The 270,764-nt window shown below is 34.3% G+C and overlaps 4 protein-coding genes and 1 pseudogene across 13 annotated transcripts; 1 reads left to right on the forward strand and 4 right to left on the reverse strand.

Moving 5' to 3' along the window:
- Nucleotides 1-1,244: 1,244 nt before the first annotated feature.
- Cenpc (centromere protein C) lies at nucleotides 1,245-76,380 on the reverse strand. 4 transcript variants are annotated; one of them, XM_058574037.1, is made up of 19 exons: nucleotides 76,167-76,380; nucleotides 71,340-71,386; nucleotides 66,551-66,621; nucleotides 64,656-64,750; nucleotides 60,691-60,784; nucleotides 53,745-54,030; nucleotides 52,775-52,987; nucleotides 48,395-48,591; nucleotides 44,177-44,353; nucleotides 40,506-40,797; nucleotides 38,954-39,100; nucleotides 38,644-38,726; nucleotides 15,653-15,712; nucleotides 13,380-13,484; nucleotides 12,526-12,654; nucleotides 11,414-11,509; nucleotides 9,301-9,455; nucleotides 6,330-6,420; nucleotides 1,245-5,267 (listed from the first exon to the last, which is right to left on the reverse strand). In XM_058574037.1, exons 1-19 carry the CDS (start codon nucleotides 76,182-76,184, stop codon nucleotides 5,197-5,199), a joined length of 2,427 nt encoding a protein of 808 aa, XP_058430020.1. In that variant the 5' UTR covers nucleotides 76,185-76,380; the 3' UTR covers nucleotides 1,245-5,196. The 4 variants fall into 4 exon arrangements, 3 of the variants coding, with proteins under 3 accessions (XP_058430020.1, XP_046284697.1, XP_058430019.1); XM_046428741.2 differs by having other exon boundaries at nucleotides 47,978-48,591; nucleotides 76,167-76,379; XR_006848313.2 differs by lacking the exons at nucleotides 1,245-5,267; nucleotides 6,330-6,420 and having other exon boundaries at nucleotides 9,319-9,455; nucleotides 12,506-12,654; nucleotides 47,978-48,591; nucleotides 76,167-76,379.
- A 6,850-nt stretch (nucleotides 76,381-83,230) lies between these two features.
- Stap1 (signal transducing adaptor family member 1) lies at nucleotides 83,231-117,020 on the forward strand. Of its 5 annotated transcripts, none has more exons than XM_046428768.2 (9): nucleotides 83,231-83,423; nucleotides 89,197-89,268; nucleotides 93,588-93,701; nucleotides 95,661-95,717; nucleotides 100,331-100,503; nucleotides 102,282-102,410; nucleotides 104,423-104,487; nucleotides 107,288-107,357; nucleotides 116,295-117,020. In XM_046428768.2, the coding sequence occupies exons 1-8, from the start codon at nucleotides 83,304-83,306 to the stop codon at nucleotides 107,314-107,316; spliced, it is 759 nt and encodes a 252-aa protein (XP_046284724.1). In that variant the 5' UTR covers nucleotides 83,231-83,303; the 3' UTR covers nucleotides 107,317-107,357; nucleotides 116,295-117,020. The 5 variants fall into 5 exon arrangements, with proteins under 5 accessions (XP_046284724.1, XP_046284720.1, XP_046284723.1 ...); XM_046428764.2 differs by lacking the exon at nucleotides 104,423-104,487 and adding an exon at nucleotides 109,207-109,303; XM_046428767.2 differs by lacking the exon at nucleotides 116,295-117,020 and adding an exon at nucleotides 109,207-109,303.
- A 1,984-nt stretch (nucleotides 117,021-119,004) lies between these two features.
- Nucleotides 119,005-206,504, reverse strand: Uba6 (ubiquitin like modifier activating enzyme 6). 3 transcript variants are annotated; one of them, XM_046428709.2, is made up of 35 exons: nucleotides 206,381-206,504; nucleotides 204,057-204,119; nucleotides 183,634-183,728; nucleotides 182,923-182,951; nucleotides 179,073-179,167; nucleotides 178,348-178,459; nucleotides 172,288-172,368; nucleotides 168,947-169,069; nucleotides 167,444-167,567; nucleotides 165,104-165,207; nucleotides 163,631-163,693; nucleotides 162,836-162,912; nucleotides 160,572-160,638; nucleotides 154,888-155,031; nucleotides 153,835-153,902; nucleotides 152,183-152,261; nucleotides 151,719-151,799; nucleotides 148,416-148,493; nucleotides 146,497-146,678; nucleotides 145,108-145,213; nucleotides 143,340-143,429; nucleotides 143,151-143,231; nucleotides 142,330-142,458; nucleotides 140,474-140,525; nucleotides 140,143-140,206; nucleotides 139,109-139,178; nucleotides 137,588-137,659; nucleotides 134,705-134,822; nucleotides 133,494-133,687; nucleotides 132,582-132,709; nucleotides 131,604-131,691; nucleotides 130,576-130,670; nucleotides 127,956-128,058; nucleotides 124,955-124,994; nucleotides 119,005-120,441 (listed from the first exon to the last, which is right to left on the reverse strand). In XM_046428709.2, exons 1-34 carry the CDS (start codon nucleotides 206,449-206,451, stop codon nucleotides 124,971-124,973), a joined length of 3,150 nt encoding a protein of 1,049 aa, XP_046284665.1. In that variant the 5' UTR covers nucleotides 206,452-206,504; the 3' UTR covers nucleotides 119,005-120,441; nucleotides 124,955-124,970. The 3 variants fall into 3 exon arrangements, with proteins under 3 accessions (XP_046284665.1, XP_046284666.1, XP_046284664.1); XM_046428710.2 differs by lacking the exon at nucleotides 119,005-120,441 and adding an exon at nucleotides 123,435-123,930; XM_046428708.1 differs by lacking the exons at nucleotides 119,005-120,441; nucleotides 124,955-124,994 and having other exon boundaries at nucleotides 125,780-128,058.
- Nucleotides 206,505-222,772: 16,268 nt separating this feature from the next.
- On the reverse strand, nucleotides 222,773-252,419 carry Gnrhr (gonadotropin releasing hormone receptor). Its single transcript, XM_046428773.1, has 3 exons — nucleotides 251,898-252,419; nucleotides 225,874-226,093; nucleotides 222,773-223,017 (listed from the first exon to the last, which is right to left on the reverse strand). Exons 1-3 carry the CDS (start codon nucleotides 252,417-252,419, stop codon nucleotides 222,773-222,775), a joined length of 987 nt encoding a protein of 328 aa, XP_046284729.1.
- A 2,862-nt stretch (nucleotides 252,420-255,281) lies between these two features.
- Nucleotides 255,282-256,456, reverse strand: LOC124082307 (ubiquitin-like protein ATG12; annotated as a pseudogene).
- Nucleotides 256,457-270,764: the final 14,308 nt, after the last annotated feature.

Raw genomic sequence — 270,764 nt, forward strand, 5'->3', positions numbered from 1 at the left:
AAAGGCAACAATTGCAGAAAAATAACTCAGGAAATTCTCAAATGTTTGGAACTCATAGACAAACAAAAATAAACCACTGGTCAATGAGAACATCACAAGAAAAATTAGGAAATAGCCAGAACTAAATTAAAATGAAAACATGTCATCGTAAAATACACGAGATAAGGCCAAAATAGCACTAAGGAATTTTGCAGCTTAAACAAAGAAAAAGCCTCCACCTTAAAAAACTACAAATGGAAGAGCAAATCAAGACTAAAGTAGGTAGGAAAAAAATTATCAGATCAAAAATCAATGAAATAGAAACACAAAGGAAGAAAATCAACAAAATCAAAAGATTAATTATTTCAAAAGTGCAACAAAACTGATTTAGCTAGTTTATGCTAGATTAGCTAGAAAGACTAAGAAAAAAGAAGAAAAATTAAACAACTACATTGCACATGTGTGCTCCAGATACTGCAGTGAGCTTTTTATATTAACCTAAACATTTCCTTGAAGACTTTCAATCTCAAGCTATTGAGACTTTGAGGGAGATTATGAACATTATGAAAATCAACTGGAAAAAATTAAAGACAAATTCTTCCAAATTTAGATATAAGCCAAATTTATTAAAACTGAAGAAATAGAAATCATCAACAATGATACTTACAAAAGAAGCTAACGCCATAATTAAAAATCTTTCCATAAAGAAAATTCCAGGTCTGTATGGCAGTACTTATAATTCTTTCTAACACTTGAGATGTAAATGAATTGCACTTTATAAGATCTGAATGACCTTCATACTAACACCTGGCCAAGTCATAATAAGCAGAAAAATTCCTTCATGGATCTAGACAAAACAAAAAATCTTTAATAAAATTTAAAATTTTAATAATATTAACAAGTTGAATCCAATGATTTGTAAATACCATAGCATAACCAAGGGTTTTTTAATACAGAAATGCAAGTACAGAAATGCAAGTAGAGTTTAAATTTTTTTTTTCACCAACAGAAGAAACAAGAAAATCAAATGACTGTTTCAGTAGACAAAGATAAACAGAATCTTAATTTCTAAAAAATCTCATCAAAATAAAAATATGAAGAACTTTCTTAATATGATAAAACATATGTGAAAAGTTTACAGCCAACATTATACTTCATATTAAAAAACTGAATGCTTGAGCACAAAGCAGGAAGACTGCTTCCACTCAACAGTATACTGAAAGTCCTAGAATAAAGCAAGATGAAAATATATAAAATGCAAAGACTAAAAGAAGTCAAAATGTCTTTATTCACAGATGTTGACAGTATACACATAATATATGCATAGAAAATCCTATGGAATCCTAAAAACAAAAAACTAATGATCTGAATTTGACGTGGTCATAGAATATAAACAAAAAGTATATACAAAAATAAGTTGTACTTCTATACATTAGAAATTAGCACTTGGAAAATGAAAAAATAAAATTTACCACAGCATTAAGAAACATGCAATGCCTACCAATCAATTTAACAAAAAATGTGGAAACTCAGGAAAGGCAATGAAATACGGGTCTTTGAACCTCCCAGAAACAGAGGAGACAACTCCCTTGGGAATGTCTTAGTGCAAAGGCAAAGAAAAAACCAGCCAATTGTATGGTAACACCCTGTTCAAAGGGAAATTCCTTACTAGCCAAGTTTTAGTTCATAACCTTGGGTTCAAATACTTGCTGCCCAGAGGTAGAGAATTATAGCCAAAAGCTGATAAGCCTAATGGGCTGCTTTTACCCTCAGCTTCAGTTTTATCTTGAAGAGGCTTTCTGACAATAAATCCTTCTGATGTTTAAACCTATATAATAAATGTGCCAAGCTTGCTTGTGGTCAGTCTTCCTCCACCAGAGGCAGGCTGAACCAAACCACCCTGCCTTTTCCTCTAGTTTATGTGTCTTTTCATAATCCCCTTACTGACTAGTTTGTGTTGCCCTGAATACACTTTCACACAGGATGGACATTTGGCACCTGAACAGGGACCAACACAGACACACAAGGAATTCACTTTTCAAGGTGAGTGGAATGCTCCTAAAAAAGATACATGTCCATTAAAGTAGGAAGGAGACAAGCGAGTCTTTATACATAGCTTGCTGTAAAATTCAGAACAGTTTAGAAGAAAGGGATCCCTATGTTACTATGTTGAAGACTATGTTTAAATTACAGGACAGCCCCATAGAGAAGGCAGTTGCCACAGCTTTTAGAATTTGTTATTAAAACTTTTCCTTGGTTACTTGAGGAGGGAGCGGTAGGTGTAAAGTCATGGGAGAAACTCAGTGAACATGCATGCTAGCTATGTGACCAAGGAACTGGACAAAATCCCCATGGTCTTTGATATGAAATTGTCTTGATCCATCTTGTAATCACATGAAATGTTTGGCTTCTGACCTGATTTCTGGCTTTAGAAACACTGTTAAAGGCTGTAAAAAATAAACACTCTTCAGCCTGTAGCATCTCCTACAGCCCTTCCCCTGCTCAGTAGAAGCTGTTTCCTGAAATGTGAGTGGGAGTTGAAACTCTGGCCACAGCTTTAAGAGAAGTTTTGCAGGGCTGGAGTTGTGGCTCAGTGGTAGAGTGCTTGCTTTGCATGTGTGAGGCACTGGCTTCTTTTTCATATAAACAAATAATTAAAAATAAAGGTCCATCAACAATTAAAAAAAATTAAAGAGTTTTTCAGCCTTCCTGGAAAACTTAAAAACTTAAAATTCCAAAAGGAAGTGAGCCTAGACGCTTGGCCAGAGACTATCAGCAGTTATCTGGTCATAAAAACAAACCAGGCCTCTGCCCATGCAGCCATTGTGATAAACATTAGGGTAATGAATGTAAATTACAAATATAGACAGACAATTTTGCCTCCTCAGTTAAAACCTCATTGGGATAGGGTCTTCAGAAAAAACATAAACTATAGCACCACATTTTCAGAGAATCATGTAAGATTTAAGACCACAGGAAAAAAGTAGCCCTTTTAAAAATTCAAGTGATTTCTGACTTGACGGCCTAAAGAGAAAAAGATGTCATGTTTAAATCTGAGCCTCTTCTGTTCTGCCTTAACTTGGTATCTTTACCACACTGTTAATAACCTCCCCTGAATGCTTGAGCACCAAGAGGGAACAATGGAAAGATTCTAAATATGTTTTCCCTTTTTAAAAAAACTTTTCTGAAGATTTTACTCTATATTTTAAATATCTGAACTTACTCTAATCTGAACTCAAAGTGAACTGATCTCATAAAGTTGTTCAACATGTCTCTTTACAAGAATAATTATGGCTTTTGTTTTGCTCTTTAAAAAACCCTATATTTTTGAGCTCATGATTTCATGGCAAATTCATATTTGAGCTTTATGTGCCTAAATTAATGTATTTTCCTAATCAGTTTTATTTTATCTAACACTCTTTGTTGAGGCCAATTTTTCAAGGGTTGGCTCTCAAATGCATTAAAAAATTCCCAAGGGAGGTATTGCCTGTCACTTGGCAGTTCAAAGAGCATAATTCATTCACCATTCTCAACATCTCCCCCTTTGTTTTTTTTTCTTTTCTTTTTTTTTTTTTAAACACAAGTGATGAGCTAGTATTTGAAGTTCTCAGATGCCTTGCTGGAAGATATGGCAACCTATTATTACAACACAAAAGAGAATTAGTAGCAAAAACATATCATACTGAATGTTTTAACATATTCCCAGGATTAAAACCATTTAAATGATGTAACTCCTTAGGTCTAAACTGTCATTATTTCTGTGCCAGATACCCACTAAATAATTTTTAACTTCCCAATCCCCTTGAGAAGCATTATATTTGGCAACTGTAACACAAATAAATTTGTAGCCAGTATGTATTGTGAGATCAACTTATCTCTATGGTATTATTTGTCATGTAAAGAGGAATAATTCCTTTTTTTTTGGGGGGGGGGGTAGTGGGGATTGAACTTGGGTACTCAACCACTGAGACACATCCCCAGCCCTATTTTGTATTCTATTTACAGACAGGGTGTCTCACTGAGTTGCTGAGCATCTCGCTTGTGCTGAAGCTGGTTTTGAACTCATGATCATCCTGTCTTAGCTTCCCAAGCCTCTAGGGTTTCAGGTGTACACCATTGCACCCAACTCTTATTTTTTTTTTAATGAAATTAAAAAAAAAAAAAAAAAACACACACAAAAAATGTGGTTTAACAAAGCCTATCATAACTTCATTCTTTCTCAGACCCCAGATACCAAACCTGTTTTCAATGTGTATGTATATTTAACTATTAAAGAGTCATGAAGAGGGTCAGCCTAAAAATAATTCACATGAAATAAACTTCTTTAGAACTGACAATCTTATAATATATATTTATAGCCCCCCCAAAAAAAAAATCAAAATTCAACTTTGTTAGCAGAGTTGTTTCCTGAAGCATTTCCTTTTAATATTAAAAGGAGCTAAGGAGGCCACATGCAGAAAGCAATGGCGCAGGGTACCACTTCCAGCAGAAAATACAAACAGAAACAAGATGGAAGAAAAGTTCGAATTGTTATAATTAAACAAATGTCATGTGAGGACATTTGCATGCCAAGCAAGAATATCATTTGACAATGGAGGCAGGGATTGTAGTAGTAGTAGGTGCAAGCCAAGGAATACCAAAGATTGCCAGCATTTCAAGAGAAATCAGAAAGAGGGAAGGAATCATTATTTCTCCAGGTTTCTGAGACATCATGGCCCTCACAACACCTTAATTTCAGACTTCAAGCCTCCATAACTAAGATAACAAATTTCTATTAGTTTAAGTCACTCAGTTTGTAATAATTTGTTACAGAAGCCCTAGAAACAAACATTTACCACAGTTCTTTAATGCTCAATAATTAAAAATGAGAATTTGGGAAAACTAATTTTAAATCAACTGACATTAATCAGCTCTCTTCTGGTAAAAATATATGTCCTATATTCATTGAAGGAGTAGTGGTTTTGGTATGCTTTTCATGTTGTTAAAATAATATCACTACAGATGATGTGTGTTCACAAAAAATTCGAAGATACTCGTCCGAGTATGAAATGTTTATCTAATACACATTTACACAAAGCTGAATAAAATTTTTATTTTAAAATAACACAATTACAAAAATAAATGTCAACTATACAAGCTGCTTTATACATGTGTGTACATGTATATTTTATACACATATACATAAATACCCACACATATTTAAACTTGCTTCATCCTTCATCTCTTAATTTGAGTAAAAAGAAGAATACTTTCATCATTCAGGAGATTTTTGATGTTGTAATAATTACCTAAAAGTAAAATAATAAGAAAATAAAATTATTTTCACAGGAATCATTTACTTTTGAATTAAGTATTTAGTCATCACCTGAAAGTTACAGTACATAAAACATAAGATAAAAAGAATTCACTTAAACTGAAAGATCCAAGAGCTAACCACCATCTATTGATCCAGATAAGGCTTGAAAAATACAAAATTTACATTATTTCATAACAAATGCAGAGTTAAGTTAGACAAGGGCACAGGGAAAGGAAATCTCTTTTTGAAATCAATCTTTGAAATTGCTGTGGATTTCCCTAAATACGTATACAGTGTTAAGTAAAATAAAATCTCAACATTTAAAAAAGACAAAGACTGGTCTTAATAATAATAAATAAGGTAATAAATAACAAAAGTGAAATATCCATGGTCAGCATCACATACAGTAGGTATATTAGTATTAAGTATTATTTCTGTGATTTTCTATTTATCAGAAATTGATACATATTGACCAAATTCATATTTACAACAGTATTAGCACATACTACAGACTACATAAACACAGTTATTATTATTGTCTCCCTACATAATGTAAGCTTTGTTAAGTTTAAATTTTTTCCTGTTTTGTTCACTATATTTATCCCAAACTCTTAAAGCAATGCTTGGTCATAGTAAACTCTTAATTTATATTTGTCAAATGGATGAATGAACAAATGAATGAATTAAAGTATCTGTTTCCAAAAATTTGTGTACTTCAATAGCACATTATTTTATATGTTTAAAATAATCCACTAAAAACTGTTCAGCTACAATATCTCAGAGACACCAGGGAGGAAATAATTACCCTTTACTAACAGAATGCAACATATGTTCTAATTAGTATTTTTATATTCTAACATAAACTTATTCAATTTTCATGTATCAATATACTAATATACTTACCTAATGATGAAAGAAAAATATGTACCAAACTGCTTTGTAATCAATTGTGTTGCACTTTGTTGATAACTAAGGCTTCCATTTTCATGCTGCATGTGAACAACTATATGGAGACTATAACTATGTGAAATAAAATGTCTTTAGTTATTCTTACCTGAAGGAACATAGAAAGAATCCCCAGTAGTTATTAAATAAGGTGATTCAAATAAAGTACACAAAAGGTCACCAAAGTGAACATAAAAGATCTGTAAAATCAAAAAGTAAAATCTCATTTCAAATTGAACTTCAAAAACCATCAAAGGAAATGCAGTAGTCAGAATAACAACTCCCCACAGATGATGATGCTCTAATATGTAGAACCTATAAATATGTTAGCAAACAGGATCTTGAGATGGCAGATTAATAATCCTTAGTAAGGTTATGGTTTGGATATAGGGTAACTCCCAAAAATTCCTATGTGAGAAAATGCAAGAATGTTCAGAGGTGAAATTATTGGATTACAACAGTCATAACTCTGATCAATACATTAATTCATTTGAATGGATTAAATGGGTGGAAACTATAAGCAGGTAGGGTTAGGGTGTGGCTAAAGAAAGTAAATCACTGAGGGTTTAAACTTTTGTCTCTGCCTGTCCCTCCCTCTCCCTTCCCTTCCCCACCCCTCATCCTCCCTCTTTCCTTAGTAGCTGGCATGAACTGAGTAGTTCTCCTCCAGCACACTCTTCCACCATGATTTTCTGTCTCCCTTCTGCCTCACACCAGGCCTAGGGGCTAAATGCTGTCAACCACGGACTGAGTCACTGAAACCATGATCCAAAATAAACTTTTCTTCCTAATTATATGAGACTTTAAAAAATAAAAAACTTTCTCCAGGAAGCAGAGGAAAAACAAGGCAGAAAGAGAAGGCAGAGACATTTGAAGCACAAAAAGACTTTGTATTGCTATAAAAGGAAACCATTGGCCAAGGAGCATGGATTATTTCTATAAGTTGAGAATAAGATCCTGGCCAACAGCCAGAGACCAAATGAAAACCTCAGTCCTATAAACACAATGAACTGAATTCTGTCAACAATATGTATAAAACTAGAGAAATTTGTAACCTGATTCATCCTCAGAGTCAGTCTCCACAAAAGAACACAGACCCACCAACATTTTAAGGAAAGTTACAGCCTACACTGGTTCTCTACCTTGTCCCTTTATTGCTTTTTAAAGCATGTGTTTCATGTTTTAAAAATGTAAAAATACTCTTCATATTATTATTACTAAGAAAAACACCTTAACTCTCATTTTTATAAGAAAATTAGAGAATAGTTAAAAGAAATAATTATCAAGTATAATCACACAGTAAGGTTACTTTTCTACATTCTTTTTAACTTGTCATTTACATTTTGAAATTGTAGACAGGAAAAAAGATAAAGTATTTTCTATATTGTACCATAAACATTACTGCAAAGATAATTTTATGACTAGTCGTGAAAATAATATGCTAAAAATAATTTTAAAATGCTCAGTGCAGTGCCTGGAAGTGCTATAATATTTATTATATCATATAAAAGCTCATCCTATTAAGTCAAAATAAAAATATAACCATTTTCCTCCTGCAGCACATTTTACTAATTTCCAACTTTTGCAATTATAGTCAATGTTACAATAAATACATATGATCAGCTTCTTCTCCTCCCAACTTTAAAATTATTACCCTAGGAAAAATTTCTAGAAATGACATCCATAAGTCACAGGGTATGAATATTTTTCCAATAATTTGTACTAACTGAGTAACTGTAAAGTGTTATTTGTTTTTAAATTTGAATCACCCTGAGTACTCTAAGTATTAAGCAGGTTAAATACTTTCAAATGTTTTTTATTCAAGTTTCCTTTTTACATAAAAAGGCAGTATAGTGATGATACCATAATATTATCTTCATTAATATTCTTTCATCATTTCACAGGGAATATTTATGCTTTAAAAAATGTTATTTTATTCTTTAAATAATGCATGGAGATAAGAGCATGTTAAGACTGAATTCATGAAAATTTCAAATTACTCAAAAACAGAATTCTTGTTATACTTCCTCCCCTTTGACCTTACTTTGTCAGTAAAAATTATTTTGAATGTGATACTTCAATAACTCATGATTTCACAGATTCCTCAAATGTCCCATACCAAATGATATTCCTTAGTTATATCATTTTTAAAGTGATGTTATAATGTTAAACATCCTTAAAATTTGACGCTTTCCAAATTCTACAATTTTCAAATTAAAAATACAGAAATATACAGATATATGCATACATATACTAAAAGACCAATTTTTCAGAATAGCTCCAACAGGGTATTAAAGAGGGAGAAAGACTGAGTGACTGTTTCACTTTGAACCTCATTATAACTTTAATCAGTAATAGTGTTATATATATATAATAGTTTTTTACCTAGTACTTACTAAAGCAACTAGCTCTTAATCTTGAGTCTACTGCTAACTACTTAAATTTTTTAAGTCTTTTAACTTCTGTTTCTCAACTGCATGACCAGAGGAATTTGGAATTAAACTTGATCTCCAAAATCCCCTCAGATATAAAATTCTTTTTTAAAAATATTTTTTTAGTTGTAGATGTGCTGAGGATCAAACCTAGTGCCTCATGCATGAGAGGCAAGTGCTCTACCACTGAGCTATAACCCCAGCCCTCAGCTGTAAAATTCTAATGATTTGTTTGAAAACTTGATTTTAAGAAAACTAGATTTTAAATAAAGACCATTCCTTAGAACTAGGAACCTCAAGGTTATAGTGCTATATACAGAAAAGGTGCTGTTAAGTTGGCTGGTTGATTCTGAACAGATTTTAAACAAAAAATAAAACATCTGGGCTGGGGTTGTGGCTCAGTGGTACAGTGCTCACCTAGCATGAGTGAGGCAATGGGTTCGATCCTCAGCACCACATAAAAATCAAATAAAGACATTGTGTCCACCTAAAACTAAAAAATAAATATTTAAAAAAATAAAAAAAAATTTATGCATTGTAGTGACAGAATTTCATTAGTAAGGAAACAGCATTTTAATGCCCCATCCAATCCAATAAAGTGAAGTAGCATCTATAACAAAGCATAAATAAATGAAGAAATATACTTACTAATATATCTTGGCCAACATGCTGTTTTCCCTTTTCTTCATAGGGTCCTAATATCAATTTCCCAGTAGAAAATAAAGGTGTATCCAAAGTTTTATATACTTTCAATCCACCATGTTCCACAAAAAACTGATATGTATCTTGTGGCTTTATAAGATCTAAGAGGAAATAGTAATATAAAATAATAGTAATGATAATGCTCAATGACAAAAACATGTACACATGTATATTATGTGTACTTCTAGATATAAAACCTGCCTTAGAAAGACAAAAATAATTAAGATCATTGATTTTGTAGCTGGAATGCCAGAAATCAAATCTTGCATTTCTTACATTAAGCTCTCTCTCTGTACCTCAATTTCCTTTTCTGTAAAAATGAATAATGATAGTTAATCTGTATTAAAGAGTTGCTGTGAACATCAAAGAGTTAATGTATGCAAACAATTTAAAACAATGTCTGACACAAAGTGAGTGCTTTGTTACAACCAAGATGGAAAATAAAATTAAATGAGAAACAAGAAAAAACTCAGTATCTTTAAAAAGTTTTACATGGACCAAAATACAAATTTATGATCATCATAACAATAAATTATTTTCTGCTGCTGCTAATTTTCTACTTGACTGATGTTTAAATAATGAGATTTTTATTTATCAAGAAAAGGCTACTAGAAGTCAGAGTTTTAACTGTTGCTCACAAATTACTATCTCAATTTCAAAAAGCTCCCTTTTATTTAAAAACTTCCTTTCTGGACCTGTAATTAATATACTCCTTAATCATCAGTTTCTGACATTATTATTTCTCTGGGAACATTAGTGTTCCCCCAGATGCAGAAAATGTGCAGATTTACCAAAGAAAGTGAACTGTTAACAACACTCACAACTTTTCTAACCTACTAGAGAACAGCAATTTTTTTTAAATCAAAGAAATTTAATAACATTTCAGGAAACCAGAACATAGGATTACTAAACTTGAATACAAAAGTCAAGAGAGGACCAACTAGGATTATAGAATTTAAAAAGTAGATTAAATTTGTAAACAAACACACAGTTAATGAATTAAAAAAGAGAATAGAGAAATTCCTACAGAAGAAGCACAGCAAAATATAAACTACAGTATGAGAAATCATTGAAAATAAGATGCTTGACTGTTAGAAGGGTATTAAAATGACTCCTAACATTATGCATGACAAAAAAAAAAAACAACAAAAACACTTTTTAAATATCAATGTTTTTTACACTAAACACTTTTCTTTTTTTTAACCTCTGTTATCAAATAATCTCAATGTAGAAATACTTTAGCTAAGACATAACATATCAAATGGAATCTATTTCACAGCCAAAATTTTAAGTGGAATACAATAATGACCTTACTGGTCTTCTGACTTAAGACAAAGAATCTTCAGTACTAACTGGTACAACTAACAGTTTTGAAGATATTTAAGTATTTCTCACATATAAATATTGCCTGGTTGGTAAAAAGCTAAATTTTCCCTAAACCCCCACCCCACTATAACATGTCCCTTGGAACCTCTTATGGCCTCCCAGAACTAAGTGTTTAATACCTGTATAATAGAGTAGGAGGCTTCTAGGATCTTGTGCCAGCCTTCAAGTTAAGGCTAGCATTTGTATGGCTGATTGATGCCCTTGATGGTGATCCTCACAAAAGTTTCACAATCCAGGTACCATTACTGGCATTTGTAGGACCAGAAGACTATCTGTGCCAGGCCAATAATTCCTGCTTGCTCCCACAGTAAGAGTATATCCTGGGATCTGCCAGCTAACATGGTAAAATTCACCATTCCCCATGAAAAGACCCTACAACCATATGTCCTAGACCCCGTGTGAGGAGACGACACTCCCGATGGTAGTGTTAGCACCTGTACTCCAGAGGACAAATGCCTGATAATACACGTCCTTGGAGGCTATCTACCATCAATGCCCCCCAAAGTTGTCCTCATATAGGCTACTTATTTGAACTGAAATTTAGTACTGAAAGAGCGGGGGGGGGGGGGGGGGGGCGGCGGCAGCGGGGGAGTATGTGGATTGATCATCAAGCCAAGAGTTTCCTCTTTCTTATTGGTAAATTACATATTTTCTGTATCATTTCTGATCTTACCCATGAGAACAATCTCTCTTGTTTCTGGGTCCTTTACTGGTGTTGGCTGCAAAGGATCTCTTAGAGATATATCAACATTTAGTATTAATTTATTCTCTGCAAAAGAAATACCAATGAAATATAAACTAGTTACTTAAAATTAATTCTCAATTATAAAAAAGTACAGTACAAAATATAGCAACAGACAAGTTGCAAACTGTCAGAGACATAACAGACTCTTCCTACTTATAAATGACTACTATAATAAATAAAAATAATAATTAAAAAACCCACAATATTTAAAATAGAAGCAAACACCCTAAACTTCCGATTCCCTATAAGGGACATTATAACATGTCAACTCTTAAATTCTTACATCATCAAAAAAGCCAAACAATGTTCTGCATATTTCCTGAGACACGCAATATACTTCAGAAAAAATTCATTTAACATGTCTGTTGTAAGCATAGTTTCAGTATGGATAACTTTTAAGATTCATTAGACTGGGGAATTTACACATGAAAAGTAAATTTACTCATGTTTTATTTTTTTTTTCTTTCTGGTACTGGAAATTGAACCCAGGGGTGCTTTACCACCAAGCTGCATTTTTTTTTTTCTTTTTCATTTTGAGACAAGGTTTCACTAAGTTATTGAGGTGGGCCTTGAACTTGTGATCCTCCTACTTCAAGCTCCTGAGTCACTGGGATTATATGCATGTACTAGGGCACCCAGCTCAATGCTTTCAAAATTTGGGAAAATGTGGACATTAAAAAGTGAATTTTACCTATAGTATTATATCTGAAGGTTTTCGAGGTAAATAACAATTTTTGGAGTGAGTTCTTCTCAAAGTACTATGTTATTGAAAATACAATCTAAGCTGGCACAGTTGCACATGCCTGTAATCCCAGCAGCTCGGGAGGCTGAGGCAGAAGGATTACAAATTCCAATCCAGCCTCAGCAAAAGCAAAGTGCTAAGCAACTCAGTGAGACTCTGTCTCTAAATAAAATACAAAGTAGGGCTGGGGATGTGGCTTAGTAGTCAAGTGCCCTTGAGTTCAATCCCCAGTGCCCAATAAACAAACAACAAACAAACAAATAAAATCTAAAAGTTACTTTCAGAAATAAGTTCATACTTCTTTCATCATTATGAAGACACATCCTTTTCCTATTAGTTACTTTTTTGACTCTTTCCACGTTTCCTTTTGCCTTTCTTTTAGATGTTACTGTGACTGGGGACAATATTCCACCAATCACAAATTCTCCTGAAATTTAACAACAAAAAAGATACAATATTATATCTGTAAAAGTAAAAAGTTCGAAACAAAACTCTTTAAATATGGTACATTTCCTTTCAAAGAAACAAAGAAAATATTACTGTTACTAAATTTTAGTAGTTCAAATAATAATCAATTGCACTTGTATCTTTAACATGCTAATCTAGAAGCATTGATAAAATAGGATTGATCTTTGTTAATTCCTTGAAATCAGCAGTTATCAGTAGAGGGTTTAAAACAAAACAAAAAAAGCAGAAGCTGGTGATAAACTATTAGTAGTAAGCCACATATGAGTGCCCTTTAACAAAGGAAGGAAATAACTTAAAGATAACACTATACTTCTTAACTCAACCTCTATCATTTTGTAGAAAACTATGATAAGAAAATGGCTTGTAAGAATAATTTTCTCATGTTCTAACAATGCAGATTTTTATACAATTAAAATCCTTGTCAGATAAAACTATAACAATACTCTACAAAACCATACACAAAAATACACCTACCAAAAAGAAAAAAAAAAAATCAGCATCTCTATAGTAATCAGACCAATAAGGATTTGAATCCTTTTCTTATCACATTGGGGGAGAAATGATGATTAAATAAAGTAATGTACCTAAATTGCAGGACACTGTCTAGCACATACTAATCATAAGTTATATTTAATCTTCTTATTGTTTTTATTATCAGACACTACAATGTAAATTAGGTTTTACCTGATGATGTTTCTTGATAATCTATTCGCTCTCCTCGCCAGTATTCCAAAGGTTTAAAACGTATTCTCTTGGTCCTGCGGACATTTGGTGTGTTGGAGGGCAAAACTAGAAAAATGTAAAAAAAAAAAAAAAAAAAAAAAATACATATATAAATGTTTAGTTGGATTATATTTAGCAGTGGAAAGATTAATATTACCTTTTAAAAGATGAATGGTTCTAGATAAAAGACAAGAAAAAACTTTTAAGATACATTTGGGATAATGATTAAAGAGAGTAAAAAATTAGGCCTTTAGATTGGTAAAGACATAAAACTTTAATACCCAGGGTTGACAGTGTTATCTGAAAAATGTTAAGTTCCATATATAAATAGTTTGTTGGCTATATTATCAAATTCCTATGTTCTTACCTATTTTTGTTTTATCTATTTTTTTGCTTAATTCAATTCTGAAAGCAGTGAATTAAAATCTCCCTCCTAATTATATTGTTTAAATTAAAATTTTCTTGCTTTATCTAGTCATTTTTGTTTATGAATATTAATTGATAAATTGTTGGTACACAAATTTATACTTTCTCTGTCCTCTTAAAGTGCTCACTTTATCATTATATGTTCTTCCTTATCACATTTATCAGTTTTAACCTTAACTCCTACTTTGCCTAATATTAACACTAGACTATTTTCTTTTTGTTCACAGTAATCTTCCTAATTATTTTTAACTTTTTATTTTAAAACCTAAGTATTTTTTAAAAATAGATAGGTTTGTATTATTTAACCAAACCCAATACTTGAGAAAGTCAATCCATTCACATTTGTTCAGTTTAACAACCTGCTTCCTTTAATTCCCTTCATCTCTATTTATTTACTGATTTATTGATTAATACCAGGAATTCGATGCAGGGGAGCTTAACCACTGAGCTACATCCCTAGCCCTCCTAGCCCTCTTATATTTTATTTGTTTTTTGAAACATGATCTCACAAAGTTGCTTAGGGTCTCTTACTAAGTTGCTGAGGCCCACCTCAAACTTGCAATCCTCCTGCCTCAGGCTCCCAAATCACTGGGATTACAGGTATGCACCACCATGACCTGCCATCTTATTTATATTAATATGAGTTACTTTACATCAATGAGTCTTCTTTGTCTTCATTTTCATTAGTTTGATTAAATGACCATTTATTTTCTCCATTCTTTTCTTGGTAACTTCAAGGATTTGCTGTGCTTTTATACTTTAATATTGGTTACCTTGCCATTCCTGATACTCTATGATTATATCAAACTGATAGCCCTGGAACTAGAGTTATAGTTCAATGGTAAAGCACTTGCCTGGCAGCAAGCTGAGTTCAGTCCTCAGCACTGCCAAAAAATAAAAATAAAACATATAACCCTATTATCAAGCAAGATATCACTGGTAAAAATGACACATTTTATACTACTTTTACTACCCCTTTTTTGCACCTTTCCTCCCCACCATATCATTTCCTCCTTATCATGCCAAGTTTTGTTAAATAACCAGGATTACAAGGTATATCTCTAAAAATCCTTAGTTAAGCACTTAAAAATTCCCTGACATATTATGTCATATCATGTGGTACATATATACTAAGCTAATGGGCAATGGGTCACACACACCCTTCTATAATCTCCTCTTTAAAGTATGGTAGAGACCTGTACTTTAGAGAACCATGACTTTGTTCTAATCAACAACTATGTCAAAAGTAGTGGGGTGCCACTCTGTGATCACATTATTTTATCGACATACTACTTTACATATGGCATAGAAAGCCACTCCATCACACAAACATGAGCTGTTCCATGAATCTTGACTGGTAAGTATCTTCTGGGGAACCGTGGATTTTGAATCGTCACATGAATCTCTTCATGGGCTCACAGTTCTCAACTTTGTCTATTTACCATTCGAGCCACTTAAGAATTAACTGTATAAAAGTGGAAGAAGCTGTTGGGGATGGATATTATCTACTTAGCAATTACATTTTCAGAGAATTTTTAATTTTGATTACACAAAATGAAAAATCGCTACCTACTACAGGCAGAATGAGAAGACTATAAAACCTTATAAATGGTTAACAGACTGACTCAGTGGCCTATGACGACTTATTATAAAATTTATGAGAACTAAATGTGTGATTTTAATTTATCTACAAAGAAATCCAAATAGTATTATTACTTCCCCTGCTTACAAAAAATTAAGCTATATTTAGAAACAAACTTAATTCTAGTTTTCTTTAATGGAAGTATTACAAGATAAAATTATTTTACTTAATTTATGATGTGTTTTCTTCTCTGGTGACACTTTAGTTCTTTTCAGTCTTGAGTCATCTGAAAAATGCAAAAGATAGCATAATGAGCAATGGTTCTTAATTCCATGTTGATAAAGTATGTCATTTTGCCAACTTCTGTGTAAATATTTTAAATACTGCCCTAATAACACATTTCATAACATTTTGCTTTCATTACAAAGAAATAAAAACTAAGGAAAAACAGTGCTTCCATGAACACATCTTGAAAGTGTAACATTTAAAAATAACAAAAACCAGGGCTGGATTGTGGCTCAGCAGTAGAGTGATTGTCTGGCATGTGTGAGGCACTGGGTTCAATCCTCAGCACCACAGAAAGAAAAATCAATCAATCAATCAATCAATTAATGAATTAATTAAAGGTTAAAACAAACAAACAAACAAACAAAACCCAACCAAACAAGTTTTCTATCGCTTATGGACACAGGAATAAGCTATTAGTGGATAAAAATGCAGGGCATGATAATGAATTCATAATATGCTAATTATGTCATCTATGACTTATCTGCAACTTTCTCTTTAAAATTCTAAAACAGTACAAATGTCCTCAATTTACCAGAGTGTCAAAGAACTCTAGGGTTCTCAATTTTACGTATGATAAACAGCACTAAAGATAGTTATTATCAATTCTTTCCCTTCCCATGCATAAAGTTATTGATGGACCCTTATTTTATTTACTTATTTATGTGTGGTGCTGAGAATTGAACCCAGTGCCTCACACATGCTATGCAACCATTCCTCCACTGAGCCACAACCCCATTCCCCAACTATTCTTTATCAACAAGCAAAGACTCATTTCTTTCTTGAACCTCTATTTTACTTAAGACTTGTATTGTTGAGAGCCACAGCCGAAGGGGCCCCAGCAAACTTCCAGCTGCCAGCAAACTTCCAGCTGCCGGCTGATGATTGGCTCACAGCGGCCCCAGCAACATCTAGCTGATTGGCTCCTCGGCCCCAGCAACATCTAGCTGATTGGCTCCTCTGCGGTGATGCTCATTGGGCTGTTTCCCTGCCCTTTCAGACCACGGAGCTGCTCATTGGGGGACTTTTTTGGCTCCGCCCACGTGACCCAGCCAATCGGCCTCAAGAGCAGGAGGATTGTGGGAGGTGGAGAGAAACTTGTGGGGGAGAGAGAGGCTTGTGGAAAGCCGGTGGTGGCAGTTGAGGCTCTGAGGGTTTTTCCTGAGAGGCTGTTTTGTTTGGCGTGTGTGGTTCTAAAAATAAAGTTAGTTTCTTTTGACAAGTGGCTCCTGATTGTGCCCAGCCAGACTGCGGCATTTGGTGGCTCGCACGGGGAGCAACTGAGGGTAAGTGAAACTGCTCGCCCCTGAGGGCAGGGCGAGAGGATGGGTAGCCATTTTAAGATTCCTCTTTTATTTTGCTTCACTTTTGTTTTAAGTTGCCTGTCCCTGGAGATGAGTGAGACGGAAGAAAAACCGCTCACATCTGAGGAAAAACTATTTACGTCTGAGGAACAGATAGGGAGAAAGGACGGATGCACATGTCAGGAGGATAGAAAGGCTATAATGACTTTTTGTTGTTCCCTTTTTATTTCATTCTGTCTCGGTTTTGTTTGGCGTCATCTTGTTGGGTTGTATTATAGTAGAAATATGGGATCAGAAATTAGTAAAAAACAAACTGAAAGAGTGTTAAGTAAATTGTTAGAGGAAGGAGGCATCCCAGTAAAATCAAGAGCAGTCAGGGCATACGTTGATACAATACAGAAATGTAGCCCATGGCTTTTTAAGGAGGAGTTGTTAAATATATCACAATGGAACCATCATGGTGAAGATTTAAAAAGAATAGAAAAGAAAAGCCCAGGGACTCTGCCAGTTGGCACATTGCCATTGTGGACGTTCATATCTTGTTTGCTTAGTCCAAAGCCTTCAGTTCAGACAATGGTAGAGGAAGGAGAAGACATAATGATTCAAGTAAAAGAGACTGAGGATAGTCCACGTTTTGCATTTACTATCCCTGCACTGAATCATGAAGGTCCTGATCAGAGATATGAATGGAAAGTACTCCCTCAAGGGATGGCTAACAGCCCAACTATGTGTCAAATTTATGTTAACAAAGTAATCCAGCCACTTAGAAATCAAAATCCTGAAATACAAATATTTCACTATATGGATGATGTATTATTAGCACACAAAGATAAAAACACATTGCTAGAATGTTATGCCACACTTACAAACTTATTAAAAAAATATAATCTAGAGATAGCAATAGATAAAGTACAATTAAATTTTCCAATTAATTATTTAGGAGTTCTATTATCCTCAACCATGGTCCGTCCACCAAAAATTCAAATACGAGTAGATCAACTCAAATCACTTAATGACTTTCAAAAGTTATTAGGAGACATAAATTGGATAAGGCCTTATTTAGGTATACCAACAGGAGAGTTGGGACCTTTATTTGATATCCTAAAAGGTCCATCAGATCCAAATTCACCCCGAATGTTAACGCCTGAAGCAAGAAAGGCATTAAAAATCATTGAAACATATATGGAAAATATGCATTTGGATAGAATTGATATAAGTTTGCCTTTATTATTTATTGTACTACCAACAAAAAATATTCCTACAGGAGTATTTTGGCAAGAAGGTCCATTATTATGGATACATTTATCTTATTCTCCTAACACTATTCTTACTAGGTATCCTGAGGCTGTAGGACAATTAATACTCAAAGGAATAAAAGCAGCAAAGGGAGTGTTTGGAATTTCTCCCCATATAATTATTACTCCATATACTATGAATCAAATTGATGAGTTAGCTAATGAGTTAAATACTTGGGCAATAATCATGTGCAAATCTAATGTTTCATTTGATAACCACTTACCATCTAATCCTTTATTGTCTTTTTGGTCACTGCACTCTGTAATTTTTCCAAAAATGACAAGAAAAACACCTATCATGAATGCTCCAAATATATTCACTGATGGGTCAAATAATGGTACAGCAGCAGTAGTTACCCCTGATCAAACTTTTACATTTTTAGTACCCAAACAATCAGCTCAAAAGGTAGAGTTTAATGCAGTTTTACAAGCTTTTGTGATGTTTAAAGATTCTGTATTTAATTTATTTTCTGATAGTCAGTATGTAGTTAATGCTATAGTATCTCTTGAAGATGCTGGTAGGATTTCCCCTTCTTCTACTGTTTTCTCTTTGCTTTCCACTATACAAAGTCTAATCTGGGACAGAAAAGATCCATTCTTTATAGGACATATCAGGGCACATACAGGATTGCCTGGAGCCCTTAGTTTGGGCAATGATTTAGCAGATAAAACTACACATGACATACATATTTTCTCTACACTAGAAGAAGCTATAAATTTTCATAAAAAGTTCCATGTCAATGCTAATACTTTACAAAAGCGTTTTAAAATAACCAAGGAACAAGCTAGACAAATAATAAAACAATGTCAAAATTGTGTGACCTTTTTACCACAAGTTAATCTTGGAGTCAATCCTAGAGGATTGATACCTAACCATATTTGGCAGATGGACGTCACACACTTGCCAGAATTTGGAAAATTAAAATATTTGCATGTTACAGTTGATACTTCTTCTGGATTTTTGATGGGCTCCCTTCATGCCGGAGAAAAAACTAAAGATGTTATAGCTCATTGCTTACAAAATTTTGCCACTGTGGGTGTTCCAAAACAGTTAAAAACAGATAATGCCCCTGGTTATACTTCTACCTCTTTTAAACAATTTTGCTCAACATTTGGCATTACTCATATAACAGGAATCCCATACAATCCACAGGGACAAGGCATAGTTGAAAGAGCTCATCAAACTATTAAAATGTACTTATTAAAGCAAAAAGAAGGAATTGGGAAGGGGTATATATTCCCCAAAGATAAACTTAAAATAACCCTTTTTACTCTAAACTTTTTAAATTTGGATTCATCAGGACTTAGTGCTGCGGAAAGGCATATGTGTCCAAAAAATGTACATAAGCCCAAGGTACTTTGGAAGGATATTCTAACAGGACAATGGAAAGGTCCTGACCCAGTAATTGTCTGGAGTCGGGGGTCTGTTTGTGTGTTTCCACAGGGAGAACAGCAGCCGATTTGGATTCCAGAGAGATTAACCAAGGTCCTGACCCAGTGATTGTCTGGAGTCGGGGGTCTGTTTATGTGTTTCCACAGGGAGAACAGCAGCCGATTTGGATTCCAGAAAGATTAACTAAAGCGATTTCTACAGACCAAAAAGAAGATGATTTGGCTCAAATCCATAACAACTGATATCCAAAACTCCAGTTTGGCTATTCTTACATCTGCAACAGAACCAGGATGCTTTTTTCAATATCTATTTTATTATTGCCCTTTGCCATATCATGAAGTTCTATTTTGTTTTTTGAGCTCATATAGACCTAGGTTAATGTTTTGCTGATCAGTTCTATTTTTTGACTATAGAGTTTTTAAACATTGCAATGGAGATTTCACCTGTAAAAAGTTATAAGGCCTTTACTATAATGTTATGTGTTGTATGTATTATATTATGTGTGCACACTTGTGTTTTGTGTTATATGTTTGAATGTATGTATGTCCATATATCATATAAGATGAGCGCTCATGATAAAATGGATCCAAATTTTTTTTTTCCTCACGTGATTTATATGGTTTAATTTAAATTGGGTAAACAACTGTTGAGGATTGTTTTAATATGTTAACAAAAAAGAAGGTTATCAGATCTGTTTGTTTACTTTCACCTTTCCTTTTCATTATATTTAATAATTTCTTAAAGATAATGTAAATTGTTAAGAAAATTGTTTTCTTTTAGTGCCTTCTGTAATGTTACATAATTTTTTCTTTAGCCATTATTGCCAGAATTCCTATCTTCATCCCAGTGCTGGTGAAGACAATGTAAATTGTTAAGAAAATTGTTTTCTTTTAGTGCCTTCTGTAATGTTACATAATTTTTTCTTTAGCCATTATTGCCAGAATTCCTATCTTCATCCCAGTGCTGGTGAAGTCAAAGATAAAACCAATCTACAGCTTCTACAATAGCCATCACTGAACTGCTTGCAGAACTTGCCTGGACACATTGTGAGCTCACCTGTATGCATTGTGAACTATCTGTTGGTACAGCGAATTGTGGTAGTGCTGGAGTATTTTTGCTGATGGTGTCACCGGTGGTACAATTTTTCAAAGGAGCCCTCAATTGGCTTAATATCATGGCATTTTGCATCCTCCTCCACTAGTGATGGTCTAAAATTTGGGGGCCAACAGAGGTGAGGCAAAGAACCTCACCCCCCCACAGGTGCAAAGGCCTATCCACAAGTATGGCTGTATGCTGGACCGGTAGTCAGTGACGGGTATGATCCAATTGCAGTGGTACCAACCTAAGACAGGAGGCTGACGCCTAGAGGTCAGTTCATCCGATGACAGGTAAGGACCATATGTTGAATTGGACTGCCTAACAGGCACGGTCCCTAAGCCACATGCTTGTTGTTTAAACAGAGAGAAGGAGATGTTGAGAGCCACAGCCGAAGGGGCCCCAGCAAACTTCCAGCTGCCAGCAAACTTCCAGCTGCCGGCTGATGATTGGCTCACAGCGGCCCCAGCAACATCTAGCTGATTGGCTCCTTGGCCCCAGCAACATCTAGCTGATTGGCTCCTCTGCGGTGATGCTCATTGGGCTGTTTCCCTGCCCTTTCAGACCACGGAGCTGCTCATTGGGGGACTTTTTTGGCTCCGCCCACGTGACCCAGCCAATCGACCTCAAGAGCAGGAGGATTGTGGGAGGTGGAGAGAAACTTGTGGGGGAGAGAGAGGCTTGTGGAAAGCCGGTGGTGGCAGTTGAGGCTCTGAGGGTTTTCCCTGAGAGGCTGTTTTGTTTGGCGTGTGTGGTTCTAAAAATAAAGTTAGTTTCTTTTGACAAGTGGCTCCTGATTGTGCCCAGCCAGACTGCGGCATTGTATGAATAATAGAATGCAAAATAAATGATTTTCTAGGACTTTAAAAAGCTAAGGCCTTACACAACATAGTGGTTCCCCCTAGGGATCTCACATTGAGGGAAGAATAACATTATATGAAGATTGACTACCAAAGGTTGCCATGCTGTGAGAAAGTCTAAGATGGCCATGTTAAAGAAAAGAGATGGCAGGTTTCACCATTCCAGCCATTCTATCTGGATACCAAATACAGAAGTGAGGAAGTCATCTTGGAGATTCAGCCCAAGTGAACTTTCAGATGACTCCAGTTCAGCAGCTTACATCTAACTATAAAATTGTGAAAGCACTATTGGGCTAAGACTCAGACTCTAGGAACCAGATTCAGGATCATCACAGGTGGAAAATGATATGAGGTGCTGTCGGGATAGTAAACATGCTTTAAGAGGTTTCAGCAGCCTTTATCCTCTAGCTCCTGGACCCATGTGGAAAAGTTTGGAATGTGATCTCCTTGTGACACCATGGGTCATTAATGAATGCCCCCCACCAAGGTACATGTTAGCTGATCAGGTCCCACAGAGAGAACACAGATTTTAAAAGGCACTTTTGGCCTCTCCCTTTGACCAATTATGAGTTCACCAGTACTGGTAACACAAAGAGCCTTTATATTTTTAAAAAGGCTGATGGAAGGTCTCAGGAGGCTGAAGGCTGGGGCTGGAGGTTGCTGCCGCCCCCAAATAAAGCATACTTATATCCCAATTGTGCCTTGCATCTTCTTCACCTGCTAGGATTCTGCATTTGTTTCCCAGGGTCTAAGCCTCAGTCCAACAGCACCTAACTAATTGTCTAGCTAAACCAAGAAAATTCACAGAACCACATAGAAGAAACCAATAGTTGGAATAAAACACTAAGTTTTGGGAGTGTTTTGTTATGAAGCAATATGTAACTGGAACACTACAAGTCCATGAACCACTTCTGTTGTATGTAATATATATTTCCCTATGAAGTAGAAATAAGAACATATTCTCAAATGAGATGATGAAAGCAAAGTTACAAATGACTGAAGTAAAAACCTTATAAAATTGCTGATTTGGAAGAAAATTCAGTGATCATAAAATTGAATTTCCTGTCTAAAATAGGCAAATTTTTCTGCAGAGATTAAAAGTAGATGAGTGGTTACCTAGCCTGGGAAAAGGGATGGAAGATGGCTGCTAAGTAGAGTGTTTCTTTCAGCAGGTAAAAGAAAAAAAAAAAGTCTTCTAAAACTGTGGTGCTGGGTGCACATCATTGATTTGTACACTATATGTGGGTTAATTGATATTGTGTAAAATCTATCTCAATAAAAAGCTATTACCCACCCACCCCCATCAAATTAGTCAAGCAATCCCCAGTACAACAAATAGAAGTTTCATGTTTGTTGAAAACTTCTCAAAGCAATTGGTCTTTGGAGGCAGCTAGTAAGGTCAAAAAAGGACCCAAGCAAATAAATAAATGTACTGAGGATAATGGGAGTTTGTTGTCTTGCCATTTGAGAAGGGGTTTATAAAAAACAAAAAAGGGGAGGGCTGAGGTGTGGCTCAGTGGTGGAGCACTTGCCTAGCATGTGTGAGGCACTGGGTTCGATTCTCAGCACCGCATATAAATAAATGAATAAAGGTCCATTAACAACTTAAAAAAATATAAAAGAAAAAACAGAAAGGGAAAAGTCTGTGTTGTACTGGAATTAGAGGGACTGATGTAAATTCATAGTTCCTAAATATAAACAGAAATAGATTCAGATATCCTTGTAGCATGTGGGTTGTGTGTGTGCGCGTGTGAACGCATGTGAGTTTGTGCTTGTGTATTTCCTGTGTCTATCCACTGAGGAAGCCTAAAATAAGGATATTCTAGTAATAGGAAATACCAAGTAACCAGATATGGGATTTTAAATGCAATTTTTCATTAAAGAGAACTGGGTTCCTTCAGAGAGAAGGAATTTGGGAAGGGTTTAGGAAGGGGAGGTAGCCTAGAACATTATATGCTTAAGAAAAGGGGAGGGAGAGAGGGAGCGAGAAGAAGATAGTAGTCCAAGAATTCTTAACAGAAACATGAAAGAAAACCAGAAACCAGTTCAAAGAATACCAACTGGACATCAATCTGAGTATTAGAATAAATAATAGGGCTGGGGTTGTTGCTCAGCGGTAGAGTGCACGCCTAGCACGTGCAAGGCCCTAGGTTTGATCCTCAGCCCCACATAAAAATAAAATAGATATTGTGTCCATCTACAACTAAAAAATAAAATATTAAAAAAGAATAAATAATAAAGACTACAAACCCATGGAATAAAATATGAACCCAGTAGTGTATAAGCATCTACACCAATAAATAAATAATGAATATACAAATGGGGTAGGAGGAATACTGTTTCTTAAGAGACTGACAATAATTAATGGAAAAGGAATAACAGAAAATAATTTAGTAGCACTACTAGTAGTTGATGATTCAAGTAAAAGTCTTCAATGGATGTTAAGGTTAGTAAACAGAGGTTAGATAAGGAACAAGTTACGGAAGCAGTATCAGAATTTCACTTCACAAAAATATCAATTACCATAAAAATGTATCTTTACAGTAAGAAAAACCTGGCAGACAATAACTTGAACATAACATCATTTATATAGTATTCTTCTCAAAAGGCTTGGTATGCATTCAATCATGAGGAAACAAGAGACAGAATAAAGGTCATTTTGAAGAACAAAAAGCCTATATTCAAATGTCAAAACTAGGTTAGTTAGGAAAAGACTAACCATGAAGAAAATTGAAGGGGCATGACAGTTAAATGCAATCCAGGACCCAGAATTGGACTTTAAGCAAATGGGAAAAGACTCTGAGGGCACTACTGGTGAAATTTAAATGGAATCTGTGATAAGAAGCAGCAATTTTATATTAATGTTGATTTCCTGGTTTGAATACTTCGAGGGTGGTTATGCCCTTGTCTTACTGAAATACATTTTGGGCTATTTAAGAGAAATAATACATTACAACTTCAACTGCATCTCAAATAGTTCAAAAAAGGATGAATGATAATAAACATATAACTATATAGAGGAGGCAGGGATAAAGATGGAACAAATGTTATAAAATGTGGAATTTGTGGAATTTAGATGAAGGGGTTAAAGGATTAAGGGATATCTGTGTAAAGTTGAAATTACTTCAAAAAAAATTTTTTTAAGGTAATCAACACAGAGACAACTCCTGAATTTCAAAGTTTAAAGACATTTTATAAGCATGAAGATGAAAGAAAGCAGGTTATCTGTAAAGAAAAAGTATTAGACTAAAGGCAGCAGAATGCCCTCAAATTTCTATTCATATCCATTACCTCATAAAGCAAAAGAGTAATAAATGAATAGTTTAAAGGAAAAAAGATAATAAATCAGAATTCATTTTCTATTTGGTGATTTGTTGTGTTTAAAAGAAAGGAGGAGTATAAAAAGGATATTGAGTCCTTGCTAAAACATATGAGAATGTCTACCACCCTTAGAAGTATCAGGTATGTTTGTTGCTAATAAATGTAAATATGTTACATCCGTTTATTAAGGGAAAATAACAATAAGTTTTAAAAAATCATGTTTTTCTAAGCCACTTTCAGTTTTCTAAGAAAGTTTCAATAAAAAGATAAAAAACATAAGAAACAATAATCAACCAAAATAAAAGTAGAGATAATAATAATATTAAACAGACTGCAAAGTAAAAATATTTAATAGGATCAATAAACATATGACCAAGTACTTTGCATATGAAGACTTACCTGCTCAATAACTGAGCTGAAATGTATGTAATAAAGATTGTGGGAAATACAAAGAGAAACAGACAATTGCAGTTGGAACATTTTACTTCAACTATAGCAGTCCTTAATAGAACTCCAAGCCCAAGGAAGAATACAATCGGAATAATAACAAGCTTATCATGTCCAAATTTGAGATTCTATACCCCCCACCAAAAGAAATACGCTTGTTCTCTAAGAGTCTAAAAATCAGGTAATTACAATGCCATTCTCCCAGATGCTCAGGCCAAAATCATTCAAGTTTTCCCTGGTACTTCTGTAATGTCCTACATCCCTTTCATCAGGAAATTCTATTGATTCTACCTTTTAAAATTCCTAAAAATCTTACTATTGTTCTCTACTTTCCATTCCTATCACCCACTATCTTTTGCCAGGATTCCAGATCTCACCAATTAATCTCTCTGCTTTCCAAAATTCCCTGTGTTCCCTCAACCTTATCTAGTCTACTCTTAACAGTGGCTGCAGTGATTTATATTGTTAAAAATTCCTCCAATGGTTTCTCATCTCTTAGCAAAAGCCAAACTTCCTTATATAATATCCTTTAACATACTATGTGACCTTTGATTCTCTGTGACATCATTTCCTACTGCTATCTTCTGCTCAAGCCCCTAGTCATCTTGATACTCCTTGAATAGGGCAGAATCTTTACTACATTAGAAGCTTTGCTCTTGATCTTCCCTCTGGGACCCTATTTACTCAAACAGCTGTATGGTTTGCTGTCTCATCTTGACCACACCTTTACTCAAATGATCACTTTTTCAGTGAGGCCCACTCTTTATATTAACCAAAAGAATGTAATTTCTGTTTCCTACCCTAAAACTTCTGCTTTATTTTTCCATTCTCAACATCTAACAAATCAAAATTTTGCTATCTCCTTACTATTATCTGCCATATTGCCCCTCCAGAAAGTGAGGTCTAAGGAGGACATATTTTCCTAGTTTTATCTACTGTCACATTTCTAGCCCCTAACAGAATATATAATAAGTATTCCATAATATCCACAAATGTTTAAGAATTTCATAACTATTCAAAGTATATTTTAAAAATATATCCACATATATTATCAATAAAATAATGATACAATTTTTAAAGTATCTATAGAAAAACTGTAAAAAACTAAGCATACTGAGTGGTATGGTGGTACACACCTGTAATCCCAGCAGCTCAAGAGGCTAAGGCAGAAGATCTTGAATTCAAAGCCAGCCTCAGAAATTTAGTGTAGCCTGTCTCAAAATAAAACGCAAAAAATGCTGGGGATGTGGCTCATTGGTTAAGAGATCCTGTGTTCAATCCCTGGTACTAAAAATTAAAAAAACAAACAACAACAACAACAAAAATACACTTATGAACACAAAAAAGCCTAAATAAATTCAAACAATAAATAATACAAGCCAAGGTTTCCAGAATACTGAAATAAAACTGGAAAATATAAACAAAAGAACAAAACAAAACTTAGAATAATACCAACACTGAGAATAATAGTCAGTATATGCCAGATAAATCAACCTATGGAACTGGAAATTATATCACCATTTTTCAGATAAGGAAAATGAAGTTTAAAACACGGAAAAACACTGTTATTTTGAAATTTTTCATTTCAAGATAACACAGCTGGTAAACAATAATAAAGGGTTTAATTCCAGGTCTCTAGACACCAATATCTTGACTATTTAAGTAACTCATTGGTCAAAGAAAAATCATCATGGTAAATTAAGAGTATATCACACTACATAGCAACACATATAAAATGAAGCCAAAGTTATACAAGTATAGTCATTGTTTCTTCTTTACCAAATAAAAAGTAAAAGAAACACAAAGTATTCAAGTTACGAGAGAGAGAGAAAAAAAAAAAATATATATATATATATATATATACACACACACATACATATAAATAAAATGGTGGTGGGGGGTTAAAAAGTAAAAAGAATTGAGAAAGAAAAAAAATACCAAAACATTATATTCTCTATGAGCATGAAAAAATTTATAAACCTCTCTACTAAGAGGCATTTAAGGAAGCAAGGTGGTGGGCTAGTGGAAGGCCGCATTTCTTATCACCCTGTGTACCAAGACTCAAGTTAAGTACACTTCTTTGTGAGAACTCTGCAGTGGCCCCATCCTGGGAGTGCATCAACTTGGTCTATGCAAACCAAACTCCAGCTGACAGTACTTTCCATCCCATTCTACTTCATACTGCTAAGAAGGGAAGCTGAGAATTTTTGAACTCCACTGGCAACTTAGTGAGCAATACAGTAAGAAGAATTTCATGAAGAAGAAATGAAAGATAAAACTGAAAACCAGCAGAGGGAGGAACTACACTCAAAGAATCATCAATAAAAGGAGACTCAAATTCAATTTAAAAATCAGAAATAAATCAAAATACCAGGGAATAAAAATCATTTCTGAATAATAACACTGAAGATAAATAACCTAAACTCATCAATCAAAAGACATAAACTGGTAGATTGGACTAAGAAATAAGATCCTTTGCATCATCAATCAATTAATAAATTAATAAACTAATGAAAATAAAAGAAAGAAAGAAACAAGACCCAACAATATGCTGTTACCAAAACACTCACCTCATAGGCAAAGACATCCACAAGCTGAAAGTGAAAGTATGAAAAAAAAACATACCATTCACATGGATCTCATAAATAACCAGGGATTACTATTCTCATATTATATAATGCAGACTTCAAGCCAAAATTAATCAGAATAAATAAGATCATTTCATACTGTTTCAGGGAATCATAAAACAAGAAATAACAATCATAAATATTTATGCCCCAAACAATGGAGCATCTGTGTACATCAAACAAACCCTTCTCAATATTAAGAATCAAATAGATCAGAAAAGAATAATACCAGGTGACTTTAAGACACCTCTTTCACCACTGGATAGACTGTTCAAACAAAAACTAAGTAAAAATGATATGGAATTTAAAAATACAATTAATAATTCACACTTAACAGATATCTGTTGAATATTTCATTCATTAATGACTGAATATGAATATACTTTGTTCACAGTAGCACATGGAACATTTTCTAAAATAGATCTTATATTAAGCACAAAGGAAGTCTTAGCAAATAAAAAAAATAGAGATAATACCTTGCATTTTAGTAGATCATAATGGAATGAAATTACAAATCCATAAGATAAAAAACAGAAACCACTCCAAAACCTTGAGACTAAATAAGACACTCTTAAATGCACAGCAAAAGAAATCAGGGTGGAAAAAAAAAAAAAACTTAAGAGGTAAATGAGAATAATGATACAACATCAAAATCTCTGAAAACAATGAGGGCAGTTCTAAGAGGACAGTTCATACCATGGAGCTCATATATTAAAAGAACAGAAAGATACCAAATAAATAATCTAATGTTATATCTCAAGGCTCTAAAAAAGAAGAACAAATCAAAACCAAAAGCAGTAGAATATAGGAAATAAATAAAACCAGAATGAAATTGAGATACAAAAATTTAAAAAATTGAAAGGGAAAAACTCAAGCTAATAAAACCCATGATGAAAAAGAAAATATCACCACAAACACTACTCAAATACCGAGGATTATCAGAAAGTATTTTGAAATTTATATTCCAATAAAGAAGAAAATCTTGACATCAACAAATTCCTGGAGTCATATGACCTATACAATTTGAACCTAGAAGGCATAGAAACTTTAAACGTTTCAATTTCAAGTAATCAAACTGAAGAAGCCTCCATGTGCTGACACAAAATCACTCAAAGACCTCTGACACTGAACCAGGTCCCCTCTCAGCTTCCTCTTTGTCCAGGTTTCTTTTTTCTTTTTTTTTTTAATTTTTAATATTTTATTTTTTTTTTAGTTATCGGCGGACACAACATCTTTGTTTGTATGTGGTGCTGAGGATCGAACCCGGGCCGCACGATGCCAGGCGAGCGCGCTACCGATTGAGGCACATCCCCAGCCCCTTTGTCCAGGTTTCTGAAGCTGGATAAGATGATCATTGATTTAAAAAGGAGAAAATCTCCAAAAAAAAGAGAAAGAAATTAAAGAAGCCATCAAAGCCTACCAAAAAAAGAAAAGTACAGGACTGGATGGGTTCTCAGCCAAGTTCTACCAGACCTAAAACCAATCCTCCTCAAATTATTCCAGGAAATAGAAAAGGAGAGAAATCTTCTAAACTCATTCTATAAAACCAGTATCATCCTGATATCAAAGCCAGACAAAGACACATCAAGGAAAAAAAACTTTAGACCAATATCTTTTATGAACACAGATGCAAAAATTCTCAATAAAACAGTGACAAATCTCATATAAAAACACATGAAAAAGACAGTGCACCATGATCAAATAGGTTTCATCCTAGGGATGAAAGGTAGGCTCAACATTCCAAAATCGATAGTTGACTCACTATAAAAAAAGACTTAAATACAAGAATGACATGACTATATCAAAGATGCAGAAAAAGTATGATAAAATACAGCACCCATTCATGTTTAAAACACCAGAAAAACCAGGGAGAGAAGGAACCTCCCTCAACATCATAAAAGCTATATAAAACCCAAGGCTAACATCATTGTGAATAAAGAAAAACTGAAAGCATTCAATCTAAAAACAGGAATAAGACAGGGATGCCCTCCTTTTTCTACCATTTCTATTCAACATAGTCCTTGAAACTCTAGCCAGAGCAATTAGGGGAAAGAAAAAATTAAAGGGATGCAAATAGGAAAAGTAGAGCTCAAACTGTTTACCAACAACATAAAACTATATTTAGAAGACCCAAAACACTCCAGCAGAACTGTTGTATAACACATTAATGAATTCAGCAAAGTAGCAGTACATAAAATAAACACTCCTAAATCAATCACATTGCTAAACTCCAATGATAAATCAGCTGAAAAAAGAAATTAGGAAAACTATTCCATTCAAAATAGCCTCAAAAAATAAAATACTCGGGAAGACCAATGGAACACGAAAACAGAGAGACAAACACACATAAATACATCCATCTCAAACTAGACAAGTTGCCAACAATGTATATTGGAGAAAAGATAGCCTCTTAAACAAATGGTGCTAGGAAAACTGGAAACTCGTATGTAGAAAAACAAAATTTAACCCCCCCCTCACCCTGCACAAAACTTAACTCAAAATGGATCAAAGACCCACAATTAGCACAATTCACAATAGCTAAGCTAAAAAGGCAAACTAGGGGCCCTTCAACAGATGAATGAATAAAAAAAAAATGTAGTATACAGGAACAATAGAATATCACTCAGCCATAAAGAAGAATGAGTTTATATCATTTGCTGGTAAATGGATGAATGTGAAGATTGTCATGCTAAATAAAATAAGCCAATTCCAAAAAACCAAAAGTCAAATGTTTTCTCTAATATGTGGAAGCTAACCCACAACAAGGCAGGGGGGTGGTGATAGAAGTTCAGGAAGATAGGAAAAGGAATGGCAGTGGAATGAATCTGACACAACCCTCCTATGTACATATATCAATATATCACAGTAGGAGATCCAACATGGCGGCGAGAGGGGAGGCAGCGCTTTCAGTACCTCCTCAACAAAGGGGTCAGAGAGACGCATGGATACGCTTAGATATGACCTGCTGAGAAACTCCTAGCAAAATTCCACTAAAGAGAGACCGGCCGGGAATTGGAAGGATTTTTGGAGGTGACAGTCTGCGCTAGACGAGTGAATCTCCGCCACGCAGCGCAGAGGTCCAGACCCGCCAGCCGCTGCCCGCGCGACTCGGCGACTGTCGGCTGCCTGCACGCGGCCCCCGCGTCAGGGCGGATAGTCTCCGAGGTGCAGCGCAGCAGGAGCGGTGCAGGGACTCTAGGAAGAGGTCTCTCGCCAAGCCTTCATGAAATAGCAAACCGGGAGCTGAAACCAACCAGAGACAGACCAGTCCCACCCCTCCCTTCGGACACTCTGGCAAGGAGCCTGGGGCCTGCCATAGCAGAGTGGTGACATCACCAGAGTTCCGCCGACAGAATTCCTTCCCAGCGGAATCCACATTAGCAGGTGTGTGACTCCCACCCCCTCCAGATACAAGCAGCCAGGAAACCACCGGGGGCGTGTCTGTAGGGAAGCAGAGGGGATTCCAGATCCCCACCTCCCCTTAACACCAGCGGCGACACCCAAGATCTTAGCCGCCAGTTTCTGGGGGCGTGCCCACCAAAGGGGTCCTGAAAAATTAAACTGTTGGTTCCCAGATCACCCCACCACAGCACTGGGGCTTAATTGAATGACAGAGAGGGTGTTCATCGTTCGGGATATAGGACACGCGGTGGGGCTGCAAGTGTAATCAGATCCTTGGGGAACCACCTCTGGTGAACAGGACCTGGCTGGCTGGCTGGGAGGAGGAACAGGGGGAGGGGCCGGATAAGTGAAAGGGCTCTGGACTAACAGGATTGAGAGACTCCCAGGAGCCACCGTACAGGGATTTCTGTCAGCACATAGAGGGCAGAAGCTCAGCTCAGAGGGCACAGCTCCGCCTATTGGAAGAGAAGAAAATGGGATCCAGCCATAGAACAGGGGATGCCAGCATGGCAGAGATCTGATGTCATCGGAGAGCGGCCGAGGAGAAAACTTCATCGGTGCCAGCGGCGACGGAAACAGTTGGTCCCCTGGTAGGGAGGGTGAGTCACAGATACCCGAGTCTCTCTCGCTTTGTCATCGAGCCAGAGGCGAGGAGAGGGGCCGCCGCCCGCGCCCACAAGGTAGGAAGACCTGCGACCAACCAGCAGATCAGGCCCAGAGGTCTGCAGGCGTGGTAAGAGGGGCAGGGCAGAGCCACCGCCCGCGCTGGCAAGGTAAGCAGACCTGCGACAGACCTGTGGATCAGGCCCAGCGGCCTGCCAGCGTGGTACACACTTCACCCCAACTGGAGTAGGGGCAGAGCAGAGCCTTAGCCCGCGCCCAGATCAGGCCCAGCGGCTCGCCTGTGTGGTGGTCAAGTGACCCCAATTGGAGTGGGGGCGGAGCGGAACTGACACCCTTGCCCACAAGGTGGGCAGACCTGCGACCAACCTGCGGATCAGGCCTAGCGGTCCCCGGGCGTGGTAGGAGGGGCAGGGCAGAGCCTTCGCCCCCACCTGCAAGGTAGGCAGACCTGCGACAGAACAGCGGATCAGGCCCAGGGGTCCGCGGGCGTGGTAGACACCTCACACCAATTGGAGGAGGGGCAGAGCAGAGCCCCTGCCCGCACCTGCAAGGGAGTATTTTCAACTATACAAGAGCAATATAAATATATAGGGGGGGAAAAAATTTCAAAAACACAACAGTTTCACCAAGAAGAAAGAAACGCAAGCAGTATGAAAAGACAAGGAAAGAAAGGACTACAAGCAATGCAGGTCAGCTCAACTTTAGAAGAGGTAACAGCTGCAGCAGATGGAATGTCAGATAAAGAATTCAGGATATATATGCTTCAGATGACCTGGAGTATCAAGGAAGAAATTAGACAGCAAAATCAGACAATGAAAGATCACTTCGACAAGGAATTACACAAACAAATCCAGGAAGCAAAGGATCAACTATACAGGGAGATAGAGGTTATAAAAAACAAACAAACAGAAATCCTAGAAATGCAGGAAGCAATAAACCAACTTAAAAACTCAATGGAGAGTACTACCAGCAGAGTAGAACACTTAGAAGATAGAACATCAGACAATGAAGACAAAGTATTTCAACTTGAAAAGAACATAGACAGCTCAGCAAGACTGTTAAGAAACCATGAGCAGAACATCCAAGAAATATGGGATAACATTAAGAGACCAAACTTAAGAGTCATTGGGATACAGGAAGGTACAGAGCTCCAAACCAAAGGAATGAGCAGTCTATTCAATGAAATAATACGAGAAAACTTCCCAGACTTGAAGAATGAGACAGAATCCCAAATTCTAGAAGCCTACAGGACGCCGAATGTGCAAAATTATAAGAGATCCACACCTAGACACATTATAATGAAGATGCCCAACATACAGAATAAGGAGAGAATTTTAAAAGCTACAAGAGAAAGGAAGCAGATTACATTTAGGGGCAAGCCAATCAGGATAACAGCTGATCTTTCAACACAGACTCTGAAAGCTAGAAGATCCTGGAATAACATATTTCAAACACTGAAAGAAAATGGGTTCCAACCAAGAATTGTGTATCCAGCGAAATTAAGCTTCAGGATGGAAGATGAAATTAAAACCTTCCACGACAAACAAAAGTTAAAAGAATATGCAGCTAGAAAACCATCTCTTCAAAACATCCTCAGCAAAACATTACAGGAAGAGGAAATGGAAAATAACAATGAAAACCAACAGTGGGAGGTAGGACAGTAAAGGGGGGGGAATAATCAAAGAGGAAAACAAACCATGTTTAGTAACATAAATAAACAAATATGGCTGGAACAACAACCCATATCTCAATAATAACCCTAAATGTTAATGGCTTAAACTCACCAATTAAGAGACACAGGCTAGTAGAATGGATCTCAAAACAAGACCCAACAATATGCTGCCTACAGGAGACGCATTTGATAGGAAAAGACATACATAGGCTGAAGGTGAATGGTTGGGAAAAATCATATCACTCATATGGACTTCGGAAAAAAGCAGGAGTGTCCATACTCATATCAAATAAAATAGATTTCAAGCCAAAGTTAATCAAAAGGGATAAAGAGGGACACTACATACTGCTTAAGGGAACCATACACCAACAAGACATAACAATCATAAATATATATGCCCCAAACAATGGTGCAGCTATGTTCATCAAACAAACTCTTCTCAAGTTCAAGAGTCTAATAGACCACCATACAATAATCATGGGAGACTTCAACACACCTCTCTCGCCACTGGACAGATCTTCCAAACAAAAGTTGAATAAGGAAACTATAGAACTCAATAACACAATTAATAACCTAGACTTAATTGACATATATAGAATATACCACCCAACATCAAGCAGTTACACTTTTTTCTCAGCAGCACATGGATCCTTCTCAAAAATAGATCATATATTATGTCACAGGGCAACGCTTAGACAATATAAAGGAGTAGAGATAATACCATGCATCCTATCTGATCATAATGGAATGAAACTGAAAATCAACGATAAAAGAAGGAAGGAAAAAGCATACATCACTTGGAGAATGAACAATAGGTTACTGAATGATCAATGGGTTATAGAAGACATCAAGGAGGAAATTAAAAAATTCTTAGAGATTAATGAAAACACAGACACAACATATCGGAATCTGTGGGACACATTGAAAGCAGTTCTAAGAGGAAAATTCATTGCTTGGAGTTCATTCCTTAAAAAAAGAAAAAACCAACAAATAAATGATCTCATGCTTCATCTCAAAATCCTAGAAAAAGAAGAGCAAAACAACAGCAAAAGAAGTAGAAGGCAAGAAATAATTAAAATCAGAGCTGAAATTAATGAAATCGAAACAAAAGAAACAATTGAAAAAATTGACAAAACTAAAAGTTGGTTCTTTGAAAAAATAAACAAAATCGACAGACCCTTAGCCATGCTAGCGAAGAGAAGAAGAGAGAGAACTCAAATTACCAGCATACGGGATGAAAAAGGCAATATCACAACAGACACTTCAGAAATACAGAAGATAATCAAAAATTATTTTGAATCCTTATACTCCAATAAATTAGAAGATAGTGAAGGCATCGATAAATTTCTGAAGTCATATGATCTGCCCAGATTGAGTCAGGAGGATATAGACAACCTAAACAGACCAATATCAATTGAGGAAATAGAAGAAACCATCAAAAGACTACCAACTAAGAAAAGCCCAGGACCGGATGGGTATACAGCAGAATTTTACAAAACCTTTAAAGAGGAACTAATACCAATACTTTTCAAGCTACTTCAGGAAATAGAAAAAGAGGGAGAACTTCCAAATTCATTCTACGAGGCCAACATCACCCTGATACCTAAACCAGACAAAGACACTTCAAAGAAAGAAAACTTCAGACCAATATCTCTAATGAACCTAGATGCAAAAATCCTCAATAAAATTCTGGCGAATCGGATACAGAAACATATCAAAAAAATTGTGCACCATGATCAAGTAGGATTCATCCCTGGGATGCAAGGCTGGTTCAATATACGGAAATCAATAAATGTTATTCACCACATCAATAGACTTAAAAATAAGAACCATATGATCATCTCGATAGATGCGGAAAAAGCATTCGACAAAGTACAGCATCCCTTTATGTTCAAAACTCTAGAAAAACTAGGGATAACAGGAACATACCTCAATATTGTAAAAGCAATCTATGCTAAGCCTCAGGCTAGCATCATTCTGAATGGAGAAAAATTGAAGGCATTCCCTCTAAAATCTGGAACAAGACAGGGATGCCCTCTCTCACCACTTCTGTTCAACATAGTTCTCGAAACACTGGCCACAGCAATTAGACAGACGAAAGAAATTAAAGGCATAAAAATAGGAAAAGAAGAACTTAAATTATCACTATTTGCAGATGATATGATTCTATACCTAGCAGACCCAAAAGGCTCTACAAAGAAACTATTAGAGCTAATAAATGAATTCAGCAAAGTGGCAGGATATAAAATCAACACGCATAAATCAAAGGCATTCCTGTATATCAGCGACAAATCCTCTGAAATGGAAATGAGGACAACCACTCCATTCACAATATCTTCAAAAAAAATAAAATACTTGGGAATCAACCTAACAAAAGAGGTGAAAGACTTATACAATGAAAACTACAGAACCCTAAAGAGAGAAATAGAAGAAGATCTTAGAAGATGGAAAAATATACCCTGTTCATGGATAGGCAGAACTAACATCATCAAAATGGCGATATTACCAAAAGTTCTCTATAGGTTTAATGCAATGCCAATCAAAATCCCAAAGGCATTTCTTGTAGAAATAGAGAAAGCAATCATGAAATTCATATGGAAAAATAAAAGACCTAGAATAGCAAAAACAATGCTAAGCAGGAAGTGTGAATCAGGCGGTATAGCGATACCAGACTTCAAACTATACTACAGAGCAATAGTAACAAAAACAGCATGGTACTGGTACCAAAACAGGCGGGTGGACCAATGGTACAGAATAGAGGACACAGAAACCAATCCACAAAACTACAACTATCTTATATTTGATAAAGGGGCTAAAAGCATGCAATGGAGGAAGGATAGCATCTTCAACAAATGGTGCTGGGAAAACTGGAAATCCATATGCAACAAAATGAAACTGAATCCCTTTCTCTCGCCATGCACAAAAGTTAATTCAAAATGGATCAAGGAGCTTGATATCAAATCAGAGACACGCCGTCTGATAGAAGAAAAAGTTGGCTACGATCTACATACTGTGGGGTCGGGCTCCAAATTCCTCAATAGGACACCCATAGCACAAAAGTTAATAACTAGAATCAACAAATGGGACTTACTCAAACTAAAAAGTTTTTTCTCAGCTAAAGAAACAATAAGAGAGGTAAATAGAGAGCCTACATCCTGGGAACAAATCTTTACTCCTCACACTTCAGACAGAGCCCTAATATCCAGAGTATACAAAGAACTCCAAAAATTAGACAATAAGATAACTAACAACCCAATCAACAAATGGGCCAAGGACCTGAACAGACACTTCTCAGAGGAGGACATACAATCAATCAACAAGTACATGAAAAAATGCTCACCATCTCTAGCAGTCAGAGAAATGCAAATCAAAACCACCCTAAGATACCATCTCACTCCAGTAAGATTGGCAGCCATTATGAAGTCAAACAACAACAAGTGCTGGCGAGGATGTGGGGAAAAGGGTACACTTGTACATTGCTGGTGGGACTGCAAATTGGTGCAGCCAATTTGGAAAGCAGTATGGAGATTTCTTGGAAAGCTGGGAATGGAGCCACCATTTGACCCAGCTATTCCCCTTCTTGGTCTATTCCCTAAAGACCTAAAAAGAGCATGCTACAGGGACACTGCTACATCGATGTTCATAGCAGCTCAATTCACAATAGCAAGACTTTGGAACCAACCCAGATGCCCTTCAATAGACGAATGGATTAAAAAAAATGTGGCATTTATACACAATGGAGTATTACTCTGCATTAAAAAATGACAAAATCATAGAATTTACAGGGAAATGGATGGCACTAGAGCAGATTATGCTAAGTGAAGCTAGCCAATCCCTAAAAAGCAAATGCCAAATGTCTCCTTTGATATAAGGAGAGTAACTAAGAACAGAGTAGGGACGAAGAGCATGAGAAGAAGATTAACATTAAACAGAGATGAGAGGTTGGAGGGAAAGGGAGAGAAAAGGGAAATTGCATGGAAATGGAAGGAGACCCTCAGGGTTATACAAAAGAACATACAAGAGGAAATGAGGGGAAAGGGAAAAATAATACCAGGGGGAGAAATGAAGGTCAATAGAGGGGGTAGAGAGAGAAGAGGGGTGGGGAGGGGAGGGGAGGGGGGATAGTAGAGGATAGGAAAGGTAGCAGAACATGACAGTCACTAGTATGGCAATATGTAAATCAATGGATGTGTAATTGATGTGATTCTGCAAGCTGTATATGGGCTAAAAATGGGAGTTCATAACCCACTTGAAGCAAAGTGTGAAAGATGATATATCAAGAACTATGTAATGTTTTGAACAACCAACAATAAAAAAAAGTAAAATAAAAAAAAAATATATATATCACAGTAAATCTCGTGGTGTAAATCCACTAGAAAGTAATTTAAAAAATAAATATGGTAAATGGCAGAAAGATCAATAGAGACGGGAAGCAGGAGGTGGCAAGAGGGAAGGGGAAAAAGTGTAATGGGGTCTGAACTAGAACAAAATATATTCTATGCTTATACGATTATGTCAAAAATGGATTCTACTGTCATGTATAACTAAAAAGAACCAATTTTTTTAAAATAAAGTATTTAAAAAACCTATATGAAAAATTTCAGAACTATTCAAAAAAGAGGAAAACAGTATGAACCTCAAACATCCATCACCCAGCTTCAGCAACGACCAATAGATAGTTAATTTTGCGTCACGTGTCCCCTTGTCAACAATGGAGCAGATACCTTACATGCCAACATTTTATTAGCCTCTTACAAATCTCTAAATATATTGTAAGTCTCAATAAATATTTCCCATCAGTGCAAGTTTAACTAAATAAAACACATCATACCTTATAATATATATATATAATTCCATAAAAATCAATACAGTAGAAATAAACAATAACTTACCTAACCTTTCCTGAACTTCTTCATCACACGCATCAGAATTATTCTTCCCAAACATTAAATAGTTCTTGATCCTGGATGGTCCACTTAAGAAAAAATAAATAAACCATAAAAATCCATGTTTTTATAATACATATGTTTAATGTATTTAAGTTTACTTATCATTTTTCTCCTAAAACTGCCATAGCTGTTTTTCATAACCTTTTAAGCTTATCAGCCTATAACAAAATTAAGTTTTGAGGTAACTGGTTACATAGCAATGGGTACCTAATATAAATAAGTAAAACTTATTAATCTTAGAATACATGCATACCTTTCTTCCAAAACTGAAGTTTTACACTTTCCAGAATCCAAATTAGACTCTGTTGGTGTCTTGCAAGTATGGTCACTGGTCTGAGACTTTAAACGAACATTTTGTGCAGTTGTAACACCACATTGATCCTTGGAGCGCTCTGTAGTTCTACAAAAATGAAGTTTAAAACTGTTCATACATCTTCAAAAAATATTTCTACCAGAAACAATATATAGTGGGTATATAAACAATGTAATGTTGGCTATAACAAATATCAGCTCACCATGTTCAGGCCCTAAGACCTACAACTGGCTCAGGTAAAAAACTGATTCTAGAACCTATCAAGATTTCCAATTCGAAAAATTCCAATGAGAGAACTAGTGCAAACCTGGTCTAACTAGGATGGGAGCAAATGACAGAAGGACATGAGAAGATATTACCTATAGGTAGCTTATAATGTATATTCTAGAATTAGTCTAATATCAGTTTACTGGAGAAACCATAAGCAACTTAAGTAATTTTCTTTGATACACTAGGTCAGCAGTAGGGTCCTCAGAGGGACAAAGCTCATGTCATTGGTAGCTTCCAGCTGATCAATTTACCCCAAATATATGCAAACAACTCTATTCCTTTTGAAATTTTATTTCTGGAGTCCTACCATCAGAGTCAAAAAAAATAAATGCAACTGTAAGAGAATACTATGAACAACTATATACCAACAAGAACTTTGATGAAACCAAATCTAGCAAGATTTCTTTAAAAAAATAATCTGAAGAAATTAAACTTGGGAATATATATGGGATCTTTTTTTATATACACTAATGACATACTCAAAATATATTTTAGGCCATTCTAATCATTTATTTCCCCCAATTAACCGCCAGTGCCTTGCTGTTTCTTTCTTTCCTTTATTTTTTAATACTTTTTTTTTTTTTTAATGTGGTGCTGAGGATCGAACCCAGCGCCTCACACATGCTAGGCAAATGCTCTACCTCTGAGCCACAACCCTAGCCCCACCTTGCTGTTTCTAATACTGTATGCATTAAATATTCGTTGAATGCATGCTACAGCAAAAAGCAAGAATTTATAAAAACAGAATTAGCTCAACAGAATTTATTAAAAATCATTTAGTACTTAGTAGGTACTCCAAAAATGTTAACTATTATATTAAAAGGAAAATTACTGACATGTTTCAAACTGACATCACATTCATCTCACTTTAAAAGGTAAAAAAACAAAACAAAAACTATGTACTTCAAAGTGATTAATACAATAATTTTATTGTGAATCTTTTGTCATTATTTTTAAAAAATTAGCAACTCAGGCAAAAATAATAATTCATTAGATCTAACATTCACAATCCTATGTGCTATTATTATTACCTATATTAATATGAGGAAACAAGATCAGATTACTACTTTGCTCTGCTAAAGGCAGAGCCTAGATTTAATACCAGATCTGTCAGAGTATGGAGTCCTTTAGGTTGATACGCTCTTTCTATAAATGGTTAAATAACATAGACAAAATATTAAATGTGGAACAATAACTATATTGTAAACATAACAGACATTACCCAGAACAATCAAGACTTTTCTTCGCAGCCAGGTCAGCTTTGTCACTTTCTGATGGCTCATTCTGGGAACAACTGGGAAGTTTTTCATGGTTGCTAATAAACTCAGAACCTTTAACATTTAAAAATTTCTGTACTCTTGAGCTGCCTTGCATAGCTGTCTTCTGCTTTTTTAATGGAATGGCTTTTTTCCCAGTATTCCTAGATGGCTGATTTGTTTTCTTAGCAGATTTTTGTCTAGGGTTGTGATACACTGATAATTCATTTTTTATTGAAGAATTGCTATGAACAGGACCTGAAAGATTCAATGAAAATTTAAAGTTATCGTGTTTGTCCAGATGATTTGGCTCACTAAAATGCCAATGTCATTCATATTTATATATAAACACATACACACAGACTAGTCTCAGGGTAAATTTGTTTCCACATTAAATTCTTTAAAAATTCTTTTTTTTTTAATTTTTTTTATTAGTTGCTCAAAACATTACAATGATCTTGACATATCATACATTTGATTCAAGTGGGGTATGAATTCTTTTTTTTCCACGTGTACAGCTTGCAGTATCACATTGGTTTTACGGCCACTTTTATACATACAGCCATATTAGTGTCTATTGTATTCTGCTACCCTTCCTATTCCCCCCTTTAAAAATTATTTAAATTCAATTTAGAAAGACATGCACCAGATCCTTTAAATGCATCACAAGCTTACCAAATAACCTTCTCACTGTATTTACCTAGTACTCTCTGATAATCCTTAAGATTCTGGTATTTCCCAAGGTTCCACCTATAACTTTTTACTCTATGTACTTTCTTTGGGGGATCTATCTATCCATAGCTTGAATTCATACCTATATGATGACACGAATAATATACATCTACCACTCATCCTTAAATCTTTTTCTCATTTTATTCCTATATTTATGATAAGTATAACTATCCAGATGCCTAAATAAAAAATCAGAGTCATCTTGCCCTTACCCACAATCAATCCCTAAAACCCATCAGTCCTACCCCTTTTTATTTTTTTTTTCATTTTTTAAAAATCAGTGCATTATAGTTATACATAATGATGGGATGTGTTGTTACAAGTGCCACTCCATAGTTCTCAAATGTGCTTCTTTCATGCTGTCCTGCCTGTCATTAGCAGAGCCCTTGCCCTTTCATTTCTAGATTAATAAAACAGCTCTTTAACAGTTTTTCCCTTTTGTACCCTTGTTATTCAACCCAATCTTTATATTGATTTAAAATTATCTTTGGAAAACATAAATAGGATTGTTATAACCCTGTTTAAAATCCTTTAGTAAGAGGCTGTGCATGGTGGCACACACCTATAGCCTCAGCCTCTCAAGAGGATCACTTAAGCTCATGAGTTGTAGACCAGTCTACGCAACAAAGGGACAACCTGTCTCAAAGAAACAAAATGTAAAATCTTACAGTGAGTATCTACAGCTTCAGGATTAAGTCTAAATACTTTAACATCAATTTATTTCTACATCTAGATTGTTTACTTCATAACCTACAACTCTCAACCATGTCCTTTCAAACAAATAAAACCAGCAGTACAGAAATATCTGTAGTTTCTCTAAAGTATTTGTTCTTAAAATGTGGTCTTTATATCATAAGATCAGCATCATCTGGGAATTTGTCTGAAATGCAAATTCTCATGCTCTAGCTTCAATCAACACAAACCAACTTGCAAAACAGGGCCCAGAAATGTTTTAATAAGCCTTTTAGATTATTCTGAGACACACTAAACAAACAAACAAAAAAGTCAACCCCTCAGCTCCAGATCCCTGCACAAGCTATGTCTGTTCAAAAATGACATCGTTCCTTCTCACACCATCCAACTAGCTGACTTCTAATTCATTCTTCAGGAAGCTTTCACTAATTCCCAAGTCTTAGTATAACGATCTCTTAATCATTTGATAATATTTATTATATATCTGACTGTTTACTTATCTCTATCCCTCTCCTCCAGCAGACTGATAATTCCTGGAGATCAAGGAATTGACTATATTTTACCTACTTTTGTACTCCTAATGTATACCAATTGGGTACACTATCATAAAGAAATACTGTACTCAGGCAGAAAATTAAAGAAGGTAACCACTTTGGGGTCATGCAAGTAAGAGCTTGAACTGACGTAACTCTGAGGCCAAGTGTCTCCATAAGTTTTCTACGATAATGTCTCATTTGTATTACCAATAATTCAATAGAAGTTCTTATGGGTCAATAATTCATAGTAACAAGTCTTCACAGATGTTGTACCTTATCTGTACTATTCTCGCACTTATTGATCTAAATATATCCTGAATATACTATTTTGATATCTAATAACACCTCAAAATTAACATACGAAAACCTGAAATCTTAAAATCCTCTGAAACTTTTTTTCTCTCATTCCTTTCCTCATCTCAGTAAACAGTAGCTATTTCTCTCACTCTAATCCATTTATATTTCCTTAGTGTTATCTTCACAAAATATCCTGAATCTAACAATTCCCATCTCCTCCCTTCACCATCCTCCTAAAACTAGTCACACCAGGTTTCCATTTTTGCTTAGTCCTGGTTTCCTCTCTCCTGAGCAGTAAAAATGATCCTTTTAAAAGATGAGTCAACTGTGTCACTTTATTTTTTTATTTTTATTCCCCACCCACTTTTATTTTTTTTCACGTGTGAATTTTATTTTATTTTATTTTTTTTGACATATCATATTTCATACATTTGATTCAAGCAGATTATGAACTCCCATTTTTACCCCATATACATATTGCAGATTCACACTGGTTACACATGCACTTTATTTTTTAAATCTTCAAGTAGTTTCTCGATATATTTTATCTAACCTCTCTTGTTGAGAGCTTCCAGCTGCCAGCACTCTCTATCATGGCCTGACTGTCCAAATTTATCTTCCCTAGCTCACTCAGCTCCAGCCACACTCGCTCTCTTAATTTTCCTGAGACATGGCAAGTATGCCCCACCAGGAATTACAATTACTGTTCCCTTGATTTGATATACTCTACATCTAGTTATTTGTATGGCTCCCTCCCTCTACTCATATATGGGCTCTGAAAGATCATAATAGCCTCTTATACTACCATTATAAACTAGTATCACACTCTATCCTTTTGTTCACTTCCATTCCTATAACCTCCTTTCCATGTCCATACATTATCTGCTTTGTTTGTCCTTCTCATCTATCAGTGGGTGAAATACTTCTCTGTATTGTCCCTCTAGAATGTAAACTACGTGAGCAAGGAACTTTGTTCATGGCTTTGTTTTTCCACAGCTATTTCCCTACACCTAGGAATTTTTTTTTTTTTTTAAATATTTATTTTTTAGTTTTCAGCAGACACAACATCTTTGTTTGTATGTGGTACTGAGGATCGAACCCGGGCCGCACGCATGCCAGGTGAGCGCGCTACCGCTTGAGCCACATCCCCAGCCCATTTTTATCTATCTATCTATCTATCTATCTATCTATCTATTTATTTATTTATTTACCTAGGAATTTCTGCATAATTGATTTAAACAAAATGTCTATCGATGACCCAATTAAATTATGTCCAAGATTTTTTTCTATATAATAGGAGTATAAATCAAACAAAAAACCCCTTACACAGTAATTTTTTAGTACCTCTTAATGAATATAATTTAAATAAAAATACTTACTTTCATCTGATTTTACCACCCACCAATCAGATGGACGCCTGGAAATCCTATGACTTCTCATGACAGCAATAGTCACTTCTTCGGATACAAGTTTATTCTTCTTGGACTCACTTGAAAAATGCTTCTTTCTAGATTCTTCCTTATTGTTTTTGGTGCCTCTATTTATTCTCTTATCTCCTAAAATAAAAAAAAAAAAAAAAAATAGAACTTACTAAATTGAGCCTATAGACTTCATCTCAAGTTTTTAAAATTTACATGTTTTTAAGATTTCTAACTTTCTGATTAAATGCAAGCTTTCATATGGCTTGATAATTCTGATATACTACTAAACTAAAATATAAATTAGCTTACAAAAGGAAAAAAATATATTGTTCCTTCTTACCACTTACCAAGTTAAAATAGGTAACTACTGTTTTTCATTTTGAAATAATTAATGATTTTTTACAATCTATTTTTTGGAAGATTTTACATTATAAACCTTGAAAATAAATTATTTTGGACTATTCAGATTGGCCAAATTTATGCATAGTTAAAACTGCATGTGTCATTTAATCTGTAGTCAGATACAGGATGACAGAAGAGGCAAGAAAAATTCAAAACATAACAAGTCTGGCATTGCTGGTTTTGATGATGGAGGAGGATCATGAGCCAAGGAATATACGTGTCAAGAAGAAAAGGCAAGGGAACAGATATTCTTGCAAAGTCACCAGAAGGAAATACAGTTCCACCAACACATTGGTTTTAGCCCAGTGAAACTTCTGACCTATAGTACAATAAGTTATTAAATATGTGTTGTTTTAAGATACTAAGTGTATGGTAATTTTTTAAAACAGAAAATTCACAATAACTAAACTATGGAAACCCTTCAACAGATGAAAGGCTAAAGAAAATGTAGTACATATCACAATGGAATATTTCTCAGCCATAAAAAAAGAATGAAGGGGAGGTTCACTGGATTGGACAGGAAGAATGGTGGGGGGGGGGCGGTGGAGAAAATTACAACTGGTATAGTGATTAAACAGAACATCATATTCACAGAACAATCTAGACAACGTGTTAAAGTGTATAGGTACTCAATAAATGTATAATATTTCAACTACAGGAACCATTCTTCAAGTATACATCCTTCATTTATTGTCTTCTCTTAAGAAATCATGGATTGATCAAAATTCTCTACTTTAAAATTTTGTAAAATCATATTCTGCTTAAGGGAATAGTTAAGATAAAAACTTTCTTATAATATCACCATTAGATTAGTCGGATTCTTAAAATGGCCAACAAATTATTAGAAACTAAAGGAAATTTAAAAAATAAAGAACAAATATGATAAAAAGAATATAGGACATGGCCAACATTTACAAAAGGGGTCCTCAAAATAGAAAAGGTAGTTTTTTCCACCTCTACTTCAAGCAGAATAAAGAAAGGCAAACAGACAAAACTTGTAAACTACTACTTTGGGTAATATACAGTCTATCTTACAGAGTATACCAAAAGAGCACAAAAATTAAATAATTCATTGATAAAAAATTAAACTGCATTTTTTTTAACAAAAATAACCTTTTTTTTGTGAGAGAGAGATAATTTTTTTAATATTTATTTTTTAGTTTTCGGCGGACGCAATATCTTTGTTTGTATGTGGTGCTGAGGATTGAACCCGGCCGCACGCATGCCAGGTGAGCGCACTACCGATTGAGCCACATCCCCAGCCCAAAAAATAACCTTTAATATTATATTCTAATATACTCTTTCTCACCTCTGTATTTGCAATATCATGTAGTCATCTAGAATTTTCAGGTACATACACAATTCTGGTTAGTCAACAGCATTTTCTGGTTAGCTATTTTTTCCACTGAGCATTGAAAATATCTTCACATTTTAAAAAATTTCTTAGCAGAACTGAAAAAATAGGAGCTGTATGGTAGGACAGATCCTGGACAAGATTTATTTTAATCTTTTTTCAGTGTTACATCCTCCTTTACAAGATTGTCAAGACGGATTAAATTACATTATATACATTTATAAAGGTGCCCAATAAATTTACTAGTGTTTTTTCTTCCATTAACTGTTCTTAAGAGAATTCAATTCTATGACCCCTTTTCTTTTCTTTTTTTTTTTTTAATTTTTTATTGTTGGCTGTTCAAAACATTACATAGTTCTTGATATATCATATTTCACAATTTGATTCAAGTGGGTTATGAGCTCCCATTTTTACCCCATATACAGATTGCAGAATCACATCAGTTACACATCCATTGATTTACATATTGCCATACTAGTGTCTGTTGTATTCTGCTGCCTTTCCTATCCTCTACTATCCCCCCTCCCCTCCCCTCCCCTCCCCTCTTCTCTCTCTGCCCCCTCTACTGACATTCGTTTGTCCCCCTTATATTATTTTTCCCCTTCCCCTCACTTCCTCTTGTATGTACTTTTGTATAACTCTGAGGGTCTCCTTCCATTTCCATGCCTTTTCCCTTCTCTCTCCCTTTCCCTCCCACCTCTCATCCCTGTTTAATGTTAATCTTTTTCTCATGCTCTTCGACCCTACTCTGTTCTTAGTTACTCTCCTTATATCAAAGAAGACATTTGGCATTTGTTTTTTAGGGATTGGCTAGCTTCACTTAGCATAATCTGCTCTAATGCCATCCATTTCCCTGTAAATTCTATGATTTTGTCATTTTTTAATGCAGAGTAATATTCCATTGTGTATAAATGCCACATTTTTTTTTTATCCATTCGTCTATTGAAGGGCATCTAGGTTGGTTCCACAGTCTAGCTATTGTGAACTGTGCTGCTATGAACATCGATGTAGCAGTGTCCCTGTAGCATGCTCTTTTTAGGCTATGACCCCTTTTCTATTAACTGAAAGTGTTACAAAGAACATAAACTGAGGGACTGGAGTTGTGGCTCTGTGGTAAAGCGCTTGCCTAGCATGTGAGGCACTGGGTTCAATTCTCAGCACTGCATATAAATAAAGGTCCACTGACAACTAAAAAAATATTTTTAAAAAATGCCCTTGATTTCATTATCCTCTATTAAAAAAATAAAAAAGAAGAAGAAGACTATAAACTGACCTTTTCTTCATGACTAAATGTAACTACAAATCCCAATCACTAAACAATGATGATATATTAAGGAGAGCAGCCACACTCTCAGTATAGGACAATTCCAGTTTATACTTATTGACCTGACATTCTCATTCATAAAAGTAGCCTCATTAGGATGATAAATTATAGGACCACCTAAGATACAAATATCTACTGTGATCTTGGTTAGATAATTGTTTTTTGTGCCTCCACGTTCATTTTGTACATGTAAGTACATTTATCTGTTGGTCTACAGACCCCACTAAAATGATACTGTTAACAGTAGAAATTATGTTTCAGTAATCTTTTTGATTTTCATGCCAAAACTGTCTGGCACTTAATAACATATAAATTAGTGAATGATAGAAGAGCATGTATGTAGCTATACTGATATACAGTGGGTATATTGGGTATAATAGGTTTTACCCCATTTATATTTTAATACTCTTAAGAATTTGATTCTGTTTCACTTGTTTTAAAAACTAATCTTTGCCTTTTATTCTTCCCTCTATATGTGATGGGATCTTAGAAACTAAACAAAAATTAAAGTTGAAATTAAATTATACATAACATAAACTGATTCTAAAAATGAACCTATAGAATTTTGAAACTCTCTGTAGATTTAGATTTACTTTGCCTACTTCCCAAAGCTACACAGGGATGTTAAAAATGTAAATTATAAAATAATATTCAGTTAATATTCAACGTAAATACTTACCCACAGGTAGTGTAGGTGTTTTGAATATATTATCATTTCTCGTCCCTTCACAATCTTCTCCATTTCTGTCTAAATTTTTTTGCAACTTGTCTTGAGCAGAGTGTGACATATTTACATTTTTATCTTTAGACTGTTCCAGATCAAGCTGTTTTTTAACTACGTTGGCCTTAAATTTTCTTCTCTGATTTTGTTTTATTGGCGTTTTGTTTTCAGATGGTTTTTTGGCATTTTCAGAAGAGATTTCATATTTTGTAGATCTATCAATATTTTCCAATTCATCTGTCAAAGAAGAACTTGTATCCACTTTTTTTTCATCACAGGGTTGAAATTTCTGTTCTGGGTGAGCTTTATGCAAATGCTGGTCACTTCTCAAAGTGTTAGGTAATACACTGCAATGTTTTTCTCTTGCCTTCTTACCTTGAAGGACTGCAGTGCTCTCAGCAGGGGATATTGTGGGTTGTTTCAGAGATCCACCCTTTCTTGGTATTGTAATCCAAGATCCACTGGCAAAACTTCTATCTGACTCATCAATTACAAATTCATCTTCTAACAACTTCATATCATTTGGAGGAGATGAATGAGGTGGAGCAGTCACTATATGCTTAACAATGGGACTAAAACAGGATTATTATTTTAACAGCTTAAAAAAATGAAGTTTTATCTTTGTTTACTGAAGAAAATTACATAAGAAATAAAATCTACATATCTGTTAAAAGAGCAGTTCATACTTCTCAATTTTCCCTTAATTTTATAAATCCTTCCTTTTAAATGATCACTCTCATTTATGTCACTAACAGGATCATAAAAATTTAGAGATGGCAACTAATTTGATGCCCCCCAATATAAACTAAAAAATGAAACCCAGATGAGAAATCATAACCCAGAAACATTAACTTATAATCCAAAATGGATGATAGTGTGTGTATACATAAACACACACACACACACACACACACAGAAACACACATAATATTTTATTAAATTATAAGTTAAACAGATGCCTTTTGGGGTCTGAATTTCTTCATATTGACAGTATTATTTCTGAGAAACCTCCAAATCTAATATTTTAATTGAACTCTACTAAATTATAAGGGACTAATTTCTTCTAATTTTTTCATATCCCAAAGGACTTCATACATAGAACCACCAAATATAATGTAAAAATTCATTCCAAGTTTGAATATTTCACACATGTTCACATACATTTCAATACTATAATCATAATTGGATGATATTTAAAGGTAGCATAAGCACAAATGGAATCTAATCATGTTTGCATATTCTAGCCCTCTTTTTCCACATCCCAACCTAACTTATTATATTATATAAATATTGTCATAATTTCCCACATTTAGTGCTATAAAGGGATAACAAAACAATTTGAAAATTGTTAACTACAATCCCAATCTAACATTAAGTACAATCTACAATCTAATATTAACTCTAATACAATCTAATTATTCAAAGGATAGTAAGCTGATGGATTCATCTTACATTTCCCTGCTTTTATGGTAACAGACTTGAGTAAACCACAGGCTTTAATGAGATATGCAAAATCAAAACTTAGGATAAATTTCGAAACTCCAAAGCTGGCATATACACTCCTGGTTTCCGCCTTTTTCAATTGGATAAGGATGCTTCCTTAATGTTTAGTCAAAGCAGAAGCAAAGGTAGAATAGAAAAAAAAAGATTACCTTTCTTTCCCTTTTTATTAGAGGATTCTAAGATAAAATTCCTTCTCTACTCTTCTAATCTCATACTCCTAATAAATCTTATAAAACAGAGAATGTTAATACACTGTCTGCTGGTAGTAGAGTTTTACAGATTTATGTAATTAGAAAACTGTGTAAAAACTAACACAGTAGTACATGTACACAATGCAATGTCACTCAGCCACAAAGAAAATTACATTATGGCATTTGCCAGTACATGGATGGAACTGGAGACTATCATGATAAGTGAAGTAAGCCAATCCCAAAACCTGAAGGCCAAATGTTCTCTCTAATATGCAGATGATGACTCACAATGGGGGTGTGGGGGGAGTACCAGATTGGACAGGGAGGAGTGAGTGAAGAGAAGGGAGGGGGATGGAGATGGGAAAGACAGTAGAATGAATGGGACATAATTTTCCTAAGCTAATATATGAATACACCACTAGTGTAACTCTACATCATGTACAATCATAAAAATGGGAAGTATCATGGTTTAGATGTGAGGTGTCCCCCAAAGGCTCATGTGTGAGACAATGTAAGAAGGTTCAGGAGAAATGACTGGGTTGTGACTCTTAACCCAATCAGTGAATTAATCGCCCAACAGGGATTAATTGAGTGGTAACTGAAATAGAAGGGAAGATGTGAGGATTGGGGGCATGGGTTTGGGGTATATGTTTGTATCTGGCAAGTGGAGATCTCTCACTCTGTTTCCTGACCATCATGTGAGTTGCTTCCCTCTGCCACACTCTTCCACCATGATGTCCTGCCTCACCCAGCTTTGAGGAATGGAACAGGACTTCTATGGACTAAGACCTCTGAAAACATGAGCCCTGAGATAAACTTTTTCTCCTCTACACTTGTTCTGGTTGGGTCTTTTAGTCACAGTGGTGAAAAAGCTTACTATAACAGGAAGTTACACTCCATGTATGTATGATATGTCAAAATACATTCTACTGTCATGTATAACTAAAAAGAACAAAAAAAATTAAAAAAAGAAAATCGCATTTATGTAAGCAACAAATTAAAAATATATATATATATGAAACACGAATAAAAGACCACAATGACTGAATGCCCAATGGATATATTGTTTTTCCTACTTTTAAGTAAATAATCAAACTGTTACAAATAAATACAATTAGATTTATAGTATATTATTTGTAACATCTATTAGTTTTTGTATATAAAGAGGTAAAGCTAAGAATTTTTAAATGAAGTCTTTCCAACTAGCCGATTAAGAACTGCCAAATTTGTTCCCCTTCTACTTCAAGGGATTTCCATCTAGTCAGTTATTCAAACCAAAGATACCCTTAGGAAACAACTTTGACACTATTAAAGTTCAGAATAGGCCACGATTACTTCTGACTAAGTGAGAAAGACTTTGCCGCCTTTGAGCTGCAAGAAGTTGGTCATGAGGAAATGCAAGAAACACAAACAGAAGGAAGACCATAAGTAAAAGCAGTGATACTAGAAAGCACAGGAAATAATGACTTGCTACATTTGGCTCTAGCAAGTAAACTACCTTTATTTACTAGTTTATCAAAAAGGACATTAAAAAACACACAATTACCCTTTCAAACGCTATAACTAACCCCAAGTGTAACATATTTGTCTCAATTGGTGGGGAACACATGCATATAAGTGATTGTGTGTGTGTGTAACTGGGAAATTAATTATGGGAACAGAGACTGAACAAAATGGGAATTTCATTTATTGATTCAACATGTTTTTATAAAAAACATCCTAATATGTTGATAAGTACTCTAATAGACTGAACAGAAAATATAAAAGAACTCTAAACTCCTGGAATGGGAGACTTAAATCTTAACTAAAAATACATACCTAAAATTGTAAAACTATAATATGAAGCAAGCAACTATCTAAACAAAACAAAACAATAAAGTAAAACTTTAAAAATGTAGAAGTCTAGTATAGACCTTAAAAAGAAACAGCAATTAGCAGATGAAAAAGGAAAAAGCTATGGCAAAGCAAATACATATGCAAATATATAAGACCAAGAAGATAAAAACAGATAATTAGGGAGGGTGAAATAACAGCTGAAATTTGTTCTATGGACCAATACTTCTCAATCCTGACTGACATTATTTATATAAATGTGAAGCCAGGGTTAAAATCACTACACAGATATTTCAAAACCAAGGAAGGTCTTTGATCCATTTTTCCCCATTGTCCCAGATGTGGAATACCTATGAAGACTTAAATATAGTATACAGTATATAATGCAATGATATAACATTATTATACAATAATAATGTTAATAATAATATTAACATTAATGTAGCAATATAAGCTCTAGATTATGATTTCCAAACCCTTTTAATGCACCTGTGTCAATTTCATTGAAATATCTGAAGAATTTAAAAGTTGGGACTTAGTGGGTTAAATAGAAATGAACACATTAAATTTATTTTAGGACTATCATTTTACTGACACAGAAGAAATAGAAAAAAGATTTAAAACCTGAAATAGTGAAATACAAGTAGTCTTATATAATTCTATTTATAAAGACTGTCTTCATTTTTTGATATCACAAACCAGAAAGAAATGATGAGCCAGAGCAATGAGAACTGAATAAACTCATTTTTTCTTCATATCTAATTTAGTGTCTATTAAAGAATGGTTTGGGGAGTGATTTACTGGTTTAAAAAATGAAAAAATTGGTGCTGGGATTGTGGCTCAGCGGTAGAGCCCTTGCCTAGCATTTGTGAGGTCCTGGGTTCAATCCTTAGCACCACATAAAAATAAATAAAATAAAGATACTGTGTCCAACTACAACTAAAAAATACATTTTTTAAAAAATGAAAAAATTACCTCTATAGAGCAGGCAAAATTTCAATAAAAATTTGCATTAATTAGCAACCTGGGTGGCTAAGGCAGGAGAATCCTGAGTTTGGGGCCAGTCTAAGCAATGTAACAAGACCCCATCTCAAAAAATAAAAATAAAATTTTAACCAATTAAATGATTTATTTCCAGATAAATGAACAGTAGGAATTTGAAGACATGGTTCATAGAATAGAAAAGGAAAAAAAAAATGTCTCAAAGGACAGTTTCTTAATAACTCACCTGAATTCACTTTTTCTTTTTACAGTTTCTAAAAACAATGTTGAAAAGCTCTTTTTAGTTTGTGGTTGAATTTCATGTTCCAAATCCTGTACACTTTTCTGAAATGTTTCTGATGGCTTCCTTTCTTGTTGTCCTTCTGGTATTTTATTCTCTACTTCTGATACTTTATTCTCTATTTCTACTTTTTTTAAAATAAAATCTTCAAAGTTTAACCTAAAAGGGCAAGAGAAAAACAAGCTAAGTGCACCCATAAACTCTGTTATTTGAGTCTTACTGAACTTACAGTATTGGTACAGACCACTTACGAAATTTTGCACTGAGCCTTACAATGGTTAAATTATTAACCAAGAAAATGTGTAGCTTAGAACACTGGTTCTCAGAGTACTGTGACAGACTACACTTTAAATAGTAAAGTCTTAAAATATTCAGACAAAAATATTAAGACTTAACTCCTTAGCTCCAAGAAACACATAAGACAGATCAGATATTAGATTCATTGTAAAAGCCTACAATAACAAAGGATCTTAAACAACCTACTTTTCTTCCTAAAGGTCAAAGGGACTCCAAGAAATGGAACTAGATTTACAACAATTCATCTACAATAACATATACTCTTTCCTAGCCCAGAAATGACCTAATATGTACCTACATTTGCAATTTTAAATAATATAGTAGGGATAGGTTGTTCTTTAGGAAGTTATAGAAAACTTACACCAGAACAATAATTTTCCGGAGACTATAAAAAGGTTTACTTCCTCACTTCTCTCAAGTAAACTTTTAAGGTCTTCTTTATCAATCATAAAATGAAGATATAGAAAGAGATATTGTTTTTCTCATGACATGTTAAAACCCATTAATAATCACTGCAAAACTACATGGAAGACCGAATTACCACTATTTAATAGTAAAATACTATTTACAAATAGTAAAATTTTTAAAGCATGATTACTACTATTTAAATAAAGATTACCTTTTTTTGGTTTTAAGAGAAATCTCTGTACTTGAAGACAGCATATTTAACGAATTTCCAAAAGTATAAGTCTCTCTCTTTTGAGCAAGAGATGAACTAGTATTTTGTGATACAGATGTTTTTGCATCCAAAAGAACAGCAGGTGAGCCAACAGATAAGTAAAATTCTTCCTCAGCTTCACTAGGATGGTCACTTGGTTTTTTACTTGACATTTTTTTCAAGTCGGGTGTATTTCTAGAAACAATATCAGTTGCCAGGATTTTCTGAAGAACTTCATGGCCCTGTACTAGAAGAAAATTATACAAGGATTCTTGTTCATTAAAATAGTATTAGAATTAAAGGTGCAATATTTTAATTAGAAGTTTTCAGAAGACTGTTTTCAGAACATATTCATAATCAAAGACATGATTAAAATACAAAAATACTTTAAAAGTTCTAATTATCAATTAATGAACTAAACTTGTTATCTAAAGCTCTGAAAAGACAGAAATACTCAAAGAAAATTCACAAGTTTATTGATAACATCTCAAAATATGAAAAATCTATGAAAAGCTAAAATAATAAAGTAACCTAGAGTAATCACAAAGATTCTTCTATCTTTAGCTAAAAGCTAGGAAGCAAGGACAATTAAAGAGCATACACACACACACACACACACACACACGATACACAGTTTGTATAAAGCAATTCATATTTATGTGTGTACATATGAAGATGGTGCCTATGTATATATCTATTAATCTATATATACATATACATGAATTTACAAACACATATGTATATTCTTCCTTAACCCTCAATCTTCAAAAATCAAGGAAAAAAATGGCTGGGTAGCATTCATAATAATTCATACCATAAAAAACAAAGCCTAAAAACTTAAAGTACAACCAAAAAGGGCTGTTGGGGAGCTGGGGATGTGGCTCAAGCGGTAGCGCGCTCGCCTGGCATGCGTGCGGCCCGGGTTCGATCCTCAGCACCACATACAAACAAAGATGTTGTGTCTGCCGAAAACTAAAAAAAAATAAATATTAAAATTCTCTCTCTCTCTCTCTCTTTAAAAAAAAAAAAAAAGGGGGGCTTTTGGTTCTGGAATGAGATAGCATTTACTTGTTTCTCCCTGTAAGTATCCTAAATTCATTAGAAACTCTCCGTCAATCAACAATAATAGGACTCTCAAAGCTGGGAGAAAGAAGGCAGACTCAACTAGCAATCTCAAGACTTAAACCATTAAGGCCCAAGCTTTCAATTCTGTGAATATTTCAACAAAATTGACATAGGTGCATTAAAATAGGTTGGAAATCATAATCTAGAGACTACATTCATAATTATATTAATTAATAATATTAATACAACATAATCATATAATTATTCTCATCATGGAATTATATATTTACTATTACATATTAAAGTCTTTATAGGTGTTCCAGATCTGAGAAGATAGGACAAAACAGGTTAAAGAACAACAGACAATGCAGTAAGTCTTTTTGTTTTCCTGTTTATCTGTCACACACTTCTGGACTGGGCCATGATGAGGCATGCAACCCAGATCAACAGTAGGCAAAAGGGGAAAGAGGAAATTCACATTCTCTGAATAAGGAAAACACAACAGAGACTAGTGGGAAATCTCAACCCTCTACAACATAGTCCAAGGGGTACTCCATTCTGTTTACTGTGGCACAGCAACAAAGCCATGGACTGTGCTATAGAACAACAGTAGAGAAGGAAAGCCCCTATCAATTTAGGTCTCATTCCAACAATCAGTGGTGACAAGAAGTATGACCCATAAACACTGCAGAACAGTGAAACTTCTGTTATTTCTAGCCGCTACTTCACATTCTAAGTTAATATTTGAATGTGTACCACACTTCACAGCCAAGGCAGTTAGACAGTTTAATCTGAGGGAAGAACAACATTTAAGAAAGATTTAAGAAAGTCTAGCATACCCCATATAAGGAGACCCAAGCCTAGCAGTTTCTGACTGCAATCGACCATGAATAACAGGACATCAGGAGGCTCAAGAAAGTACTTTACACCCACCCCAGAGACATTTTAAACCCATGAACATGAATTGAACTAGAATTCTAAAATCATCAGAAAATGAAGCAGAACAAAATACCACTGCTAGGAATAAAGACCACACAAGTAAGGAAAAACCTACACATTAAAACAAAACAAGTCAACTATGTGTTATAACAATAGACTTAAATGTGATCAAAAATTTACTAACCTAAAAACCCAAATATCCAAAATACAATAAAAATGAATCATTAACATATAAAAAAGAACAGAATAAAACATAATCTGAACAAGAAAATAAATGGATGAGATCTATTAGATGTTGGAATCATTTAACGATATTTAAAAGTAGATACCATAAAATGTTTTAACAATTACAACGCTCCTGAAATAAAAGACAGAAACTCCAGAGTTATCAAAAAAAAACTAGCTTTTTGAAAATTAGCCCTTTTTATAGATGAACATAACTATCGAAATGTTTTAATTTAAAGCTCTCTAATGACAATAATGTTGAACAAATCAAAACCACAATAAGAGACTACTATGCACCATTAGGACAGTTATTAAACAAAAACAACAAAACAGAAAATAACTATTAGTGATAATGTGAAGAAATTAGAACCCATAATCACTGCCTGTAGAAATATAAAATGATACCAAGAAAATACAATAGATTTTTTAAAAATTAAAAATAGCCAGGCATGGAAGTACACACCTATAATTCCTGATACTGGGGAGGCTCAGACAGGAGGAGTGCAACCTTAACTATTTAGTAAGACCTTGTCTAAAAGTTTAAAAATTTTAAAAACTGGGAATGTAAACCAGGGGTAAGACACCCTATGTTCTATTCCCAGTACTGCAAAACAAATTTTTTAAAAAATAAGTAAAAATAAAAATAGATTTGATAATAGTATGAAAGTTGAAAAAGTTTTTCTAGTTATTAGATCTGCATAGTAAATAACTCTATATAACATGGTCACATAAAATCACCACTTAGGTTCATGGAGCCTATGGGCCACAAATCTGGCAGGCCCAATAAGTATACCTTATCTTTACTCCCACAGGGCCTAGAATCATGCTCCTAAGTCTGGGGCCAGGAATCATCTGAAAACTTGCTTAAATGTCTGATACCTGATTCTGGCTAGAGGCTGGGTGCCTATTTCTTACCATATGGACTTTCATCCACAAAGGACAAATGTGAAAAGAGAGAGAGAAATAGGGATTTTGATATCTCCAACAAGCCAAAGACAGTCATACAGCTTTTGATAACCTAATCTTGGAAGTTGATAATATTACATATTACATATTCAATACAGGATATATAGAAACAATCTCATTGAAGTGGGCTGGGGAAAATGATGCTGACCTGTTGGGAGCTACCACACAGAAGTGAGCACAGACCCTTAGCCTTGAGCGACAGAGACTGGTTTCTGCTGCGTGCTGAAATAGGTGGATCTCACCTCCTCTCAGCAGGGGAATGATGCTCTGGGAGTGGGCATCACCCAATGAAACTGGACTACACCCCGCTGAAACCCAATCTCTATTCTCATTTGGGTTGAATGTCTTTCTCCCCAATTACATAGAGGACTTTCAGGTGGCTCGCTCTCTCTTTTTTCAATGGACCCTTAAAGTCAAGAGACATCCCTGATTCCTGCAAGCAAAAGATATTTCTGTGTGTTGCTTGCTTCTTTCGTCATTTTCTTAAGTTATTGGTGCAGCCAGCTCTTGTGAACCCAGCTCAGGTCGCCATTCCGGGTAGACGGCAATACTGACCAAAGCAAATTTAGAAATGAGTGCAATCTACAAGACCAAAGGCAGTGACTATATAAGTTCTATAGTTTGGTTGATTAAAATGATTTCCATAGGGTGTGAGTCAACAATTATGATATGGTTATATATGTAAAAGAAATTTAAAAACTAAATGAATGAATGGTAAATGATGTATGCCAGGCTTTTCACTCATGGAATGGGTACTTACAAACATGGGAATATACAGAATAATCCACACAACAATTCATTCAAGTTGGAGACATCAGTATAGACTCAGATTCAGTTTTTTAAAAAAAAAATCAGTTTAAAAAAAAAATATTCTTCCTTGAAGCAATGGATATCTCTACAATCTCTACAATAGAGTCAGCAAATACTTAAGATAAATCTGGAACATCTTGTAGCTCCAGAAAATAATAATGTACTCAAAAACAACAACAAAAATGGGGTATAGCAAAGGTACACACAAGCTAATGAAAGAGTATATAATGGCCAAAGCTAAAGCAATTTGTATAACAGAATTAATAAATGCTATTGGACTATAAATCAAAGTATAAAATAAAGTTCTTACCTCAAAAAGTAGAAAAAAAGAGCAAGACAAACACAAGCCAAGCAAAGGAACAGAAAAACAGTAGAAGCCAATGAAACTGACAACAGGAAAACTATACAAAAAATTAATGAAATAAAAAGATAGTTCTTTGGAAAAAATTAATAAAATTGATAAACCTCTATCAAAATTGACAAAGATTAAAAAAAAAAAAGGAATCAACATCTGGAAGAAAACAGGGTATATCACAACAGATCCTGTAGCCTCTGAAAAGATAATAGGATAATGCTATGAACAACCTTGAGCTCATAAATTAAAATTATAAGAAATTGATGAATTCCTTAAAATCTACAAAAATATAAAAGTTTAGCCAACATGAAATAGATAACCTAAAAAATCCTATAACTATTACAGAATTAAATTTGTAGTTTAGAAGCTCTTAAAAAAGAAATTTCCTCAATCTGGTGATTTCATTGGAGAATATTACAGAAAACATTCAATGAATTAATACCCATTTGACAGTTTCTCTTAAAAAAGGAAATAATTTCCAATTCATTTAAGGCAAGTACTACCTTCTACCCAAACCATACAAACAGCATTTAAAAAATAAAACTATAGATCAACATTTCCAATAAACTTGTATGCAAAAATCCTCAAAAAAATTTCAACAAATCACACCCAACAACAGGTATGTAAAGAGCAGTAATGCACACATGATAACTGACATTCATAGTACAACAAGAACAAATGTTTTCAAGTGTCTACAAATCATTGATGAAGACAGATAACATCCTGTGTCATAAAATAAATTTTCACAAACTTTAAAGAAATAAAGTCATATAGTACAGGCTGTGCCACAAAAGAATCAAGATTAGAAATTAGGAAAAAATAAAAAATGTTCCAAATTCTTAAAAATTAATGCACTTCTAAATAACCAGTATGTTAAGGAAGTCCCAAAGGATATTTAAAAAATATAGAAATAAGTGAAATCAATAGAAAACACCAAAATCTATAGAAATGTGGTTACAGCAGTGCTGAGAAAGAACTTTATACAAAATGCATACATTTGAAGAGGAAAGGTCTCACAAGTCAATACTACACCAAGAACAATAGACATAAAATAACAGATACCTCTCCTTATTCGATGACATAGTCAAATGGCTTTAAAAAACCTAAAATCCAGATTGGGATATTTTAATGTTTGGAATTAATTTTTTAAAAATCTTGGTGTTAGATTAAAAATTTTCTGTATTTAAATAATTAGCCCCTTATTACTAAGTTCTATTCAGAACAGAGCAAAAACTATAATACAGCTAGAATTAACCTTAATAAGAAATTTGGTAAGCTAAAACTAAACAGTGAAGTAGATGAGGAGGCAGGAGACAGACTAACATTTTTTAAAGTTTTTTTTTTTCACTGCAAAATATAAAATAACTAGAATTCGCCACTCTAGCCATCTATAAGCACAAAAATTCTGTGATATTAGCACATTCAGAGCAATATGGAGCTTTTACCATTATCTAGAACTTTTTCATCATCCAATAAAAGCTCTATACCTATGGTAACTCAGCATTACTTTTCACCAACCCCCAGCCAAAGATAAATGGTTTCAAGAGTTAAATTTTATTTCAATTGGAAATAAAATAGGAAAAGGATATGAACAGACATAGACAATTCATTATAATCTGATAAAATCATATTCCAAAAGCCAATAAACTTAAGGAAAAATATTCAAACTCAATGGCAATCATGGAAATGGACACTAAAGTAACAATGAAATTGCTTAACACCAACAGAACTATCAAAATCTTACAAAATATTAGAATAATAGTCTATCAGGTAAAAATTACTCTTACATTGTTGGATTGAAAGAAAATTTTTAACAGTCTCTTCAGAAAGAACATAAAGACATAGACACATACCCACACATGTGCTTAGACATTTTTTTACTTATGAGCACCAACAAAGGCAAGGATGGATTCTCAAAAGTTGGTTACCTCACCAGGATGATGGAGTAATGATAAGATTTTTCTTTTAAATCTTTGACTCTGTTCCCTCAAATGGAGTACTCTTCTAATTTGAAAAATAAAGATAAAGAAAACTTAGCCAGGAAAGGTGGCACAGACCTGTAATCCCAGCAACTCAGGAGGTAAATAAGAGTATAACAACTCCTAGGTTAACCTCAGTAACTTAATGAGACTATGTCTCAAACTACAAAATAAAAAGGGCTGGGAATGTGTGGCTCAGTGATGGAGTGCCCCTGGGTTCAATTCTTAATGGTAGCAAGTTCACTAAATAAAGGATATGGAACAAAAGGAAAAAAAAAAACCAAAAAACAAAAGAAGACAAACAAAAAGTATTGATCATGACTTGAGATTCAAAAACACATCCATCAGTTTCTCTCTCTCTCTCTCTCTCTCTCTCTCTCTCACACACACACACACACACACACACACACAATATACCAAAAACAACACCACACTCATTTCTACCAAGGCTGACCCTGACCTCTTCACTTGAGCCAACACATGCTCCACCGTTGGCATTTCTAACTTTTTAGAAACTAGAAACTAGAAATTACATCTAGGCAATAACACCCACAAGGATGTAACCAACCTGATTTGTGGGAAGTTTCATTTGGTTCTATAATGTCTTGCAGAGGGGCTTCCTTCTTCCTTGAAGAAACTGGAACTGACTTTGAATGTGATTTCTAGCATAGAAGAAATACATTAGATCTACTTTATTAAATTATCAATTCTTATTAAACACATTTGTTCTTAAAATGGAAAAAAAACATTTTAAAACAACAAACCAGTTGTTAGAGACAATATGCTAAAGTAACTTCTGGTACTGAACACATTATGGCATATTCATCTAATATTACATATGCTAACAGTAAAACAAACCATAGTAATATGAATTGAATGAAGAAATGATTGTTTTACAAAGTTGTTTTACAAACAATTTTACAAAGTTGCAAAATTACATAATCCCAATTAGGTAAAGTCCAGATAGATATAAGGAAATAGAAAATACTATATTTAGGAATTCACTCTATGCAGGAAAGAGTTAACACAGCTGAACATTTAAAGGGTCTTCTTACAGGGCTTCCTAGCTCCTACATAGCATGTGGTGACTTGGCTTTCAGAATATTCGCTCCCCTACCAACCATTCTATGGCAGCCTAACTAGACTATCTACATAAACTATGTGATTTATGGTAAACACCTGTTTCCTTTCTAGGTACTCTAGAATACAGAACTTTTTGGTGGAAAGAAGAGTGTTTATGGTACAAGACACCAATAAAAACAAGCTGTTTCAAAAGCCTTTCCTGAGTAGAAAGACTACACACATTACTGCATTTCACTACTGGTAGCAATGAATGCATGGCCCCTTTAAGGAGCACAGAAAGCCTGCACATGAATTCCTCTACTGTCTGCCTAATGTCTCTTTCTCTTACTGACCCAGCTGTGTATCCTCACTATATGGCTATAATAAATCAGTCATGAAGACAACTATATGCCAGTCTCATGAGTCCTTCATGAGTGAAGCATTAATAACTCTGTATGGTAGTGAGACATCTGTCACAAGTGGCAGTAGAAGTGCTGACACAGATATCAGCATACATACATATGTGCTAGAATGGAAAAGAAAATGAAATTCAAAATAGTAGTTACCTCTATACAGAGAAGAAAAATAGGATCAGTAAAGGTATTAATACTAGTAAGATATTCATATTTCTTACACCGAGTGATGAGTATATATGTCAGTTCATGTATATTATTTTTAATCTTACAAGCATTACACATTATTTTGTAAACAGAAATATTCCAAGCCATGAATATTCAATGATTTCATTTCAAATATGCATATCCTCAGGAATTCAATTTATGTATACAAGGAGGTATAAACAAAAATGTTCACTGTATCACTGAGATAATAAATAGATGGAAACAACCTAACAATCGACCAACTGGGAAATAAATAACAATGGGATCACTGTATTACTGTTCACTAGATACAATATTGAACTCAACTCCACAAAGAAACAAAGGCTGGCTTTCATTTACTCTGCTCCCTCTTGAGACCTTACTAATAATTTTTTTTTATTAAATGTATAAACCCAGAGGGACGAAGAGGAAAAGAAGGGACAAGAGATATCAACAACAAATTTTTGAAGTTGAAAAGCAGATTAGTGGCAACTACTCAAGACAAGAAAAAACTAAAATATGCTAGCAATGGAGAAAGCCCAGAAGCAGACAGCCTCATATTTATGAAAAAGTCCATAAAGACACTAATTAAAGGTATAACACACTTCTAAAAGAGGGATTGCAGGTGGTTCCCTCAAACATCATTGTTAGCCAGCACAGAAAATTAATAACACAAAGAGCCCCTTCCCTCCTAGCCATATCAGATTAGATATTTACTCTTTTAAGTTTCAGCATCAGAGACTATGAACTCAGTGGTATAAGATGGTTAAAGGTAAGGGTAATGTACTTAAAAACAAGAGATATTAGGTAAGAGCATTAAAACTGCACCTTTCCCTTTGTCAACAGAGCTGAGAATACTCCTCGTCAGAATCACATCCCCAATTAGAAGCTTCTTTTGTCACAAAAATTTACCAGGCTAAGAGAAAAAAACTATAGATATTAATACCTAGATATCCACAAATCCAACAATCTATAAATTTTACTATGAATATAGAATTTCTCATCCATTTTAGTTTTCTACTCTTAAATAAAAGGAGATGGCTAAAGACCACTAGCATTTGACAAAAGGATCTTAAAAAAAAAAAAAAAAAAAAGGCAAAGAGCAAAGCAAGCCAAAAAAAGTACTTATAGGAAACAAACTGCAAGAAGAAATTAATGTAATAAAATTTTAGATCACTAAAAAAGACATGATCTTAAAAACTTACAAAAAGGAAAAAGTAGTCACTCACAAAGGATCAAGGAATCAAAACAATAGTCTTAACAATAGGAAAAGCTGAAAAAAAAAGCAGCACTGTTGTAAAAGATTAAAAAATAAAATAAATAAAGTAAAAATAATAAAGCAATGTCTTTTTTAAAAAAAAAGTAAGGGAAAGTAATCTCCAGCCTATAAATACCACAATATAGTGGCAAAGCATTATTTAAAAACAGAGGCAAAATAGACATAAGAACTAGCTAAGAGTCAAAGGTTGGTTCCAGAGCTTAGCTATTGTGAACAAGGCAGAATTTTGGGGGAAAAGTAGGGTCTACTGTTTTTCATAATACAAGCCTTATGGAGCTATTTTAACTTCTATGTACATAATACCTTTGATTATAAAAATTATTCTTCTAAATTTTTTTAAATATGTAAAAAGAGAAGGAAGAATAGTGAATTAACATAAGATACAAATGAGCAACATGTTGAATAAAAAGAGAGGTATGATCCTTATGAGAAGGATCAGAAAAGAACACTAACTATAGAAAAAATTGAGAATAGAGGAAACAGATCATTTTAAGAAAAAAATAAAAAGCCAAAACTGCCAAAAAGCAGGAAAATTTCCAGATAATCATTAAATAAATTGGTCACCAATACCTCCAACAAAACAGCCCCAATTGTTTTACAAATGATCTAAATTTAAAGGTACAGATCATTTTTGCTTATTCAAATTCTCATAAAAAACAGAAAAGAGAAATAATTAAATTTATGAAGCAAGGTTATGTTTAAGCTAAAAATAAGAGTCATGTCATGTTTTACTTAAAAAAATAAAATAAAATAACTAGGGCGGAAACTATAATTCAGTGGTGTGTGTGCTTAGCATACACAGGGCAGTACTTGGTATGAACCCAGGAACTGCAAAAACAAAGTGAAAAAAGATCTCAATAGAAAATATAATATATTGCATAGTTAAATCAACCTATCTTCTTAAAATGAACGGGAATACAGGATTCTCTTTTAATTTTTTTATTCTTTAATTTGTTCTTTTTATGACAGTAGAACGTATTTTGACATATTATACATACATGGAATATAACTTTCCATTCTTGTGGTTGTATGTGATTTGGAGTTACACTGGTGGTGTATTCATGTATGAACATAGGACAGTTATGTCTGATTCATTCTACTGTCTTTTCTATTCCCAACACCGTTCCCTTCCCTACAATCCTTCTGTCTAACCCAAAGTACTTCTATTCTTCCCTCCACCTCACATTGTGTATTAGCATCTGCATATCAGAGAGAACATTCTGCCTTTGGTTTGGGGGATTGGCTTATTTCATTTAGCATGAAAGTCTCCAGTTCCATTCATTCACTGGCAAATGCCATAATTACATTTTTCTTTACAGCTAAATAATATTCCATTGTGTGCATGGATATCACATTTGTTTTATCCATTCATCTGTTGAAGGGCACCTAGGTTGGTTCCAAAGCTTAGCTATTGTGAACTGAGCTGCTATAAATATTGATGTGGCTGCATCACTAAAGTATTCTAATGTTAAGTCCTTTGGATATAGCATTCTCTTTTCAAAATAAGACAAACAACTGAAAGGTACACAAGTACATTGTGCAGTTTCATTCATTAAAATAATTAACCTGTATCAGTTCTCCTTTTTGGCTTACCTCTTTGCTTGGGGAATGAATAGAATTGTCTTTCACTCTGTGTGTCGAATAACGCACTGATTTTGTAGAATTTATGCTAAAATCATTGGTAAGACCTAAAAGAAAAGTGAGAAATTTTAAAAACAAAATGCAATATCTATTGGTTACAATTCAATGTAGCTCTATATGACATGTGAAGAATTGTCTGTTAATTCTATACACAATCAGCCTAAAAGTAGTACAGACATTAAAATTCAAATGTTTCTGAAAGACATCAGAAACAGAACAGCAAACAAGATTTCTCAGAAAGTATGTGCCAGTTCTTTTTTCAGAGTTCATACAGGAGTCACATTTCCAATGTCTTAGTCTATTTTATGCTATAATAACAGAACTCCTGAGACCAGGTTACTTACAAAAAACAGATTTATTTCTTATGGCACTGAAGATTGGGAAGTTCAATATTAAGAAGCCTGCATCTGGAAAGGGCCTTGCTATATCATCCCAAGGCAGAAAACAGAAGAAGGCAGGAGAGTATGAGCAAACTAGAGAGCAAGAGATTAAACTTATGCCTCAAGACCTTTAGTAACAAGTTTTAATCCATTCAAGAAGGCAAAGCCCTCATGGTCTGATCACCTCTCAAAAGTCTCATCTCTTGATGTTGTTGCACTGGGGATTAAATTTCCAACACATACTTTTGGGAGGACATAATCCAACCACAGCATCCACCATCTATCTCTCATTATTATGGTTTAGATGGGAGGTGTCCCCCATAAGCTCATGTGTGAGACAATGCAAGATACACAGGAGAAATGATTGGGTTATGAGAGCCTTAACACAATCAGTCAATTAATCCTCTAATGGAATTAACTTGAGTGGTAACTGAAAGTGGATAGGGTGTGACTGAAGGAAATGGTCATTGGAGGCATAGCTTTGGGGTATATATATTTGGCAAGTGAAGTCTCTCTCTGCTCCCTGATCATTATGTGAGCTATTTCCCTCCAACATACTCTTTGACATGTTGTTCTGCTGTACCTCAAGCACTGAGATATAGAGCCAGCTGTTTATGAACTGAGATCTCTGCAATCATGAGTTCCAAAATAAACTTTTCCTTTCTAAAATTGTTCTTGTCAGGTCTTTTAGTCACAGCAGCAAAAAAGCTAGCTAAAATACTCATTATTTTCTTGGTTGGCCTTCTTTCTTATTCGAATACCTTCTGATGCTGATCAGCACTTAAATTTTTTTTGCCGTAATTTGCTACTTAGAAAGGGATATAAACTAGCAAAAATTATCTCAAACTCTACTGATCCCAAGACTTCTGCACATTTATTTCTATCAGAGTTTTCTTTATCCAAAATGCTTAGGCCCACAAGTGACTTGGATTTTATAATTTCAAATTTGGAATATCTGTGAATACATGAGATCTTGGGGAAAGATCCCAGGTATAAACACAAAATTTATTTGATTCATATATACCTGATACATTGTTATGAAGGTAATTTTACATAACGCTTAATAATCTGGGGCATGAAATAAAAGATTCCTCATATGGAAATTTCCACTTGTAACATCATGTCCACACTCAAAATTTTAGATTTTGGAGCATGTCAGATTTTGGATTTTCACATTAGGGATGCTCAACTCATAAATGAAATACTTTGTCTTGTGTATAATAATTATGTGTGGAATTCCAGATTACAAATCACTGCAAATTACTGTGTTTTTAAAAAAATCAATACTGTACTTAATATACCAGTAGTTGCAAAAAAAATTGTATATATACTTAAAATTCTGAGGAAAATATTTTATATAAGTTTAAACACTAGAATATATTTGCTGCATTTGATATTAATTAACATGACAAATTTACATTTTCATTCATTCCAACCCTCAAAGTCTATCCAGAAATGAAGTCTTACTTTTTTCTTCAAAACAGTCTTGTAAGATTTCCAGCATGTTTTGGCCTTGCCCTGTATTAATATCAGGTACCCTAAAAAAAAAAAAAGGGAAAATGTATCATTACTGAAAGATACTTATTATTCATTACCATTTATCCATTTATTTGAAAATCCATATCTTATCACCAAGAAACGTCAATTATTTAATTTAATAGAAAAACGTGTGTGTGTGTGTGTGTGTGTGTGTGTGTATGCATGCCCCCACTCACCCACTCTCGCACTAGGGACTAAACTCAGAGGTGCTTTACCACTAAGCCATATCCCCAGTCTTTTTTATTTTGAGACAGGATCTCAATAAGATGATGAGACTGGCCTCAAACTTGTGATTCTTTTGCCTCAGTCTGTTGAGTCACTGGAATTACAGGTATGCACCATCACATTCAGCTTAGAAAAAATATTTTTACTATTTGAACACAAAAAAAGTACTTAAGGGTCTAAGAGTTCCCTCAAGTGAACTCTTCTCTTTATAATATGAAAAAAAGTATGTCATGTTACATAAACAATTTTATTCCTGTTAAATATTAATTGTTAAAAATTGTTTTAGACTACAGCTGTATTTCAATAACAAAGTTTTTTGAATGAATCCCATTAATCCTGAAATGCTTTTTTTCTTCTTTTAAATGTAATGGTAGGGAATAAACTCAAGGCCTTGCACATTCAAATCAAGAGATCTACCACTGAACTATTATTATCCCCAGCCCTGAAATGCTTTTTTTTTTTAACTTTTTAAAAATTTATATATAACAGTAGAATGCATTACAAGTGTTATTACATATATAGAGCTCAATTTTTCATATTTCTAGTTATATACATAGTATATTCATACCAATTCGTGTCCTCATACATGTACTTTGGATAATAATGATCATCATATTCAATCATCATTAATTACCCCATGTCCCCTCCCTTTCCCTCCCAACCCTCTGCCCTATATAGAGTTCCTCTATTCCTCCCATGCTCCCTCTCCCTACCCCACTATGAGTCAGTTACCTTACATGAGAGAAAACATTCACCATTTGTTTTTTTGAGATTGGCTAACTTCACTAAGCATTATCTTCTCCAACTGCATCCATTTACCTGCAAATGCCATGATTTTATTCTCTTTTATTGCTGAGTAATATTCCATTGTGTATATATGCCACATTTTTTAATCCATTCATCTACTGAAGGGCATCTAGGTTGGTTCCACAATTTAGCTATTGTGAATTGTGCTGCTATAAACCTTGATGTGGCTGTGTCCCTGTAGTATGCTGTTTTTAAGTCCTTTGGGTATAGACCGGGGAGAGGGATAGCTGGGTCAAATGGTGGTTCTGTTACCAATTTTCTAAGAAATCTCCATACTGCTTTCCATATTGGCTGCAACAATTTGCAGTCCCACACCAGCAGTGTATGAATGTACCTTTTTTCCCACATCCTCACCAACACTTACTGTTGTTTGTCTTTATAATAGCTGTCATTCTGACAGGAGTGAGATGAACTCTTAGAATACTTTTGACTTGCATTTCTCTAATTGCTAGTGATGATGAACATTTTTTCATGTGTTTATTGATTGATTGTACCTCATCTTCTGAGAAGTTCTCTTCAAGTCCTTGGTCCATATATTGATTGGGTTATTTGGTTTTTTGGTGTCTAGTTTTTTGAGTTCTTTATATCTGCTAGTAATTAGTGATCTATTTGATGTGTGAGGGGTAAAAATTTGTACCCAGGATGTAGGCTCTCTATTCACCTCACAGATTGTTTCTTTGGCTGAGAAGAAACTTTTTAGTTTGAGTCCATCACATTTATTGATTCTTGGTTTTAATTCTTGTGCAACAGGAGTCTTATTAAGGAAGTTGGGGCCTAATCCCACATGATGGGAGATTAGGGCCTACTATTTCTTCTATTATACACAGGTATCTGGTTGTATTCCTAAGTCCTTGACCCATTTTGAGTTGAGTTTTGTGCATAGTGAGAGATAGGGATTTAATTTTATTTTGTTGCATATGGATTTCCAGTTTTCCCAGCACCATTTGTTGACGAGGCTATATTCTCTCCAATGCATATTCTTGGCACCTTTGTCTAATATAAGATAATTATAGTTTTGTGGGTTAGTCTCTGTGTCCTCTATTCTGTACCATTGGTCTATCAGTCTGTTTTGGTGCCAATACGATGCTGTTTCTGTTACTATTGCTCTGTAGTATAGTTTAAGGTCTGGTATAGTGATGCCACCTGCTTCACTCTTCCTGCTAAGGATTCATTTAGCCATTCTGGGTCTTTTTCCAGAGGAATTTCATGTTTGCCTTTTCTATTTCTATGAGGAATGTCATTGGAATTTTGATCAGAATTGCATTAAATCTGTATAGTGCTTTTGTAAGTATGGCCATTTTGATAATATCAATTCTGCCTATCTAAAAGCACCTTCTTTAATGATGACTTTACAGTCACAAGTCCTAATAGCAACCTACACCTCTACAAATTCTACACTTTTGACTCAATATCATTAATTTAACAGCTTATCAGTCAGTTCAGTAACAAGTATACTGATTATAGAAATACATTGATTTTAGATTCACATTCAGTTATACAAAATAAAGGAGCTCCTTTGTTCACTTAATCCAGTTCCCTCCAACAGTATCACTTTGCAAAATTACAGCATAATATCACAACCAGGACGTTATTGATAAAAATCTACCTATCAGATTTCCAGTTCTATATGCACTCATTTCTGTAAGTCTGTTTGTAGGTGTGTATTTAGTTCTATACAACATACTATATCTGTAGGTTCTAATATCACAATCAGAGTCTAAATACTGAACTGTCGGATAACCATAAAGATCTCCCTATTGCCTTTTATAAATATGTCCACCTCTCTCTAACCTCACATTCCTAACTCCTGGCAAGCACTAATCTGGCCCCCATTTCTAAAGTTCTGTCATTAAAAAGAAAAAAAAAAATGTATATAAATAATCAAAAAGCATGCATTGAAATTTTTCACTTAGCATAATTCTCTGGAGATTCATACATATTATATGTGTTTCCACAAGTACTATGTATCAACAGTTCATTCCTATTCAGTGCTAAATAGTATCCTATGCTGCAGTGTACCACAGTCTTAATCATCTACCTGCTGAAAGACATGTAGATTTCAATCAGTACAAAATTCTGATATGCACCTCTGACAAGGGCACACTTTGGCTCAAGAGACTAATTGGTCAATATTTTAACTTATAAACCGTATAGTCTGTCACAATTACTCAACTGTGCCATTCTAGCTCTGTTCCAATAAAACTGAACCAAAATCTGTGACAAAACAATTAGCCAGTCTATGGGCTGTAGTTTATTAACTCCTCATTTACATTCCTTTTATTCTTGAATTAGAAAAGTATTATGTTATAAAGTAACTCAAGACTGTGATCCACAATACATTAATAGGTTATCCATTGTTATTACTTAGATATGAGGTGTTCCCTAAAAGCTCATGTGTGAGACAACGCAAGAAAGTGTAAGAGGTGAATTGATTGGGTTATAAGAACTTAACCAACTCAGTGTATGAATCCACTGACAGGGATTAACTGGTCCATAACTATAGGCAGGTCAAGTGTGGCTGGAGGAAATAGATCACTGAGGGAATGCCTTTGGGGTTTATATTTTGTCCTGGTAAGTGGTTCTCTTTCTGCTTCCTGGTGGCCTTGTCCTTAGCCACTTTCCTCCACCATACCCCTCTGACATTATGTTCTGCCTCACATCAAGCCCAGAGCTATGGAGTCAGTCATCTATCATCAAATGAGACCTCTGAAACTGAGCCAAAATTAACTTTTCCTTTTCTAATTGTTCTTGTTGGGTTTTGGGGTCACAGTCACAAAAAAAGCTGACTAAAAATGCATCACAGAATTTTATTACTGAAAGATCTCAGAAATACCTAGACCAATAATTATCATCCCAATATATGCATAAACTTTCCTTTAGAACTTTGCAGAAAAACACAAAATCAGTCATTTCCCTGAGACTAGTTAGAGCATCTTTTTTAGGGTGAATCAGATGTTTATGAAGCATAAATCTGGGATAAATCAGATGACTTGCCAAAGACAGATAATGCAGAGTCAGTATTAGAACATATGTCACTATCAACCAGACTGTCAAACAAGAAATCTAAATGACATAGTATGGATACAATCTGGCAGCTAGCAAACTGAATAAAGTCTCTGAATTTTTATAAGACAAAAAATAATTTATACTTACCAAGTATTGAAATTTTTGAAAAATTTTCTCCAATTCATCTCTTCTTCCCCATTCTCATTAATACCTTAATATAAAACCACTCCACCAAACCTTGATTACTACAACACCTGCATTAAGCTATTCTACAAATACCATCTTCTTTGCTTTTTATAAAGTGTGCATCTACATGGGTTTGTGTGTATTTACATCTGGTTGGCCTATTCCAAGAGGATTTTAGAACAGATTATTCAAGTGTATAAAAGATACCTAATGCCTAACGTATCAGTCTTCTGGCTCTATTCATATGATCTAGTTTTTTTAACTTCTACCTAACATATTTACTTTTTAAAATCAGGTCTGTCTGCTACTGACAAATCACAATATATGTACATGTACTCACAAATCATAATATATATTAGAAAGTAACAGTTTTTCCTTTCTTCATTTAAAAATCCACTTTCTAAAGACCAAAATAAAGATGATGTGCCAAAGATAATAATGCAGAGTCAGTATTAGAACATAAGTCTTACAAGGTTAAATATATATAAATTACCTGGAAGGTCGGCAAAATCTTCTTCTGTAGCCATTTTTGAGATGATCCTGAAAGAAAAGTTAATTACCAACTTACTACTTTTACTTCAAATGTAATCAAATACAACTTACTTTCAAACTAATTTCATTCCAATAATGGCATGCCAAAAATGTTCATTTCTTTATTTATTAAGTATTTTTAATCACCTATCATAATGTTACAATGAGAGAGAATGGATCGAGTAGAAGAGAAATACACCTCATACCTACTATTTCCAAACATTTTTGATGTTATCTCCTCACCCCTAACCAGGTATAATTTATTTTATTCCTCTTCTTCCTTCACCTCCACTCATACCTTTTCCATTATCAAAAATCTAACTATCTGGGCTTCCAGTAATTCAAGTTGGTTGACTACCAATATCTACTATATCCCTTCCCCACAGGAAGATTCCCACTAAAAGAATAATAAAGAACTAACATGACATAAAACAACTATGAAAAAGGATCATGAAAGATAACACCATTTACATAAACAAACTTAACAAATTACCGGAAGATAAAAAAATACATGAAGAGTAATAAATGATGAAACAGAAATGAAAGCAATAGCAGCCTAAAGTAAGTTCATAGGATACTGTTGTCAATGAGAAGGGATGCTGATTTGGCTAGGAAAAAACCATTAAAAAGTGCGTAAGTAGGAAATTAAGAACTAAAGGAGGCAAGGATCAAGAAAAGAGAATAAAAGCAGTACAATTAAAGGAAAACCTCTATACAGAACAGTAGACTCAAGCTTCTCCTATCCCAAACAGTATTCATTTGTCTCAGTCTCAAATATAATTAACAATATGGATTGCCACACATGTAAGTCCCTGAAACAAAAATGGGAAAAAAAATGAAGATATAATTTTTAAAAAAATAAAAAAAAAGATCCAAGGAAAAACTAATATCAATGATGGGAAAGAAGAAAACCTCAAAAATAAGAAAGTTCTAATACCTTCAAGAGATATCTGAAATGCTAGATTCATAAAACCAAAGTAGCATACTATAAACACTGAACAAAGAGCAAGAAAAATTCTTAATAATGAAAAATACACACATACTCCCTCACTTATTTGAGCATTCTCCAAGTCTATCAACTTGGAGATAAGTACTAACCCCTATCATGGCACTTCCGCACACTGCTAGGCCTCAAACTTCCCACCTTCCTCTCAGTTACAGAAGCTCTCCCCCTGGGACTCAATCACCTCTGTCATACATATTCCCTCTTTACTCAGCTCAGGCTCTGACACCTTAGGCAAGGCACTGTCCTGTGAAGATGTCCTTGTGATACCACTTAGGCTCACTTACCATGTTAGGCCAAGATTTCCCCTTCTGCATACATGCCTTCCCTACTCCACACTAAAACGTCTATCGATAGGAATGATCCCTTCACCTCACTTGGGGTTCCAACACCTTTCCAGGAATCCTCCTATGTGCATATCTCCTATTTGTGCTTGAACTCATATGCCCCACACAAGCTGTCCTCTACTCACATGGATGCAATATTCACCTGACTCACACACTGGCATCCTGAAAAGGCTAAACTCTCAACCCTGCTTAGGGTCCTACATACCTGCTCTGAGCCACTAGAGTTCCCCACCCACAGGGATACTTGTCTTGCCTGGCCCCACTTAATGGTTTTAGAATTCAATTATTTAGGAAAGGAAGAAAAACAGAAATAGAAAAACAAAAGCCTCTATTAGATTTTAAGAAACTTAAGAACTTTGTCTTGAGCTAATTTATATTCTTCCCAGACCTTTGCCTAGTCTGTAGGCCATATTAATATCAAAAAAGATACATAAATAAAATAAAGATTCATCCACAATTTTAAAAAATTAGAAAAAGAGATGTCAATAAGAAAATTTATTTTAAAAGTCTTTCTTTAATGAAGGTGAGAGTTTATCATATTCTCGAAGTATCTAAGAAATAAAAGATGGAATGTATTTTACAGATGACAAACTAAGAGACAGAAATATCTATCAGGTCTCTGTTATATTACAAGTCTTTTTTTTTAATATATACTTTTATTTTATTCAATTTTATGTGCTGCTGAGGATTGAACCCAGGGCCTCACACATGCAAGAAGAACGCTCTACTGCTGAGCCACAACCCCAGCCCTATAAGTCTTTTTGTTGTTGTTGTTTGGTTTTCGAGTGCTGGGGATCAAACCCAGCACCCTGTGCAGGCTAGACCAAGTACTCTACTACTGTGCTATATATACCCTCTGTCCTGTTATTACAATAGTTTTGCTATTATTCAAACATGGAGACTTTTTTTTTTTTTTAGCTTAATGGTTACACATAGTAGTTGGGTTCATCCCAATAAACTCATACATGCATGGAAATCAATTTCAGTTCATGATCACCCCTTTTCCCTCCAATCCTCCCAACCTCCCCATCTTCTTCCTCTACTCTACTAGACTTCCCTTCACTCATCTATTAATTTATTTGATTGGTTCTTTATGTTTTCCTAGTTTTCCCTCTCCCTTTCCTTTATTTTACTCTAGCTTTATCATATGAGAGAAAACATCTGACCTTTGAGTTTTTTAGTTTGGCTAATTTCACTTAGCACAATAGTCTCCATTTCCATACATTTACCAGCAAATGCCATAATTTCATTCTTTTTAATGGCTGAATAGAACATGAACACAATTTCTTAATCCATTCATCTACTGACAGGTATCTGGGTTGATTTCACAATTTAGCTATTGTGAATTATATTGCTATAAATATTGATGTGGCTGTGTCACTGTAGTAGGCCAATTTTAGATCTTTGAGGAAAATACCCAGGAGTGGGATAGCTAGGTCACGTAGAGGTACCATCCCTAGTTTTCTGAGCAATCTCCAAACTGCTTTCCAGAGTGGTTGTACTAGTTTGCGGTTCCACCAGCAATGTATAAGTGTTCCTTTCTCCCCACAACCTCACCAGCATTTATTATTGTTTGTATTTTTGATCTTCACCACTCTTGATTAGAGTAAAACAAAGATGGGAACTTTTAATTCAAGCACCTACGTCTCTTTCTAGTACTCAACACTGTGAAACAATAAAGTAAAAATTCAACTCTAAGAATATTACACAAACTTCCAAAGCATAATTTATAGCCACTTTTCTATTTCACTTAATAAATTGAAGGCGTTCCCAATCTGCACCCTGAAACTTAAAACCTGTAAAGTACTACCTGTTCTTCTTTTAAGTAGGAAAATTTTAAGGCCAAGATTCCAGGAAATTCGTTTGTCCAACAAATACTAATCTATCAGAATGCCAAGTGCTATTTAAGCACACTAGAAAGCCAGTAATGAAAAAAGAAAGAAAGAAAGAAAGAAAGCCAGTGATGAACAAGACAAATAAGGTTCCTAAATTCTACAAGTCAGAACATAAAAATTTCTAATTTTCAAAATAAATATACACTGTCACTTTCAACTTATTCTTCAGTTGATTTCAATGTTGGTTTTTTCACTCAAAGTGAAATTATGTTTCTCAAAAAATATAATATTGTATATCAATATTTGGGATCTGTCAACCCCAACTACTGATATTTTGGATGGAATAATTCCTTGTTGTGTGGGCCTGTGCCATTCATTAAGAATGCTTAACAGCACCCTCCTCTTCTGCCCACTAGGTGACCTGTAGCACTCCCTCATCCTCCACATCACCCCTACCTAGGAAAAAACAAAAATTTCTCCAAATCATTACCAAATACGTTCCACAGAGCAATTCACCCTCTGCCCCCACCCCTGCCTTGAGAACCACAGGAATGGCTGAGCAGAACCTCCCAATTTCTCTTTCCCCTTGTCTTTTAAATGGATTATAGCAGTCAAATGTTAGAATTAAAAGGTTCAAAAAGAGTTCTAAGTTTATGACAGGCATTTGAAAAATGAACTGTAGGGATTGGGGTTGTAGCTCAGTGGTAGAGCACTTGTCTGGCACATGTGAGGCATGGGTTCGATTCTCAGCACCACATAAAAAAATAAATTAAGTGTTCATCTACAACTAAAAATATTTTTAAAAAAGAGAACTGTAGTGATTCCGCAAGTTCTAGTCTCATCTTCCCCAAGAATGGCTTTTTTTCTGATTATGTATAACGTAAACAATGTACATGCTCTTCGTAAGAAGCACACACTATGCTATCCTTTCATATATCTCTAAGCATACACAACTTTACATAATGGGGGATCATCATGTTGAATATTTTCTTAAAAGAGATGAATCAGAAAATACAAACTTAGGATAAGAAATGATGAGTTTAGAATACCATAGCAAAGTCTAAAATACAGACTATTGAATATTGAGGGTACTTGGAAACATGGAAACAAAGTGTTCTTGGTCCTCATTAGTCATTCAAAGTTGCACCTTTTAACTAATAGCTGCTTTTTATAAGATTTTCTCAATAAGAAATGCTCCCATAAATATTCGCCTCAACTGCATACAAGTCTCAACATTTTGACAAGAGTACGTCGGATTTTTTTTTTCCAGACACGTTACATAATCAGTAATCTCTTTCTCCAGACCAGCAAAACTGAAACAAAGGTATACGTCTAATATAGGTAGGTCGCATTTGGAGGTCTAGGAAATACAACTAAGCTAACAGGTAGAAATCACAAGTTTTATAGAGAGAAAACGCAGTTAGAGAAAAAACGCAATTACATGAAACTCTGAGAAAATAATATAAGGAAATTATGGTTTTCTACGGAAATCCTGGAGGAGCCACAGTGTCCTCGGCCCAATGTTTCCTTCTCCCCAGCTAGGCCGCCCAAACCAAGGGCGACCGCTTTTCTGCTCTCGGGCAGGGGCCAGGGCCCGAACTTACCAGACCCGACTTCGCCATGTTCCGGCCCAGCTCCGCCCACGCAGGGAACCTGAGGAGGAAGTCCACGGGAGCTACTGCTGGAGAAGGCAGAGCACATACCCAAACACCTGACAGGCGGTTAGACCCAGGCCCAGGAACACCCCTGAATTCCCGGGTGCACGCGCTTCCGTCGCTCCCTGCCCAATTGGCTCCCTCCTCAACAAACAAGAAGACCCGCCCGCTGCGGGGTTTGAAACGGCCCGCACATGCGCAGAACTGGCCGCACCACCCAATAGAAAACAAGCCGTTATTGGACCCGCCCCCTCACGGCGCTAGCACAGTCCCTTTTTCCGCAGCCGGGTTCTTAGTTCCGCCTGCGTACAGTCTGTTCTTGCGTTCCTCCCCCCATCGGCCCCTCGCCGTGGACAGCCCCGAGGCTGGACTGTTTTATTCGGAAGGCACAGTCTTGAGACCGTATTTGCTCCCTGAGCCCGCTGTAAAACTTCTCAACAAAATTCTACTATGGAACAACAAATAATACTTGGACAAGAAGTTGATATTGCAGAACACTTTTTGAAGAGAATGATTATCCTTGCTGATTCGTCATCTCTGAAAATAATAATGGTGATGACAGGGAGGGCTTGTATTCTTTTTTCAAGTATGTAGATATTATTTTTTATGAAGCATTACCAATAATAAATAATCTTGTAAATATATATCAATATGATGTCGGGAGCGGACTGCGCTAACGCTGCTCTCTCTCTGTCCGCACTTTTGCGGAGGAAAATGGATGTTACTGCGGAGGCATTTAATAAGGAACTTGACCTTCTACGGAAACTCTTCTGGACAGAATTAGGGAATACAAATCTAAGCGATAAGCATCTGGAGGACCTGCTGATACTACCCAGAGTATCAGCAAGTGCTGGAAAGAGCTTTTTAAGCTTAAAAAATGTGTGATAAAGCAAACATGAATATGTTTCCCTAACGTCAAATTTGAGGATCCCAAATTTGATACTATTAAAAAAATCAGTCTTGGGCTGGGGATGTGGCTCAAGCGGTAAAACGCCTGGCATGCGCGTGGCGCTGGGTTCCATCCTCAGGACCTCATAAAAATAAAGATGTTGTGTCTACCGAAAACTGAAAAATAAATATTTAAAAATTCTCGTTCTCTCTCTCTTCTCTTCTCCCTCTCTTAAAAAAAAATCAGTCTTAAAGAAATAATATAAAATCAAGCTGGTTCTTTGTCCTGAATTAGTTGTACCCTAATTAGAAGTATCAAAATAAACATACATTTCACAGCTGCCAAATATTCTTTTAATTCTGGTTCTAGATAAATTATTTGATATTGAGTGTATTTTAAAGGAAAAAAATCTATACCAGAAGATCTGAAGTTGGCCTAACCATTATGTAGCTAATTCATCTAGAGCAACATTTTGTTTTCATTCTGGATGTTTCCTTAGTGATACAATGGAAATATAAATTAGGTACTCTGAAGACTTCTTCCCACCTTACTTGTGTAGGACTATGAAATCCTGTCTGATTTTTATGATTTAGTTAAAAATTACAAGAAAATTTTAATCAGAAAGTAGATTACTTATTGAATAAACTCACTAATCATAAGTTGAGCTAATAATTTTTAAAAACTTGTAATGCTGTAACAAATGCTGTCACCCATTAAAACTAAGTTTTTATTTTACTAATTTTATTTAGTGGTTGAGAAGAAAGAGGTTATAAACTCTGAAATCAGACAGACCTGTGTTGCACTTTTACTTATGCCTTTATGAGCAATCTAATTAAATCATCTGTTGCTCAATTTCCTTGCATGTAAAATGGAAATTATTATAACGTTGTTGAGGCTGTAGGGTTAAACAGTTCCTGTTAAGATCTAAGCATTGTGATACTGATATTGAGTGTATTGTGAAGGAAAAAAGCTAAAGAAAAAAATTCTTACTGTCTTGGAAGACAGTAAGAATTTAATAAGAAAGAAATTGGTATGGTTATGGAAGTTTCTCATTTTACTATGTTTAAAAGTTTTTCCAATCAATCTATATTATATACAATTTGGTATTATCACATTGGTAATACATAATAATAAAAATGCATACCACATGCCAATCTCTATAAATGCATCACATTCATTTGAGCATTTGGAACATCCCTATGAGAGGACAATTATTTCCCTATTTTATAGACAAAGGGCACTGGGACATAGAGACTTAAGTAACATGCCCCAAATCATACCACCAATAAATAGCCAAACTGGGTATTAACCCAAGAATTCTGTCTCCAGAACTGAGCTCTTAATCATTACACTCTTGGCTTCCAGTGAGAATTTTAGCAAACACAATAACAGATGTAAAATACACATGTAAAATTATACCCTCCTGCTTCCACTGGAAACAGGAACTCCCACAATTATTTTAAGAAAACTGAAATGCAAAGGCTTGTTCTGATGTAAAATAGGCACAGAGCATGGTAGAGATGGACTAATCTAGAGAGAAATGGAAACGTAATCTTATGAAAATAGTTACGGAAACCACAGTTTCCACACAAACTTTTCAGTTCCAAGTTCCATTTATATCCATCCAAGTACAGTACTTAATAGCCACAGCATGGTTTTAATATCCTAAAATATGGTTGTTGATTGATGGTGAAGTGATATTTAGTTTTTAAAAAAAACAGGTTTGTTATTATAAATCCCTTTGAAAATACATCAAGATCATTCCTTATGAACTACTATAACAACTGATTAAATCTTTAAGGTTTCTATCATTACTTCTTGGTAAAAAGTGTGTGTCATGCAAAAGCTATGTGTGTTAATGTATCAGTCTATGAAAGTACATGTGTACATTAAATGAGTATATAGGGAAAATAAAGGATCCAAAAATTTAGTTTGAAAAGGAAGTAAAAGCTTGTAGTTACCTATAATTTAATTAATTTAAAATTTATGAATGGTAAAACATTTTCAAAGAGCATTTTATTCTAGAACTTTATTTTCCATTGAATAGTTATGGGTATTTAATATTAAAGTTTCTTTAATAACAAGACTCCATAAAGAAATAAAAGTCAGAGCACAAATATATTCACAAGTGACCTGACTGCTTAAAAAATTAGTCCTCTTCAGTCATACTACAGTTGAGCACAATCATCTGTCTTTGTGAACGGATAAATTGTATTACTTTGATACAGTGGAATACTTCTCAGCCATAAAGACAAACTAGTGATAAATACAAGCTTATGAATAAATCTCAGAAACATTATATTAAGTAAAAGAGGACAGACATTTTGATTATTTTTTTAGAAATATCAATGTCAAAAGTAAAAATTAGAAAGTTAGTATCATAAAATTATTTTTTCAAAAAATTTATACTAAAAGAATTTATTCTAAAATGTATAGCATAATTCCAATTAAGAATTAATATGTGTTAAGATGAAATAAGCTTTTCTTTTTTTGGGGATTGAACTCAGGGGTATTTTACAACTGAACTCCTTTTTCATTTTTATTTTGAGACAAACATCTCACTAAGTTGCTGAAGCTGTGCTCACACTTGATCCTTCTGTTTCAGCCTCCTCAGTAACTGGGATCACAAGTGTGCACCACCATACTTGACCTGTTTTTATTTTCTTACATAAATATTTAATCTTTTTCTTACTCTTTATTGCCAAATATTGGTTCCACTGTGAAGGAGATTTACATTAAATAGCCTTTTCTGACAAAACTACCTTCAGGAAGAAATGCTGTCCTGGATCATAATCACCAAGTTAATCCTGTATGCTTGCAATGTGCAGGTAGGTGGCAGCAATTTTCACAAAAACACAGTTTTTCTATGTAATGAATTGTTAAGGTCTGAAATAAGTCCTTTAATTGCAAAGTGCTATATAAGTTAAATTTTGCATCATCTATTTGATTCTAAATTATAATTATGCCACAGAATGGTTAAAATAAAAGCTGTATTCTTCATTTATAGGTAATAAACATAAATGTATTTAATTCAATTCAACTGAAATCTATTATAGTGAACTGGAATGAATATGGCAATAAATCATCAATAAATAGTAAAATAAGGGTCAGAAATTGTGACATACTAAAGAAGGATTGGTGGTCCTATTCATTGTTGATTGAATCAGTTATAAGTTGATAGTAAAGTAATTGGGAGATCCTTAACTATTATAAACATGTGTATTCATTGACTTGAATGGCATTGAAAACAGATGACTCAAAAAAGCACTGAGATTTTGGTTTTATGAGTTAATCTTATACACCATCCTATATATATCTCCTATATAACCCGACTTAAAGCAAACTCCTGTGACATAGATGTTCCTATGACTGTAATAATTGGGGTTCTATGTATTTCCAATGGTTTGATAGTAACATGATTCTTCTACATGGCAATGAAAGAATCCTGTGCCAACCAACAGTCACACATATCAGGAAAAAGGAAACTCCTGTCACAACTGTTTAAATTGAATCCTATTTTTGAGCTGGGAGCTATTCATTAAATAATATTGGAACCTACTTTTCATCAACGTCTGCTTCAACACATTCTATTCTTTTGGAAAACTCAGTTTCCTGGTAGTACAAAACATATATCAATAAATGATACACAAAGGACAAATACTGTGATAAAAAAAAATGTGTGCAAAGTGCTATGGGAATGCAGAATTGAGAGTAATAACATTTTCCTTGTGGATTGGGAAAGTTTCAGGAAATATTCACAGTCAAGGGCAGAGTCAACCTGGATCCTGAAGGATGAATCATGTCATACAAACAAGTTGGAAAGAAGAACATGCAAGCATGGAGCCCAGTAAGTGAAAGGTATGGGATGGTAGGAAAGACCATAGGGTATTGAGGCAACTGGGAGTAAGAAAAATTACCAGAGCCAAAGGCATTTTGATTTTAAAAGATGGGATTACTAAAGACCTTGTGTGCCATAGTGGGACACATTGTTAGTACTTCCTAAGTATTTAGTATTCAATGAAGAAATGAAAGCAGGAATCTCAAAAGCAATAAGAATCCATTAAAGTGTTGTAAACAGGAGAGTATCTTGATTGGATTGCATTTTAAATGAATCAGAGAAGAAAGATAGTGGAAACTAGTAGGCTGTTTTTGAGATTCTATAAGAGAACTGCCATTGTAATGGTGCAGGAGCACAATGATGTTAGAAATTGCAGACAGGTCTAACTGGCTAATAATGTTTAAACATTTTTGCATTTTGTAGTTTGATTTGGCAGGGAAGACAATTTTATTCTTGATGCATTAGGAATAATTTTACTTATAAATCAGCAGACCAAGCAACTTAGAGTCTTTTTTTTAAAAAAATGGCTTATTTCTCTAAAATAAGAAAAACGTAATTAACCAGATTCTTATTTTACAAAAGTTATTCTGTCCTTACAGTTTTCTGGAGGCATTCTTTATTCTTTCCCATAAAATTTTACAGCCATGGGCTGGGGCTGGGACTCAGTGGTAGAGCGCTTGCCTAGTATGTGTGAGGCACTGTGTTTGATTCGAAGCACCACATAAAAATATATAAAATAAAGGTCCATCAACAACTAAAAAATATTAAAAAATTTCACAGCCATAAAGCCAATGATTACTTTTCTCATAGTCCAATCACTGATGATATCTAGCATTCTATCTTCTTCTGCTTTTATCTCTTCATCTCTCACTTCTCGTGCCTCTTTTTACTTCTTCCCCATATTACATCAGCTACCAGCCTTCCAAAAGGAGAATTTGATCACTTATCAAATCAGGTTTTTATATGTCATTCAACTCATTTTCTTCATATACTAAAATTAAAAAGTAGTTATAATTTTGTCCTTATGAAATCCAATTTGACTTATATTTTATTATTTGAAGTTTCAGGTAACAAGAAAGCAGGTCTAGACATATTATTAAAACAGGGCAGTAATTGTGACTCTTCAATTTCCAGCATATTTTTCAAATTTCTTTTATTTTCATAATGCATCTGAATACTCTTCTCTGACTTACTGATAATCAGTATGTATGGTCCCTACTCAATTTACAGACAATTTGGATTCCCCATATCTAAAGCTGCCAATTCAGTGGAACCCATAGCAGTGGGGAAAATATATATAGTCTCTCCATTAGCAAAGGAGGATTCATTCCCACTGAGGATTTCAGGATTGCTCTAATCTCAGGGAATAAGCTGGTCAAACTGGGCCCATGCCGTCCTAAATTTAGAGTAGTTCTGAAATGCTGAGGATGAAATAGACAAAGGTAGAAATTGTCAGAACCTCTGTAAGACAAATCAAAATTCCTTCTAACATTCCCTTCTCCCATTATTCCCTGTGCTGTGCTGGGCCAAATAGTACATCTCCAGGACCATTTTTCACCTGAAACTATTGAATTCTTATTTGCCCCAGTGTAGCTCTTTGAATCTTATTAAATATCATAGTATTAGTGATTCACAGCTCAGAAAGCATAAAATAACAAACTATAAGTTTGGAAATTTACAGCTCTCTTTACTGGCTTGTCCTCCCAAATACTGGTAATCCACATACTCAAAATACCTAGGGACACAAATGTGAAAATTTCTGTGTTCCCATAATATAAGGATTTTAGTGAACCTGAAGAATGGGCATGGTGTAAGGAAAATCATGTTGTATTATTTTTAAATTTAAGCAATGTTTGGCCCTGAAATATTTAACCAATGGAATCAGCACTAATATTATTATCCTATGGAGTAATTTTTAATGAAGTAGAGTTTATTTATACCATGTCTTTTGAAAATAAATAACCACAATGAAAAATGTGGAAAATACAAATGTGTCCTTGATGTCTCCCCTAAAGCCCATGATCTCTATGCCTATTTCTTTCATCCTCAGGTGATGTTAATCTTCTGTTTATTTTCCTGTTATAAATCTAAGTACATGTTGTTTACTCAGAGACTGCCCTCTAAAATTTGATCTATGACTATTCTTTCTTACTTCACAAAACGTAAAGGGAAAAAAGTGTGGGGGGTGGGGTGGGGTGGGGAATTGTGTGTCTCCTGTTGGTGGTAGTATTTTGTAGTTAAAAAAGCAAGTCAGGACTTCCTCTCTGAACAGTTAGTTGCCTTTTCCTCTCACGCAAGGGAGATTTCATTTTGTTTGAGACTGGATACAGTTGAAACCAAACCACACACCACAGAGGGTATGATGGCTAAGAAGCCCCCGAAACCAGCCCCTCGCAGGATCTTCCAGGAAAGATTAAAGATTACTGCTCTACCCATGTACTTTGAAGGATTTTTGTCAGTCAAGCGGGCAGCATACCAGGTAAGTGTACAGATGATAATGGTAACACGAAACTTCAGTTTAAATATAAAAGTCATCTCATGGTGATATGATGTGTTAAAGTATCTTTGTTTCTATTTGAATTATTCCCTCTTTTTGTCCTTGAACTCAGAAAATTGATTCTAATTTTGCATAATTTAAATACATTGTATAGCTTACATATGCATATGTGTGTATAATGTATATAATACTGTTTCTAGTATTAGGCCACTAATACAATAGTCAGTGTCCGAATTTAGAGCAAAAATGTTCATTTAAACATCACAGAACTAATAGGGCATTATGTAAAAATGTGGATGTGTAACCGATGTGATTCTGCAATCTGTATTTGGGGTAAAATTGGGAGTTCATAACCAACTTGAATCTAATGTATGAAATATGATATGTCAAGAGCTTTATAATGTTTTGAACAACCAATAAAAAAAATTAAAAAATAAAAAAAATAAAAAAATAAACATCACAGAAGATATCAGCTTTGAAGATAGTTTCTTTATATTTTCTCCATGATTTACTACTATGCTTCAATGATGAATTAATGATATTTTGATTAAAATTAAACTTTCTACTCCTATTATTCTCAGTTATATTGAAGTTTATAATGATCAAATTAAGTGATAAACCTTTTTGAAATGATAAAATTGATACTGTGTAATATGGTTATACATTCTAAAAACACTATTCAACATAGTGACTTTAAAAGATAATATTTAGGGTGCTAATATGAATAGTAAGCTATAAAAATATTTTTTTTCAAAGCAAAATATTAACAAAGCACTTCATATTTTTAAAATATAAAAATTAAAACATATAATTAATTAAAATAATTTCCTTTAAAATAATAATTGTGGTTAATTTAAAATAATAAGGTAAATAAATATGAAATTGCCTGTTACTAAAGAAAGAATGAAATAATTAATTTAGGCCAAATACTATAAAATTTTTGTATTGACTGAAATTGGAAAAACTTTAAATGTCTACAGAGATGTCACTAAGAAATGTTCAGTGATGATATGAAGATATATTTTTGAGGCTTCGTTAATTCTTATGGAAAACTTATGTATATGAAAATATCTCTAAAGAGACATTGATATTTCCCACATATATAAAAAATAAGAATCTTTAGGCTAAACTTTCTTCATTGAAAGATATAGCCTTCAAAATTAATTTTTAAAAATATTTAAGTATCTCTATAGCTATATATGTATACCTAGATATTAATTATTGATTGATGTTTATAGATGATTCAGATTATACTGGTATTCATGAGTTCTTATCAGAAACTAAATCAAGACTGTGACCAGAAGGTCTCTATATACTAAATGTAAGTTTGTTTTGTCTTTAGGTTTGTGACTGTGATTGCAATTTACGGGGCCTATTGTTATTTGTAACCTTACTTTTCCTCCAAGACTGCTTTTTCACTCAACTCAGTGCCTTTAAACTTGCCTCTTCCCCCTTTTAATAAATCCTCCTTAATCCTTTCCATGAGTTTTTGGTATTGCTTGCCAGTTAAACTCCCCTTTTTCCCTGATTAAATCTACCCAATTAATATCATTTTCTCCCATTTTTCCCTGATTAAATCTACCCAATTAATATCATTTTCTTATGACTGGATATGTCTGTAATTTTTCTCAGGAGCACAAATTAATGTCTGCTTTTACATTCAGAAGGAACTCAATGAACCTTAGCTGGCTATTATTGATGTTAGATATTCTAGCTATGTACAATTAAATGAATGGGACTGGTTTAAAAAATTAACAATGGTAGACTTTGAGTTCAGGGGTTCTCTTGCTTTCCTTTCTTTCAAGAATCACTTAGTTTTGAAGTTAGATTTAATCTTAGAAGACAGTTAAGTTCCCTAAACAATATACCAACATTCCCATCTCCTTCTGCACTCTCCCTCAACCCCATTCTAGTTCTGAAATACAAAATATCCTTGACCTACTCCTTTCATCGCAGAGGCTTACCAACAGGGCAGAATGTGAAAGCCTTAATTTTTAAAAAAATAATATGATAAGCCAAATAAAACAAATCAACTCCCACAAAAAAATTGAATTTTTTTGTTATTATTATGAAGATAAAAAAGTGCAAAACACCTATTAATAATGTAAATGATGAAGTAATACACTTCTTCGTTTTTGTTGTTAAAATGATCAACATTTACTGAGTACTTGCTATATCTCAGGTCCTATGTTTTTATTTACCTTATTATCTCATGCAGTTCTTCAATATCCTATGAAGCAATAGCAAGAAGCTGGTTTCACTATTTCTATTCTTGGTCCCTTAAAGGTGAACTCTAACTATGGAGGCATAATAATAATTATTATTTAGTATGTTTTAATATGTTTACAAACCTGTACAGCTATCACCACTGTTTCCAGAACATTTTAATCATTCCAAAACAAATCTCCATGAGCTGTCATCCCGAGTTTTACATTTTTAGACCTGTTCATTGGGATTTTCCTCTCTCAAGTTTGAAACCAATTAAAACCAGGAACACACAAATTAAGATCTATTACTTATCTTTATTATTGATTAAAGTCTATCAATATGTGATTTTGATTTAAGGCTAACAGTTTATCCAAGGTTTAGGTAGTCTCGAACTACCTCAAGTCATGACTCAGTTTGACAGGCATAAACCTTCACTTTTAGAGGTCCTTTGCCACCCAGCAAGGAATGGAACATAACACCCACTATCTCCTGATGGACTGAGCTGAGGGAGGACAGGAAGGGGCTGAACTGAGCATGCTGCTTCCCCAACTCACCAATCCTACTCTCTACAGAGGAGATAATCCATTCTGGCAGTATTCAATAATGCGGTGTAGGTTGGAGAGTATAGGCAGCAGAATTGCCAGGCAAGGGGCAATACACTTTGCATACTGTATGAAAAGAATAAAGAAAAACTTCTAATGGGATTGAAATTAAGATTTGTTCTCTCAGCTAGGTGTGGCAGGCTATGCCTGTAACCCCAGCAACTTGTGAGGCTGAGGCAAGAGGATTACAAATTTGAGGTCAGCCTGGGCAACTTAGTGAGACCCGTCTTAAAATGAAAATCAGAAAAAAACTGGAGATGTAGCTCAGTAGTAGAGTGTCCCTGGGTTCAATCTCCTATACTAGAGGGGTAGAGTGAGAGAGAGAAAGAGAGAGAGAGAGAGAGAGAGAGAGAGAGAGAGAGAGAGAGATTTGTCCTTTTGTGTTATTAAACTGCTTGACTCTATCAACTATATACATTGGGCATCTGGATTCCAGACAAGATGAAGAACCTCTTTGTGGGGCTGGGGTTGTAGCTTAGTGGTTGAGCGCTTGCCTCACATGCATGAGGCACTGGGTTTGATCCTCAGCACCACATAAAATAAATAAATAAAACAAAGATATTGTGTCCCCCTACAACTAAAAAGAAATTAACAACAACAAAAAAAGAACCTCTTTGCCTGGTTTTGTAATTGCACCAATGAGGACTATATATTGACAGATCCCTGAATCATATATATTTTTGAATTGTTCTTTTCTATGATGATTTTTTTCTTGTTTAAGTAGCATCTGCAGGTGTATAACACTTTTTTAGCCAGCTCTTAATTAGAGATGTAAATTGGAGTGAAATGACCACAGAACTTGGACAAAGATACCTTGTCCCAAGATTCATTTCTGTGCCTGAGGTGGACTGTTGCAGTAATACTAGTGATGTGTTTAAACCTCACTATATCCACATCCCGTTGAAATTTGACTTTCCTTTCCTCTCTCAAAGTGCTTGAGCCTATTTTTCTATCCTTTGCCTCTGGACTGGGTCATATGACATACTTTGGTAAATGTGATGAAAGCAGAAGCTTAGAATATGCTTCTGCATTGGGCTTTGCCTCTCTTACTCCTGGGAATCCTTCTGCCAGCATGTGAACAAATCTGGACTAGCTGACTAGAGGATGAGAGATCATAAAGAGTAAGAATTTAGCTGTTTCAGCCTTCTCAACTAGTTCTACATTCACAACCCAGACCTATACAGGTAAATGAGGCCACTCTAGACCATTTAGCCACAGCCACATACATCCAGATCAGAAAAACAATTAGCCAGCCACAGAATGGTGAGAAATAGAAAACATTTGCTGTTTTAGTTCAGTCAGTACACTTGGGTTTTGGTTTGTTTGGTAGGATGGCTTGTTTTATAGAAAAAATAATAATAAAGCCTCTTATTAAAAGGTGAAACTAGTTTGATCAAGAACACAAGAAAATATGATGGTTGTAAAACAGAAATATTATTTTATTATTATTTAATCTTGGGAGCTAGGAAAATAAAAGCAAGATGAGGTTGTAGAGTTTCTATTATTTGAGAAAATAAATGCATAAATTCTGAAGAGGTGACAAATGTTGTCCTAGATTAAAATAAGAATAAATGATAGGGCTGGGGATGTGGCTCAAGCGGTAGCTAGCGTGCTCGCCTGGCATGCGTGCGGCCCGGTTTCGATCCTCAGCACCACATACAAACAAAGATGTTGTGACCGCCGGGGGGGAAAAAAAAGTATTAAAAAATTCTCTCTATCTCTCTTTCCTTCTCACTCTCTCTTTAAAAAAAAAATGATATGTCAATATGGAAAGGGTAAAAATATTAAGGTAAAAAGTATCTTCACATTTAGGAAAAATTTAAGAAAATTATTTCTGTGGCTCTTACCTCTATCCTCAACATGTGAGCCATAATGACTCAACAAATTGCAAAAATTCAACTTACTAAATCCTAAAAGATGCCAGGTGCAGTGGCGCACTTTTATAATCCCAGCAGCTCAGGAGGCTGAGGCAGGAGGGATAGCAGATTCAAAGCCAACCTCAGCAAAAGTGAGTCCCTAAGCAACACAATGAGACCCTGTCTCTAAATAAAATACGAAATAGAGCTGGGAATGTGGCTCAGTGGTCGAGTGCCCCTGAGCACAAAAATGAATAAATAGATAGATATATTGATCAATCAATCCTAAAAGAAAGGTTGAGCAAGATGTCTATTAAGCCTACTAGAATTCCTAAAAAGATACTTTTGGAAAGAACTAGATATGGAGGTAAGTTTTTAAATGTAAAAAGATTTTATTCTTTATTCTTTAAACTCACTTGTTATTCTTCTGTAATATAGCCAATCTACATAATTATTGAAATAGGCGTTCACTTGAGTAAAATGAGAGTCTGATGATGTTATTGAAATTTTTTAAAACTTAAAATATCATATTTCTATAGAATTCATAGTAATGTGAATGTGTTAATAATTAAATAACACATGAATGAAATTTAATCTTCAAAGTTTAACTTTGATGGTATTATTATTTTTGTCATTATCAATTTCTCACATTTCCTTGATCTGTACCAATAATATCTAATATTTATTGAACCTAAACTATGAATGTGTTCTCTGCCAAGTGCTTTGCATGTATTAATTCATTCAATCTTTTCATCTGTTCTGAAAGTTAGATATCATACCCTTGTTCTTTTCTGGGTCCTTAAACAGCACTTTTCATGTGCTTCCACTGAAACTGTATAAACAGTCTGAAATCATTGAGAAGAATTTGGAAAATTATCTAAATACAAATCAAACCGTATTCTTACCTCAAATATTATGCTAAACTAAATTTGACAAGAATTTAATCAAGAATGAAATATAAACTTAAGTCATTAAAATTAGGGTAATCATTTAGGATAAAGAAGAAACTTCACAAACATTTAAGAAATCTAAAAAGAAAATAGTTGAATATACACTAAAGAAATAATGCCTATGATTTCTTTCCCACAGGAGTTTAAACGTTATTGGACAGAGTTAAGAGGAACTACACTTTTCTTTTATACCGAAAAGAAAAATACAATAGTAAGTAGTTAAACAAATTCAATTGATTCAATTTTTCCCCAATATGTCCTTGTCACACAGTTTATTATTTGTTTTGGATTTTCTGCCATCCAAAAATAAGGATGTTGTAGTAAAACCAAGTCAGCTGAAAAAGTTTGAATCTGATGGCTGTAAATTATGATAAATTCAAGGTAAAATTTCCTGGGCAACTCAGAAGGTATTAGCTAGTGTTTTTTTTTTTTTTTTAAAGAGAGAATTTTTTAATATTTATTTTTTAGTTATCGGCGGGCACAACACCTTTGCTTGTATGTGGTGCTGAGGATCGAACCCGGGCCGCACGCATGCCAGGCGAGCGCGCTACCGCTTGAGCCACATCCCCAGCCCTTAGCTAGTGTTGTAAACTCAGCATTCTCTTCTTTCTGATCCTGATAATTAGAGCTTAGTTAAAAGGTGGAAATTTTGGTTGTCTGGATATAAATTACTTAATACCAAGTGATAGCCTCAATTTCTTCACTTCTTATCTTGCTGTAGCATGCAGTTATAATCTGAAACAAGATGATACCCAGAGAAAAACAACATATAATGTCACAAATTAATTTTTCTATAAAGACAAAAACATATCCCCCAAAGCATGAGAGCAACACAAGGGATTTATTTGTTTTAATTTCAAATTTTAATTGTATGTTTCATTTATTTCATGAATAAGATATTTTAGTGAAAGTGTTTGCCTACCTTGGAATATTATACTTACAAGAAATTTTATGGGCCAGTAACTTATTCAGATATAAACTTATTTAGATATAAGTATTTACATCATGAATATAGTAGCCTATACTTCTTAGAACATCATTATTAGAGCTGTCATACCCTGATTTAATGAAAGAAACAAAAAGACAGCTGTGTAATGTACCCACATTTAGGCATTTCAGCCCCATTAGCAGTGAACTAGATGAAAACCATTAAAAACAAAAACAAAAACAATAAACTTAAAATGGTCATCTTTCACCAGAGCTCTGGATGAACAAGATTTATACAAGGGTGTTGTCAGAAACCACAATAAACTGTTGAAAAATGAAGTTCTCTGCTGTGCATTTCAACTTCCCACTGATGTTAGTAAATCAAAAGCTCATCATCTAAAACCTTGTATGATGCACAGTAAATGAGAATGTTAACAGTTCTTGTTCACTTACTACAATGTGGCAAGAGGCAGTACAGCTATGGTGACTGGAGAACCTGGTGTGCTCAGACATTGCCCATCCTGCCACTGTTAACTGTGAGGTCTTGGGCTACTTACCTAATCTCTTTGTGTCTCGGGGTATCAAAGAGAGAACTGGTAGAAAAATGATGACATCTCAAATTGCACAACGTGAAGAAAATATAATAAATATTCAAAGCAATGGGCACAGTAAGGACATCACAAAGGATAGTATAGAACCCTGGAGCTAATAATAGTGCCTTGTTACCAAGAAAAAGGAGAAAAAGAAAAGAATGAGAGAGATCATACTTGAGAGAGATAGGATCTTTGGTTGAGGAAACAACCACACAGAGTAAGAAATACCCAACTTCACTCTCCTCACCCTTCTGATCCCCTGCCAGTGTTCCTCAGTGGTCCAACAGAACAACAAGTCAAAGAATAAGGGAAGTCCTTAATGTCATCCATAAAGGTCCCTCTCCTGGTATAGAGTTGGGTAGTAAAAGGATAAGTGAATTTAGAGAGGCAAACTACAAAAAGAGTTGTAGAGGAGATATCCATACTCTCAGTCTTCAAATCACTAAATGTTGGATGAAACATGGTCCATCTCATAAGACTATATTAAAAGAATTACAAGATGGGTCATGTAAGAATGTAAGCGAGTACATGGCAGATAATAAGCATTCAAACATTTTATGTCCATATCTATTTATTTCTCACAGCAACTCTGCAGAGTTGGTACATTTTTAATCCCCACTTTATAGATGAGAATATTGAAGTTAAGGATTAGGAAATTGTACAAGGTCAGACAGCTTATAAAAGGGGTACAATACAGGTCTTGCTCATGTGCCAGCCTTCTGAACTACTCCGTCATGAAAAGGCTATTAAAATGAAATGCTGCAGAATTACTCATTTACCAATTTTGATATTCAAAAGAGGATGCAGACTTTTGGGGAAGTTTTTTTTTGGGGGGGGTGATCCTCTCAGGAGATAAAACTGGGACAGATCAGGAGAGAATTGTAGGTATTTATTTAGCTTTCATCAGGGCAGTATTTAAAACTGTCTTCACTTGTCTATAGGACTCTAAGTCATGAGAAAGAGCCACTGAATTTGTTTAGGGTTATTCTAGAGAAAATGGACAAACAAACACCAATAAATGGAACTTACCTGGAAGAAAGCTGTAGCTAAGTACAACCAAAAACTTGCTAATAAGCAGAGCTACTTGGGAGACATGAGCTCCCTCTTATTGAAGATGTTCAACCATAGGTTGAAGGACTACTGGCAGGAGACCCTGGATCAGGGTCAAGCATCAGGTGGCAGCCACATTAGACAGCTGACCTTTGAGACTCTTTGTGACACTACAATTAAAAACAAAATATGTGACTTCCTTTCTTCTAATCAATGGATCAGCCCACAGCACTCTATCTAACTCTACCACTTCTTCCTTTGTTGCTTCCTCTTTTTTGCTGCAAAACTCACTGAGCTTGATCTAGACTGTTCATTAGGAAAAAAAAAACAAAAAACTTTTTTTGTTTAATTTTAAAGTCTGACTTCATTTCTTTGTACCTCTTCTTCTATTTTTAAGTCTTCTTTGTCCATTGAACATAAACAGACCAACCCAAATTTATTCTCAACCTCATCAATATAGAAATGGCTCTGGAAAATTTTTATTTTCCTATTTTCATGTCCTACCTGATTCAAAAAATAAAATAACATTTATAAGAATACAGTAAAACAAGTTACATTAAGCATAACTAACAGAATTAAGATAGTTTAACAAAAACAAACACACACATTAAAAAACCTTACTACAGTTGTTTTTTTTCTAATACTAGAAGACAAAGCTGTCTCATTGCATGTAGATCAGTCCATATAGACCAACTGCTTTGAAGAAATATATATATATATTTTTTTACTTAGATAAGATAGTGACTTTTTAATGAGATTCTCATAACTAGTGGTGTGTGGTAAAAGTTGAAAATTGCTTTCTGGAAAAAATGTATGTATGAATATATGTACATAAAAACATAAATGTTATTGATATAAAAATGTATAGCACACAATTAGAACAATGTACAATTCCCTTTGTTATAATTTCCTTTTTAGCAAATTGATTCTTACAGAATGCTTTTCTTGATTTTTGCTGAATCAGCTTCTTCAATGAATTAGTTAATATTTTGTCAATTTTTTCTCATTTATATTGAAACAGCTTCGGCTACAACAAACTTAGAAGTTTCATCTGCTTTATTAACATTCTTTCATTTACTTTTTTAAGCCTAGCATGGTGGCCAGAAGTCAGTGGACCTTGGACCAAACCTGCCAAATCTGGCGTTGATTTTATACAGTCTGAGCTATGAATTTGTTTCTTTTACATTTTAAAATTTTGTGAAGAAAAAACAGAAACAAAAACAAGAATATGCAACAGAGACTTTATGCCTAAGTTTTACTATGTGATATTTTACCAAACAAACAAACAAAAGCTGCCCCTGGGACAATCAAGCCCTGAATTGTAAGGAGTTTACCAATTCCAATCGTATAAATACTCCTGCCATGACTGATTTAAACCTATCAGTGTGACCTCACTGAACAAGAAATTGAGAATAAAAGCACAGTAGCACCACGATACAGCATTTACCACACAGAACAAAGACATAAATAACCACAGAAGCATAAAGCATGGTAAAGTGTAGTAATATAATTAGAAAATAATAAATTGAGTTTTAATTATAATTTTGTTTTAATGTAATTACTTATAAATTGTATCTATATAATTTAATTTTTTAAAAAAATTAGTTATTGGTCAACATTTATTTTATTTATTTATTTTAATGTGCTGCTGAGGATCAAACCCAGTGCCTCACACATGCTAGGCAAGCACTCTACCACTGAGCCACAACTCCAGCCCTATATAATTTAATTTTTAATAGTGCCTATGTTCAACAACTCACTTGCAAAATTTATGAAAACATAATAATTTTGCAAACATATATGATTCAGGTCCAACAGACCACCTCATAAGCACTTCCAAATACCCTCTGGGGTTGGGTATCATGCAAATGACTAATCAATTTAAAGTTAAATATTATTTTTCTTCCTGCTACAATATGTATGATCCATGAAATAATGAGATTTTCTTTTATCTTTGTAGTACGTGGACAAACTAGACATAATAGACCTTACATGCCTTACTGACCAAAATTCAACTGAAAAGAATTGTGCAAAATTCACCCTTGTTTTGCCAAAAGAGGAAGTGCAGCTGAAGGTGAGTGAGGAGACAGTCTGTAAAGAGCTGTGATTATAATAGCATTTGCCTCTAAAAACCCAGTAGGTAAAATAAAGAGGAATTAAAAGAGGGGCTAAGTTTATACTTTGTTAATATTTCTTGCCCTTAACCAAGAAGTATACTTTTCTGAACTGGATTTTAGAAGAGCATGTTCATTTATTTAGTATACAAACACAATGAAAGCTTACACTTCTATTCTTTGACAAAGTCAGGGATCCCACCTGGTGTTTTTAAAAAGTTGTTCTTGAATCATCAAAGTGAGCTAATTAATAATAAGTCAACAACTGTAGTAATAACATAAACATAAAAAGAACAACTTGGAATTGAATAAGATGTAATAGGAGATACTGCCAAGAGATTACTGATTGACCTTGAAATCAATAGTTTTTAAACTTTAGCATAATAAGAATTACCTGGATTTAGGAAAGCCAGACCCCATGTAAACCTGAGACCCAGAATCTACATTTTAAGCAAGTTCCCCAGCTGATAAAGTGTTTAACAGCACAGAATTAGAGTCTGGTGTTGTGTTAGTCAGCTTTTTGTTGCCATGACCAAAAATACCTGACAAGAACAATTTAGAGAAGGAAAAGTGTATTTGGGGCTCACAGTTTCAGAGTTTCAGTCTATGGTCAACTGGCTCCATTGCTCTAGGCTTGATGTGAGCCCATCATGGTGGAAGGAATAGCACAGGGAAGCTGCTCAGCTCATGGCTGCTGGGAAGGAGAGAGAGAGAGAGAGAGAGAAAGTACAGGAAGCCAGGGACATAATATACTCTATAATCCCCAATGGCACACCCTACTTCCTCCAGCCACACCCTCATCTATCTATAGTTACCATTGAATAGTCCCTTCAAGAAATTTAATCTACCAGATGGATTAATACACTGATGAGGTTATAGTTCTCATATTTTAATCATTTTACCTCTTAACATTCCTGCATTGCCTAACACATGAACTTTTCAGGGTATACCTCATATCCAAACCATAACAGGTGTCTGCCTTTCATTTTGGGCTGATTTAGGTAGTAGTTGTGTGATTGTAGGCAAGTTATTTAAGCTCTCTACACACTTGTTTTTTTCACCCAGAAATATGTTTACTCAGATGTAATCCTCTGACTAGGGCCTATTTGAACCATCTTATTAAAATTGTAACATTGTTCCCCTCTTCTATCCACTAGTCACATAACAATTTAGTTTTGGATTAGTGATGTGGAAATTATGTTGCATGAGTGACTCCATTTTGATTTTTAATCTGGCCTATAGGAACTCAGTGCAGAAGCCTAGTCCAAACAGTGTCCTCCTATTATGTTTGTTTAACAATATTAAACAAAATAGTACCTGTGGCATGTGTAGAACAGTAGCTGCCATTATAAGCACTCCAAAAATGTTGGGTGATACTGTTATTATGAGTAGCAGTGCTAATAGTAGTGGTATTTAAAGTTAAGAATTCAGTTTCTACATTAGTTGCCCCAAACTTTAAGCTGGTTAATGCTGAATAGCAATGGAGAAAATAAGCAATAATTGATATACTGCAGAAATGAGTTTGCTAATATTTGATTTTTTTGAGCTAAGTATATAAATTTGTACAATTTTACTTGTTTAGTAAGCATAGAGATTAAAGGTTCATAGTTCTTTTTCTGATAAAAGAAAACAGTATTGAAATATTTTGTAAGAAACACATATTAGAACTAAATAAGAAAAATGAATTATTTCTTCCTTTCAGCTGAATTTAAGTGTTTTAGAAAAATTACAACTATTTCCTTAAACAATGTGTTTTGAAAGAAGAATATGCATTTTGTAAATCTTGCTGTTTTGTTGAATTATGTATCTTGTCACAATATAATCATATGAAAGTCTAAAGTTATTTGAAGTTAACAAAGAATTAATGCTCATAATCACTCATGTGTTTTCTTTGTCTTTGTTTTTGTCTTCATCTTTAGACAGAAAACACAGAAAGTGGGGAAGAATGGAGAGGCTTCATTCTTACAGTAACAGAGGTGGGAGGTCATTACTATTGATTGATTCATTTATTCACATATTTTCTGACCTACTCTAAACCATGTAAGTGGCGAAATATATAGCAATTTAAAAAGACAGACCTAAATCCTTGCACTTGCTCCTGAAAGTCACATTTTTATCAGGGGGGTAGAGAGGGAGTGTTATGCTCGAATTCGGGACCCCCAAAGACCACCAGAGACCCAAGATCGATGTAAGCAGCAAAGAGGTGTTTATTCCGAGCTAGCTCGGTCCTCCGCGCGCGCACACACAGCAACTGGTGACGCTGAGAGGCCCCGAGCCCAGGGTTTGCAGCAGTTTTATACATTTTTTGGAGAGGGCAGGGACTTCACATACATCATAGCATCCCTTAGCAAATCATCATACACTGCAGGAAAATCAAATAACAACTCTAAAACATGATTAGCACATTCATTGGCGGGAACAAGTTGGGTAGGGGTGATTGGTCAGTACAAAAGGGGTATTCATTTGAACTGATTGGTTTGAGCCAAGAGGGGTGTACATGCTGAACTACATGGTTTCCCAACTTGTTATCAACCACCATAAACCACTGGCATCCCAGGTATTTCCCTGTCTCATGCTGATTGGTGGCTGCTAGGGGGCTGCTATGGATCCCCACCTAGCCTGACTGAGTCAGGGACACCTGGCACAGCAGATCTCTCCTGTTATTTGTAGATAAACAACTTAGCAGGGTGGGAATGTGCTTAGGAGTGCTCTGTGGGTTTTTCCAAGGACTAAGGTCATGTCCCTTCCTTGGACAGGCTTTGCTCTAAGGTAGAGGCTGGTTTTTCAGGAGAAAGAAAATAAACAAGTAAACAAACAGGATCATTTCACATTGTGATAATTGTTGCAAAGAAAATAAACCAGTCAATATGCTAGTGACTAACAGGTGGTTAGAGAATCTACTTTTTCTATCTTATCTTTTTGACACAGAGGTTCTTTGTATATTCTAACATTTGTAGCTTATATAGTACTTTCTAAAATAATTTCCAATTCCTTTCTTATTCATTTACAAAATATTTACTGAGATGAACTTTATGGATAACAGACAACATAAAAGAGAGACATAAAAATTAAAACTCACCTTTAAACATTTGTTCAGTGAATCTTTTTTTTTAAAAGAACACTTCCTGAAGTAACTTGTTTTTTTTTTTTAATTTTTTTAAGAGAGAGTGAGAGATTTTTTTTTTTTTTAATATTTATTGTTTAGTTATTGGCAGACACAACATCTTCGTTTGTATGTGGTGCTGAGGATCGAACCCGGGCCGCACGCGTGCCAGGCGAGCGCGCCACCACTTGAGCCACATCCCCAGCCCTGTTCAGTGAATCTTAAACGGATGGGATGTTTATCTGTTTAATTGGATGGCATCTTGTCAGAGGAAAATAGTAAGATCAACTATTTAGAGTTAGCAGTTGTAACAAGATAACTACCATTAATTTGAATAAAGCCATATAGCAATTGAACTCAAAACAGGAGATACTTTGATAACCAGGAAACACTATGTTCTCTAATACTTTTAAAGGTAATGAAAAAAATCCACATTTATTAGGGTCAGTTAAACACAGATTCTATCCAAAGCTAGTTTCTAAGTAAAACCTTTGGAGTCACGTGAAATAAGCACTGCACTTTACGCAGATGTTGGATGCTGGTTCTTTATCTTAGCCAGTGACAGGTAGAGCTTGGAGGCCATGTAAGGAAATCATGAAAGGTTAGAAAAGTAAACCAGTTTAAGATGAGAAGGACATTTTGACTTGTCAGCATGGGGAAGGAACTCTTGGGGGAATTGTACTTTCTCCCTCTGTCATGGATATAAGGAAAGAACTGAATGAAGAAAATAAAGAGAGAGGAGGCTCAACAGTAACACAGGTTTATTCAGGACAAACTTAGAGAGGGGGACTCAGTGAAGACTGAGATATATTTGGGGTATGAGTGAAGTATTGCGGTTAGGCCTGTGCTAAGGGGCTGTCAGGAAAGGGTCCTTGTGGTCTTCCCCTCTATTCTTTGAGGAAGTCACTGTTCCAGGTAGAACTGGGTGTTTTCAGAATTCAAGTCCCAGATAACAATTTACTTTCTTTGCATGACAATAGAGTGTTGTCTGGGGTTTAAATCAGGCTGAATCAGAATAAGCTTGACTCTTGTTCTAAGATGGAGGATACATTTCAAAAGGGCATTGCCTGGATCAAGTTCTTCCTAACAAAATGGAAAGGTGTCATCATATGCCTCTGTGCTTCTTATGCTGGGGTGCAAGTATTCTAAGAATATGAGAGGAGGCCTCGGGGAGAATGCTAGAAAAACCTTGGTACATCTTCCAATACACTAATTATACTTACTCTTTGAGGTAAGGATATAAACAACATTATTTTTCTATTAAAACATGCACATAAAATAAAATTTATGTAAATTTTAGAGAAGACAAGTTCTCTTGATTTTTGTGCTCTATAAATGTTTTGTGCTATGGTCCCAGATCACCATGATCACCATGTGTAGACAGTCATACACATATGTTGTTAGAATTATAGTAGAGAAGTGTGAGAAACACATACCAGCTGAAGAGGTTAGACATGGCTTTTGAGTCAAATAAACAAACACAAGTTGGAGTGCAGGTTCCACGGCTTCCTAGCTATGTGACCCTGGACTAGTTATTTAATCTTTTGAGGAATTTTTGTCATTGTTGTTTTTGTTTTTTCACTTGTAAAGAGGGGACAATCATGTCTTATAACATTGTTGTGTGTATGATGCTTGAGAATAGTAGTAAAAAGTAGCTGAAAGGAAAAAAAATTAAAATAACATTTAAAATTTAAGGAATAACTATTTTATTAGTTTTTTTTTAACCCTAATTTTATTTTTTCTAGTTTGGTATATAAAGAAATAGCTTTGCTGGCTATTAAGTAGCTTAGTTACCTAGGGGAATGATCTCTAAATGTTTTTGATTATGTGCCTCTACTGGTAAATTTTATTTAAATTTCATATTTACAGATGTATACAATAGATAATAAATGAAGCAAAAAAAAAAAAACAGTATACAAAGTGCAGCTCTGTTTGTTTTCTTTTCATATTCACATGGACTATCTTGCATACCACTGGAAAAGTATGCATTCCCCTCTGGTTATAAAGATTATAATCAATTATGACTGCCTCTACATATAGACTAGCAAGTGTCACATATAGAAAAATATTCTGCCATTCAGACTATACCCCCAAGAGAACACAGCTGGTCATAATGTGGTAGTAAACTGGAGGTACAGATAGACTTCAGGAGGACATATATGGGTGAATCAGTCCAAAATATATCTCTAGAAAACATCAAAACCGATAGAATAGTAAAAGTGTTATGCTCGAATTCGGGACCCCCTAAAGACCACCAGAGACCAAGATCGATGTAAGCAGCAAAGAGGTGTTTATTGCCAGCTAGCTCAGTCCTCCGAGCACACACAACAACAGGTGATGCTAAGAGGCCCAGAGCTCAGGGTTTGCAGCAGTTTTATACATTCTTTGGAGAAGGTAGGGACCTCCACATACATCATAGCGTCTCTTAGCAAATCATCACACCGCGGGAAAATCAAATAACAACTCTAAAACATGATTAGTGTATCAAGTGGCGGGAAACAATCTGGAAAGAATTATTGGTTAGTTCAAGGGGTTGACGCCCTTAAAATTGATTGGTTTAAATCGTGAGGATGTCGCAAGGGGGCTACGTGCCAAACTGCAGGGCTTCTAGTTTAGATACTGGTCACTACACCTAGGTGGGGGCCATCTGGAATTTCAGATATGTGGTTATCTTGGCCTATCTTAGGTGATCACCATCTGTGGCTTTTCGGAGAACTGTTTCCACAGAGCTTTTCTGTAGTATTTTCCTGACTTTAGGACTATAGTAGGTCAGAGGTTAAGTTTAAGAGCAAAATGAGGTCCCAAGCAGAATGAGATTGCTTAGGTCTTTCAAAAGTACCTTAAGTTAATATATGAATGGGGCTGGGGATGTGGCTCAAGCGGTAGCACGCTCGTCTGGCATGCATGTGGCCTGGGTTCGATCCTCAGCACCACATACCAACAAAGATGTTGTGTCTGCCAATAACTAACTAAATAAATAAATATGTTTTAAAAAAAAAGTTAATATATGAATGAATGTTTGAAACACACCAAAATAGAGACCTCTGATTGCTGATCTTCTGTCATCTACTGGGTAGCTCCACCTCAATCCTATGTTGCATAATAAAATGGAATGTATTCTAATTTGTGCTCTCACTTTCTAATTTGTACTCTTGAACTTTCCTGCATCAATGTACTAGTGATCTTAGAATGAAATTGAGAGGTTGTTACTTAAATTAACTTTTAGTACAAGGTAGATGTAGCTTGCTTTGGGACCAGGTCATAAGGTTGATTTATTGGAAGACAGGTGTCACCCTGCACAGGTTCTAGTTGGTTTAGGGGCAGTTCTAAGACATTCACTCTAGATCAAGTTCTTTTCTCCATGATTCTGCCCATTCTTCTCTGTCAGGTAACTATAGCCCTTAGCATCATAATAGGATAATCTCTACTAAATAAATATGTAATTTAACTGTCTTTCTAATCTGCCTATTATTTAACTGGTTTCAGCTGTCAGTTCCACAACATGTGTCACTTTTACCTGGGCAAGTTATTAGACTGCATGAAGTCCTAGAGAGAGAAAAGAAAAGGAGGATTGAGACACAGCAGGTACCAAATACATCTCTGGAAAAAGAGAAGGAACCAATTGAAGATTATGTGGATGTACTGAACCCTATGCCAGTGTAAGTACACAATGAATTCCAGTTTATTCATTCACTTAAGACTAATTAAAATCTAATTATTAAGTAGAGCTACCCACTTGACCTTATTAAATTTGGGACAATAAAAACTCTTTGAGGATAATCTGTGTATTTTTGAGTACCTGCCACATTTCCTCTTCTATGTTATGTTCAACATAATGCAGAGTTGAACCAATCTTCTTACCACATAGGAAATCCCCTTCTACCCACACCTTTAGACCAAACAGATAACCTTTCCGGAGCTCAGACCTAAATAAAAGTTCCTATGAAGGAGGAAGGAAAAGATATTTTCACCATACAACTCTATTGTTGAGGGCCACAGCCAAGTCGGGATGACACATGGCATTTTTGCCAGAAGGGAGTGGTTGAGAGGTGACGCCAGGGAGCGATTGAGATGATAATGGTTAAGTCATGCTGGTATTCAGTTGTATATAGACCCCTGCTGTTCGCCTGGGCGCCCCGCTACTTTGGAGTTCTCTCGGGGAATTCCTGGGGAGTTCGCCTTGGTGAAGTTCCGGAGGAGGGATTTCCGGTTGGGGGTGTTCTTGGAAGGGCCGAGTGGGTGGCGTTTGTGGGAGTTCGGGCAATAAAGGAGTTCCTGTTTGAACCTACAAGTGCCTCGTGTTGGCTTGGTTATTTTGTGCCCAGCCAGACTGTGGCACTCTATAATTGACTTGTCTTCTATCATAAATTATACTAAATAATTTTAAATACTTGGAATGTGTTCAGCTGACAAATCAGTAAGTAGTCATTAAGCTTGTAGTAAGGAAAGCCGTTTCCAAAGTATGTGTGCTGTTGTCGGGAAAACGAAAGGGCACAGAACATGCTGAATTGAACATCATCCTCCATTTCTCTTATATTTACTTGAAAAGGTCGTGAGCCCTTTCCTTCTAGAATCTTGGTGTTCTTGTCAGTGAAACCTGTCCTGGTACCATCTTTGACATTAGATTCTAATACAATGTCTATATATACTACAATCACTGAAACCCACCAGCCATTACTTTTACCAAGAAACAATGATGGACTAGCAGGTTAAAAGTCACAGACTGCTTTTTCTTTTTTGCTCAACTAAACAACTAATATGTTTATTACAGATAAATAAAGAGAAATTTAAGATCATTCCCTGTCCTGCTATCCAGAGATATTTGCCATTACTATTTTTGGTATATTGCATATCCAGCCTGATTTTTTTTCAATGAATTTGACTATATATTTCACTGATTACAATACACATTATAAAATGGGAAATGCTTTATTTTTTATTTTATGCATAAAAATACCGCCAGTGTCATATAAAGATATATTATACCAAAAGAATTGAGTTCAGAAATAACCTTACTATCAGTTATTTAAAGCAGAGATCAAGTAAGAAAAACATTTAGAGAAGTATTTTGACCCTGAAAGGAAACCACCGTAAGATATTATCCCAGATCTTGTTTGTCAACTGAAACTGAGAATATATTGTTAACGGTTGTTTTAGATTGTCAAATGGTAATGGTCAGTATATGCTGATCAGCTATCCTAAAAACAAGGGGCTTTGGAAGAATGAAGGAAGGAGGCCCTTGGCATTAGTTTACTCAGAGTGGCACACACTTGTAATAATATATAGTAATAATTATGTAATTGTTACATAATATATAACTAGAAGTTTTAAGAAAATCTAATAACTAAAGCTCTCAAAGGTATTTTGGTAGTATTATTTTTAAGTAATTGTATTTATCAGTGAAAAACAAAGTCTGTTTTCTATCTTACCTCTGTAGATGCTTTTATACAGTTTCCCGGAAAGAAGCCACTGAGATGCTGGAGAAGAATCCTTCCTTGGGAAATATGATCCTGAGGCCTGGTAGTGATAGTAGAAACTACTCCATCACTATCCGACAGGAGATAGAGTATGTTTAATTTTTTTAAATGTGAGAAATTGTTAAAAGCATGATACCACTTTAGAAAGCAAAGTCATATAAATTCAGATCAGTACCTGCTACATGTTTTGCTGGGGCCAAAATATAAACATAAGAATAGGGAGGGAATATCATAAAATATATTCTTTCAACTCAACAAAATATAGTTGTATTCATTCTTTCAAATTAACAAATATTTATTGAGTAACTACAATATGAAAAGTAATTCTCTGAGCACCAAGGAAATAGAAGTGAGAAAAAAAAATCCAGTGAAGCTTCATTCACTTGCCTGTTACTCCATATAAATAGATACTTTTCTTTATATACTTGTCATATGCACTGAATAGATGGCAAGAATGTTAGATGCTACATCAGATCCTCATTCTGTGTGAGTGTGCATGCACACATCTGTACATGTATTTTTTCTTTTTTGTTGACAACATGATTCTATTTTTTTTTAAAGAGACAGACAGAGAGAGAGAATTTTTTAATGTTTACTTTTTAGTTATCAGCAGACAAAACATTTTTTGTTTGTACGTGATGCTGAGGATCGAACCCGGGCTGCACGAATGCCAGGCGTGTGCTCTACCGCTTCAGCCACATCCCCAGCCCCCAATACATGTATTTTTTCACAAGGAATACCTGTCAACCTTTTTGTGACCTCTTTATGTTTTTTGTTTACTGTAAGTCAATATTTGTTAGCTGATAACATATGCTATAATAACAAGTTATCATAAGCTAAACATTAACATTGGATTTTCAACTCCAATGAATATAGTAGAATATCACAGATGTTTTAGTTCAACATACTTGATTTATAACTTAATTGACTATCTTGAAACAAATAAAAATAAATAAATAAAAAGTTAAGATTGCTGTTAAATGTCAGTGAGCCCAGAACCCCTGAGAAAAAAAGTAGATTTTTCTGTTTCGTGTCTCCTGGTCCAGGAGTTTGACATATTTCAGGGTTTAGGAAATTGAGTAATTTCCCAAAGTATAGAATGTCTTTAACTGACCTTCCATAAAAAATAAGAGAATATAAAACTGAATTAAAATTTATTTATGATTTTCTTTTCTTAAAGAAACATAATCTAAATGCTTAAAAGCAAAATTAGGTCAATAAAAGACAGTAATTTTTTTTCTTCATGTATTCTTTCTTGGTCTAATTGTTTTTGATCCACTTAAAAATATATATATTTTCTGCACAATAGAATATTTTAAGATAGTCTACATCCAACCTTTGCAATTAGCTATGAGAAACAACACTGTTTCCAGTTATGATCAAACAGTGTTTGTATGCTTAGGACATGAACTTAACATCACAGTTTTACTTACATTTGAATTGTATTTAAGCTATATTTCAAAATCATAAGAAATAGTTTGGCAAAGAAGTTCATATCAAAGTTACATAATTCTAATTTTAGTATACTCAGACCTAGTTTGAAATGAGCTGATGGTCATAAAAATTTATACAAGATTGGATAAAACTAACTCCCACACTCAGTTTACATTTAGAAACCCAGCATTGAGGTAGAATGGTCTTACTAAAGCATTATTTATTTCAGTATGTGCTTATTTAGGATTTGGAGGATATGTTAGACATAGAAGTGGCTTAGAAAATTTTAACTCTTGTCACATAAATTCCCTTTGTGAGCCAAATAGATATATTATGTTTAGGATCATTACTTTTGTTCTCTAATGTATCAAACAGACCTTTTAAAATGTCTGAATTTAATATCTTCTATTTAACAGGTTACTTAATTTTTAAAGATAGCAATTATAGAGAATATGTGAATTTTAGCTTAAAGAATTTGGCAGAAATCTAGATTATTATGGAGCACCTGTGCTTCCCACAAACCAATTCATTTTCTTACAGGAAGGTTATAGGAGAAATGTTCAGTCATGCAAGTTAGAAGAGTGTGTCTGGTAAAACATGAGCTGAAAAGAACAAGTTGGTTTACAAAGCAATACTTGAAAGTAAAATGTTTTCCATCTGTTAACAGATCTGCTGTGGGAGGGAAGACTATTATCATAAATAAACAGAAGTCATTCAAAGCCAAAATACCAGGTGACTCCTCTTTTGGTGGAGAAGACCATCCATCTCTACCCAGCCCAGTGGCAAATGAATTGATCAGACATAAAGCTATTCTTGCAACAACTTCATGTTCTTGGAATTGTTACAGCTAGGTACCATGCTTGTATTATAAACACTTTGAAAGGCCATTGGCTAATTAAGCAGTAAAAAACATTTAGCCAAAGTTTATTTTTTCTTTTTGGCTAAAATTGAGATCAGAAACTAGGAATAAGTACTTATAACCACATTTAAGGCCACACATTTCTTTTTAAAAAAGACTAGTTGCTTCATTTTTTAGGTTATAATCAGGAAAATCTTAAACAGCAAATTTTAATGATCTTGACTTTTTCTCAAGTTTTGGTTCTAAACACTATTGCCATATATGCCTGTAGAAAACTAAAACAAAACAAAACAAAACAAAAAAACAAACAAAAACAGTATATGAAAGAAAACAAAATTTAAAATGAGCGAAAACCTGAACGACTTCAATAAAATTTTCCACCTTATTTTTGCTTCAGAATCTAGTTTTATTTCTGTCGCTTTTTCTCTCACAGCTTTCCCCTGAATGGTGATAAGATTATGGCTATTATTAACAACAATCATCATCTTCTCCTTACATAACACCATTCATGGATCCTGTGTTGAGTAATGGCAAAATCTTCCTTCAGGCACAATAAAAATATTGAGACAGGGATGGGGATAATGTTCAGTGGTAGAGTGCTTGCCTAGCATGCAAGACCCTAGGTTTGATTCCCAGTACCATGGGAACAAAAAACAGATTTAAGAAAAACATTGAGGCAAGACAGTTTTTTCCATGTTTTACAAATGAAGGGATGAACACTCACAGAAACTGCCAAGTTAAAACAATAAAGTGTTGTAAAAAGTAGTTGTAATATACTGAGTGTTTAAATGTATCAGACACTGTACAAAAAGAGCTTTGCAAGCATTAACCCACAATAGTACTGTAGGTAAATCATTACCATCTCCATTTTTTTTTAAGATTTATTTTTTAGTTGTAGTTGAACACAATACCTTTATTTATTTATTTTTTTATGTGGTGCGGGCCTTGCAGTGCTAGGTGAGTGCTCTACCGCTGAGCCACAACCCTAGCCATACCATCTCCATTTTATAGATGAAAAATGAGGGCTTACAGAGTGCACATGATAGAACCAGAATTTTGAAACAAGTTTTCTATCAATCTTCCAAAAAATGGAAATTGCTTATTTTATAGAACTCAAGAATTCTAACTGAAATTGAAGAGAATTTTCAAAAGTAACAGATTATGAAGATCTTTTCATGGTCGGGGTAAACATAAAGTCAGAGTCAATCACCCTAAAAGGGTGCCTGTAAGATTCTCTGTCCAAAAATGTTTCTTTCACTAGTCTGTAACTGATACCTGAAGTATCAGCATTAAGGAAGGAGAAAGTTTGGTTAGATTTTATCCCATGTTATGAAAGTAATACATTGGAATTAATTTATTATAATTATTATTTTTCAATATGGTATTTAGTTGAGAGGACAGTTGGATTTAATGGTATATTAGGAAAGTCCCCTGATTAGAAGGCTTCTTTATACTTCAGTCGTAGAGAAGTATGAAATAGAAATGGACAAAGAAGTAATTTTTAAAATTTTTTTTGTCTTAGTTGTAGTTGGACACAATATCTTTATTTTATTTAATTTATTTTTTTATGTGGTGCTGAGTTCGATCCTTGTACATGCTAAGCGAGTGCTCTACTCCTGAGCCACAACCCCAGCCCCTAAAGAACTATTTTTTTTTTAAAAAAGGTGAAAAGGCCATGTAGACCAGATTAATCTGATGAACTATTTTGCTTTAGACAGCTTCTGAACATAGGACAAATGTTGAATTAGTTTGTCATTTAAACAAATAACATCATCATAAATGCTGTTGACTTTTGAACATTAGAAAAAGTTTTGGTTCTAAACACTATTGCCATATGAATCAAAGGAATTCAAGACAAACATACTATTATTATTCAAAAATAACTGACATGGACACTGACTTCTGTTTACTGTATAAATTTGTTTAGTTCTAGATAGCAGCAGAATATGTGCTTCTAAACTTTTTAAAATTCAGTTTCATAAATATTTATTATGTCCTAATTCTGTAATACAAAGATGAATAAAATGTATATTTTGTTCTTCAGCAGTTCATAATGAATAAAATACCATGAATTTAGGGGGACATATAATTTAGAGGGTTATTTGACAATAGAAAAGAAAAGGTTTCGATTCATCTGCTATACATTTCCTTTCTCTAAGACTGCTCTGGAGTTAGTAGATATCCAGGTGGTATTTGAGTTACGATGAATAAGGGATATGGAGGGCTCTCTGGTTAGATTAATGATGAGGCAGAGGAGAAAGCAATTTGCTTTCAATAATTTTTTTTTTTTACTTCTTTAACAAAGAGATCTGTATATACCTACATAAAATTTTATAATGTCTACTTTGTGGCTTACTGACATTTAAAAATTTTTTTTCTACCTGAATGATTTTTAGTTCTTGAATTCTTTTTCCCTTTCATTCTTTCTCATTCACTTACTCAGTGAGCTAGATTTCCTGTATCTACCATGTGTTGCCTCCCAAAAGAGATGCAGTAAATCAGCTTAAAAAATAAACAACCCAGCAGGGATGGGATGGTTTCCCAACCCCCACCCCACTCCACTATAGTCATGGGCACATAGGTTTAGTAGATAGGTCATATTTTATATTCACTTGAGTTTGCATTGGCTCAGTCATATAATCAAATGGAGATTAACCATTTGTTTCATTTTAGCATGCCAAGAATCAAGCACTACAAAGTGATGAGCATAGGGAAAAACTACACTATTGAACTGGAAAAACCTGTAAGTAGATATTTCTTTGCTATTGATGAACTTTTCCCTGATTCCTCCCAAACTTATCTTTATAGAATATAAAGAATGGAAAAGCAGATTTTTTTCCCCCCTTAGGGATATAGTGGCAAAAAATAGGCAAGTTAAGGAGGCTTGCAGGTGGAAGATATTTAGGGTGAGAAGTGAGATGCAAGGACAGGTGGTAGAAGTAAAGTAGAAGATAATCTGCTTCTAAAAATTCCACTGTTTTCTTGTGAAGTTCTTATCAATATAATTGTTTCAGGGAGAGAAAATATTTTTATTAAGCATCTATTTTACATATAAGCATTAAAATGTGCTATGGGAAGAAATCTGCAAATGACTAGTCTTCTAAAACTTGCAATGCAAAAGTTCAGAAATTCCCTCTTAATAGCAACATACCAGTGAAGAAAGGGTTTCTTCCTTGTCTTCAACCTTTCTCCCATCCTAGCTGACTTATCATGTGGCTAAAGATATCAAATCTTAACTACCTGATACCATGTTGGGCATAGAGCTAATTTACATATACAATTTAATCTTTTTCATTTGTCTGAGGTAGATATTATTATACCTCTCATTCAGGTGAGAAAATTTATTTACACTCGTCTCAACTGATGAAAATGTGGTGGTGTATCCTATGTTCTAGTATGCTAATAAAAAGGAATACAGCTAAGTTTTAGGCTGTAAGAAAGGAAAGATGATCCCGGAAAAATGTCTCTGAATAGCACTTAAATGGAATTGGTAAATCTTAAAGAATTTCTTTGTTTCTCCAGGCCCACTGTGTTGATCAAACAGAAAAAGGATAGTGTGATCGAATTTTTTATACTTTACCCATAACCCTTATAGAACAAGGCAGCTGCTGACTCCTGTAACTTGACTTGCTTATATCTTCACCATAAATGCCTCCCAGTGCCTCTCATGTCTCAGATCCATGCCTCCTAAGCTTTAAAACAAAGTTCTAACTAAGGAGGCAGAGAACTCGTTGCTACAGGATCATCCAAATAATCAAGTGATTACAAGTTATGGTCAAGGAAGAATAATGTAACTGGTACATCTTTGTAACTGGTGGACTGGTACTCGTTTCTGTCATTAGTCTCCACAGCTGCTTTCCTCTTTCACTCTCCCCAACCCTGTCTGTCACTCAACCAAATTGCATTTTGATGAATTTTTTTCCTCTTCAGGGTTACCTGGGATATTCACATGTAAGCAGACTTCACCAGTTGTGTGACCAACAAAATTTTTGTTGGGGGTAAAGCTATATTTCAGTTACTCCTAGATCAGTAAATTATCCTGACACAATGAGATATTAAAATGCTTAAATTCTCTGGCTTTAAGTGTTCTTTAGTTTCAAGAAGAGAAAACTAACTATGCCTAATTTAGACCAAAGTGAACTTATTACAAGAATATAGAATGTTGTTTTGATAAACATTCTGAAGGCTAGGAAATCCTCAGGACTGACTAGGAATTAGTTACTTGTACTAATAACCATTTTATTAGAAAGCTGCTATTCTTTTTTGTTCCTCTACTCAAGTTCAAATTTCTGGCCTAACTTCAGTAATTCTTATGTCTTAATTGAAGGATAGCAAGGTAGCTAATTATTGTCCACCAGATTGTACTCAATAGGTAAGGGGTAATTCCTCAACAGAGAACTGCAACATGTTTATCAGAAAGGAGAAATAAGACACAGGGGTAAGGAAAACTATGGTTAGTCAGTAAGCTACAGAAGTAAATTACTGACATGATTTTCAGGAAATACACAAGAATCCTCATTAAATTACAGTTGAGCATATCTTACTCTTTACCTGGGTGACTCTGAGCCTTCTCTCACTTTCTCTTTATACAGGTAACACTCCCAAACCTTTTCAGTGTTATTGATTATTTTGTGAAGGAGACTCGAGGAAATTTAAGACCATTTATATATTCAAATGAGGACAAGCTTGGTATGTTCTTCACTTTGTTGCTGAAGTAATGAAATCACAAGGCTGGGGATGTGGCTCAAGTGGTAGCGTGCTCGCCTGGCATGCCTGGCATGCGTGCGGCCCGGGTTCGATCCTCAGCACCACATACAAACAAAGATGTTGTGTTTGCTGAAAACTAAAAAATAAATATTAAAAATTAAAAAAAAAGGAAATCACAAGAAAACCAAAAATCTCTGATATGATTTGTTTCAAGTAGAGGAAACTAACTATGCCTAATTTAGGCCAAAGTGAATTTATTACAAGAATATAGAATGTTGTTGTGATAAGCATTTTGAAGACTAGGAAATCCTCAGGGACTGTTAGGAATTAGTTACTTGTACTAATAACCATTTTAAAAATTTATTAGGAAGCTGATATCCTTTTTTGTTCTCCCAAAATTGGTGTGAAAATTTAACCAAATCCAATAAAAATCCCAGGAGAATTTTTGTGTAAATAGCAGCATGGTGATTCCAAGTATTATACCAAAAGGCCTAACTTAACTGATTTTTATGTCTGTAATTTAATTTAAAAAATCCTAAAATAAGTAAATAAATGCTAGTCCAAGAACATGAAGCTACCATTTTTCCTTGCTGCTCTGAGGTCTCATGTGAGAGTGACATTATCATTTACTGTGTTCTTCCTTGATAATTACCTGGAGTCACTTGATTATTTGGATGATCTAGGCAGTCTAGTTCTCTGCCTCCATCATTATAGTCTGGATTATCATCTTTAAAGATTAGAGATGAGATGAAGAGAGGTCAAGCCACTCCTAGCTGAGAGTACCAGATGTGTGACCAAGGCTCACTGGGACAATCCAGCCCCACTCAAGCCACTGGTTACTTCAAATCATATAAGTGACATCAAGTGAAAGTAGAACTGCCCAACTGAATCAAATCCGAATTTGTGACCCATAGATCATGATAAAATAAAATGCTTGTTGAAAATAACCATTACGTTTTTGGGGCAGCTTGTTATACAGCATTAGATAACTGATACAATATAATCCACGCAGCAGGAAAGTTATATTGGATTTTCTATCCTCTCTAATGTCATGGGTATGTGAACTGTGCTATTGCACAGGGTCCCATGCTGGATTTAATGGTCTTCTATCATTGTTTTGAAATTCTTAATTTATGCACAAGGGGTTCCCAAATTTTGTAGCTGGTCCTAAATATAATCTTTATCTGTAATTCCTCAACACCTACTCATTCCTATTTGGGAGCTTTGGAGTTTGTTTCTGGGTTCTTCTGTGTGCAGTGTATCTTTTGAGTATTCTTTGTAGTGATGGCCTGTTGGTCATAAATTTTTTTAGTTTATCCTTGTCATGGAAAGTTTTTATTTTTTTCATCAATTTTGAAAGAGAGCTTTGCTGGACACAGAAATCTTGGCAGGCAACTGTTTTCTTTTAGATAATGGAATATTTCATTCCAGGCCCTCTTTGATTTTAGGATCTTGGTTGAAAAGGCTAAAGTGAGTCTTGTCGGTTTGCCTCTAAGTGACCTTACATTTTTCTCTTGCAGCTTTTAATATTTTTTTCTTATTTTCTATGTTAGGCATTTTGATCATGAGTTTCTGTTCTGATCCTGACCTTTTCTGCCACTGATCTCAATTTGGTGTCCAGTTTGTCTTCTGTATGTGAATGTCTATCTCATTTCTAATATAGGGGAAAATTTCTGTTACTATCTCATTGAAGATGCTTTCAATGCCTTTAGCATATATATTTATGCTCTCTTTTATCCTAGTAATTCTCAGGTTTGTTCTCTTGATGCTGTTTCAGAGTTTTTGTCTATTCTGTTCATGGTCTTTTATTTATTTTTTCCTTTATTACGTACTGAGTGTTTGAGATTATATACCCTGTCCCCAAGGTCTGAAGTTTTATTTTCTATGCAACCTAATTCATGATGATTTTACATAAATTTTTAATTTGATTCATTGTGTCTTCAATTTCTGGATGTTCTGATTGGTTTCTTTTCACTATTTCCATTTCTTATTGAAATGGTCTTTCATTTTCTGTTTTTAATCGCTTAATTCATTCCTTATATATTCTTTTAGTTCATTGAACATTTTAACAATCAGTTTTTTAATAGTCTTTCTCTGGAATTTCATCCATTTTCATGTCCCTGGGGTCCTTTGCCAGGGACTGTGAATTTGGGAAGCGATTTGTTTGCCTCTTTCTTTACGTTTTCACAGATCTTGGATTTCTGCATCAGTTGAGATGTATTCCCCTTCCTCTTTTATATATGTCATTTTGTGTGTAGTTATCCTTTTCTTTCCCCCCCCCTGGGACTTATGTCTCATGTATGAGTAGATTTCTAGGAGTAGAATTTGAGGTTTCCCTCTTGTTTTTCCTTGGGGGGCCTGGTTGTTGGTTTGTTTTTTTTCCTCCCTAATTCTATATGTTGATATACTGTCAAGGCTCAGGTGTGGCTAGATCATATGTGGGGTGAGATTTGCTGTTACTTGGCTGTTATAAATATTCTCAGCCTGATTTTTACTCTGTAAACTTGAAGTGCCCTTATCACTTTCCAAACCCCTTTAGAGGAATGGGGGAGCCAAGAATAGTACCAATGTTAGCAACATATGTACAGACTTAAGATAAATGGCCTGTCTACTTTGATATCTGTAACACTAATTGCCACCTGTAAAGGAATAGTAGGGTCAGCATTTAACATCAGCACCACCAACAAAAAAAATGTAGACTAGATCAGGCATTAAATAGCAGGTATCTATTGTGTCATCCACTGTATTAATAATCAGAGCAACAAGAGTAGTGTAGGAATTAGATAAACTATATAATTCTCAGTGGGAGTTCAGTTTCTTAAGAAAAATAGGGTAACAAGGCAAGAGAATATTGAAATACTGAAATATTTAAATAACAAGGCAGAAGATAGGTAGCAGATGACAGCTGTAAAGGAGGAGAATAACTAAAAGTAATAAAAAATGAATGAGAGGAAGAGGGAACAGGAAAAATTGACTATTAGTTGGGGAAGAGAGTGAAGGAGCAATAAGAGGGACAAAAACCAAAGGACAAACAAATATAAGATCAAAAGACAATTCAAACCTATGTATAATTATACCTCAGCTAAGTCAAACCAAGGCTAAATAATAAATGAAGAAGAAAGCAATGAAATGAAAGTAAGATTATATGTATATTTATATAAATATATATGCACACACACACACATATATATATATATATATATTTAAACCTATTTGCAAGTGAGAACACCCACATTCACAAACCCACATACACACCATCTTGCAGTATAGAAAAAAAGTAAAAAAATGATAATGAAACATTTGAAAAAATTTAAAAATTAAATGTAAAATATTAGGGAGGGGAAATATGGAAAAAAGGACATGAAGAAAAAATTCTTAATGAGAGATAAAGGGCTTTTTTTTCACATAGGAGATCAAAATTATTGGCAAGGAGGGATTTTCATTCTTTTTATTTTTGGGCTCTGTAACCCTTGAGTAAACAGCTGGGGTTTGTTAAGTCCAATGTCTTTGTGGTCCTCACTTAGTTGTCTGCCATTGTGGCTAGGGGCCGGCGCTGCTTGTAGTAGCTCTCAGCTTCCTGTCTCCCAGTATGTGGTGGGATAGATTGTTAAATGCAGACAAATTGTGCATTCTTGTAGTAGAGGTGGTGCAGAGTTCTAAATTTGGAAGTTCCAGTTACTAGGTTTTGGTCTTGGTTGACCCTTGGAACTCTGTCAGTGGATTTGAGATTTGATCTACACTCCCTGTTGCTTAGGAGATGCCCATTTCTGTTGGATGTTTGGGTCTTGCCTCCTGTAAATTCCACCTTTTGGGTGTGAAATCTAAACCTCCACAGGTTTCACATTCACTGCTATGGATGTGAATTACCCAGTAGCAGCCCTGGAGTGAAGTTGCTCCTGTATGGCTGCTATAGGTTATCTCCTCAATAGCTCTTATGGGGTGCTAGCAACAAAGGGAGCTTTCCCTTCTTGCTATCTGGAGCCTAGATACCCTGGGCACAATTTTCTTTATACTTATTTCAGTTGTACTCTGGGGCCCACAATAGGTGACTGCTGGGTCAGACGGCAACTTCCTTTATAAGTTCCCTATCTCCTGCCTCTGCTTGTGGCTGTGCAGTGCTTAAAAATCATTCCTGCACCAGTGATCCCATTTCCCTTCAAACTGTCTGGCCTATGGGCTGAGTGATTTTGGTTGCTTTTTGCTCAACAGCTTTTCCCATTGACTCTGGGTCCATTAAGATTAGCCTCCATCTCTACTCCACAAGCCAATTTTTTTTTTCCCCTGTACTGTTCTCTTCTCCCCAGAAGGCCATAGCTACTTTATTATTTTTTTATATTATATTCAGAGCTTATGATTTTCTGTGCCTATGGTTTCTTTTGCTGTCCAGTGTTGAATTTCAGTAGTTACCACAGTTACCTACCTGAGGAGCAGTCTTCCCATTTTCTTTTAATATTTGTTTTTTAGGTGTAGATGGACACAACACAATGCCTTTATTTTTATATGGTGCCGAGGATCCAACCTGGGTCCCACCTGTGCTAGGTGAGCGCTCTACCGCTGAGCCACAATCCCAGCCCTTTCCACTTTTTAATCTGGTGCTAAGGAGCTGCTGGGAAGTACACTCTTCCTCTAATTTGCTATCTTCTCTGTTCTGTGAATGTTAAATTTTGTCAAATGATCTTTCTGCATCTATTGAGATGATCGTATGGTTTTTCCTTTCAGGTGTTACTATGGTGAGTTATATTGATTTTCTGTTTTTGTCCAAATCTTACATAAACTCATTTGGTTATAATGTATTTTTGGATTTGATTTGATAATTTAAAATTTTCATGTCTGAGAAACATTTTAGTGAAAAAAATTTTAATGCTGGGGATTGAAACCAGGGGCTTCTCAGATTCAAGAGCTGTATCACTGAGTTACCTCACCAAACATTTTGTAAAAATTTTGAGACAGAATATGGCTAAGTTGCCCAGGCTTGCCTAGACAATGTGATCCTCCTGCCTCTAGGGTTACAGGTGTGCACCAAAGTGCTTTGCTCAGTGAATTTTTTACTTCAGGCATTTTTTCATTGCAAAAGTTTAAAAGTTTGCGACTTAAGAGTGTTTATGACTACTTCATGAAGCATAACTAGTAATTCCAACATCTTGGATGTATTAGTACTGGCTTCTGTTGCCTTTTCCCTTGAAAATTGGAAAATTATGAGAATTGGCAACATTTCTCTGACCTTTTGAATATCAAATAATTTTGGATTGTGTCTTGAGCATTTTGGATATTATTTTCATGGCATTTTTGGTCTGTTGAAATTCTCTAGAGCATTTATTTATTTAAGGAGGCAATTAAATTGAACTAGTTCTATTTCATTTTCTGTGGGAAGTGCTTCCAAATCAGTTAAGTTTTCAAAGTCTTTATTATGTTACTTTGGGTTTGAATACCTCAGGGATTATTAGCATTGGACTTGGGCAATGGTTTATATCTTAATTCTCAAAGCCTTTGTTGTTTTGTGCATGCACAACTGAAATGAACCTGGAACTTGTGTAATATCACATATAAAACCAGGGGATACTCTTTTCCAACTCTCATGTTTCCAGCTACACCAAGGATCATTTTTCCCTGGTTTTCTAGCTAGAAAGAAAGGGCTTTTTTTTTTTTTTTTCCGTTGCAGATGGGGGTAAGCACTCTATCACTGAGGAATAGACTCAACCCTTTATATTTTTGAGACAGAATCTTGCTAAGTTGCCCAAGCTGACCTTGAACTTGCAATCTTCCTGGTTCAGTCTCCCCAATAGTTTGATTTTAGGCATGCATCATCACAGTTCATCAAGATGGGAATTCTTGAAGAGTTGGAGCCACTGTGCTGTCATGCATTTCTGTGAGACTGGGGCTGCCCAATCTCTCTAGAGAGAGAAAATAAAAATATTTCCAACTCTTTCCTTGCTTCCCTGAGCTAACTCTTCCTTATTTCCAAGAATATTCTCTTGAGGTTTTAGGTGCTCATACAACAGTACAGCACATTTGAGTAGGGGCCACCTGAGAGCAGGACCAGGAAAGAGAAAACAGACAATAGAAAGAAATAATTGAACAAACAGGCTTTTGATGTAAAATGTCAACGACTTCAGAAACAGACAACCAGACTGCTTCTGCTACCTGACTGACTGACCTGGTTCTATTTGCTTAGTATTCAGGAACAAACTACTCATTCTTGCTGCATTTCAGATTTGTTTGGAATATGGAATGATGTAAAATGAAATTAGGCATGTGAAGAAAAAGTTCAAATAATCAGAGTATCTTCTGTAGAACAACATTTATTTTCAAAAACAGGATGGAAAACATGGGAATACAGAACTTTCTAGAAAAGCTACAAAAATTAAAACTGTCAAATAGCGCTGAAGCATTAAGAAAATTTTGTGGACCTCTAACATTATTTCAGGAATATGAACTAAGCTTCATTGGGACTTCTAAAGCACTTAACTTTATTTTCCCTGAGCTGAGAAATGGGAATTAGAGAACATATAAGTTTTCCAATCTAGAGATTTGGAAAAAGTTACTGTTGACAATAAAATACTAAATAAAATAAAATGGAATTTTCTTTGATCTTTGTTAACTCATGTCAGCATTCAACTGTCTGACACCAGAAGGCAAGAACAATGGTCACAGATACTTTTCCTGATTTATTTTTCTCAACTTCAAAAATTAGCATTTTCAAAGCCACTTCAAAATATACTAGGGCAGATTAGGACATTAAAGAAAAGGAAAATAATTTTTCCTAGGCAAATACTATTGGCAACCTAGTTACAGATCTAGGATAAAAACAAAACAAAAACCTTAGTATTCAGCATCTTATTACCTTACAACCACCAATGAAACACACCACCAGTGTTTCGGGTACAAGCCAAAAACTCCCATTGAAAATATAAAGCACTTTGTTATTCCATATTGGTTCGTTGATTAATCAAGTTTTTCTACTTGTAATTTCTAGGTCAAGAACACAACATGGAAGGGATAATCGAGAAGCTGAAGAAAAATCCACACACTGAATGAAATAAAATGTGAAACTGCTTTCATGTAATTCGATAATTTGTTTTCAAAAGATCTCATTTTTAAAGAAAATTACCTCTTTTATCCTAATTGTTAATTTCCAAGTCACTCACTTGGACATCAGAGTTAAAGTAGCACACAACTTCACTATTTTATCAGAATGAAACCCAGGGAAAAACCATAGGCTGTGGTTGTGGGTTCATTTGTAGATACATGTGTTTTAATGCACTAATATAAGCCAAAAGCATATAATTCTTTGTAAATGGAGGTTTATATTTCTAGGCTTCAATTAGATACTTAACTATATAATCTTCAGAACAGATTTTCTAGTTCTAAATCCTAATTCCAAAACAACCTCAAAAGGCTATTTAAAAAAAAAATCTGTTTGACCAATTTATCAAATATAAGGCATTTAAATTAACTAGCTGGAAGCTAGACACATAAAGTGAATCAGAAGCCCTTTTCCAATGGAAATATTCTATGCCACATATTTTATTTTTTTTATTTTTAGTTATTGGCGGACACAACATCTTTGTTTGTATGTGGTGCTGAGGATCGAACCCGGGCCGCACGCATACCATGCGAGCGCGCTACCACTTGAGCCACATCCCCAGCCCCTATGCCACATATTTTGTTGCTGGAAATAAATGAAATTGATTCACTTCTGTATTTTTCCCTGATTTCGTCTTTTTGCTAGTTCAAAACTTACCCATAAATCTTTATAAGAATGGTTTTAAGGCTATACATCATCTTGTTTTACAAATACAATGCAGTGACTGGGAATGGTGGTACATGCTTGTAATCTAGTGAGTCAGGAGGCTAAGGCAGGAGGTCGTGACTTCAAGACCAGCCTGGGTAACTGAGTGAGACCTTGTCTCAAAATGAAAAACAAAAAGGACTAGGGGTAGTGGGAGAATGCCCTGGGTTCAATCCCAGTACCAAGAAAAAAACAAAAAATAAAAGCAAATAAATAAACCAAATATGATGCAGTATCAGCTGATTATAATCAAAATTTCTTAAAAATATGGACACCTCTGCTCCACACTATATCTACTGAATCAAAATCTCAGTGATATTATTTCATATTTTTTTCTTTGAAAACAAAATTCTCAAGTTTGATGGAGTTTTGGGAATCATTTATAGAATCAACTAAGAATTAAAAGATATGACCTGGATTATAGTCCTGGGATAATTATATAGGCTTCATTGATTTCCTCAGCTGAAAAGATGAATGGGTTAGAATAGATTCTTAAGGTTCTTTTAGCTCCAACATCTTATAAAGATGTGTCTTTATAAAAAATGATTAGGATGCAAACATACAAAGCAAAGACTACAAGAGTCAGAGGGAGAAGTGGTCACCTACAAGTCAAGGAGAGTGGCCTCAGGGAAAAAAAAATGATCTGATATCTTAATCTAGACTTTTAGTCTTCAGAAGTGTGAGAACATTTTTGGTGTTTAAACTACAAAGTATATTTGTTATGGCAGCTCTAGCAAACTAATTCAGTAACTTACCTGGAATATCAGAATATAGAGTTCTAAGCATAACTTAGACTCACTGAATGATAATTTCTGTGGGTTGGTTTGATAATGTTTTTAGTATGCTGTACACAACAAGGTTTGAAAACCTTTAACATCTACTGTGATATTAAGACAAATTATATGTGAATGAATATATACAAAATTGAGTAAGGCTTTCTTTTAAAAGGAGAGGCAAGTTCAATTACTGAGAAATCTCAGATATAATGAGGGGTAGGATATAAAATCTGAGCATTAATGTAAGTATTGAAATTTATTGAACACTTATAAACCTCATTGTGTTAACTGATGTAAAGACACATAACTGTTATTTTCAATGATCTCCAAATATGGATAAGGAGGCTTAGTGCTTCAATTTTTAATTCACCTCAAACTATTCAGTGAATTCTTGTACTCTGTAAGAAAATATAATGCTTAAGGTAAAAAACAGACTCATGAAGTTGGTGAGACAACATGATTGACTGCAATTAAGTGAAAGGGAATAGACAAGGAAAACAGAAATCAAAGTCAAGGCCTAACCAAGATGAAGAGTCTAATAGGAGACTGCCAACACATTTAGCTGGCAGAAGCAAAAGAAAGCTCCACAGCTGACACAACAGCAACAAGGGAAGTGATAAGACAGTGGAAAATTATCTCCAATGTGTTGAAGATATGAAAGACCAAATAAGAATTCTGTATTCAGCAGAAATATCTTTGCAGGGCTGGGGTTATAACTCATGAGAGTGAGGCCCTGGGTGTAATCCCCAGTATGGGTAAAGCTTTTTTTTTTTTTTGGCAGAATTAGGTGAAAATAGAGATATTTTCAGAAAACAAATCATGAGGATGGGAAAGGCAGCGGAGCACAACAGACACTAGTATGGCAATATGTAAATCAATGGATGTGTAACTGATGTGATTCTGCAATCTGTGTATGGGGTGAAGGTGGGAGTTCATAACCCACTTGAATCAAAGTGTGTAATATGATATGTCAAGAAATTTGTAATGTTTTGAACAACCAACAATAAAAAATTAAAAAAAAAAATCATGAACAAGCACATCACCAAGCACTCACACAAAATTAAATTCTAAAGGAAGTATGCCAATAATTTATCCTAGATGGTGTCTTCTTAGTCCATTTAGGTTGCTGTAACAAATGACCATAAACTGGGTAACTTATAGTAAGTAGAAAAATTATTTATTCCTGTTCCATGTGTTGGGAAGTAAAAGACCAAGATACTGGCAGGATTGACATCTGATGAGGGCACATTTTCTGGCTCAAAGATGGTATCGTCTCACTGTGACTGCACAAGATAGGGGTGAGCAGTCTCTCAGTTCTCATTTGTAAGGGCTCTGCCCACATGACCTACTCACCTCCCAAAACCATTGTCCCAGGGGTTAGGATTTCAACATATGCATTATGGAGAGACACCAAGGTTCAGATCAAGTATTTAGCTTCATATACAAACAAACAAACAAACAAACAAACAAACAAACAAAAAAACAAAAAAAGCAAACAAACAAAAAAACCCAACAGAACAAGGAAGAAAGAGCTAATCAAGTGATCACACACACACACACACACATATACACACACATATGCACACATGTATGTTTGTAAACATATAAATACTGACTAAACAGTCTTACAGAATCTTACAGAATTAAAGGCATAGAAGTACATGACAACTGAATTAAAACATCAACAGAAATAAAATGATAGTAGTACATAAGTTGTGAATTTGAGGGATTTGTAGTTATTATATCTGTAAAATAAATAATTCCAAAGCCTAAATAGTGCATAAATGATCCAGTGCATGAATTTGGTGAGTATTTGATATGGCATAGCACAGGCAAGAATGGCTTGTCTTTTTATTTCAAAAAGTCTAGTGCCTGGAACCAACTGAAGCCTTGCTTACTCACATGTCTGATACTTGATGATGGCTACAGATTGGTAGGCTCCGTTTTTCTCCATATGGGCTACTTTGGATTCTATGGGTAAGCTTTTCAAGAGAAAGAATATGCAAGAAAGTGAAAGATAGGAAAGAGGAAATGTCAGTATGGCTCATTCTTGGAGATGTTGAAGGAGACTGAAGAGAGCAAGCTTCTAGAACATGCAGACTGTCAATATTGCTGTGGCCATTTTTGGAATATATAATCTGCCAAAAGGTAAAGGTAACTAATGATTAACTTCGGCCTTATTTGCCTGTATGTAGAATAATCATTAAAGATAGAAACAAGTCAAGAGAAAAATGCTTATAGCTCAGGAAAAAAAAACCCATATAATTTAAGAAATAATTTAACAGTAAGGAATTGGTAAACAGGTTTTGGAGAACTGAAAATGTCCACAAGGAAAGGATCATTAAAAGAAAGAAGGTGGGATTACTAGGCCCTAGAAGCTTAGAAGAGACATACTGCAGAATGACAGAGAAAAGCTAAAACTTGGGAGACTACCAAAGCTAGCAGGAGAGCCATTGTGAAGGTGATTCTGACAATATGGGAGACAAATGGGAAGGGGAAAGTTTCTTCTGTTTCCAGCATTCCAGTATCCTTACAGTACCCCTTATTTATAGAACCTAAAAGGAAGCCATGTGACAAAGAAGAAATTAGTTTGTAATTCCAGCCACAGAGTCTGTGAACATAGAAGAGTAGGTTTGGAGTTGAGAGCTAATTAGTTAATAGCATAAATGGAGTAACAAAATAAGTAAATTCATATTTAAAAAGACTCACTGAATGATAATTTCTGTGGGTTGGTTTGATAATGTTTTTAGTATGCTGTACACAACAAGGTTTGAAAACCTTTAACATCTACTGTGATATTAAGACAAATTATATGTGAACGAATATATACAAAATTGAGTAAGGCTTTCTTTTAAATGGCAGAAACAAATCTAAATGTGTTGGTAATTACATTAAATGTAAATAGTCTAGGTGTTCCAGTGACAAGACAAATATTATCAGATTGGATTGACAAAACCCATCAAAATTCAAACTTTATGCTATGCATCTAACAAACATCTAAAAAATAAAAATACAGAAAAACTAAAAATAAATGAATGGAAAATTTATCCCATGAAAACATTAATCACAACTTTAAAGCAAAAATATATTACCAAGATACAATTCACAGTGAGAGGATATAATTCACCAGGAAAATACACAAGTTAGAAAATTAACATGTAATTCAGCTTTAGTATGTATAAATAGAAAAAAATACTAGGAAAAATCATTGGGTGATTTTTAATTTACCTATTTTAATAATTGACATAATAGGTTTATTAAAAACCAGTAAGATTTAAATAATATAATTAACAATTGACATATGCAACAAAGTACCCCTAATGACTACAGAATGTATTTTTTTATTTTATTTTTTATTTATTTATTTTTTTTTAAAGAGAGACAGAGAGAGAGAGAACTTTAGTATTTATTTTTGTTTTTTTTTTTAGTTTTTGGCGGACACAACATCTTTGTTTGTATGTGGTGCTGAGGATCGAACCCGGGCCACACGCATGCCAGGCGAGCGCTCTACCGCTTGAGCCACATCCCTAGCCCCGAATGTATTTTTTTAAATGCATAACAATTACTACAAAAAATGATCATATTTTGGGCTACAGAGGGATCTTAAGTAAATTTAAAGTATTAAAAATCAGACAGGTAAAGTGTTGGCGAGGATGTGGGGAAAAAGGCACATTCATACATTGCTGGTGGACTGCAAGTTGGTGGGACTGCAAGTTGGTGCAGCCATTCTGGAAAGCAGTATGGAGATCTCTTGGAAAACTGGGAATGAAACCACCATTTGACCCAGCTGTCCCACTCCTTGGTGTATACCCAAAGGACTTAAAAACAGCATACTACAGGGACACAGCCATATCAATGTTAACAGCAGCAAAATTCACAATAGCTAAACTGTAGAACCAACCTAGATGCCCTTCAGTAGATGAATGGATAAAAAAACTGGTATATATACACAATGGAGTATTACTCAGCAATAAAAGAGAATGAAATCATGGCCTTTGCAGGTAAATGGGTGGAATTGGAGAATATAATGCTAAGTTAGCCAATCCCAAAAAACCAAATGCCAAATATTTTCTCTGATATAAGGAGGCTGATTCTTAGTGGGGTTGGGAGGGGGCACATGGGAGGATTAGATGAACTCTAGATAGGGCAAAGGTGTGGGAGGGGAAGCGAGGGGGATGGGATAGAAATGATAGTGGAAAAAAGTGGACATCATTACCCTAAGAACATGTATGAAGACACAAATGGTGTGAATATACTTTGTATACAACCAGAGATATGAAAAATTGTGCTCTATATGTGTAATATGAATTATAAAGCATTATTCTACTGTTGTATATAACAAATTGGAATAAAAATAAATAAGATTTTAAAAGGAAGATATATAGACAATTCCAAAAAAAATTAGAAAAGTCACTTTTTTCTCCTGAACAAAATTTAATTGGGGCTGGAGATGTGGCTCAAGCGGTAGCGCCTTGCCTAGCATGCGTGCTCCCCGGGTTCGATCCTCAGCACCACATACAAACAAAGATGTTGTGTCCGCCGAATACTAAAAAATAAATATTAAAAAATTCTCTCTCTCTCTTTAAAAAAAAAAAAAAAAAAAAATTTAATTAAGCTACAAATCAAAATACAAAGATTATTAGTAAACCTATACATTTGGAAATTAAATATTCTCCTAAAAAACCCAAGGGATAAAGAGAAAATGCTAATGAAAGCTCAAAAGTATTTTAGTTAAATATGAACAATAATATGTGTCAAACCTTCTGGGCTATGGTTAGAATAGTAGAGTATAATGTACTCATATTACAAAAGTGTAGAGATAATTTTTAAATGCATACATTGGAAAAGACAATTTGAAAATGAATGAGGTAACATCCATTTCAAAAGGTTACAAACAATGGGGCTGGGGATGTGGCTCAAGCGGTAGCGCGCTCGCCTGGCATGCGTGCGGCCCCGGTTCGATCCTCAGCACCACATACAAACAAAGATGTTGTGCCCGCCGAAAACTAAAAAATAAATATAAAAAAAAAAAATTCTCTCTTACTATCTCTCTCTGTCTCTCACTCTCTTTAAAAAAAAAAAAAAAGGTTACAAACAAGAACAGTACAAAACTCTTAATAAAATGAAAAAAAAAGTACTATTGATAAAGCAGAAATTAATCAATGAGACTCAAATATAAAAAGTGGAGCAAGAAAACCGAATTTGAAGAGTAGAAGACTAAACTGTCACTATGCTTTGTGTGTGTGGGGTACCGAGGATTGTACCCAGAGGCACTTTATTAAGTCCTCAGGCCTTTCTTAAAATTTTTTTTTTTTTTAGAAACATTTTGTCTTGCCAAGTTGCCTTGAAGCTGTCTCAGCTTCCAAAGTCACTGATTACAGGCAAGCACCATTGCACCTGACTAAACTGTCCTTTTTGAAGTTAAGATGATATAGAGAAAAAAAAAAAAAAAAGTACTGCAAATAATTTACAAGAATTACTAAAGAGTTTAAAACGTTTTCAAATGAAAAAGCAATACAAAGAAATCAACTGTAATTTACACATAATCAAGTTATGAAATTATGTGGGTAGATAATTTGCATTAACATTCTAATTAGAATGCTTTAGAAAATTTGGATAAAGTATATTTCTTAAAAACATGGGAAAACATTGGAGTTGATGTTAGTAAACAAGTTCCCAGGGTAATACATGGGAGAACATAGATATTCAGAATTGTAAACATTTTATTTGGAACTATTGTGTCCTGAGATGAATTACATATACATTTGCAAGAAGTCACTGAGAAGCTAGCTGCGTGGAGCCTTGGTTCTAGTTTAGGGATTCAAAGGTAGATCACAGGTCAGTTAACAGACAGAGGCTCTGGTAACCTCAACTGATCCTACAGAATGTAGAATGGCGGAAACTTAGGAGTAAGGGTGAACAGGAAGGAAGTCACAGTGCAAGTATAGTCTAGTAGTTCATGTTTGAATCACACAGCAGGCCCAGAAAAGTCTCAGTCTCTGGAACTGGATCAAAATGGTCCTAAGTAATCTGTGCTCAAGTATCTGGTAAAAACAGAAAATATCATCCTGGGAATCAAATTATTTCTATAAGTTTTCATATACAATATTGGCAAGTAACTGAACATAACGAGACACAGGATGCAAGACAATAAGATAGAAAATAAAATAAAAACAAAAATAGATCCACAGGAAGGTTTTAAATTCTGGGATTATTAGATATAGACTATAAAATAATTGTTTTTCATGTTCAAGTAAATAAGAGATTACAAATTTTGGCAAAATCACTGCAAACTCCAAGAGTGACAGGTTTGCATGTTTACAGTTACAAATTTAAGAAATGAAAATGCAAAGGTCTAAGAATAACCAAGACACTATTACATAACAATAAATTGGGAGTACTTGTTTTGCCAAATATAAAAAATATATCCGATTAGTGATGAAGACAGTATACTTGCACAGAGAAAGAAAAGGAACAAAAAATTCAGAAAGAGACATACACAAATGGATATATCCTAGTGCCACTTGGTAGCAGTGCAGTAAAAAAGAGAAAAATACACTTTTCAGGAAAAGGTGGTGAGGTTCAAAACAGGCATAAGTTCAAAAGCCAATAGAGGTTACTGTTGTGTTTAGGCTTACTAACATAGATTCCACTATAAGAACAAGGAGATAAAGTTATCACAAAAGGTAGAATAGTGGTAATTAGCAAAGGGTGTGTGAGGAAGATGGATGTGATTGAGGAGTACAGAGGTAGTTTCTGGGCTGCTTTCAATGTTCTGTTAAATGAAAGTATTGGTTATATATGTAGTTACTTCAAAATTATTCCTTAAACTGCATGCTTATTTATTTTTTTAGTGGACAAAATGCCTGTATTTTATTTTTATGTGGTGCTGAGGATCTAACCCAGTGTCTTCCACATGTGAGGTGAGCACTCTACCACTGAGCTACAACCCCAGCCCACATGCTTACATTTTATGTACTTTTTTGAATAAATATTCTCAATTCAAATAACAAAATTTTTAAGACATGAAAAGAAAGAAGTGTATACAAATTACCTATTGATACTTACACTGTTCTCCAAGATCTCAATGCCTGATTTGTTTCTGAATCTGTAAAAAGTAAAATAGTTATGTCCATTCTACAGGAATGCATACTAAATGATCAGACAGTTGCAATAACAATGAATTTATGATTATATTCAATGTAATTGAAAAAATTAGGTCAAGAGATTCTCTTTTTTTTCCATCAAGATTTCAGGAGAACAATTTTCTGTTTTCTTTTTCACTAATTATAAATTGTGGACTCTATGGCTGAACATTGACAGTTGCTACCAGAATGTGCCATAATATATAAAATACAAAAATAAAGATACATATTAATTTCCAAGTTCTATCTTTGGGACAATTTACGAGAAATTTAAATAACATAACTGCTTTTAACTCTAAAAAGGAAAGGATTTTCAAAATTCCCAGTATATGGTTTCGGAGTTACCAGATCTAGGTTTTACATGGTAACGCCTGACTATCCATCTATTTTTGATGTTGAAGATTGAACTTACACCCTTGTGCATGCTAAGTGCACACACTACCACAGAGCTACACCCATGATTCCTCCCGTTTTTTGTTTTTTTTCCCCTGGTGCTGGGTTTGAACCCAGGTCCTGAAGCATGTTGGGCAGGCGCTTTACCACGAAGCCACATTCGCAGCCCCTCCCCCAATGTTTTAACAGAATTTCCAGAAGCCTAAAGCACTTGAAGTAATGTCCCTCCACATCCATGAATGTTTATCTCCATAACAGCAAAACATAAATAGAAGGCAATATAAAACAACATTTCTCACACAATGAAGAGCAAACTCAGAATATGTGGAGCCAACTGTTGTACATGGTTCAGAAAGATGTTCTCAAATTTCTTAATTTATTTTTAATTAACAAAAAATTATTCAGTGAAATTGTACAAAATCATTTTTGCACCTGGTATTTCAATCACCAACAGTGATTTCATGGTACATAAACAAAACATGAGAAAAATTGTCATTTACTTCACCCTGGCTTTCTAGTGTAGAACTAACTAGAAGAAAGGATGTTAACAGCTATTACCTACAGGAAAAAAAAAAAAGTAATAATGAAATGGCTGTGAGTTTAATTACAAAATGAACTTTATCCTCACTGATTTTGTTTATGTTGGCTACAGCACAGATGTCTATACACAACAATTTATAGCATAGTTCTGAATTTACTTCTAAAGAGATGAGATGACTTGAGTAAAATATTAGCAAGCTGACATTTGATCATACTGAGGATTGCTGAATGGCTACCTGGAAAACATCGATTACTGTCAAAGAACATAAGACAAAGTAAAAGTGGAAAAAAGGCTTCTTACACAAAAGTCCTTTTATTCCTACTCTCTAAAGTTCCAAGCCATACAGCCTTGATATTTCTGGATTCAAATTTATGTAAGATGAATTTTCAGAAAATTGGAGAATGTAGTGCATGGTGAACAAAAATTGCTAATTTCAATGGTACCCTTTTCCTTAAAACTCATTCTTTACTTTTCTCTATCTCCCAATGAATAGATTATCATTTAACTAATCAAATGCACTCTCCACTCCCAAATACATTTTCCAATTGGATACCTTTATAAAAGGAAACAAAATATCTGGGTGATAAAGCAATTTAAACTATTTATAAATGGAAAAGGAAAATAAATACAGAGTATACAGAGATACCAAACTGGAGCAATATTGATGTGAATCTAGTTTCTGGTTATCAAAGTACCTATTAATGGTACTTTGGTGAACAGGAGAGTAGAGTAGAAGAAAAAGGGCTAGAGGAAATGACTTCCTGAGGTTATAAAATGCCAGTTGCTTTAGAATGCATGATAGTCTTAGTAATAAAAGAATCACCTGCTGTTTTCACTGAGTTTACAGTGTTGAGAACTATTACATCATTTTAATGAAAGCATTTATATGAACATCTGCCATAGAAAACAAGTTTTTCTTGATAAAGACTTAAAAAAATAATCTTTTTTTTTTTTTTTAAATCCTTGTCAGTTCCCTCTCTGGGAATGGGGAATAAAACAACATGTTTCCTTTTAAAGCAAAAATATTTTTTCTATCCATTAGGTTGCTGGAAGAAAAAAAATCAAGACTCTACTAGTGATGATTTTTTTAATTTCTAACACTCCCTTTACAAAACCTTTTAGTCTTATATATTATGACAATCAAGTTTGGAGTTCCAAATAAATAAAATACCCACATTAGAAGGTATATTTAAAAATCAAATGATTAGCCACATTTATCTGTTCACATTCATGGATTTTCTAACAGGGCTGTCAAGAGTCTGTATAATACTATTAACATTTATTTCAAGTTAACATGTGTCATTTGACCTACTGCTCATGGTTTACAACACTGACGACATCAACAAAAATCCTGATTTTGGGGAGACAGTGATATAATAAATTCTGTTTAAACTAGCAGGGGTAACAGGATACTAAACTATACACAATTTAAAATTTCTAACTCTTTCTCTACCACTACAATCTCTCTTCTCACCATGGTATTAAATTTTCAAAAGCCTAATTATATAAGAGGTGCAGGGTGCTAAACACTATTTGTATTGAAAAACGGATCTCAGATACTAAACAAAAAAATAAATTTATAAAGTAGAATTAAACTTTTGGATGGCTGCGTTCACTACTTTCCATTTCTTGATTCTTTTCTCTTCTGGTCACAAATACTTTGTTCCTTCTTTTCATCCAGAAAGCTTAATACACCAATTTGTTGTAAGCATTATAAAATGGTATTCCAGTTTACAATTGCTTGTGATCACAGCCACGTGTGAAGCATTAGACAACTGTACAGTATACAAAATGTTTCATAATTATTCGGTGTAGTTTTCTACTGATGTTTCCCTTAAATTAAGGCTTCATCAAAGAGAAATCCATAATATTATAAGCTGATTTTTTTTTAGCTTCTGAATTAAGTGCACTCTTTCCAAAATCAAGTAGTCTTGGAGGAACTTTAAGACAACTTCTATTAATCAGTGTCATGACTGAAGTAGTATCTTACAGGAGGTCCTGGCAAATCTTCATCTCCATCAATGTCTGGGGCAAATGACACAGTAAGATCCACATATTTTTTTTCAGTAGAAGGTTTCACCAGTTTGTGCATTCTAAGAAAAATAAGCAAAGATGAATACTTTGGTAAATTCTGTAAAATGCAAGAATGATTTGCTAACTAATGCTATCCAAAGAATAAGAACCTGTATCTAGACTTTATTTTAAAATCTAATATTCCATTTGTTGTTATATAATCATTTTTCTTTACTGAAAGCTCTGAATTTAAAAATACTTCTTTACCTAACAGTGAAACAATTTGGACCATTGCTGGTAATGATAAAGAATACTGGCCATTTACTAAGAGAGCAAAAAAAAAAAGTAAGCAATAATTTTGAAAAATTAATTCTTTTCCCATACTCTCTTAGAAAGTTTGGAGGCATCATATTCTCTAGTATTTCTGTTTTAAAAAAAGTAAGAAATCTTAAAATTCAAGTTATTTCCAGTCTCTAGTTTCCTTCTCCTCTATACAGCTGCCAGAATTCTCTTAAAATATAAGTTTGATGTTGTTCTGTTGCCTAATATTATCTATCAGGGGCTGGGGTTGTGGCTCAGTGGTAGAGTGCTTGCCTAGCATGTGTGAGGCCCTGGGTTCGATTGTCAGCACCACATAAAAATAAACAAAGGATCAAGACAACTAAAAAAAAAATTATCTATCAGATAATGGGTACCAACTTCAAGCCAGACTCTGAACTATGTAATCAAAACAAGTAAGTAGCTGTATAAGCAATGTGAACCCAGGTTTTTCTAAAGCCAACCGCATGCTCTGAGCCATAATGTCACTGAGTGACCTCAAGTGTCCAGATGCTTGATAGGTAACTCAACTATCTGCTAAATGAACAATGTAATAAGAAATATTGTTCAAAAGCCCATCATGCTGGAGATACTTTGTCAATTCTCAATTTTCTTATTTGAAGCAAATTTTAAATTCCATTAGTCAATGTACTTCACAACATATCCATTCATGTCTTGGTAGCTTATAACAAAAGAATTCTAAATACTACTCTGAATTTATTCAAAAGTCACTTTGAGATCCTGATGAAAAACAATAAGGCAAGTTAATGCCTTAGCTAATATACTAATTTTGTTTTTATAGGTAAAAATAATTAGGATTATATTAACATTAATTGATAAACATAGTTACGACTCACAGGTATGTTAAAGAAAACCATCATGTAGAGATTCATTGATTCATGACAAATATGCATTGATACCTATTATATGTCAGATATTGGTCTAAGTGCTTAAGATAAAAAAATGACCAGATAAAACAAAGATTTCTGTCCTTGTGATACTTATATTGTAGTGTGGGTGTGGGGAGAAGACACAAGATAAACAATGGATATAAGCAAAATTTACAGTAGCCATAAGACAATTATTAGTGCTATATAAAAATGAAAAAGTAGGAAAAAGGGGGTTGGGCACACTAGATTGGAGTTAGCACAGGTTATAGTATTAAATACAGTTGAGAAAAGATTTTTTAGGAAATACAAAGACCAAAGGTGAGAATAAGCCAGTTCTCCATCTCACAAAGAATGATAATAAGGGGGAGTAACTAGAACAAAGGTCCCATGCTGGACCATGGCTAGAGTAATCATGGAAAAGTAAGGAGGCCAGGGTATCTGTAATATCGTGAACAAGAAAAATAGGAAAGTAAGTTAGGAGGAAAACTAAGAATCAGATCATCTGGGACCTTGCAGACTATTTTAAAAACCTCAGCTTTTTTGGTTCTCCCTCCCTCCCTGCCTCCCTTTTCTCTCTCTGGTCTTATGCCATCTTACAAAGTGAGAATATGAGTGGCACAGGGAATATCTAGACTAACTTCAACTCAAAATCCCACTTTCCACATTTCCTTTTCTCTTTTTTTTTTTTTAATTTTCCCTATAGATGATTTATCATCTGACACACTTGTGTAGGAAGGGACTCTGCTTTGTTTACTGATGTAAATCTAATGCTTAGAGCAGAACCTGGCACACACCGCATATCTTTAACAAAAACAAGTCAAATAAAGGAATAAAACTAAATGGCATTTTCTTTTCTTCTTCTTTTTTCTTTCAGTACTGGGCATTGAAACCAGGTATTACATACACTAGGCAAGTACTCTATCACTGAGTTGTATTTCCAGCTCTTTCTTGAGATAAGGTCTTGATAAATTGCCCAAGCTGGCTGAAACTTGCAATCCTTCTACCTCAGCCTCCTGAGTAGCTGGGATTAGACATGTATGCCATTATGGCCAGCTTGGCATTTTTGTTTTATACTTCAGTCTCATGATCCCAGTCATCACTGCATTTCCACATGAGATGGATCTACTTTTACTTAGTGTATTGACTATATCAAGTTTCTAAGTCTGTTAGCTAAAGACCTGATTGATCTACAAAAACTTTAAAAAGGTACTGTAATCCCATGATTTTCTTCTGAGAGATTATTGGCTTTCCCCTGGCAGATTCCCTGTCTTTACCAATGTCATTAGACAAAAGTAATGCTTTTATATGGATTTCAAAATCTTCTATATTTAATTTTTCAATCTGTATCCAGCTTATGTTTTGACTCTTTTGTATATGCCTGATACTTACGTTAACTTTAATCTTTTTGCATGACCAGGCATTACAGGAACATAAAGCATTTTTACTCCTTGTACCACCATTGTTGGCTCAATTCCATACTTCTCCTAAAAGTGAACACCCAAGAGGGAAAAATGAAATACTTGAGTAAAAATGTTACATTACCAGTAAAAAGAGAGCAAGCTTATGATAAATAATATTTGTAACTTCCAGTAAAGCTAGGGATAAAACTTAGTTGTCCCACTAATCCATGATTTTGTTTCCCAAAGTTAACCATAGTTTGAAAATATTAAATGAAAAATCCAGAAAAAAGTTTTAAATTGTGTTCAGTACCATGATGAAACCCCAAGCTGTTCTGCTCTAACTCATTCAGGACTGGAATCATCCTTTGATTCAGCATATACCTGTTGTAGATGCTACCCACTCACTAGGTGCTTAGTAAGTGTCCTGGTTATCAGATCGTTTGCTGCAATACTAGTGTTCAAGTAACCCTTATTTTATATAATAAGGAGCCTCAATGTGCAATAATATTGATGCTGGCAATTCAGACATGCCAAAGACAAGCTATAAAATGCTTCAAGTGAAACGGTAAAAATTCTATAATTCATAAGGAAATAAAAAATCCTATGCCAAGGTTACTAAGATCTACTGTACAAAAAGCGTTTTGAAAGAAAGACATTTTCATTACAGTATATATTATAATTGTTCTATTTTTAAAAAATATTTATTTTTTAGTTTTAGGTGTACACAATATCTTTATTTTATATTTATGTGGTGCTGAGGATCGAACCCAGTGCCTCAAGCATGCTAGGCAAGTGCTCTACCACTGAGCCACAACCCCAGCCCCTATAATAATTGTTCTATTTTACTATTATCATTGTTAATCTTTACTGTACCTAATTTATAAATTAAACAATAGATGAAGAGTTCAGTGTTGTTTGTAGTTTCAGGCATCCACTGAGGGTCTTGAAATACCTGAATAAGAAGGGACTACTAGACTCAAAGCTACTAATAAACTAAAAGAATAAAAAGTATCTCACTTTAACTGCATTTATGAAATCCAAGAGTGTGAAATCTTCTTTTCCATGTACAGTCCATCTGTCCCAAATTGTAAATGATATTCCATTTCTGTTGCAAAAAAATATTCAGAACAGAAACATTTAAATTTTCTTCCCTTCAATAATAACACTAATAATAACAACAACACCTCCTGTAGTCCATTAAAAAGAAAAAATATAATTGCTAAAATAGTCCACCACTTATTTCCTATAACATCAGGTAATCACTTTTATTTGTACTTTGTTGAGCCTTTCAGTGTTCTATTACAAATCAATATGTTTCACTTGAGAGAGTGCTGGCTGTCTTTTTTAACAGCTAGACAGGTTTCATTGTGTGGACGTTCCAGACCCTTATTACCAGACATTTGAGCTGTTTCAATCATTGGCTATTATAAACAATACCAGAATGATTATCTTGCATATATTTAATTTAAGACGTGTACAAATATATTTGCAAATATAAAATACAGGGCCATATTTCTGTTATGTACTAATACTATTTTGTATTCTCATCAGCAAAGTATAACAGTGCTTACTTTTGCACATCTTTGCTACGATTTTTTTTTTTTTAAGTCTTTGGTTATTGTCAACCTGAAATGTGAAAAATGGAGGGAATTGTTTTTCATTGTCACAAGCTTGTGGAATTAGATTCTAAACCTAAGGACCCACAGACACCAGAGTGCCTTCTAATTTATGTAGGTTAGGCAGTAAGATGAAACCATAAAGTACAATGCTAAATTATGTGACAGAGCAAGTGCTCTGAGAGTTTTCTGGCTAGTTTAGTCAGAAATGATTCATGAAGGTAAGGTTTGATCTGGTCTTGAAGTGATGACAAGGATTTATATATCAGAAAGAGAGGTGAAACCAGTATTTTCCCTTTGAAATGATAGAATCTATTATTTCATTCAGAATCTATTATTTCATTCTTTCCTGCAAGAGAAATAGATCCTTCATACATACCTGATTTCAGTCTTTCTTACTTCTGACGTCTCTGTAAATACTATAATTGGAATGGCTAAGTTAAGGAAACAATTTTTGTAAGCTTCAAAAGGATGGCCACCAGTTACTTTGATCATCTCCAAGGCAACCTAGATGAAAGAAGGTGATTTGATTATATAAATAGCCTAAAAATACTCATGTGACTATAATTGGATCTACTTGGTTTTCCCAAGTTCTTTTCAAGTATTTCTTTGTAATGAGTAAAAGCAGCTATAAGAAAGGAGTAATGAATTTCTTTCTTTTTTTGGTGGGTGGATACCAGGGATTGAACTCAGGGGCACTCGACCACTGAGCCATATTCCCAGCCCTATTTTGTATTTTATTTAAAGACAGGGTCTGAGTTGCTTAGCACCTTGACATGCTGAAGCTCGCTTTGAACTCAAAATCCTCCTGCCTCAGCTTCCAGAGCCTCTGCTATTACAGGTGTACGCCACCTGTAATTTCATATTTTTAGGCCACTACATTTTTAGTATATCTTATTTGTAAATTTTCAATCTATTCCTTACTTAATAAGCAAAATTATTTAAAAATATTAATTTGACTATGGAATATTCTTACTCTGAAAACAGATGACAGAACTCAAAAAATATATCAGTCTAAAACCACTCCATATAGGGGCAGATAATTAACTACATTATTTGGAAAACACAGTGATGACTGATCATAATCTCTTCTAAGCCATTTTTTATGTTAAAATGTTTATACACATAAAACCTCAAAGTGTAGATTATTGTGTATTCAAAAAAATCTTGAGAATTTTAATTGCAAGACACAATATTTATTCTACCATCTCTAACATCTGAGTGACTATCTGGGGCTACAACGGAAACAGGCAATGAAAAAGAAACATTTTTATCTGAAGAATAAACGTACCAAGCCAGAAACCGCAGCAGTGGATGTAGCTATAGCTGGTATAATTTTACCAGCTATGCGCTTTGTTTTGAAACGGTCAGCTGGTTCAATGCTATACATTTTGGCACGAAGATTGGATGCAGCTGTGATGAAATCTATGTGTCCATTACTATCATCATCTTTTTCAAATGAAAGCACTGCCATCTGAAGGTCACCTAATCATAGTGAACAGAAGAACAAAATTCTCAGTAAGTGGTAAAGTTATTATGGTAAAGCAAAAAACAATATATATATAACTTTTAAAGATTTGCTTTTATATTTTTAAATGATTGAAAAATATAAGAAAAATCCAAACAAGTTATATAGAGAATATAAAAAGAAATTAATGGCTTTAGTACCACAAAACTAGAAGTTTTCTCTCTCAAACCCCTTTCTAGTAAAAAGCAAAATAAGAAAGCTAAGGACCACATATCTGTTGCCAAATGGCTTATAATAAAAACATCAATATTTGATCTTATTAAAAATTTACTCCATAAATCCTACCCTGGGACATTTTCCCTCTGACAACTATTTGGGTCAGTTGGTCAAGTAAAAATATGTATCTTTTTGGAAGATTTCCAGTTATTCTAGTGATTATTCTAAATTGTTTTTTCTGAAATTTTACTGGTGCATACACAGAATCCTAAAAATCTTAGAACCACTGGTTTATGTAACAAAAGATAGTTAGAAAGCCTAAACATAAGAGCAAATGGTTCTGTGTTTAAAAAACTGAAAGTTCTGTTTTCCTGTATTTTAATATGTAAGACCATTCAGCAAAGATGTACAGGTCAGTTTATATTCCTGGACAGTAATTACAGAGAATAAAAAGAATTCTGTATGATTCTTTATTCTAAAGTGATTTAAATGGGTCTATCTAGACATTAGTCTCAATAAGGACTCCATTAACCTAAATTTTTAATATTTTAAAAACAAGAGTTCTTTGCTCATCTCTTTAGACTGCTTACTATCTGAATAACTAAAACAATAAGAAGTACAACAAAGCAGTTAATGTGATTTGGAGAATTAGATTTCAACATCTGAAGGTAGAGTCATAGTAGGGAAAATGATGAATTTAGTCAGAGAAAGATGAATAGTGACTTTCATATGATTGATATTGCTACTGTTATTTAATCCTACAAACTTTGGTATGGAGCTTTGTGAAAAAAAAATCTTTTATATAGAGTTTTGCTTACTTTTGGTAGCTTCATTAGATGAAATAGCCTTTTCTAGTTGGAAAATAGCATTCCTCTCATCTTCACTACTAATAGGAACATGATCTGGTTTCCTTGCAGTTTCATCTGTTTGAACAACCTTTAAATAGACATATTTATTAGCATTACCACATTCTGCATCATTTATCTGTTTTGTCAAATAGGTCAGAAAGAAAAAATATTTCCTCCATGTATTTTAATCAGATTATTAATCATTATGGTTTAACATATGTTACATATTCCCTTAGTACTACTGGTATTTATATATTTGTTTTGTGGTACTGGGTACATGCAGTATATGGTACTCATGAATGCTAGGCCAGAACTCTACCATTGAGCTATATCTCTGGCCCTTTAAAAATTTTTTAATTTTGAAATAGGATCTTGCTAAATTGCCCAGGCTTTCCTTCAACTTCCTCTTACCTCAGTCTTCCAAGAGTTGGGTACAGGTGCATGTCACCATGCGTGGTTATATTTTTGTTTAGGTTATTATCTCTCTTCTCACACTGGGCATATACATTGTGTGAGAATAGGGCTCTTTATTTATCTTGTTCACTGAGAGACCTCCAATATATCTAGAACAAACCTTTTCATACTAGGTGTTAAAAATATTTTAACTGAATAGCTTATGTAGTTCTTTAAAATTTCACACTAAAATGAAGTTAATATTAAAATAATTTTGATTCTGACAAATCTACTTTCAATCAACTGCCTAAGTTAGTGCAGAGCTGTTTTATGTAGTAAAGGAAATTGAAGAATAAAATAACACATAAAAGTATATAAAATATATAAACTGAATGCTGAAAAAAAGTTCTTTCCTAAAGAATGTTTTTCTTCATAATACAATAATTTATCATGTTAAAAGTGGTATATATCACAAATAATTATTGTTAAGGAATTATTAAATATTCCATAGAATATGAATAGTTTCAAATAAAAAACTAGTTTCATAATTACTTAATAAAGTACTATTTCTCATTTAAAAATACATCCAATTCATGTTTTCACAGATTAAACATTATTACAAATATTTAACATGTTAGAGTCAAGAAAGCAGAAACTTTTGTATGTCAGAATGTCTAATTGATACTTTTGGTATGAATTACTTAAAAGAATTGTAAAAAGACCATAATTCATGTTAAAACCATAGCTTAACTGCTCAGGAAAATTTATTATCCTTGAACTTCTGATAACACAGAAGCAATGAAAGCCAGTATACTGATGGAAGAGAAATAAAGGCCAGTAAAGTTAATGAAGCATGTTTCCTTAGCTTCTGTCTACTTTCATCCATGAGAGAAACATGGGCTAGGAAACTTCTTCATTTGAAACTTCTACTAATCTTTATTGTACTTTTATTCTTTACAGGCTACATGTCATGAACATTTCATATAGCACAACTGCCTAAAAGACTTCACTTCCTCCTAAGTAAAAAGCAGAATGGAAGACTGCACACACTAATTCTTCCTTGAATTTTGCAGGAAGTCATTATTCCACTTTATCTCATATAGTTAAAGGGTAAAAGTGGATGACTTTAGGAGTGCATGCAAAAAATGCACACACACTAAATTTGTGAAAAAGAAAAATGCTTTGATATTTTCAAACTTTCCTATTTATGTTGCCTAAATTTTATGATCCATCTTTATTATATTTCTTTTCTGTGTGTTTTTAAAATACTTTTTTAGCTGTAGATGGACACAATATCTTTATTTTTATTTATTTACCTTTATGTGGTGCTGAGGATTTAACCCAGGGCCAAGCATGCGAGGCAAGTGCTCTACCACTGAGCTACAACCCCACCCCCCCTTTTTTAAAAAATGTTTTTTGTAGTTGTAGATGGACAGAATGCCTTTGTTTATTTATTTTTATGTTGTGCTAAGGATTATACCTAGTGCCTCATACATGCTAGGCAACCACTCTGCCGCTTAGCTATAGCCCCAGCTCCATTTGTTTGTTTTTGTGATGCTGGCGATCAAATGCAAGACCTTGTGCTTGCTAGGCAAGTGCTCTACCACTGAACCATATTTCCAGCCCCAGCACCCTAGCATATTTGATAAACGAAATCACACAGTCTTAGCTATATCCAATTTTCCACGTATGCTACAATATAATAGTACCCGAACAGCTAAATGTAACTGAAAAATGGTAATAATCTTTTTCTCCACCAATATTTAGTAGAATATGTTAAGCACAGTGGGTCTTCAGGGTTGTCTTGCAATTTTACTACATTTTAAATTAAGAGACTTTTCCACTCTACTGGGCAATGATTTCATACCTTCTTTTCTCTGTACTAACTTCCTTTATCTTCTTATCTCCTTAACTCTGAACAACTAAGCTTACTTCTAATTTCAACCAAGAATGTAATCTTTTTTTCTCTCACATTCCACTTTAAATCCCTTAGAAATCCTCTCACAACTACAGTAAATTATACAGACAATCCAATTCTTTCCCAACCAGTAACCTACTACACTTATTCAAACCATTATCTCTTGCCTGTGTGTTCTTACAAGAACTTTTGAACAGCTTTTCCTGCTTTTCTGTGTGTCTTAACATTCATTCTTATAGTCATTTATCCTTTTAACATATTGTTATTCCTCTGCTTAAAAATCATCCACTAGCTTCTTATCTCAAAGTAAAACACAAAATATTTATCTCTTCTAATTTCTTTCCCCTATTGATTTTTTCTTAGCATTCCTGTCTATACTGATATTATTATATGTTTATTGGCATTTCATATGGTACATCTCTGTCCCACTGAAATATAACATCTGTAAGGGTTTATTGTAGTATTCTCCATGTTTAGATTGGAACTTGATATGAACAAAAGTCCGTGAGACTATTGTTAAATGAATTAATTTCTAAATTTACCTTGTTGGAAGGTTTGAATTCCTGAATCTTTACTTCTGAAAGAATACTCACAAGGGCATCTGTTGACAAGTCCTGTTTTTTAAAAAAAGCAATAAACAAACATAATTCTCTAATTCTGAATTCTAAAGCTAAAAACATCCAAAAAGTCCTTTACCCAAATTGTGAATAATTTACCATCTGAAATATTTAGGCTACATCCATTTGAGACACTTAGGTTTATTTCTATAAAATTATCACCCATAATGGCTATAGGGGGAGGAGGGACTGGGGTGAAAAAGTACTTATCTGTCAACAAACCTGAAATTTTAGCTCTTTTTGCAGATTTTAAAAAAGGGATTACCTTTATTATTTTTAGCACCAATGTTTTTACAAAGTCCCTTGCACAACATTCTGTTCAACAGATAAGCAAATGGACTTCATACTTTGAAAAACAGAAAAATATTCAAATGACTCAAGATGAACTTAGATCAATTTAAGGTTTTTGGAGCCATATTCACTATTAAAAAGCTGCTTGGACACAGGCTTTTCTTTCTTTTTGGTACTAGGGATTGAACTCCGGGGCACTTTACCACTGAGCTATATCCCCAAACCTTTTTATTCAGAGAGTGTCTTGATAATTTGCTAGGGTTCTCACTTAAGTTGTCAGCCTTGAATTTCAGATCTTCCTGCTACAGCCTCCTGAGTCACTAGGATTATAGGCATGAATATACTGCTTTTGAGGTCAATTACTACTCTTATAAAATACTGTTATTGCTATTAGACATTTGTGATATATTTTATATATATTAACTAAAAAATGATTGGACTTATAATAGGCAATTTTACCTGGATCCAAAATAATCATATATATATATATATAAAATCATATATATACACACACACACACACACACACATATATATATAATATATATATATATATATATATTCAGTATAATATGGATCCAGTTCATATTTCTTTATTTGGCCTATGTGACAGTATAGCAATTTATTTAGCTCTAATATGCATTTGTGAAGAAAAATCAACCAATGCACACTTGTTTTGCAAGATTATATGTGATCCTTCGGATATGAGTCAACAAACATGATGTCTAGGACAGTGACTATACTGATAAGAGTAAGAAAGTTCAATATAGGGGAGGGTTTTTAGATTTCTGGAAACATGTAAGTTAATATTACAATAAGTAAAAAATAATTAATGAAGAGAATCTCTAAGAGTATTTAAAATTGCTATGAAATGGTTCATTTTAGCTTTTTAGAATAGAATAACAGATTAGAAATATTTTAAAAATAAAGTATGACTGCTTTTATAATAACTGTTTCATATGCAAATTCAGAAAGTAAAATTCAATTTTCTTCAATTTAGTAATACTGCAATGAATACTTCTGCTATGTTAGAATGGACAATACAACAAAAACTTTGTTTAAAAAGAATTATTCTTGTAAAAAACACATTTTGATTCAATCAACTAATTTTAACCTGGTTTTACATCTAATTGTTAGGGGTTGAAAAATATCTTACCTTTTCTAAAAATGGAACACAATATACTGTAGCATATAGTTTTGCAGCATTCTGAAGGAAACTGAGGTGCCTTTTGAAATAAAAAATTAAAGCAAAGTTTGAATGCACAGTTTTAATAAAATTCCAGTTTAGAACAAAACTCTGCCAAAATTATAAAAGAAAAAATATTAAATATTTATTTAAAAAATTTTTTTTAGTTATAGATGGACACGATAGATACCTTTATTTATTTTTATGTGGTCCTGAGGATTGAACCTAGTGTTGCACAAGAGCTAGAGAGGGCTCTACCACTGAGCTACAACCACAGCCCTAAATGTTTATTCTTAAAAACACTGAACAGTAATAATATTCAGGTAGTTATCATGACTACTTTGAGGAAAGGAGTGAATGGTGAGAAGTAGAAAATTTAAACCTGTGGAAGAAAATTCATTTTAATTCCTAAGAAAATATTATATACCAGGTATTCAAGAGTATACATCAGGTTCAATCTAAACAAGAGACTGTTTAAAAACAAAAAAGGTTAAACTTTATAGAGAAGCAGGATAAGGTGACTGGAGGCCTACAAGCACTGGATGAGAAAATTTAGCAAAGAGCTATTTGTAGAAAGGAAGATTAGTGAAGGCAAGATAAGTGTTTAATAAAAATATATAAATAAGCGTGAATCTAATGTGCATTAATATAGTACATCCAGAAATGAGACCAATTCCTTTGAAAATTTATTTGAAATTATTTAGGGAGATACTCAGTAATAATTGCTGCTTCCTCCATATAATTAAAAATTCTCAGCTTTATTAAGTATAAAACACTTATTATCAGTTTATGTTTTTTATTGAGAAAGTTAATGAGATGATTTTGGTTTTACATTATAGTAGATATAAATAATGAAGTTATTTACCATGTGAGTAAATGGATTTACATTTATGTGAAATGAAAAGTTGTGGTCAGAATTACTTGTTAATAATTTGCTTATGCAATCATTTAACATTAAAGCCCTTGCAATTAAGAAATGTACACAAATTGATATAAATACTTACAAAGGTTCATTCAAATCGAATTTTATTGGAGAAGGCGGTCTCTTTGGTGACTGCCAAAATAAACCTAACAAAAAGATTCAAATATTATTTTCAATATATGCTGACAGTTTAGTACTAAGTTATGTTAAAAATTTCTTCTTCCCTCGTCGTTATACAAAATACATGTATGATGATGTGAGGGGGATAAAAAAATAAAAAACTAAAAAAAAAAAAAAATTAAAAAAAAAGGGAGAAGGGGAATTGCACGGAAGATGGAAGGAGACCCTCTTTGTTATACAAAAAAAAAAAAAAAAAAAAAAAAATTTCTTATTGACTCTTGGGTTACACTTACTGCCATCTTTTAATCGTGTGTCCAGAGGAAAACAGTGAAGAAGCTGAAGAGCCTAAAGAAAAAAGTAAAACAACAAAAACAAAAAACATGAACTAAAGAAACCCTCAATAGTACATGAGAACCTACTGATTGATTGATTGTACCGGGGAATGAACTCCAGGGCAATTTACCACTGAGCTAAATCCCTTGAGTCACTAGGATTATAGGTATCAGCCTGGATAGCAACTAAATTTTTAAATTAAAATTAAACATTTCTATGTGTTAATATATATACATGCTTCATGAATCAAAAAACATTAAAAGGTATATTGTGAAGTTCCCAGTCATCTGTATATTGCTTGTCCATTTTCCTGTTATTACTCCCGATACCTGGAAAAAACCTCTATTGTCATTTTTTATCAAAACCTTTTTCTAAATATCTTTAGCAAACACAACTGTACATTACTTCATTCACTATTATAAAAATGGTGGCATATTTTACATATCACTTTGTTTTTTATAAAGAGCTAATCCTTACAACAAATAACAAGTAACAGTCCACAGTATTTTGAGATAAGATATTTGGGATTTGCTTCAAAATCATCTAGGGGAGAATGTGAATGGGAATATAGATGAAACAAAATTATCTGTAAATTGATAATGGTTAAGCTGAGGTGAAAGATACATGACTATGACACAGTGGGTTCATTATATTATTTCCTCCACATTTATGAGATTGAAGTTTTTCCATATTAAAAAAAAGTTAAAAAAAAACCCCACAGAAAATAAGAATTAAAAGAAGTTTTTAAAAAATTCTAAAACAAAGAGGGCACTGACAATCATGGTAAGAACAATTTGAATAGTATTTGGGAAAGAAGTCACATTTAACCACTGGTTGATTAAACCATTTTTTCTAAGAAGCAAAGGCATGAAGGAAGTTAAAAGACAAATAAAATCAAAGATTTTTTTTTTTTCCAAAAAGGGTGAACTTACTTTATATTCTTATAGGTAAGAGCCAAAAGAGAGGGAGAGACTAAAGAGAGTTACAGTAAACATTTTAGCAACTGTATGTAATTGCAAGTAAGAATAGGTAATATTTAGTGATTACTCATGTGCCATGTGCTGTTCTAAATATTTCAACTGTATTAACTCATTTGATTCTCAGTCCACCCCTAAGTATCAGATACTATACTATGAGGATAATTTATTATCCTCAATTTACATTTGAGGTAATAGATATAAATTGTGTTTCTCAAATATGATTGGATAGGTTAAAGTTGTGACAAAAATTTCTGACTGAAGATCTCTTATTTTCTCACTTTTACTTCTATTACAAACAAACTTCTTTTAGACTACAGGCAAAATATATTCCTTATTCCCTAGAAAAGAAAACTACCTGAAACACAACTTTGAATACAAGGAGACAGAATCAGTTAAATGCATAATAGAAAAGCCAATGAGTGGAATTTAAATGCTTTCTCCAATGAGTAACATTGAAAGAGAAATTAGTGTGTGCTCTCGTTCTTGCTTATTACTAATTTTTTTTTTTCCCAGGAATTGAATTCAGGGGCGCTTAACCACAAGGTACATCCATAGCTCTTTTTTGTATTTTATTTAGAGACGGGGTCTCACAGAGTTGCATAGGGCCTTGATAAGTTACTGAGGCTGGCTTTGAACTTGGGATCCTCCTGCCTCAGCCTCCTGAGCAACTAAGATTATAGGTGTGTGTCACCAAGTCCCACTGTTACTAATTTCTGAAAACCTTGACCCAAAAAAAAAAAAAATTAGTAGACATTTGAGGTCAATAAAATTAATTTAGAAATAACTAGTTGAGTCAAGGTCAGACTTTTCCTTAATGTCCCAGAATGCTTACTTACCTTATGGTTAAAATATTTTTCAAACTTTAATCTTGCTAATTCTACACACTGGGACCAATTTCTAGGTCTTCTAGTAAGTAACTTAATGACTTGAAAACAGCCTTCTAAACTCTGCCCACTTTGTATTTTCTAGAATGGAAGAGAAAAAGAAAACACGAATATACTTCAAATTAAAAACACATATATACACTTTCTAAATCTCTGTTAAATGTTTTTATTCTATTTTTCACCTTAAGTTCCTTGTCTCTACCTTTCTCTTCTGCCTCTTTCTTTTAATTTATTTTTTATAGGAAGAGAATGGTAGGAGATTACATAGAAAAATTAAACTCTCACAAGATAGGTGTTTTCCTAGCTATGTTATTATTACTACATATGTACTTAGAGTACAAAGAATTCTATTAATAATATTTATAAAAAGCTGACTTTTCAGTAGTATATGATAAAGGAATACAAGAAAACATCTTTGAAGTTGCCCTTATCATGAGAGCAGTTAAGTCTGAGATTACTGTTTACTCCAAACATTTTCACTAAAACTTCCTCAATTTTTTCCCTAAGAGCTTAGCAAGTCCTTTTATTATTTGTTGCTCTTATTATCATTATTGCAGATCAAACATAGTTAAACATTGACAATTTCATATAGTTCAATCAAACTAAAATAAGGTCATCTGTGACATAATTTCAAGATTCCTCATGTATGTTTTAAATTTTTAGGTACAACACTAATGTTTTAACCATTCTTTATGGAGGTAAGACAGGTAACTTGAAATTAAGATTATAATGACACAAAATGTTAAGTTTGTATTAAAATGCATTAATTTTACCTGTAAGACTTCTTCTGCCGATAGATAGGTTTGCCAAAATTTGTTAAACAATGAAGGCTTGTGTGAAAAGGAACTCTCAAACTGTAAGGGAGAACAGAAAAATGTTCCATATACAAGCCTTTTTTTAAAGTTGGATATATCACATTCTCACTTCAAAGAAGGTAAACTCTCTGAAAAGGGAACTTTTACCTTATCTCTTGCCCACTGTATAGTGTGTTCGATAGCAGCTGGAAAGGATTTTAGGGTACAAAATGGTATTTCCTCTTCTGGGGGATCTCGCTATTATAACACATGACAAAAGATACTTAAGAAAAGCAGCGATAAATTTTTATTGATTTAATTGAGTCTTAAGACCAATATAAAAATAAAAAAATCATGTACAAGCATACATTTTAATATTTTCTCTTACATAATTAATTCTTTTGACATTTAACCTATTTGTTAATAGCAAAGGACAAACATGAATACTTTATCATTTTGTCATCTGTGCTATCATTTGGTATACCATGTAGTACACACGGCGTATAACCACACATAGCTCATTTTTTTTTTTTCCAGAAATAAAGGTAAGATTTAAAATTTCAGAACACTACTGCCGCCTACATTGAAAAGTAATTCAAGAATCCGAAATATAGTACCATGAGTCCTAGGGTAATATAAGTCTCTCTATGGAGAAAAATACTTGGAACCAAGGATGAGTGGTATAGTTTCTTACAGAAAGTGTGTCTTAAATAAATGGCAAAAGCTAAGTTATCTCATGTAGATAAAGGAGCACTGAAGAAATCTTTATTATAGGGTACAGTTAGGCGAGGCTTATTCATTTATCCAATCTAAAATGACTCACTTTGTCTCTTTTTACTTAGAGATTTGGATTTGAGTTTTTTGACCTATAAAACACTACTAAATATTTTATAAATTAAAGAGTGAAGCCAGGAGAGTATTACATTCTGGTTCTCAAGAGTTTGAAGCCAAAAAAAGAGGAAAAGGTTTAGGAGAGATTTATATTGGAAATCTTACAATGACATCAGCATGATTTTTTTTCCATCTAATCACCTTCAAATTAAACTTCTGAATTTTGTAATATTTTCATTACATATAATGAAAATGTATTAATTTCTGATTTCATGAGAGGACATGAAAAAACATGTCCTTATAAAAATTTTAAAAATTTTGAAACCAAATATACCCATTAAATAAAGGGATACTGATGCTTCAAAAATATTATTTTTTCACTTTTTTTTTTTTTTTAACCTGAGTGGATCTTTTTAAGTTGTAAAGCTTTATTTCCGAGACCAGTCGTTTGAACTTTGGCAGTATCTCAAAATTATTTATGGGGTTTTAAAACTTACACTTACATCATTATGTAAAAATATATGTACACAGACAGCTAGGTCCCACCTATTAAGAATCTGATTCTTCAGTTATATTTTGGGTGGATCACCAGGGTCTGTACTTTTATTAAGTTTCACAGGTTATTTCTGATGATGTAGGCTAGGTATAAATTCCTGAGAAGAATAAACATTAGACACAGATGTACAATGACTATCCTTGCCTTCTTTATTCCTTAGATACCAGCTAATGTATAATATAATAAAAATCAAAGGATCAGCAGATGAAAATAATTTTGTCTTTGTTGATAGCTCAATTCGCAATCTAAAAGTTTAATTTTCTTATCAAGCAATCTTAAACTCCAAAATTGTTAGAAAACTAAAGAGGCTTTGAGAAATAAATAGTATACACATGAATACTACTACAGGAAAACTAGATACAAAATTCTGATGACTTTGAAAAAATTCAGTTATCATTTTTAGAAATGCCACGTATATAGGTATAGACATAGCTGGTAGAGCAAAAACAGAAGGATTAAGAAAGCTAAATCAAATTTGCTGACTTGTGATGAAGACAAAAACCAATGATATATAAAGAAAACATTTATTTCAAAGTGTTGATCACTTACATGACTATTATAAGATTCAGTCAAGTGAGGAATAATAACTTCAGTGTGTCCCTTAGTGCCCATTGTTCCAGAATCTAAGAGAGGCCGTAGATTTGCTAAGCAACGGCTGTTTGAAAACATAATATGTAAAAAACACATTGGCCATTTTGCATATTGATACCTTTTTCTGAATATATTAGGAAACAAAATGTATAAACACCAAAAACCCCACTGAAAATTTCTACTTCCCAGATCTGTCATGCATGCAAATTCTGTTGCTCTTTCTAGTCATTTTTGTTTCTCCCTTCTACTACCACCACTAAGTCTTGGGCTGTGTTGGTTTTTATCGCTAGGTTAATTCTTAACTTATCCTTTCTTCTGTTGCTTTCTATTTATTCTTTGATTATTTTCTGACAACAAGTGCTATCCCACTATATATTCTCAATATTTGCTTTATCTCAAACAGTATCAATTTTTCTTCTCCATACTTACATTACCCACATTGTCCACATTTTAATATTTTTTTTTGTGTGTGTTTTCTGCTTAAGACCACAATCTTTTCACTACATTTTTTGACTGATAAAGTTTTCCTGTTAATTATCTGCTCTAGCATCCCAACATTAAGGAGTCATATAATTATGTAAGAAAGACTATGTAAGGTTTACACATGTATAATCATTCATTCGTCTACTTATTTCATAAACATTTACTGAATGATATCATCTGTTGAACACTAAGGATATAGTGATGAAAAATAAATGGTTTCTAAGAATGACTTACTGAGGCAATAAACATTAAATAAATATACATGTCAAGAAAAGTGTTATGAAGGAAAAAGTATATTGGGGAGAAAGTCTGTTTTAAGACAGGCATTTAGGCTAAAACAGAATGAGGAAAAAACTTAAAACTGAAAAGTGATAGGCAAATTCAGTGACAGGAGTTTTGGAGAAAGATAAACATCAGCTTCCCGAGGTTTGGGGAAAAAAAAAAAAGTGCTGAAGTTATGGGCTGGGGATGTAGCTCAGTGGTAGAGCATTTTCCCTAATGCTTCAGGCCCTGGTTTCTACCCCACACACTGGAGAAAAAATTGGGGGTCGGGGGAACTTAAGGCCCTGTCAGAACTGAAAGAATATACCTGTAACTAGAATAAGTAAGAGGAACCAAAATGCCTGGGTATATTTTACACTAGTGTGGTGGACGAGTGGCAGTTACTGCATGAAAGACATTTAGACTAGTTCCACTTTTCCATTTTATTCTAAGTATAATGGGAAATCATCAGACAGTTTGGGTTTGATGAGTACTATAGAACATAAAGAATAATCAGAAAATTTGTAATTTTTCAATAAGCAGGTGTGAGAAATAGAAGTAAACATGAAAGATAATTCTTCATGAACCTGAATAAGAACCTACCTGTCTACATATCTCCTGGCTTCCACATTATCTAATGCTGTAATAATTATATCTTGTTTAGTATAAAACTCATCATTGTAAATGGTCTCAGTGGCCGGACATACTTTGTTTAGGTGTGCATCTATCTTTAACTGAGGATTTATTTTCATAGTTGCATCAGCAGCAGTATAGCTTTTAGGTTTCTAAACAAATAACAAATACAAACAGAAGAAATAATGTTAAACGAAAAAGATGAACTATGAACTCACACATTCTAATTTCTTGTAAATAGATATATAAGGTGAAAGTAAAGCAATGAGACATTTTCATTTTTGGTTTGTGATAATTATAGTTACTGCAATCACTATATTTAATAATGCACCTTAGTCCAAATAATATACACATTAATGAAAAAAATCTAAAGATCCTTTATTTCATGGTTCAGTGGTTTAGAATTCTTAAAATAATAGCTAAAAGTCCAATTAGTACTTTTTTTTCTTTTTAAAATTCTTGGGACTGACCTTGAGAATGCTAGGTAAGTGTCTACCACTGAACTACATTCCCAGCTCTTTTTTAAAAAATTTTATTTTGAACTTGTGATACTCCTGCCTGTCTCGAGTAGATGAGATTAGTTTTTGTACCACCATGCCCAGCTCAATTAATATATTTTGTTCCCACAGTAATTGTGACTTGCTAGAGACTAGAAAATCATAATACCTTCAATAAAATATAGAAAATCCAGATCTGCAGAAAATAAGCTCGTAGATGTATGAGATTTTAATGCATTGATACTTAATCTTTTAAAATTCTTATTTATTTTTTGGTACTGGGGATTGAACTCAGGGGTACTTTATCACTGAGCTACATCCCTTGCCTGTTTCCCCCCACCCCATTTTTTATTTTGAGACAGGGTCCCACTAAATTGCTTGAGGGACACGCTAAGTTGCTGAAGCTGACCTCGAACTTATGATCCTTCTACCTCAGCCTCCTGAGCTGCTGAGATGATAGGCATGCACCATTGTGCCCTGTTATGTTTCAGTTTTATAAAAAGAATACTCTAAATGAAAATTCATTCTTTTTTTAAAGATTTAGTAATTATTCAATCTTTGGTGCCATTTCAGGTATTATCACAATCATTTGTGAGTACTAGCTGTGATGCTTAATTTCTCTTGCCCCATTCTGAGTTCATGCATAGCATTTTAATGGTATTTCTGCATTGTTAGGCTTACATGTTTCATGTCTCACTGTTCTTAGTATACAAATCAGAAACTTTGTTATAACTCAGTAAAATAATAAACAGGATTTTTTAGTTCTTCACAAAGTGCTTAAACTTTGTAATCTATTTTAGTTTATGAAAGGCCCTGTTACTTTAACCTTTATAACTGTACAAGTAAGGCAATTAGGTTAACTATGCTGTTATAGTCACTTTCTGTTCATGACACTCCTAAGCTTAATGTACTAAGACTGTTAATGAGCTGTTGAACAAAAAAGGGAAAATAAAATAAAAATAAAAGCATATCTGCTTAACTAAACTCCTTCATTCCCTGACTTAAGTTCTAAGTGCTAAAGTTTACCTGTTTCATAAGACTGAAAAATGAGAGTAGCTCCAAATTTATGTCAGAACTTCAAATTATAAAATTTATTTCAATATATTTATTTTCTAAAATTAAATATGAAAACATACCTACGTGGTTACAGAATGAAAAAATACTCTGATATTTCACAACTCAAATTAATATCCAAAATCAATGCAAAAACCAATATTTTATATTAAAAGATAATTTTATATTTTCCTTTTTATCTTTCTCAGTAGTAATAAAATTCTAAAACATTTTGAATTTAAAAACACTTTGTTTATTCAATCCTATTTTCTATTTACAAAAAGGAAACTCTTTTTTATATAACAGATGACTTAAATTCGAAACAGAATATCAACATACCTGTATGTGATGAGGACGAAATAGGAACTGTCGATTTAAGTTGGATTTTTCTATCAAGTCAGGATCTGTAACTGTAACCTAACATTGGAAGGAAAACATAATAAGTAAATCTATCTTACTTATCTTGGAATGACTAAAACAGCTTCTACAAATTGTTCTAAATTATTTGGCTTACCAATACTATGCTTTTATGCCTATATTTAATTATAATTGATATTCAGCATAGGAGTACCTTAAACAAGGTAGTAGAATAAACTGTAATCATTATTCAAAAATGTTCTTCAACTATTTATGAGAAAATAGAGGCTGAAAACATCTCTATCACCTTTTAGACCCATGCAATTAATTACCTATAGAGGACCTAGCTCTTCTTTCTAAATTTATATTTATTCTTTGGGAATTATAGTTTGAAAAGAATACTTGCACATTTCAATCTGAAAGGAACTTCAGCTAATGAGGTCTACAAACTAAAGTGGAGGCTGCCTGTTTCTGTAAATAAAGTTTTACTGGCACACTGTCACACTGTTTGTGTACTGTCTATGGCTATTTTCATTCTCTGAGGGCAGAGCTGAACAGTTGTGACGATACCTGGTCAAACCTAAATGTGCAATCTGGTCCTTTCAGAAAAAGTTTATAGACTTTCATTTCAAAGGATGCAAGAAAAGTGACAGACTTAGATTAATCTGAAAAGTATTCAAAATAATTTGCCATTTAAGCTAGTATTTTTAAACACAATTTTCCTAGGTGTAATATCTCTCAGACTATGTTAGTTATTAGATGTTGAATAATAGTATTTACAGATGTTCATTTTCTTTTAGTGGATATCTCCCAGATATTTTAATATTTCTGTCTAATTATGTTTGAAGGTATCTTTTTTAATGGGAATAACAACAAAAAGCCAGGCAGAAAATGACCTTTAATAAAAAACCGTACTCAAGGTTAACTGCTGTAGTACATGACCATAATCTCAGTGACTCAGGACACTGAGTCAGGAGGATCTGAAGTTTGAGGCCAGCCTAAGCAATTTAGTGAGTAGGCCCTAAGCAACTTATTGAGACCCTGTCTCAAAATAAATAAATAAAAGGGGCTGAGTTGGTAAAGCACCCCTTAGTTCAATCCCCGAGTTCCAAAACAAAAAAAACAAACCCTTACCTCAACTCACAATAATTACTGTGATTGTGGGTATACCTCTTTGTCTTTCTACCTTTTCCAAATTCACTTTTTATTCTCCCCATTTTGCTTTCTACCACATTCATCAAGTTTTCTTAATTCCAACTGGTTTGGAAAGTTATACATCTATTTTTATATGGTCATGTTCAAAATTTTAACAGGTATATATAACTTCTAAAATTAATTAAACTGTCCTCTTCCTGAACAATCTGAGAATACAGGAACTTATTTACCTTGCAACTCTTCCTTCTACTTTCAACGATGACATCAATGTACAACATTATAGATATTTTATTTTGAACCATACTCCTAAATCAGTAAATATTTTAACTAAAGACTTTTTAAAATTAATTCTTATCTAAACCTAAGAGTGCTGATAAATGCCTCTGTTTATCCTTCAAGCAGTACCCACATTACTTAACAGTACTCGCAGTAAGAACCAATGCTGGTAGGTAATCTTTAATCATTTTATTGGTTAGATATCTTTACTTTGTCCTCCCTCTTGAAAGATTAGTTGAGTATAGAAATTTATGTTCATAGTCATTTTCCCTTTAACTATAAAGTTCTATGTATCTTCTAGCATTTATTGCTGGACAGATGTCTATTATACAACCTCCTTTTTGAATCTTCATTTTTTTTTAAATAAATCAATGTTCATTATCTTTTTTCTTTTTTAACATTTATTTTTTAGGTGTAGATGGACAAAACACAATGCCTTTATTTTTATGTGGTGCTGAGGATCAAACCCGGGTCCCACCCTTGCTAGGCTAGCGCTCTACTGCTGTGCCACAATCCCAGCCCAAATCTTCATCTTTTTAATTTGAACATACTTGTCTTGCTTCAACTCCAGGAACTTTTGTCATTATCTTGGAAACACATTGTTTCTTCCCCAGCATGTTTATTCTCCCTGGAAATTCCACCAGATTTACACTGGACATTGCAAATGCATCTGCTTTCATTTTTTAAAAGATAGTTTTTCTACACTACTTTCTGAGTACTTGTATTTATCTTCTATTTGTCAAATTTCACTTTCAGTTGCATTTGAATTGTAGGTTTACAATTAGACAAATTCTTACAAGACATTTTAGAAAAATCTTAGTGCTGATTTCTTCTCATATTTCTATTTCTTTTTATCTTCTATCATTTTTAAATTTAAAGTTTGTTCTATCATAGGTCGATTTTTAAAATTAAAAACATTTTTAAAATTAAAAAAGTTAAAAAGTATTTGTACAGTAAGTCTATGTGTTTGCGGAATTTCAGAGGTCTGTCCACATTAACTTACTCAATTTTGTTGCCTGAACTCAACTGGTTTCTTCACCAGTTTTTTTTTTTTTTACCTTCACATGCTGATATGCACTATGATTTTAGGTATTCAGGTGATCCCCAAACTTAGGCAACCAAGGGTTTTTTTTGTTTGTTTGTTTTAAAATGCCTTTTAAAACAATAGAACTAATAGTAGTGTATGGAATAAAATTGAGGAAATCCTAAGCAGAAATAATATAAACATATAATATCTACGAAAGTAATAAATGTCCTCTTAAAGTGGAATAATAAGTTAAACTATAAAATGTGAACTATTATATAAATTTTAGTTATTTATGGTCATTTTGTTAGTCATTATGATAAATCTAAGAAATCACTAACAAAAGTTAATTTATATCTTAAAAGGGGAAACACCACCAATGAAATCTATTTTTATTTAAATATATGGCATAGCTTTATAATTAACTTATATTTAGTGCTAAAAATTTAAATTGCATTCCAAAATTTATATTATTCCTACTACTGTTGACATTAATTGAAACTACATCTAAACTACTACTCTGTAAATTTCTAATGTCTTCTCTCATCTTAAAGGTTTATTTAACAATTAATAGTATCTAACAGAAGTAACAACAATGTGGTTGTTTTCAGTTTCAGAGCATTAGAGAAAGGAACTGAGGAGCAGAGAATTAAAGTAATTTGTCATAAGGTCACAGAACTTGATTAGTGGTTAGAAGATATCAGATTCTTCCAATTTCTGGTTTAATGCTCTCATCTCAAAAAATACTTCAGATCTACATAGTCAAATACAGTTCAAAAAAAGGTAAAAGAGAAATACAAACTTTTAGCTCTCAAAAATTTATATCTTACCATTCCCTTCTCCTTGTCTGTGCCAACACCAAGTAAAGCAAAATTTTTTAACATTTCACAGCCTATGGCTCCACATCCTACCTATGCAGGAGAAAAATAATATGTACCAGATTAAAATAAAACTATAATATCTACTTAACAAGGAAGAATTCCAAGCTAAATTTTCTTCAAATGCTAAGTTATGACAACACGTACTTTAAAATAATTACTGGCCATTTGTGACTCCTTTTAGTTCAAAATAGTTAACATTTATTATATCTTTTCAAGTTTCTCAAAGATGGAAAAAAGTATAAACCAAATAAGAAAAAGCAAAATATTCATAACTTATTTAAACAGAAGACATTAAAGAATTCCAAACAAAAGCAAAATACTGAGCTCAGTTTTTGTAAGACAGACATGAACACCACAAAACATTTTAATGGAAAAAAAAAATCACATCACAATTCCCATCACTATTAACTTACTAAAAAGACATTCAAATTCTGTAGCTTTTGACACAAAGTATCTCCAATGCAGGCTCTTAAGGCATCATATCTATCTCCTCTGAAGAAAACAACATTTAACACAAAAAATAGAAAAAAAACAAATATTAGATTAGTTTCATTGTCATTAATACAAATTTCATGTGCTTTAAAAAAGAATAAACTAAATAGTATCCTCCAACTTATCAGAACTACCTTAACTGAAAGAGAAAAGACCACACAAAATCAGCTTTTACTCTTTCCATTTGACTTAATAAGTCCAAATAACTTAAGTGACGATAACTATAATTCACAGTAGTTCCCTCTCATCCAGAGGGAATTTGTTCAAAGACCTCCAGTATACCCAAATCCTTGGACACTACAGAAGCTTATGCATACTCTTACATAAACATACATGACATAAATTTAATGCCTTTTTCATTTTAGCTCTCACATGCTGTGGTTGTAATTTTTGCAGTTTGAGGTACAAGAAAAGCTAGCACTAATTTCTTTTTCCTTCTTTAAAATTTGATAGACAGCAGATTCTTTCTTACCATAGATCTTTTTTTTTTTTAATTATATTTTAGTTGTAGTTGGACACAATATCTTTATTTTATTTATTTTTTTTATGTGGTGCTGAGGATCAAATCTAGGGCCTCACACATGCTAGGCGAGTACTACACCGCTGAGCCACAATCCCAGCCCCCTTACCACAGATATTAATAACTTCTGCACACAACCTTTTTCCTTTCTTTAGGTTGAGAACTTTCACATTTTCACTTATACGTAAGTAAAATATATACATATATATATTTACATACATCTATATTTATATATAAATATAAATAAAGATAGTACTTTATTTCTTGTTTTTGGTTTATCCAAATTGCTAGGATCACTACTCTTGCATTTTGGGGTTATTACTGAGAAACCTAAGAGTTTACTTGAACAAAACCAACTATGATACTGATGGTTGATCTAATCACAGCTACGAAATGATTAAGAGGTATTCAACAAATACTCTGGATAAAGGGATGATTCGGGTCCTAGGCAGAATGGTGAGATTTTATCATGCCACTCAGAAGTGCTTGGAATTTGAAACTTAAAAACTGCTATTTCTGGAATTTTCATTTTGTATTTTCAGATCATACATCACTGAAATCTTAGATAACGAAATTGCAGATAGGGGGACTAATGTATCTTGAAAAATAATTTGCTAAGCCAGTGATTTTTAAGAAAGTTCTTAGAGTAACCCATGTATGGGCTTTAGAGTTAACCCACTTAAACTGATGGCAGAATTTTGGGTTATGTTTACTCTAGGGAGAATAAAATCTCAACTTTTATCAGATTCTGAAAGAGATTTACAACCCAAAAAAGGTGAAATATGACTGAGAGACTGCAGAGAGCATTTTTTCATCTAATATTATTCTGATATTTTGAATGCTAACCATTCTCATGACATAAAGTTTAAACCTTTATATTCATTATTTACAAAGTGGTAAAAAGATATGACATTTAACACCTAAGCAGGTAAGAAACAATAACTAATGAGAGAAAATAAATCTAAAATAAATCTATGTTTAGACAAAAACTTTCAAACTCTTGTTTCTTATAAACATACAAGTAAGAAAAAGTAACAGAAATTTCTGTATTACCGTGGGAGAAATTCTTCACATTCAGGTTTGCCTAAGGATTCGACAATGTCTGCTGCTTCAAGATATAACTTAAAGTAGAAGATTAAAAACATAATTACCATGTATATAGCATAAATTATTTAAAAAGGAAGCTCTTCTCTACTATAGTTATTTAATAATCATCATTGGAAAATATGATTAAAAATGTCAATTTGGAGTAAAATAATAATTTTTTATAACACCATGCCTATTCCTATATTTTCTCTTTTAAAACAATGGTAAAAGGTGAAAGAACTGTTAAAAGATATATAATCTAATCCATATCATTTAGTCACGTAAGATGCTATTTTCAAACCTTGGAAACAAAAGGAAAATTTACTTCCAAATCTAACCAAGATGTTAACAGTTACAACTGAACCAGATTTTCTACTAATCAACTTGTATCCCATGCTGGAAGAAACAATTCAGTAGTAAAGTTGCATTACGTGGGTTCTTTTTATAATATAAAAGTGAATATTACATTAAAAATATTTACACTGTTTCAAAACAGAAAGGGACAGAAGAATACTTTCTGCCAATTATTCCTTCTGATGACAGAAATTAGGGTCTTTATTCCATCTTGTCACTGTTTTTAATTGATATAACTCAAACCTGTATCATTCCTATGTTTTCCAACTTTAGAATTTTATACCCAGGCAGGGAACTTGAGGACCTATAATGGCAAAAATTTTCATGAAACAAGTTTGAGAGAACCAAGAAAGCTTAGCTATTACTGGAGAACAACTAACTATAAGGAGAGAGAATTCATTTCTTTACTTTTACAATAGAGGGAAATACTACTAAGAAGAGAACTTTGGGTTATTTTCCAATAGTCCTAACATAAGATCCTGTTATTTTCAGCTACAAAACTAATAAGCTTTGGAGGCATATTACTTGCCTCTCTCATGCATCAAATAATATTTTAAAGTAGCTTTTCTAGCATATTAGTACTATATTATAATACATTATACATTCATTTTATGCATGGAAAATTAAAACTTAAATGTTAAAAAAATAGTAAAATTAGAAACTAACCCACTGGCACAAAGGAGAAAACTTTCCTGTCACAGCTTTCAATACTTCTTGGCTGGCAACACCTCCTACTGCTGCAGCAAGTGGGGATAAAAAGCCTCGAGCAGTCCAAGAAAGCCAATGAACAATATCAGCATTTACTTCAGGCTGAAACACAAACCATGAAAGACAATAATACTGTAAATATTATTCAGATAGTGCCCTTAAAATTTCAGTGACTAAATTGAGAATTATTAGTATGTAACTTCTAAAAATGTTACATTTCTCTACTAAATCAATTTTAAAATCTAAACTATTTCAAACTCACAATAAAAAGACTCATTTGCCTGTTACCTTACGCAGCATTTGTTTTCCAGTACCTGCCCATTTTTTGCTATCTGAGTTTTTACATTAGCCTAGGGTAACATTTAGAATTAACAGGAATATTGTCCATTTACAGTTTTTGTTAAAGAATAGTTCTTTTTTTTTTTTTTTTTTAAGGTACCGGGGATTAAACTCATGGGTACTCAATCACTGAGCCACATCCCCAGCCCCATTTTGTATTTTATTTAGAAACAGGGTCTCCTGAGTTGCTTAGCACCTTGTTTTTGCTGAGGCTGGCTTTGAACTCAGGATCCTCCTGCCTTGGCCTCCTGAGCTATTGGGATTACAGGCAAAAGAATAATTCTTTGATGTCAGTTATATTTATGAACAACCAGAATTTACAAAAAAGATTAATAAAGATTACAAAAAATCCTGAACCTTGATAAACAAACATAAGAAGATCTGTAAAAATAAGAAGCTATTAGTTTATGTGAGAAGTGGTAAGTAAAAAGTATAATTATGATAAATAATGGGACAATACATTGCTAAAAATACAAAGTTCTCAATGACTATAATTACAAACTGAACTTATATATCTCAAAATAACATGTTATCATTTTAAAATAAACAATGGGTAACTGGATTTTGGAGCTGTTGTTTTAGCACAACTTATTTGTAACAAAGATCTTTTCAAAAACTCTGGTTTTTCCTTTCTCTTCCTATGCTTTCAAGATCAATAACCTTAATTTTGACTTGAAGCTTCCAGTAGGGCTCAATTAATCTCCTGAAATCCTAAGTACACTAACAATTATTGAATACTTACTAAGGGAGACAGTTGGGTTTTGGTACATTCTCAAAGATATGTAAGATAAAATAACGGTTAGTAATTACTCATTATTTTACCCCTCCAGTTCAATTTTCTATTTCATAATTTTCAAATATTTAGCACTCACCTTAAGTCACAAGAACTGTGATTTAAGTTGTGCCATTTTTAAATGTTGATATTGGTGGCAATAATATTACAAGCAATGATGAGCATAAGAGGAGCAAGTTAGATTGAGTAAGTACCTATTGTGCTAAGTTTTATACTAAGTTCCTATAAAATTTTCCAAATAATCCTAGGAAATATCATTTTTATTATATTATGTAAGTGAAAACCCAAAACTTTGAAAGAATAGGTAACTTAAGATTTTATAGTTGGTAAACTGATAAGCCAGGATCTGAGTGCAAAATGTGCAACTTCATAACTTTATTTTTATCATTGTTATACTATTTCCCAAGATTCTGTTATTTTTCAGTAAAATACATGAAAAACATCCAAATCTTGAGAATTTTTAGTTATCCTAGGATAGTCTAATTATCTCAATCACCAAAGAACATTCATAGACACAAAATCAAAAATAAAAATGTGACAGGTCTTTAGTATTGATAGGAAAAAGAATATTATAAACTTTAATTACTTGTAAGTAGAGCAGATGCTAAACTCCAACAGAAGTAACTGTGGACCTGACAAGGCTATGGGCCTGCCCATGAGGCAGGAAATAAGAAGAGACATAGTACATACAATGGAAGCCCAATGATTACTAAGCATAGTCAAAATCATCCTGAGAAAATGAAAAATCTCACTAAATTCCACAAACTGAACATAGATATAAAGTTTGAAAGATCTCAGTACTGGCTATGGTGAAAAACCCTGGGAGAGGGTTTTTTCCCCATTTTTTATAAATCAATAAATGGACAAAGGAACTAAACTTATGTTTATATTTATAGTTAGCAAATTATAATTATATTAATACATTAATAATTCTCTTAATATATAAAAGAACATAAATATTGAAGAGGCTATCTTTTCTCCAATATACATTTATGGTGCTTTTGTCTAGAATGAGATAACTGTATATATGTGGGTTTGTTTCTGTGTCTTCTGTTCCAGTGGTCTTCTTGTTTGTTTTTGTGCCAAAATCATGCTGTTTGTGTTACTATAGCTCTGTAGTATAATTTAACGTCTGTTATTGTGATGATTATTGCTTTACTTTTCTTGCTAAGGATTGCTTTGGCTATTCTGGGCCTCTTATTTTTCCAAATGAATTTCATGACTGTCCTTTCTATTTCTAAGAATAACAAACATAACTGGAATTTTAATAGGAACTGCGTTCAATCAGTATAGATAATACTTTTGGTAGTATGGTCCGTTTTGACAATATTTGTTTTTTTTTTGCCTATCCAAGAACATGGAAAAACTTTGTATCTTCTAAGGTCTTCAATTTCTTTCTTTATTGCTCTGTAGTTTTCATTGTAGAGGTCTTTCACCTATTTTGTTAGACTGATTCCCAAGTTTTTTTAAGGCTGTGAATAGAATAGTTTTCCTAATTTCATTTTGCTTCAGTTTATTTTATCATTGGTGTATAGGAACGCAATTGATTTATAGGTGTTAATTTTATATCCTGCTACTTTGCTGAATTTGTTTATGAGTTCTGCAAGTTTTCTGTGGAGTTTTTTTGGGTCTTCTAAATGTAGCATTATGTCTTTGGCATATAGGGATAGTTTGAGTTCTTCTTTTCCTACTTGTATCACTTTAATCTCTTTCTTTTGTCTAACTGCTCTGGCTGGAGTTTCAAGGAATATGTTGAATAGGAATGGTAAAAGAGGGCATCCCTATATTGTTCCAGTGTTTGAAGGAATGCTTTCAATTTCTCTCCATTCAGAATGATGTTGGCTTTGGGTTTAACATATAGCTTTTACAATGTTGAGGTTATATTCCTACTTTCCCTAGTTTTTCTAGTGTTTTGAATATGACTGGATACTATATTTTGTCAAATATTTTTTCTGCATCTACTGAGATAATAATGTGATTCTTGATTTCCAAATGCTAAAGCAAGCTTGCATCCATGGGAACAAACACCGCTTGAACAAGGTGCACTAACTACTCCCAAGTGCAAGAAGTAAAATCAAGAATCAATTAATAGGACAACATCAAACTAAAAAGCTTCTTCACAGCAAACAATCAAGAATGTGAAGACAGAGACTACAGAATGAGAGAAAATTTTGCTACCTGCACCTTAGATTGAACATTAATTTCTAAATATACAAGGAACTCAAAAAACTTAAGACCAAAAAAAAAAAAAAAATCAAATAACCCAATCAATAAATGGGCAAAGGAACTAAACAGGCAGTTCACAGAAGAAATATAAATGGTCAATTAAAAACAAAAACAAAAACAAAAACAAAACCAGTTCCACATCTCTAGCAATTAGAGAAAACCAATTTAAAACCACGATGAGATTCTATTCACTCCAGTCAGAATGGCAGTTATCAAGAGAACACAAGTAACAATAAACTTTGGTGAGGATGAGTGGAAAAGGTTACTTTCACACATTGCTAGTGGGTGCTACTCTGGAAAGCAATACCAAGACTCCTCTAAAAACTTGGAATGGAACCATTTGACCCAGATATACCATACCATTCCTCAGTATATATCTAAAGGACTTAAAATCAGCATACTAGAGTGATGCTGCCATTTCAATGTTTATAGCAGCTCAATTCACAATAGCTAAGCTATGGAACCAACCTAGGTGCCCTTCAACAGATAAATGGATAAAGAAAATGTGGCATATATACACAATGGAATATTAACTCAACCATAAAGAAAAATGGTTTTTTGGCACTTACTAGTAAATGGATGAATCTGGAAACTATCATGCTAAGTGAAATAAGCGAATCCCAAAAAAACCAAAGGCTGAATGTTCTCTTTGATATGTGGATGCTAATACACAACAAGGAAGAGAAGGGAAGAATAGAAAGTTCAGTGGATTAGTCAAAAGGGGAATGAAAGAAAATAAAGGAGGGTGGGAATAGGAAAGACAATAGAATAAATAGGACATAATTTTCCTATGTTCATCTATGAATATATGACCAGTGAAACTCCATATCATGTACAACCACAAGAATGAGATCCAAAGTTATAAATAATATGTCAAAATACACTCTACTGTTACGTATTTCTAAAAAGAATTACAAATAAAAGTTCTGAGACAAAAATAAAATGCTATGTACTAATACCATTCCATTGAGACATTCTAGAAAAGGCAAAAACAACAGTGGTCACCAGGGTTTGGCTGCAGGCTTCAGAGATTATCATAAAGAGGCGTAAGGGAACATTTTGGCCTGATGGGAATGTTTTACATCTTGGCAGTGGTGGATATGATACTTTGAATTCATGGTGTACACTAAATTAGTTGTGTGAAGAATTTTGTTTACACCTAAAATGGGTGAAATTTACCTTATATAAATTGTACCAGCCAGATAAATTCTTATCATATTCCCTTTCATCACAGACTTCAATAATCTATTTCTTTTTTTTATTTTTAAAAACTTTTGAAACAATCTATTTATAATAATCTATTTCTAAACTTTCATATATTTTTTTTCTACAACCACTACATATGTAATGAATGGTCTCTAATTTATGGCTGGTGATTCATTACCTGTGGTATATTTATTTTTTCTTTTTTAAAATTACATAACAGATAAAAGCTTCCTATGTTAAGCTCTTCACTTCCCATTCATTTTTATAAAATGAGAAAAAATATTTTCAAATAATTACATGAATATTGCTATGTTGATAGTTGCTAAAGTGTTTGGCAGGCAGGCACTAGCATCATAAAATGAAAATACCATTTTCTAGGTTATATGTTCAAGTCCAAATGTGATATGCAAAATACAATTATGAGATTTGTATGTATCACATATAAAAGAGACGGTATATAGAAAAGTTCATAATTTTATAGTGAGTTTGAGCAGGTTAACAAATTGAGCAAATCAGAAAAGAATGATAAATAATGTAAACAGCATTAATGTAACAACAGCAGCAACAAATAGTAATAGTCTAAGTAAAAATTTTACAAAATCACATCATTTATGTTTATAAAATAATCAATAATACTGACAACAATCTTATGAGGTAGGTCAATCCTATTTTATAGGCTTAAAAGATAAAGTAGAAAAAAATAAAAAGATTACCCAGTGTCACAGAATCCATAAGCAACCAAGGTGGGATCTGGAGGAAAGAGTAATTTGTGTGTGTGTGTGTGTTGCGGAGGAGTGGGGTTATTGGGGATTTAACCCAGAAGTGCTCTACCACTGAGTTTTAACCTCAAAACTTTTTAATTTTTATTTTGAGACAAAGTCTTGATAAGTTAATAAGGTTGGCCTCCAACTTTTTATATTCCTCCTGCCTCAGCCTCTTGTATTCCTCCTACCTCAGCCTTCTGAGTAGTTAATATTACAGGTATGTGCTGTCCTGCCTAGTTTAGAAAAATGTTAATATATACAACATCTACATGTTACAAACAAATCTTTTAACAACCAGAACTTTGAATATTTACCTTCTCTTCCAAGGTTTCACTTATAGATGTTGCTAGTTTCAACAGCTCTTCTGAATCTTGTTGGCATCTACAATTCATAAAGGTACCTCAATGTCAATTTCCCATTGACATAAACAGAAGCTCATATTCAAAACTAAAATATGAGATATTTATATATGGATGTGGATTTTTTTTTTTATAAAAACGTATGTCCAGCATATTATGAATCAGAATCCTTAAATCAGAGAAATCATTCAGCATTTGTTTTTTGGGGATTGGCTAACTTCTCTTAGCATTATATTCTCCAGCTCCATCCATCCATTTACCTGCAAATGCCATGATTTTATTCTCTTTTAATGCTGTATATATACCACAGTTTCTTTATCCATTAATCTACTGAAGGGCATCTAGGTTGGTTCACAGTTTAGCTGTTGTGAATTGTGCTGCTATAAACATTGATGTGGCTGTGTTCCTACAGTATGCTGTTTTTAAGTCCTTGGGTATAGACTGAGGAGTGGGAGAGCTTGGTCAAATGGTGGTTTCAACCCCAGTTTTATAAGGATTCTCTACACTGCTTTCCATATTGGCTACACCAATTTGCAGCAATTTATGAGCGTGCCTTTCCCCACACATTCTTGCCAAGACTATTGTTGTTTGTATTCTTAATAGCTGCCACTCTGAAATGAGTCAGATGAAATCTTATAGTAGTTTTGATTTGCATTTCTCTGGGGATGAGAGGATTAAATGAACTCTAGATAGGGCAAAGGGTAAAAGGGGAGGGAGAAGAGGAAAGGGGACATAGGGACAGGAAAGATGGTGGAATGTGATGGTCATCATTACCCTAAGTACATGTATGAAGATAAGAAGGATGTGACTCTACTTTGTATATTCAACCAGAGACATGATAAGAAGGATGTGACTCTGTATACAACCAGACATGAAAAATTGTGCTGTACATGTGTAACATGAATTGTAATGCATTCTGTTGTCATATATAACAAATTAAAATAAAAAAACCCCATATATCCAAAGTTCTTAAAATCAGCATACTACAGTGATGCAGCCACATCAATGTGTAAAGCAGCTAGACTCACAATAGCTAACCTACGGAATCAAACTAGGTGCCCTTCAACAGATAAATGGATAAAGAAAATGTGGCATATATACACAGTAGCATATTACTCAGCCATAAAGAAAAATGACCCCATGGCATTTGCTAGTAAATGGATGAATCTGGAGACTATTATGCTAAGTGAAATAAATGAATCCCCAAAACCAAAGGCTGAGTATTCTCTTTGACAGGTGTATGCTAACACACAATGAGGAGGGGGAGGGAAGAACAGAGAAGTTCAGTGAATTAGACAAAGGGGAATGAAAAGGAACGGGGATAGGAGCAGGAAAGACAGTAGAATAAGCTGGACAGTTTTCCTATGTACATATACGAATACATGACCAGTGAAACTCCACATCATGTATCACCACAAAAATGGGATCCTAATTAAAGTAAATTATACCCCATGCATGTATAATATGTCAAAATATACTTTACTATTATATCTAAAAAGAGCAAGTTTAAAAAATCCTGCAGCACTTAAAAAAAATGAAATAGGCATACTGTAAAGATACAGACATATCAATGTTTATAGCAGCACAGTTCACAATAGCCAAGTTATGTAACCAGACCACATGCCTCTCAAGAGACAGATAAAGAAAATGTGGTATACATAGACAACGGCATTTTACCCTGCCATAAAGAATGAAATGATGACATCTGTTGACAAATTAATGGAACATCATGCTAACTGAAATAAACCGGGCCCAGAAAGTCAAGGGTCAAATGTTTCCTCTCATATGTGGAGGAATGAGAAAAGGGAGGAACGGTGGAATGAAACTGATCAAACTATACTATGTATATATGAATATACTACAATGAAGAATGAGGAATTCTGCCAACAGAATTAAAGATTCTGGTTTACAAATAAATGAATTACTTCAAAGCCATGATCACCTAACATTATATAAATAAGATTTAGTTTTAAATAAAAAAAGCAAAATCCTTTTGTAATAGTACTTCTAACGTAAGAAAGAAAAAAGTATGACTAGCTCAGTTTTTTTTTTAAGTTATAACTTTTAAAGCCTTCAAAAAGTCATAATAAATGTTTATATAGGTCACTGTATTTATTGCTTTTGCAATTACCAGGGGCTTTCTTTAAAAAACACTAATTTTTGAGATCCTTTTTTATATAAAAGAAAATAGTTCTTTTAAAACAACAACAAAAAGTTACCCAATATTTGGCTTGCGGTTGTAGTTGTCCTGAAACTGGTCCAATGCAAGCATAGCTGTGTGAATCTGTAAAGGTGCCTATTTAAAAACATTAAAAATTGGCTTCACTTATTAAATGCACAGTATGTGTCAGACACTAGGCTAAATGCTTTTAAAATATTATTTAATTTTAATCCCCATGAGATACACTATTCATACTGATCATGACCAGAGAAGTAAAATGACTTGACCTCAAGGCAATAAAGGTATTTTTCAAGGAATCTCTCCAAGGTGGAATAATTAGTGATTATCAGGCTATTCATATGAAACTTAAGAGCAATATTAATTGAACAACAGTAATAAAACTTTTGTGTAAGTTCATCTAATCTTTTTTCTTTATCAACAATTACAAATTTGCAAACTGTTTCTTCCTTCCTTATCACAAATACATCTGTTACAAAATTATATCCAGTGATTTAAAAAAATATATGCCTAAGTTTGTTTGCTCTTATATAAACTCTACATGGTTAATAAAATCTTAATAAAATCAATTTGTATAAGTTATTGAAATCATTTTATAATCAAAGCTAACAAATCCTATCAAGTAAAACTTTAATCATTCTAACATTTTTTTCCATGATACAAATTCCTGTTATAAATTCTTCAACTTCAGATATATGAGTATAATTAATTAGTTAATTAAGAAAACCTGAGGGCAAGAAATATACATGGTTACTCCATTTTAACTTTATCATCACTTACCAATTCCCATCCCCCACTCTGTTGCCTCTTTCAAACCTGAAAAGTGTGTATTTACCTCAGGTTTGCTAAAATCCGCAATAAGGCACTTTGGATGTTTTATCTGCTTCTCCAATGGTTCCTAACAGGAAAAAAATTTATTATTTCACAGCAAGTGAGTGATTACTTGACAAAATACACTGTTACATGTCAGTGCAATAGACATAACAATGAATCTTTCCCAAAGGTCTAAAATAATAATGTAAAGAAGTTTGTCTTAATTGAAATATAAAATATCTACTATTCTCCCTATAACCACACTGCAAACAACTGCTCTACATAGTAAACTTAAGAACTAACAAGAACATCTTTATACTCTAAAAACTTTATTGTTATTTATAAAAACAGATATTGTTAAGCACACTTCACATGTCTGACAAGACCAGAATAGATATTCTAAGACAAAACCTTTGTGGATTAAAAAACCATCAAGGTAAAACAAATAAAAACCTGAAAGACAATTACCCCCAAATACCCACCCAATCTGAACTTACTTGAGGCACAAACTATTCAGTTAAAAATTGGGGACAGAGCAAGAAAGAAGTATATAGGGGCAGATGTGACTAGCTATAATATTTTATTATTTTAGTTTTGCCTTGAACAAGCCTTGAGGAGTACTATTACTGTTAACAGTTCTGGTGTGGGGGAAGACAATGAAGTTAAAACCCGAGATCTTGCAATAAAACTTCCCCAAATTCCAAGTAACATCATCAAAAAACCAACCAATCAGAGATGTGTTAGACAGATTACATGGAGAAGTAGCCTAAAGACTTAAGCAGCAGGAGATCTCTTAATTTTAGGACTATAGGTCTCTATATTCTATTTAGCAACTTACATTTTCATGTCAGGTAATTATTTTATATTTCCAATATACACATTGTTTTTTCTTTAAGCATTAAAATTCAATAGAATTTTTACTTTAAATTAAATTTGAATTAACAAGTATAACAAAGAAATATTTCTTAAAAAAATAAACTAATAAAGCAAAACAACCTTTGATATATCTTTTGAAAATATGTATGTTTTATCTCTTAGGAATTATATAGATAGATTTATATAGATTTTTTGATATCAGTTTGTTTCTTATATTAATCCTATTTTCCTCAAAGTGGGTACAAGTTAAACAAAAATTATACAGTGTTTTTGACATCAGTTTGTTTCTTAGATTGATTCCATTTTCCTCAAAGTGAGTACAAAGTAAAAGAAAACAAAATTAATTCAGCTTTTAAATTAACTGTTTGGTTAACTGAGTATTACATTTTTCTCTTAAGTTATTATTTTTATAGAAGGAGATATATATATATATATATATATATATTTATTTATTTTAGTCGAAGGTGAACACAATGCCTTTATTTTATTTTTATGTGGTGCTGAGGAATTGAACCCAGTGCTTCATGCATGCTAGTCGAGCTCTCCACCACTGAACCACAACCCCAGCCCCAAGAAAAAAATATTTTTGAAGCAAAAAAAAAAAAAAAGAATTACTTACAAAGCAAAATGTTTTAGGAGTTTTAACTTGTACAGCTATGCCTCCATGTAAATATGGTTCCAGTTCTGTAGTATCACCAATACTAAAAGAAAATGGTGATACCACTAGAAGAAAAAATAAATAAATAAAACCATTATACAGGAATATAAATACTGATATTTGAAGACTTATTTTTATAAAAAAATTAATTCTAATTTATAAAATTAAGAGATTCCAGTATAGATATTTTTTATAGGGTAGGGGAACATGAGGAGCTATAGAGTATTTTTTCCAATGTGATCTTTAAGACTTAAAAAAAAAAAAAAATCAAGAAAACTCAGAGGAAAAAAACAAAGAGAGAAATAAGAGGTACTCATTATTAACATTAAAATACATTATAAAGTTTCAATAATATATTGATACTGATCAATCATACAGTAGGTTCTGGCTTATGAAGAGACAAATGGAACAGATCAGAGAATTCTGAACAGACTTAAGTACATCAATAGACACAATAAAGGCAAATAAAAATTGCATCTCAAACCAATGAAGTTAAAATTATGCAATATAGGAAAAGATATTGAATCTCATTCATAATACAAAAAATATAAATTAATATTTTGCTCTGGTAATATTTTCATTCATAACACTAAATATTACATAGTCACAAAAGAAAAAAATTTAGAAAAAAGTTTGTCTGCAAAGACTGATGTGAAGAGATCATGAAGACATTTTGTTTAATGGTAAGTCAAAGGGCAGCGCTACATGTAATATGCTGCCTTCTGTGTAAAAAAGCAAAAGGAAACCATAGAAGGATACACAATAAACTAAGAACAGTAGTTATTTGTGGTGAACAGGTGAGAACAAAGGAGGTGTGTACTTTTGTATGTAAATGTATTATTTCAGTTACTTAACGTTTTTCACAAAACAGAAAATTACTGCAATAACTAAGCAATAAACATTTTAAAAAGCTTCATAAATAACAGCTTTATTTAAATATCCCTCATTGTAAGAGAAATTTTTGATATAAAATGTAGATTTTCTTTGTCTCCATTCTTTGCTATCCGATTGCTTCTTCATATGTAGGCAGTCTCAAGAATCTGACTACAATCCACTAAGGCATGGACTCCAAAATAACAAATGATAATCCCAAAGGATTAGTCAATTTTCACAAAAATAGATAATTAATACTGGTGATCTGAATCTGTATTTAAGATGTTGTAACTGAGAAACAAATTCAAACAGTTGTTACCAAAGATGTTTAAATATAGATACAAAGATCTATACAGAGTTTGTAACAAGGACTCATTTTTTTTCTAAGAGATATATTATAGTCGTTAAGAAAAAAAGGCAATACTAATAGTCTACATACCAATCACATAATTATATTTTCAAACATATCAGGACAAAATCAACTCACTCTTCCCTGAATTGGGGTAAACATGCCATTCAGTTGAATTACAGCTGAGTTACAGTTCAGTTGAGGTTGTCTAGAGCTGTCTTTTACTCTTTTAGGAGGAAAACCACAAACTACATAAATTAATGTTGGCATAATTTCATTATCTCAACTTTAAATGGCCCTTATGATGCTTGATAATATTTCCATTTGTTAAAATGATTATTCTCCTCAAAACTGTGGCCTTAGCACCTTCCCTCTAATTTGGGCAATAATCTCACATAGACCCAGAAAAAAAAATGAGTACGACTTCTTGTCAATTAACTTTCAAACTTGCTTGCAGTCATAACCATTCATCCCTTCTCTTTTAGCCACTGAACAATAACATATATCCAACCAATATCTAGTTATCTTCACTTGAATACTTCACTCGACAAGCCTAAACTACTTATTATCTTCTGTCCCAAACCTACTCTCTTCTTCTTTCTTGTACTCCTTACATGAATGTTATCCAATTAGGATATTTGCTCAACTACCATGATAACAAAATGTTTCTTTTTAAATGTTTTAAGATTCTTGGAATTTTAATTCTCATTGCTAGCCCTATCAAAGCACATTTCAATTAGTTGTGTTCTATCTTGGATCTGAGACTTTTACTGTTTAACTCTGTTTGGAACGTTCTTTTTCAGTACCTTCTGAAGTCATTGCAACCTTCAGGTTTTTATCAGGTTACCCTATCCTCACTGTTGCTATCCTCCAACCAGGCAAGGTTTGGAGTTCTAAGAATGTCTGTACTTTCTTAATATCATCACTGTTTACTTGAACTGAATGTTTTATGCTCAAGACCTATGAATCAGATTTGTATCAGTTGACATTATGTTCCCAACACTGAGCATAGTATCTGAATTATAAAGGTGCTGAATAATGAATAATTATAAATGAGTCAATAAAACACATCACCTTACCAGTTATTTGTTGTGTAGATCCATTTAAACCTGTCATTCCATTAACTTCTCGAAATGTTAGAAGCTGTCCTGTCTCAAGTTTGTGGGGATGATTTTCAAGGCAAGTGACAATGCCAGGATTAGCCTAAAAATTAGAGTTATCTATTAAAAATCAAGTTCACATATTCTTTTAGTATAAATTCCAAAACTCACAGAAAAATGACAATGTTATCATAAAATCCTCAAACCCAAATTCGAAGCCATTCTTTCACATTAAGTGAAAGCAAGCCTTTAAAGAACTGTCACAAATAAATGATCAGCTTAGTACTTTTTAAAATGAATGTTGAAATATAATTTCAAGTTTAGGGGAGACATTTAGAGATTCCAAAGACTTTGGATATTTCAAAGATTTGAGGATTCTTTTGATTTGTAAAACATAAAAAAACTAGGTGTTAAAAATTAAGAGTCTAACACTGGCTATCTTAACATATGGGAGGTGTATAGACACTTTAAAATAACAAACCACTCTAAGCAGGGATATACAAAATGATTTTTCAATTAATTTTTCTTAAAAAAGGTGTGAGAAAGGAATCATACTAAGTTTAAAAATAAAACATGAAGTCAGAAACACAACTATTGTTTCATGGTATATTATTCCTTTGTAATTGGCTGCTTTGGGTTTTAATGTATAATAACTACAAACAGCACAAATAAATTACTTTGGTTAAAAGAAGTGAGTATTAGAAAGGAATTAATTCTACATTCTTTTAGGAAACAACAAATTAAGATTACATGATATCAAGGAAGTGTGGTTCTAATTTACTTTTTTTTTTTTTTTTTTTTTTTTTTAAAGAAATTTTTAATATTTATGTTTTAGTTTTCGGTGGGCACAACATCTTTGTTTGTATGTGGTGCTGAGGATCGAACCCGGGCCGCAAGCGTGCCAGGTGAGCGCGCTACCGCTTGAGCCACATCCCCAGTCCCTAATTTACTTTTGACTCACAGGTTAATCAATTCTTAAATTGTTCTCCATTCTAAATATTGTTTTAGAATGTAATGGATTAGAAAAGTCTTTCTCTACCTTTTCCTATACATGCAGTGTTGGACCAGGTGACTTATGATATAGTCCATCCATGATGTGACAAAGTAAAAAGCTTAGTAAATAATGAATCACAATTATTCGGTATAGAACAAAACTGAAACTAAACTTTATAATATGCAAATGTTCTATCAAGTGGAAAATAATGATGGAGTACATCTAGACACTATTAAAATTAATATTCCAATTTCAAGTTAGTTTTAATATAACAATCAAGAAATATTTCCTAATAATTTTAAAATATCATAAATATTTTAAATAATTCCTAATTAACAAAATATTTCCTAATAATTTTAAAATATCATAAATGGAAATATTCATTTATTCTGCTTATTAGAATATTGTGTTAATATTTCCTTTTTAAAAGAAGCATTCACATCCACTTTAAAAAATTTTGTTTAAAAAGTTCCTTAATATAATCATACTTGCGTTATATTTGAAATGAAAATTTCTTTTGGTTCTTCTCCAGTAGTATCTGAAACTTCAAATTCCTCACCAAAATCACAAAACAACCGTGACCAAATTCCATGTACATCTGCACTGATGAACTGTTAAATGGCAAAAATAAGTTTTTTAATTTATGTGAAGGAGAAAAACACCTCAAACCTAAACTCTTTCATAAAAAAAATTACATTTATAGTTAAATATATTCTTTGGAAAATAAAATGAATCATGAGTAGAATAAACTGTATATAGATCAGGTTAAGAATCAAGAAATTTGGTCATCTGGTGAATGGATTATTTGGTATAACAAAGTTAGAAGAACAATAAGTATATATCACCATTTTTTATTTTATGATTTTTAAATGACAAAAATTATGTCCTCATAAAATTCGAGCACAATATATAATAGTTATTTGATTTAATGGCCCGGGAATGAATATTTTAGCAAAAAAAGAAATGAGTATACATTCACTAAAAGCAGTAAAATGAATGAAAAATAGAACAGAATGAAAAGCTAACAGTCTAAAAAAAAAAGGATGAGGAACTAAAAGTGAAAAAACAAAGTTGTGAAATTAAAAATCAGATTCTTTAACAAAATCTGAAGTATTTTATTAAAAGCAATGTTCTTAAAAAATGCATTGTTTCTATGTCAAGAATTTGTAAAGAAATTATTTTTGTGCTGAAAACTACTTTTAGAGCTATTGTTAAAAAATAACAAATACTTGTTCTGTAGCATATCTAACCCAGCATAAAATAGTTTTCTAACAAAAACAAAATACAGTGATATTTGGGTATATCTCATAAAAATAGTAATTCCTATTTTTCAAAGTATGAGATGGCTATTAAAGTATGTGCCGCTTGATCATGTGTTGTCTTTATTGATTAAAATGGGTATATACAGTTTTTGTTGTTCTTTTATTGAGACATAAAGCTGGGCAGAAATTTATACGCAGCTGCTGTTGCTGCTTCTTTTTAATTTAATTTTTATTTTTTTAAGTTTAAAAGCTGAAAACTCCAGGACAATTTATGTATTTTTTTTCCCAAAACAATTCTGAAATATAGATATGTGTAATAGTTACATAAACAAAGATTTTAGTTTATAATCTAATGTAATTACTTAGTAAAAATTCTGTTCCCTGTTGTAAGTTTACAGATTATCCTGATTGACTTTTTTTTTTTTTTTAAACATTTATTTATCAGTTATTGGCGGACACAACATCTTTGTTTTGTACGTGGTGCTGAGGATCGAACCCGGGCCGCACGCATGCCAGGCGAGCGCGCTACCGCTTGAGCCACATCCCCAGCCCCTGATTGACTTTTAAATTGTGAACTAGAGCACAAATTTCCCACAGAGAGAACAAATATACTATGAAAATACCCAAACTGAAAATTTTTTTAGCATACTTATACTATACAGAATGATTTTGGCTTAATGCTGTTCTTAAAGTAACAGTTTTTTTTTTTCTTCCAAAGAAAACAGTAACCTCCAAAACAAAGTAGAGTTAGTTGTGTGTATTCAATTACAGGAGAAGGATTATGATTTTTCTTTCTTCCCAGTGTTACCACCAAGCACCTAATTATGCTAGACCAAAAAAACCCAAAACAAAACAAAACAAAACAAAACAAAACAAAAACTAGGAGCCATTCTTGCTTACTCTTTAAAAACTAACAACCAGTCATTCACAAGTTCTATCAGCCTTTCTTTCTTTTTTCTTTTTTGGTGCTGGGGATGAACCCATGGTCTTGAGCATGAGAGGCAAGCACTCTACCAACTGACCTATAACCCCAGCCCCTCAGCTTTTTTTTTTTTCTTTTTTAAAAAACTGCACAAGTTATATCAGCCTTTAAAAAAAAAAAAATTACCTCAAACTCAACAATTTCTCATTTTCTCTATTTTTACTTCATTTTTCATCTGGGACACCAGCATCTTTCATTTAGACTACTGCAATAATTCCTAACTGGTCTGTCTGCCCCTATGCTACTCTTATAATCCAATAGTTCTCTTTCTTTGGGATCACTTTCATAATTACCTCATACTCTTAAAAATTATTAAAAGCTCAAAGGGCTTTTGTTTATGTGAGTTATACCTATTGTTATTTAAAAGAAAGCTAGGGAAGTAGGACAGCTAGATCAATGGCACAGTGCTTTCCTAGCCAAGTGTGAAGCCCTGGATACTGTAAAAAATAAATAAAATAAATAAAAAAATAAAAGGGATTAAAACAGAAAAAATTAAAATACAAAAACAGACAATTTCCACAAAGTGTCAGAGGACTGACATCAAAACACATCATATAGATGCTGGAAAAATCCACTGTACCCCGTTAAGAGTGAAAAAGTAATATTATGAAATATTATGTAACATTATGAAAACAATTTGAGAAGAACTCCTGAAAAGGCTTCAGAAACTATGCTAAGACCACACTTTGGAAACCACTGCTGCAGTCTACTCTCCACACAACAAGCTAAAGTGATCTTTTAAAAATGTAAGTCATATCAATGTTTAAGGGGCTTAAAATTCAAATATCCTCAAAGATCCCATAAACTATGGCCCTCTACCTACTTTTCTACACCTAATACACTAGTTTGTTTATTCCTACCATCCTTTTTTCTTTTTTCTAACTGCATTTTAATGATCTTGGCTTGCCTCTTGTTGCTCAAACACTCTAAGTTAATTTTTAAACTTGCAGGTTTTTATACATTCCTCTGCTTCGAATGTTCTTTTCCAGATCTTTAAATAGCTGATTCTTTCTCAGGGTTCTAGTCAAATGTCATCAGCCCAAAGAGAACTTCCTTGACTTTCTAATCTAACAGAAATGGCACTGGGTATTCTCTCAACCTCATACAGATACTGCTTTTATTCTTTGCCCAGATTTTTTTTTCTTTGCTTATTTATTATACATCTTCCTTAGCAGATGGCAAGTTTCATGAATAAGAAAATCTGTGTTCTGTTCACTAATGTTTTTCTAGGGCCCAGAACTGCACGGGGCACATAGATGTTCAATGAATATTTGATGAATGAAATAATGCACCTCTTGAAAACCATCATTATATCATATTTAAAACTGGATGATATATTTACTGTTTATCAACCTTTCCATTCCTAATCTTAACTCTCCCTTAATTTTGGCAATTTGTCTATAAACCAAACTTAGATCCCTGTTTTAAAAACAGGAAATGAATATACCAAAATTAAACAGAGAAATCTTATGTGATTGTCCTCATGGAAAAAGAGCTTCTTTGTAACTCAATGAATAGCTACAAATTTTAATAGTAAAAGTGTTCCTCTTTTGATTAATTGCATATCATTATGAAATAAGAATACCTTAATTGGAGGGTAATGAGAACGGCAATACTCATTGATCTTCTTCTGCAATGTAAGTTTCATCTCAGTCACCACCACACACTGTTGACAATAAAAAAAATTACAGACTACAAAATGAATAATTCTTTTAGTAAAGTACAATTTCTTAAAAGTTAGAAGCACATTAGTTTGAAATGCTATCCTTGTTAAAAAATTATTACCCTATTGTATTCCGCTCTAAGGTTATTACCTTCAGAGACACAAAATATTATAAGTAAAAACATATGCAGGGGAAATCTACCATTAAATTCAATTACTATTAGAGACTTCACTATTAGAAGAAAACCTAATATCCTATGTGGTATCTGTGCACTGTCCAAGTGGTTGGAGCATTGTTTTACCTGTTACTACCATGAAAATACCAATCTAGCTATCAGAATACTACTTTCATGCAAACTAAAAGCCTCTTATAATTTAAAGACACATATTAGCTGGTGTAACTTTCGTTTACTTCTGAAATTCAACAGACTCAAAAAATAAACTTTTTAATGACAATATTATTAGTGAAATCACTCAATCCTATAGCAAACAACAATTTTCAATGCGTACTTAATCTTTTATGTTTAATTCTGCTAAAATTAGATGGTTTTAAAATCAGATTTTATTATAATTACTTTAGATTCAAAGAGGTCAAATACTTCCTCCTTAAGGTCATTTGTCTGTGTAGTAGTAAAGAACAAGATTCTCAGTCCCCTTGTGTTTCCTCTCTGCTGGTCTGAGTGAATTGGATGTTAGTTTTTACTAGCAATATTCAAGTATTGATTTAGTTTTATTTACCTATGCCAGAATATAGTATGCTACCTGTAATGAGATATTTGGAAAGTCATAATCTTGATGTTATATGTGGGTATGCCATAAATGTTAAGAGTTTAACTTGGGGCCATATCTCTGGATTATATATACCAACTAAAAACCTGAGGGATAAGGGAGTTCAAGGGAAAAGACTTATCTACTGCATGTTATAAAACAGCAGATTTCCTAACTTCAGTGTTTTCTCTTAAAGCAATGCACTACGTGCACAGGCATCCATTGAGCCCTTTGTGTTACACTAGTGGGATTGGAGGGTGGCGATGATGGTGATAAAATAAAACCTAATTTCCACATTTAAAAAAATTTGTTAGTTTTGATTAATGTGTATTACTTAACATGTACGAATTAAGGGGGTTCAGTGTGATATGTTAATACATGCATATATAGGTGTGCACCGACCAAATTCAGCCTCCCTTTATCTACCTCCTTCTCACTTCCCAAACTAATCACCATTGTATATTCAGTCCACTTTTTTTTTAAATTTCCATGACAGAAAATTTGGTACTTGTCTTTTTATGTCTAGCTTATGTCACTTAGAATGATGTCCTCAAATTCCATCCATTTTGCTGCAAATAACAGTATTTCATTCTTTTTTATGGCTCAAAAACATTTGTATATATCTGTGAAATTTTCTTTACCTAAGCATATGTAAAAGGGCACCTATGTTAATTCCATGTTTTCATAATTGTGAACTGTGCTGCAGTAACAATGGGTGTGCAGACATATCTTTGGTATGATTTAATTTACTCTAGATATATATACCCAGAAGTAGGAATGTTAGATCATCTGGTAGATCTATTTTCAGCTTTTAAAAGAACCTCCATACTGCTTCCCATAATGGTTTCACTAGTCTACAGTCCCGTCAACAGTTTATGAGAATGTCTTTATTTTCCACATCCTTGCCATTTTTGGTTTTCTGATAACAGTTGTTTTAATTGGGGTGAGATATTTCATTTTAGTTTTGATTTGCACTTCCCTGATGGCTAATGATAGTGATCACTTTTCATATATTTATATTTTTTGTTATTTCATTTCTTTTGAAAAATGTCTATTCAGATCATTTGCCCATTTTCTAGTTGGGTTACGTGTTTTTACATTAGGTTTTTTGAGTTCCTTAGGTACCATGGCTCCTTTGGCCAATGGGTAGTTGGCAAATATTTCCTCTCATTCTGTAGGTTAGATCTTCACTGTTTTTTCTTTTACTGTGTAGAAGATTTTACTTTGATGTAATGCCGTATTTTTTTTTATTTGTCCTTTTACAGTCACAGCCAGAAAATCATTGCCTACACCAATGTCTTAAACTGTTTTCCCTATTTTTTTTCTAGTAGAATCATAGCTTCAGCTCTTACATTCAGGGCTTTTATAAATTTTGAGTTGATTTTACTATAGGGTGAGAGATAGGGGTCAAGTTTCAGTCTTTTATATGTGAATGTCCAGTTTTCCTAGCACCATTTGAGAGACTGGCTTGTTTCTGATGTATGATTTTAGTGCTTTTGTTGAGAATTAGTTGGCTGTGGATGTGCAGGTTTATTTCTAGGATCTCTATTCTGTTTCACTGTTGTTCATCTGTTTTTATGCCCCTACCATGGGGTTGTTACTATGCTTCTGTGGTTGTCTTGAAAGCAGGTATTTTGATATCTCCAGTATTTTCTTTTCTTTGTTCTTTTTGTTTAAAACTATTTTGGCTATCTACTTCTATATAAATTTTAGAATTGCTTTTGTCTAATTTTGAAAAGAGTATCACTGGTATTTTGATGATAATTGCACCGAATCTATATATTACTTTGGTAGTAATAACATTTAAGTAACATTAATTTTTTCAATACAAAAACACAAGAGGAGGGGCTGGGGTTATGGCTCAGTGGCTGAGTGCTTGCCTAGCATGCATGAGGCATTGGGTTCGATCCTCAGCATCACATAAAAAAATAAAATTATATATATATATTAAAAAAAAGAACAAAAGAGGGCTCTCCATTTTTTGTGTGTTTTAATTTTTTATCAGCATTTTGTAATTTTCATTGTAGAGGTCTTTTACTTCCTCAGTTAAATTTATTTCTAGATGTTGTTATTTATAGCTATTGTGAATGGGACTGCTTTCATGATATCTTTCTCAGCAATCTCATTATTATTGTATAAAAATGCTATTGATTTTTATATGTTGATTTTGTATTCTGCAACATTACTAAATTTGCTCATTGGTTCTAATAGCCTTTTGTTTGTTTGTTTGAACTTTAGGTTTTTCTATGTATAGTATCACTGCCAATAGGAATATTTTTACTTTCTGATTTCCTATTTTTATGTCCTCTATTTCTTTCTCATGCCTAAATGCTCTCATTAAAACTTCCAGTACTTTATTAAATAAGAATGGTAAGAATGGACACCTTTATCTTGCTCTAGATCCTAGATGGGACACTTTCAACTCTTCCTCATTCATTATGATGGCTGTAGGAATCATTTTTGTCTTTACAATGTTGAGTTATGATCGTTCTATACCTATTTGTTCAGGGGTTTTATTTTGAAGGGGTGTTAAATTTTATCAAATGATTTTTCTTTTCTTTTTAATTTTTTGTGGTACTAGGATTGAACGCAGGGCTTTGTGCATACTAGGCAAATGCTTTATCATTGAAGTGTATCCCTAACCCTTTTCATTTTGACACAGGATATAGCTCATTTGCCCAGGCTGGCCTGGAATTTATAATCCTCCTGCCTCAGCCTCCTGAGTAGCTGGGATTACAGCATGTGCTACCACACCAAGCACAAATACTTTTTCTGTGTCTAAGGGATGGTTAATGGATGATTTTTATTCTTCATTCTGTTCTTATTACATTTATTGGTTTGTGTATATTGGAACTCTTTGTGACCATGAGATAAATAAACCTGATCATGGTAAATTATCTTTTGATGTGCTGTTAGATCTGATTTGTTAGAATTGTGTTAAGAATTTTTGCATTATTGATTAGTGACAACATTGGTCTATATGTGTGTGTGTGTGTATTTTTTGTTTGTTTGTTTGTTTGTTGTGTCCTTGTCTGGTTTTAGTAATGGGATAATCCTGCTCTTGTAGAATGATTATGTAAGGATTCCCTCCTTTTCAATCCTTTGGAATAGATTGAGAAGAACTGGAATTAGGTATTCTTAAAAAAAAAAAAAAAAAAAAATCTAGCAGTGAAACTGTCTGGTCCTATAGTTTTCTTTCTTGGAAGACTTAATTATTGCTTCAATATCACTATTTGTCATTGATCTGTTTGGGTTTTCATTCTTTGCATTTTTGTGGTGTAAGTCGTAATATCTCCTTTTTTTAAAATCTGTAACTATTTATTTGGTCTTATTAGCCTGAAAGTAAGACAAAATCTAACACAAAAATCAATACATATTGAATCTGAGGATCTGTATTTTATCAATACTGAAAAAGACTTAGCCATAATTTCCTTGAGTATTGTTTTTCTTAATACTTTCTTTCTAGAAATCCAATCTCAAAAATTAAAGCTTTCCATTCAAGCTCTCATTTCTTTTATTACTCATATCTTCTCTTATTTCTATATACTGTAGCCTCAATTTCCTCAGAGCTATTATTCAATTATCTAATATCTGTGTACCCACTGCTTAATCTATCAACTAATTTCTAATTTTTATGACTACATTTTCATTTCTACATTTTCTACTTAATTCTTTACCACATCTGTCTGATCTTTTCTGATACTGTCTCATTTTTATATTAAATATTTACTCCCTTCTTTTAAGATTTATTCAGTTTGAAAACTATATTTACAGTTTTTTCCAACAATTCTTTTTTCTGAAATACTTAGAGAGGTTTAACTCTAATTTGTTCTATCCATCAACTCTTGATCAATTGAACTGCTTTTTATTATCTTGTTGTTTTAGATTGTTAATTCCTCAAAGGGGCTTTAAATATTAGAATGCAAAGTGGCCTGACGGAGTACATTATCTAAATTTGTTTAGCTTCTGTCTGGCATTCTAGGGTATAGTCAAAATAGTACTACTACTTTGGTTTTTTACATTAAATCTTTAGCTTAGGAATTTCTGGACCACAAAGATTATTATACTGATTTCTAAACCTGTGTGGGTATAGGCCTATGGTTACAAATTTCTAGGGAAGACCTTTGTTTTTTCATCAAGAGCTCAAGAAAAATCAGACAAGTTTACTGTTCTGATAGGCAAGGAGAAACTATTATCTGTCCTTTCACTAAGGTTGTAGGTCTCTGAGATTTCAGTTCCATGAAGAGAAGGAGTTGGGTCTCAATTCCATTTCTCTATCTCATGTAGATCTAAATCTGCACCTCATATTTTCTCTCACCATTAATTCCTAAGAACAAGTATTGCAACAAGTAGCTCTGTCCCTGAGAGTGACCAACAGTGTGTTTACCTGGCCTCTAATCACTTACTTTATTTTCTGGTTAGGTAATCATTTAAATGAAAGTATGTTAGTAATTCTTGGGTGGAATTCTAGGTGTCAGAAGAATAGATTTTAAGTTATTTGGTCCAGAACATAAGTCTATATACTGATCTTTAAACAAGAAATGACAAAATTTAATCAAAGAAAAACAAAACAAAAAACAAACAAAAAACTAAAAAAACAAGGTCAACCTAGGTACTTTTAGAATATCCAATATTCTACAAAATTTTAGTACATAAGGAAGATTGAATTATTGATCCATGTTTACTCCACTCTAACTGTAATGTTTCTTTATGGCTCCTTAGGAAGAAAATAGTGTACTTTCTTGCGTCTTAAATTTGACCTTGACAATGTGACTTATTTGGACAATGAAATGTTCTTGAGAGGTTGGCTTGCCTTTTGTTTTTCTGTTAATAACATGAGAACATGAATGGTGTGGTCTCCTGGTCCAAGAAGAGATATATTAAGATACTCAGACTCTGAAGTTCAAGCTAAGTTTAGTGTACACAGCAGAACCCCTAAATGACGTGCAGATAAGAAATAACTGCATGCTGGTATAAATGAATTTCAGTAGTTTTTATGCACATTACTATTAAAATAGCCGAATAAATTTCTGTGTCATCAGTTCTTAAGTCCTCTCTTAAAAAATGAAATATCTAATAAGTATTACTCCAATAATTCTAATGTGAATTTTTCTTGTTTTGCTCAATACACTAACAACAGTCATGCTATATTAGTACTTGATGATATGCCTGGGAATCAGTCAATAACATTTAATACAAAATTGGTTTACTAACCTGGTATCTATGTAAGAAGGAGAGATTTGTGGATTCATTGAGAGGTACGGAAGATAATGTGACGTGAACATATGGATTTAGTTCTGCAATACGATAAAGTATAGCTTCAGCCCTAAAAAAATAATTAACCATCTTTCATTCAATCTCTTAAAGTTGGACACTTAATGACATCATAAGAACTTAATATGTTATGAAATTTTAATTGAAACAATAAATTATACAATAAAAAAACTAATTTATGTTTCATAAAACTATATAATCTTAAAAATATATTGTCATAATTCATAGAAAGCCAAATAATCTCAAAGTGTACACTTATGGTTCTAAATTCCATGTCCTAGAAGTCTAAATGATTCAATAATACTAAAGATATGGCTCAATAATCCCAAAGAAATTATTTTCTAGATAGCAATGACTATATAAGAACCTTGATAATATAAATAATTAGATGGACAAATACCTTTATTTTATTTATTTTTATGTGGTGCTGAGGATTGAACCCAGTGCCTCACACATGCAAGGTAAGTGCTCTACCACTGAGATACAGCCCCAGCCCAATATAAATAATTAAATAAGCATACGATAGTACTTACTTAACTATGGTACTGTAAATTTATGGTAATGACTGAACTGGTGCTCCAGACACAGAAAATATTCTATTTAACTAAATATTCTATTTAGTTAAAAATTCTAAAAACTATGATAAGACATCAAAATATCTTTACCTGTTTCTCCCATTCACAACATCATCTTCGCAGAGAAAGAAGTTGGTTCCTAGATCCCATGCCTGGCATTTTTCTGTATCATGGATTGTAAGTGCCTTCAGAAAAGAGGAAAGTATCTGTTGAAATCTAAAATAGGACAAGGATACTCAACTTTCTCTAATATTATTTACACTATACTTTCTATATTTTTATGCATAAATGCAACAAAAATAATTTCAGGCATAAAAATCAAAAAGGATACAAAGCTAGATCTATATGCAGATGATATATGATTATGTAACATCTAGAAACCCCAATACACTGGTAGAAAAAAATTAAACATTTAAGAGAATTTAAATTTATCAAATAAGTACCTTAAAAAACCTCAATGTATAAAAATTCAAAAAATTCTTACAAACATTTTAAAATATGCCATGTTCCAAGTCATAAAAGTAATTCACAAGCTAGAAAAACAATATTTGCAATCCATATAAGGTCCTTTCAAATCTTACAGGAAAAAAGGGCAAGATTAATTTGTAAGAAATATGTAAAGATGCTTGGCAATACTCAGGAAAGAAATACCTTTTCTCACTCATTAGACTGGCATAATAAGTCCAAAAGTTTGACAACATGCTGTACTAATGAGGGTGAGGGAATCAACCACTCACATAATTACTGATGGGGATGTGAAGTGACTCAACTTCAATGGAAAGAAATTTAGCAATTTCTTTCAAGAAGACAAATGCATTTATCCCTTGACATACTAATTCCACTTCTAGGACTATCCAAAAGACACTCAGGGAAACATACAAAATGACATATGTACAAGGGTATTAAATGTAGCACTATTAAAAAAGAAATAATCAAAATGTCCAAGTTTTCCAATATGGAAAATTTCATATATGTGATATATCCACATATGTATATCCATGCAACTATAAATTTAGAAAATCAGGATATGCCACTAAATGATAAAAAAGGAAGATGAAGAGAAAAGCAACTCACTTAAGAAAGACAGAAAGCGATAAATACACATACACATATATAGATACACATGTATGTTTATACACATTTGCTTATATTAAAAAACAAATGAAGAAAATATCAAAGAAAGGGCATAATATAATAAGTGAATAAAGGAACAGGGTTAAGAAAAGATACTGAAAATATATTGCTTTGTAAATATGACTTTGAAATCAAATATGTCACATAACAGCACAATTAAATTAAAAGCAAATCCTAAAAATCCAAAGCAAAATAAATAAATGAACCAAACTGTTAATATAAATATTTAGTCATTTGCCTAATTACCCAGAGGAATTAAAGTGTCTTAAGAAATCCATTAATTTGTCTGTCAAATTCAAGTAGGATTTAAAGAAAAAAAAAAAACCCTTGAACCGTTGTTGATAACATATTTTATTAATAATATTGAAATTGGTATTCTGAAACTATGTCTCATATATATGAACACCTGCAAGTAAATAGGTTAATTTCACTAGGAACTAAGACTCTACGTACAGTAAGATAAAAAAGCTTAAAATATAAAATCAAAGTAGTAATATCCAACAATCCTAAATGTGAATTAAAAATTTTAGTAATCCCTTATAATCCTAAACTTGAAAATCAGAAATTTTGGTGCTTATTAGACCATTAGAATTGTCTAATTCTATCTACCCAAAAGACTTTATAAGTGACAAACACTACTGGAGTTGTATCAAAAGAACTTAAAAAGTTGCAAAGAATTCCGATAACCAAAGATGGAACAATTTTAGCATCAATGAAAATAATCTCTATGTGGATCAAAACACATTAAGTATGCTTAAATCCTTGCATTTATCACGACATATTCATACACACATACATATTGAGTTCACAGGTCTCTTTTGGGATAGGAACCCACTATATATTTTGTGTGTGTGTGTGTGTGTGTGTGTGTGTGTGTGGCGGGGGGGTTGGTACCAGAGACTGAACCCAAGTGTTTAATCACTAAGCTACATCCCTTCCCCTTTTTCTTTTAAATTTTGAGACAGGGTCTTGCTAAGTTGTTAAGGCTGGCTTAAAACTTTTGATCCTGACTCAGCCTCCAGAGTTCCTGAGATTACAGGCATGAACCATCTGGCTGGCTGAATCCACAGATTTATAAAGCTGGCAATTAAAGAAGGAAAATTCAAGTATTATCTTGCCTTTCATATATGTATGATCTTAAATAAGAAAGGAATGGAAAATTTTCTTTCTAAAATATTAATGCAGCTAATAAATGAGAATATAACTGAGATCCCTAATGAAACAATGGATCTAGGCAATGATCACTAATGGCTAATAATCATCATGAAAAGAGGGACAACAGGATATTATTGACTCCTGATGGGAGAACACAATATTACCTATAAAATATTCTTGCTAAAGAATCAAATCAGGGCTGAGGTTGTGGCTCAGTGGCAGAGTGCTTACCTTGCACATGTGAGGTGAGGCACTGGGTTTAATCCTCAGCACCACATAAAAATAAACAAAATAAAGATATTTTAAAAAGTTAAGGTATTAAAAAAAGAATCAAATCTTTTTTTTTTTTTTTTTTGGGGGGGGGGTGTTGTGCTGAGGATTGAACACAAGGCCTTGTGCATGCAAAGGCAAGCACTCTACCAACTGAGCTATATCCCCAGCCCAAGAATCAAATCTGATTCTGATTCTCTGCACATAACTACCGGTTTACAGGAAATGCAGGAATAAGGGAATATGTTACCAGTGACTAGTTTCTTAGACAAATAAATTCTAAGATAAAATTAAATCCAGGAAGAAAAATCCTCAGATTAAAATAAAACAAGTTCAATATATAAATTTTATTTGAATCCCTATGAGAACCAAAAAAGCCTTAAAAAAAGATATAAGAAAACTACTAAAATCTGAACTCAAGATAACTTATGATTATGCTAAACAGACTTTAAAGATGACCCCAATGCTTCCAATTTCCTATATATATATCTATGTCTTTGGGTAAGCCCTTCCTCTTGAGTATGGTCTGCACTTACTCCTAATATTAGGTTATAAAAGACTATAACTTGATTTGTTAGCACAATCCCTTTCTTATCCTTACTTACACTGATGAAGCAAGCAACCACAGTATGAGCTGCCCTATGGAGAATATGACAAAGCAATAAACTAAGGATGACCTCTGGCCAAGAGCCAGCAAGGAACTGAGGTCCTCAGTCCAATAATCTAACCCATGAAGACCCAAATGCTGCCAAAAAGAAGAGCAAGCTTGAAGCAGATCCTCCACTAGCTAGCTTCAAGATGACTACAATTCCTACTAAAACCTTAATGGAAGCATTATAAGAGATCTTCACATAAAGGAACCAGTTAATTCATGCTTGAATCCTTACCCACAGAAACTGGAGATAAGAAATGTTTAAGTTATCCAATTTGTGGGTAAATGATTTCATAGCAACAGGTAAGTAATATAAACAATATTTAGAATTTGTTACATTTTTAGGTGTGAAAATGGTATTGTATTAATATTTACAAAAGGTACCTCACTAAAGTGTTCAAGAATGATATATAAAATACTATGTCTAAGATTTCCACTAAAATAATTTGGCAGTTGCAGACTGTCAGAAATAAGAAGGAAATAGATGGATATGTGTCTCTGAATTGGTAAATGAAGCTATGTGATATGTACATAAGTTTTAATAAACTATTCTATTTTACAACATTTTTGAAATTTCCTGTTTGTTTATAAAGGACAGGTGTATAAAAACAATTTTTCTATTAAACAAAGGCACAATAAGTCAAAGTATACACAATACTACCTTTATAAGTGAACAAAAACAAAATCGTAAGCATATTTTTTCTTACTAAAGGACATACATTCACTTACCTTAATCCCTGCAAGAACAAGATTCTTTGCTATAAAGAGAAAAGAAATAGTTTAAAGAACTTTTTTTTGGTAATTATACAAGAAATATATGTCCCTTGCAAAAAAAAGTTAGAAAATACAGATTAACAAAAAAGAAACAAATACAATTTTGAATAATCATTCCACCCAGAGGCAACCACTTTTAAAATTTTACTATATTCTTACAAACATGTTTTTATGAATATATATAAATGGATATGGCAATTAATCATTAATAGATATTAACATCACAAAAATTGAAGCAAAGAGAGTCATTACTGGTTCCTTGTGAAAGTACATAACAATGTCATGAAATAATCTTGCCAAAAGAAATAAAAATTGAATTCAAGGTGGGCGTGGTAGCACATGCCTGTAATCCAAGCGGCTTAGGAGGCTGAGGCAGGAGGATGGTGAGTTCAAAGCCAGCCTTAGCAATAGCAAGGCACTAAGCAACTCATTGAGACCCTATTTCTAAATAAAATACAAAATAGGGCTGGGGATATGGCTCAGTGGTTGAGTGCCACTGAGTTCAATCCCAAGTACCAAAAAAAAAAAAAAAGTATTCAATCAAGCTTGTGGATCTAATTTCCTTATGGAATGTATAAGAAAGAATAATAGAATGAATTAAATTCTTTAAAATAAACTTATGTTGGTCAAAAGTATTACATAAAATTATAATAAAATATTGCTTACCAATTTCCAAACCAAGACCACCCATACCACTTAAGAAAACATGGGACTTGGCCATCTTCTGCATTGCTGTGTCCCCAAGAACATATCTCTGTCGACTACGTAAAGCACAATGAAAAAAAGATTAACGTTTTAAAATTACATATCCCTTAAAGTTGTTTGCAAACTAACAGCCAGGAGAATGCCCAAAACTATAGAATGAAGAATAGCTAAGTATGGTATTTTAAAATAATTAAATATTGCAGTGAAATAGATAAAGAAATTCAATAAATTGTCAATGTAGATTTTTTTTGAAATATCATTGCATTTACTGATATGAATAAATCCCATAAATTTCATTCAAAGAAACAAGACACACAATAAGACATTCAAAGCAATCTCATTTATATAAAAAGCTGAAAAACAAGCAAAATGTAAGTATATTGTTTAGGGTTACATGAACAATATAACATGGGTTAATAACCCAGAGTGTATTTTTAAATATTAAACTTGATGGGGAATTTTTTAGCTATATTTTGTATTGACTTCTAGCTTAAATGGACTATGAACATATATCACAATCTGATATATTCACATTTTAAAATCTGAGCATGTATTTGATCAATTTAAGATATGTTGCATGTATTCCTGAAAAGAATGTATACTTTACAGCTGTTTAAGACACAATGTTCTTATCATGCTGTTCTAGTAGCTCAATGGTAGAACACTTGTCTAGCATGTACTGGGGCCTACACTCAAATCCCTAGCACTGAAAAAAAAATTTAAATTAAAAAAAAAACAAACAATTATGGCATTTGTAAATGGATGGAACTAGAGAACACTGTGCTAAGTTAAATATGCCAATCCCAAAGAACCAAAGGCTGAATGTTTTCTCTGATCCGTGGATGCTAATTCATAATAAGGGGGTGGGTGGCTAGGGAAGAATAGAGGTCCTTTGGATTAGACAGAGTGAAAGGAGGAGGAGGGTATAGGAGTAGGAAGAATAATAGAATGAATCAGACATTATTACTCTATGTGCATATATGATTACACGACCAGTGTAATTCAACATCATGCACAACCATAAGAATGAGAAGTTATACTCCATTTATGTATGGTGTGTCAAAATGCATTTTGTCATGTATGACTACTCAGAACAAATAAAAAACAAACAAACAAACAAACAAAAACACACCACAACGTTATCTATATGTGCATTAGGTTTCTTTTAATAATCAGGTTGATAAAATTATCTATACTGGTTCTGGTTTTTCTTCTCAATCAGCAAAAGCAACATTTCAAAAAACTCGTATTACAGTTGTTAACAGTATCTACATGCCTTGTATTTAACCATCTAAATAGTGACTGGTATATAATAGCAGTAGCTAACACTTAAGTTTTTATTATGCACCATCACCATCATGCAAAACAACAGAAAAACTTAAGCACGGAGAGGTTAAATAACATAAGAAGTGAAGGTAAAATTTAACTGAGGTAGTGAAGACTTAGCATTTACTCTTACTCTCTATGCCACAATATATGTATATTGAGGAAAAAAATAATCCTAGAAAATTTATAATGGGGGGAGGTACCAAACCCAACAACAATTAGTTTCTCTAACCTAATTCTTGCCTGTACTTATTCCTACTCCCCAGGACAGCCATCGTGAATTTATTTTTATTTATTTTTTCCTAATATTTGCGATCTTTATCTCTAAATGACATGCTTATACTTTTATTTCTTGATCCCCCTCCCATTTTATACGTTACCTATTAACTTCCTAAGAAAGATGAATAATCTTTCTAATGTACAAATCTTAACTAATCCTTCTTTTACTCTAAAAATCCTAATGGTTTCCTATTTCCCTTACTGTAAAAGTCCAAATTCTTTAAAATTTGTCATAAGGCCACTCATAATCTAGTTCTTGCTTAGCTTTCCAATCTTATCTCTCGTCACCCTTTGTGGAACTCCATGTTCCTGTGTAATATAAAGATTCTTAGTTCTCCAAATGTGGTATGTTCCTTTGGTTGTAGAATATTCCTTTCCCCTAATATTCTAGGCCTGACTAGTTTCTATTCATCCTTAAAGTCTCAGCTTATACTTTACTTTCCTATATTATGATTCCTTTAATCCTATCCTTTCTCAATACAATGATAGACCACTGTTTATGTGCATCTGTAACACCTTATTACAGTGTATTCATTATTTGTCTGTTTTTCTAGGTGATACATGGATTCAAGGCAGGGTCTTTGCCTTATTTGTCACTGCTTCCTCAGTGATGAATAAGGTCCTGTCACGTTGTGACACAAAAAAACAATTTGCTAATTTAATGAAAGAAATGAACTGGCTGGTACACAAGAACAACACTTCTATGTTCTCAAAGACTGAATCCTCTTTTCTACGTTTACAGTCACAAGAACTATGCTTAAAGTATTTTCCATCTTAGTCTTGCCTTTAAAATAAAATTTAAAATAAAATAAATTTTAAAATAAAATAATAACCATGTGAATGTAGTTATAAATGACAAAAACATGCAGATTAAAAAAAAAAAAAACAACCCAGAACCCCAAATAATCCAATCAATAAATGGCAAAGAAACTGAAAAGGTACTTCACAGAAGAAGAAATATAAAAAGTTACAAATATACGAAAAAATGTTCAATATCTCTAGCAATCAGAGAAATGCAAATTAAAACCACACTGAGATTCCATCTCATTCCAGTCAGAATTGCAATTATCAAGAATACAAGTAACAATAAGTGTTGGCGAGGATGTGGGCAAAAAGGGTACACCCGTACAGTGTGGTGGGAATGCAAACTGGTGCAACTACTCTAGAAAGCAGAATGGAGGTTTCTCAAAAAATTAGGAATGAAACCATTCAACCCAGTTATTTAACTCCTTGGTATTTATCCAAAGAAGTTAAAATCAGCATACTACACAGTGATGCAGCCACATCAACATTTATAGCAGCTCAACTCATAACAGCTAAGCTGTAGAACCAACCTAGGTGCCACTCAACTGATGACTGGATAAAGAAATTGTATATATACACAATGAGTATTACTCAGCCATAGGAAGAAATGATTGTATTACTTTCTCCAGTTAATGGATGGATCTAGAGACTATCATGCTAAGTGAAATAAGTCAATCTCAAAAAAACCAAAGGTCACATTTTCTCTTTGATATGTGGTTGCTAACACACAGCAAGGGATGGGGAGAAGACAGAAGTTCAGTTGATTAGACAAAGGGGAATGAAGGGAAGTGAGGGGGGATAGGATAGGAAAGACAGAAGAATGAATCTACATAACTTTCCTATGTTTATATATGAATACACCACCAGTGAAACTATACATCATGTACAACCACAAGAATGAGATCCTAACTAGAATAAGTTATACTCCATGTAAGTAAATAAAAATACACTCTAGTGTCATATATATCTAAAAAGAAGAAATTAAATAAAAGAATAAAACCAAGATACACGCACTAAGGTTTTCCAAAGAACCACAGAATCTCCTTTTCTCACCAGTCACTCCGATCTCCCACCTTTCAATGTTTAGCCACTTAAGGGAAGGTTACTATTTAAATACCTACTTTGTGCAAGCTAATATGTCAGGTACTTTGCAATCTAATGACACTAAAATGCTTTGAAATTGTTACTGTTAGGAAGTAGTAGAGATGGTATCTAAATTTAAGTTACTCAAGTCCAGCATTATTATATTATAGTTGACTCTATTAAGTGAGCATGCCACTTAACACTGAATATACCAAGTAAAAAGACAAGAAAAATGTTCCCTTTTTGAAGGAACAATATTCCCTATAGTTTTCACTGACTATGTCCTAATTTTGAAGCCATAGAGAACTTGTCCAATCCCTTTTTGATATGACAGTCCTCCAAATATTTGAAGATGCTACTCAAGATCCAGAGTCTTCTCTTTCCAGGTAACCCTTCCATTTCTTTAATTGCAATAAGACATCATTTATGAGTACCCCTAAATACTCTAATCACTTTCTTCTGAATGAACTTCAGTTATCTTTTTTATACATGCATATGTTTATTAAAACACTATTTTGAGCCAGGTACTGGCTTCTAGGAGAGAGACATATGCTACTAGGATAGAGACAGATAATCATATAATTCTATAAGATTAAGTACTATACATAAGTACCAAAAAGTATGGAAACCTGGAATACAGAAGAATGGATTATCTACATCAATCCAAGACATGGAAAGTTTTCAAATGAGGGCTCATTCAAGATAAATTCTGAAGAAATAATACGAGTTCAAAGATAAATCATGAAAGGAAATGTGTTTTCCCTAGTTTAGACTATTAAACTAGGGAAAAGGTAAGCATGAAGAAAAAAATGGCTTATGAGAATTAGTTAATATAGTCATAGGACTTCTACTGGCCACAGTGAGGTAATAAGGACCAGATTTATTTTCTTGCCTTAAACAACTGAAAATTGGACAAAATAAACAAAATAACAGGTTTTAGACACCAAATAATAACAACTCAGAAGAGTAGTATCAAAAAAGAGAAAAACAAATGAAGCGAACTTTGTTTTATTTCTTACTTGCAAAGTTTTCAGGCTGCAATGGAGGGAGAGGAATGCAAAGAGAATCTGGTGGTCTCCCTGAATTAAAGAAACAGCTAAAAATTCAAGAAAGCTAGGATTTATAAGCTAAGCACAAGAATGGAGAGATGTAGAATAAGTGCCAGAGATCTGCAGATGGTTCTCCTCTTTTAAGGTCTTCTTTAATTTCTTTCTGTAGTTTTCATTGCAGAGGTCTTTCACCTCTTTCGTTGATTCCCAAATATTTTTATTTATTTATTTATTTGAGGATATTGTAAATAGGGTAGTTTTCCCAGTTCTCTTTCAGAGAATTTGCTACTGATGTACAGAAATGAATTTGATTTATGGGTATTGATTTTATATCCTGCTACTTTGCTGAATCCATTTACTAGTTCTAGAAGTTTTCTGGTGGAATTTTTCAGATCCTGTCAGATCATGTCACTGACAAACAGTGATAGTTTGAGTGCTTCTTTTCCTATTTGTATCCCTTTAATTTCTTTCGTCTGGCTAATTGCTTTGGCTAGAGTTTCAAGGACATGTTAAATAGAAGTGGTGAAAAGGGGTATCCCTGTCTTGTTCCAGTTTTTAGAGGGAATGCTTTCAATTTTTTTCCATTTAGAATGATCGTAGCCTTGGGTTTAGCATAGATAGCTTTTACAATGTTGAAACATGTTCCTATTATCCCTAGTTTTTCTAGTGTCTTGAACATGAAGGGGTGCTGTGTTTTGTCGAATGCTTTTTCTGCATCTATTGAGATAGATGATCATGATTCTTATCTTTGTCTATTGATGTGCTGAATTACATTTACTGATTTCCATATGTTGAACCAACCTTGCATCCCTGGGATTAACCCCACTTGATCATGGTGCACTATTTTTTAAATATGTTTTCGTATGCGATTTGCCAGAATTTCATTGAGAATTTCTGTATCTATATTCATTAGAGATATTGGTCTGAAGTTTTCTTTCTTTGATCTGTCTTTGTCTGGTTTTGGAATCAAGGTGATATTGGCCTCACAGAATAAGTTTGGAGTGTTCCCTCTTTTTCTATTTCATGGAATAATTTGAGGAGCATTGGCATTAGTTCTTCTTTGAAGGTCTTTTAGAACTCAGCTATCATCTCTCTGGTCCTAGGGCTTTCTTGGTTGGTAGGTGTTATAGGCCAGGCTATATGGGCAATGACCAAACAGATTCCATTTTACCCTGAGACTCCATTCATGTAAGAAATGCTTCTCCAATGAGAAAGATCCACCTTTGTACCCATTAATAGTTACCTAGCATAGCATACTTGGCAATACAAAATGGCAATTCTTATACAACGTAAAATTGTTCTCTCTTTGGTTTCCATTTTTCCTGGGCAATGTACCCTGTTAGAGATTGATCGACTAGACGTTAGTAGCCATTCTCTAACTTGCACTCAACTAGGGTCATTTTGACCCACTTCCCTTCTGCTTGCTTGCTTGCTGCTATGCCAAACTGGAAAGTCTGGTGGGAAATACCAATGTACACACTGCATTGTTTTGCTAACTGCTCGATCCAACTTCTGAACCCTGCTTGCTTGTAGCTACGTCAACATGGTTGTGGTTTTTGTGGGTTTTGCCTTTAAATACCCTAAATTGTTGAAGCTCAAGGCTGTTCTCCTGCAGAGATAATTTGGTCCTGTAGGAAGCAGTCTTGGCTGGTCAGACAATAAAGACTCTTCAATTTGAACAAAACTGGGACTTGGTGTGTTTTCTGAGCCACCTGCCCCACAACAGTATGCTTTTGATGGTGTCTTCTATTTCACTGATTCAAAGTGATCTGTTTAACTATGAATATTATCCTGATTTAGTGTGGATAAATCATGAGACTAGAAATTTGTCAATGTCTTTGATATTTTCTATTTTATTGGAGTACAAATTTTCAAAATAATTTCTAATTATCTTCTATATTTCTGTAATGTACATTGTGATATTTCCTTTTTCATCACAGATTTTAGTAATTTGAGTTTTCTTTCCTCTCTTCGTTAGCATGGTTAAAGGTTTATATTTTTTCAAAGAACCAACTTTTTGTATTGTTAATTTTCCCAATTGTTTCTTTTGTTTCAATTTCATTGATTTCAGGTCTGATTTTAATTATTTCCTGTCTTCTACTTTTGGTGTTGATCTTCAGCTGAGTATAGATTAACATGCATGGGAGAAACAACCTAAAGTTGAGGGGAAAACCACCTAAAAGGGCAAGTACAACCTGAAAAAGTTTGTGGTCCTCTTTAGCCATGCACAAAACTTCAGAACACAAAGGGCACTGGATGGAATATTCAGAAGAAATATTATATCAATGGTGGGTGGGAATTAGCCCCAAATGTCTCTTCCAAACTTTAAAAGCAAACTTTGAAACAACAACAACAACAAACTGTTTCCAAGTAACTTAACTGACCCTGAACAAAGCTCAAGAATATTTAAACGAATCCAAAATTATCCAGCATCAAAAAAGGTAATTCCAAAATGCCTAGCATATATTTATTTAAAAAAATATTTTTAGCTGTAGATAAACACAATTTCTTTCTCTCTCTCTCTCTTTCATTTTTATGTGGTGGTGAGGCTCAAACTCAGTGCCTCACATGTACTAGGCAAGCACATTATTACTGAGCTACAACCCCAGCCCCTTGGAATCTATTTAAAAAACTACCAGGTATGCAAAAAAGCAGGAAAACACAACCTATCATGAACAGAGATGTAAATCAGTAAGAACACACAAAGAAATTACATAAATGACAAAACTAGAAGACAAAGACATTAGAACAATTATAAATATGATCCATATGCTCAAGAACATTAAGAAAAACATAAACAGACCTTCTAGGGATTAAAACTATAAAATGTGAAGAAGAAAAATACACTGGATGCAATTAACAATAGATTTAATACTACAAAGAGAACCTGAAGGTACAGAAATCGAAACTGCCCAAAATAAAACACAGGGATTTTTTTTTTTTTTAAATGGAAAAACAAAACAAAATACACAAATAAGCCCATTAGTAAGCTATGAGACGTGCCTAATATAAGTGAAATTAGAGTTCCTGAAAGAAACTGGGGGGGGGGGGAGAAGAAAAAGAAAATATGAGTAACTAATGGCTAAAAATTTTCCAGGAATATTATAAACTCAAAGACCACAATGTAAACATACTCCAGACTCAGAAATGTAAAGCAAACTATGCCAAGGCACATTATAAAACCAGGAATGAAGAGAAAAATTAAAAGTGTCTAGAGAAAATTAAGGATATTATGTATGGGAAAGGGTAAAATGTCAAATGACTTTTTTCCAGGAAGCAGTGCAAATCAGAAGACTATGACACTTATTTTTAAATACAAAAAATAAAACACTGTTGAATTAGTATTCTATACCCAGCAAAAATATGTATTAAAAAAATGAAAGTTTAAAGAATTTACAGCCGGCCAATTGTCAATATAAGAAAGGTTAAAGGAAGACATTCAGGCACAAAGAAAATGATATCAGATGGTAATATGAATTTATACAAAAGCATGGAGAATATTGGAAATGATAAATATATTGAAAGGGTTTTGGAGAGGACCAGGCTAAATCAGTTGGTGTATGCTACAACTGGGAAGGCCAAAGGGGCAGGGCTGCAAAAGTACTTTGAAAATAATTATCATAGCCATGTGTCTTAGGTGTTGTATGCAGTTATAGGATCTGTTTGCCAAGCTGGGTTTTTGCATTGTTTTGGCCCCATCCCTTCTTTCTGTGCCTCACTTCCTCTCTTTTGGAATGGGAATGCTTACTCTGTGCTACTGTATATTGGAGATAATATATATAACTTTTTTTTGATTTTTAAAGGGGTTCCAAGCGAAGAGTTTGCCTTGAGTCTCAGAGGAGACTTTGGACTTGGACTGGGGAATGCTGAAACTGTGTAAGACTATGGGACTCTTAGAGATTAGGACTTAATGTGTTTTGCATTATGAGATGGACACGAGCTTTTAAGGGGAAGGATAGAATGTTATGGTTTGGATATGAGCCCCTGTTAGTGCAGGAATATTGGAAGGTAAAATGACTAAACTGTGAGACCTGTAACCTAATCAGTTTATCCTACTATGAACAGACTGACTAGAAGATAACTGTAGGCAGGTGGGCATGGTAGGAGGAGGTGGGTCATTGGAAGCATGCCCTGGAAGGGTTGTTCTTTCTGAGGTCTCTTCCACTCTCTCCGTTTCCTCATCATTTCATAAACTAAGCAGCATTCCTCTCCTAAGCCCTTCTTCCATGACATACTCCCTGATCTTAGTCACAGAGCAATAGCATTGACTGATACCTCTGAGATCCTGCATTCTATTTTAAATAAACTTTCTGTCCTCTTAAGTTGTTCTTGTTGAATATTTTTGGTGGAAAGGGTATCAGGGTTGAATTCTGTGGCACTTGACCAATGAGCTACATCCCCAGCCCTATTTTATTTTTTTAGTATTTTATTTAGAGACAGGTTCTTACTGAGTTGCTTAGCACCTCGCTTTTGCTGAGGCTGGCTTTGAACTCACGATCCTCCTGCCTCAGCCTCCTAAGCTGCTGGGATTACAGGCCTGTGCCACAGTGCCTGGCTTGCAGGATATTTTGGACACAGTAACATAAAAGCTAACTAAAACAAACAGTAACAAAGATGGGACTAGTCAATAGAAAACAAATTAAAAATGGCATTAATGTTTCATGGATTATGTCTCCACTGATTCAGCCAATTGTGTACTGAAAATATTTACAGAAAAAAGTGTATGGCCTGAACTCGTACAGACCTTTTCCCTTGTTATTACTCCACAAAAATAACGTATAACAATTATATGCACAGCATTTACACTATAAGTTACATAGAGATGATTTATAGTATACCAAAGGATATGTGTAGGTTTTATGCAAATAACTAAGCCATTTTACAAGGGATTGGAGCATCTGTATGTAGACTTTGGTACCCACAGGGGTAGGGTATCATGGAATCAATCCCCATGGATACTTAGTGATTGACTGTTAAACATATATCCTATAAACAATGCAAATAAAGATTGTCAGAGCAAATGAAAATAAAAGGCCACAAGATGATAATATACTCTTTCAAAACTTTTAGCCAACATAGTATGAGAAGTCCTAGCTAGAGCCATCAGATAACAGAAAGACACAATGTGAACGCAAACTGTCCCTGATTGCTGATGACATGATCTTATATATAGAAAACTGCAAAGATTCCCACAAAAAACTATTAAAACTAATAAACAAACTTAGCAAAGTTGTAACACATAATCAGAAATATTGCCACAGACCATTAGCAAATCTCTGAAGAAATCAAGAAAGCAAATCCATTTACAATGGCTATAGAATAAATAATATATAGGAATAAATTCAACAAAAGATTAAAAAAAAAAACTCCATAATAAAACCTAAAAAACACTGATGGAAGAAATTGAAGAGGACAAAGACACCCCATACCAAGGGTAAAACATCCCACATTCACGGACTGAAAGAACCATATTGTCAAAATGGCCAGAATACCAAAAATGATCTACAGATTCAATGCAATCTCTATCAAAATGCCAATGATATTCTTAAAAAAAAAAAAAAAAAATCCTAAAATTTGTATGGAAACACAAAATCCCAAGTAATCAAAGCAATCTTGAAGAAAATGATAATAAAACAACAAAGTTTTTACACTACTTGAATTCAAAGGCATTATATACTTGAATTCAAACCAAAATATAAAACAGTAATAATAAAAACAGCATGTTATTGTCATAAAAATAGAGATAGACCAAAGGAGCAGAACAAAGAACCCTAAAATAAAACCATGTGTCTATGGTTGAGTTTTAACAAAGGTACTAAGAATAAGCACTGGAAAAGGAACAATCTTGACAATATATGGTGCTAAAAAAACTGCGTATCCATATGCGGAAGAATGAAACTAGAACCTGTTTCCCTACCAGTTATAAATATCAACTCAAAATGGATTAAAGACTTAAATTTTACATGTGAATTTATCACAATACTAGATGAAACTATTGGGGAAATGCTTTAGAATATTAATAGGGCAATACCTTAAATGGAAACAAAGTAAAAGCGAACAGTTTCTCCACAGCAAAAGAAAACAGAAAATATCTGCAAATTATATATCTGACAAGGAGTTAACAAGATATAGAGAACTTAAGAAATTCAATATAAAAAAATAAAGTAAACCAATTAAAAATGTGTAACAGATCCAGTCATTTCTCAAAAGACATACAAATGGCTAAGAGGTCTAAGAAAGAAATGTACTTCATCACTGTTATGGTTTGGATCTTAAAAGTTCCACAAAGCTTGTGTGTTGAAAGCTTGGTTCCCAGCTGATGGTGTTATTGTGACATGTGGAAACCCTGGGAGGTGGAGTTGAAAGAAGCAGGTTAATAGTGACATGCCATTGATGAGTATACGGACCTTGGCTTACTTTCTGTTTCCTGGCTGCTATGAAGTGAGCAGCTCTGCTCTACCATGCCCTCTCTACCAGGATAGTATGTTCTGTGTCACCACAGGCCAAAAAACAAAGGCTCCAAGAAATAGTAAACTAAACCACTGAAACCATTAGATGAAATAAATCTTTCCTCCCTTAAATTTTCTCAGGTATTTTGTCCTAGCAATAATAGCTAAACTGGAAAACTGGTACTGACAAGTGGGGTCATTTTTGTGACTAAACCTAACCATATCGTTCAGAAGCCATTGAAACTGGTTTTTTGGAGGAATCTGGAAAACTTTGGAGGAGCAGGCTAGACAAAGCTCAGGATGCTATAAAAGGACTTAATGGTTGGATTCTGGGATAAACTCAGAAGTCCAGAATGATGATAGGAATGAGAACAGCAAAGGGCACACTCTTGAGGTTTCAGATGGAAATGAGGACAACATTGGGAACTGGATTACAAGGCTTTGATATTGCTTTCTGGCAAAGAACTTACCTACATTTTATTTGTGCCCTAAGACTTTCTATGAAGCTGAGTTTAAAGGTGATGGAATAATTAACTTGCCAGAGGAAATTTCAAGGCAACACAGCATACTGGCTGTGGCACGGGCAACGCTGCCTGCTTTAAACAAGATTTACAGTGAGAATCAGGAGCAAAAACCAGAGCATAAAGATTTGAAAAACTTGCAATTTTGCCAGAATAAGAGCACGCTTATGGGTGTGGGCAATAATGGAGCCAGTTGATTATGGACTGGAACCTCTGATGTCATGAGCCAAAATAAATCTTTCCTCCTTAAAGTTGTTTTTCTCAGTTTTATTTATTTATTTATTTTAACAGCATTTGACAGCTCACTAACCACAGGAAGGCACAAATCAAAATCACAATGAAAAAAAAAGAATAAATCACAGAGCCTAGCACATAGTAAAAAAAATAATAATGAGATCATTACCTTATCTCAATAAGATGGCTACTATCAAAAAGACTAAGAGTAGGTAAGAACGTGAACTAAAGGAACTCTTGCACACTGTTAGAACATTTATGAGTAGAGAGAGTCACTAGGGAAGATAGTATGAGGGTTTCTCAAACAATTCATTTGAGAAACTCAGCCATTCCACTACTGGGTATATATCTCAAAGAAATGAAATAAGTACATCAAAGAGACACTTACACACGCATATTTACTACAGCACTATTCATAATGGCTCCAAAATGGAAACAATTGAAGTGTCCATCACATGGATAAATACCATAGAATAATATTCAGCCATAAAATGGAATAAAATTCTGTCATTTGCAGCAACATTGACAGAACTGAAGATTATTAGGATAAGTGAAATAAACTGGGCACAGAAAAAATAAGTACTGTATAATCTCACTCGTGTAGAGTCTGAAAAAGCTCAGAGCAGAAATGGTAGTCATGAGTAGTAGGAAAGGAGATGGGAAATGGTTGATCAAAGGGTACTAAATTACTGTTAGATAGGAGCAAGAAGTTCTGATGTGTTACTGTACAGTAGGATGACTGTGGAAAACAACCATGTACAATATATTTTTAAAAACTAGTAGAAAAGATTTTGAATATTTTCATTATCAATAAACTATATTAAACCTGATTTAAATAGTACACTATATGTACCAAAATGACACACTGTATAATTTTTAAATGTACAATATTTGTTTTTATTTATTTGCTAAAAAATAAACTACAAGTATGAAAAAAAGAAAGAAAAAGAAAAAAGCTTAATAATATGCTATTTATAAAGAGTCTAATGTAAAGATACAAATAACTTAAAAGTAAAAGGGTGAATACACCTAGAGGGCATAACAATTCTATTTATGCCCTGATCACAACTGATAGAAATGAAGTAAGAAACCCATGAAAACACTATAACAGTCAACATCCCTCTCATATAAAAAATAGACATAAACTGAATAAGCATGCAGAACATAAGAACAATACTATCATTCAATTTGACCATACAATGATAGAAAAATCCAATAAACAACAGAACCCATTTTTTTTTCAAATGTATTTAGAACATTGGTCAAGACAGACCATATTCTGAAAAAAAAATTTTTTTTTAAATAAATCCAAGCCATACAAAGTATGTCTACTGAATTACAATCTCATGCTAACTATAGTTACTAAGGACAGAATTATATTCTTGAAAACTGCTAAGAGAGTAGTGTTACGATTTGGATGTAAGTTGTCCCCCAAAAGCTCATGTGTGAGACAATGCAAGGTTTGGAGGAGAAATGACTGGGTTATAGGCTTAACCTAATCAGTGAATTGATCCCTGATGGGATTGAATGAGTGGATGCTGAAGACAGGCTATGAAATATGTTTTATATGTGGATATCTGGAAGCAAAGAGTTTTCTGATCACCATGTGAGCTGCTTTACTCTACCACACTCTTCTGCCTCACTTTGAGCCCCAAGGAATGGAGCTGGCTTTCTATGGACTAAGACTTCTGAAACCATGAGCCCCCAAATAGGCTTTTCCTCCCCTAAAATTGTTCTGATCAGATCTTTTAGTCACAGCAGTGAGTAAGCTGAATAAAAAACGAATATATTTTTAAAAGTGTTTTTATTGGGGCTGGGGATATGGCTCAAGCGGTAGTGAGCTCGTCTGGCCTGCACGCCCGGGGCACTGGGTTCGATCCTCAGCACCACATAAAAAAATAAATAAAAAATAAAGAAGTTGTATCCACCGAAAAATACAAAATAAATATTAAAAAATTCTCTCTCTCTTTAAAAAAAAAGTGTTTTTGCTACAAAAAAGGGCAAAATACATGAGAAAATGTTAATTTAGCTTCATTTAGTCATTGTAAAACGTACATAATAATAAAACATCATGTGGTACATATCAAAATACATGTGATATTTGTCAATTTAAAAAATTTGAAAAATTAGAAATCATCAATACTACAGTATCTGGAAAAAATCCTCAGTAGTATTTGGGAATCAAGCAACACACTTTTAAATGACTCGGGGGTCAAAGAAATCTGATGAAAGATTATAGTTCTCTGATCTGAATGAATATGAAAACAACATATAAATGGGATGCAGATAAAGCAGAGTTTAGAGGGAAATGTTTGGTATGTAATGGATATGTGTCTTATAATGACATTTAAGTCAATAATGGACTGCATATAATATGGTGGTTCCATAAGTTTACAGTGCCTAATAATGATGTAGCCATCTTACTCTGTGTAAGCACACTTCATTAATGTTCACATAATAGCCTAATATTTATTACTCAGAACGTATCTGAGTCCTTAAGCAATGCACAACAGTATTAGTAAAAAAGGTCTCAAGCATCAATCATATTAAATTCTACCTTAAAAAAACTAAGAAAGGTAAATTAAACTCAAAATAAGCAGAAGAAAAAACTTAGAACAAAAAAAATCAATGAGATGTAAAACAGAAAACTAACACAGAGGAAAAAAAAAATCAACAAAACTTAAAGCTAGTTCTTGGAGAACAGAGTTGAATGATAGTACTTTAAATGATACTACTATCAAATACCATTCAACATGAAATATATACTCTGAATATCCCTGTATCTATTAAAAGAACTGAATCTGCAGTTGAAACTTTCCCACAAAGACAACTCCAATGACAAATATTTTTAAAAACTTAAAAGAAAACTTCTCAACTCATCCTATGAGATAATATTACCCTGATACCAAACAAGAGAAAAAAATCATTGAAGAAATGCTCTATATCAATATTCTTCACATACATAGACACAAAAATTTCTGAAATTGAGATATACACACACACGCAAGCATGTAAAAATACAACATGAGAACTATGGTATAAATGTTTCTGTTACCCTAAAACTTACCTGTTAAAACTGAATTCTCTATATGATGGTTTTCAGATGGGGGAGGGTTTTTGGGAATTAGTTTTAGGAACTGATTTGGGCAGAGCCCTCAATAGGATTAGTGCCCTTATAAAAAGAGATTTGACAGAGTACATTTGTTCCTTCTGCCATGTGAGGACCACAACAAGAAAGCATCATCCAGAGCAGAGGGAAAGCCCTCTGAACACCAAATCTGCTGGCATCTTATTCTTAGACTTCCTCAGCCCACAGTATTGTGAGCAATATTATATCTACTGTTTACATAGTATAAGGTATTTTATTATAGCAGCCTGAACAAACTTAAGACAATGACTAAATTTGGTTTATCCCCTAAATAGAATGCAAGGATTATATAATGTTCTAAAACTAATCATTGTAGCTTACAATATTATGAAACCAAAAATAGAAAGGGGGAGGAGAAGCCATATGAATATCTCAGTGAATTCAGAAAGTACAAGTCCTGAGTCACTTAACGATATAGGTATATTGTGAGAAATATGTCATTAAGCAATCTTGTTATTGTGTGAACACAATGTAAATAGTTTCTGAAAGAGTGTACTTATACTAACCTAAATGGTATAGCTTATTACTATCTAAGTTAAATGATATAGCATCTATTTCTAGACTAGGGAGTTTCAAGCATTGAAGATTTGCTCTGGCAAGCAATTTTCTTTCAAAAATCAGAGTATCCAAAAGTTCTTTAAATGTCTTTCACATCAGCATGTGCAGACTCACCATTCACTTTTATATTATGTGATAAATAATGATTCTTGAATCATTAAAAATCATCTAGAGCTAGCAGTAAATTTAAAATCAAAGATGGGTTTGGTTTTTAATTTCTGTAATTATCATGGTGTTGATAGGAATGTTCCTGTATCTGGCTTCAATCTACATACATCATGAGAAGTTTCTCCAAATCTCACAAGGGCCCATCTTGAATTTCTGTTATTCTCTATTCTTTCAATGAAGCAGATTCTCTAACAGCTTCTGTCACTGTGCTCTTATCCTTCAAGATCTTAGCTATGGTGGAATGTGACATGCCTGAAAGCGGAGCAATAATCACTGATTTTCCACCCTTGTAGTCCTCAATAAATTTTCATTTTATTTCCAAATCAACTGATCAACACTGCCTCTTTTTGACATTAGCAGTGCATTTTGTATGCTTAAGGGCTGTATTCGTTTTTCTCTGCTATGAACAAAATACCCCAAAAGAACAACTTAGAGGAGGAAAAGTTATTCTGACTTATGCTTCCAGAGATGTTAGTCCCTGGCAGACAACTCCATTGCTTTGGACCCAAGATGAGGTAATATAACATCACGGTGGAAAGATATGGCAGAGGAGCATCGCTCAATTCATGACTGGTCAGGAAGCAAAGAAAGGAAAGGGGGAAAGGAGCTATAGTGAAAATGAACCCATCTAGGGCATGCCCCCTGTTAGAGTCTGTAAACAAGTCAAAATAACACCTGGCATTTTGCCAGGGGAATGTTAGAGTTCATAAACAAGTCTGGATGGTGCCTGGCAAAATGCCAGAGGGAGTGGTTTGAGAAGTAACAAAAACAAGCCATTAAGTGTGGAGATTCCTGATTGGTTGACTGATGTATCTAGTTTATGCTAATTAGATAAGCTGTGTGGAATGTATAAATACTGCTCTTGTCCTGCAATAAAGGGCTCCCTCTCCTGCTGTATCAATGTACACAAGTTATTCGTCACCCCCCTGATTATTCTGCTGCAGCCGGACTGCGGCAGATGGTGGCCCGTTACGGGGAGCCCCAGGACACTCGGGGGTAAGTGACAGGAAAAAAAAGCTGCCCGTCCATAGATAGGATGGGAGCAATCTGCTATTCCCTAGGCAGATAGGGCGAGAGGAAAAATGACCATTTCAAGAAAATGGAGAAGATTGATACAGTATGTTTGTGTCTTGTTTTGTCTCAGTGTATTGTATTGTCTTTGTGATGAAAATATGGAAGGGGTGAGAAGTAAATTACTAAGGGAAGAAGGCACCCCAGTGGAACCAAGAATAGTTAGGGCATGTGTTGATAAGAGCCCAGGAACTCTAGTCAGAAAGAAAAAGAAAGTTCAGAAGAAGAAGGATTATCAGGAAAAAAGTTGCAACAAAAGGCTATTACTAAATACTTTTCATTACCGGAGGGTGAGTGAAGCGGAGAGGCGGCTGCCGAGTGTGCAAGCTGGTCACAGCGCAGCAAGGATTTTCCAAGAGGCGGCGGCGACTGGCCCTTCCCCACCTCCTGGCCGGGGAGCTGGCTCTTCCACTGCAGGGAGCCCAAATCTAGACCTGACCTGGAGGCACAGTCTCGCAGGCTCTTGGTCCCTGTGCCCAGTAGCAGTTTGAGTCCGGGACACTCCCCAGGGCCATCTGGGGCTGCCCAGGCACTACAGCCAACAAAAGACGCTACTGGTGTCCCTGATGTTTGGTCATTTCCAAGGCCAGTAACTACAATGGTTCTCCCACACCTGGAAGCTAATGAGCACTATTAAGGCTTATTTCAAATGTAAAAAACCTTGAGATAATGTACTAAATTGTTCAGAAGGTTGTTTTCTTAGCGCCTGCTGGAATACTACAGGATTTTCTTTAGCCATCCTGAGTTCCTGCCTTCGTCCCAGTGCCGGTGAGGACAAAGGTGGAAGAATTTCCAGTGTTGCTGAGAACCGGACTGAGATTTCAGCTGAGAACCGGACGAGACTTCAGATCAAGCTAGCTGCCTGCAGAACTTACCTGGACTGTGATTTAAGCTAGCTGCCTGCAGAACTTACCTGGACTGTGATTTACCTGGACTGTGAGTTAATCTATTGAGACACTGCTTTACCTGGACTGAGACAACAAACTGTAATCTACAACAAATTGTAATCTTTGCAAATGGTGTCATTGCTGGTATAATTTTTCCAAGGGCTTCTTGCATGGAGCCATCAAGTGGCTTGGTATTGTGACATTTTGTATCCTCCCCTTCTGCTTGCAACAGATTATTTGTGGTGTTTATGTAAAAACCACTATGGTCGTTATTTAAATTAAACAAAAGGGGGAAATGTTAGAGTCTGTAAACAAGTCAAAATAACACCTGGCATTTTGCCAGGGGAATGTTAGAGTTCATAAACAAGTCTGGATGGTGCCTGGCAAAATGCCAGAGGGAGTGGTTTGAGAAGTAACAAAAACAAGCCATTAAGTGTGGAGATTCCTGATTGGTTGACTGATGTATCTAGTTTATGTTAATTAGATAAGCGGTGTGGAATGTATAAATACTGCTCCTGTCCTGCAATAAAAGGCTCCCTCTCCTGCTGTATCAACGTACACAAGTTGTTCGTCACCCCCCGGTTATTTTGCTGCAGCCGGACTGCGGCACCCCCAGTGACCTATTTCCTCCAGCCATTTCACCTGCTACAGTTACCACCCACTGCATTCAAACCAGGATGGACTGATTAGTAGGTTACAACTCTCACAATCCAATCATTTCAGCTCCAAACGTTCCTGTATTTACACAGGAGCTTTTGAGGACATCTCATATCCAAACCATAACATGTACCATGATGAATAAAACAACACGAGATTAAACCAACCACATGAGAAATGGTAAATTAGATGTATGAGGTGGTTGGTGTAACACAGAATACTGTATGCAGTAAACTTTTTTTTTTTTTTAATAAGTAGAATGAATGCACTCTAAAATATTAACACCAAAAAAGTATAATAAACACATATACCAGAACATAGATGCTCATTATCATTATTGATATTATGTGCTGCTTTTAATTGTATGTGTTATGCTTTTATACAACTGGCAGTGCTAGAAGTTTGTTTATAATAGCATCACCACAAATAGGAGTAATGTGTTGGTTGCACTAAGATATTACAATACTTTATATTTCTCATATGAAAATTATATTATAGATTATCTCCTGATTATAAAATGTTTCAGAATACACCTTAAGTTTTGTAGGTTGTTTTTTTTTTTTTTTTTGTGGTGCTGGGGATTGAACCCAGGGACTTGTGCAGGCAAGGCAAGCACTCTACCAAGTGAGCTGTATCCCCAGACCAGGCACCTTAAGTTTGGATTCCTAATTTGTAATTATATTCTTAGTGTCCTTTTGGTCATGTTCTTTTTGGACATATATACCATATAACAGATGGTAATGTGTCTCTAAGATAAATCACTGTCCAAAGTCCTAAGTCTAATACTAGTTCTCACTAAGCAATAAATATGTATTAACAAAACAAACAAAACCCAACCAACTTCCAAACTTTTAGTTCAGTCACTAATAATAAAAATCTCCAGAACTGTCACTAAAAATAAAAGGTTAATTTTTGGGGGGTGGAGAGAGGGGGGTGCTGGGGATTAAATCCAGGCCCTTGTGCATGTGAAGTGAACACTCTACCAACTGAACTATATCCCCAACCCAAAGGTTAATTTTCTAAATCTGAGAAAAGAAAGGTTGTTTCTTGATGAAAATCTCACATATGGTCTTTATAATACAATTCACTTTTTGCATTCCTAATAAGATAACTTATAAGCAGTAACTCAGCACTGAGTAGTATAGTAGTTCCCACACAAACCTCTAGCTTTATCATTTTAAATTGATTCCTGCATTTACTATAACATTTTTTTTAAGGAAGATTGAAATTTTAAAAAGCACATTAGGAAACAACTGGAAGATGTTTTCAACAAGACATGCATCCAAAGTGCAAGCAATTACACCCAAAGATAATGTTTGTCAGGTAAAAGAAAATGGCTTACCTTAATAAGAGCTGAAATGCTATGCTCTACAATTTTCAGTCAAGCAAACTACAACCTACTTATTTACATAGCTTTATGAACAAAAATGTAGTCATGTCTACTGTATATTGTGTTTCTTACATCAGCTTTACAAGGTTGGAAGGACATAAAAAAGAAAAAATAACTTTAGCCAATATGATGTTAGGGAGCTGCTAATTGCTATTCCAAGAAGAAAAATGACTAAAAAGACACTAAAAATATAATTACAGACCAAGAGTCTAAATTTAAGGTATCTTCATTTTTGTGATCAGGAGTCCATTTACAGAACACCTGTCCATTCTTTTTATCTGAGAGTATTGTACAAAACAGAATTTGGAATCAACATCTCAAATGGTATACATTAACTCCCAAAAAAGTGCTCACAACTGACTCTGCATCCCAAATAAAAATAAACACATATAAAGAGTAATTCAAGATACACAATGAGCCCATCTTTCCAAATTCTACGTACATAAAGTGTATTTTTATGACTACATAAAGGAAATCTAATAACTTTTATACAGAGACCATATAGGTATATTTTGTATTGGATAGCAAAATCCCTCTTAGTTCTATCACTCAAATCTAAAGAAACTGATATTTAAATTTTATTAGAGCTTTCAGATTACATATAGTACAAAGTCAAACACACACAGAAACCCTAATTTTAACCTTCTAGGAACTCTTAGGATATACATATAAAATTCTGACTAAGCCTAATGGCATTTTCAAATATACTATTTTGTTACTTGAGGACAATGGGGAAATTAAGTTTCCAAGAGGCTCTTACCTGTATAATGCATCATCAATCTCCACAGATTCTGTTGACATGATGGGCAAATTTTTACTTGCACTGAGGGGAAAAAATAACAAAAACACTAAACCTTTAAGTATGATATGGTTATTAAATACTCACAATTTAGAATGCAATATTCAGTTATACGGCATCAGATTCATGATTTACTGAAGAGTTTTAGATACCAAATATATCATTACCTATCATTGATTTTTAAAATGTATTAAAATTAAAATTTATTAATTGCTTGCTTTATCTTTTGTGTACTAAATTGTACAGCTCATGATTGTTTTATTCAGAGGTATTTTGTTATTGCTCATTTATTCTCATGGATCTATATTTTTAACAACTTTGTCCCGCGAACCTTTTCTATAATCACACTCTTCCTAAATAAACTCATTTATTCCCAAAGAATTAACCATATGCTATAACATATGCATATAACATAATAACCTATTTCTTTATGTATGATTTTTTCTGTCCTACAGATTTTATACACCTGCCAAAACAACTATATTCTGATATTTAACTGGTATCCCAAATATTAGGAACCCAAACAGAATTCAATTCCCCCTGCTGCTCATGATACGCATAAAGGAAGCACTTAAGAAACATCTGCTGAATGAATTTTAAAAATTAAAAAAAAACTAAAAAACTTATTAGAGTGACAAAATATATATACTTCAGTGATATATTATTTACAGTAGTGTGTCCCAATTTTTCCACAGCACAGTACACAAAGCAAAATCATATCTGTAGGAAACATGGGAAGCAGAAATGGCTTGTAGACAATTACCCAGCCCGGGGTATAGAAGCCTGAGCTATAGTGAAAGCTGAGATTAGTACCATCTTGGCAAAAGTGCAATCCAAACCTGGATCTGGGAAGCAAAACTATTATCAATTATGGGGTTCTGAAAATAATGTGATAGCAGGAAATTTGAGTCTTATTTTTAAAGCCTGACATTGATAAATAAGCCAAGGGGTTTGTAAACACATGTGATTAAAATGTTATCAATTACTTACCAACACTGATTACCATCATCAAATGATATCAGTTTCTAGTTAATTAAATGGATAACTATTACAAAACTCCTGACTGCACTCATGAAAGCAAACCAGAAGATAGCTGCATTCTAAGAGATCACCTAATAAAAACAATGTACACACACAATATACTGTTTTGGCATTCTAATAGAATATACAAATAAAAATTTTCATTATACAGTTTCCTATTATAGCTACTACACTTGCATGTTCCTTTTCCTTGCATGGGGCACAATTAGTTTAGTGAGTAAACTTGCTTAGTAAAAAATAAGAACTATATTCTAACCAGCCTGATTCTTATGTTTACAACTGGCATTTACTTTTTAGAAAGTTCTGCCTTACTGAACGTTTTAAGAATATCTTTTAATTTGTAAGACAATAAAAATATTTCACCTTAAGGGGCAGCTTTGTTTTTATTACCTATTATCTCCCAAGTTAATTTGACCTGAAAAGGGCAGACAATACCATGGTATTTAAAATATCCTTCAGTCTGAAAGTAATGGAAACTCTACAGGTATATAAACAGTGTCATACTACCTAAAATTAATACATCCATCATTTCTATATTTGATGAGTTGTATTATGACAAAGGACAGGATACATGCTTCATGAAAGAGGAACTACTAACTAAAATCTTGGTAAGGGCCTAGGCAGGGTCATCTCCCGCCTTAATTCTGCAGGGGCGGAAACGATGCAAAGGAGAACAAGATTAACCAACTGGGATATATGAATAGGTATCTAGTATATTTTGTCCCTGGCTTTCCCCAAACCCTTTTCACCATAGTCAACAGAGGCTTCAGGGTGCCCTGACTGCTACTGATTCATCCTTACTTGTTCGCTCTGGCAATAGTTTTCAAAGGATGATCCCAGTGGAGGATAATGCACCGTGGCGCTCTTAGCTTTCATTTAACATAAAACGAAAAGAAAGGTGATTGGCACCTGGCACAGAAGCTCACAGCGAGAGACTTAGGCCAGACTAGCTCTGGTCAGAGCCCCTCACGTCAGTTAACCAGGAGGATGCAGGATGCTGGACCCTCACCGGAACTGAAAAAGCCCAGAAAGAGGCGGGACGAGGACTTTCGCCTTAGGAAAAGTCTTGGGCTGCAGAGGCCCAAGCGCGCGCTGCCACACCCACCCCGCACGCTCCCCTGGCCTCCCAGGAAAGGCTCGGCTCGGCCGGGCCCGTGGCCTCCCGCGCGCTCCCTGCCCGCCCGAAGGGAAGTAGAGTGCTAGAGTCCGGGTCCTGCAGCCCCGCAGCCACATCATCTTCTCACCTGCTGGTTCCCCAGGAAGAGCAGGAAGCCTCTTCCCCGCGAGGCGCGGTCACCAGATCGGATCCCTCCATAATCCGCCAAAACGCCACAGCCGCTGGCTATGGGAGGGAGGCTAGGGGGCGGGGCCGCTGGGGGTCAAGGGGCGTGCAATGATGTCATCAGAGGGGGCGGGCCCGGAGAAGCTGGAAGTCGGGCGGCGTTTTCCCGTCAACCCCAGGGACGTCTTGGCTTCCGGTTTGGGTGTGGCCACAGGGCGGTCTTTGCTGCAGGTGAGTGAAGTGGCCGGCATTATTGAGCCCGGACCTGTCTCACGCAAACGTAACTAAAACACTGAAGTTACCTGTCACTCTGACTGTAGAAGCCACATTTACAGGACTCTAGTGACCCGCGAAATTTGGAGACTGCTTTGCAATTCCTTGGTTTTATAGCAAGTAGAGGAAACTCCTTTGTTTTATTACAAAAAAAAAAGCTGGTGATAGCTCCAGATTTTGGGGTTTCCACTTGAGTAATTTGGCCTGCATAAGAGGCGCTGCATATATTTAATAGAATCAGGTGGCTTTTAGAGCTATGAAGTTTGCCCCTTTATTTTATGGGTGAAGGAAAAGAACTTCTTGATCATTGTGGCTTGGACAAGGTCGTAGAGCTAATCCATGTCAGATTACCAGAACACATGTTTTAGTAAAGATTGCTCATTTAAATATCTTTCCATTGACTCCCATTTTATTCTTTTTTTTGGAAAATAGTTGGACACAATCACATAATTGAAAAGTCTGCAGGATTTTAAAAATGGGCATATACTTTGGGTATTACATAATTTTATGTAATGTATAATAGTTTTACTTAATTAGAATTTCTTCTCATATGAAAATAAGGGGAAAGATAAAACCGTTTTATCCTTTGGACCTCTCAATTCTGTTTTCAAAATTGCATACCTGCAAAACTTGGAAACCTCATGTTGTTCTTATTTGGCATCATGGATACTCACTTATGGGATAGGTTTCTCAATTCAGTTGTGGACTTTTTCCACATAACCATTAAAATGAATTTGGTTTATGTCCTATTCTTTTAAGGTTCTGCTCTAACACTAGGTTTATCCTGTAATTTCTCCTTATTATAAAGTTAGCAAGTATAAATATTTTTGGCTAAACCATCCCCACAGATACTGTCAGTTTCCCTTGTTTCCCCATTCCAATTTCCCTTTCCTATTTCTTTTCTCCCTGAGTATTTACTCAATGCCTATTAAACATTAGGACCTAGTGAGTAGATGGGTGAACAGGAAATAGTACACCCTAATTTCATCAGTATCACTACTGGAAGCCTAAAATAGAAAATAAATGCAAGCATAATTATTGAAAGTGGTAAGTATGTTAAAGACAATAAAGGATAAAGATATTGAAAAAGACTTGGAGGAGGTGTGGAGGAGACAATTTTAAATAGAGTAGTAATGGATGACTTCTTGAGAGAATGTCATTTGAGCCAAACCCTAGATAATGTGAGCCATGTGAAGATCTAGCAGAAGAGAATTTAAACAGAGAGTGCAGCAAATATAATTTACTTTTCTTTTAGCATTTTATAATCTTATATTATTATAAAATTTTATGTTTATTTTGTATTGCCTCTCTCCCTTTCAAAAGGACTGATTTTTTTTTTCCTGGAGAAAGATTCACAGTATGAGGGGGATTCAATGTGAGAAAGATTTTCTATTGTTGGATTTGGAGAGGGAAGAAAGGGGCCATGTATTATGGCCAATAGGAGCTGAGTGTGACCTCTAGCTAATAGCCAAGAAAGGAAATGGGAGTCTTGGTCTACAACAGAAGAAATTAAATTTGTTAACAAGCTGCATGTGATTGAAGAACACTCTGAAACTTCAGATCATAATGTAGTCAGATGATACCCTGATAGACTGTTCAGAGTCTTATAGACTCTAAACAGAGACCCTACTGATGCTGTGACTGTATTCTGAGGTATACAACTGTAAGCTAATAGATTTGTAGTTTTTTTTTTTAGTTACTAAGTTTATGGTAGTTTGTTATGCAGCAATAGAAATAGAGTTTATTATACTTTATATAGGAGCCACATTTCTTCACACTGTAACATTCCTGAAACTGAAATGTATATATTTTCTCATGTAACATTATGGAATATAATGGTATACTTTATTAGTCAGTTTTCCATTGTTGTAACAATTGCCTGAGATAATCAACTTAAATGGAGTAAAGTTACAGAGGTTTCAATACCTGGTCACTTGGCATTGTTGCTTTGGGTCCTCATCAGCACAGTGTCACGGAGGGAATGTGGTAGAAGAGCCCTGGTCATCTCATGGCAGCTGAGAAGCAAAGAGAGAAGAAGGGTCCAGGATCCCAATATCCCCTTAAAACTCAGGCCTTCAGTGACCTAACTTTCTACAATTAGGCCCCACAACTTAAAAGATTCTACTACCTCCCAATAGCATATGGGGCTAGGGACAAGGCCTTTAACACATGAGCCCAAACCATAGCAGAAGGCATCTTAGATTTGATGAAATATGGTAAAAATTATTTGAAACATACAATATAACAGGAACCTAATGGGAAAATAATTATAATATCACCAGACTGTTTGACAGTGAAGTTTTATGCCATAAGAAAGATAACATAGTTAGGATATTGAAGGGAAAAAACTTTAAGTCAAGGATTTTCTATTTAGTAAAACCAACTCTTACGTTCAAGAGTGCAAATGTTTATCCTCATTTGATATGATATCAGCATCTGATTATACTGTCGTTTTAATGAACCTCTCTTGAATGATTATTACAAAATGAATTTATAGCAACCAAAAGAAGTTGACAAATATTGGCATGGGGATTGCATCAAGCTCTTCATGGTAACTCTGTTGCGTTTATTAGCTTTTGTATTTCATCTACTTTATTTTTGCTTACTAATTTTCCTGCATTATCATCATATTTCCAAGTTTTTCTAGTTCTGAATCATGTTCTTTCATGTGTTGTACCATATTCTTAATGTCATTTAGCCAGTTTCCAAATAGTAACTTATAATTTAGTTCTATTTTGTGGCATCTCTTTCAGGCATATTTACATTGTCTGTGATAATGATATTATGCTCCTCATTATCTTTTTCCATGTAGCTTTGCACTAGATTTGTACTGATGCTCTTTGTTGTTATTATTGCTTCACTTTTTATGTGGAATTAGTATTCTTGAATTTTTAGTGTAAAGTGCACTTGTTAGTTCAACAAGCCTAAATCTTCCAGGAATAAATTCTATTTTGAGAAAGTCAGGTACATGGCAAGAAGGGAGTTCACATTCCTAAGGAATCATGGGATGCTACACCAAACAAAGGAAAAGATAGATTTATTGAAGGAATTTGGAAAAGTGTGGATTTTATGAGATATTAAAATGAAATAGCATTTTGGTAGGTCCAAAAGACTCTATGTAAAGCAATCTACTTTAGATCTGAACTGTAACATGGACAAAAGACTCTGTATTCTTGGAAACAATTCAGTTAAAATATAAATAGAATGTGTCCACAAACATCTTTTTTTTTTTTTTTTTATGTGTTGGGGGTTCGTACTGGGGATTGAACCTCTACCACTGAGGTACAGACCTAGTCCTTTTAATTTCATATATTTATTTATTTAAGAGAGAGAAAATTTTTTAATATTTATTTTTCAGTTTTCAGTGGACACAACATCTTTTATTTTATGTGGTGCTGAGGATCGAATCCAGTGCCCCGCTCATGCCAGGAGATCACATTACCACTTGGGCCACATCCCCAGCCCAATATATATGTTTTTAATTGTAGTTGGACACAATACCTGTATGTATATATATATATATATATATATATATATATATTCATTTATTTATATGTGGCACTAAGGATCAAACCAAGTTCCTCACATGTGCTAGGCAAATGTTCTACCTCTGAGCCACAACCCCAGCTCCCCTTTGCATTTTTTATTTTGAGACAGGATCTCCCTGAGTTGTTCAGCCTGGCCTCAAATTTGGGAACCCCCTGCCTCAGCCTCCTGAGTTGCTGGGATTACAGCCCTGTACCATGGCACCAGCAACAAACACCTTTTTGAGGTTCTGCAACTTGTTTGGAAATACAGGCTGTTTGTCTGTGTCCAAGTGACTTAGATTTTCTAGCTAGAATGAGGTGTTTATCTTAATGATAGAAGTTCAAACAGTAAATTTTTTGACAATTTATGATTTTTTTTTAGAGAAAAGGGTTCTCTGTGGGTGAAAAATCAACAATAACTCAAATGGAGGGCTTTGCAACATTTTAAAACATGTTCTTGACAGGAACCTTTGTTTTTGTTAACTTAGCATCTGACTTTGTTTATGTCTGTTATAAATACTTGATGAATGGCAAAGCACATTTTATTTTCTTAGTCCAAGCCCATTTTTACTTTTTCATGGGGCTCAGGAAAAATTTTCTAATTTCAGAGAGCTCTCCTGCCTCTTGCATTTGTGTTGTGCTAAAAAATATAGCTGAATTCAGAAGCAGGACATAAAATCAACACCCATAAATCAAAGGCATTTCTATGTATCAGTGACAAATCCTCTGAGAAGGAAATGAGGAAAACCACCCCATTCACAAAATCCTCAAAAAAATAAGTTACTTGGGAATCAACAAAAGAGGTGAAAGATCTATACAATGAAAACTACAGAACCTTAAAGAGAGAAATCAAAGAAGACTTTAGAATATGGAAAGATCTACCTTTCTCTTGGATAGACAGAATTAATATTATCAAAATGACCATAGAACTATGTTCAAAAGAACTATACAGATTTAATGAAATTCCAATCAAAATCCCAATGGCATTCCTCATAGAAATAGAAAAAGCAATCATGAAATTCATCTGGAAAAATAAGAGACCCAGAATAGCTAAAGCAATCCTAAGCAGGAAGAGTTAAGCAGGTGGCATCACTATACCATACCTTAGACTATACTATGGAGCAATAGTAATAAAAACAGCATGGTATTGGCACCCAAACAGGCTGGTAGACCAATGGTATAGAATAGAGGACAAAATTAAAATTATATTAGACAAAGTTGCCAAAAACATGCACTGGAGAAAAGATAGCCTCTTCAACAAATGGTGCTGGGGAAACTGGAAATCCATATGCAACAAAATGAAATTAAGCCCCTATCTCTCACCATGCACAAAACATAACTCAAAATGAATCAAGGACCTAGGAATTAATAGAGACTCTGCGTCTAATAGAAGAAAAAGTAGGCCCTAATCTTCATCATGTGGGATTAGGCCCCAATTTCTTTAATAAGACTCCTATAGTGTAAGAATTAAAACCAAGAATCAATAAATGGGATGGAACAAACTAAAAAGTTTCTTTTCAGCAAAAGAAACAATCTGTGAGGTGAACAGAGAGCCTACATCCTGGCAAATTTTTACCCTACACACATCAGATAGAGCACTAATCTCTAGGGTATATAAAGAATTCAAAATGCTAAACACCAAAAAAAAAAAAAAAAAAAAAAAAAAAAAAAAAACCCAATCAACAAATGGGCCAAGGACCTGAACAGACACTTCTCAGAAGAAGATATTCAATCAATCAACAAATATATGAAAAAATGCTCATCATCTCTAGCAATCAGAGAAATGCAAATTAAAACCACTCTAAGATTTCATCTCAGTCAGAATGGCATCTATTATGAAGACAAACAACAATAAGTGTTGGCGAGGATGTGGGGAAAAAGGGAAACTCATACATTGCTGGTGGGACTGCAAATTGGTGCAGACAATTTGGAAAGCACTGTGGTGATTCCTTGGAAATCTGGGAATGGAACCACCATTTGACCCAGATATCCCTCTCTTCGGACTATACCCAAAGGACTTAAAAACAGCATACTACAGGGACACAGCTACATCAATGTTTATAGCAGTACAATTCACAATAAACTGTAGAGCCAACCTAGATGTTCTTCAGTGGATGAGTAGATTAAAAAATGTGGCATATATACACAATTGAATTTTACTCAGAATTAAAAAAGAACAAAATCATGGCATTTGCAGGTAAAATGGATGGCATCGGAGAAGATAATTCTAAGTGAAGTTAGCCAATCCCAAAAAAACAAATGCCAAATGTTTTCTCTGATATAAGGAGGTTGACTCATAGTGGGGTAGGGAGGGGAGGGAGAGCATGGGAGAACAGATGAATTCTAGATGGGGAAGTGGGTGGGAGGAAAACGGAGGGGGCAGGGGATTAGCAAGGATGATGGAATGTGATGGAGATCATTATACAAAGTACATGTATGAAGACTTGAATTGGGTGTCAACATATTTTATATACAAACAGATACAAAAATTATGGTATATATGTGTATTAAGAATTATAATGCAAAAAACAAAGTACATGCATAAAGGCATAAATTGGCGTGAACATACTTTATATACAGAGATATGAAAAATTGTGCTCTATATGTTTAATAAGAATCATAATGCTTTCCACTGCTGTTGTGTATTAAAAAAAGAAAATAAATAAATAAATAAAGCTGCTTGATGTCTTTGATTTTCCTTGCACTCCTTCTTCTCCACTTTGATCTGACAGTCCTTTTCTTTATTTCTGTGATCCTGTGAATGCATGTTTATATTTCAAAGGCTTAACAATAGTTTCATTTGAAATATTTATTTGGAATAATATTGCATTTACAGAAGACAGTGTAGAGAATTGTTGTATACCCTTCACTCAACTTTCCTTAATAATAACATCTTATCTTATTATCCTGGTGCATTTTTAAAATCTAAGACCTTACCATTGGTATATTACTATTAACTATACACTTTACTGGGATATAACTGTTTTTTTTCTCCATTAATTTTACTTTTCTTTTTTTCCTGCTCCAGAATCTAATCCAGGATACTATAATACATTTAGAATCAACCCATTTTAATCACTATATAAGTGAAAACTTATATGCAAGTTGAATTTCTATAAATCTAATGGTTTATGTTATAACTTGTAAAGATAGCCAACAACATCTTTATTATATTTTATAATTACATAGTATATTTAAATGTACTTCTTTCACTCTGTACATTTAAATTATTGGATATTAGCTCAGAAATGATGCTTAACAGTCATCTAAATGTAAAGCCCCTTTGTTTTACAAAGCATAACCCAAGGCAGTTAAAAGGCTTGAATAAATTCATATTATTGTAGGCAGAGATGACTCAAATTCAGTATTATTTCAACTCTAGTGTTTTTTTAGTATGTTATGACTAGACCTTAACAGTTAGAATCCCTGCTTCATGACTGTCAAAAAGAATAGGAAATACTGAACACTAAGATCAGGACTCCATGAACACATTTGGAAAGAAACCAACCTCCTGAAATTTAAGACAAGCTTCTTTGCTCAATGTTTTTGTAGTCACTTTTGAACTGGTTGGAACTTTTTAGAAAAACCTAGAGGTAAAGAAAATAACCCTATTAAAATATGAATAATTACTTATATTCTTTGTGAATTACAATATGTATGCTATAGAGTATGTTTTTGTACCACAAAATTCGCATGTTAAAACCTAATCCCCCATGTGATGGTATTTGAAGGTGGGGCTTTTGGGAAATAAGAGGTCAGAGATCTCCCTCTTCCCTTGGGCCACATGAGGATGCAGCAAGAACATGGCTATCTAGGAACCAGAAAGAGCATCTTCACTAGACATCAAATCTGCCAGCACCTTGATCTTGGAATTTCTAGCCTCCAGAAACTGTAAGAAACGAATTTCTGTTTTTTATAACTATGGTAAATTGTTTTAACAGCCTAAACAGACCAACAATTTGCATATCACATTTTCCAGAAATAGTTTGAAAAATTATATAGCACAATAAAAAAACATCATGAACTAGTAATTGAAATATAATTTCCTAGACACTTTATTGTTTAACTACTTAAGCAACAGTGACTATGCTCCTAAGTTTAACCTTCCACTAACATAGATATAAAGCAGATGAAAAGCCAGAGATGGTGGTGCACATCTGAAATCCTAGTGGCTTGAAATGCTGAAGCAGGAGGATCATGAGTTCAAAGCTAGCCTCAGCAACTTAGCAAGATCTTAAGCAATTCAGTGAGACCCTAGTCTCTAAATAAAATACAAAATAGGGCTAGGGATATGGCTCAGTGGTTAAGCTCCTGAGTTTAAAAGAAAAAAAAAAAAAACAGATGGCCTTCTAAGCAATATGCTATAATTGCATTGAGATCTGCTTTGCCCAGGGAGTATAAGCACCTCAGCCCCTTTATGAAAGAGAATATTCAAAATCCTATTCCAGAGATTTGGATCCTAATCATGGTCACTTCACCATTAAGCCAGTTGCCATCTAAACTCATTCTAGTTTATTTTATATCTTTTTTTCCCTTGACTGAAATAATGTGCAGATCATCTTCCTTCTCATCTTATTGCCCTCCCTCATTGATTTGATAGCCAGATTCTTTTTTAAAAAAATTTTTTTAGTTGTAGATGAACACAATACCTTTATTTATCTTTATGTAGTGCTGAGGATCGAACCTAGGACATGCTACGTGAGCATTCTACCACTGAGCCACAACCCCAGCCCAGTGATAGCCAGATTCTTTAGCCCACTTGGTATCAGATTTCATCAGACATTAAGATCACCTGGTCTACTTGTTTACACACCTTTGCTAGGCATCACACTGGTATTTCTGCTTCAGTGGATGGGGCCTGACAAATTGCATATTTAATAAGTTCTCTGATAACATATGTCCTGTTATTCTAGGACCACAGTTTGTTGTTGTTTTTTTTATTGGTTGTTCAAAACATTACAAAGCTCATGACATATCATCTTTCATACATTTGACTCAAGTGGGTTATGAACTCCCATTTTTACCCCAAATACAAATTGCAGAATCACATCCGTTACACATTCACATTTTTACAAAATGGCATATTAATGACTGTTGTATTCTGCTACCTTTCCTATCCCCTACTATCCCCCCTCCCCTCCCTTCCCATCTTCCCTTTCTACCTCATCTGCTGTTGTTCAATTCTCTCCCTTGTTCCCCCCCCTTTCCCCTCACAACCTCTTATATGTAATTTTGTGTAACATTGAGGGTCTCCTACCATTTCCATACGATTTCCCTTCTCTCTCCCTTTCTCTCCCCGCACTCGTCTCTGTTTAATGTTAATCTTTTCCTCATGCTCTTCCTCCCTGTTCTGTTCTTAGTTGCTCTCTTTATATCAGGGAAGACATTTGGCATTTGTTTTTTAAGGATTGGCTAGCTTCGCTTAGCATAATCTGCTCTAATGCCATCCATTTCCCTGCAAATTCCATGATTTTGTCATTTTTTAGTGCTGTGTAATACTCCATTGTGTATAAATGCCACATTTTTTTTTATCCATTCATCTATTGAAGGGCATCTAGGTTGGTTCCACAGTCTAGCTATTGTGAATTGTGCTGCTATGATCATTGATGTGGCAGTATCCCTATAGTACGCTCTTTTAAGTTCTTCAGGGAATAGTCCGAGAAGGGCGATAGCTGGGTCAAATGGTGGATCCATTCCCAGCTTTCCCAGGAATCTCCATACTGCTTTCCAAATTGGCCTCACCAATTTGCAGTCCCACCAGCAATGTACAAGTGTACCCTTTTCCCCACATCCTCGCCAGCACTTATTGTTGTTTGACTTCATAATGGCTGCCAATCTTACTGGAGTAAGATGGTATCTTAGGGTGGTTTTGATTTGCATTTCTCTGACTGCTAGAGATGGTGAGCATTTTTTCATGTACTTGTTGATTGATTGTATGTAGGACCACAATTTGTACTGCTGTAACCCTCTTCCTCTCATAATTTGAATTAACTCTAACCTTATCTTTAGTCAGCTTTTCTTTATTGAATTCTGGCCTTCACTGATTGTTGATTTAGTCTTTTGGTTTCTGTTGCTTGGTGTATTTGCTATTTCATTCTGCCTGGCTCTGATCTGTGATTTTCTACTCTGGATTCTGCCTTGACACATGTCTAGTGGTACCTGGGGCTCCTCTCAGTTTTGTTTTCCATTTGACAGATTTTCATTTTTGCATGCACTGGACTAACATATTTGTTGTTCATAAATGTGCAGTAAACAGAATGCTTTGTCTTTTCATGGGAGGGAGTAATTAGTATTAACCAAGAGGAGGGAAGATGATACAGAAAATGTGAAATTTTTATCCTTCTGAAGAGTTTTACACCTACAAGTTGACTGCCCCAAATCTGAAAATCCAAAATCTGAAATGCTAGAAAATTCAAGACTTTCTGAACACAGACATGATACTACAAGTAGAGAATTCCATACCTAAACTCATGTGATAGGTTGCAGTCAAAACACAACACACTAAAAATATTGTATAAAATTGCCATCAGGCTATTGTTTTTTAAAAATATTATTTAGTTGTCAATGGATCTTTATTTTATTTATTTATTTATATGTGGTGCTGAGAATCAAACCTAGTGTTTCACACATGCTAGGCAAGTGCTGTACCACTGAGCCACAACCTCAACCCAGCCATCAGGTTATTTTTGTAAGATATATAAAACAAATGAATTTCATGTTTGGACTTGGGTCCCATCCCTAAGATATTTCATTATAAATATGTGAATATCCCAAAATATGAAAACATTAAAAATACTTCTAGTTCCAAACATTTTGAATAAGAGGTAGTTAACTTGTACCACTCCCATACTAGGGTGTTTGTCTACCATACCTATGTATGCTCTGTTCCTTCGCAGAATGCAAGCTACTGCTCAAATATCATTTCCTTAGGGGATCTTTCTCTGACCACCCCTCATCATGTTCACTCACTAACTTATCTTGCTTTAATTTTTCAATTCATTTGTGAATACTTCAAGTATATACTTTTTAAGTTTGTATGTATATCTGATTTTTATTTGAACTCTTCTAGGCTAATGTGGCTAGACTATAGTCAGTATGAAAGAAGTATATTCAAGGTAAAGCTAGAGTGGAGATGTCATCTATCTCTCTGCATGCATACACACACACATACACACACACACACACACACACACACACACACCTGTATCTAAATGCCTTCACTTTCATGGCTAAAAATAGAAAAAAAATATACAGGCACAACCTGATACTGGTGATTTGAGTTGAAGTCAGGTAGATATGATAAACCAAAAGGAATGGACAATGGATATTTCTCTCCTTTTTCCAATCCTCTTAAATCTACATTGACTGTCTCATAACCTTTATCTTTATTTTAGAACACTCCTCTTCCTCCATCTCCTCACCTATCTGCACAATGCACAAAGGCACTCTTGGCATGACAAGCTGGTCTAGGCTAGCCCAGCTCTCAGCTATGATGATAGTGTTTTCAGTGAATCCACATCTCCCTTACTTTGGCAGTCTCTACTGGAACTGGCCATGGGAGGCTGGTAATGGAGGCCAACCTTGAAGTCAGGGAAGCACTGATCTATAGCCTCATCTTAATGGTGACTGCTGCCTTCATATTTGTGAAAACCGTATTATGTGACACCATAGACAGAGAACCATACAATTATCATTGCAATGGTTACATTTCATATCTTAATTGACTAACTATGGGCAAGCACTAGTCATTTCTGCTACAGAAAATGTTTGTGGTAGGTTTTCCAAGCAGAGAAAACTGGGATACACACACACAGACACACACACACACACACACTTGTAAACATAACATTTTTATTTGAACTCTTCTAGGCTAATGTGGCTAGACTATATTCAGTATGAAAGAAGCATATTCAAGGTAAACCTAGAGTGGAGAACAAGTTTGTATAGAATTCTGATATGTGGACATTTAAGACATAAAATATGAGAGAAAAAGTGATAGAGGATACAATCTGGTTGATAATGTGTTTAAGTTGTTGCAATATAAGTTAATGCTCAATATCAAGGTTTACATACATATATAATAGACTGCCCCTTTCTTTAATATAAAGACAATTAGAGTACTCCATGGTATATGGAGGTGAAGACAGACCTCAGCTATTTCAAAAGAAAGGTAAGAAGCTGCATAAATGGAGAACTTTTGATTACATATAGAATTTGGTCAACAATAGGCAAATTAAAAACTGATTTTACCACCAACCAGCAGAAATTCAAGAAAGCCTAAAGTCCTATATTTAGGTTAGCTCATTCCTGAACCTTATACAACACTAGGTCACTGCCAATGAGGTAGGAGGAAAACTAGGAGAGGATAGTTTCACAGAGGTAAGAAGAGTGTTTTAAGTAGGTTGTGAATTGGTGTAGGATTTCATTACTGTCCAGTGACACTCAAGTGTCCATGTTAGGCTTTCTCTACCATAGCACCACCACTCTTTACAGTGTTGAGAAATACATACCTCACCCTTCCCCTTTCAGGGGTATAAAAATGTACTAGACTGATGCAAAGGATGATTTACATATAGCACTATTTTAGGACAATGACCATTTCTGTGAATAATCAATGGAAGATGTACAAATATTTGAAAATGGAAGGTTATCACTGGTTAATGATCATAAAAATAGCGTAAGGCTTCTTAGTGAAGGCAATGTGATTTACTCACTTGAAGGGGGAGGTGTGGACTTTAGACATTGCTATGGATTCAAGAGTTTGTGCCCACATCCAATGCATATGTTGAACCCCCAAAATGGTTCCAGAAATTGCAATGCAATGGTTTTAGGAGATGGGTCCTTTGAAAGGTAATGAGGTTTAAATTAAGTTATTTTAGGATGTAGCATGAAGGCAGTTTCTGCAAGCCAGGAAAAGGGCCCTCCCCAGAACACAGCCATGCCGGCTGTCTGATTTTTTTATTTTTTAGTGTTTAAATATGTGAAAAGTAAATTTCTTGTGGCATTTTGTTATTGCATCCTGTGCAAAGAAAGACATCAATTTAGCTTTCTTGTAGTTCTCTGGTGCTTGGTAATCTCCTGACCCACATCTTTGTCATGTGATCTCTCTCAAGCCAGTACCTCTCCTCCCTCTAGTTTTCACCCAGAGATGGCCCAATCTTCCTCCACTGGAATTCTTTACAGACAGGATGGATGATCATTTGAATCTTAATAAACATTATAGTAAATCAAAAAGAAATAAACCTCTATTTGTTTAGGTGACCTTAAGAAGAATATGAGTAGTAAGATCAGTATCCAAGTTAATATGTGTTGAGGATCAAATGAGAACAGAAGAAGTAAAGTTGTGTGGACAACTCTTGAAAAAATTTTTATTTCTTTTTTATGAAAAGGAATAGAGAAATGGATGGTGGAAGATGAAGCTGAAGTTAAGTATATAGCTGAGGATATTTTTAAAGATTCAAGTAATAAAGCATTTTTATATGCCAGTGGGAACAATTTGTTAGCAAAGGAGGAGATTGATGGTGTTGGGAACATAGGGGATATTATGTCTTTAAAAAGGGAGAGAGACAGGCAGCCAGATGCATAAAATAAAAGTCATACAAACACCCACACATTTAGCATTTATTGTTTTTTTCTCATAATAAAATCAATATATATATTTGAGAATTTTTAATTACAGAAATTTAAAAGGAAGAAATAATTTTAAAGTCACTCACATAACTATATGTTTTGCATGTGCTTATCTATTGTTTCTATGCATGTATTTACATGCTATGGAACTTCTAAAATTAAACTAATCATTTTCAACCTGATTTTTAATGTAATCATAAAAATTATAAGCAAGATTATATCAAACTACATTCTTTTATTAATATGGAAATACTTTAGAGTAATTAGTAAAGCCTTAGACATTGATTCTGGAATTCTAAAAATATTTTAACTGTTATTTCTGATTTAGAACTACCATGTGAGTTCTGAGATGAAGTCATTAAGATAATTTTAAACTTATTTATGCTGATTTATATTCCCTGGGAGATAATTGTGATACTATCTCCCCACCACACTACAATATTTTTTTTTTGACTATTTTAATAGCTTAAAATTGAATTAATGTATTTATTGTTCAATTCAATGCTATTGGTTTATGTCACTTAGCTACTAAACTGAGTTGCTGTAAGAAATCCAAATTTTAACTAGTTTATAAGTTAAATAAAGAAATCAGTCTAGAATACCTGATTTATATTGGATTCACCTTATATTAGAGTCACTCTTCAGAATATTTCCTCTTTTACAAAGAAACTTCATCTTTTATTATGTTGGAAAATAGAATAAATTAAAGTAACATCAGATGTGAAATACTCCAGTGAGTTATAAACCTTTTGTTGAAAAGTCACATTTAATTTTTGGGCTATGAATTTTAGTTTATATTCATATTATAATTTATGGGCTACAATACTGATTTAGAATAATTATATCTGTAAAGTTTCTCACAACATATTGAACCTTAAGAGAGTTTCTCAGTTTAAAAAGAATGATTAAACATACTGGAACAATATAGTTTCCGTATAATCCATTATTGTGCATGTATCAAAACAAATACATTTAAATTAATTTTTATTATAATAAACTTCCTTGTAAATATACAGACAAGGCAAGCAGACATTCTCAACTTTTTTGTGCCTTTTATTGACAGTCTGATATAGCCTATAAACCCCTTATCAGGATAATAAGACATTTCTGTGTGGTCAAAAATTGATTCCTGTGGCATCCCAGGTGTTTCTTGCTGCCATTCTTTTTTAGCCAGTTCCAACTGGGGGCAGCCCCAAATAACGTTTTTAAATTGCGTAAAATAATATGAATAGGGAAACACAAAAACAATTTTGAGGAAATATAGTTCTGTTCATGGGCTATAGATTAAAGACCCCTGATTCCAGATTTTGATTAGCCCTTTATTAAAGGTATTTTTAAATGCCTTTTTTTATGAAAAGGAATAGAGAGTACCTAAATAAGTTTTTTTAATACATAAGAGAGTACCTAAATAAGTTTTTTTAATACATAAGAACTGAACTAAGATATATTCATTAAACACATATGCATTGAAGCCCTTAAATTGCAGCTTGTGCAGGTATTTTATTTTTCCTTTATATCCAGAAGAAAGATTTATTATCAATTTAGGAATGAGTCTAAATAGCCCTTGAGGAGATTTCTTTTATTGTAACTTGTCTACTTCTCTATAATATATAAGAGAATTGTAAAATCTTGATTTGAGTCTATATGCAAACTTTGAGCATTTTGGCACACTGTAGATTTTGAGCCATGCCCAAACTGTAGAGTTGAGTTATGGATTGGTTAATTAAAGTTATGAATTGAGTAACAAAGAAGATACAAATGAAAGAATACAAAGAAGGAGCTCAAAAGAGACATATTTGGAAAATAAGGTAGGATGTGAAAACAAGAATCCCACAATAAAACTATAAAACTGAAAGCATGAGAGGAGAAAAATAAGAAAAGTAAGGACTTACATTATTCAGCAGGTTGCTCTCGACAATTTTTCAAACACTGGAATATTTGGAAATTACTTCCTATTTCCATACTTTGTGTGGCATTACATAATTCATATGAATAATTGTATCTTATTCATTTAAAAATACAAAAGAATGGTTGAATTTATTTTAAGTCCTATATAATATTTTTCTCATTAAATGTACATTATACTTCCATTATTTTCACATCCTAGCATTTTTCATGGAAGGGGTAAACATACGTTTGAATTAAATAAAAGACATATTGTATGGACAAATTTTGGAAACTATATCAGTAGGTGTTAGTTTCACATTTACAAAGAGTTTTCTTTTCCTTTCTTCCTCAAATGCTGTTTGCAGTCTTTGGTCTGCACTGACTGAAACTGTACATTTTTCTCTCCAGTTTCTTTTATTTCTCAGACATCTTTTTGCTTATGCATTTACTTGATTTTTTAACTTTCTCAATGATTTATGGAGTATGAATTTAGTAAGATCAGGTGACAAACAAAAAATTTCTTACATTATTAAAACAGAGGCTATATTATACATATAACATAACCCATATATATCTTTTCTTACTTGTATTTAAATAGTTGTGATTGCCACTCAGTCACTTTTGGAGAAAAACTTAAAAAGCACGCTGAGATCAGGACTGTGTTGTGGTTTCTTAGTCTTAATTTTTGCCATCTTTTTGCCTTAGGTGTTGGTTATTTTAAATATCATATTTAGTAACATAATAATATTGCTCTTTGTTTTATTATACACAGAGAAAGTGAAAAGAAATGACAGAAAAGGCAGATGCTAATTTAGAAGTTCATGATTAGGAGAAAATTTTCAGTACATTTCCTGGTTATTTTTTTTTAATAAGTGAGACTTTGACAATGTGATTTCTAAAAAGAATAAGAATGATAACTGAAACTTAAATCCTGCTTTTTTTATATGTAATATGTTGCAGCTTTGTTCTTGTCTTTCCCAAGTGGATAAATTCATTACCTTGCTTTTCTTTATATTACTTCATGTGTAATCTGTCAATTACAGAGAGAAATATCCATATATAAGTGGATCAAAGCATGGGTTTAAAAAAGCAAAGAGAAAGAAGAAATGATTTACTGGGTCTGAGACCCTGTTTAACATTTCAGGATCAAACCAATACCAAATTCCTAGGACATAGTAGGGAGTCCAGCAGACAATAAATGAAGTGGCAAATGCAACAGTCATCTTCAAGGTCTTCAGCCGTGCTCTTGGTATATTGTTCTTGGATTGATTTAATTGTAGTTCTATTAGGGAAAAAGAGTAGGTGTTTAAAGATAATTTTTCTCATACAACCAAAACAGTCCAAAAGAGAAACTCACTAATTCAACCTAATAAATATTATAGGAGAAAATTTCTAGCATTTTAAATAAGGACAATTTATTTAAAAAGCATACTTTTATTGTTTTACACTGTATCACATAAAGAATAGAAAATATTGAAGAGGCATGTGTTCTTTAAGTTTACAACAGACTAATCTGTATTTAAAATTTGAGGTACCCAAACAATTGAAATATAAATTTAAGAAAACAGAGGCTAAGCTGAGTTGAATTCCGATTCACTGGGTGTCCCTGCCACTAAGGATAGTAAGAATGATGTATGGATGAAAGTGTGCTGCTCCAAATTATCTACTTCAGCCATGTTTCTTTCTATGATACCTGAAATAATTCCACTTTTAATGTAACTTTTAGAGTTCATAGGTTATTCTTGTGAAGAAAGTTATTGAAATCAATGGAATTGCTGACTTTAATCAGCTCCCTTTTAGAATTTAAAGACTTAGTTTTTAAAGTTATAAGCTGCAGTTCTAAATGTTCAAAATCTGTTCTTATATTTTGTAATCCAAAAGTTCTATTTAAAAATAAGAAATACTTTTCACATATTATATATTTTGAGGGAAACATACAATGCTATTTAGAAATTATTTACAGTTTCTTTTTCACTGATCACCTAAGAGTGGAAATATGGAGGAAAACATTTATATTTATGTTATAAAGTTAATTTTTGACTAGAAATGTTAAAATAAATACTTTATTGAATATAGACTGGTCATGATTTTTTTGAGCAGACAAAACTAATTACCATTTAATGCATCCCTTGCTATGGGCCTTCCTCTTTTCACACATTATTTCATTCAATCATTGATATCTGTAAATATTATGTATATTAATAAAGCAATCATGGAATGAACACATTTTTTTAAAAAAGCTTCTTGGCTTAGCACAATGGCTGAATGTGATAAAATATAGATACAGCATGCTGTACTTCTTCTTTAGAAATATTATCATACTTGATTATTGGTTTACTGTTTGTTCTCCGACTTTTGTGCTACACTATGGACTCTATGAAAACAGGATAGATTAGGCCACCTAGTATGGTTTCCAGCAGTATCAGACAGTGCATTTTAGTTAAGTAAATAAAAAAGTAAATGGCTAAAAGTGTTAGTAAATATGTAACTATTACTCCTGTCTTTTTCTTCTATCTCTGTACTACTCATATTTCTTCTGATTAACCCCTATTTTTGATTCATCTTCTTATTCCACATGTCCCATTCTTAAACAATCCTTACATAACTGAATCTCTCTTGGATAAGATTTGAGAAGCAAATTGGTTTTGCACTATTCTTTTTGTTTTTGAAATATTAAATAGCATTTTGGGATGGCAAGTGGAAACTTACACAGCATCACTATAATTATTTCCTTTTGATAATATCTACCCAAACTGATCATTCCTTAATAATTAAGATGATTTCCCTATTTATTTATACCAGATATGACTTATATACTGTGCCATTGGTAGCATGTCTTTGAGATGTCATGCCAAAATATCATGCTTATTTCATAAATTTTAGTTTTGGGAGTGCACCAGATTACTGAAGAAAAAAAAAGGAAAAAATGTGTAGCTACATCTATGATATTTTGGATGACATAATTACATATTTAACATTGTTTGACTTGTGAATACACACATATATGCATACATTCACATACACATACATGTCATAATTTCTGTTTGTGGATATTAAGGGAATTTGAATCAGTTTAACAAATGTTATGGTTTAGATGTGAGGTATCTCCCAAAAGCTTATGATTCTATATAAAGCAAGAAAATAGGTGAAATGTTTGGATTATGAAAGCCTTAACCTAATCAATGCATTAATCCCCTGATAGAGATTGACTAAGTTGTGATTATAGGCAGGTAGGGCGTAACTGGAGGAGGTAGTTTGATGGGGGTATGCCCTTGGAGTTTATATTTTGTCCTTTTGGGTATCTCTCTCTCTCTCTCTCTCTGCTTCCTGGTGTGAGCTGCTTCCTGGTGTGAGCTGCTTCCTGGTGTGAGCTGCTTCCTTCCACCACACTCTTCCACCATGATGTTCCTTTTTTTATTGATTTAAATTTTTTGTAATTTGTTCTTTTTAGATATACATGACAGTAGAATGTATTTTGACATATTATACATACATGGAGTGTAACTTCCCATTCTTGTGGTTGTACATGATGCAGAATTACACTGGTTGTGTATTCATACATGAACATAGGAAAGTTAAGTCCGATTCATTCTACTGTCTTTCCTGTTCCCATCCCCACTTCCATAATGTTCTGCCTCACCTCAAGCTCCAGGGAATGGAGCCTGCTGTCTATGGACTGAGACCTCTGAAACCATGAGCCCCCAAATAAACTTTTCCTTCTCTAAAATTGTTCTTGTCAGGTATTTTGTTCATAGTGGTGAAAAAACTGACTAAAACAACAAATTTATTGGCTAGCATTTAATAGGTTGTTTGCTGCATTCTAGATATTGGGTGTTGATATATTATTTCACAGCCCAGCAGTAACAATTTTCTAATGCTTATTCTAAGTTTTAGTGGAGTAATTATTTTTTCTTTAATTTCTCGATGTAAATTTAGAACATCAGAAAATATTGTCTCATGTAAATAAGGAACATAATAAAAGAATTACCTCATGGGGTGACTGTAAATAATAAATGAGCTAATATATATAAACTTTATAGAACAGTATCTGGCACATAGGGTAAGGGTCATTATGCTTTAGTTTTGTTATTTAAAAATTGTTTGCACATAATTAGCACTCAATCCAAATAATACATACTGTGGGGATCATGATGAAGGACCCGTGTCAGGGTGACGATGATTTTTGCATTGCAGATCAACATGATGAGAAGAGGGATAATGAAGAGGCAGCTGAAAGTGAAGAAGTTATAAAAGGCTTGATGCCACCATTGTGGAAAACTGCAGTGTGTTACACATTGAGAGAAAATTTCTGTTTGTGCAGAACCATCTCTTAGGTGGATCATCCTGAATATATATAACTGTATGAGAAAATAAGGAAAAAAAACTTATGTTATTTTTTTAAACACTATTTGGAAACTTTTTTCTTGCATCCTGCTATCCTTCTAATATATGTTACCTAAAGCAATTTCTAAGCTCCTTGGTATTTTTTTGAGCATTTCTGTGTTAACTTATAATTGGATATATACTTCAAATATATTTAAGTAAGTATGAATGGAATGATAGTATTTTGGGTTTTTTTTTGGAAATTATTCAATGTTGCAGAATAATCATCACCCAAGATTCTAAACCTTGTCCGTTCTTTCATTTTCAAGTACAATTATGTTGAATTAACTTTTTGCAAGTGATTTTGCTTATAGTGTATCCGCATTGCCGAAAACAGGGTCTGACTCTTTAAATACATGTTTAAAATTTATTTTAGAGGTGTGTGTGGGGGACCCAACATGGCGGCGGGCGGGGAGGCAACGCTTTCAGTACCTCCTCAATAATGGGGTCAGAGAGTCACATTAATATGCTCAGATTCTACCTGCTAAGAAACTTCTAGCAAAATTTCGCTGAACTGAGACCTGCTGGGAATTAGTAGGATTATTGGAGATGACAGTTTGCCCCAGACGAGTGAATCTCCGCCACACGGCGTGGAGGTCCAGACCCGCCACCCGCCGCTGCTGCGCAGCGACCAGCCTCCGAGGTGGCTCAGCAGGCGTGCAGCAGGGACCCTATGAAGAGGTCTCTAACCAAACCTTCATGAAATAGCGAACCCAGAACTGAAATCAACCGAGACCGGGTCAGACCAGAGACAGGCCAGTCCCACCCCTCCTTTCGGACACTCCAGCAAGGAGCCTGGGGCCCGCCATAGCAGAGAGGTGACGTCACCAGAGTTTGGCCCATGGAATTCCTTCCCAGCGGAATCCGCTTTAGCAGGTGTGTGACTCCCACCCCCACTAGATACATACAGCCGGGAAACCTCAAAAATCTCTCCGTGGGCATGACTGTAGGGACCGAGGGACTCCCGACCCCCAAATCCCACTGCCGCCAGCAGTGTGGGCGTGACTGTAGGGGCCGAGGGAAGCAGAGGGGATTCTTGATTCCCAACTCTGCTTACCACCAGTGGCGACACCCAAGGTCTTAGCCGCCAGTTTCTGAGGGTGTGCCCACCAAAAATTAAACTGTCAGTTCCCAGATCACCGCTCCACAGCACTGGGGCTTAGATGAATGACAGAGAGAGTGCTCAGTCATTCGGGAAATAGGGCACGCAGTGGGGCTGCAAGTGTAACCAGATCCTTGGGGAACACCTCTGGTGAGCGGGGCCTGGCTGGTTGGCAGGAGGAAGGGGGGAGGGGCCAGAGAAGTGAAACGGCTCTGGACTAACAGGATTGAGAGACTCCCGGGAGCCGCCCTACAGGAATTGCTGTCAGCACATAGAGGGCAGAAGCTCGGCTTGGAGGGCACAGCTCCGCCTACTAAAAGAGAAGAAAATGGATCTCTAAGACTTCATTTTTTAAAAAATTTCTATTTTATTAGTTTTTTTCTCCCCTGTTCCTCCTTTCTTTCTTTCCCTTGTCAAGTTTTATTGTTCTTTCCATTCTCTTCTATTCTATCTATCTCTCCCTCTTTCTTTTTAAGAGCACCTTCTTTCCCCTTCCCCCCAACATTCATCCCAAGCATTATGTCTTCCATTATGTGTAATTGTCTAAATGCAAATAGGTAAATGTTTCGAGTCTGTCTATAGGGCTCCTAAATACCTAGCTTTTACCAAACACCCTGATCCAATCACCTGTTAATATCCCCCTTCAGTAGAGCAATCTTCCAAAGTAGCCAAGACATACTAACCCTCATACCATCATAGCACCTAACCTAAACATAAAGTCCTAAGACCAAACAACAAATTACTATATGCATACAGAATCCAGAAGCCTTTTATGAATTGAATAAATCAGCTTTAAAATACAATAAAGCCCAACATTTCTAGGCATAGTCTCCCACCACAAAGGAGAGACCACCGAGATATACAAAACCAAAACAAATTTATAGGAGAAAACAGAAACACAGCAGTTAAACAGAGTTGGAAAGTAACGTGAACAACATGAAAAAACAAGGGATAAAAGGATTACAAACAATGCAGGACAACATAAATCTACAGGAGAACCTAGAGGCATCAGAAAAATGGACAGAGAAAGAACTCAAGGCATACCTGACTCAGATGGAATGGAATCTTAGAGAAGTCATTAGACAGCAAGTTGAAACAATGAAAGAATACTTTGATAACGAATTGCATAAGCAAATTCAAATTGCAAAGAATGAACTCTACCAGGAGATAGAGATTTAAAAAAAAAAACCAACCAGTAATCCTAGAAATGCAGGAAACCATAAACCAAATTAAAAACTCAAACGAGAATATTACAAATAGACTAGATCAAATAGAAGTCAGAACATCAGATAATGAAGACAAAGTTTATCAACTCGAAAAGAATATAGTCAATGCAGAAAGGATGTTAAAAAATCACGAGCAATGCAACCAAGAGATATGGGATGTCATAAAAAAACCAAACTTGAGAGTCATTGGGATAGAAGAAGGTATAGAGGTTCAAACCAAAGGAATGAACAATCTGTTGAATGAAATAATCATAGAAAACTTCCCAGGTATGAAAGATGGAATGGATTGCCAAATCCTGGAAGCCTACAGGACCCCAAATATACAAAACCGTAATAGACCAACTCCAAGACACATAATTATGAAGATATCCAACATACAGAACAAGGAGAGCATATTAAAAGCTATGAGAGAAAGGAGGCAGATTACATTCAGGGGTAAACCAATTAGGTTAACGGCTGATTTTTTATCACAGACATTGAAAGCGAGAAGATCCTGGAACAACGTATTTCAAACGCTGAAAAATAATGGATTCCAACCAAGAATACTGTATCCAGCAAAATTAAGCTTCAGATTTGACAATGAAATTAAAATATTTCATGATAAACAAAAGTTAAAAGAATTTGCAGCCAGAAAACCTGCACTGTAAGGCATTTTGAGCAAAACACTACAAGAAGAGGAATTGAAAAACAGCACCCAAAACTAACAGTGGGAGGTATCTCAGTAAAGGGGGAGAAAAATAACCAAAAAGGAAAAACTAGCCAAATTAAAATAAATAAATAAATAAGCATGACTGGAGGTACAAATCGCATATCAATAGTAACCCTAAATGTTAATGGCTTAAATTCACCAATCAAGAGACATAGGCTAGTAACCTGGATTAAAAAAAAAAACAGATCCAACAATATGCTGCTTCAGGAGACTCATATGATAGGAAAAGACATACACAGGCTGAAGGTGAAAGGTTACGAAAAATCATAACACTCACATGGTCCTCGGAAGCAAGCAGGAGTGGCCATACTCATACCAAATAAAATCAACTTCAAACCTAAGTTAATCAAAAGGGATAAAGAAGGACACTATATACTGTTAAAAGGAACCATTCACCAACAAGACATAACAATTATCAATATGTATGCACCAAACAATGGTGCTGCAACATTCATAAAACAAACTCTCCTCAAGTTCAAGAGTCAAATAGACCACAACACAATAATTATGGGTGAGTTCAACACACTGCTCTCTCCCTTGGACAGATCCTCCAGACAAAAGCTGAATAAAGAAACTATAGAACCCAACAACACAATCAATAACCTAGACTTAACCAACATATATAGAATATATCAACCATCATCAAGTGGATACACGTTCTTCTCAGCAGCACATGGATCCTTCTCAAAGATAGACCATATATTATGCCATAGGGCAACTCTTAGTAAATATAAAGGTGTGGAGATAATACCATGCATCTTATCTGATCATAATGGAATGAAACTGGAAATCAATGATAAAAGAAGGAAGGAAAAATCCTGCATCACCTGGAAAGTGAACAATATGTTACTGAATGATCAATGGGTTACAGAAGACATAAAGGAGGAAATAAAAAATATTCTAGAGATAAATGACAATACAGACATAACATATCGGAATCTATGGGACACAATGAAAGCAGTTTTAAGAGGGAAATTCATCGCCTGGAGTTCATTCCTCAAAAAAAGAAAAAAACCAACAAATAAATGAGCTCATACTTCATCTCAAAACCCTAGAAAAGGAAGAGCAAAACAACAGCAAATGTAGTAGAAGACAAGAAATAATTAAAATCGGAGCGGAAATCAACGAAATTGAAACAAAAAAAAAATTGAAAAAAATTGATAAAACTAAAAGCTGGTTCTTCGAAAAAATAAATAAGATCGACAGACCCTTAGCCATGCTAATGAAGAGAAGAAGAGAGAGAACTCAAATTACTAACATATGGGATGAAAAAGGCAATATCACAACGGACACTACAGAAATACAGAAGATAATTAGAAATTATTTTGAAACCCTATATTCCAATAAAATAGAAGATAGTGAAGATATCGATAAATTTCTTAAGTCATATGATCTGCCCAGATTGAGTCAGGAAGACACACACAATTTAAACAGACCAATAACAAAAGAGGAAATAGAAGAAAGCATCAAAAGACTACCAACCAAGAAAAGCCCTGGACCCGATGGGTATACAGCGGAGTTTTACAAAACATTCAAAGAAGAATTAATACCAATACTTTTCAAGTAATTTCAAGAAATAGAAAAAGAAGGAGCTCTTCCAAATTCATTCTATGAGGCCAACATTACCCTGAATCTGAAACCGGACAAAGACACTTCAAAGAAAAAAACTATAGACCATTATCTCTAATGAACTTAGATGCAAAAATCCTCAATAAAATCCTGTCAAATTGAATACAAAAGCATATCAAAAATTGTGCACCATGATCAAGTATGATTCATCCCTGGGATGCAAGGCTGGTTCAATATACGGAAATCAATAAATGTTCTTCACCACATCAATAGACTTAATGATAAGAACCACATGATCATCTGGATAGATGCAGAAAAAGCATTAGACAAAGTACAGCATCCCTTTATGTTCAAAACACTAGAAAAACTAGGGATAACAGGAACTTACCTCAACATTGTAAAAGCTATATATGCTAAGCCTCAGGCTAGCATCATTCTAAATGGAGAAAAACTGAAGGCATTCCCTCTAAAATCTGGAACAAGACAGGGATGCCCTCTCTCACCACTTCTATTCAATTTAGTTCTTGAAATACTAGCCAGAGCAATTAGACAGACAAAAGAAATTAAGGGCATAAAAATAGGAAAAGAAGAACTTAAATTATCACTATTTGTGAATGATATGATACTATATCTAACAGACCCCACAGGGTCTACAAAGAAGCTACTAGAGCTAATAAATGAATTCAGCAAAGTGGCAGGATATAAAATCAACACGCATAAATCAAAAGCATTCCTGTATATCAGCAACAAAGCTTCTAACATGGAAATGAGGAAAACCACTCCATTCACAATATCATCAAAAAAAAAAAAAAATACTTGGGAATCAACCTAACAAAAGAGGTGAAAGATTTATACAATGAAAACTACAGAACCCTAAAGAGAGAAATAGAAGAAGATCTTAGAAGATGGAAAAATATACCCTGTTCATGGATAGGCAGAACTAACATCACCAAAATGGCGATATTACCCAAAGTTCTCTATAGGTTTAATGCAATGCCAATTAAAATCCCAACGGCATTTCTTGTAGAAATAGATAAAGCAATCATGAAATTCATATGGAAAAACAAAAGACCCAGAATAGCAAAAGCAATTCTAAGCAGGAAGTGTGAATCTTGCGGTATAGCGATACCAGATTTCAAACTATACTACAGAGCAATAGTAACAAAAACAGCATGGTACTGGTACCAAAACAGGCGGGTGGACCAATGGTACAGAATAGAGGACACAGAGACCAATCCACAAAATTACAACTTTCTTATATTTGATAAAGGGGCTAAAAGCATGCAATGGAGGAAGGATAGCATCTTCAACAAATGGTGCTGGGAAAACTGGAAATCCATATGCAACAAAATGAAACTGAATCCCTTTCTCTCGCCATGCACAAAAGTTAACTCAAAATGGATCAAAGAGCTTGATATCAAATCAGAGACTCTGCGTCTGATAGAAGAAAAAGTTGGCTACGATCTACATATTGTGGGGTCTGGCTCCAAATTCCTTAATAGGACACCCATAGCACAAGAGTTAATAACAAGAATAAACAAATGGGACTTACTTAAACTAAAAAGTTTTTTCTCAGCAAAAGAAACAATAAGAGAGGTAAATAGGGAGCCTGCATCCTGGGAACAAATTTTTACTCCTCACACTTCAGATAGAGCCCTAATATCCAGAGTATACAAAGAACTCCAAAAATTAGACAATAAGAGAACAAACAACCCAATCAACAAATGGGCCAAGGACCTGAACAGACACTTGTCAGAGGAGGACATACAGTCAATCAACAAGTACATGAAAAAATGCTCAACATCTCTAGCTGTCAGAGAAATGCAAATCAAAACCACCCTAAGATACCATCTCACTCCAGTAAGATTGGCAGCCATTATGAAGTCAAACAACAACAAGTGCTGGCGAGGATGTGGGGAAAAGGGTACACTTGTACATTGCTGGTGGGACTGCAAATTGGTGTGGCCAATTTGGAAAGCAGTATGAAGATTCCTGGGAAAGCTGGGAATGGAACCACCATTTGACCCAGCTATTGCCCTTCTCGGACTATTCCCTGAAGACCTTAAAAGAGCGTACTATAGGGATACTGCCACATCAATGTTCATAGCAGCACAATTCACAATAGCTAGACTGTGGAACCAACCTAGATGCCCTTCAATAGATGAATGGATTAAAAAAATATGGCATTTATACACAGTGGAGTATTACGCAGCATTAAAAATGACAAAATCATGGAATTTGCAGGGAAATGGATGGCATTAGAGCAGATTATGCTAAGTGAAGCTAGCCAATCCCTACAAAACAAATGCCAAATGTCTTTTTTGATATAAGGAGAGCAACTAAGAACAGAGCAGGGAGGAAGAGCATGAGGAAAAGATTAACATTAAACAGAGACAAATAGTGGCAGGGAAAGGGAGAGAGAAGGGAAATTGCATGGAAATGGAAGGAGACCCTCATTATTACACAAAATTACATATAAAAGGTTGTGAGTGGAAAGGGGAAAAAAACAAGGGAGAGAACTGAATTACAGCAGATGGGGTAGAGTGAGAAGATGGGAGGGGCGGGGAGGGGAGGGGGGATAGTAGGGGATAGGAAAGTTAGCAGAATACAATAGTCACTAATATGGCATTATGTAAAAATGTGGATGTGTAACCAATGTGATTCTGCAATCTGAATTTTGGGGTAAAAATGGGAGTTCATAACCCACTTGAATCAAATGTATGAAAGATTATATGTCAAGAGCTTTTTAATGTTTTGAACAACCATAAAAAAAAAATAAAATTTATTTTAGAAACGGACAGCCCCATTGAACTGACATTTTAAAAATAAATAGTCAAAAGACACAAAAGCGATACACCAAGCACTAAGCGGCCGAGTTCCGGCTCCCGGAACTTCCCTGGCTCAGGGCTAGGAGCCCGTGGAAACTGCTTCTCGGTCCGGGTCCTGCTGAGGGCCGGTCAGGACTCACCCGTTGCTTTGGTTGCCCGGCAAGGGGAACGAAATGCTGCCATTCGCATAGGATACCAACATGGCAGAGATCTGATGTCATCAGAAAGCGGCAGAGGAGAGAACTTCATCAATACCAGCGGCGACAGAAACAGTTGGTCTCCTGGTAGGGGGGGTGAGGCACAGACACCCGAGTCTCCTCAATTTGTCGTCGAGCCAGAGGGGAGGAGCCGGGCCGCCGCCAGTGCCCAGAGCAGGCCCAGCGGCTCGCCAGCGTGGTGACCGCGTGACCCCAATTGGAGAGGGGGCGGAGCGGAGCCACCACCCCCACCCGCAAGGTGGGCAGACCCGCGACCCAGTGGTACATGGGCGTGGTAGGAGGGGCAGGGCAGAGCCGCCGTTCGCGCTTGCAATGTAAACAGACCTGTGACAGCCTGGCGGGTCAGGCCCAGTGGCCTGCCAGTGTGGTACACACGTCACCCCAACTGGAGTAGGGGCAGAGCAGATCCTTCTCCCACGCCCGGATCAGGCCCTGCCGGTGTGGTGGCCACGTGACCCCAATTGGAGTGGGGGCGGAGCGGAACCGCCACCCGTGCCCGCAGGGTGAGCAGAACTGTGACCAACCTGCAGATCAGGCCCAGGGGTCCGCAGGCGTGGTAGGAGGGGCAGGGCAGATCCGCCGCCCGCGCCTCCAAGGTAGGCAGACCTGCAACAGACTGGCAGATCAGGCCCAGGAGCCTGACGGCGTGGTACACACACCACCCTAATTGGAGTAGGGGCAGAGCAGAGTCGCCGCCCATGCCAGGAACAGGCCCAGCGTCCTGCAGGCACGGTAGTCACGACACCCCAATTGGAGTAGGGGCAGAGCAGAGCCTCCACCCGTAACCGAAAGGTGGGCAGATCTGCGACCGACCAGCAGAACAGGCCCAGTGGCCTGCCGGTACGACAGACACGTCACCCCATTTGGAGTAGGGGTAGAGTAGAGCCGCCGCCCGCGCCTGTAGGGTAGGCAAACCTGCAACCGACCGGCGGATCAGGCCCGGTGGCCTGCCGGCGTGGTACACTCGTCACCCCAATTGGAGTAGGGGCAGAACAGAGCCACCGCCAGCGCCCAGAACAGGCCCAGTGACCTGCCGGCGTGGTAGCCACGACACCCCAATTGGAATAAGGAGAGAGCAGAGCCGCCGCCCGCGCTTGCAGGAAAGATACGCAAGCAGTATGAAAAGACAAGGAAAGAAAGGACCACAAGCAATGCAGGTCAACGCAACTTTAGAAGAGGTAACAGCTGCAGCAGATGGAATGTCAGATAAAGAATTCAGGATATACATGCTTCAGACGATCTGGAGAATCAAGGAAGACATTAAACAGCAAAATCAGACAATGAAAGATCACTTCGACAATGAATTACACAAACAAATCCAGGAAGCAAAGGATCAACTATACAGGGAGATAGAGGTTATAAAAAACAAACAAACAGAAATCCTAGAAATGCAGGAAGCAATAAACCAACTTAAAAACTCAATGGAGAATACTACCAGCAGAGTAGAACACTTAGAAGATAGAACATCAGACAATGAAGACAAAGTATTTCAACTGGAAAAGAACATAGACAGCTCAGCAAGACTGTTAAGAAACCATGAGCAGAACATCCAAGAAATATGGGATAACATTAAGAGACCAAACTTAAGAGTCACTGGGATACAGGAAGGTACAGAGCTCCAAACCAAAGGAATGAGCTGTCTATTCAATGAAATAATAGGCGAAAACTTCCCAGACTTGAAGAATGAGACAGAATCCCAAATCCTAGAAGCCTACAGGACGCCGAATGTGCAAAATCATAAGAGATCCACACCTAGACACATTATAATGAAGATGCCCAACATACAGAATAAGGAGAGAATTTTAAAAGCTACAAGAGAAAGGAAGCAGATTACATTTAGGGGTAAGCCAATCAGGATAACAGCTGATCTTTCAACACAGACTCTGAAAGCTAGAAGATCCTGGAATAACATATTTCAAACACTGAAAGAAAATGGGTTCCAACCAAGAATTGTGTATCCAGCGAAATTAAGCTTCAGGATGGAAGATGAAATTAAAACCTTCCACGATATACAAAAGTTAAAAGAATTTGCAGCTAGAAAACCATCTCTTCAAAACATCCTCGCCAAAACATTACAGGAAGAGGAAATGGAAAATAACAATGAAAACCAACAGTGGGAGGTAGGACAGTAAAGGGGGGGAAAATAATCAAAGACGAAAACAAACCATGTTTAGTAACAGAAATAAACAAATATGGCTGGAAGAGCAACCCATATCTCAATAATAACCCTAAATGTTAATGGCTTAAACTCACCAATTAAGAGACACAGGCTAGTAGAATGGATCACAAAACAAGACCCAACAATATGCTGCCTACAGGAGACGCATTTGATAGGAAAAGACATACATAGGCTGAAGGTGAAAGGTTGGGAAAAATCATATCACTCATATGGACTTCGGAAACAAGCAGGAGTGTCCATACTCATATCAAATAAAATAGATTTCAAGCCAAAGTTAATCAAAAGGGATAAAGAGGGACACTACATACTGCTTAAGGGAACCATACACCAACAAGACATAACAATCATAAATATTTATGCCCCAAACAATGGTGCAGCTATGTTCGTCAAACAAACTCTTCTCAAGTTCAAGAGTCTAATAGACCACCATACCATAATCATGGGAGACTTCAACACACCTCTCTCGCCACTGGACTGATCTTCCAAACAAAAGTTGAATAAGGAAACTATAGAACTCAATAACACAATTAATAACCTAGACCTAATTGACATATATAGAGTATACCACCCAACATCAAGCAGTTACACTTTTTTCTCAGCAGCACATGGATCCTTCTCAAAAATAGATCATATATTATGTCACAGGGCAACTCTTAGACAATATAAAGGAGTAGAGATAATATCATGCATCTTATCTGATCATAATGGAATGAAACTGAAAATCAACGATAAAAGAAGGAAGGAAAAAGCATACATTACTTGGAGAATGAACAATAGGTTACTGAATGATCAATGGGTTATAGAAGACATCAAGGAGGAAATTAAAAAATTCTTAGAGATAAATGAAAACACAGACACAACATATCGGAATCTATGGGACACATTGAAAGCAGTTCTAAGAGGAAAATTCATTGCTTGGAGTTCATTCCTTAAAAAAAGAAAAGAGCAACAAATAAATGATCTCATACTTCATCTCAAAATCCTTGAAAAAGAAGAGCAAAACAACAGCAAAAGAAGTAGAAGGCAAGAAATAATGAAAATCAGAGCTGAAATTAATGAAATCGAAACAAAAGAAACAATTGACAAAATTGACAAAACTAAAAGTTGGTTCTTTGAAAAAATAAAATCGACAGACCCTTAGCGATGCTAGCGAAGAGAAGAAGAGAGAGAACTCAAATTACTAGCATACGGGATAAAAAAGGCAATATCACAACAGACACTTCAGAAATACAGAAGATAATCAAAAACTATTTTGAATCCTTATACTCCAATAAATTAGAAGATAGTGAAGGCATAGATAAATTTCTTAAGTCATATGATCTGCCCAGATTGAGTCAGGAGGATATAGAAAACCTAAACAGACCAATATCAATTGAGGAAATAGAAGAAACCATAAAAAGACTACCAACTAAGAAAAGCCCAGGACCGGATGGGTATACAGCAGAATTTTACAAAACCTTTAAAGAAGAACTAATACCAATACTTTTCAAGCTACTTCAGGAAATAGAAAAAGAGGGAGAACTTCCAAATTCATTCTCTGAGGCCAACATCACCCTGATACCTAAACCAGACAAAGACACTTCAAAGAAAGAAAACTACAGACCAATATCTCTAATGAACCTAGATGCAAAAATCCTCAACAAAATTCTGGCAAATCGGATACAAAAACATATCAAAAAAATTGTACACCATGATCAAGTAGGATTCATCCCTGGGATGCAAGGCTGGTTCAATATACGGAAATCAATAAATGTTATTCACCACATTAATAGACTTAAAAATAAGAACCATATGATCATCTCGATAGATGCGGAAAAAGCATTCGACAAAGTACAGCATCCCTTTATGTTCAAAACTCTAGAAAAACTAGGGATAACAGGAACATACCTCAATATTGTAAAAGCAATCTATGCTAAGCCTCAGGCTAGCATCATTCTGAATGGAGAAAAACTGAAGGCATTCCCTCTAAAATCTGGAACAAGACAGGGATGCCCTCTCTCTCCACTTCTCTTCAACATAGTTCTCGAAACACTGGCCAGAGCAATTAGACAGACGAAAGAAATTAAAGGCATCAAAATAGGAAAAGAAGAACTTAAATTATCACTATTTGCAGATGATATGATTCTATACCTAGCAGACCCAAAAGGCTCTACAAAGAAACTATTAGAGCTAATAAATGAATTCAGCAAAGTGGCAGGATATAAAATCAACACGCATAAATCAAAGGCATTCCTGTATATCAGCGACAAATCCTCTGAAATGGAAATGAGGACAACTACTCCATTCAAAATATCTTCAAAAAAAAAAAATACTTGGGAATCAACCTAACAAAAGAGGTGAAAGACTTATACAATGAAAACTACAGAACCCTAAAGAGAGAAATAGAAGAAGATCTTAGAAGATGGAAAAATATACCCTGTTCATGGATAGGCAGAACTAACATCATCAAAATGGCGATATTACCAAAAGTTCTCTATAGGTTTAATGCAATGCCAATCAAAATCCCAACGGCATTTCTTGTAGAAATAGAGAAAGCAATCATGAAATTCATATGGAAAAATAAAAGACCCAGAATAGCAAAAACAATGCTAAGCAGGAAGTGTGAATCAGGCGGTATAGCGATACCAGACTTCAAACTATACTACAGAGCAATAGTAACAAAAACAGCATGGTACTGGTACCAAAACAGGCGGGTGGACCAATGGTACAGAATAGAGGACATAGAAACCAATCCACAAAACTACAACTATCTTATATTTGATAAAGGGGCTAAAAGCATGCAATGGAGGAAGGATAGCATCTTCAACAATTGGTGCTGGGAAAACTGGAAATCCATATGCAACAAAATGAAACTGAATCCCTTTCTCTCGCCATGCACAAAAGTGAATTCAAAATGGATCAAGGAGCTTGATATCAAATCAGAGACACGCCGTCTGATAGAAGAAAAAGTTGGCTACGATCTACATTCGGTGGGGTCGGGCTCCAAATTCCTCAATAGGACACCCATAGCACAAAAGTTAATAACTAGAATCAACAAATGGGACTTACTCAGACTAAAAAGTTTTTTCTCAGCAAAAGAAACAATAAGAGAGATAAATAGGGAGCCTACACCCTGGGAACAAATCTTTACTCCTCACACTTCAGATAGAGCCCTAATATCCAGAGTATACAAAGAACTCCAAAAATTAGACAATAAGAGAACAAACAACCCAATCAACAAATGGGCCAAGGACCTGAACAGACACTTGTCAGAGGAGGACATACAGTCAATCAACAAGTACATGAAAAAATGCTCAACATCTCTAGCTGTCAGAGAAATGCAAATCAAAACCACCCTAAGATACCATCTCACTCCAGTAAGATTGGCAGCCATTAGGAAGTCAAACAACAACAAGTGCTGGCGAGGATGTGGGGAAAAGGGTACACTTGTACATTGCTGGTGGGACTGCAGATTGGTGCAGCCAATTTGGAAAGCAGTATGGAGATTTCTTGGAAAGCTGGGAATGGAGCCACCATTTGACCCAGCTATTCCCCTTCTTGGTCTATTCCCTAAAGACCTAAAAAGAGCATGCTACAGGGACACTGCTACATCGATGTTCATAGCAGCACAGTTCACAATAGCAAGATCATGGAACCAACCTAGATGCCCTTCAATAGACGAATGGATAAAAAAAATGTGGCATTTATACACAATGGAGTATTTCTCTGCATCAAAAAATGACAAAATCATAGAATACAGGGAAATGGATGGCATTAGAGCAGATTATGCTAAGTGAAGCTAGCCAATCCCTAAAAAACAAATGCCAAATGTCTTCTTTGATATAAGGAGAGTAACTAAGATCAGAGTAGGGACGAAGAGCAGGAGAAGAAGATTAACATTTAACAGGGATGAGAGGTGGGAGGGAAAGGGAGAGAGAAGGGAAATTGCATGGTAATGGAAGGAGACCCTCAGGGTTATACAGTGGAGGGGGTAGAGAGAGAGGAGGGGAGGGGAGGGGAGAGGTGGGGAGGGGGGAGGGTGGAGGATGGGAAAGGCAGCGGAGCACAACAGACACTAGTATGGCAATATGTAAATCAATGGATGTGTAACTGATGTGATTCTGCAATCTGTGTATGGGGTGAAGGTGGGAGTTCATAACCCACTTGAATCAAAGTGTGGAATATGATATGTCAAGTAATTTGTAATGTTTTGAACAACCCACAATAAAAAGACACAAAAGCTTTACCAAAAAGGTTAAGTCCTCAGACATAACTAATCTGTGTATCCTTAGTCATAGAATTAATGCCAATTATAGTTACACCAAAATGCCATTTTTACTATTGAGATTGGCAAAAATTAAAAAAGTTCAGCAATACCTTCTATTGGCAAGGCTGTGGGCAAATCAGTACCCTTGTACAATGCTACTTGGAATGCAGATTGGCACAACCATTATGGAGGGAAATGTGCTAATGACTATTATAATTACATATGCATTGTTATGGTTAATATTGCTTGTCAGCTTGTCTGAATTGAGAGCTGCCTAGATAAAGCATACTTTGGGGGTGTGTCTTTGAGGTGTTTCCAGAGATGATTGGCATGTAGGTAGGCCGAATAAGGGAGAAAGACCCACCCTGAATGTGTATGACACTATCTAATAGGCTGGGGGTCTAGACAGAACAAAAAATGTCCCATGCCCATGGCCCACTCTTTTTGAGCAAGTGCTTGTTTTGGTTCTGTCATCTCCTGTGGACAGTGGACTCCATGTATATATTTTTAATTAGAACTTTATAGTTATACATAGTAGTTGTGTTCATCCCGACCAACTCAAACATGCATGGAAATTGATTTCAGTTCGTGATTCCCCTTTTCTTTCCCGTTGTCCCTCCCCTCTCCCATTCTCCTTCTACTCTGCTAGATTTCCTTTTGCTTCTCTATTAATTTATATTTCATTGATTCTTTATGTTAACCTATCATTTCCTCACCCTTTCCTTTTTTTTTAACTCTAGCTTCTACATGAGAGGAAACATTTGATGTTTGATTTTCTGAGTTTAACTTATTTCACTTAGCATGATATTCTTCATTTCCATCTATTTACTAGCAAAAGCCATAATTTCATTCTTTTTCATGGCTGAGTAGAACTCAATTGTCTCTATATACCAAAATTTCTTAATCCATTTATCTATTGTTGATTCCATAATTTAGCTATTCTGAATTGTACTGCTATAAATATTGAGATGGTTTCATGCTGTAGTATGTTGATTTTAGATCTTTTTAGAAAATACACAAGAATGGGACAGCTGGGTCTTATGTTAGTTCCATCCCTACTTTTTTGAGGAATCTCCATACTGCTTGCCAGAGTGATTACACTAGTCAGCAGTCTCACCAACAAGGTACAAATGAACCTTTTCCCCTTATGTTCTTTAGCTCTTGAATGCAGATTTGTACCAGCACTTCTGCAGGGAGCTTCCAGGTCTTCACTCTAGGACTGGGGCTGCATCATTGGTCCCTCTTATTCTGAGGCTTCCAGTTTCTTGGACTGAGAAACTACTGGTTTCCTTGGCTGTGCAGCCTGCAGATGGCTTTTGTGAGCCCAATCTCTTCTCATGTAAACCAATCTAATAAATCTCTCTCTCTCTCTCTCTCTCTCTCTCTCTCTCTCTCTCTATATATATATATATATATATATATATATATATATATATATATTTTTTTTTTTTTTTGGTTCTGCTCCTTTGGAGAACTAATGCAAGATTTCCTTTGATCCAGCAATCCTACACCAGGCAATTACTCTGAACATACACTTATACCTCTGTAATGTGAAAATACGTCTGCACAAGATTATTAGTTGTATCATTTGTCACTGAAAATGTTGAAAATAATCTACATGACAGTTTTAAAAATAGTGGCTGAATAAATTAAATGGTAGACCACACTATGGAGTGCTGTGAAACCGTAAAAAAGTAAGGAAAATCTCTGTGTATACACACACATACACACACACACACACTACCAATAATGAAACCAATTCACAGAATCTGCCTCCTTAGATAATGCATTGAGAAGAACTTAGTGTCATTTCTTTGATATTACTGTTTAAAGTGAATCTAACTATGAAGAAACATTAGACAAAACCAAACTGAAGGGCATTCTACAGAGTAACTCGCCTGCACCCTTCAGAAAAGGTCAATGTTATGAAACACAAAAGAAGACTGAGGAATGGTCCAGCTAAAAGGAGACTAAGGAGACATGCAACTGACTCCACCACATAATCATTTGTTTTTTCTTTAATATTTATTTTTTATGTGTAGATGGATACAACACAATGCCTTCATCTTTATATGGTGCTGAGGATCAAACCCGGTTCCCACTCATGCTAGGTGAGCGCTCCACCGCTGAGCCACAATCCCAGCCCCTCATTTAGCTTTTGAAGAGTATAAAATTAAACTAAATACAACTGTTGAGATTTAAACATGGTGCATAGGTTGAATAATAGTATTGTTTCAACGCTAATTTCCTTGTTTAGAAACTTATGCTGGGGCTATGTGTGAACAAGGTCTTAAACACAAAATGAAGTAAAGAGATATAATATCTGAAACTTTTAAACAATTAAAAAATGTGTATGAAGAAAGAAAGTAAATAAGCAAATATAGGAAAATGCTAATATTAGGGAATATCTATCTCTATATATGAAATATCTACATTTCATATATAGAGATAGATATCCTATATATGACAGAAATCCAAAAAAAATTTGTATGATGCTTGCAATCTTTCTCTGAATGAGAAATTATATTGTTAAACAGCCTTCTTTATTCTAAAACTTATAAAAGCTCAACCTGAATAAACTTATTTTTTTATTTATTTGTATTAGAGCATTGTAGTTAAATTCTTTAACTATTGCAAGTAGTTTTCAAGAATAAATTCTAATGGGAATTTATTTAATTTTTTCTTCATTTATCAAGCACATGTTATATAGTCCTTTCCAAGCTTTCTACTGAGAAACTTCATTTTGTTGTGAAACATTATTAAAATAAAAGGATAAGAGAGCCCAAGTTCTTAAACTGATAGCAAATAATAGGAACCAAATACTTTTAATTAAATTAGTGGTAACATTTTTTCTTTCTCTTCTTTCTTTCTTTCTTTTTTTTTTTTTGTTGAATTAAGACCATTTAATTTATTTAACAGGTTCAGGGGTTCTATCCTTTTTGGGATTGGGGGGATATAGTAGTGGAAATAGAATATGATGCTTTAAAAGGTAACACAAAATATTTCTTTTCTTTTTTGAGTAGAAAAATAATCCTGTTTCTTATGTCTATAATTAGAAAGTTGATTTTCAGTTTCATTTTTTTTCCAACCTCAAAGGGAAAATAATTTAAAAATAATCCACTAGGGGGCAACAAATAGTCATATTATCAATCTCTAAGTCAAGAAACAAAAGTACATTTGACTAATTTTATCTTATGATCCAGACCAACTTTTTCCCACATTATGAAATGAGGCTTTCAGTTTTTCATACTTTTTTCTAATTTGACCATATTTAAAGTTTAGTATTGTATTATACCAAACAGATGTGTGAGTTGAAATCTTTGGAGGGTTTAATTCACATAGAACTCAAGAATCTTAGATTTTCTTTTTTGTTTTAAGTTTACTGTTTTCCTCCATCCCTTTGGAATCAGATGACCTGAGTTTGTCTTTCTGCTTTTGCACTGTACCACATTCTTGCCTTAATAATTCACATATTTAAGCCTTAATGATGAAACTTTCAATAACCCTGACTTTCAAATGTAGTTCTATGATTTGAGTTACTGGTTATCATTTTTATTTAATAAATGCTTATTTGTTAAGCAACTCCTTGCTAAAAATAAATATATCAGGTGCTCTCTACTGTAAAAGACAAGCCAGATATATCTTTCTATAAGGGAATTTAATATTTGGTTGTGGATATTATAGAATGTATATGCCACCTGTGAGACAAGATAGACTGATAGTTTTAAAAGAGAAATACATAAAAGTATATGGAAATTCGCAGTCTTACTTGCCTATCAATTAATTTGCCTTAGTCTTGCTTTGGTTTATTTTGTGCTTCAAGGCCTGCTCATTTGAGTGATTGATATAGGGATTCATTTTACTCTCTGTAATTCCTTTGTCCTTGGATTATATTTCTTTAGTTTCTGTGTTTTCCCTCTGTTATCCCCAACTCTAGTTCTTATCAATGCTTGCTTTATTTTGACATAAATAAGAACATTCTGTTTTTCTTCTTCATAGGCAATTTTGAATGCTTATTTCTTCTTAGAATATTATCTTTAACCCTCACATACCCCACAGTAATCACACAATTACCTAATTTTTCCAAAGGTAATTATCTTCAGATGGAATGCTTTAGTTTCCTCTAAAGTACAGGTAACAATAGTACCTACCTTTAGGGGATGTTATGCCAATTAAATGAATTATTAAATGAAAAGCAATTGGTACAGTGCCTGTGCACAGTTAGCACTATATTAATCTTAACCATTATGATAAATATTTTCAAGGCACACAACTTCTATATGTATCCATATGTATTTATATATCTATCTATAAATATATATCTATAAATACATACCACATTTTTTTCTTGATGTCTTTTATCCTTCTAGTCTCACCTTAAGCTTTTCCTTAGCCTTCTACAGAAAAAGGGAAATAGCTGAATACATAATGGTGTAGAATGCAGTAGTTTAAAGCTCTGGCTGTGGAATTGAAATAGTCAAGGAAAAATATGCCAAATTGGTATATTGATTTTTCAAGCTGAAAAGAACTTGAGGAAGTGAGCCATTCAGCTTGATTTTCCCTACATGCAGGAAGCCATAAAGATTCTTTGGGAAGGGACATCCTTCAAATACCAAGATTGGAAAACAGCCTGGACCATCAGAGACTGTAACAGGTGCTGCAGTAACCTGAATAACAAACTCTTTTAGTAATGCTTCTCTTTCACCAGCTTGTACATTCTTCATGTGTTGTCAGTAACACCCCTAGAATTTAGTTCCCTATTCCACACATCCATTTATGCTATTGTTTTTGCACTAATGTTGTTTTTCTTTGCCTGAAAAGTATAAAAGTATCATGCTTTGGTCATTTCTTCAAATTTCACTGTCTTGTAAAATTCTGATATACATATAAATTTAACAAAATTTTTACACTTTTCTCTTGCTAACCACCTTGTATTAATTGGGTTCCTAGATCCATCCAAAGAACCCACATAAAAACTAAGGGGTAGAAGGGATATTTTTGTTTTCTACAGAGTTGGTAGTATATACTGACATTTCTACTCATTAGATAGCAATCATGGGTATCACATGATATTCATAGGCTTAGTTTCTTCATGTGTAAAGTAAGAATACTAATTGAACCAATTTATAGGGTTGTTGGAACATTCATGAAATATTACATGTATTTAGCACAATTCCTGGCACACATTTATATCTTCAAGTATTCTTTATCATCCTCATTGTTATTGCTACTGCTAGCATGCTCTACTATGTTCTAGCACAGTACTTGGCATATTGCACATATGAAGTAAATATTAATTGAATTTAAACTGCTCTTCAAATTCAGAAGTGCATTTTACACCAGGGAATTCTCTCATGTGTCAAGGCAAGCCTCCACACATCTCCAGAACATACTTCTTTACACCAAAGACTAAGGAGTGGCTCACATTTCTTGCCTGCAGGCTTGAGGTAACTATAATTTTAAAACTGTCAATATGTAATACTCCCTATTAAGTCAGATAAACTAGGGATATGAACTCTTTCTCTAAATAATCTGCTACTCTGGAATTCTTGTGGTCTCAGATGAGTCTCATTAAAAAGCATGTGATTTTTAATTAGATATACCCACACCTAATTTAGGAAATGTTTTTTTACTCAACTTATAACCAGCCTAACTACAGATAGTTTAAAATCAGAGCTACTTCCAGGGTGTGTGTTAGTTGCTTTTTCTTGCCTTCTTTTCTCCTCTTCTCCCTCACTTCCTTCCTTTCTCCTTTCCTCTCTCATTTCCTTTCCTCTTTCCCACCCTACTTTTGGATATGATGCCTCCAAGACTTGAATTATGCTCTGGATATATAACTTTCAGAATGAGTAGTATAGTTTTGTGACCACAGAATAGTTGCCAAGTTTACTGATCAGTCAGAAGGCAAGCTATAATTTAAAAAAAATTTTGAAGAGATTAATCTTTATATAAGCATTTTTTGGGGAGAGGGGGGTACCAGGGATTTAAATCAGGGGCACTTGACCACTAAGCCACATCCATAGCCTTATTTTGTATTTTATTTAGAGACAGGGTTTACTAACTTGCTTAGTGCCTTGACTTTGCTGAGGCTGGCTTTGAACTCCTGACCCTCCTGCCTCTGGCTCTGGAGCCACTGGGATTACAGGCCTGTGCCATAGCACCTGGCTTATATAAGCTTTTATTTTTGTTGTTTCTTAACAAATTAACCATTTTACTATTCATATTTCTGTATTTTTCTTTCCTGACCTCAAAAACTATTATGAAAGAAAGAAAAAAGGAAGGAGAAAAGAAAAGAAGAAAACAAACATTAATTGAGAGTTTAAAATAAAGTGTAAAGTCTCATACTGGATTATTTTATATGTCACATAATTTATTCTTTGCAGTTACTCTTTTAAATTTAGTTATTTGTTCAGAGTCCCATACTCTAAGAGAGAGTACTGAAATTTGAATGCCATTTCTACAATCCTACTGGCTTTCAAACTTTGTTCCTGGGCAATCCAAAATCTTTAAAGGGAGTATGAATTGGGGCTAGTGAACAGCCAAGAAGAGTGGTTCTCCTTTATGCCTGTTTGAAACAGAAAGGGTCCACTTACATTTATTTAGTTTATTGGGACTCCACATAGGATTTAAAAAAAATCTATTACTAGCAAGTAGTTTAAAATTTTTTACCACACTCTGCTGAAACTTCTGAGAACACATTCATTCCCAAACTATCATAGAACTTAGCTTCTGAGGTTAATAATTAGGAAGGTAGAAAACCAAGGTGGTCAATTTAAAATAGCTCATTGTGAGCTCTAGCAAAATGTCATAAATCCCCAGATTTCCAGGATTGAGTTGTGACAAATAGTTTGTTGTTTTAACTGTGGTTTGAATTACATAAGTAATAAACAACCAGTATATGCATCAAAGAATGAAGATTAAAGTCATACTTTTGATGTAAATTGGTCACAACAGGATATGACTTTGTCAATGGGCTTATCCATAGAATGTGGTAACACATGACACATTCTATGTGTCACAGTCTACAAATAAAAACTTTTGAGTTATTTTTTTAAACCTCTCCCCTTCCTTTTTTTCCTGAACACTTACAATATATTTTTACCTATGTCTATGATTTGTCTAACCCACCACCAGAGTATAAGCTTCAAAAAATCTGTAAATCTCTCCAATTCTGTTTCTTTTATTTTTCTGCCTTTTTTCCTTTATTTTCTTCCTCCCTGTTTTTTTTTTTTCTTTTTGGTAGTGGTGGTACTGAGTATTGAATTCAAATTGTCACACAGGGTAAGCAATGAGCTATGTTCCCAAACATTTCTTTATACAGCATCTGCTAAGTTGCCCAGACTGGCCTCAGACTATTGTCGTCCTGCTACAGGTAACCTGGTCTTTAGCATTAGAGATGTGTATCACCCTGCTGGCAAAAGTAACATCTAATCTGCTTAGATTAAATTCAAGCATCCAGCATGTGAAACAATGCATGTAACACAGTAGGTGCTCAATAAAGAACTGCATGTTGCTAGGCTTAGCTTTAGGGTGTGTTCTTAGGGTGAGATGGCAACCGCCCACCTATAATCTGACTCAGGGGAGCTAAGGCAGAGAATGGCAAATTCAAGCCCAGTCTGGGAAAATAAGGGAAACCTGCCTCAAATTTAAAAAATGCATACAGAAGTATAAACATAAGCAAGAAAGGGAATGTAGCTAAGTGGTGGAGCACCTCTGGGTTCGGTCTGTACTATAAATAAATAAATAAAATGAGAAAGAGAGAGAAACAAAAAGGAAAGGGGTACAGCTCAGTGGAAGAAACTTTATGTAGCATGTGAGTATGAAGCCCTAAATTCAATCACCAGTATTGCAAAAATAGATTAATTCAAGATAGAACAACTTACATAGCAACTGAAAAGGCTCACATCTTCTCCCCCATACATACTGCAATATGAATTTTAAATGGCATTTATTTCCCATATAGAAAAGAATTTCTGTGTCTTGATGAGAGGGCAAGGAATTAAAACAAAATAATAAGCCATTTTCAATTGAGCTTAATTTTAGATTTTTTATTTGATGGTGCATGGTTTTAATCCCAGTGACTCTTGTGGCTGAGACAGGAGGATTTCAAGTTCTAGGTCAGCCTCAGCAACTTAGTGAGATTGTCTTAAAATAAAAATTTAAAAAGGTCTGTAGATGCATGTAGCTCAGTGGTAGAGCTCTTGACTAACAGGTGTAAGGCCCTGGGTGTGCCCAGCTCTGAAGAAAGAAAAAGAAAAAGAAAGAAAATTCTTATTCATGAGTTTTTTTTTTTTTCAGGAAACTTTAGCAGAGTGCTTTATAAACTTAGAAGCATTATTGGAAGTAAGAATGAGTCATTTGTTATACAAAATAAAATATTACTATCATTTTTTTTGTAGTAAATAGTCACATAAATCTCTGGTAGAACAATGTATTTGAGGTCAGACCATTACATGCAATTTCTAAACAATTCAAAGTTAAGTTCTTATTTTCTTTTTGCTGTGCCAAAATGGATAGGTACAGTATATGGCATTGTCTTTCTATTATTGCTATAATATATTTAGAGGAAAGTAGTTGAATTAATAAATCAATATTTTAGGTAGAGCTTCTGAGAGACTTCTTTCAAGGAGAAAGAAACTGTGGATATATCATTCAGTTATTATCACAAACTGTCTTATTTTCCACTTCTGTTTGTATTTTCATCTATATGAGTATCCCAAATATTTTCCTGATAGCTGTATCTATACAATGATCTTACATTGTCATTAGTCATGTCCTAAAGTCATTCCCCCCCCTTTTTTTTTTAATTGGCTAAAACCTATTCCCACATTCTGCCTTCCCACTGTCTTCAAACAGACTGGCAGAAAAATACTTCTCCATCTACCTATTTCAGAGGTTTTACTATTCAAATTTTTTGGCTAAAAATATTGGAGCTTTATTTTCCTTTGCTGTATTATTAAATAGAGCCAATTTGTTGCTAAGCTTTTAAAAAATATTTATATTTTTAGTTGTAGTTGGACACAATACCTTTATTTTATTTATTTTTATGTGGTGCTGAGGATCAAACCCAGGGCCTCGCATATGCTAGGCGAGAGCTCTACTGCTAAGCCACAACCTCAGCCCTGTTGCTAAGCTTTATTTGATGTTGTTATTTGAAATGTTATTCTTACTATCAATTCCATTCCCAACCTTCAATTTAATCACTTACTTGCTAAATTATTTGAAAAGATTCTTTGTCTTACTTTACTCTATTTGGCTCTACATGTATTTTTAAAAAATATTTTTGTTTAAAAGAAGTAACTTCAGTTTGAGGGGAAGGTTATTTTGATTTGATTACTACTAAATGTGATATATGGAAACATTATATCACATAAATATGTACAATTACTTTTTTGAAAATTAAAAAAAAAAATTGAAATGCCATTTTACTCCTTATATAGGCCTCATAAAGGTTCTCACATTAATTTTAGATTTTTTATTGCTATCAATGTCTTTTGTAATATAAATATATCATAATCATTAATTCACTTACACATTTTTAATGTTCAATCTTTAAAAACATTTTGTTCAATTTATTTTTAATTGAGATATAAACACAAGTTGTATATATTAGTGTATCTAAGCATTTTTTAAAAAATATTTTTTAGTTGTTGATGTAACTTTATTTTTTATTTATTTATATGTGGTGCTGAGAATCCAACCCAGTGCTCACACATCCAGGCAAGAGCTCTACCACTGAGCCACAATCCCAGCCCCAGTATCCAAGCATTTAATTTAAGTTTTACTAGGTATCTTAGTAGGAAAAATAAATATTAAGCTGCATACTACAAAGTCTGTACATGTAAAAATGTATACCTTAATGACAAACATAGGCAGACAAACATATAATCACAGTGTTTTATAATATCATGAAATCAAAGGAAAGGAGAAACCACCAAATCTAATTTTTCACTGTTCCTAACTCTCAGTCTTTCACTTCAACAAGTTTCTTATGAAAATTAATCATACCTTTTAGCCTTTATTGGAAAAATACATTTGATACTTCATTTATTTTTTCTTGCCCAAATACCTTATGCCTCAACCTCCAGAGTTGCCGGGATTATAGGTGTGCACCCCCACACCTGGCCTGTTTTTTTAAATACTTTAACTTTAGTTAGTTATTTTTAATGTGGTGTTGATTTGATCACTACTAAAGATGTTGAGGATCGAACACAATTCCTCATACATGCTAAGCAACCGCTCTACTACTAATTCACAACCCTAGCCCATGGCCTGTTGTTTTTAAACTATCTGGCCAGATTAGAATGGCTAGATAGATTTATTATTACTATTATTTTTTGTGGTGCTGGGGATTGAACCCAGAGCTTCATGCATGTGAGGCAAGCACTCTCTCACTGAGCCACATCCCAGCCCCTAGATTTAGAATTTTAAAGGAAATTTTTTGGAGGATTTTAGAAAACTCTGACTTTACTTCTTAACACAATTTTGTACCTTGGATTTACCATATAATGCATTTGTAAGCATAGAGACAACTGATTAATTTGTTGTGAAAAGATCTTGTTATTTGCAAGCATTTGTTATTTTCTTCAGAGATGTAATTGTTGAAAAAGCAGATTCTGCAGGTCAATCTGTTATGTTCCTTCTATGGAAGGCAATCTGAAGAGATGTATGTCTTCCAGAGGTGTGGGAAAAGGGCCTGCTGCCTACACACCCATGGTAATAAAGCTTCATCAACAACATCTCTCTAGTGGGGCACACCTGTAATCCCAGCGACTTGGGAGTCTGAGGCAGGAGGATTGGGAGTTCAAAGCGAGCCTCAGCAAAAGTGAAGCACTAAGCAACTCAGTGAGACCCTCTCTCTAAATAAAATACAAAATAGTGCTGGGGATGTGACTCAGTGGGTGAGTGCCCCTGAGTTCAATATGCAGTACTCCCCCAACCCCACCACCAAAAAAAAAAAAAAAAACCTAACTTGAGCCCAAATCAGGGAAGTATTCATTTTTTTCCAGAGTCTAAGATTTCACACTTTCTCTCTTTGTTCAGTTTTACCAACTGCAAACTATAGAACAACATACATGTCAAAATAATTTTCCCTTAGCTGTAGTGATGAAACTCTTAATTTCTACTCAACAAACCTCAAATAAAAACAGTTATAAAATATTTATGCAAATTTAATAATTCCTAAAAATTCTCTCAATTAACCATTACAGTATGTCAATTAGAAGAAAAGGAAAAATGGAAGAAGCTGGGTCCAGTGGTGCATGCTTGTAATCCCAGGAACTCAGCAATTTAAGACATGGGATTGTGAATTTGAATCATCCTAGTCAGCAACGTAGTGAGAGACTCCATCTCAAAAAAAAAAAAAGGATTCGGATGAGTTCAATTTCAGCATAGCTACTTTTTAGAGAACATTTACTATGTATCAAATATTATAATAGATATTTTAATACATGATTAATTTAATTATTATAAAGGCTCATGAATTAGGTATTACCCCATTTTATAAATAAAGGAGCAGAACCCTAGAGATGTTAAGAAATTTTCTTGAGGAAACTGATCAGGATTAAACACCACCTTGACTACTAGACCCTCAGTTCTTAAAAATAATGCAACATGTGCTTCCTTTAATAAGACCTTTACTCAGATTTAGATGGGAAATCTGTGATCACCATAATAATACAAGTTCATGAATAATGGATTACCTGTGGTCCAGCAAAAATACTACTGAGAATCCAGGCCAGGCTGGTCATGGACTGTTCAAGCTTGCGGTTATTTTGCACAGCTAGTGGTCTGGTGATAGCCAGGGAACGGTCCAGGCTTATCACCACCATCATGAAAGCTGGGGCATACATGGAGAAAAGCTTCAGGTAGCTGAGGACTTTGCAGAGGAACTCTCCTGCATACCATTGGACTGTAATATTCCACATACCATCCAGCGGCATGACAATCAGAGTCTCCAACAAGTTGGCTAATGTCAAATGTTTTAAAAGCACCTTCATTCTGGAGAGTTTTTTCCCTTTTTCTTTCTTCTGAGTCCACTTCTGAAGTTTCAATAAGAAAGAAGCATTAAAGGTGGTGGAGAGTAGAAAAAGGCAGAAAGTCACTGTCACTCGAATCTTTCCAGATAAGGTCAGGGTGGGGAGGTTTTCCTGCATCAGTGAGATGCTGTTGTTGATGGCTGAACAGTGATTCTGATTCTGTTCAGGAGAGGCATTGTTTGCCATACTTCCCCAATGATAAAGCTTCCAGACTTGTATTTCTGGTACTTCTGATATTTTATTATAGTTGAACCTAAAGTCCCCTTTTAATTCTGCCTTTTATTTTTTTAGATGGGAACATCACAGGTTTAGATTTATGTCAAATTTTGTCCCTGAGATACTTTAGACTTAGTGTAAAAGATCAAGGTGAACTTGTTTTGTGGGTTTGTAATCCAACATAATACAAAAACAGAGGATTTAAAACACATTGTGAGGGCCAAATGTAACTGTACCACCTCAGCAGATGGCCTGGTTTTCACAACATTGTTTTCCTAAGTGAAGAAGGATACTTGCAGCCTAATTTTGAATTTTAAAAGTTCCTCATAATATTACTAGAATATCTTTAATGAAGAGATTTTTTAAATGCTATTAACTTATTTTTTGGTTCTGTTCAACATACAGGTGCAAAATGAAAATGAAGGAAAATACTGAAAAAAAAAAACTTGATCCAGTTACATTTGTTGTCTTAAGATTTGAATACATTTCTCAAGGATGTTTCTTTGTTTTGTTTTTCAAATATGCATTCTTGACTTTCAAGCACTAGGCATATATGTTAATTTAAACTATCCTATGCAAAACAAGAAATTACTACTTTTATAGAATCAATCTGAACAAATACAAATGAGGCTGTATTCAAATTTATCAATCAGTCTTTACGGTCAGATTATCCAAGCTTAAGTTAGTGTAAAAAGATTAACCATTTAAAAATTATTGCCTTGATTTTATAATTGTCTAAAGATTTTACTTAAATTATTATTATGGCACAAAGTTCCATAAAACAACTAGATATTGGCAAGAAGATTTGCATAAATACTATACTATATTTATATATATACATTTATGTTCCTTCTTATATAAATACATATACTTATATATGTATATATTTATGTTCCTTTACATCTTATCTGATCATTCCACATTGAGATTATTTAAAATCTTTCTCTGTGTTACTATTTTAACTTTCATGACGAATGCTTGATGATGTCACTTAGGAACATTGGACTGGTTTGATTTGAATACTTTATCAACTAGTTTGTTTCTGTGGCAGCCAAAGCAGGGATAAAGGTGACTTTTTTTTTTTTTTTTTTTTTTACTTAGATGGTCCATTTTACTTGGTTTATTTATTCATTTATTTTGTCTTATATTCACTTATTTAACAAAGAATTACTAAATATCTACTATATATACTTTCTTAGCTTTTGTTGATTATAAAAAGTGAACACATCATTCAGGCCCTTCAGGAGTTTGTTTGGTACTAGAATGGGTTAGATGGGTATATCGGCCATGTCTGATGTGTCTCTTCAGCTTCCCTTTGCAATGACTGCTTCTTGGATCTTCAACAGCTTAGACCATTGCTTTGATTGTTACTATATGCCCAGAATTACTGGCATTTTTCACTACTTTCAGACTTGGATGGAATTTGACTTCCCAAGTGACTTTCTGAAGGGTCTAGATATATTTTCTAATAAGAGTACTTTGGTTTTGAAATATATTATTTTGGAATAACTAGTGGGAGGAATGAATAAGTCAAAAACTATGAGAAATATACCTTTAAGAAAAATGTAACACATCTATTTTATCTATTTTTAAGCACAAATATACACAAGTATCAGTTGATTATCATTATTTTTCAGTTATATCAAGTCACCACAACACCGAATTAGTGATATCTTGAATCATTGCTCCTATAGAAAATAAAGGGTTAGATTCCTGTGACCCAGAACACCATTTGCATTATATATGATCATTTGCCAAAGTCTTATAAGCCAGTTTCATCAACATTGATAAATCTATTTCTCTCTTTCCCTGTATAACAATTAATAGGTATTTAAAAAATCCTCCCACAGTTGTAGAACCTGCCTCACTTATCAGTTTAATATTTTCTATACCATACTCAGTAAATTAAAGTATATTAGAAACATAAACTGTTCATAATATTAAAAAATAGTATTTTATCCCAGAGATTCATACTAGCTTAAACGATATTACTTTGTGAACCCTCAGGTATTGAGATTTTAGGGGAGAAAGTGAAATAATATTTATATCAGATATCAAAGAGAGACTTTTTTCATTATATCATTATGTTTATTAACCACAAGAATAATAACAATGACATATACACTGGTGAAGATCCTGAAGCTAATTTGTAGAAAACAATGATTATGAAACTCAGGTCCTATCTTTGGAAGTTGCCCCATAAACACTATCATTTCTTTTTTTTCTTTTTTTTTTTTTAGCCATATTCATTTATTATAAAGGGTCATTGGTATAAGGGAAATCAAGAATTCACATTCTTAGGCAGAAAATGAGAACTGAATAGCAATTTCTTCACTGCAAAGTGAATTGTTATTTAGCATATCCTCATGCTAATATGTGGCTGAACCCTAGCCATAGGATTTAAAGGATGTAAGTGTAGCTCAAGTACTTTCATAAAAATCACATCCTTCCTACCATATTATCTTTGAAAACAAACACTCGAAATTATAGTACATGTCACAAAACCTTTTTGAACATTCTATTCCATTTATGGAATGGCTTTAAATATTATGCATGATAAATAAAGTACAGAAGAAAAAAAAGTTAAATCTCACTTCAAGCAATGAGCAGTCTAACCACACCAGTAAAAATGGTACTCTTTTAGTCATGGCATGACATACACATAAAATTTGAGGCTATTTTACAATTATTCTTTGAATACTTTCAATCTGAATATAATATGAAGTACACAATGATTTACTCAGCAAGTTCTTTGGACACTGTTTAAATAAGTGATAAAGCAGCACAACACTGGGACTCAGTCTTAAATGATAGTACAAAAAAAAATCCTGTAAAACTCATTTGTCTAGAATTTGTAAAATTTTTGTTTCCCAGCATAATTAAATTGTGATTATTTTCTCAAAGTCTTCCAGTTTGTCAACATACTTGCTTTCTTGGCTACATATTGGCCAGAAATTAACAAGAAAAGTCTTATTTCCTTTTACCTGGCAAAGATGTAGAACTGGATTAACCAAACCCTTTTTATCAGCTGGACTGCCCTCTAATGGACTATGTAAGGTATTCAGCTAAGAGGTCAATGCGACTTGGTTTGACAAGGTAATTCAACAGAAAAAATATAAACCTCTTATACCCCTAACTGACGTTTCCTTGAATGAGTTAAAAAGAAATAGAAAAACCTATTAGTAAATTAATTTTTACCATGAAAGAAATCAGCAGAGTGCCAGTTCTATAAGTAAACAATTTCAATCATTTTGAAAACTAGTAATGAAAGTTCATGTAGTTTCAATCTTTTCAATCTTGGAGGCAGAGCTGAAACAATGGTAGTAATAGGCAGGAGTAACAGGCATACTGTGATGTCAATCTTTTATGAAGACTTGTGTATTAACACAAATCATATTTTTGTTAGTCTATTCACTCTACAGAGGTTTTCTTATGTGTAAATATGAGTTACAGTAGACACATGCTGAGAAGTTGATATCTGTTAAGTCTCATCACAGCATAAGAACTTTATGGAGCCGTTTCCTCTGTGAAAACATCATCTTGAGTAGCAAGCTGTTTTTCTCTGTGGCTCATCCCCAGGCCTGAGATTTGCAGTAATGTAGGACCAGTTTACCATCACCACCAAAACAGTCATAGAGGGTTCTGACTTCCTGGTCTGGGGAAGGAGCAAAGGACTGATTCACATAAATAAACAACTGTTCCGAGGCCACAAGTTTAAGGAACTTCTTGATGAAGTCAATGATGGTTGGATGGTTCGGGTTCACTCTACAGCCCACTTCTTTGTTTTCATTATAGGGGTGTCTCCCACAGCCTTCAGTAGGATGTCATTTTTTTTCTTGGTGTCGCCTGAAGGCTCCTCTGTCCCCGGCGAGACTGCAGCAGAAGAAGGGGGCTCTGGAGTGGCTGTTTCTGGGGAGACATCCGTAAGTCCTTCACCGCCAGCAGCAGCAGTTGAAGGAAGTTGCAACACCAACTCAGGCTCCTCTGCCATATTGCACAGTGGAAAGCGAGAGCGGAAGTGGCCAACACTAGCATTTCTTTGGGTAGCTTTCATTGGTGGGAGGTCCTGGCTATAACCTGAATTCCAGAGGAGCTTCAGGAGGGCAACACAATTGAGAAAGTAAGCTTAGGAGTTAAGGTACCTGGAAGGAGGATAATACACTAATTCTGTTAACCTTCGGTTTTACACTATAATTATATATAAAAGTGGGATTCATTGTGGTATATTTGTAAATGGGCATAGCATAATTTGGTGGTCTTTTTACCCCAGTACTTCTGCATGTTCTCCCTCCTCACTCCTGCTCAATCCCTTTTCCTCTATTCTATTGGTTTCCCTTCTATTTTCATGAGATCACTTTTTTATTCCTTTTGTTTAGAGAGATTTTTTATACCAAAGATTTGTGACCATAAAACTTGTACCTATTACATTAGCTATGATGGGTTCCTTATAACAAAACAGTCCTGATTTATTTTTATTAAGAACTCATGGGCTTTGCATATATATTATATCAGTTAATCTCATCAGGGCCATATGCTTGAAGCAAAACAAAACAAGGTAAACACTGGGTAGATTTACAAGCTTGAAAAACTATCATGTGCAGGTGAGCAACCAAAAGAACAAAGGAAGAATGTTCATGGTAAAATCCAATTTTACTAAAGTATGTTTTGCCTTTTGTCATCTCCATTTAGGCAAAGAAAAAATGAGCTTCATTATTATCTCCTTTGCTTTCCTTTGGTTTTCCTTTTTATCCTTTATTTTTCTCTCTCCTTTTCCTCAAAACACAACTTATCAAGAATGACTGTGTCTATAACCACTGCCAAATGGGTAAAACAGAAATTTTTTTCCACATTTTATTGGTACATAATAGTTGTACATAATGGTGAAATTTGTCATTACATATTAATGAATGCATACAATTTAACAATATAATTTGTCCAATATCCTTCCCTAGCACTCCTCCCTCTCTCTTCTTCTACTCCTTGGTCCCTTTCCTCTATTCTACTGATATCCCTTTCTTTTTCATATGATTGCCCCCATCTTTCTTTTTCTTTTTCTTCTCTAGCTTTCACATATGAGATAAAACATTACCATTGACCTTCTGAGATTGGCTTATTTTGCTTAACATAATGGTCTCCAAGTGTTGAGAGCCACAGCCGAAGGGGCCCCAGCAAACTTCCAGCTGCCAGCAAACTTCCAGCTGCCAGCTGATGATTGGCTCACAGCGGCCCCAGCAACATCTAGCTGATTGGCTCCTCTGCGGTGATGCTCATTGGGCTGTTTCCCTGCCCTTTCAGACCACGGAGCTGCTCATTGGGGGACTTTTTTGGCTCCGCCCACGTGACCCAGCCAATCGGCCTCAAGAGCAGGAGGATTGTGGGAGGTGGAGAGAAGCTTGTGGGGGAGAGAGAGGCTTGTGGAAAGCCGGTGGTGGCAGTTGAGGCTCTGAGGGTTTTTCCTGAGAGGCTGTTTTGTTTGGCATGTGTGGTTCTAAAAATAAAGTTAGTTTCTTTTGACAAGTGGCTCCTGATTGTGCCCAGCCAGACTGCGGCATTTGGTGGCTCGCACGGGGAGCGACTGAGGGTAAGTGAAACTGCTCGCCCCTGAGGGCAGGGCGAGAGGATGGGTAGCCATTTTAAGATTCCTCTTTTATTTTGCTTCACTTTTGTTTTAAGTTGCCTGTCCCTGGAGATGAGTGAGACGGAAGAAAAACCGCTCACATCTGAGGAAAAACTATTTACGTCTGAGGAACAGATAGGGAGAAAGGACGGATGCACATGTCAGGAGGATAGAAAGGCTATAATGACTTTTTGTTGTTCCCTTTTTATTTCATTCTGTCTCGGTTTTGTTTGGCGTCATCTTGTTGGGTTGTATTATAGTAGAAATACGGGATCAGAAATTAGTAAAAAACAAACTGAAAGAGTGTTAAGTAAATTGTTAGAGGAAGGAGGCATCTCAGTAAAATCAAGAACAGTCAGGGCATATGTTGATACAATACAAAAATGTAGCCCATGGCTTTTTAAGGAGGAGTTGTTAAATATATCACAATGGAACCATCATGGTGAAGATTTAAAAAGAATAGAAAAGAAAAGCCCAGGGACTCTGCCAGTTGGCACATTGCCATTGTGGATGTTCTTATCTTGTTTGCTTAGTCCAAAGCCTTCAGTTCAGACAATGGTAGAGGAAGGAGAAGACATAATGATTCAAGTAAAAGAGAAGGTCTCTCAAGTTAGTCAGACAGAGGAAAAGATTCAAGTAAAAGAGAAGGCCTCTCAAGCTAGTCAGACAGAGAAAGAAAGTGTAAAACAGAAAAAGCCATCAGGGGGAAAGTTACAACAGGAGACTGCTACTAACACCTTTCTATCACCAGAGGGTGTAAGTGTCCAACCAACAGCACCACCTCTACAGGAGACTGCTACTAACACCTTTCTATCACCAGAGGACGTAAGTGTCCAACTAACAAGGCCACCTCCATATGCTGGGAGGTCCCCAACCCCCGCAGTTGATAGTTGGGATCCTTAGACAAGATCTCAAATATTAACATGCCCTGTATTTGAGGCAGGAGGGCAGCGATTTTACCATGTTTTAAATTTCAAAACAGTGAAGCAGCTAAAAGAGGCTGTAACAACCTATGGTCCTCAAGCACCCTTCACTGTAAGCATGGTCGAATCCATTAACAACTTGAACATGACGCCAGCAGATTGGGCTAATATGTGTAAAGCTGTGCTAAATGGAGGACAATACCTGTTATGGAAGGTTGCCAATGAGGAATTTTGCAAGGAGACGGCTAGGCGAAATGCAGCAGCTGGTTATCCTCAGAGAAATCTAGATATGTTGTTAGGAAAGGGACCTTATGAGGATCAGCAGCAACAAATTGCATATGATCCTGGTGTATATGCACAAATTGCTATAGATGCAATTAAGGCATGGAAGACTTTACAAGGACATGGAGGTTTACAAGGTCAATTATCTAAGGTAATACAAGGAGCTAATGAACCTTATGCTGAATTTGTAGATAGGCTTATTCAAACAGCTACCAGAGTTTTTGGGAATACAGAACAAGCAATGCCATTACTAAAACACCTGGCTTATGAGCAAGCGAATCGTTGGTGCAGAGATATCATTAGACCATGGAAACATGAAGATTTAAACACATATATTAAATTATGTAGAGACATTAATGAACAAGAGCAAGTCGTGGCAGCTGCAGTAAAACAGGCTTTAGATGCCAGGCCAAGAACATGCTACAATTGTGAACAAACAGGACATTTTAAAAGGAATTGCCCTATTGGAGGAGGGTTTAACAAAACTAGGTATCAAAGGAGTAGAATACCAGGTATTTGCCCACGATGCCATAGAGGGAGACATTGGGCTAATGAATGCCGTTCTCAAACCACCATAGAGGGTACTCCATTATCAAAAAATGAACAAGGACCAGGTGTTTATCCACGATATCGTGGAGAAAGGCATTGGGCTCCATTGCCAAAAAATGGACAGGGGGGCCCAATGCTCCGGGGCCCAAAACCACAAATATACGGAGCACTGGAGGAACCCAGCAACCCCATCAGGGTAGTGCCCAGGACACATTGTCCATCAGATCCCTCATCAGACAAACCAGAGGGAGCGCAGGGTTGGACATCTGCGCCTCCGCCAGAGCAGTACTAACTCCAGAGATGGGAGTTCAAATCATTCCCACAGGGGTGAAAGGACCTCTTCCCAAAGGAACAGTAGGCTTATTATTGGGACGCAGCTCTTCTACTCTAAAAGGACTTATGATAATTCCTGGGGTAATTGATCCCGATTATGAAGGTGAAATAAAAATTATAGCCAGTTCTCCAAAGGGAATATCAGTAATTTCACCAGGAGATAGAATAGCACAGTTAATAGTAATACCCAGCCTACATGATAAATTTTCCAGTCGTACTGTAGAAAGAGTTTCCAAGGGATTAGGCTCCACAGGTGTAGATTGGGCTATGCTTTCTTTAAATTTAGATTCTCGCCCCATGCTAAAACTAAATATTCAAGGACATGAATTTAATGGGCTAATGGATACAGGTGCAGACCTTAGCATCATCTCTCGTCAAGAATGGCCAAAACATTGGCCATTACAACAAGCCACTCAAACGCTTCGAGGCCTAGGAGTGGCAACTAATCCCCATAGAAGTGCAATGGTATTAGATTGGAAGGATCCTGAAGGATGTGAAGGAACTATAGAGCCATATGTATTGGATCATCTTCCCGTAAATTTATGGGGACGAGATGTCCTAGATCAATTAGGTTTGACATTAACAAATAACATCAACCAAAATGCACCCACTATTATGACTAGACAAGGTTTTAGGAAAGGAAAAAGATTAGAAAAACAAGAACAAGGTATAGCAGCACCAATACAAATAGATCAAGGAACAGACAGACATGGGTTGGATTTTCAGAAAGGGCCACTGAGACAATAAAAATTACTTGGAAATCAGAAAGACCAGTATGGGTTCCTCAGTGGCCCCTGACTAAAGAAAAGATACAAGCAGCCCATGACCTGGTCAAACAACAATTAGCAGAAGGACATATACAACCTTCTGTATCTCCCCATAATACTCCCATTTTTGTCATCAAAAAGAAATCTGGTAAATGGAGATTATTGCAAGATTTAAGAGCCATTAATAATGAGATGGTTATTATGGGACCTGCTCAATCAGGGATTCCTCAGTTGTCTGCTTTGCCAAAAACCTGGTATGTTTTAGTTGTAGATATTAAAGATTGTTTTTTTTTTTTCAATTCCAATTCATCCTGAGGATAGTCCACGTTTTGCATTTACTATCCCTGCACTGAATCATGAAGGTCCTGATCAGAGATATGAATGGAAAGTACTTCCTCAAGGGATGGCTAACAGCCCAACTATGTGTCAAATTTATGTTAACAAAGTAATCCAGCCACTTAGAAATCAAAATCCTGAACTACAAATATTTCACTATATGGATGATGTATTATTAGCACACAAAGATAAAAACACATTGCTAGAATGTTATGCCACACTTACAAACTTATTAAAAAAATATAATCTAGAGATAGCAATAGATAAAGTACAATTAAATTTTCCAATTAATTATTTAGGAGTTCTATTATCCTCAACCATGGTCCGTCCACCAAAAATTCAAATACGAGTAGATCAACTCAAATCACTTAATGACTTTCAAAAGTTATTAGGAGACATAAATTGGATAAGGCCTTATTTAGGTATACCAACAGGAGAGTTGGGACCTTTATTTGATATCCTAAAAGGTCCATCAGATCCAAATTCACCCCGAATGTTAACGCCTGAAGCAAGAAAGGCATTAAAAATCATTGAAACATATATGGAAAATATGCATTTGGATAGAATTGATATAAGTTTGCCTTTATTATTTATTGTACTACCAACAAAAAATATTCCTACAGGAGTATTTTGGCAAGAAGGTCCATTATTATGGATACATTTATCTTATTCTCCTAACACTATTCTTACTAGGTATCCTGAGGCTGTAGGACAATTAATACTCAAAGGAATAAAAGCAGCAAAGCGAGTGTTTGGAATTTCTCCCCATAAAATTATTACTCCATATACTATGAATCAAATTGATGAGTTAGCTAATGAGTTAAATACTTGGGCAATAATCATGTGCAAATCTAATGTTTCATTTGATAACCACTTACCATCTAATCCTTTATTGTCTTTTTGGTCATTGCATCCTGTAATTTTTCCAAAAATGACAAGAAAAACACCTATCATGAATGCTCCAAATATATTCACTGATGGGTCAAATAATGGTACAGCAGCAATAGTTACACCTGATCAAACTTTTACATTTTTACTACCCAAACAATCAGCTCAAAAGGTAGAGCTTAATGCAGTTTTACAAGCTTTTGTGATGTTTAAAGATTCTGTATTTAATTTATTTTCCGATAGTCAGTATATAGTTAATGCTATAGTATCCCTTGAAGATGCTGGTAGGATTTCCCCTTCCTCTACTGTTTTCTCTTTGCTTTCCACTATACAAAGTCTAATCTGGGACAGAAAAGATCCATTCTTTATAGGACATATCAGGGCACATGCAGGATTGCCTGGAGCCCTTAGTTTGGGCAATGATTTAGCAGATAAAACTACACATGACATACATATTTTCTCTACACTAGAAGAAGCTATAAATTTTCATAAAAAGTTCCATGTCAATGCTAATACTTTACAAAAGCGTTTTAAAATAACTAAGGAACAAGCTAGACAAATAATAAAACAATGTCAAAATTGTGTGACCTTTTTACCACAAGTTAATCTTGGAGTCAATCCTAGAGGATTGATACCTAACCATATTTGGCAGATGGACGTCACACACTTGCCAGAATTTGGAAAATTAAAATATTTGCATGTTACAGTTGATACTTCTTCTGGATTTTTGATGGGCTCCCTTCATGCCGGAGAAAAAACTAAAGATGTTATAGCTCATTGCTTACAAAATTTTGCCACTGTGGGTGTTCCAAAACAGTTAAAAACAGATAATGCCCCTGGTTATACTTCTACCTCTTTTAAACAATTTTGCTCAACATTTGGCATTACTCATATAACAGGAATCCCATACAATCCACAGGGACAAGGCATAGTTGAAAGAGCTCATCAAACTATTAAAATGTACTTATTAAAGCAAAAAGAAGGAATTGGGAAGGGGTATATATTCCCCAAAGATAAACTTAAATAACCCTTTTTACTCTAAACTTTTTAAATTTGGATTCATCAGGACTTAGTGCTGCGGAAAGGCATATGTGTCCAAAAAATGTGCATAAGCCCAAGGTACTTTGGAAGGATATTCTAACAGGACAATGGAAAGGTCCTGACCCAGTAATTGTCTGGAGTCGGGGGTCTGTTTGTGTGTTTCCACAGGGAGAACAGCAGCTGATTTGGATTCCAGAGAGATTAACCAAGGTCCTGACCCAGTGATTGTCTGGAGTCGGGGGTCTGTTTATGTGTTTCCACAGGGAGAACAGCAGCCGATTTGGATTCCAGAAAGATTAACTAAAGCGATTTCTACAGACCAAAAAGAAGATGATTTGGCTCAAATCCATAACAACTGATATCCAAAACTCCAGTTTGGCTATTCTTACATCTGCAACAGAACCAGGATGCTTTTTTCAATATCTATTTTATTATTGCCCTTTGCCATATCATGAAGTTCTATTTTGTTTTTTGAGCTCATACAGACCTAGGTTAATGTTTTGCTGATCAGTTCTATTTTTTGACTATAGAGTTTTTAAACATTGCAATGGAGATTTCACCTGTAAAAAGTTATAAGGCCTTTACTATAATGTTATGTGTTGTATGTATTATATTATGTGTGCACACTTGTGTTTTGTGTTATATGTTTGAATGTATGTATGTCCATATATCATATATGATGAGCGCTCATGATAACATGGATCCAAATATTTTTTTTTTCACGTGATTTATATGGTTTAATTTAAATTGGGTAAACAACTGTTGAGGATTGTTTTAATATGTAAACAAAAAAGAAGGTTAACAGATCTGTTTGTTTACTTTCACCTTTCCTTTTCATTATATTTAATAATTCTCTTAAAGATAATGTAAATTGTTAAGAAAATTGTTTTCTTTTAGTGCCTTCTGTAATGTTACATAATTTTTTCTTTAGCCATTATTGCCAGAATTCCTATCTTCATCCCAGTGCTGGTGAAGTCAAAGATAAAACCAATCTACAGCTTCTACAATAGCCATCACTGAACTGCTTACAGAACTTGCCTGGACACATTGTGAACTCACCTGTATGCATTGTGAACTATCTGTTGGTGCAGCGACTTGTGGTAGTGTTGGGGTATTTTTGCTGATGATGTCATTGGTGGTACAATTTTTCCAAAAGGAGCCGTCAATTGGCCTGGTGTATCTTCCTCCCTTCTGCTTGTCATGATCGTCCAGCTAAAATTTGGGGGCCAACAGAGGTGAGGCAAAGAACCTCACCCCCCCGCTGGTACAAAGACCTCTCCACAGGTGTGGCTATATACTGGACCGGTAGTCAGTGACGGGTAAGATCCAATTGCAATGGTACCAAAGGACCATATGTACTATTGGACAACCTAAGGCAGGCACAGTCCCTAAGCCACATACTTGTTGTTTAAACAGAGAGGGGGAGATGTTGAGAGCCACAGCCGAAGGGGCCCCAGCAAACTTCCAGCTGCCAGCAAACTTCCAGCTGCCAGCTGATGATTGGCTCACAGCGGCCCCAGCAACATCTAGCTGATTGGCTCCTCTGCGGTGATGCTCATTGGGCTGTTTCCCTGCCCTTTCAGACCACAGAGCTGCTCACTGGGGGACTTTTTTGGCTCCACCCACGTGACCCAGCCAATCGGCCTCAAGAGCAGGAGGATTGTGGGAGGTGGAGAGAAGCTTGTGGGGGAGAGAGAAGCGTGTGGGGGAGAGAGAGGCTTGTGGAAAGCCGGTGGTGGCAGTTGAGATATGAGATAAAACATTACCATTGACCTTCTGAGATTGGCTTATTTTGCTTAACATAATGGTCTCCAAGTCTATCCATTTTCCTGCAAATGGCATAATTTCATTTTTCTTTATGGCTGAATAAAACTCTCTCTCTCTCTCTCTCTCTCTCTCTCTCTCTATATATATATATATATATATATATGTATATAAAATACACATATGTACTACATATATATCACATTTTATTTATTCATTTATCTGTTGATGAATACTTAGGCTGGTTCCACAGTTTGGCTATTATGAATTGTGCTGATATAAACATAGGCATGCTTGTATCAATATAGTATGTTGACATTAATTCTTTAGGATAAATACCGAGGAGTGGTATAACTGGGTCATATGGTTGTTCTTAGTTTTTGAGGAAGCTCCATACTGATTTCCATAGCGGTTATACAATTTATAATCCTACCAACAGTGTAAAAGTGTTCCTTTTTATTCATATCCTCTCTAGTATGTATTACTGTTTGTATTCTTGATGACTGCCATTCTGAATGGTATGAGATGACATCTCAGGATAGTTTTGATTTGCATTTCTCTAATTGTAATGATATTGAATAAATTTTCATATATTTGTTGACCATTTTGAGAAGTGTCTGTTTAATTCATTTGCCCATTTATTGATTTTTTGGTAGTTTTTTTGTGTTGTTTATGTATTCTATTTATTAATTCTCTATCAGAAGAGTAGCTAGAAAAGATTATTTCCTACTCTATAGGTTCTGTCTTCATAGTATTAATTGTTTCCCTTGCTGTGAAGAAGCTTTTTAATTTTATGCCATTCCATTTATTAACTCTTAGCATTATTTCCTAAGCTTTAGGGGTTCTATTGAGATAGTCCTTGCCTGTGCCTATTTGCTAGAGTGTTAACTCTGTTTTCTTCTAGGAGTTTTATGGTTTCTGGTCTAAGTCTTTGGTCTTTGATCCATTTTGAGTTGATTTTTGTGCAGAATGAGATATAAGGGTCAAGTCTTATTCTTCTACATATGGATAATAAGTTTTCCCAGCACCATATGTTAAAGATACTCTTTTCTCTAATGTACGTTTTTGGATTTTTGTCAAGGATCAGATCATTGTGTGGGTTTTTCTCTGTGCCTTCTGTTCTGTATTACTAGTCTATGTGTTTGTTTTTATACCAGTACCATGCACTTTTTGTTACAATAGCTCTGTAGTATAATTTTAAGTCATGTATTATACCTCCTGATTTTTTTTTTTTTGTATCAGGGATTGAACCCAGGAGCATTTAACCACTGACCCACATCCCCAGCCCCCTTTTATATTTTATTTTGAGACAGGATTGTGATAAATTGCTTAGGGCTTCACTAAGTTGCTGAGGCTGGCTTTGAACTAATGATCCTCTTGCTTCAACTTCCCGAGCTACTGGTATTTTGGTGGGTATTGCATCAAACCTGTATATCCCTTTTGGTAGTATGTCCATATTAACAATATTAATTCTGCCTATTCATGAGTATGGGAGATTTTTTCATCTTCTCATTATTTCTCCTCCTCCTCCTCCTCCTCCTCCTTTTTCTTCTTCATGTTCTATACTTTTCATTGTAGAGTTTTTTTCACCTCTTTGGTTAGATTTATCCCTATGTGTTTTATTTCATTTTTTGAAGCTATTGTGAATGGGATTATTTTCCTGATTTCTTTATCAGCAGATTCATTACTGGTATATAGGAAAGCTGTTGATTTTCATATGTTGATTTTGTAATCTTCTATTTTTCCAAAATTGCTTATTAGCTCTAGAAGTCTTATTTGGAACTTTTTAGATCATATCATCTACAAATGCTGATAAATTGACTTCTTCCTTTCATTTTTCTTCTCTTGCCTAATTGCTCTGGCTGGAATTTCTAGTATTATATTATTATTGTTATTATTATTATTATTATTTTTAATTTTTATTGTTGGTTGTTCAAAACATTACATAGTTCTTGATATATCATATTCCACACTTTGATTCAAGTGGGTTATGAACTCCCATTTTTACCCCGTATACAAATTGCAGAATCACATCAGTTACACATCCATTGATTTACATATTGCCATACTAGTGTCTGTTGTATTCTGCTGCCTTTCCTATCCTCTACTATCCCCCCCCCCCTCCCCTCCCCTCCCCTCCCCTCTTCTCTCTCTACCCCCTCTACTGTCATTCATTTCTCCCCCTTGTATTATTTTCCCCTTTCCCCTCACTTCCTCTTGTATGAAATTTTGTATAACCCTGAGGGTCTCCTTCCATTTCCATGCAGTTTCCCTTCTCTCTCCCTTTCCCTCCCACCTCTCATCCCAGTTTAATGTTAATCTTCTTCTCTAGTATTATATTAAATAGGACTGATGAAAGTAGACATCCTTGTTTTGTTCCAGATTTGAAAGGAAATGTTTTTGATTTCTCCCCATTTCCTATGAGGTTGACTTTGAGTTTTTCATGTATGGCCTTTTTGATGTTGAGATAGGTTCTTTCTATCCTAGTTTCTTCAGTGTTTGTATCAAGAAAGGGTGCTAAGTTTTGTCAAAGGCTTTCTCTGCATCTATTGAGATGACCAAGTAATTTTTGTCCATAATTCTATGTATGTGATGAATTGCATTTGTTGATCTGCATATGTTAAAGTATCCTTGCATCTCTGGAATAAAACCCACTTGGTCATGGTGTACAATCTTCTTAATATGTTGTTGAACTCAATTTGCTAATATTTTATTAAGTATTTTTGCCTATAAGTTCATCAGGGATATTGATCTATAGTTTTCTTTCCTTGATGTGTCCCTATCTGGTTTTGGTATATGTATAATACTGGCTTTGTAGAATGAATTTGGAAGTGTTCCATCTCTTTCTGTTTCATGGAATAATTTGAGAAACATTGACATTAGTTCTTCTTTAAAAGTCTAGTAGAATTCAGCTGAGAATCCATCTAGTCCTAGGCTTTTTTTGTTGTTGTTGTTGGAAGGCTTTTTATTACTGCTTTTCTCATTGCTAGTTATTTGTCTGTTTAGATTTTCTATATCCTCTTGATTCCATTTTGGTGGGTTGTATGTATCTAGAAATGTATCATTTCTTCTAGGTTTTCTAATTGATTAGAGTATAAGTTTTCAAAACAGTCCCTAATGATCTGTTAGACCTCTGGGATATCTGTGGTGATTTCTCATTTTCTCATCTCTAATTTTATTAATCTCTCTTTTTCTTTTGGTTATTTTGGTTTATCAATCTTGTTTATCTTTTTGAAGAATCAACTTTTTGTTTCTTTGATCCTTTGTATTGTTTCTTTTTCTCAGTTTCCTTGATTTTAGCTCTGATCTTCATTATTTCCTTCCTTCTGGTTTTGGAATAGGTTTTTTCTTTTTTTCAAGGGCCTTGGGATGCCTCATAAGTTTGTTTATTTGGGATCTTTCTGATTTTCTTATATAGAAACTCACAGCTATAAACTCTCCTCTTAAAAGCACCTTCATAGTATCCCAAAAGTTCTTGTATGTTGTATTACTAGTTTCATTTGTGTCTAAGAATTTTTAAAATTCTCCCCTGCTTTCTCCTATCACTCATTTATCTTTCAAAAGAGTATTGTTCAGTTTCCATATGTTTATAGTTTCAGTAGGTTTTTTTTTTTTTTTTTGGTTTTGATTTGTAATTTCATTCCATTATCATGATAAAATGCAAGGAATTACATCAAATTTTTTTCATATTTGCTAAGAGTTTTTTTGGTTTAGAGAAGTATTTTTTTAATTTTTTTTAAACAGAGAGAGAGAGAGAGAGAGAGGGAGAGAGAGAGAGAGAGAGAATTTTTTAATATTTATTTTTCAGTTTTCGGCGGACACAACATCTTTGTATGTGGTACTGAGGATCGAACCGGGCCGGTCGCATGCCAGGCGAGCGCGCTACCGCTTGTGCCACATCCCCAGCCCCAAGAAGTATTTTTATTGAAGTTTAATTGATAGAATTTGAAGAAAGAATGTCAACTATTATTTATGAAGAAGTATCTACACAAAAAATACTTGGAGTCTGAATTCTCAAAGTCATAAACTTTTTAGAGCTGTGTTAAATTATGTAGAGCATGTAAAAAGACAAATTCACCTTCATTTTCTTAGAATGTATCTAATTTGAAGAATTACACCATGAGACAGGTCACTACTTTTTCAATATAGATGTGTCAGAGGTAAATGATAAGAAATTTGATTTAAAATTAATGTAAGATATATGGATATCAGATTTATAAAAAGCATATATAATACAAATTATCAATATATGATATGACAAAAGAACAAGCATAATTGTCAAGTTTATTTTTTAAAAATTACATATTCACTAAATACTGAAAATAATAACATTTTACTATTTTAAAAAAGAACATATAACAAACTGAAACTACCAAGATTATCATATTTATTAAAAAACGTATGTAATGAAACATTTATTGACCATTCATATTAGACATTGTACTTGTGGATAGCAAAGAAATGCTAAAAGTTTATTTCTTTATCTTATCTTTCCAAACACATTTCATGATTATTTTTGGTGAAATTTTATTTGCATAAACTTCATGTGGGTTACTTTTATTAAATTTAGTTTGATTTTAATCTTATTCTTTTGTTGATAAGCTATTGACACACTTAGCTTTTCTATTTCATAAATTAATTAAACTCTAAAATATATCTTAATTCTACTATTTTCAGGACTGGAAGTTTGAAAGCTAGATTTCCAATAACTCTATTATTTAAGAATTTATGATGGAAGTATATAATAATATAAGTATGGTTTAAAAATGGAATTTAGAAAAATATGCATGATTATAAAATTATCAATTTTTATTCAAACTAAGTTTCTGTAAGGTTGAGCTCACATGAAATTGATATCCTATTGATTTTTGTATAATATATTATCAATTTTTTTCTTTTTTCTTATTCTACTCTTCAAAGTATTTCTATAAAGTCTCTGCTGTTTCTAAGAGAGGTTCATTTACTCATACAATTCCTTGATGTTCCTTTCAATAAGCATTTATTAAAAAATACTCAATATTTCCTGCTTTAAAAAATTTTAATAATTTCCACAGTATAGAATGTTGAGGTTTAAAAAATTTTTCTTAGCAGAATTAAAAAGGAGGCTGACTCATAGTGGGATAGGGAGCGAGAGCATGGGAGGAATAGATGAACTCTAGAAAGGGCAGATGGGTTGGAGGAGAAGGGAGGGGACATGGGGTTATTAATGATGGTAGAATGTGATGATCATTATTAGTCAAAGTACAGGTAGGAAGACATGAATTGGTGTGAATATACTTTGTATACAACCAGAGATATGAAAAATTGTGCTATATATGTGTAATAAGAATTGTAATGCATTCCGCTGTCAAATAGAAATAAAAAATAAATTAAAAAATAAAAAGATTTAATTTATATGGCATCATAGTAAGAATAGCAACATGGCAGGAGTATGTTATAGTGCCACTGAAATTAGCTTAGAAATATTAGTATAAGTTAACAAATATTTAAAATATAGTATTTTTTGGAAAAATAATGTTTTTATGATTTATTTAATTGCCTCTGCCTATGTCTCTGATTTAAGGATGCTGATTCATAATATGCTCTGGGGAGGGGGAAATGGGAGGATTAAATGAACTCTAGATAGGGCAAAGGGGAAAGGGAAAGGAGAGGAATGGAGGGGGCACAGGGGTAGGAAAGGCAGTGAATGTGATGGTCATCATTACCCTAAGTACTTGTATGAAGACATGAAGGATGTGATTCTACTTTGTGGGCAACCAGAGATATGAAAAATTGTGCTATATATGTGTAATATGAATTGTAATGCATTCTGTTC

This window comes from Marmota monax, unplaced genomic scaffold (genome assembly GCF_021218885.2).
Source record: "Marmota monax isolate L192 unplaced genomic scaffold, Marmota_monax_Labrador192_F-V1.1 WCK01_AAM20220418_F8-fsc00132, whole genome shotgun sequence".
Classification (NCBI taxonomy): Eukaryota; Metazoa; Chordata; class Mammalia; order Rodentia; family Sciuridae; genus Marmota; species Marmota monax.

Coding starts and splice junctions, on each gene's coding strand:
- Cenpc (XM_046428741.2), bottom strand. Junction 52,988..53,744: donor TCTCTTAAAACCAAAAAAAG/GTAATCTTTATT, acceptor TTGCCCTTTTAG/GTTAAACTTTGAAGATTTTA. Junction 44,354..47,977: donor AACACCTACACTACCTGTGG/GTAAGTATTTAC, acceptor TTTTTATTTTAG/GAGATAAGAGAATAAATAGA.
- Stap1 (XM_046428764.2), top strand. CDS start 83,304: ATGATGGCTAAGAAGCCCCCGAAACCAGCCCCTCGCAGGATCTTCCAG. Junction 95,718..100,330: donor TCATTCTTACAGTAACAGAG/GTGGGAGGTCAT, acceptor AACTGGTTTCAG/CTGTCAGTTCCACAACATGT. Junction 100,504..102,281: donor GTACTGAACCCTATGCCAGT/GTAAGTACACAA, acceptor TTACCTCTGTAG/ATGCTTTTATACAGTTTCCC.
- Uba6 (XM_046428708.1), bottom strand. CDS start 206,451: ATGGAGGGATCCGATCTGGTGACCGCGCCTCGCGGGGAAGAGGCTTCC. Junction 160,639..162,835: donor AACCGCAAGCCAAATATTGG/GTAACTTTTTGT, acceptor TATGAATTGTAG/ATGCCAACAAGATTCAGAAG. Junction 143,232..143,339: donor TACAGTGGGCAAGAGATAAG/GTAAAAGTTCCC, acceptor TCTCCCTTACAG/TTTGAGAGTTCCTTTTCACA.
- Gnrhr (XM_046428773.1), bottom strand. CDS start 252,419: ATGGCAAACAATGCCTCTCCTGAACAGAATCAGAATCACTGTTCAGCC. Junction 226,094..251,897: donor GTATTTTTGCTGGACCACAG/GTAATCCATTAT, acceptor TTTCTCATACAG/TTATATATATTCAGGATGAT. Junction 223,018..225,873: donor CCTTCATCATGATCCCCACA/GTATGTATTATT, acceptor TTTCCCTAATAG/AACTACAATTAAATCAATCC.